A 256,499-nucleotide genomic window follows, 5' to 3' on the forward strand; every position below is an offset into this window, starting at 1 on the left:
AGCCACGGCTTGTGCCAAGAGTGTTTTTCCCATACCTGGTGGTCTGTGTAGCAAACAGCCTTTTGGAGGCATTATTCCTACCCACTGAAATAACTCTGGGTTTTTAGAGGTAATTCTATCACCTCTCTTAATTCCCAGATCTGTTCTGATAGCCCTCCAATCTCAGAATAAGAAACATTCCCGGGGTCCTCATGAGACATGTTATAAACCAGTGGATCCACCTCTCTTGGCAAATATCTCATGATAGTTAGTGTAGTCATATCCACAGCAACTCCTGTTCCTGGCTTCAGCTTACTTTTGTCAAGCTGTTGACGACAACCCACAACATATCTTGGTCCATTTGTGGCTTTAACAATGAATTTTTCTTCAGTTAACTGTTTAAGCACTTTACCCACAATCTGCCCAACACTTTGTAGGGCCTTCAGATCATTTTAAGACTTTTCATACTGCTTAGTAACTTCTTTTAATTATTCCCTTAACTCATTAAGATGGCCGTCGATCTCCTTGTGCTCAAGCAGCTTCTTGCGGTAGTCCTGAAGCACCTTATCTCTAGGGTCCGCCATGATGAGAAGCTGCTTCCCTTTTTAAATGATAGATTTAGAGCATATAAGTGCAGCTATTTTACATGGATGTATTGTGTTGTAGTGAAGTCTTGGTTTTTAGTGCAGCTATCACCTGAATAGTGTAAATTGTACCCATTAAGTAATTTCTCATCCCTCACCCCCCTCCCACCCCAATTTTCAGTTTTCATTCATGCTCTTAAGAGTTTTTTCAATTGCAATTCTTGTCTGTGCAGCTAACTCATCTGACAGATAGATAATCAAAGCAGTATGTATAATAAGGGTGAAATATTAACAGATTCTTAAAAAGCATAGTCTCCTTTTATCCTGTGGACCCTTGCACACCCTCCCTTCCCCTAGTGCTGCATCCCAAATTTGGCCAGCTAGAGGTAGGTCTCCAGTTCCCAAGGGGAAGTAGAGTCAGGGAACAAAGATATTGTTCCCAGTTAAGTTTGAAATGTCTTGATCTTTGCAGAAGACAGATTTAAAGAGTAGGTCAGGCACAGTGGCTCACACCTGTAATCCTAGCACTTTGGGAGGCCGAGGCAGGCAGATCACCTGAGGTCAGGAGTTGAAGACCAGCCTGGCCAACATAGTGAAACTCCATCTCTACTAAAAATACAAAAAATTAGCCAGGTGTGGTGACACAAGCCTGTGGTCTCAGCTACTTGGGAGGCTGAGGCATGAGAATCACTTGAACCTGGGAGGTGGAGGTTGCAGTGAATCGAGATCGCACCACTGCAGCAGCCTGGGCGACAGAGCAAGACTCCGTCTTAAAAAAAAAAAAAAAAGAGTAATAGCAGAAAGATAGAACTCTTGTGGACTGGGTCATCGGGGGAGAATTGGAGAGGCTGAGACACTGATGGCGTGCTAGAAGGGACCCTCCCCTGCACCCCTACTTCATTTTCTGAAGATGGGAATGGGGTGAATGTTATTTCTCCAAACATCACATGTACTCAAGCTGCATCCTCTAAGTTCTAGAAAAAGCTCATTGTCTTCTCTGGCTTAGTTTCAGAGAAGCTCTATGGCAAGTTTGTCACCAACGGAACAACCAGGATGTCCAGTTGCCCATTGTGCTGTGGGAGAGTTGGGCCTTGGTGGAAGAAACAGTGGTTAGGAGCCCTGTCTATGGATTGCTGTCTTTAGGAGGAAGGCTCTTCTCGCTCCTCTTCCATGTGGTGGTAGGATGGGCTGAGGCTGCCCCTGCTTGGGAGAGGCTGCTGCCCTTGGCAGACCAAGAAAGGATCAGCTGAGCCTTCTTTTGGATGTCTTCATCTTTTCATAGTTTTTTGAAGGGAGCCTTCTTCGTGCCCACAAACATAGATTTAGTACCCGTTTCTTTGTGCTCCAATATTGTCTCCATTATAGGACTTACTGTACCATCCACTTGTCCGTCTCCCCTACTAGACTTGTGAGCCCTTCAAGAGCAAAGACTAAGTTACATTTGTCTTTATATACCACCCCAGGATGGTGTCTAGGTCATGGTAGGCAAGCTATAATTATATGCTACATTATAAAGAAAAACAAATGCATTCACTCTCCATGCTGTTGAGTGCTTTGTTACCTGGTGGGAGTAACTGGAGTAACTGGAGTAAGTAGAGGAGAGTGCAGGCCTATGCAATACAATGGATTCTGTTCAACAGATGTTAAGTAACAATAACTGCAGCTACCTACAGTGTGTCTTCTCGTCTTTATTTCTTTTCCCTTAAATAACAGATTGAGGCTTATTTCCCCAGAAAGATGGATAATTGCAAGATTATCCATCTTACAATCTGTTAGCTAGTCCCCTTCTTTCTTTCTTTTTTTAAATTTTTATTTATTTATTTATTTATATATTTTTTATTATATTTTAAGTTCTAGGGTACATGTGCATAACGTGCAGGTTTGTTACATATGTATACTTGTGCCATGTTGGTGTGCTGCACCCATCAACTCGTCAGCACCCATCAATTCGTCATTTATATCAGGTATAACTCCCAATGCAATCCCTCCCCTCTCCCCCCTCCCCATGATAGGCCCCGATGTGTGATGTTCCCCTTCCCGAGTCCAAGTGATGTCATTGTTCAGTTCCCACCTATGAGTGAGAACATGCGGTGTTTGGTTTTCTCTTCTTGTGATAGTTTGCTAAGAATGATGGTTTCCAGCTGCATCCATGTCCCTACAAAGGACGCAAACTCATCCTTTTTTATGGCTGCATAATATTCCATGGTGTATATGTGCCACATTTTCTTAATCCAGTCTGTCACAAATGGACATTTGGGTTGATTCCAAGTCTTTGCTATTGTGAATAGTGCCACAATAAACATACATGTGCATGTGTCTTTATAGCAGCATGATTTATAATCCTTTGGGTATATACCCAGTAGTGGGATGGCTGGGTCATATGGTACATCTAGTTCTAGATCCTTGAGGAATCGCCATACTGTTTTCCATAATGGTTGAACTAGTTTACAATCCCACCAACAGTGTAAAAGTGTTCCTATTTCTCCACATCCTCTCCAGCACCTGTTGTTTCCTGACTTTTTAATGATTGCCATGGATGTAAAGGACCTCTTCAAGGAGAACTACAAACCACTGCTGAGTGAAATAAAAGAGGACACTAACAAATGGAAGAACATACCATGCTCATGGATAGGAAGAATCAATATCGTGAAAATGGCCATACTGCCCAAGGTTATTATAGATTCAATGCCATCCCCATCAAGCTACCAATGACTTTCTTCACAGAATTGGAAAAAACGGCTTTAAAGTTCATATGGAACCAAAAAAGAGCCCGCATTGCCAAGACAATCCTAAGTCATAAGAACAAAGCCGGAGGCATCACACTACCTGACTTCAAACTATACTACAAGGCTACAGTAACCAAAACAGCATGGTACTGGTACCAAAACAGAGATATAGACCAATGGAACAGAACAGAGTCCTCAGAAATAATACCACACATCTACAGCCATCTGATCTTTGGCAAACTGAGAGAAACAAGAAATGGGGAAAGGATTCCCTATTTAATAAATGGTGCTGGGAAAATTGGCTAGCCATAAGTAGAAAGCTGAAACTGGATCCTTTCCTTACTCCTTATACGAAGATTAATTCAAGATGGATTAGAGACTTAAATGTTAGACCTAATACCATAAAAACCCTAGAAGAAAACCTAGGTAGTACCATTCAGGACATAGGCATGGGCAAGGACTTCATGTCTAAAACACCAAAAGCAATGGCAGCAAAAGCCAAAATCGACAAATGGGATCTAATTAAACTAAAGAGCTTCTGCACAGCAAAAGAAACTACCATCAGAGTGAACAGGCAACCTACAGAATGGGAGAAAATTTTTGCAATCTACTCATCTGACAAGGGGCTAATATCCAGAACCTACAAAGAACTCAAACAAATTTACAAGAAAAAAACAACCCCATCAAAAAGTGGGCAAAGGATATGAACAGACATTTCTCGAAAGAAGACATTCATACAGCCAACAGACACATGAAAAAATGCTCATCATCACTGGCCATCAGAGAGATGCAAATCAAAACCACAATGAGATGCCATCTCACACCAGTTAGTCCCCTTCTTTCTAAGACATTTCCTGTCATCACTGTGACTGTAGCCTTGCCTTAAGTACATTTTATAGTCAGTTCCCTCTTTTGGCCACATTGTGTTCTTTGAAATCATGTCTTTGTAAAATGGAACATTTTCTCCTGTAGTGACAAGGTTGTAAGTAAAACTAAAGGCTGACCAAAGACTCAGTATCAAATAAAATATAGTCATGATAAATAATGTGTCAAAAAGACAAACCTGCAACTACAGTCCTCTAAAGCAATTTAAAATAGTAAAATCATACCCCAAGTCCTATATAAAAGTCATATGCACACATTGGTTATACGGAGATATGTGGAATTATGTAAATGTATGTAAAAACATAAAATTACATCCTACTCTATCATAAATTTTTCCTAAAACCGATACGCATTAAGATGAATGTTTTCAACACATTAATGAATAACAATTTATTCTGCTTTTAAATTAGAAATGAAGTATCGGAAGATGATTTAGATCAAGTCTCTTTTTAAAAAAGTCAACTCTAAGCAAGTTTGAAGTTATGTTCCTTTTGCCCCCTGTAGGTTGTCCTCTTCAAAGCGGAGGCCTTCGAAGTGATTCGAGTGATTCCATAGTTGCACCCACCAATTAGTAGGCTCAAGAAATGTTTCTTGTTGTTTATGACAATGATGGTGTTTCTTTCCTCTTCTGAAAAACTCACCCAATACTTCTAATCTTCTTTCTTTCCTTCTCTTTTTCTTTATTTAAACCGAAAGGCATAGTTGCTCAGTAGAAGACCAGAGCAAGGAAAGGACAGGAAATGGCCTTAAATCCCTCAGGCTCTGCTTCCTTCTGTGAGTGATTCTTCCTTGATTTAATTTTTATTGTAGAAGCAATAAAACAATTGCTGATTGTGAGCAAACTCCACAAAAAGAACTTCAAGACATCTGTGACAAGATTTCTAAGAGGTCTGGCTGACCCTGCATAAAATGCAGCAAAACAATTCAATCAACATTTATGGAAGGCCTACTGTGTTCCAGGTCTGATGTGGGGCTCAGGAGATGTTGAGGCAGAGGGAACATAACTCAGCCTTCAAGGAGTCCCTGTGAAGTGTGGGTGTTAGGGAAGCTGCACCTAAGTCTAGTTGTGAGAACTTCCTATAGAACGGTAGCAGACTTGGGTCATCTTCTCTGGGGTCTTCTCGTCATATGACTACCAGGTTTGTGATTGATACTGACCTACAACCATGTGTGGTAAGAGGAAGGATATGTAGAAACTGTTATCCAATAAGCCTCTGTGTTTTCTTTTCTTTTTTTTTGAGGTTGAGTCTCACTGTCACCTAGGCTGGAATGCAGTGGCACGATCTTGGCTCACTGCAACCTCCACCTTGTGGGTTCAAGCAATTCTCCTGCCTCAGCCTCCAGAGTAGCTGGGATTGCAGGTGCCCACCACCAAGTCCAGCTAATTTTTTTATTTTTAGTAGAGATGGGATTTCACTATGTTGGCCAGGCTTGTCTCGAACTTTTGACTTCAAAAAATCGGCCTGCCTCAGCCTCCCAAAGTGCTGAGATTACAGGCATGAGCCACTGCGCCTGGCCAGCCTCTGTGTTTTCTAGTGAGATTTGAGGTTTGGAATTTGCTTCATGTTTAATTAAGAAAAATCTCATAATCCCATTGAAAACATAAATAAGATTGTCATAATGTAGGGGAAAGGCTGATAATATAGCCACAGGGGATCCAGATAAGGAAATAAAAGGGCGAAACAGTAATGAGGAAATGAGCCCTTTGGTCTTGAATTGTGGAACGTATTGAGAAATTGTTTAAAGAGAACCAGATTGACTGCGCGTAGTGGCTTATACCTGTTATCCAAACACTTTGGGAAACCAAGGCGGGTGGATCACCTGAGGTCAGGAGTTCGAAACCAGCCTGGCCAACATGGTGAAACCTCCATCTCTACTAAAAATACAAAAATCAGCCGGACATGGTGGTGAACACCTGTAATCCCAGCTACTTGGGAGGCTGAGGCAGGAGAATCGCTTGAACCCAGGAGGCAGAGGCTGCAGTGAGCCAAGGTCACTCCACTGCGCTCCAGTCTGGGTGACAAGAGCAAAACTCCATCTCAAAAAAAATAAAATAAAATAAAAAGAAGGAGCCAGATTGGATAGAGTAGGCTGGATTTACATAGTTCAACCAATATTTCCCTCAGAGTTTTTAAGGGTTTTTTTCAGGAGACAGTAAGTTGCATACTTCAGTGAAAATAATATATATCTGTGTGCATGGTAGTTTTCTGGGAAAAACAACTAGCATCAGGGATAAGATTATTTTCAAATAATATATCAAAAAATGAGACATGCAAGCAAAGAATGAGTGAGTGCAACTCACATGTTAATGCTTACATGGAATTCTGTTTGTCTGGAAAGTTGTTGCCGTGTGGCAGACTTAGCTGCTTTTTTTGCCTTATAAAATAATTCTCAAGTGACTTTTTGATAAGTGTGAATACAATTAGAAACAATACCCCAAAGGTTTTCTGTTTCTCTGGAGCTATCTAGCCCTGCATTTGAAACCATTACTCTAAGCTTGTTACATATATATATATTTTTTTGCACAGAATACATTTCTAAAAATAGGATATGACCTCAGCAGAAAATTAAGCAAAAACATGTGGTTGTCTTCATAAGCATAATGCTTTAGAAGTCAAAATATATGCAAATAAACCGGAAGGAGGCCTGAGAACTACCTCTGCCCCATGTCTCCATTGCAGTGTCTTCCTCACTGTTCTACTGTCCTGTCTCTGCTCCCTCCAGTTCAGCTTGCACATGACCTCCCAGCTAATTTGAACAGGACCGACCTCTCCTGCACCAGCCCCTTCAGTGGCTCCCTTTTGTGCTCAGTAAAGGCCAAACTCTTTAGCATGGCATGTGAGACCTCTGTAATCTGGCCTTTGAGGCTCATCTCCCCCCATTATCCAGCACACACACCCCCTACATTCTCATCATACTGCACCCTTCATGGAGCATGCCATGTAAATATGTATACACTTTTGCATAGAATATACCTTCTGCCTAAAAAGCAGTTCATATGTCACTTCTGAGAAATCCTTTCTAATTCTTTCAGGTAAGGGATGAGGTTCCTCTCTGCGTAAGGGATCTCTTTATATCACTTGTCAAAATGCTTTATCATTATTCGTCAAAATGGAACCTTCTTTTTATGCCTCCATTGCTACTAAGACCCCGAAGTTTGAGACTGAAGATATAGGTGCTATGTACTACCATAATTCCAACATGAAATGCTAGACCACAAGTGCTGGGATTCGAAGACCTGTTTTGTGAGATTATTATCTATTTCTGGGACATAAAAGAGTTGAAGAGTCACAGGGAGAGGGATGATTTCTTCCAAGAGCATCGACAATAGGTACTGTTTGTTTCTCTCCCTCTACCCACAATGAGGGACTGGAAGGAGAGACTTTCCTCTCTCCTTTAGTCAAGCAAGAGGGCTTCAGCAGGACCATTCAAGAGAAAAACAGAAGTCTCGCAGGGTTTGAGGGCTTCAATTCTGTGCCTGAGAATATTGAGGGACAAAGGCTGGGACTTGAGCCACCTGTCTGACGGCAGAGCAGAGGGAGACGGACCTTCACTGGGAAGAAGCTGCACTCTCATTCATAACAGCTGGCAAGACTGCATGAGTGTTTCTCATTGACCAGACATGGACTCACCAACACAAAACAGCCTGGAGCTAGTTTTGGACTGTGCCCAAGAGCACAGCCAGAAGACAGGGAGCTGTGACTTCAGTAGAGGAGGTATGAATGTGGATGGCTAGGGCCACAGAGAGGAATGAGAAGCCACAAGAGAGGCACTGTCCACATCAAGGGGCTTTTGAGAAGACTCCAGTGGGCGTACCTCTGTGGATCCCACAAAAGCACCCATGATAGGAAGGGTCAGCTCCAACATTCTCTGAGGCCAGAGAGCACCAGCGCTTGCAAGAGTACTTGACAGAAAGAAACCTCTTGCTGTTTCTCTCTGTCTTTTCCAGCTCCAGCCCTGGAAGAGCCAGAGTGTGGTGGGTTGTGGGGAACAGAGGAGAGGAGATGCACAGGGGAGGCAGATAGAGGAGAAACTGACCATGGCCTTTCTTTCCCATTGCCTTCTCTGAAGTCTGAGGCAGCCCAAGTCAGGGAGCTGAAGAACTTTAATTTTGAGTGACAATTAAATTATTAAACTGAACTAAAAGCTTACTGTTCTTGTGACTAACAGATACAAGGACTTTGCATTAAGAGTATTCAAAAGAGTTTATGGAAGCTGCCCAAGATTTCTTCCACTTTCCATGTAGGGAAGGAAGTTCACAGAATGGGATTAGACAACTAGCAGAGAGAAAGACTAGAGTTTCTACCTGCCAAACCCCAACCCTAGTTTGGAGACCTGCTTGTTCAATGTACCAGTGACATTTGTTTATTAATTTCTTGCCTCTTCATACTGAGAGCTTCTTGGGGATAGAAACTCACATGTTATATTCATCTTTATAAAGCTTAATGAAGCAGTATTTGCCACATAGAAAGTGTTTGTTGAACGAATAAATGAACAAATTAATTGATAAATGGGAGCGATATAGTATAGTGATTAGGGGTCCAAAGCTGGGCTTTGCCACTGATTAGTTGTGGCTTCTTTGGCCAATTTCTTAACCATGAAAGACTTGATTTACTTACCTTTTAAAGTGGCAACAAAATAGTGCTTACCTCATCAGATTTGAGAATTAGTCGTGAGATATTGTATTGAAAATGCTTAGCATAGTGGCTAGTACACAATGAATGTTCAATAAATGTAAGCTGTAATGTCATTTTGCTGTTGTTAGATTTGGAGTTGCATGGATTAGTATGTAACGACCACTCCCCAAACCCAGCTGAGCCTGGTGTCCTTGATCTTGGTAGTATGCCCTTGACCCCAACTAGGCCTGATCTTGATGCCTGGATCTCCCTGTTTCACCTCCTCAAGGAGGAAACTTTGTTTTCTGCTGGGCTGAGGAAAGGCAGTTACTTCGCTCCATTGGGTAGTAAAGAGTTCTGGCTGGTGGACAAACTGCTCTTACACGGACACTCAAATAAGACTCTGCTTTCTAGAGATATCTGGGACCTCTCATTCCTGAGTCTTTCTGGCATTCTATAGCACAGGCCATCCATCTTCTAAGATCCTCCCAGAGCTGTTTCAGCTTCCTTGACTTTGCTAAATCAGTTATCACTGACACTTCAGCTTCTGATATTTTCTTGTTTTTGCTTCTTCTTTGTCCTTGTGTGTACCTATACCTTAAACAAAGTCTTTTACTATAATTAGGGCAGAGGGTAGGGGAGATTAGGAAAAAGCTACAATAAATATGAGTGTTCAATCTGCCACGTATATAGCCTGAAGTATGTGTAACTCTAGTAATACAAAAAAAAATGGTAGTTGTAAAAAAGAATTTATTTAGAGATATAAAATGTACTTGTCCATATGTTTATACATTTAAAGTTAATAATACAAAGAAATGTGTGCTATTTTGCAAAATAAACCACGTAGAAAATAAACACATAGGTGTTTCGGTGAAGTAGCAATCACAAAGAGGCTGAGGTTATTAGAGAAGTCTTCGTGGCAGAGGTAGCAATTTTCCTGGGCTCTGAATAGTGGGTAGAATTTGGTTTTATTAAGGATAGGAAATGGGTCTGTAGCTCATTTATACATTAACAATCATGTGTAATTCAGGGTTTTATCTACTGTAATAGCAGTGCCTTGAGCTTCTCAACATGCCTTTTCTTTGTTACCCTTCCTTTTGATAAGAGACAAATCCTCATTCTTGGAGAACAAAGCCAGCTCAACAGGGGGAAGCAGCCGGTGAAGACAGAGAACAAAGTCAGAATGCCCTTTGGCTTCCATCATGCAAGAGCCAGTAACTTACCCTCCTTTCCTCCCCTGCTTTTGTTTTGCTTATGCTAGTTTTAGTTGGATTTCAGTCATTTGCATCAGAAAGAGTCCCAACTAATATGACAGGGTAATAAGACTATATTTAACTTGACATTTTATTATTTATTTATTTGTTTGTTTACTTATTTATTTATTTATTTGTTGAGATGGAGTCTCACTCTGTCGCTCAGGCTGGAGTGCAGTGGCACGATCTTGGCTCACTGCAGCCTCTGCCTCCTGGGTTTAAGCAGTTCTCCCAGCTCAGCCCTCCAAGTAGCTGCGAGACTAGCATCACCACGCTCAGCTAATTTTTGTATTTTTAGTAGAGACGGGGTTTCATTCTGTTGGCCAGGTTGGTGTCAAACTCCTGACCTCAAGTGATGCGCCTGACTCGGCCTCCCAAAGTACTAGGATTACAGGCGTGAGCCACCGCGACTGGTCTTAACTTGGATTTTAGAAGAACACAGTGGGCAGAGCTAGAACTCAATTTATCGTCTAACTTAAAATTACAATTTGCAGATTGTTTCTCATTACATTTATTGCTGGTAGATAATTCTTATCCTTTGACTCCAGGCAGAATGGGAACAGACTTGTGTCTGCATTTTTCCCTTTGGAGCTTGTTATTTTTCTCATAAGAGATGAATTATTTGTAAGCAAAAATTAAAGATAAAAATCAATTCCTATCATCTTAAAAAAAATGTGGTGAGCATGTCCCTAGAGTTATGAGAGTTGCAGAGTAATTCGTCTGCAGAGTGCTGCTGGAAGGCAGAGCCCACCAATTCCCCACAGTTTAAGGTTAAGGGAACTGATCCTTTAATGCTTATAAATCAGAAGTTTTTGCTGCAGCAACCAGGGAAAACATAGTGAATCTTTAGGTGACATGGCAAATAACTTAATTATAGATAATTAGTAAATAACTACACACTATGGGTCTAATACTGTTTTCAGTGCTGTTTATGTATCACTAAATACCCAAGGATGAGGTACTGTTACTGTCGTCATCCCCATTTGCCAGATGAGAAAACTGAAGCACAAAGTTAAGCCAGGATAGGCCCTCTGGCAGTCTGATGCCAGCATGACATGCTCTTGATCATTGCACTACACTGCTCTAGGTTTTAGTCAATTTACAGAATTTTACGTGTATATGCTCTAGGTTTTAGTCAACTTCCAGAACTTTAAATGTATAAAAATATGGACATGTGCATTTTATATTTCCTTTGTTGTATAGCAAGTCTCAGGTCTACACTGACAAACCAAGAGATTGGGATTTAAGTCAAAAGACAGTATTACTGAAATAATCAGGAAAAGTGGGAAAATCAATTTCTGCCTGAAATGCATTCCTCTATTTGTTTTAGTGATAGCCACGTGAGTTTTCATAGTTGGATTTTAAATATTGTTACTACAAGGCCAGGCATGGTGGCTCAAAACTGTAATCCCAGCACTTTGGGAGACTGAGGCAGGTGGATCACTTGAGGTCAGGAGTTCAAGACCAGCTTGGCCAACATGGTGAAACACTGTCTCTACTACAAATACAAAAATTAGCCGGGCCTGGTGGCGCATGCCTATAGTCCCAGGTACTCGGGAGGCTGAGGCAGGAGAATTGCTTGAACCTGGGAGGCAGAGGTTGCAGTGAGCTGGGATCATTAATAATTTGTTAAGTCATTGTAGTGTAATAAGAAAGATATTTGGTGAGCCTCTGGAATTTCTTGAGTGAGAAGGGTGATAAGAGCATCTTTTGTTCTAATGAGGTGACTTTGGGAGGCCCATAGTTTCAGGATGGGAGCTGGTCCCCAGAAACACCAAGCCTTGTTTAGAAGCTTGGAACTTTTTTAGCATTACCTCCCAACCTCCAGGGAGAGCAGAGAGGCTGCAGATTGAGTTAATCACCAATGGCTACAATCACACCTCTGTAATAAGATACCACAGAAACCTCGAATGATGGGGTTTGGTAAGCATGTTGAGGTGCTGGGAGGATAGCGTACCCTGAGAGGGCATGGAATCTCTGTGTCCTCCCTTCCCCCATGCCTTGCCCTATGGATCTCTTCCGTCTGGCTATTCCTGAGTTGTACCTTTTATAATAAACTGCGAACAATAAGTAAAGCATTTTTCTGGTTACTGAGAGTCATTTCAGCAAATTATTGAATCTGAGTGGGGGGTCGGGGGAACCCCTGAATTTATAGTCAGTCTAGCAGAAATGTAGGTAGCTTGGGCATTCCATTGAGAGCTGGCATCTGAAGTGAGGACAATCTTATGGGACTGAGCCCTTAACCTGTGGGGTCTGGTGCTAACTCCAGGAGTTAGTGTCAGAATTGAATTGAATTGTTGGAAAAGACACCACATATTTGGTTTCTGGTGGAAAGAAACCCCACTCATTTGGTGTCAGAAAACATGGGATTTGCTAGAACAGCCCTTACTAATACTTGGTTTGGGAAGAGAAAGGAAGAAAGGGTGGGAATGAGGAAACTTTGATCCCTAGATGGCTACCTAGTCACCCATGGTATGGAACTGCAGTCTCGCTGTGATAGTTACTAAGGGTAAAAGTTAGGCCGGGAGTGGTGGCTCATGCCTATAATCCCAGCACTTTGGGAGGCCGAGGCGGGCACTTCACCTGAGGTTGAGAGTTCAAGACCAGCCTGGTCAACATAGTAAATCCTGTCTCTACTAAAAATACAAAAATTACCTGGACATGGTGGTGTGCACCTGTAATCCCAGCTATTCGGGAGGCTTAGGCAGGAGAATGTCTTGAATCCAGGAGAGGGAGGTTGCGGTGAGCCGAGATTGTGTCACTGTACTCCAACCTGGGCAACAAGCGTGAAGCTCTGTCTCAAAAAAAAAAAAAAAAAAAAAAGGCTAAAGGTAAGTTACTGGTGGAATTTTGAAATGGTGGTAGACCTAAATTCCAAGGAGTTGGCCATTGGATTTGTAAGACTATGCAAAATAATAACAAGCATCCTAAATCTACAATCTCTTGGTTTTTGTTATTTGTAATAGCTAAAATGAAAGTAAAAGTGTGAGTGCTGGGTTGGGCTTCGATGGTGGAGTAGGCTCAGATTTCGGTTGGTCTGAGCTTCAGTCACTAGCCTCAAAACTACCCCTAAAGGGGAAACTACGCTGAGAAAGTAACTCTAAATCCTCTGGTCACCAAGAAGGTAGACCACATGGGGGAGAGACAAAATCCAAAAACGACTTAAGCCAATGGTATGGCGTGAAGGAGTTGTCTCATTTTGTGGATCAGTTGCCATCAGCTTCCCAAAAAACCTTTACTAAAATGGATTGTGAGAGTGACAAATTTAGGGGCAGTTTCTTTGGTTTTAAATGCTGCAGAGTGCAAGAGCAAGTTTGGTTAATACAGGACCTGCAGCTGACTATGGAACAACTGCAGACCACTAGACATCATCCAGACACACAGAAGGTTATTCCTGAGAAAACCGGCATCCTGGTGGTCTGGATAAAAGCCACTGTGAGGTGTATTTACCCAAAGATGGGGTGCTGTTCAGCTCTCTCTACAAACCAGGTAGAACACCCAAGATGAAGCAGCTGATGTTTTGTATGCAAGCAATGTTGGATTGACTTTATGAGGACCAAGATATTCATCCAGGAATATGCCTGTTACCCAGGACATGGTAAATACTGTGAGTAAGGGGGCCCTTCTTACAAGGGTACCCCATGAAATCCTACTGCTGCAAAACTGAACAACAGTTTGAGTAGAACAAGTGTCTGGCGCCTAATGTGTGCTCTCAAATTGGTTTGAATCTTAGATACTTGTTCCAGATCCTGGTAGCAATGAACAAAACAGACAATTCATGGTCCCCATGGAGCTAATATTTTGATGTTCTATTACAGAAATGGACGTGGGATGGAGACACCTGACATATTCAGAGAACTAAAGGCTCCTCCATCACCAAAGGAGTCTTGGAAATTTACAGCCGTAATTCTATATTGTAATGATGGACGGAACCTTACATTGGGTGGAGGTCAGTAGGACTGTTGGAATGCCAAAGTTGGCTCCCTGAGTTTGTCTTTGAGCTATCGGGACATCCATGCCACACTTTAGAAAAACTGATGATAATTTATTTTTATGTTAAAATTTATCTTACAAGCATTTCATCTGTTATGAGAGCAAAACACATTCCAGAGGGGAAAATGCACACATTCCTGTACTCCATGTCCGAGAAAGCAAAGTGAATACTATCTGCTGCCAATACGCTTAATTAGGGTAGACAAGGGAGACAGTACCATTTAAAATCGTGGTTTTGTAAAGTCATATAAGGAAATGGACATAATATTGAGTGGTCAGAAATCTATGTTCTAGGAATTTAAAAAAAATGCACTGGGTCTGTTTTATAAGAAGAGGAATTAAAAGAAACATGAGTGGGAGTTAAGTATTATTATAAAATGTTCTGCAGATTTAATAATGTGGTTCTTTACAATTTGTCATTCCTGCACAGCAGGGAGATAAGACAATTATTTTTGGCGCTTTATGAGTATTGTTTAAATTATTCAGTATTCTCTTTTATAGTTAAATTGCTGAAGTAAAAATATATCAGAAAATTAATGTATTTTGATTTATACAATAACAATACCTTATAACTAAATATGAGCTGATCACACTTACGTGCTCTTTCATCAAATACTCCCAATGCTTTGAAATAGAAATTATAATTGATATCACTTTAGGTATGAGAAAATTATGGTTCAAGAAGGTTTTATAATTTTCCCAAGATGCAAGTGGTGTCGTTGGGACCAGAACTTGGGAATTCTGACTAGAGATTTTGAGCTGGGTAGATGTAGCAATCAAGAGAATGGGTGCTAGTGTCAGCTGGACCTGGGGTTGTTCCCCACCTGTATCCTTACTTGTTACTTAACCTCTCAATCCTCACTTTCCTCTTCTGAAAATGGGGATAATATGACCTACCTGGTAGTGAGGATTAAATGAGATAATTACTAAATGTGAAGTGCTTACTTGGCGTGTAGTATATATATATTCAATTAAGTATTGCAAATATTATTGATAAAGAATAAAGTGGAAAATAAAAATAATGACTTACTATTGTCTTCTTATTTGGAAGAAAACAATAGATTAAAACAGTGGAGGCCAGGCATGGTGGCTCATACCTATAATCCCAGCACTTTGGGAGGCCAAGGCAGGAGGATCACTTGAGCCCAGGAGTTTGAGACCAGCCCGGGTAACATAGTTGAGACCACATCTCTACCAAAAAAAAAAAAATTAAAAATGAACCAGGTGTGGTGTTGTGTACCCATAGTCCCAGCTACCCAGCTACTGGAGGTGGGGGAGGCCCAAGATGGGAGGATTGCTTGAGCCCAGGAGGTTGAGGCTGCAGTGAGCCATGATGGAGCCACTGCATTCTAGCCTGCATGACAAGAATGAGATCTTGCCTCAAAAACAAACAAACAAGCAACAACAACAACAAAAGCCTAAAAAGCAAAAGAACAGTGATTCTCAACTGGAGGCAATTTAGTCCCCCACCCCCATAGGACATTTGGTAATGTCTGTAAACATTTTTGATGGTCACAAATGGAAGGGTGCTACTGGTGTCCACTTGGCAGAGGCCAAGGCTGTCATGAAACCTCCTACAATGCACAGGGCGGGCCCCACAGTAAAGAATTATCGGGTCCAAGTGTCAGCAGTGCTGAGGTTGACAAGCCTTGCATTAGAACAACAAGAATTCGTTGAGTATACTTAAAAAATTGTATTTGTTTTTGTTTTTTGACAGAGGTGGGGGCCTTCCTATGTTGCTCAGGCTGTTCTTGAACTCCTGGTCTTAAGCAGTCCTTCCTCCTTGGCCTCCTAAAGTGCTGGGATTATAGGCATGAGCCTCCACACCCAGCCCTTATTGAGTATACTTTTAATGAGCCATGTAAACATCACTTCTCCAAGCACAGAAGAATTTGAAAATAGGAGATAATATATTATCTTTGCAAGTGTAGAACACAAAAATTACTGTAAGGAAATGGCATGGTTTATGTTGGACATATGAATAGATGATAATCTAGAGTTTTTAATAAGAAAGAAAAGTTACCAGTTAAGTTCTTTGTGGTTAAGAGGTGACAGTTTTCAAAACTGACAATTTATGGTTTATTTTTTACGAAATAAATTTTCATGTGATAGGATCCCTTAAATTCATCAGCAAATGGCCTCCTTCGCTGGCTTTCCATTATTCATTGAATAATAGCCAGGGCTTTAGTAACAGCAGTAAGATATGATTTAATGAAAATAAATTATAGAAATTTGTGTTTAAGTGAGGGCTGGATGTGGTGGCTCATGCCTGTAATTCCAGCACTTTGGGAGGCCTAAGCAGGTGTATCACTTGAGGTTAGGAGTTTGAGACCAGCTTTGTCAACATGGTGAAACCCCATCTCTACTAAAAATACAAAAATTAGCCAGGTGTGTTGGCACATGCCTGTAATCCCAACTACTCGGGAGGCTGAGGCAAGAGAATCACTTGAACCTGGGAGGTGGAGGTTGCAGTGAACCGAGATTGCACGACTGCACTCCAGCCTGAAAAACAGAGAGATACGCTGTCTCAAAAAAAAAAAAAAAAGAAAGAAATTTGTAACTAAGTAGGAAATAATGTATTTTAGATGTATTAGTATTAAGACCAAAATGCAGTATTCTCCTACTTAGAAATCAGGAGACTCAGTACTTTTCACAGTGAACTTAGCTTCCCTTAATTTGAATATTTTAAAACTAATTATATTATGAAAATGGAATCCCACATACTAATTCACTCAGAGGTATTGATCATGATGAACTAATTTCTCTAGATTTATAAACTGAATAATTTATTATTGTGCAATACACCCCACATTAATGGCTTCTACAAAGTAAAAGCAAAAAACTAATCTTTCACCAACTTCTACTCATGTTTGAAGAAGAACTTCCTGTATATATATCAAAATCAGTCACCACAGAGCCCAGAGGTATCAGATTATATAACGTGCTGGTGTAGAGAGCAGATATAAAGGGATTTTTTTTAATTTTTAATTTTTGTGGGTACGTAGTAGGTGTATATATTTATAGGGCATATGAGATGTTTTGATACCAGCAAGCAGTGTTATAATGATCACTTCATGGAAAATGGGGTATCTGTCTCCTCAAGTATTTATCCTTTGTGTTACAAACAATCCAATTACACTCTTTTAGTTATTTTAAATTAAATTATTATTATATACTGTAGTCGCCCTCTTGTGCTGTCACATAATAGGTCTTATTCATTCTTTTTTGTACCCATTAACCACCCCCACCTTCCCTCCCTTCCCCCAACTACCCTTCCCAGCCTCTGGTGACCATTCTTCTACTTTCTATCTCTATGAGTTCAATTGTTTTTATTTTAGATCCCATATGTGAGAACATGTGATGTTTGTCTTTCTGTGCCTGGCTTATTTCAGTTATCATAATCATCTCCAGTTCCATCCATGTTGTTGCAAATGACAGGATCTCATTCTTTTTTTTACAGCTGTATAGTATTCCATTGTGTGTAAGTACCACATTTTCTTTATCCATCATGTGTTGATGGACACTTAGGTTGGTTCCAAGTCTTGGCTATTGTGAGTAGTGCTGCAATAAACATGGGAATGCTGATATCTCTTTGGTATACTGACTTCCTTTCTTTTTGGGTATATGCCCAGCAGTGGGGTTGCTGGATTATATAATAGCTTTAGTTTTAGTTTTTTTGAGGAACCTCCAAACTGTTCTCCATAGTATTTGTACTAATTTACATTCCCACCAACAGTGTATGAGGGTTCCCTTTTCTCCACATTCTTGCCAGCATTTATTACTGCCTGTTGTTTGGATAAAAGCCATTTTAACTGGAGTGAAATGATATCTCATTGTAGGTTGTTGTTGTTGTTGAGACAGAGTCTCACTCTGTCACCCAGGCTGTAGTGCAGTGATGCAATCTCAGCTCACTGCAACCTCTGCCTCCCGGGTTCAAGAGATTCTCCTGCCTCAGCCTCCCAAGTAGCTGGGATTATAGGCATGTACCACCACGCTGGGCTAATTTTTGTATTTTTAGTGGAGTTGGGGTTTCACCATGTTGTCCAGGCTGGTTTCAAATTCCTGACCTCAAGTGATCCGCCCACCTTGGCCTCCCAAAGTGCTGGGATTATAGGTGTGAGTCACCATGCCTGACCTCATTGTAGTTTTGATTTGCGTTTCTCTGAAGATCAATGATTTTGAGCACTTTTCTTATACCCGTTTGTCATTTGTATGTCTTCTTTTGAGAAACGTCTATTCAAAATCTTTTGCCCATTTTAAAATCAGAGTATTAGATATTTTCCCGTAGAGTTGTTTAAACTCCTTACGTATTCTGCTTATGAATCCCTTGTCAGATGGGTAGTTTGCAGATATTTTCTCCCATTCTGGGGATTGTCTCTTCACTCTGTTGATTGTTTCCTTTGCTGTGCAGAAGCTTTCTGACTTGATGTGATCCCATTTGTCCATTTTCGCTTTGGTCACCTATGCTTGTGAGGTATTACTCAAGAAATTGTTGCCCAGATTAATGTCCTGGAGAGTTTCACAGATGTTTTCTTGTAGTAGTTGCATAGCTTGAGGTCTTAGATTTAAGTCTTTAATCCACTTTGATTTGATTTTCGCATATGATGAGATAGGGGTCTGGTTTCATTCTTCTGCATATGGATATCCAGTTTCCCAGCACCGTTTATTGAAGAGACTGTTTTTTCTATAAATGGGTTTTTTTAAAAAAATGAAGAATATTAAAGAAAGATGCATTGTTTCAGCTAAAGCCAGGCTTACCACCATGACTGTACCCTGAACACTGTTTCAGGAAAGACCTCAAAGGTATTCATGGGCTCAACAAGGGATATGGCATATGTTTCTCTGGTCCTAGCAGGGCCGGCCTGCTGCCATGGTTGGAGGTGAGGTCCAGATGTTGTGCTGAAAGGAGAAGGCTGGGGGTGGGGGAAGGGTGGTGGTATCATTCATTCAGTATGTATGTATGCATGTGTTTATTATTTATCCAGTTTTTAAATAGGGTGAGAATACACATAATTTAATATATATTTATTGATCAACTAATATGTGCCAGGCCTGTTTTTGTGCTGGCAACAGAACAATAATGAAGGCAGAAGAGAAGGAAAGGGAGACAGCTTGACAAGGAAACACCTGGCTCCCCCAACCCCTCATAAGTTCACACGTTTATAGGTTGATGGAGGAAAAACTTATCTAAACTGAAAATTAGACAAATTATTTATTACACATAGTACACTAACAAAACACATAAATACAACAGCAAAAAGTAAAGTGGATTATGAGTAAAAGAATAACTATAGGAACTAATCTAACCTAGGGGGTCAGAGGAGGTAGCCAGTAGGGTGTAGTCTTGCTTGGTGTAAAACAAACAAAACCCCCCCAAAAGCAAAAGCGTGACTTTGGTTTGATAAGCAGCATAATTCAGATATCAAATATTCCTAGTTAAGTGTGTGGTTCTAGGCCTTTAAAAGACAGAATCCTGTGGCAGGTGGTGGTCATTTTCACGATGAAGTTGTAGAACAAACCAAGGTTGACGGGATATCAAAAATCCTGATTGGCTTTAGTTACCGAGTGACTGCTGGGAGAAATGTGGTTTTAAGAAAGGGTGAGATTGGTGTGTAGGCAAAGAGCTGGCAGGGAACTCCAGGTCTAGGAGATAGTTTGGAAGAAGTAAAAAGCAAACAAGAGGTAAACAGAATGATGTGACGAGTGGAAAAGCACAGCAGCCCATGGGGAAGGCTGGGCTTTAAGGGCACAGACAGTGAAACCAGCCAGAAGGCAGGAAGTGCACCCTGGGGTGGCCCTCCCGCACAGGAACCTGACCTGGACAGGAAATGAAGGGCATCATCTGAGGAACAGGAAGGGGAGATGTGAGGGAAATAAGTGTCTGTTGCATAAACCTTGCTAGAGCTTTTATCCTGTTACAGGGTTGTAGGTAGCTTGGAGCTTCTCTAACAAAATAATCTGGCCTGCTGGGAAGTATTCGTGAAGGACAAGAAGGGAGACGGGAAAGGTTAGAGTGTGGGCAATTACTATGGGGCTCTGTCTTGTCTCGGCTCCCTTTTGGGTGACATAAAATATTTGTCTTGGATCCAAACAGGATGAAAATAAGTCTCATTTCCTCCCCTCTCCCAACCCCCTGCCTCCCATGATGAAATGATCTATATGCGACTCTTGGTTGACATATATCTCCGTGCTTTAATACAAACTAAAGGTTCAGGGGTGGGAAGTGGTTAAGAAGTTGTTTGCTGGGGATTATATCGATAATTCATCCTGTTTAGACTGAAGAATGACAATGATAAAGAAATTAAAACAACAAACAAACAAACAAACAAAACCCCCCCAAAAGCAAAAGCGTGACTTTGGTTTGATAAGCAGCATAATTCAGATATCAAATATTCCTAGTTAAGTGTGTGGTTCTAGGCCTTTAAAAGACAGAATCCTGTGGCAGGTGGTGGTCATTTTCACGATGAAGTTGGTAGAACAAACCAAGGTTGACGGGATATCAAAAATCCTGATTGGCTTTAGTTACCGAGTGACTGCTGGGAGAAATGTGGTTTTAAGAAAGGGTGAGATTGGTGTGTAGGCAAAGAGCTGGCAGGGAACTCCAGGTCTAGGAGATAGTTTGGAAGAAGTAAAAAGCAAACAAGAGGTAAACAGAATGATGTGACGAGTGGAAAAGCACAGCAGCCCATGGGGAAGGCTGGGCTTTAAGGGCACAGACAGTGAAACCAGCCAGAAGGCAGGAAGTGCACCCTGGGGTGGCCCTCCCGCACAGGAACCTGACCTGGACAGGAAATGAAGGGCATCATCTGAGGAACAGGAAGGGGAGATGTGAGGGAAATAAGTGTCTGTTGCATAAACCTTGCTAGAGCTTTTATCCTGTTACAGGGTTGTAGGTAGCTTGGAGCTTCTCTAACAAAATAATCTGGCCTGCTGGGAAGTATTCGTGAAGGACAAGAAGGGAGACGGGAAAGGTTAGAGTGTGGGCAATTACTATGGGGCTCTGTCTTGTCTCGGCTCCCTTTTGGGTGACATAAAATATTTGTCTTGGATCCAAACAGGATGAAAATAAGTCTCATTTCCTCCCCTCTCCCAACCCCCTGCCTCCCATGATGAAATGATCTATATGCGACTCTTGGTTGACATATATCTCCGTGCTTTAATACAAACTAAAGGTTCAGGGGTGGGAAGTGGTTAAGAAGTTGTTTGCTGGGGATTATATCGATAATTCATCCTGTTTAGACTGAAGAATGACAATGATAAAGAAATTAAAACAACAAACAAACAAACAAACAAACCCACCAGGGTAAATGGGGCAGGGGAAGCTGAGAAGTTAAAATGAAGACAGAATTGAACATATGTAAATATAAATTTTTTTTTTTAAACCAGCTGTAAACAAAGTGGTATGAGGACAGATGGGAAGAGATATAAAAATAAACATTAAATGAAAGGAGATAATTATAGGAGCCAAAATGAGAGGTGAGTGTTGCAGAGGATCCAGCTAACTTTAGAGACATGAGAAGTTTCTTCAAACATTTCCTTTCAAGACACTGTGGGGCTTTCAGTCTTTCAGGATTTACAAGACCTTAAATGTATATGCCTTAAGTACACACAAACACTCACTTTTTTTGTTTATTTGTTTTTTCCCATTGTGGGAGAAGAGTAGGAGATGTGTTCTTCGTTGTCATTTAGAAAACAGCTTCCGGTACATTTTATTTGCTTTTAAAAGCCCTGGAGAATAGTCAGCAAATAGAAATTGGTTTGCAGAAATAACATGGCTTCCTGGAACTTAGGGGGAAGGAAATGGGTGGTTTCTTTAATGACTATAGTATTTGTTTAGTATAGTGTGTGTTATAACTAAAGATAGAATTCTGGCTCATGTCCAGGAGGGAAGGTGAATTTGGATATTAATGAATTCGGAAGCTTCATACAGTTGCGTTGAATGTCCTAGGTTAAGTAAGACAATAATGCTCTTTGTTTTCCCTATCCTGGCCAGATCAGAGTGGACTGAAGTTTGTTTGCAGATATCTAATCAGTTTAAATTCAAGGGCATTATTATTTACATATGAAGAGCTGATGACTTTAATGTAAGCAAGTAAGCTTATTTACAACAAAGAAGTGACTGGGTGACAAGAGGAGTGTCGATACTGCCTTAATTAGTTGATTTGCTAATTATTCTTTTCTGCTGGATGTGATAGTACTTTTCCTAATGAGCAGCAGAAACAAGAATGCTCCAGCAAGCAATTTTAACACAGTAGTAGTAGCAATAGCTTCTTGGCCATTTTAGGTCCATTCGTGCTGAAGTTGTTGACTTTATACAATTTTGCAGACTTCATAAGATCTAAGTGTATTCCTGTAGGTTGACCCTGTTTATCAGCTATGTGACTTAGCTCAAGTCTGAGAAGCTTAAAAGGCATTTCCTGAAAGTGAAAATAAATTAGATGGCAGGTTTGAATTTAAATACGAATTAAAAATATGTCCCACAGCAGTGCCATGCATTTATTTCTTCAGGCTTCTTAAAGACATTGATTGGTAATAGATGCATCCATGCTCACTGGTGTGGGAAGCCCTGGGGGAATGGCTAGAAGGCTCCTTCATTTTCTTTTGCGTAGGCTTGCATTTCTTCTGTATTTGAAAGTCATGATACTGAAGAAATTCAAAAAAATCCCCAGGAGATTCCATGTCCACATAACAAATGCAAACTTATCTTTATTTTAATGTGTTCACTTCTCATAACTCCTTGACTGGAACCCTTGACTTCTTCCAGTCTGAGAGTCCTGTAAGTTTCTGCCATAGGCATGCACATTCCTGACACCATACTTTTGCTTGGCTGTGCCTCCTGCCCAGAATGCTGTCTATTCTCTTATGCACATCCTGTCTCTATCCCATTTTTGTCCTATTTCTTCCTGATTCAGAGAGGGTGGCGATTGGTGGATATGGCTAACATTATTAAGTATATCTCATGCTTTACATACTGTGGTGGCAATTTATGTGCATTGTTTAATGATACCCCTGTTTTACAGGTAGGGAAAAAGAGGCTTAGAGAATGTCACTGGGCTCACACTAGTAAGTGGCACAAAGCCGGACTATAAATCTAGGTCTTTTTGGTCATTTCTGGACTTAGTGCCTTGAATTGTTTCTTAGCTATTGCACCTACTAAGGCCTTATTTCTCTAACCAAATTGTCAGTGGCTAGAGGCAAGGAGCTTATCTTTTAGTCTGCACAGAGCAGGCCCTCAATAGTGATAGCCTTCTATTGAAGTGAAAAATAACATGTAAAAAGTTAAAGGATTTTTATTATTTGGTTAAACACTGGAAGAAAGAAACAAATCCCAGGAAACTAATTTCTCAAAATTACTGCATGAACACAAGACACTGTGGTTCTTAATGTGGTCAGCGCCATTCCCATGGGTGTCTGGAAACGTGGGGGGCAGGTCTTAGGTTGTCGGGATTCTGAAGGTGTCTTGCAGTTAGTGTGTGGTAGATGGGGATGTCAAACACCTTGCAGGAAGTGGGACAGTTTTGCATCCTGCAGGGGCCCAGTAAGGGAAGCAGCACCTGGAAAACATGGACCCAGATGCCAGATTGAGTTCCAACCTACCTCCACCTTTTACTAACTGAGTAAATCTTTCTCATGTTAACCGTGTGCCCTCTCCACTTGTGGCACACGGTTAGTGCCCAATAGCGTCAGCTCATAATCACCATCCTCTAGAAAAGTGTCCCCCATGGCAAGACATGATCTTTGCGGAGAGACAGAATTTACTAGACTAGTAGTAACAGTATAAAAATCAAGATGTAATGAACATACAGAATGGAATAATAGACAATGGAAACTCCAAAAGATAGGAGAGTAGGGTGGGAGCCGGGATGAGGCATGAGAAATTACCTACTGGGTGCAATGTACAGTATTTGGGTGATGGGTACACAAAGAGCCCAGACTTCACCACTACACAATATATCCATGTAACAGAACTGCATTAGTATTCCCTAAGTCTAAAAAAAAGAAACCAAAACTAAAAAAAAAAAAAAAAAGAATCAAGGTGTGTTCCAAAACAGTGCTTCTCAAACCTGGATGTGCTTACAAATCTCTTAGAAATCTAGTTAAAATGCAGATTCTGATTCAAAGGGGGCTAGGGTGGGACCAGAGTGTCTGCATTTCTGATAAGCTCATAATCCCAGAGCTGCTGTTGGGTACCAAAGTTCTAAAGTACCTTGAGGGAGAAGCCAACTTAATGAGTGAAATAATGAAGCATTTATTGCATATCTACTATATAACTTATATGATAAAAATAGAGTAATGGAGGTTGGATATAAGGAGTATAGAATTTGATTTCTTCACAGAAGGAGCTTCCATCTGCTTTGCCACTTTTATCTGAGAGACAGAGAGAAAGAGAGAGAGAGAGCGTGCGCACATTTTCCATAGATAACTATATTTTTCAGGGGAAAAAGGCAGAGAGGTATTTCTTATGTGTGTTTCCTCACACAAAAAGGCCATTTTGGGTACCCAAATAATTTTAGAGGAGGTATTATAACTAAATAAAGGAAAAACTTGGCAGCCATTCTTGGATGCAGGGTGTAAGCCTTGCATATCTCAGAACTAGTGCGAATGGTGTGCATTTGGGTGTTTCTGTGTGTGCACAGTTTTACATGTCTGTGTATGAGCTGGAAAGTGTATTGGGCCATTGCTAGGGAATTGATTTCTTAAACATCACTAGAGAAGAGGGATAACTTCCCTCATACAGATTAAAGCCTCAAGTTAAGGGGCAGGAGTTCCTAAGGCAGCCTTGACTAGGAACTTTGCATATTACAGGCAGTCAATGTTATTTGAACGTAGTCATTGAGAGAAGAGACTACTCATTATCCACTTAAAATACTTCCCGGCTGCAGCATGGTGTTGTACGGAAGCCAAAGCAATTGGCTTTGCATTTGGCCAGCTGATTTAGCAAGAAATTTCGCAAATGATGCAGTCCTTACAGATGGTGCTGTTGGGTTTTTTAGAATGTTTTAAAACACTGATGGATTTGACCATGAACTGAATTTCCAGTCTCTTAGATACACCTCTAGCCACCCCTAGACCATCTCCACGGCAGCTGGAGACAAGGAACAGACCTTTTCTGCAACCTTATGATAAATGATTTCCTTTAAAAACCACTCACTTAATAAAAATGATTTGGTGTAAACTTGGCCAAGGGGAGCTCTTGAAATGTTCAGTTTCTTTGCCTAACTCTGAGTTGCTTGAGTCACATTTTTGCATGGCTCTTGATTGACTTTCTGGTGCTCTGCCTGGAGGTCTTTGCTTATCTGTGAGTTGCCTGAGTCACATTTTTACATGGTTCTTGATTGACTTTCTGGTGCTCTGCCTGCAGGTTAAGAAGGAGCCAGTATCTCCAGGAGTCAAAGAGCACTCTGCCAGTGTGAAGTGTAAATTCTTGAGAGGCTGTGGCAAGGGTCCATGCCTGAATGTGTAGAGCAAGAACAGCTGGAGACTGTTGGCTTTCTCCAGGAAGAAGTTTCTAAATTTGCCTCTTAGAAGATATCAGAAAGTTCCAGGTACTGTACCATCTTCACAGGCCGAATTCTTGTTCGGATCTTTACAACAGGGACCGGTTCTGATCTTTGCTATTGACTGCTTGCTTGTTTTCTTGGTTTCTATTTGAATCATCACCTTTTATTTGTCTTTCTTGGTGCCCTTTTGGTTGTGCTTATTTCGGCTTTATGTAAGCAGCATCTCTGGATGCATAAATGAGGCAGATAAAATTCCCCAGGGTGACTGATCTGCCCTTCATCTATTTTTAGCACTGCAAAGAAGTTACCATAGCCTACAGCATAACTCAATCACTGTAAACCAGTGAGCACATTCTGAGGTTGTTTTTTTTTTTTCTTTTTTTAAATAACCTTTCCTGGAGGCATTTGGTATAGGCTAAGCTTAAAGACACATGATTCAATCATTGATTATTCAAGACATGTCATACTTAGGCTTTTATAATCGTCATATTGTCACTGTCAACTAGATATTCAGCTCTGGTTTCTAATTTTGCACTGGAAGCTGTACAAAGTCTATTGTGTTGTGTGTGTGTGTGTGTGTGTGGCTCTGGCAATGCAGAAATGGCAACAAGGAAGTATCTAGCACCCACTAAAAGACTGATGAACACCAATTTGCTTTCTCTCAGTCAAGCCGTCTTTCTGAAGAGAAACCTTGGCCTGTAGCTTGAACTGTTTGATCCTTGTATATCTTCCATCCCTTCCACCCTTAAGGAACCTCCATAAGGTGAGGACAATGTGTCTTATTTACCACCTGCTATGGTCTAAATGTTAGTGTCCCCCTCAAATTCATATGTTGGAACCTAATACCCAATGTAATAGTATGAAGTGGTGAGCCCTTTTGGGTAGTGATTAAGTCATGGTTCAGCGCCTGTATTAGGGTTCTCTAGAGGGACAGAGCTAATATATATATATATATATATTTAAATTTTATCAAGTTTATATAGTTTATTTAGTAGTATTAACTCATACGATCACAAAGTCCCATACTAGGCCGTCTGCAAGCTGAGGAACAAGGAAGCCAGTCCAAATGCCAAAGCTGAAGAACTTGGAATCCAATGTTTGAAGGCAGGAAACATCCAGCAGTGGAAAAAGATTTAGTCTGGGAGGCTAGGTCAGTCTAGGCTTTTCACATTTTTCTGCCTGCTTATATTCTGGCTGAGCTGGCATCTGATTAGATGGTACCCACCCAGATGAAGGGTGGGTCTACCTTTCCCAGCCCACTGACTCACATGTTAATCTCCTTTGGCAGCACCCTCACAGACACACCCAGGATTACTCCTTTGCCTCCTTCAGTCCTATCAAGTTGACACTCAGCATTAACCAAAACAGTGTCCTCTTAAAAGAGGTGCCTTGCCCTTACTGCCATTTGGTAATATAACAAGAAGGCATCAGTTTTGAAGCAGAGAGCAAGTCCAGACACCAAATCTGCTGTCACCTTGATCTTAGACTTTCCAGCCTCCAGAACTGTAAGCAATACATTTCTGTTATTCATAAATTACCCATTTAAGGTATTGTATCCTAGTAGCCTGAACAGACTAAGATATCAGCTTACCTCTATAGTTCAGCACAGGGCTTAAGCTTAAGGAGGCAGTTATTCTTTTGTTCATTGATTTATCAGTTCTTTAGCAAATGTGTGTTGGTACACATCTACATTCCAGCTTGTCTTGGAATGAAGTTTCCCTATCTTTGGTAGGAATACATGCTTATCACTTCCATTCTGGCTGTAAGAGCTCCCCTATACCTCCTCTACCTCTTGGAAGCATGCTCCTCTAAGGTTGTTAGCTCCACCCTCTTATCCAGATTTGCTCTTTTCCTTTGCATCTGCAGAATCAGCACTATTTCTATAACAAAGTGGTTTCCCCTACTCCTGAATATTACTGGTTTCTGTTATTAATTTCTTTCATTCAAAGTTAAAGAGGTAGTTATATGATATGACCTGTGATGGTTTCATGGTGTGTCTGCTTTGGCTTGGATAAGTCACATCCCCTAGAACTCCCTTTCTAGTATGTTTCTGACTAGGGTGGTCTAAAAGGGAGAGTCTCTTGCAAAATTTGGAAGATGGAAGCGAGGCAGCAGCCACTTTGCAGCACACACGTACCTTCTCCTAATTATTGAAACACTAATCTAGGTGCGCTGGGAAGGAATTTTGCAGCTATAAAGTCCCTAATCAGTTTAAGTTAGTCAAACGATATGTTATTCTAGGTGACTTAATCAGTCAAAAGTTTTTTAAAATTAGATTCTAGATCAGACCAAGGGAGAGAGTACAGTCGTGGGTTCTTAGTTTCTATTTCTCATTGGGCCAGAAAAGCCCCTTCCTCATCCCTCTTTTCTGCTTATTACTAGAGACAGAAACTTAAAACTATGGCTTCAGGCTGCTAAAAGCCTAAAACAAAACAAAACAAAACAGAACAACAACAACAACAAAATAAAGTGGTTTGGATAAGCTTGATCTATACCCTCCCTGAGGTCAGAGATTCCAAGTAGTAGAGCAGAAGGAAAGTTGTAGAACTTTTCTACATTTTGGAACAAAAACATTCATGTTGTTGCTGCTCTGCTGATTTGCCTTGTTAGTGTGAAGCAGCAGCTAGGTCTATAATTGCTTTACCTTCCAGATGTGTGTACTTCCAGTTTCACTGACTCCTGGGTTAAGTGTGTGTGTACAGCTCCATGACTAAGAGCCCTGGCTTCTGCATGACATCCTCATCAGTGTGCTCATCCTTGTGGTAGTCTAGCCTGCTTATGACTTTCCCTTTCGGATTACCTGCCTTGTGGATGTCAGGCCTGCTTAGCCAGCTCCTGCAGTTGTGTAAGATAATTCTTTGTAAAAAATCAATGGATAGATTAAAAAATAAAAACAAAAACAAAACATCTTCTGCTGGTTCTGTTTTTCATGTCAAACCCTGACTGATGCATAAACTGAAGAAGCAATTGTTGCCTTATGTATCATGAAGTTGGACAGTTTGGAACCCAGATGTCCACCAGCATTCATTCAATTATTCATAACTGTGCCATAGATGACAATATAGCAATAAACAAAGCAGATATGGACCCTGCCCTTGGAGAGTAGATCCTAGCAGGAAACAGATGTTATCTAATATTTATAGGATAATACATTAGCATGGAGTTGTCAGAAGGTGTAACTAGGAGACCCTGCCTAAACTTGGGTGTCAGAGAAGGGAAGTCAGGGCCTGGGAGAAAGAGTGAGGGTCTGACAGCAAATGAAAGTAATTCAGGAGGTTCTGCAAAGTTGTTATTCATGGCAGTAGAAGGGATGAGGCTTGGGAGATAAACCACAGAGGGCTATGCAAGCCAAGATAACAATGTCTGACTTTACCCCAAGGAACAAATATTTTTATTTAAACACCTTTGTGTTCTGGAATCTTATATAGTTATTTTATAATGTCACAACATGGTTATATTTTGAACCTTTGAAGATCCCATGGTGTTAGTGTGTTTGATCCAGCCATTCCTGCCACTGTCCTCTTATTTTTTTGCACATTTTTTACAATCCTCTTGTGTAACCCATGTTGCCCTTTCTATTGTGCAAGCATCAGTTGGCTACTGTCATACTATTTTTAACTCATTCTCCTGCCTTATGCTTTGAATTCTCACCCATTGAAAGGAAAATAAAACAAAACCTGCACTCTTCGCATTAATTTACCTGACAGTTTCCTTTTGTCAGCGTTTACTTTCTGTTCTATTTAGATGTACAGAAAAGCTTCCAGAGGGTGGGCAGTTCCCCAGCCTCATTATTCTTGGTCTTCTGTCACCACCTGCAGTGTGGGAGCTCAGTCCTTCCTGAGGCTGTTAACCCTTTCTGACTGCTGAGCCCTCTGATGCTCTAAGGATTTTCTTAATGAAGTAATTGATTTACTTAATGAAGTAAATGCCATCCTTGAAAACTAGGGCAGTAAATACCATCAATTCTATGTACTAGAGAGAGGAAACACTGAAATGGTGCTAGAAGGTGCATGACAAAACCAGTCACAAATCTGAATGAGGTTGAATAATGTGAGCCTAGGATCAGTTTTTTTCCTTCTTTTTTTTTTTTTTTTTTTTTGAGACAGAGTCTTACTGGGTTGGAGTGCAGTGGTGCAATCCTAGCTCACCGCGTGCAGCCTTTAAGTCCTGGGCTCAAGCACTCCTCCTGCATAGCTGGAATTACAGACAAGGGCCACTGGGCCTGGCCAGATTTTGCCTTTTTTTTTTTTCTCTTTCATTATTTTCAAGTTTCCCTGTATTCTCTATTCTGGTTTCCCTGTAGATGTCTTTGGGAAAGCAATGAACTACAGAGGTTAAGCCAAACTGTAAAGCCAAACTGATTTGGGTTGGGAGTCAGGTTCTACTATAGCCTGTTTCTATACTTGTAACATGGGAGTAATGTTACATACATGTAATAGGTAAAAAAGGTGACATGTGCAAAGTAACTAGCTTAGTGCTAGGCACATAGATAGGGCTCAGTAAATTTGGTGTATTAAGCATCATGATCTTTATTTTTCATCTCCAAATATTTATTCTGGAAACTGGAACATGCCGATAAGGTAAGCATGTGACATTGGAAATGCAAAATAAAATTTACATTCTCTAAGCCACAAAGAGCTACATTCACATAGCACTGGGGGAGGTGGGCAGGAAAAGGATAACCTACTGCCAGCCAAAGGAGGCTTCTGACAACCTTTTCCAGCAGCAAAGACTCATGTGTGAGGATCTCAGCACCTGAGCACTCACCGGTCCTCAAATCCTGGAGTCTTAGACCCTCACATCTTAGAATCATCTCTTAACAAAATTTTATTTTTAAATTGACACATAATTGCACATATTTATAAGGTACATAGTGATGTTTTGATACATACAATGTAGAGTGATCAGATCTGGGTAATTAGCACATCCATCATCTCAAACATTTATTATTTCTTTGTGTTGGGAACAGTCAATATCCTCTCTTCTTGCTGTTTGAAAAAATACAATATTGTTAACTATAGTCATCCTACAGTGCCACAGATCAGTAGAATTTATTCCTCCTATCTAGCTGTAATTTTGTATCCTTTAACAAATCTTTCTCTATCCCTTTGTTCTGCCTATTCTTTCCAGCCTCTGGTAACCTCTGTTCCACTTTTTACTTCTCTGAGATCAACATTTTTTAGCTTCCACACATAAGTAAGAACACGTGGTGTTTCTTTCTGTTCCTGGCTTATTTCACTTAACAGAATGTCTGCCAGTTTCATCCATGTTGCCATGAATGACAGGATTTCATTCTTTTTAATGGGGGGATAGTATTTCATCTCCTATATATACCATGTTTTCTTTATTCATTCATCTGTTGTTAAACATTTTGGTTGATTCCTTATCATGGCTATTGTAAATAGTGGTGCAATAAACATGGGAGTGCTGATATCTCTGTGATATATTAATTTCTTTTCCTTTGGATACATGCCCTGTAATGAGATTACTGGATCAAATAGTAGTTCTATTTGTAGTTTTCTGCGGAACTTACATACTGTTCTCCATAGTGGCTGTCCTAGTTTACATTCCTATCAAGAGTGTATAAGAGTTCCTTTACAAAAATTAGCCGGGCATGGTGGTGTGTGCCTGTAGTCCCACTAGGGAGGCTGAGACAAAATAATTGTTTGAACTCAGGAGGCGGAGTTTGTAGTGAGCTGAGCTGCGCCACTGTACTCCAGCCTGGGTGACACAGCAAGGCTCTGTCTCAAAAAAAAAGAAAAAAAAAGTTCCTCTTTCTCTACCTCCTTACTTACATTTGTTACTTTTTGTCTTTTGATAATAGCCATCCTAACTGGGATAAGATAGACAATATCTCATTGTAGTTTTGATTTGCATTTCTCTGATGATTAGTGACGCTGAGCATTTTTTCATATATTTGTTGGCCAACTGTACATCTTTTCTGTTTGGATCGTTTGCCCATTTTTTAATTGGATTTTTTTTCTTGCTATTGAGAGGTTTGAGTTTCTTGTGTATTCTGAATATTAATCCTCTGTCAGATGAATAGTTTGTAAATATTTCCTACCATTTTGTAGGTTATCTTTTCACTCTGCGGATTGTTTTTCTTTTTTGTTACCCAGAAGCTTTTTAGTTTGATATAATTCTATTTATTTTTGCTTTTGTATCTTGTGTTTTTGAGGTCTCATTCATAAGGTCTTTTCTCAGACTAATGTCCTGAAGCATTTCCTCTTTATTTTCTTCTAGTAGTTTTATAGTTTCGGGTCTTACTTTTAGGTGTTTAATTCATTTAGGGTTGGTTTGTGTATAGGTAAGAGGTGGGGGTCTAGGTTCATTCTTCTGCATATGAATATCCAGTTTTCCCAGCACCATTTATTGTAGAGACTGTCTTTTCTCCAATGAATATTCTTGGTGCTTTTGTCAAAAGCAGTTGGCTGTAGATAGATGGATTCATTTCTGGATTCTCAGAATTGTTCTCGTGAACAATTCTGTTCCATTGTTCTATGTGTCTGTTTTTATGCCAGTACCTTGCCATTTTGGTTACCATAGCTTTGTAGTATATTTTGAAGTCTGGTAGTATGATGCCCCCAACTTTATTCCTTTTGCTTAGGATTATTTTGGCTATTCAGGGCCTTTTATGTATCATAAAAATTTTAGTATTGTGTTTTTCTATTTCACTGAAGAATGTCATCGGTGTTTTAACAGGGATTGCGCTGAATCTGTATATTGCTTTGGGTAGTGCAGTCATTTTAACAGTATTAATTTTCCCAGTCCCGGAACATGGAATGTCTTTTCATTTTTTGTGTCCTCTTCAATTTCTTTGATCACTGTTTTACAGTTTTCTTTGAAGAAGCCTTTCACCTCCTAGATTAAATGTATTCCTAGGTAGTGTGTGTGTGTGTGTGTGTGTGTGTGTACTTATTGTAAATGTGGTTGCTTTCTTGATTTATTTTTCAGCTAGTTTGTTATTTGTATATAAAGATGCTACTGATTTTTGTATGTCAATTTTTGATATGGTTTGGCTGTGTCCCCATTCAAATCTTGACTGAATTATATCTCCCAGAATTCCCACATGTTGTTGGAGTGACCTAGGGGGAGGTAATTGAATCATGGGGGCTGGTCTTTCCTATGGTATTCTCGTGATAGTGAATAAGTCTCACGAGATCTGATGCGTTTATCAGGGGTTTCTGCTTTTGCTTCTCCCTCATTTTCTATGGCCTCCACCATGTAAGAAGTACCTTTTGCCTCCTGCCATGATCCTGAGGCCTCTTCAGCCATGCGGAACTATAAGTCCAATTAAACCTCTTTTTCTTTCCAGTTTCAGGTATGTCTTTGTCAGCAGCATGAAAACAGACTAATACAGTAAATTGGTACCAAGAGTGGAGTGTTGCTGAAAAGATACTCAAAAATGTGGAAGCGACTTTGGAACTGGGTAACAGGCAGAGGTTGGAACAGTTTGGAGAGCTCAGAAGAAGACAAGAAAATGTGGGGAAGTTTGGAACCTCCTAGAAACTTGTTGAATGGCTTTGACAAAAATGCTGATAGTCATATGAACAATAAGGTCCAGGCTGAGGTGGTCTCAGATGGAGATGAGGAACTTGTTGTGTACTGAAGTAAAGGTGACTCTTGTTATGTTTTAGCAAAGAGACTGGTGGCATTTTATCCCTGCCCTAGAGATTTGTGGAACTTGGAACTTGAGAGAGATGGTTTAGGGTATCTGGTGGAAGAAATTCCTAAGCAGCAAAGCATTCAAAAGGTGACTTGGGTGCTGTTAAAAGCATTCCATTTAAAAAGGGAAACGGAGCATAAAAGTTCAGAAAATTTGTAGCCTGACAATGCAGTAGAAAAGAAAAACCCTTTTTCTGGGGAGAAATTCAAGCCAGCTGCAGAAATTTGCATAAGTAGCAAGGAGCCTAATGTTAACACCCAAGAACATGGGGAAATGTCTCCAGGCCATGTCAGCGACCTTCATGGCAGTCCCTCCCATCACAGGCCTAGAGACCCAGGAGGAAAAAGTGGTTTCATGGGCTGGGCCTAGGGTCCCCGTGCTGTGTGCAGCCTAGGGACTTGGTGCCCTGTGTCCCAGCCACTCCAGCTGTGGCTGAAAGGGGCTAACATACAGCTTGGGCTGTGGCTTCAGAGGGTAGAATTCCCAAGCCTTGGCAGCTTCCACATGGTGTTGAGCCTGCAGGTGCATAGAAGTCAAGAATTGAGATTTGGGAGCCTTCGCCTAGATTTCAGAAGATGTATGGAAATGCCTGGATGCCCAGGCAAAAGTTTGCTGCAAGGGTGGGGCCCTAATGGAGAACCTCTGCTAGGGCAGTGCAGAAGGGAAATGTGGGGTCAGAGCCCCTACAAAGAGTTCCTACTGGGGCATTGCCTAGTGCAGCTGTGAGAAGAGGGCCACCGTTCTCCAGACCCCAGAATGGTAAATCCACTGACAGTTTGCACCATGCTCCTGGAAAAAATGCAGACACTCAACAACAGCCTATAAAAGCAGCTGAGAGGGAGGCTGTACCCTGCAAAGCCATAGGGGAGGAGCTGCCCAAGACCACAGTAACCCACCTCTTGCATCAGCGTGACCTGGATGTGAGACCTGGAGTCAAAGAAGATCATTTTGGAGCTTTAAAATTTGACTGCCCCACTGGATTTTGGACTTGCGTGGGCCCTGTAATCCCCTTTTTTGGGCCAACTTCTCCCATTTGGAACAACTGTATTTACCCAATACTGTTACCTCCATTGTATCTAGGAAGTAACTAGCTTGTTTTTGACTTTACAAGCTTATAGACAGAAGGGACTTTCCTTCTGTCAGATGAGACTTTGAACTGTGGACTTCTGGTTAATTCTGAAATGAGTTAAGACTTTGGGGAACTGTTGGGAAGGCATGATTGGTTTTGAAATGTGAGGACATGAGATTTGGAAGGGCCAGGGGCGTAACGATATGGTTTGGCCTGTCCCCATTCAAATTTCAGCTGAATTGTATCACCCAGAATTCCCACGTGTTGTGGGAGGGACCTAGGGGAAGATAACTGAATCAAAGTTTTTCCCATGCTATTCTTGTGATAGTGAATAAGTCTCATGAGATCTGATGGGTTTATCAGGGGTTTCTGCTTTTGCTTCTTCCTCAGTTTCTCTTGTTGCCACCATGTAAGAAGTACCTTTTGCCTCCCACCATGATTCTAAGGCCTCCCCAGCCACGTGGAACTGTAAGTCCAATTATACCTCTTTTACTTCCCAGTCTTGGGTATGTCTTTATCAGCAGTGTGAAAACAGACTAACATAATTTTCCATTCTGTAACTTTACTGAATTCATTTATCAGCTGTAAAAGTTTTCTGGTAGAGTCTTTAGGTTAGTTTATACATACGATCATACCTACAAACAAGAACAATTTTACTTCTTTCCAATTTGGATACCTTTTTTTTCTTTCTCTTGCCCAATTGCTCTGGCTAGGCCTTTTAGTACTATATTGAATAAGAGTGGTAAGAGTGGGCATCCTTGTCTTGTTCCAGTTCTTAGGGGAGAAGCTTTCGGCTTTTTCCAGCTCAGTTTAATGTTAGCTGTGGGTTTGTCATATATGGCTTTTGTTGTGTTGAGGTATTTTCCTTTCATAAGTAATTTATTTAAAGTGTTTATCATGAAGTGAAATTGCATTTTATCAAATGCTTTATCTTCATCTATTCATATGATCATGTGATTTTTGTACTTCATCTGTTGATGTGAGGTAATACTTGTATTGATTTGTATATGTTGAACCAGGCTTGCATCCCTGGGATGAATCTCGCTTGATCGTGGCATATAATCTTTTAGATGTGTTGTTGGATTCAGTTTGCTAGGTGTTGTTGAGGACTTTTGCATCTGTGTTCATGAGGGATATTGGTCTATGGTTTCCTTTTTTTGCTGTGTCCTTTATCTGTTTTAGGTCTCAGGGTTATTAAGCATTACGATCTTGAACAAGGTGACTTCTCCAGAGGCAAAGGGGGATTTAACTGCCCTTTACTCAGCAGTTTACTCAACACTTTATCCTTTCCCTTTTGACTCATTTTCATACAGTGGGAGTAAGAAGCCTTGTTTGCTTTCAGAGCAGTACCTGATTTCTCAAGTTCCAAATCAGGAATCGTGAGAGGGAGCCAGGTTCATGAGTTGTGAGGACCCTTGTAGAGCTTGCCCAGACTATTTTAAAAGTGCGTTGGGCCGGGCGTGGTGGCTCACAGTTGTAATCCCAGCACTTTGGGAGACTGAGGCTGACAGATCACTTGAGGTTAGGAGTTTGAGACCAGCATGGCCAACATGGTGAATCCCCTGTCTCTACTAAAAATACAGAAAGTGACCAGGTGTGGTGGCACACACCTGTAATCCCAGCTACTTGGGAGGCTGAGGCAGGAGAATTGCTTGAATCTGGGAGGTGGAGGTTGCAGTGAGCTGAGTTCGTGCCACTGCACTCCAGCCTGGGCGACAGAATGAGACTTTGTCTCAAAAAAAAAAAAAAAAAGAAAAGTGCATTGGAATGAAACATTTTCAGAAATAGATAGCGGTAATGGCTTATAGTATTGTAACTGTGTAATTAATGCCACTGACTTGTACACTTAAAAATGGTTAAAATGGTAAGTTTTATGTCATCTATATTTTACCACAGTAAAAAAAATACTAAAAAACCAAACCAAAAAAATTTTAAAAAGAAACAAAAAAGCAAATTAGAGACAGGCCTGCTGGCTGTCTGAATAATCCCCTCCTCCCACTACCAAATGTAGGTTAGCTCAGTAATAACGTGACCCACTTAAGAACTGTATGGGGACTATCGTTGCTAACTGATTCCAGAAGGTGAGTTAGAAAAGCCTATATGTAACCTCCTCACTTATACAAGTGAGGTCGGAGACCCTGAAAGTGTGACTTGCTAAAGACTATGTAGCACCCGAATACTCTGGGGACGAGGTCACCAACGCTGCACGACACCATGCTGATTCACTGAGGCCACTGGAGCATTCCAGGCCTTCTGAGCGCTGAAATGAGGCCCCTTTTCTTCCATTCTTACTCCAGGTGCCTAATCCTTGTCACTAAGCCTCCAGTTGCTCAGAGTTCTAAAATTGTACAAAGTAGGACCAAGGTATTAGGTTTCAGTCACAGCCAAGCAAGTGTGGACAGTGAGTAATGTGTGAAGATTCCATAGCCTGATCACAGTCACTTCTGTCCTGCTGTCTGAACTTCATTGTCAATCCTCGAACAGGTCACACTCTCATGATAGGGACTTTTCATATGCTGTTCCTTCTACCTTGAATTCCCTTCTCTACTTTGATAATTCCTATTCTTCAGGTTTCAGGTGAAACACGGCTTTGTTTAGAAAGCTTTCCTATCCTCCCAGCCTATGTTAGCTCAGCCTATTGTGTAATTTCTTAGTAACCTACACTTCTTTGTAGCCTTCATCATACTGGTAATTATTTGTATTATGTCTGAGTTCCATGCATGAGGGCAGGATCTTGGTCTGTCCTGTCCACCACTGTTTCCCAAGAACCTAGCATAGAGTCTGTCTGGCACATTTGTGTTCATTAAAGAAAAAAAAAAATTAACCCTGTCTTCTTATGGAACAATGAAGATAATGATATACCCTTACTTGTATTAACAGGCGTGTGTGGCTGAAGGAAGTAGGGCAGATACTCCCTTTAATCTATAAATACTGATCTAGGCATTAGCTGATACGCCAAAGAAATATACAAATGAGCAGGGTAGAGGGGCTGAGCGCGACTGTTCACATTTGCATTGTATGAGTGTGAGAGTAAACAGTAAATCAACAGCAGAGGGGATATAGGTTGGATATAAGGCAACGTTTTCTGGTATGATATTAAGGATTGTTAAAAATGGGTCGGATAACAGAGGAAGGTGGTGGAAACACCTTCCCTAGCGGCTTCAGAAAACAGGCCAGAGTTCCATTTGAGCCGGTTATTTTAGGCCTACTCCAGGCAGCAGGTAGACTAGACACCCTCTTAGGGTCCAATCGTTCTGTTCCTCTGACCCATAATAAATAAAGCTATAGACGCCGTTGTTGCCCATACATACACAAATGCAAAATGCTTCTGCACAGTCTTGTGGCTGTAAATGTTGCTAGTTCATTTTCTACTTAGCGTTCTGAATTCACCTTTTGTTTAGGAAATTACCTCAGTCTTTAAGCGCGGCAATCTCTTTCTCTAAAGGACTTATTCTATATTTCAAAGCAAGAACTGCAATGCATACCAATTTAACTTTTGTATTGACACTTACCTTAAAAAGTGGAGAATACAAGCTAGGAAAAAGAATTTAAAACTAGCCTGCTAGTCCGACTAAGTTCCAGCATACAAACAGAGTGATCTGGATATGTTGTGTGTTGTAATCCCAGTGAGGAGGCTGGGACAAATTTTCTTTCTCTGCCTTTAAAGTGAAGGAAGGGAATGGTCTTGAATATGCAAACGAATCTAATTTAATTAACTTTTACGACCACAGCTCCTTTGAGATAACCATGGGAGCCAATTCGATTCCATTAAAATTCAACCATTTCCCTAAATCTTCAATGAGACACCCTTGTCTTTTATAAGAAAAAAACAAAACCAAAAAACAAAATGTGAAAAGATCTAATCAGAAACAATGAAAAAGAGTAAGTTATCTGCTGCAGTTCTGCTATTTGGTCTCACCAGAAGCTGCTCACACAGTCATTTACTTCTGTTTGTCACCCCTGAGTCTGGCGCTGCCGGCAGCAGAGCAGAATCATTCCAGGTCAGTCATGTAACTGCTGACCCAGAGTTTATCCTAAACTGGGACTATGAAAGGTAAAGGTAATGATATTTCATGCTTCTGAGCAAAAACTCAAGCCTCATGAGGCTGAGGGAAGAATTGCCTTGACCTCAGGCCAGAGATGAAGATGAATTTATGCCACTTCTTCCTTTTGTAATATTCTTTCTTGTCTTCCCTCTGATTACAAATATAATACATATTTATTGGCCAGGTGCAGTGGCTCATGTCTGTAATCCCAGCACTCTGGGAGGCCCAGGTGGGCAGATTGCCTGAGGCCAGAAGTTTGAGACCAGCCTGACACGTGGTGAAACCCCATACTTACTAAAAATACAAAAATTGGCTGGATCTGATGGTGTGCCTGTAATCCCAGCTACTCAGGAGGCTGAGGCAGGAGAATCACTTGCACTCAGGAGGTGGAGGCTGCAGTGAGCCAAGATTGTGCCACGGCAGTCCAGCCTGGGAAACACAGCGAGACTCTGTCTAAAAAACAAAAAACACTCCGTATTTATTGTGAAAAATAAAAAAGAAAACAGAATGACTAAAAGAAGCTGCTCAGATCTTGGAAGAGTTTGGAAGGCTCTTTCCCAGTTTTGTTGCCTTCTTTTCCCCTTAATAAGCAGACTTTTAGAGGACTTTGCGAGTGGTGGTGGTGGTGGTGGGGTGCTAAGTTTGTGAAGTGGGGATATTACATTCAAGTTCTTTCTTTTCCTTTTTTTTATCCTTTAATTTTTGTGTGCGTGTGTGTGTGTGGTAAAATACTCATAACATTTACCATTGTAATCATTTTTAAGCATGCAGTTCTGTGGCATTGATTACATTTACACTGCTGTTACCCATTGCTGTCATCCCCCTCCAGAAATTTTTCATTTTTCCCAACTGAAACCCTGTGCTCATTAACAATAACTGTCCAGCTCCTGGCTACCACTGTTCTACTTTCTGTCTCTATGAATGTGACTATTCCAGGTACCTCATATCAGTGGAATCATAGAGTATCTTTTTGTGATTGGCTTCTTTCCCTTACCTTAATGTCCTCCAGTTTCATCCATGCTGTAGCATGTATCATGTCAAAATCTCCTTCTTTTTAAGGCTGAGTCGTATTTCACTGGACATATATACCACATTTGCTTATCCATTCATTTGTCAATTGAGACTTGGGGTGCTTCCACCTTTTTGCTATTGTAAATAATGCTGCTATGCATATGGGTGTACAAATATCTCCTGGAGACCCTGCTTTCAATTATTTTGAGTATACACTCAGAACCTTCCTTTTCTTTTAAATCTATATTCCACACCACTCACCCCTCTTGTTTCTAACACTATGCAATTACATAGCTGCTCATGGTTTCTAAATCCTGGCCCCTGAATCATTGTTCACAGTTGAAAAGTAGGTGGTGGGTCCACCCATTATCTGATCCACCTGAAAGTGCCTTGAGACACGTTCAGCAATGTGCAATTGGGTTTCTGGGAGCTGTGCTACCTGCTAGTTCTAGAAACATTAAATGTCATATGACTTAAATATTGCAATTAATTTTAGCATGACCAGAGGCAATATTTCTACTTCTTCACATAGGCAAGCTATGTCTAAAACACATATCTTCTGACGAGTAGGTCAGAGTACTCTGCATTATGTGATTATATAATCGTGCAGGCTACTAATTGGAATGTAGAGTTAAAGTTACTGTAGGAGGTTTTTTAACTGAGTAGATTAAAGAACCCAAAGTTTATATTTCCCTTAGTTAGATTTTTAAAATAATAAAATACATTCTAACAAAAGATACACAATTATAAAATCATTAGAAAGAAAAAAGATGATGTGATAAACAGACAACTTCTGTAGTTATAAGACAAAGGAGAAAGAAAGATAATAAAAAATAATTAAAACCAAAGTTATTTTCCCACCAATAATTTTATCTGTCTTTCTTTTCAAGTCCGTAAGTCTCAAAATTATTCCCTCTTCCATGTCCTAGTCCAGGATGAATATTCTGTGCCTGAATTATTGCAATTTCAACAGCTAAAATCTATTGAACACTTAATTCCATGCCAAACACTGTTAGCCTAAAGCATGTATCAGCTTACTTTAACCCTTATATCAATATTCTGAAGTCGACTGTATCACTAGGGGCAATTGAATATCTAATATTCATTCTCCTCTCTTCTTGCTTACCAACAGAACACAATTTTGCTTGGAGTATCAATATATTCAACTAAATACTCATGTTCCTGTCTCCATCACCGCTAATGAGGCTCTGTGATCCAGTTCTGGCAAATGGGAAGTAAGCAGAAGTCTGCTGGGGGCTTCTGGGAAGCTTTTCTCTTTCCTGATAAAATAAGACACACATAGCTAGATTAAAGCTCTCGACCTGCCCCTGCTTCTTTCTGTTTTAAGTCTACAACCTAAGACAGAAATGTTATGGCTAGAGCGATATAGCAGCCACCTTAGAAACACAAGGCAATGAGCCAATCTGCAAAGAAAGGCAGAGTTGAAAGCTAGAGAGAACCTGGAGTCCTGGTGGCATTGCTGAACAGTTGAATCATTCCCAGCAACTGCCTACCTCTGTAATTTCAGTGATATGGGGAAAAATAAACTATTTGTTTAAGCTGTGAGTAGATGGGTGTTTAGTTACTTGCAGCTGTAAGCCTTCCTAATCCCATGTTTCAGTTAAGGAAATAAAAGGCTCAGTAACTTAATAAAATATATATGATCCTTCAGTGGTGATATGGTGATTTGAACTTACATCATCTGATCTAGAGTCGGAGCTTACTCTCTTACACATGGTTCTATATCACATCCCCCTTGTGCTATACTACAAAGTCTACTTATGAGTTTTTCAGGAAATAAACTTGATCTTGAGCCTCCTTCTTACTTCTTCTTCTCACAGATGCCAGTATGATACATCTAAAGCCAGATCTGACCTTCTCACTATCTTGCTTAAAACCATCAACAATATTTCTTTCTGTAGAGCTGGGATGTAACCTCAACTGTCTTGAGAGCCAGGTAGGTAAAATAATTGATAAAGACAAGCAGATCATAAGAAAATCAATTTTGTTGGTGTATTAGTTATCTACTGCTGTGTAATAAATTGCCCCACAAACTTAGCAGCTTAAAACAACACATGCTCATTTCTTGTATGGTTTCTGAGGGTCAGGAATCTGGGAGCAGCTTAGCTGAATAGTTCTGGCTCAGGTCTTTCATGAGTTTGCAGTCAAGATGTTGATGGGGGCTTCAATCATCTGAATGCTAGAATGGAGCTGGAAGTTCTGCTTCAAAAAGACTCATTCCCATGGTGATTGCTGGAAGCTTCAGTTTGTCACCATGTGGGCCTCTCCTCACAACATGTCAGCTGTTTTCCTCCAGAGCAAGTAATCTAAGAAAGGCAGAATGACAGCTAGCCTGGGAAATGGAATAACATCACTTCTGTCATATTTCATTGGCCAAACATATCAAACCTGATACAGTGTGAGAGGGGACTGTACAAGGATGTGGATACTAGGAAGAGAGGATCAGTGGGGACCAGCTTGGAGGCTGACAACAACAGGTAGATATTGGACCAAAGGGTGATATTTGCTATTTAACTTCAGCCAATTGTTCCACTATGTGGAATACAGGTCTTATGTTATTGGATTTTCCCATTTCTCAAATAAAGTCAGAAATACAAATTTCTGAGTTATATCCCATGATAGTAAATGCTGGCTCAGAATTGCAAAACATCCTGTGCAGGTCAAATAAAATACAGATGCCATTCAGATATGGCCGGTGAGTTGCCATTTTGCAACCTCTCTGACCCATAGCCTGGAAAACGTATGTAGGTCCAATTCCAATCTGTGACACTGCCTGAAGTGATATTTTCAGTAGGATTTTGAAGACAAGTCTGGGCCTAGCTAGGAATGTACCATGGTAATTTAGTAATGTCTTCCATGGATAAAGAGGGGAGAGTGATGACATATGTGCCTCAGATTGACACAGATGGCTATAATTCATTACCCAAACTGGGATACTTTTGAGAGTAAAAGGAGGTGCTGTATTAATTATGCTGACATAATGACCGTAAATTAGGACTGACTCAGGCAAACCAGGATGTGTGGTCACCACCTGCACCGCCCTTAATGAAACCTTCCCACTTCTGAACTCCACTGCCCACACTCCTACTGTTCCCCCGCTCATCCTGTCTTCTCTTTCCCACTTATCTGCTTCCTCCTGGAGTTCAACTTCTTTAAGTTCCAGTGGAAGTATCACTTTTTTCCCGTTGTCTTCACCTCCTCCCCTCCTTTTCAGGTGAATCGGTCTTTTACCAGAGTTTTGTAGTATTTTATACATATCTTTAATGCAGCATTTCTGACAGCAACCTATGCACAGGGGCCAGTGATTAAATCCTAAATACTCATTTAGGATTCTCAGTACCTATCTCAGCATCTGGCATAAAGCAGGTGCTTGATGATAATTTATTGGAATTTTATTTTGAATCTCACCTCCCCTCTTTTTCTCTAACACCCTCTGCAGGAGATGATAATGAATAGTAAAAAATGCCAAGCAGACAATAAGCAGGAGGAACAGAGGAAATCCACAAATTGGATAATTGTTTCTTGCGTAACTGACCATCAATCTAAATAGTGGTTGCAGTAATTTCAGATTCTTCTCTTCCTTTTCACTTCAGGTGAATGAAACCTGTTTTCACCGAGAATGAGTTTCTGTCTTGATAGTAAGAATGGCTACTATCGCCCATAGTGTACAGACTAAATTCTCAGTGTATGTATGTGTTTTATAAAAGCTATCCCCTTGGAAGTTCATAACTAAGCAGTGAAAATCAATCTCAGGCATAAACAGGACATGTAGGAAGATTTATTCTCTCATGTACGCATCTAACACTTAGTAATACTCGTGCATTGTCTACAAACCTCAGGGGGGAAAATAGAAACCGCTGGATAGCAACGCTTTCTATAAATGCCCATGAGTGAAATTAAACTGGAAGATGTTAAATGGAAAGCTCCATGGGACTGAGTCGTGTTTTTGTTGGAGATGGGTAGAGTGAATGGTAGGACACCATTATAATCCAACAAATTATTATTAATTTTAATCCTAACGTCAGAGAGTTGGGGTGGAGCAAAAGATAACCATATGCTACCTTTTCTTTGGCAGGCTTTCATTTGGTCTCTTTTCAAATCAGAAGACCCAGAAAACTTGGATCCACTTCTGGCTCTGATCTTTCTGGGCAATGTGATTTAGAGTAAGTCATAACTTTTCTCTGTGTTATCTTTCTGTTTAGGAAGGGACTACTAATAGCACCAATTTCACAAGATTATATGAATAAGGTGCGTGAAAAGACTTTGTAGATTGGGGTGAAGTCTGCAAATGGTAGTTAGGACTATTCTTAGGCTGATGTTCAGGCAGGGTGTTGGAGAGAGAGTGGGAGGGAGGAACGGAATGAACAACCATCCTTAAGCCGCCCCCAGGCCTCCTCTGACTGAAACCCTGGTTTATCCCATGAAAGCAAGGTTAATAATACTATCCAATAAAGCAGGAACACTTAGAAATTAGTCTGGAACAAGATGGAATTTGCCAAGGAGGGTTGGTCCTGACAGCACATGCTTTAAACCTGTGGTTGGCAGCCAGTTGGTTGCTCTATCATTACCTGCTCTGGAGAGGGCGAGTCTAAATCGGAATGCTCTTTCCTCGGTTCAGGCTGTTTCTGCTGAGTCCCATCGTGTTGATTATAGTTCTTCTTCTCTGTAACTGGCTGTTTCATTCTTGACTCACCTCCAGACTCATAAATAGCCCACAGAAAACACAGAGGCTTTAAAAGTTGCCTATCTTTTAACCTTGTGCCCTAATACGTTTTGTAGAATTGTCGAGACATACAGTATTTTTCCTGCCTTTCCAATACCCAGTCAGGAGCAAAAACCATGATAAACTCCCTTCGCATCTTTTGTAGGAGAGATAGACAAAAGCCGGAGAGTTTCTCTGCAATTGTGTGGCCTTGGGTGGTTTCTTCAACTACAGAAAGAGAGGTAATAATAATTAATGTGGAGGCTGTTGTGAGCAGGAGGAATAATTTAAGGAAGAACACCTGGTACATGGCAAATGTCCCATAAACATAATTGCTGTTGTTATTAATAATAATGTGAAAAGCATTCAGAACAAAACATTTGAAATGAATCCTGGAAAGATTAATTTATGCTTAATAGTCGAGAGACTATTTCTCAATCTTTTCTATGTGAAAGTCCCTGCTCTAGCTGGAGAGACAAATGTCACACACAGACATTTAAATAATGCAATAGATGGAGGACATTTCAATATATTGAAAAATGATTAAAGAAGGTAACCCAAGACGGACCGAGTGTACCTACAGTGATTTTGTTGTTGTTGTTTGGTTTTTCAGTTGAGCAGATGCTCTGGGTGCCACTCCATCATATATTGGAAACAGCATTACTTTATGGTAAATCATGACCACGGTGTGTGACAATGAAGTTGCATCTGAAGCAGCCAGCACCCTATATGCTAGTTGGCTTTTAGACCAGGAGACAGTGAATGTGTAGTCAGGATCTCTTTAGGGCTGACTAAATATATACTACCTACTATCACTCACTGGAGCTGCAGACCCTAGTCTTAGAGTTTCACTTCTTAAAGACCTTCATCCTTATTAAAATGGTAATATCCTTGCTGTCATCAATCACTGACACATTGGTATGAGTGAGTTTGAGTCTGGTTTGGAGGGAGAGACTAACAGGGAAACTGGGAGGGAACCCACAGCTACTCTGCAGAGAAGGAGAGAGGGAGGTGCAGAGGAGAGAGGGAGGGGCGGAGGAGGGAAGGAGGTGCGGAGGAGAGAGGGAGGTGCAGAGGCAAGGGGAGGGGAGGGTGGCCATACTAAGACTCTCCTGGCTAGAGAAGAGGATTGGGCCATTTTGCATTCTTTTTTTTTTTTTTGAGACAGAGTTTCACTGTGTCCACCAGGCTAAAGTGCAGTGGCATAATCTTGGCTCAGTGCAACCTGCATCTCCCCAATGCAAGTGATTCTTGTGCCTCAGCCTCCTGAGTAGCTGGGATTATAGGTGTGTGCCACCACGCCTGGCTAATTTTTGTATTTTTAGTAGACACGGGGTCTTACCATATTGCCCAGGCTGGTCTTGAACTCCTGACCTTAAGTGATCCACCCACTTCAGCCTCCCAAAGTGCTGGGATTACAGGTGTGAGCCACCGAGCCTGGGTATTTTACATTCTTAAAGTAGCTTTATCGTCCAAGCCTCTTCTCCTCTATGCTAGCACTGGTTATACTTACAGAGATGGAGCACGATTTTCTTCCTTATTCTTCTTTTTGTTCTAGGAACCAGAAAGTACAGGTGTCAATCTTACTAGCAAGGAAAGAAGGCCTCAGCAATAGCGAGAAACCAAACTTATCTGTGAGGCCTTGCATTTTGATGTAAATTGTTTCCAAGGATTTAAAAATATTCAATAAAACACAAAAAAAGTAATGAAAAATTTTTAATAGCCTGAGGTGAGTATAGTGTAGTTCTTCTGATGGAAAAATTATGTAATGTTAAATCATCCTTCTTCATGAAGATATATGTATTCATATATGAAACTGAGGTTTCATAGGTTGTTGTGAATGGTTCAAAGAGCTATGGATAGGCCGGGCGTGGTGGCTCATGCCTATAATCCCAGCACTTTGGGAGGCCGAGGCGGGGGGATCACCCGAGGTCAGGAGTTTGTGACCAGACTGGACAACGTGGTGAAACTCTGTCTCTACTAAAAATACAAAAATTAGCCGGGCATGGTGGTGCACACATTTGTAATCCCATCTACTGGAGAAACTGAGGCAGGAGAATCACTTGAACCAGGGAGTGGGAGGTTGCAGTGAGCCGAGATCACTCCAGTGCACTCCAGTGCATGTGACAGAGTGAGGCCTCATCTCAAAACAAAACAAAACAAAACAAAACAAAACAAAACAAAACAGAGCTATGGATAGCGTGATGGGAAAACTGAAAGTAGATTTACTGTTAGTTTTTGTTAATCGCCATCTATAATTATTTTATATATTTGTGTACTTATTTATTGTCAGTTTCCCCCCTAGAATGGAAACCCAGTGAGAGCAAGGACCATTTCTCTGTTCTCCACCATGTCTCACACCACCTAGCACAGCGGTTGGCATATGTTTGAGGAATGACAAATTTGTGATCCGGTTTTATCCACTGGATTAAAATGACCTTTTTCCTAAATTTACTTTAATATAGGCACTAAAATGAGATACCTGAAGATTGTTTAAAACATAAAAACTCAATCCTGACATGAAATTATTTATGATAATCATGAATGTATCCTCTGCTAGACCCAGATTAGTATGACTGTATGTTTTCAACATCTGTCATTTTAAAATAAATTATTCAACATTGTTAGATTTCTTATAAATGACATCAATCAATTAGCACTGCAAGGCTGAGTCTTGAGGGTTTTTTTTTTTTTTTTAGAGGCTGGGTTGGTAAATGTCTTAACTCTTCATATTCCCTAGAAAGGATGAAAGCAATCTGGGTTCCCAGCAGGCTCCCTCCCGCCTATCCCTATTGAAGATTTAATTAATGTGCGCATTATTTTGGGCTGCCCATTCCAACACTGCTGGACATAGGTAAAGGTAAGAGTTTGAACCAGGAGAATGGGACTGAAACGCCGGCTCCTCACCACTGGGAGAGCTGCAACTGGCACTTCCCATCGTTCAGTGGCAGTGAATCAAAGACTCTTGGGCTGACGGCTAAAGACTCACTTGTACATAGAAGTCCCTGCCAGGCCTTTACATATTGAAATGAATCATTGTCGCCTGTGTCAGTTTTGCTCTTCATTTGCTTGATGTATTTCATCACATTTGGAGGTATTAAGAATCACCGTTTGAGCTGTTGTGTTTATTGTCACACAGTTATACTTCGGGCTTTCTGCACACCTGTAGAAAATATGCTGCTTTAAGATATTAACGGTCTATTAGCATCCTGCATCGTCAAGGCATTTAGTTCTAAGACACCTCTTAAAGTTTAATAAGACAAAAGATTTGCTTTTTCTTAAATCTCTAGATTAGGGTGACCGGCTTGTCCTGGTTTGCCAAGTACTTTCTTGGTTTTAAAGCTGAAAGTCCCACATTCCTGGTGTCCTTCCAGGCCTGGATAAGTGGAGGTTAGTCACCCTATCCCTACTTGTGTTGTTGGGACACCTTATCAGGATTTCTTGAAACCAGAGCATACAATTGATTTGAGTCCAGCTTTATAAGTTAAAGAATAATAAATCTCCACTATGGCAAAGCAACTAAAGTCATTAAGTAGTAAAAGTATACTAAGGAAGAATAAGTAAAAGTATACTAAGGAAAAACCCCTCAAGACTTAGCCTTGCAGAGTTCTTTGAAGTACTGCTCTTTGGAACCAGCCTGGGATTCAGACATTTGTGCCTTGCTGCTTTTCAATCCAAGGAATGCAGGGTCAAGTTATCAAAAGCATTTGAAGTTGTTTAGAGAATTGTGAAGAATTTCACTGGGCTAAACAAATTATACATCTCGGGACTGATTGCAAAGGGGCATAGGATGATAGTGTCTGCATCAAAGATAGCAGCGATGCCTTTGATAGAATGAATCACTGCTACTAAATCGTCTTAAAGGAGAACCAGCTTTTCCCTCCAAACCAATCGGATTGATCTGTGCATTGAAAAATGTTTCTGTCACTCCTTTTGCTGCGTTGGAGACAAGAATGCTGCAAGAAGTGCCAGAAGCCGTGCTTGCTGGGATTGAGAATATCGTATTTATGGTCTGAGTGCATTATTGTTTGACCACTCCTCTATCGTGCATGCTAATTCCTTGAAAATTACTAAAGGACCCTCTGAACTTCTCAGTCTGCTTTTCCAATCCTTTTTGTTGCTGATGTTGTTATTGTGTTCCGTGTTCTTTTATGTGATGGTCAGTGGGGTGTGGCCACAAGAGGCCACACAGCAGAGGCTCAGGAAAACAAAGCTTATTATTCCAGGGTCTGGAAACAGGAGGCATCTTTACTGGGGTTTTCATGGGAAAGGTATGGCAGAGTAAACTGGTTAGAACTGGCTATTTTGAATAATTCCTATAAGCTTTGGGCTATAGGAGTGGTCTTTAGTTGCCTGGTATGTGACCCTGGGATGATTAAGGCAGAGGAATATTGCCTCCTGGTAGAGGAGGTATGGCTCTGGACTGGTTGGTTTGCATATCAAAGGCATTCTCCATGAGCCCTCTGCTATCTCTAAGAACTGGCTAACCCAAAAGGGGCAGTCTCTCCTCAGCTAGATTTTTAAGATGTTAAAACATCATAACAGGCCAGGCATGGTGGCTCATGCCTGTAATCCCAGCACTTTAGGAGGCCAAGGCGGGCAGATCCCATGAGGTCAGGAGTTCCAGACCAGCCTGGTCAGCATGGTGAAACCCCATCTCTACTAAAAATACAAAAATTAGCTGGGTGTGGTGTCGAGTGCCTGTAATCCCAGCTACCTGGGAGGCTGAGGCAGGAGAATGGCTTGAACCCAGGAGGCAGAGGTTGTGGTGAGCCTAGATTGTGCCACTGCGCCCCAGCCTGGGCGACAGAGCAAGACTCTGTCTCATATAGATAAATAAATAAATAAAATAAATAAATAAATAAATAAAACATCATAACATACAGAAAAAATTACAAATACAAATTGACACTTCACTGATTCCCAGAGAGTGAAGGCAGCATGGCATAGCAGAAAGAGTGAGGTCTGAAGTCAAATCGTATGGGTTTAAATCTTGGCTTTGCCTGATATGAACTGTAAAGTGTAGGCAAGTCTGTTGACTTCTTTGGGTCTCAGTTTATCATCTACAAAATAGGCTTAACAATTCTTTTCATGATTGCTGGGAGGACTAGATGGGATGATATATGTGAAAGTTCTTAGTAGGTACAGAAATTATATTAAAAAAGAAACATCCACATGCTATGATGCAGTGTGGACTATCTTCGATCACCTACCGAAGATGTCAAAGCTGGTCTTAAACTGCTTTGGTTTGGTAAATGTTGGAGTAGACTAGAAGTCAGAGAGTATGGGATCCATACTTATCTGCTCTCAGGCTTTGGTTTACAATGAGTTCAAGTGTGGGGACTGTGTCAAATGATTCCTGGAATCCCTTACATGTGTAAAATTCTATGAATTTGTGAAGTCTGCAAAATGTGAATCTGAGTTGTATGTAGAGCAACTATTAGACCATTTATCACATTATATATATATACACACACATATATATAAAATATAATTTTTTTTTTTTTTTTTTGAGACGGAGTCTTGCTCTGTCGCCCAGACTGCAATGCAGTGGTGTGATCTCGGCTTACTGCCACCTCCATCTCCTGACTTCAAGCCATTCTCCTGCCTTAGCCTCCTGAGTAGCTGGGATTACAGGTGCCTGCCCCCATGCCCGGCTAATTTTTGTATTTTTAGTAAAGATGGGGTTTTACCATGTTGGTCAGACTGGTCTTGAACTCCTGACCTCAATCAATCCACCCACCTTGGCCTCCTAAAGTGCTAGGATTACAGGCATGAGCCACTGCACCCATCCCTATCACACTATATTTTACAGAAGCCATCATCCCACACCTTTGAGTCTAGCCCCAGAAAGAGCGGTCCCCTGCATACCATTCAACATGACATTGGGTATCCTTTCCCCACTCCCCAGCCATAGCTGTTTGGGCTAGGGTTGGAAACCTGTCCACGGTAGGCCCGTTGGAGTCTCTTGCTGGACACTTGGGATTAGAATGGAGAGAGTCAAGTTAACAGACACAGCTGGACCTGGACGGTCGCCAGCACTTGTTGGAGGCTGAGGGCACCATCCAATGTAAGCCATGGTGGATGGTGTAATAGGAGAGCAAAGGAAGGCAATCTGGGAATGGGCTGGATGGGGAAGGAGAAGAGGTGGGGGAAAGAGAGAAATGTAAAATGAGGGAAGCAGAGGAAGAGATAATATGGCAATGAAGAAAGTAACATCTTTGGTCATTTTCTGTTCCAATCACCCACAACAGGCCTGTTGGTTCTCTTTTACCTTCTGTTTTCTTTTACCTAAGTAGATTTTAGTGGCTTTTCTATTCTTGATCTCCAACCATGCCCTAAGACATACGGTAACACAGACTGAGGATTCTCTGATGGCAGGGCTTTGTCTCATTCTTTTTCGCAACAAGCACAAAGTAGATGCTCAATGAATTTATACTGAAATGACATGAAAATCATATGTTTGTGTATGAAGTGTCACTACTGATGGCATTTATATGAAAAAGCTTAATTAAAATAGATAATTATGTTTCAAAATGCATTTCCCTGGATCTTCTCATTTGGTCTACAAGTATTTCAAGTATTTTCTTTTCTTTACTTTTTTTTTTTTTTTTTTTTCAGAGATAGGGTCTTGCTCTGTGATATAGGCTGGAATGCATTGGCATGATCATAGCTCAGGCTGGAATGTAGTGACATGATCATAGCTCATGGTTGCCTCAACCTTCTGGGCTCAAGTGATCCTCCTACTTCAGCCTCTCCAGTAGCTGGGACTACAGGCTTGTGCCACTATGCCCAGCTAATTTTTCAAAAATTTTTTGTAGATATGGTGGAGGGTTCTCTCTACGTTGCCCAGGCTGGTCTTGAACGCCTGGCCTCAAGGGATTCTCCTGCCTCAGCCTCCCAAAGTGCTGGGTTTACGAATGTGAACCACCACATCTGGCCCACAAGCATTTTTGAGTGCTGTCTTCACTGTGTTGTTGGGATCCACACAGGATCTAGCTCACTGTAGGGTTTATTTTAAAATGTCTGTTGAACGGAATGGTTCAGGATTGCTTTACATACTGTAGAGATATAAAAGGAAACATAATTTATTGTTGCTCTCCATAAGCAGTATCCAGTATAGTTGGGAAGATACATGGAAAAAAAAAATCAAACATAGTGATTTGCAGTGGATTTCAAATAGCTGGAAGAATGAAGATTCAGTGAGGTCTCATGTATTTAGAGAAGTTTTGTAGAAAATCAGGAAGTTGAGTTACACCTTGAGAGCTGGGTGGGATTTGGCATGGTAGAGATAGGTAGAAGACATGGTAGAGATGGTAGAGATAGGAAGAAGACAAAATGCTTAGCAAAAGCTTGGGGGGCAGTAACGAGAATTTTGTTGTAAACACAACTTGCAATTTAATGATTCACATGAAGAAACCTGAGACACTGTGTCCAAGTACGGGAGCCAATGGAGTGCCACGGCAAGGGTGCTGACGATGGTGATAGACTTTCTGGATTCAAATCCCAGCTCCTCCCTCCCCCCCGCCCCCCATAACTGGCTTTGTGATGTTGGGCAATTTACTTAACCTTTCTGTGCCTCAGTTTCCTCATCTGTAAAGCTGGGGATAATAATAGTACCCACTTCATAGGGATGTTGTACAACTGGAGGGAAAGCTGTTTATAAAGTTCTTAGATTAGTGTCTGGCACTTAGTAAGCATTTGATCAATGTCAACTAATTGTTTTTGTAATGGAACTCTGGTGCTATGCCGATTGAAAGAACTATCCAGTGAATTTTGAATTGGGTATAGAATAGCAGATCTCTTGGTCATTAAGTAAGCCAGTTACTGTCTGAATTGGTGCTGGAGTACTGGTAGGAACTGGTTTATGGTCAGAAGAACATTGAGTGTGTAGAACTCAGTGGAAGGCTTTGAGAGCCAGGGAGAGGAATTTGGACTTGGGGATGATGGGCAGGGCACAGTCATGTTTCCTGAGCAGGGGAGTGATGTGATGAAGGTGACAGCAGGAGAGCCGGGGCGGAGGCAGTCCATTGAGCACCAGTGAGGGAGTGAGGAGGTTAATGCAATAATTCAGGGGTGAGGTGATGAAGGCCAGGGACAGGACCGTCCCTGTGAGAGGGAAATGCAGTGGGAAATTGGAGAGACTTCAAAGGGAAGGTGTCCAGTTCTCACCTCCTCTACTGCTGCCACCCTGATCCAGGCGACTGTCACTTCTTGTGTGGATTACTGCAATGTTCCCCTAATCCCTCTGCCTCTGGCCTTGCCCTGAGGTCTAATCTCTTCACAGGTACCCCTTTGCAGTCTGGCAGCTCTCCTACTGCACTCTGAGGACAAGCTGAACGCCTCGCTTAGATCTATGAGGCCTGCGTGGGAATCCCACTTCCACTGGCTTCATTGCCTACTAGGCATCCACCTCACTCCACGAAGCTGCCATCCCTGACTTCCTCCAACACATCAGGCCTTCCTCAGGGAACTTGCCTATGCCTGTTCTTAAATACCTGCCTAGACTGAGTGTGGCTGCTCATGCCTGTAATCCCAGCACTTTGGGAGGCACAGGCGGGTGGATCACTTGAGGCCAGGAATTCAAGACCAGCCTGGCAAACATGGCGAAACCCTGTCTCTCTTATGAATACAAAAATTAACCAAGTGTGGTGGCACATGCCTGTAGACCCAGCTACTTGGGAGGCTGAGGCACGAGAATTGTTTGAACCCAGGAGGGAGAGGTTTCAATGAGCAGAGATCGTGCCACTGCACTCCAGCCTGGAGTGAGACTCTGTCTCTAAATAAATAAATAAATAAATATCTGCCTAGATAATTCCTTTACCTCTTTTCTCATTTAAGTGTCTGCTTGAATGTCATCTTATTAGTGACAACTTCCTTAGCCGCCCTGTTAAAACAGCAGCCCTTCTCTACCTCAGCACTCCGTGTTCCCCTTACCCTGTCTGGTTTTCTCTTTGTGGCCCTTATCACTACCTGACATAGGAGCTCTTTATTTGTTTGTTGTCAGATTTCTGCACTGGGATGTGGGTTCTATGAGGACAGATATTTTTGACTATTTTGCTTATGGATGTATCCCCAGGAACTAGAACAGTGCCTGGCATACAGTAGGTGCTCCATAAATGTGTTGAATGAATGCATGAATAAGATGCAGTCAGATTTGTTGTGTTAGGCACAGTGCCCAGTGGCCCTTCAGAAGCTGCCTTATTTATGCTTCCAGTGACGCTGTTCAAGGAATGTATTGTTCTTATTGTTTTACAAATGACAGCACTGAGGCAGAGACCAGAGGTGAACAGGGGCACAGAGTTGGTAAGTGATGCAGTCAGGATTTGTGTCCAGTTCCTCTGACCTTGGTGTCGCCATTCTACAGGGCTAAGATGAGATGGGGAGGGAGGAGTCAACAGGATACCGGGGCTTCCAGGTTCTGGAAGATGGAAACGCGTCAGAAGCACTGACAGAAATGCAAATGCTGGGAAGAAGGCCAGAGCTTCAGAAAAAGAAGTAGCTGAGGGAGGAAATGTTGGATCAAGTAAATATTCAGGAAGAAAATCCTGCTTTTAAGGAGAATGACTAAATAATATATTGTCCAAGACTCTTGTGAGAGTGAAAGTGGGCACTTTTTTTTTTTTTTTTTTTGAGGCAAGGTCTTGCTTTGTCGCCCAGGCTGGAGTGCAGTGGTACAATCTTAGCTCACTGCAACTTCCACCTCCTGGGTTCAAGCGATCCTCTTGCCTCAGCCTCCTGAGTAGATGGGATCACAGGCATGTGCCATCACGCCCGGCTATTTTTTGTATTTTTAGTAGAGATGGGGTTTCACCATGTTGGTCAGGCTGGTCTCGAACTCCTGACCTCAGGTGATCCACTTGCCTCGGCCTCCCAAAGTGCTGGGATTACAGGTGTGAGCCACCATGCCCGGCTGCACTATTAATAATAAGGTGCAGCAACAGGCATACATGGAGATTGGCCCCGCAAAGGTGGATGAGCGGTGCCTTTGGACTTAAGTGATTGGAACATCCACGAGAGTTATGGCTAGAGATTTGGGTATCTCCCTTCTGGAGATACACAGGGAAGCCACAGGGTTGGGGTTCTCATCATCAGGGAGAAGGAAGAAGAGAACATGAAGACCAGTTTTGAGACCCTATCTAAGTGGTAGGAGAAGAAGGAGCCCATGGAAGACAGAACTGGAAGGGAGAAGAGGCATAGAGGTCAGGAGGAGAGGGGACAGGAAGGAGGGGGAGCAGGGGAGGCACATTTTTTGTGCAATTTAAAAGTAGGTCAGTGGGAAGCTGGTAACAAAAACAAGATTAGAGAATCACTTGTTTTTTGATTTTGTAACAAAATCTTCATATGTTTCTATACAGTGCTAAAAGGTATTTAATTAAAGCAGCTTTGAATTCATTTTGACTTGAGAACATTTTTTCTGCGACTCCCCTATAAACCTTGAGACTCTTTGGGATGCTTTCTTTCTTTCTTTTTTTTTTTTTTTTTTGAGACAGAGTCCTTCCTCGGTCACCTAGGTTGGAGTGTAGTGGCGCAATCTTGACTCACTGCAACCTCCACTTCCTGGGTTCAAGCGATTCTCCTGCCTCAGCTTTCCAAGAAGCTAGGACTACAGGTGTGCGCCACCATGCCTGGCTAATTTTTGTATTTTTAGTAGAGACAGGGTTTTGCTATGTTGACCATGCTTGTCTGAACTCCTGGCCTCAAGTAATCCACCCGCCTCAGCCTCCCAAATTCTGGGATTATAGGTGTGAGCTACCACTCCCGGCCTGGGGTGCTTTTAAAGACTGGATCAGGAATTGGGTTTTGGTGTCCCAGCCTGAAGTTTAAAAAAAATTTTTTTTTGTTTTAAGAAATATTATTTGTTTCTGGGCAATTTATTTTTATTTTTATTTTTTTCCTTTAAGTCTGGGATACATGTGCAGAATGTGCAGGTTTGTTACATAGGTATACACCTGCCCTGGTGGTTTGCGGCACCCATCAACCCGTCATCTAGGTTTTAAGCCCCTCATGCATTAGGTATTTGTCCTAATGCCCTCACTTCCCTGGCCCCCCACCTCCCGACATGCCCCGGTGTGTGATGTTCCCCTCCTTGTGTCCATGTGTTCTCACTGTTCAGCTCCCACTTATGAGTAAGAACATGCCGTGTTTGGTTTTCTATTCCTGAGTTAGTTTGCTGACAGTGATCAGCCTGAAGTTTTTTCCTGTACCTTCCCATGGCCCAAGGCAATAAGAGGTCCTGCATTCAGAGTGGCATTGACACAGATCAAATCTGGGCCCCAGGTGGAAGATACAGAAGCAAAGAGGATAATTCTGTGATTTCTTTGGGGTCAGAAAGTTTAAAAATTGAGTTTCTGAGCCAGCATGAGTAATAGTGTCTAAAATCTGGTTTTCCATGGTAAAGCAGACATTTTAACATTTCATGAACAATTCAAGCAGGTATTTTCCTACCTTGGCTTCTTCCTTCAGTGGAGGGAGGGAGATTGGGTGGGGGAAGCGAGCAAGTCAACAGAACCCTAGTTCAAAACATAATTGAAATGACAGCATTAACAACAATGCTGGTGTCTAGCAGTAACATGGTTTACCGACTCTGATGGTCTGTCTCATAATTGGGAGGAAGAGAGAGCGAGGTTGCTGAGCACAACATTTTTGTTTATCCAGACATGATAGTCCATTTGGCTCTAGCCAGAAGGTGCCTTTTCCAGGTAGTGACGATGTGCGCTTAGCGCATGGCTTAGTGTTCTCAGTTTATTAGACAGTAAATTCTCAGGACTGAGGCCCTGGAAACAGAATCACTCTCTCACATTCTCTGAATGCGAGTATGAGTAATTGTGTTGGGTAGCAGCATCCGGCAGAGGACAAGCAGCAGGCCTTTCTCGCAGTTTCTTTTCATCACAGCAGAAGTGTTACTGGGCAGAAATCACTGTGGCACACACCCCCTGGGCACCAAAGGGAATAAAATCTCACAGGAATTCAAAGAGAACAAAGTTATTAACATTGAACCAAAGCCTGCTGGCGTACATCGCAGAAATCAAATGGATATAGAGGGCTCCTGAGAGGAGAAAATGCGTAACTCTAGGCTACCCTGCACCAGATGCTAATATCGGTACCTAAATACTGGTTTTCACGGAAGCAGTTTGTCTGTAGCTGGTGTTCATGCCACATTGGACGAGTGTGTGTCAAGGCTGACCTTGAGCAGAATGAGGAAGCAGGAATTTGTTTTGGCACACCACACCTCTCTGCCCTTCTCAACTCCACCCTAAAGACTGAGCCCTCTTCAACAGTCCCATGCAAGGTTTTGTATTCAAAATGAGAATTTATTGGCGGTATAAGGTATGGCACCAACGATGCTCAATATGCTCCTCCTTTCTCCTTTGATCACCTCCCTCCTTCCTCCTCTCCTCTTGTCCCATCTGTTTTATTTCCGTGGCTTTTCTTTTCCCTTCTCCCTTCTTTTTGACCGTTGTTCTTTTCTTTTCCAGAAATATGAAACAGGGAGAGAGAGAAAGGATGGGGGGGGCGGGTAGGGTGGGGCTGGGGGAGACAGAGAGAGGAGTCAGGGAGGCAGGATTATCTGCAGATTTTCAATCTGTAAGTGTTTGTTGGGGTTTCTTTGTATTGTTGGTGTTTATTTTCACCTCATAGGGTTGTTGGGAGGATTAAATGTGGAGTGTTTAGCTTACTGGCATGCAGTAAGGTCTCAGTAAACACTATTTATTACTATTGAAAAGTTTACCCTTGGAATAAACATCTTCAGATCTAGGCCATCTATTTGGGGAATGGGGGATTTCTCTCCTCTTAAAAAGTTCCTTTTTCTCAAATTCTTGTTTTATTTTTATCTATTGTTATTATTATTTTTAGAGGCAGGGTCTCACTCTGTTGCCTAGGCTGGAATGTGGTGGCATGATCAAAGCTCACCACACCCTCAAACTCCTGGGCACAAGCAACCCACCTGTCTCAGCCTCTCCAGTAGCTGGGATTATGGGTGCATGCCACCATGCCCAGCTAATTAAAATTTTTTTTTTTTTTTTAGAAATGGGGTCTTGCTATGCTGGCCAGACTGGTCTTGAACTCCTGGCCTCAAGCAACCCTCCAGCCTCGGCCTCCCAAAGTACTGGGATTACAGGTGTAAGCCACAGCACCTGGCCCCTTTTTCTGAAATTCTTTTAGGATAATTACATATATACATGCACATAGTCATATGCACATGAATGTACATACATACACACAGACATTTTCTTTCTGTTTTACAGAGGGGGCTCAATGCAGAAAATAAAGCCAAGGCTTCAACTTTGGTCTAGTAAAGTAGCTTTCAAAAAATTTTAACCTCCACAACTGCCGCCTATACATACTTCTATATAAGACAACACACACATTTTCAATAAACAATACTTACCTTCACTGCTGGCACTATTGTGTTCCACTCTGCTCCCTTCTCTTTCATTAAAAAAATGCTGGCCAGGTGTGTGGTGGCTCACGCCTGTAATCCCAGCACTTTGGGAGGCTGAGGCGGGCGGATCACAAGGTCAGGAGTTCAAGACCAGCCTGACCAACATGGTAAAACCCCTGCTCTACTAAAAATACAAAAATTAGCCGGGCATGGTGGTGTGTGCCTGTAATCCCAGCTACTCAGGAGGCCAAGGGAGGAGAACCACTTGAACTCGGGAGGCAGAGGTTGCAGTGAGCCGAGATTGCACCACTGCATTCCAGCCTGAGCAACAGAGCAAGACTCTGTCTCAAAAAAAAAAAAAAAAATGCTGATAGTCAAATACTAAATTAATTGCATGACCCACAATGGGTTTGTCATCGGCAGTTAGAAAATTCATGGTCTCGTAGTTCTGTAGGACTTTGCTGGATGCCACTACCAATGTCCTAGCCCTGGACCTACTGTCCCACCCTGACCCTCCCGATTTGTCATATTCTCAATTGTTTTCAGTTTTTCCTTTTTTTGTCTTCTAAGTTAAGAAATGGCAAATCAGAAATGCCTCATCTATCTTTTCTTCCCCTTCCATACCCCCATTTTTCCTTTCTGTCCCACGTGTCCTCCATTCCCTATCAAGAAATGATCATTTTAATTGCCACTTCCTGAATAATAGTAATAAAGACAATGCTAACAACAGTCATAATAACAGCGGCAGCTAACACTCATTTCATACCTTCTTTGTGCCAAGCACCTATCCAAAGTGTTTTATAATTTTTTTTTTTTTTTTGAGACAGAGTTTCGCTCTTATTGTCTTATTGCCCAGGCTGGAGTGCAGCGGTGCGATCTCGGCTCACTGCAACCTTCGCCTCCCTGGTTCAAGCAATTCTCCTGCCTCAGCCTCCCGAGTAGCTAGGATTACAGGCATGTGCCACCATGCCCAGCTAATGTTGTATTTTTAGTAGAGACAGGGTTTCTCCATGTTGGTCAGGCTAATCTCGAACTCCTGACCTCAGGTGATCCACCTTCCTCAGCTTCCCAAAGTGCTGGGATTAGAGGCATGAGCCACTGCATCCAGCCTGTGCTTTATAAATTTTAACTGATTTAGTACTTATAATCACTCTAACCACTCTAGATAGTAGACTATACTATAATTACTCCAGGGGAAGAATTGCCTGTTCTTTTTTTCCAACATCTAGTCAGAATCCAGAAGACTCGCATATAATAGAATCTGGGCTAAATACTTAAGTAGAAACGAGAATAATATTATGGAACGAGCAATTGCTTTCATAAGTCCTGATGGGTAAACAATAGCTAGAGATAGTGACCACAAACCTCGAATCAGCAAACCTGAGACTTGGCATATTGCTGTAGTTAGGCTGAAATTATTTGTGATATACTGCAAACTTTTGTTGTAAAACATAATATAAAAATTTAGTCACATGTAAACATTGACCCAGAGAAAATGTCTGTAACATTTGTTGTTTTATCCTGATCTTAATGCAAGATAAAACAACAAGGGGCCAGGGCACCCCACCTACCTATTCCCCTTTGTCACCACCATCACCACCACTACCCACAGAAAGAACAGCCTGGTGTCTGAAATGATGGGTAAAGAATTGCTTGTAAACTGAAAAAGAGAAAACTCAAATGTCTACCTGTTTAGTTAATGGAGTTTTAAATATTTGACAACCTTCATTCCTCTCTCATTATAAAAGTAATATGATGTTCACTGTTAAAATTCTGAAACAAGCAGTGAAATGTAAAAATGAAAATATAAATGACCCCAAGCATCACCACCTACAGACAGCAGCTATTCACACTTGGTGTAGTGTGAGTGTGTTTAGGCCTTCAGGCATGTTTTGTTTGGCTTACCCAGTGTTTTAAAATGTTTTTCATTATAAAAACCTGGATTTCCAGTATCTCTTGAGAAAATACCAAGATCAGACAACACTGGGCCCACATTCTTGCACAACAACTGCTGAGAGCTGAGCAGCCGCTGCCTGTCTTGGGCAGGGCAGTGCAGGGCGTATGTATTTCCTCCACCCCAGTTCCTACCATTCCCATTTTTCTTACACTTGGTCAGCTTCATTTACTTGTTATTTTTATATTCTGGTGGGCATTTGAGTTTCCTCTCTTTCAGTTTACAAGCAATTCTTTACCCAACATGTCAGGGATCAGGCTGTTCTTTTTGTGGGTGGTGGTGGTAATGATAGTGGTAACAAAGGGTGATGGGTAGGTGGGGTCCTCTGGTCCCTTGTTACAGAGGGTGGGGGAGAAGTCTTTTATTTCTGGATTCTGCTCTTTCTTTTCTAGTATATCTAACACTTTTAAAAAAGTCCTATATGTAGAGGATTAATTTCTTTTTTTCTCCTTTCTTTCTTTCTTTCTTTCTTTTTTTCTTTCTTTCTTTCTTTCTTTCTTTCTTTCTTTTTCTTTTCTTTCTTTCTTTCTTTCCTTCCTTCCTTCTTTCCTTCTCCTTCCTTCCTTCCTTCCTTCCTTCCTTCCTTCCTCCTTCCTTCCTTTCTTCTCTCTCTTTCTTTCTTTCTTTTTTTTTTCGAGACAGGCTGGAATGCAGTGGTGTGAATCTCAGCTCACTGTAGCCTCCTCCCGGGCTCAACAGATCCTCCCACCTCAGCCCAAGAGTGGCTGGGACTACAGGCATGCACCATGACAGCCGCCTTGCAAATTTTTGCATTTCTTTGTAGAGATGTGGTTTCGCCATGTTACCCAGGCTGCTCTCAAACTTCTAGGATGGAGCAATCTGCCTGCCTTCACCTCCCAAGGGATGAGCCACTGCACCCAGCCCATCCACTAAATCTTTAAATGAAAAACTGCCCCTGGCCTCTGTACTCCTTATCTGGAATTTTTTCTAAGACTCTGGCTTTTAATTTTTTTTTTAAATCATCACTCACAATGAGAAGTAAGTTCTACAAAAGACTCAACATATTCATGTTTACAACAGAAAAATATGTTTCACAGAACAATCACTTGCCCTTCATGTGATATACTCTGGTCAGTTCATTCTCTTCTAATATAATTAAAAAAATAAGCAGGTCATGACCCATTAAATTGATGTAATAACTCTCCTACAGGTCATTACTCTTGGTTCGAAATACATCATTCTGGGACAATTTCTCATTTACAACTTGACTTCTTAGGACTTCAGCTTCTCTCTTCGCCGGCCCATTCAAGTCTTGCATGCCATTCTTCAATAATCCCTTTAAGCCAATGACTTGTTTGGATCTGCTCACCTGGATTTGACTGTCCCCACCCTCTACACTTCTGGACTGCAGCTCAGTCATGGGCACCAACCAGTCCCTGTTGTGCCCCACCCAGCTTGTGCAGGGCCTGTCTTGGATTGGCATCAGCTCACTCTGTGCATTGTTCCTACTTGACAGGGATGGGAACTATGGTAGAGGATGAAACTCATCATGCCGAGAAGAGCATTGCCTACCATCATTAACAGAGGCTGTGCCTAGAGTATTCTTACCCCAGATACTCACATGTCAGCTCCCTCATTTCCTTCAGCTTCTGTTCTACTGTCCCCTCCCCAGAAAGGCCTTTCCTGACTATGGCGTCTCAACTAGAGCCCTGGTCCCATCTGTCCCCTTGCTTTGTTTTAGCTTTTCTTTTTAGTTCTTATGGAGGGTCTGGCTGTAGGAGTCATAGAATGTAAAAGCAGGGAGAAATTTAGAAACCAGGTTCAAGCCTCTAATTTTACAGAGAGGAAATGCAAGTCCAGAGAGATAAGTAAAGAGTCCATGGCAGCCTAGATTATTCGTGGCAAAGCTGAACTAAAAACCAGATCCCTGGGTACTTGTCAGTTCCTCACTGGTTGTGATGAGGTGTTTTTTGTTTTTTGGTTATTTTTAACTCTGTGTTATTATAAGCTCTAGGATACATGATATTAGACTGTATTAGACTCAGTAGTAAATAGTGGTATGAAAATGTTCTGCTTGCAGGTTTCATTTTACTCTGAAACACACACACACACACACACACACACACACACTGAAGCATAATGAGGTAGGTAACATAGATACCACCTCAATTAAATAAACTACAATATCAAAGGGAAAATGGTAGGTACCAAGATTCAGGAGACTAACTGCGTTGGTACACAGAAATTGCATACAGGCAAAGACTTCAGTTGAAGCCTCCAGTGAGGCACAAGGTTTGATGATGAATGGGTGACGAGGAGATAGAGGCTTGTGTCACAGGATTTGATAAAGGAGAGAGAGGGGCTACATAGCAGCATAACTAGGGTACAGCTGTTTGTTTTCAGAAGAACCTTCCAAACTAGAGGGGAAGGTAGTTCAATTCACAGCTGGTAACTTTTGCACCTGCAGGAACTGGGTGTTTTGGGGAGTTCTAGAAGCTCTTCCATATAGTACTTTTCTGTCCTAAACACTTTGTAGATTCCCACAATACAGAAGTGTTGGGGATTAGTGGAAATTTATATTTTTTAATGTTGGCAGTCCTGTATCTAGTCACTGTCTTTTGGCAATGACATTAATATTCTCCTTTTGAGGAATTGCTTCTCTCTCATTGGTTGCATTCTGGGGGACGGTTTTGCACTGACTACCCCTAGCCAGGTGGAAAGTGTAAGACCCAAGTTAATCTAAAAGAGACCTGAATCTCAATCAGTGTGACAGAGACTGAAAATAGCTAAACTTACTTATTCTAGTAACACTAGACAAAGCAACACTGTGTCTAGACTACTGGAATATTTTCACTACACAGACCCTGACATGGCCTTACTTTTTGTCATCTGCTGGCCTGATTCTCTAGCCTTCCCTTTCATGTGAACTCTTCCATATCCTCCTAGTAAATTTCCCTCTGATTAAGCTAGCCATTGTAATTTCTGATCTGACAAAAAAAAACCCTTAATTACAATGGACAATCTGACCTGGGATATCCAACCACCACTTTCCACCAAATCTATATAGTGAGGGGCATCTCAATAAACATTCATTATCTACCATTTGCCAGGTGGTATGTCAGGGACTATCTTCTAAGTTATCTAATTTAACCTTGTAACAATATCATAAAATAGGGATTATTATTTAATTTGAGATGGAAATACCAAGTGTCTTAGTCCATTCAGGCTGCTATAACCAAATACCATAGACAAGGTGGCTTAAAATCAATGAAAATTTATTTTTCACTGTTCTGGAGGCTGGGAAGTCCAAGATCAAGCCCCCAGCTGAGTTGGTGTCTGATGAGGGCTCACTTCTTGGGTCATAGACAGTCATTTTCTCTCTGTGGTCTCACATGGTGGAAGGGGAAAGGGTGCTCTCTGGGGTCTCTTTTATAAGGGCACTGATCACAAGGACTTCATCCTTATGATCTAATCACCTCCCATTGTCTTTTTTTTTTTTTTGAGATGGAGTTTTGCTCTGTTGCCCAGGCTGGAGTGCAGTGGTGCAATCTTGGCTTACTGCAACCTCTGCCTCCCGGGATCAAGTGATTCTCTTGCCTCAGCCTCCTAAGTAGCTGGGACTACAGGCATGTGCCATCATGCCTGGCTAATTTTTTTGTATTTTTAGTAGAGGCAGGGTTTTACCATGTTAGCCAGGATGGTCTTGATCTCCTGACCTTGTGATATGCCCACCTCAGCCTCTCAAAGTGCTGGAATTACAGGCGTGAGCCACCATGCCCAGGCTTCCCCACTGTCAAATACTATCACATTGGAGATTAGATTTTGGTATATGAATTTTTAGGGACACAAACATTCAGTCTGTTACATCAAGGATAAGTAAACTGCCAAACGTCATATAATTTGTAAGTAGCACAGCTGGTTCAAACACATGTCTAATATTCTTTCAATATGTCTGTTTTTCCTTTTTCCTTTTCCTCAACTGTAGTACTTGTGTTAAGAATCTAAAGGTATTCAATGAAGCTAAATTTGTTCTTTAGAAAATCTATCAGCTATTAGGAAGATTTAGGAGCCAAAAAATTATTCTGATCAATATTATAGAAAGTGTACATCTCAGCAATAATAGACTCCCAGATTCATGTGGTGTTTCATAACTACAGTGCTTCAGGACTATGGAGATTGATTAATTCAACCTTCTCATCTTATAGATAAGAAAATAGAGGCCAACAGGTTTCTATATTATAATATTATTGAAATTACTATTATATTTGCCAATAATGAGGTTTAGAACCCAACCAATTTAGTCATAAAAAGGTGGACTGTGTACATGTATATAGCTCAATTAAAATCTGAGAGCCGAAAGAGACCTCCAGGTCTCTTACAATAATGTATCCATCTGCCTCTATCATGGTGAGTTTAAAACATATCACCAGGTTGTCTTTTTCTTTATAGCCTATAAAGAAGGCAATTCAGTCACCTCCCTTGTAAAGCATTAGAATATTGTTGGGGGCGGAGCAAGATGCCGAATGGACAGCTCCAGTCTCCAACTCCCAGCGCGAGTACACAGAAGACCGTTGATTTCTGCATTTTCAACTGAGGTACTGGGGTCATCTCTCTAGGGAGTGCCGGACAATCGGTGCTGGTCACTGCTGCAGCCTGACCAGCGTGAGCTGAAGCAGGGCGAGGCATCGCCTCACCTGGAAGCGCAAGGGGGAAGGAAATCCGTTTCCTAGCCAGGGGAACTGAGACACATAACACCTGGAAAATCGCGTAACTCCCACCCCAATACTGCACTTTAAGGAAACAGGCACACCAGGAGAATATATCCCACACCTGGCCGGGAGGGTCCCACGCCCACGGAGCCTCCCTCACTGCTAACACAGCCGTCTGCGGCGATCTATCCGCAAGGCGAGCAGCGAGGCTGGGGGAGGGGCGCCCGCCATTGCTGAGGCTTAAGTAGGTAAACAAAGCCACTGGGAAGCTCGAACTGGGTGGAGCTCACAGCAGCTCAAGGAAACCTGCCTGTCTCTGTAGACTCCACCTCTGGGGACAGCCCACAGCTGAGGTCCAATAGGGAAAGCAGCGGGGGCGGTGCAGAGGCGAACGACTCTGTCTGACAGCTTTGGGGAGAGCCGTGGATCTCACAACGCGGAGGTTGAGATCCTAGAACGGACAGACTGCCTGCTCAGGTGGGTCCCTGACCCCTGAGTAGCCTAGCTGGGAGACATCCCCCACTAGGGGCAGTCTGACACCCCACACCTCACAGGGTGGAGTCATCCCTGAGAGGAAACTTCCAAAGGAAGAATCAGACAGGTACACTCGCTGCTCAGCAATATTCTATCTTTGGCAACCTCTGCTGCTGATACCCAGGCAAACAGGGTCTGGAGTGGACCTCAAGCAATCTCCAACAGACCAACAGACAGTCCTTCTGACTGTCAGACGGAAAACTATCAAACAGGAAGGACACCTATACCAAAACCCCATCAGTACGTCACCATCATCAAAGACCAGAGACAGATAAAACCACAAAGATGGGGAAAAAGCAGGGCAGAAAAGCTGGAAATTCAAAAAATAAGAGCGCATCTCCCCCTGCAAAGGAGCGCAGCCCATCGCCAGCAACGGATCAAAGCTGGTCAGAGAATGACTTTGACGAGATGAGAGAAGAAGGCTTCAGTCCATCAAACTTTCAGAGCTAAAGGAGGAATTACGTACCCAGCGCAAAGAAACTAAAAATCTTGAAAAAAAAGTGGAAGAATTGACAGCTAGACTAATTAATGCAGAGAAGATCATAAACGAAATGACAGAGATGAAAACCATGACACGAGAAATACGTGACAAATGCACAGCTTCAGTAACCGACTCGATCAACTGGAAGAAAGAGTATCAGCGATTGAGGATCAAATGAATGAAATGAAGAGAAGAGAAAACCAAAAGAAAAAAAGAAGAAAAAGAAATGAACAAAGCCTGCAAGAAGTATGGGATTATGTAAAAAGACCAAATCTACGTCTGATTGGGGTGCCTGAAAGTGAGGGGGAAAATGGAACCAAGTTGGAAAACACTCTTCAGGATATCATCCAGGAGAACTTCCCCAACCTAGTAGGGCAGGCCAACATTCAAATTCAGGAAATACAGAGAACGCCACAAAGATACTCCTCCAGAAGAGCAACTCCAAGACACATAATTGCCAGATTCACCAAAGTTGAAATGAAGGAAAAAATCTTAAGGGCAGCCAGAGAGAAAGGTCGGGTTACCCACAAAGGGAAGCCCATCAGACTAACAGCAGATCTCTCGGCAGAAACTCTACAAGCCAGAAGAGAGTGGGGGCCAATATTCAACGTTCTTAAAGAAAAGAATTTTCAACCCAGAATTTCATATCCAGCCAAACTAAGTTTCATCAGTGAAGGAGAAATAAAATCCTTTACAGATAAGCAAATGCTTAGAGATTTTGTCACCACCAGGCCTGCCTTACAAGAGACCCTGAAGGAAGCCCTAAACATGGAAAGGAACAACCGGTACCAGCCATTGCAAAAACATGCCAAAATGTAAAGACCATCGAGGCTAGGAAGAAACTGCATCAACTAATGAGCAAAATAACCAGTTAATATCATAATGACAGGATCAAGTTCACACATAACAATATTAACCTTAAATGTCAATGGACTAAATGCTCCAATTAAAAGACACAGACTGGCAAACTGGATAAAGAGTCAAGACCATCAGTCTGCTGTATTCAGGAGACCCATCTCACATGCAGAGACATACATAGGCTCAAAATAAAGGGATGGAGAAAGATCTACCAAGCAAATGGAGAACAAAAAAAGCAGGGTTGCAATCCTAGTCTCTGATAAAACAGACTTTAAACCATCAAAGATCAAAAGAGACAAAGAAGGCCATTACATAATGGTAAAGGGATCAACTCAACAGGAAGAGCTAACTCTCCTAAATATATATGCACCCAATACAGGAGCACCCAGATTCATAAAGCAAGTCCTTAGAGACCTACAAAGAGACTTAGACTCCATACAATAATAATGGGAGATTTCAACACTCCACTGCCAACATTAGACAGATCAACGAGACAGAAAGTTAACAAGGATATCCAGGAATTGAACTCATCTCTGCACCAAGTGGACCTAATAGACATCTATAGAACTCTCCACCCAAATCAACAGAATATACATTCTTCTCAGCACCACATCGCACTTATTCCAAAATTGACCACATAATTGGAAGTAAAGCACTCCTCAGCAAATGTACAAGAACAGAAATTATAACAAACTGTCTCTCAGACCACAGTGCAATCAAACTAGAACTCAGGACTAAGAAACTCAATCAAAACCGCTCTCTACATGGAAACTGAACAACCTGCTCCTGAATGACTACTGGGTACATAACGAAATGAAAGCAGAAATAAAGATGTTCTTTGAAACCAATGAGAACAAAGATACAACATACCAGAATCTCTGGGACACATTTAAAGCAGTGTGGGAGGGAAATTTATAGCACTAAATGCCCACAAGAGAAAGCAGGAAAGATCTAAAATTGACACTTTAACATCACAATTAAAAGAACTAGAGAGGCAAGAGCAAACACATTCAAAAGCTAGCAGAAGGCAAGAAATAACTAAGATCAGAGCAGAACTGAAGGAGATAGTCACAAAAAACCCTCCAAAAAATCAATGAATCCAGGAGTTGGTTTTTTGAAAAGATCAACAAAATTGACAGACCGCTAGCAAGACTAATAAAGAAGAAAAGAGAGAGGAATCAAATAGACGCAATAAAAAATGATAAAGGGGATATCACCACCGACCCCACAGAAATACAAACAATCATCAGAGAATACTATAAATGCCTCTACGCAAATCGACTAGAAAATCTAGAAGAAATGGATAATTTCCTGGCCACTTACACTCTCCCAAGACTAACCAGGAAGAAGTTGAATCCCTGAATAGACCAATAACAGGCTCTGAAATTGAGGCAACAATTAATAGCCTACCCACGAAAAAAAGTCCAGGACCAGATGGATTCACAGCTGAATTCTACCAGAGGTACAAGGAGGAGCTGGTACCATTCCTTCTGAAACTATTCCAATCAATAGAAAAAGAGGGAATCCTCCCTAACTCATTTTATGAGGCCAACATCATCCTGATACCAAAGCCTGGCAGAGACACAACAAAAAAAGAGAATTTTAGACCAATATCCCTGATGAACATCAATGCAAAAATTCTCAATAAAATACTGGCAAACCGGATTCAGCAGCACATCAAAAAGCTTATCCACCATGATCAAGTGGGCTTCATCCCTGGGATGCAAGGCTGGTTCAACATTCGCAAATCAATAAATGTAATCCAGCATATAAACAGAACCAAAGACAAGAACCACATGATTATCTCAATAGATGCAGAAAAGGCTTTTGACAAAATTCAACAGCCCTTATGCTAAAAACGCTCAATAAATTCGGTATTGATGGAACGTACCTCAAAATAATAAGAGCTATTTACGACAAACCCACAGCTAATATCATACTGAATGGGCAAAAACTGGAAAAATTCCCTTTGAAAACTGGCACAAGACAGGGATGCCCTCTCTCACCACTCCTATTCAACATAGTGTTGGAAGTTCTGGCTAGGGCAATCAGACAAGAGAAAGAAATCAAGGGTATCCAGTTAGGAAAAGAAGAAGTCAAATTGTCCCTGTTTGCAGATGACATGATTGTATATTTAGAAAAACCCATCGTCTCAGCCCAAAATCTCCTTAAGCTGATAAGCAACTTCAGCAAAGTCTCAGGATACAAAATTAATGTGCAAAAATCACAAGCATTCTTATACACCAGTAACAGACAAGCAGAGAGCCAAGTCAGGAATGAACTTCCATTCACAATTGCTTCAAAGAGAATAAAATACCTAGGAATCCAGCTTACAAGGGATGTAAAGGACCTCTTCAAGGAGAACTACAAACCACTGCTCAGTGAAATCAAAGAGGACACAAACAAATGGAAGAACATACCATGCTCATGGATAGGAAGAATCAATATCGTGAAAATGGCCATACTGCCCAAGGTTATTTATAGATTCAATGCCATCCCCATCAAGCTACCAATGAGTTTCTTCACAGAATTGGAAAAAACTGCTTTAAAGTTCATATGGAACCAAAAAGAGCCCGCATTGCCAAGACAATCCTAGGTCAAAAGGACAAAGCTGGAGGCGTCATGCTACCTGACTTCAAACTATACTACAAGGCTACAGTAACCAAAACAGCATGGTACTGGTACCACAACAGAGAAATAGACCAGTGGAACAGAACAGAGTCCTCAGAAATAATACCACACATCTACAGCCATCTGATCTTTGACAAACCTGACAAAAACAAGAAATGGGGAAAGGATTCCCTATTTAATAAATGGTGCTGGGAAAATTGGCTAGCCACAAGTAGAAAGCTGAAACTGGATCCTTTCCTTACCCCTTATACGAAAATTAATTCAAGATGGATTAGAGACTTAAATGTTAGACCTAATACCATAAAAACCCTAGAAGAAAATCTAGGTAGTACCATTCAGGACATAGGCATGGGCAAGGACTTCATGTCTAAAACACCAAAAGCAACGGCAGCAAAAGCCAAAATTGACAAATGGGATCTCATTAAACTAAAGAGCTTTTGCACAGCAAAAGAAACTACCATCAGAGTGAACAGGCAACCTACAGAATGGGAGAAAATTTTTGCAACCTACTCATCTGACAAAGGGCTAATATCCAGAATCTACAAAGAACTCAAACAAATATACAAGAAAAAAACAAACAAACAACCCCATCAAAAAGTGGGGAAAGGATATGAACAGACATTTCTCAAAAGAAGACATCCATACAGCCAACAGACACATGAAAAAATGCTCGTCATCACTCGCCATCAGAGAAATGCAAATCAAAACCACAATGAGATACCATCTCACACCAGTTAGAATGGCAATCATTAAGAAGTCAGGAAACAATAGATGTTGGAGAGGATGTGGAGAAATAGGAACACTTTTACACTGTTGGTGGGATTGTAAACTAGTTCAACCATTATGAAAACAGTATGGCGATTCCTCAAGGATCTAGAACTAGATGTACCATATGACCCAGCCATCCCACTACTGGGTATATACCCAAAGGATTATAAATTACTCTACTACAAAGACACATGCACAGTATGTTTATTGCGGCACTATTCACAATAGCAAAGGCTTGGAATCAACCCAAATGTCCATCTGTGACAGACTGGATTAAGAAAATGTGGCACATATACACCATGGAATACTATGCAGCCATCAAAAGGATGAGTTTGCGTCCTTTGTAGGGACATGGATGCAGCTGGAAACATCATTCTTAGCAAACTATCACAAGAAGAGAACCAACACCGCATGTCTCACTCATAGGTGGAACTGAACAATGAGATCACTTGGACTCGGGAAGGGGAACATCACACACTGGGGCTATCATGGGGAGGGGGGAGGAGGGAGGGATTGCATTGGGGAGTTATACATGATATAAACGTATGCACATGTACCCTAGAACTTAAAGTATAATAAAAAAAAAAAAAAAAAAAAAAGAATATTGTTTATACCTCTCAACCTGATGACATTAAAAAAACTAATATATTCTATTTAAAGGTATTAAATTGTTATTTGAAAATTAGAAGCAGCCTTAAAATAGAAGTATTACTAGGCAACTGTAATAGTTAGAAATAACATAAGCCCGAGGTTTCAAAAGTAAGTAACTAGGGTGAAAGATGGAGAGGCAATGGGAAAGTTTCTTTTAATCTAGGAGAACAGTTATGGGGGTCTTCACAATATAGTGTGAACCCGTTAGACTCGTTCTGGGACCCTCCACGGTTGAATTTTTTGTGGCAAATGTTTATTGAAAGCTTCTTCTATACGAGTTACTGAGCTAAGAGCTTTTAGAATACAAAGACAACCAGATGCAGTTCCTGACTATAACTAGCTGGGAACTAGTTAGGGAGATATGGCAGGTGCACACATACCTCTAACAGGTATCAAGTGAAAAGTGGTATCAGATCCACAGAAACGCACTGCGGGTAGGGCAAGGCTACATCACGCTGGGGGTCGGGGAAAGCTCTTGAGGATGAATATGATTTTGACAGTCAGAGACAGTGGAAAGGTTATGCACCCAGAAAGTATGGCATAAAGAGAGGCCTAAAGATGAGAATGTTCATATATAAACTTTTCATTTCAGGTCCTAAATCTACATTGGGACCTGTACTTTCTGTTTGGAAGCTCCTCTCTTCAGTTCTCTATATATTAAACCCTAACCACCAACGACATATATAAAAAGATTGAGTGAATGTGTTAAAAGGGTGAGGTTGTTGGTAAATTTATTCTCTCTCTTTTCTTATTTAGTTTCGTTTTTCTTTGTGAGTAGGATTGTAGTATAGAAAATAATTATTTTTTAAAAAGATACTGTACATACCTCTCATAGCCAACTTAAATCCTTGCTTCTCAATGTAAATTCCTGACTATCTGATAACATTACATTTGAATTGGAGTGTTAATGTGAACTCCTGATTTAAAGGGTGTGTGTGTGTGTGTGCGCGCACACGCACGCATAGGCTCTGTCCACTGTAAGAGCGTAGAAGCAATAGTGACTCACTGGCAAACAGAACACTTACTGGTCTCTAAATAGCATTTTCTTTTCTTCTTCTTTTTTTTTTTTTGAGACAGAGTCTCACTCCATCACTCAGGCTGGAGTGCAGTGGCTTGGTCACTGCAACCTTGACTTCCTGGGCTCAGGTGATCCTCCCGCCTCAGCCTCCAGAGTAGCTGGGACTATAGGCATATGCCAACATATCCAGCTAGTATTTTTGTATTTTTTGGAGACACGGGGTTTCACCATGTTGCTGGTCTCAAACTCCTGGGCTCAGGAGATCCTCTTGCTTTGGCCCATAAAAATGCTGGGTAATAGGTGTGACCCGCCATGCCCAGCCTCTAAATATCATTTTCTACTAAAATTAGCCAAGGTTCTTTGGAGGTCTGGGGCAGGGAAATCATAACTTAAACCAGGTAAGCCTAGACATACCAGAGTTCCAGAAGGAAGGTCCCCCAGGACTAACAGGGGCCTATCAAGGGGTTAGCTTGAAGGAGCGCTCACTGACTAAATTTGGGATGATTTGGGCATTAAGAAGAAAATGTGAAGAGAGAGAGAGAAAGAAAGAAGAAAAAGGAGGAAGAGGAGGAAGAGGAAGAGGAGGAGAAGAAAAGCAGCAGTTTAACATTCATTTGACTCTCACTTTGACAACTGATATATAAAGGAGAAGAAGTAAATATTAATTCCCTCTTTTTAGGAAGAACTGTAGGTTTTCTCCATTTGAGGAAAGATTTCCTTCCCAAACAGTGCTAGGTAATAAATATTTTCATTTGAACCTTATGAAATGGTTTATATTCAACTTTTTTTTTTTTTGAGACAGTCTCGCATTGTTGCCCAGGCTGGAGTGCAGTGGCGTGATCTTGGCTCGCTGCAACCTCCGCCTCCCAGGTTCAAGCAATTTTCCTGCCTCAGCCTCCTGAGTAGCTGGGACTACAGGCACGCACCACCACACCCAGCTAATTTTTGCATTATCAGTAGAGACGGGGTTTCACAATGTTGGCCAGGATGGTCTTGATCTCTTGACCTCATGGTCCACCCACCTCGGCCTCCCAAAGTGCCGTGATTACAGGCATGAGCCACCGGCGCCCGCCTCTACTATTTTTAATGTATAAAATTTCACATGATTTTCATTCCATATCCAAATATGGGATGAAAAAAATCAGAAAAATCGACATTTTGTGACACCTAATGAAATGACTGATTCAGGTAAGAATCATCCATGGATGCTGAAACAATTATGCAAAAAGTTATTGGGGCAAAAGCATGAATCCCCCTGGTGCCAAGTGTCTCCAGCTGGATCACTTGCTGATAGCAAAGTGAAAACACACCTTTACATCTCAGTGGGGAGATGTGGTTAGCACTGCTTTAACGGAGGAGTCAAATCCAACTTGGTTAATGGGTGAGACAACCTAACATTTCGTTTCCCCTGATGTGATGCGGTCTGAAGTTCACAGCATGACCTATAAAGCATTCTAGCCAAAACTGTCAAAGCTGTGTGCTCATCATTCTCCATTTGCCCTTAGAAATCCATTCGACGCCTTTCACCATCCTGCTCTGCACCCCTGGAGACTCCCCTCTGCAGACTCCATTGTCCAGGCTCCTTTGCTTTTTGGCTTCTGGTTAGATTTGGCCAGTGCAGGGGCTCCAACAGCCATTTTGAAGGTAGATGAGAGAGATGTTGTGGTATTTGTTCCCCACCACCCGACTTCCTGCCCGGGTGCAGTTTTGGTGGTGCCTGTGTTGCTGCTACATCCATGGCTCCTGGTGGGGACCCCTCTCCCAAAGCTCCAGCTCCTGCAATGCTTCAGTAACTGCACTCAGGTCAGGCTGTTGTAGACCTAGGGGCAGCAGTCCCACAGTGCCTCACCATTGCTTGTTCCCTATGCCTGCCCACACATCTGTAAATAGTCCCTTCATTTCACATCCTTCAGTTAGACCCTTTGAGTATGCTGTCTGCTTCCGATCAGGACAATGATTGATTCTATCTGAATCAAACCTGTCCTTTATTTGAACAGGACATCAAGTCTAGAAAAACAAGGTAACACCTTGAGATAACAATCAAACAAATCTAGAATTTGGGACCATTTACTAGTCTGGTAGTTTCAAAGGTTAATGTTATAAAGAAAAAAGTAGAAGAACTCCTCCAGATTAAAGTAAGCTAAAGAGATACAACTATCAAATGCAATGTATAAATCTGGTTTGCAAAATCATATTATACTATATCCTATACCATATTTATTTTTGGAGTGACTAAGAAAATTTTAATATTGACTAGATTTTTGATGATATTAAAAACATTACCTTAGATATGATAAAGGTATTATGGATTTTAGGCAAATGTCCTTTTAAAAAAGGTGCATATTGAAGGAATAAGGCTGACTACCTTATCCTTATACGATGACTGCAACTTCCTTTAAAATGGGTAGCAAAATATTTAGATAGATAATACGGCAGAATATGAACAGGCATTAAATCTAACTGATGGGGTCATGGTGTTCATTGTACCATCCTTTCAACTTTTCTGTTTGAACATTTTTATAATAGAATAAAATAGTGGAAAACATTAATTAAAAAAACCAAATTGCTAACCTATCCAGCAACGATTTATCCTTTTCCCAGACAGCTATAGTTTTTTTTTACTTATACTGTTCATTTGCTTTTTGTATGTGCCTGTTCCAACAGATTGTCAGCTCTTGGAAGGGAAGGACTGGGCTTTTAATTCTTTTTATACCCTACAGAGTCTCGTGTAAAAGTTTTATTATCGTTATTATTAGAGACAGGGTCTCACTCTGTCACCCAGGCTGGAGTCCAGTGGTGCAGTCATAGCTCACTGCAGGCTGGAACCAAGTGAGCCTCTTGCCTTAGCCCCCTGAATAGCTGGGACTACAGGTGTGTACCACTATGCCTGGCTAAATTTTTTTCTTTTCTTTTTTTTTTTTTTTTCTTTTAGACAGAGTCTCATTCTGTTGCCCAGGCTAGAGTGCAGTGGGGCTATCTCGACTCACTGCAAGCTCTGTCTCCTAAGTTCTCCTGCCTCAGCGAGCTCTGCCTCCTAAGTTCTCCTGCCTCAGCCTCCCGAGTAGCTGGGATTACAGGTGCTTGCCACCATGCCTGGCATAATTTTTGTATTTTTAGTAGAAATGGGGTTTCACCATGTTGGCCAGGCTGGTCTCAAACTTTTAACCTCAAGTGATCCTCCCACCTTGGCCTCCCAAAGTGCTGGGATTACAGGTGTGCTAATTTATTTTTTGTAGAGATGGGGTCTCGCTACGTTGTTCAGGCTGGTCTCAGACTCCTGGGCTCAAGCATCCTCCTGCCTTGGCCTCCCAAAGTGTTGGGATTACAAGTGTGAGCCACTGTGCCCGGCCATTTTAAAATCGATGTAAGCCAGTCTCATTGTGCACAAACATAGGCATGCGTGGTCAGAAGGTTTCTATTTCTTTTTTCATTAAAGGAAGGGAAAAAGCTCAAAAAGCTGAATGGGATGCAGAGAAGTGCAATTTAGACACTTTCTTGGAATTATCAAAGAGCAGTTTTGGGGTCCCTTCCTTGGAGCCAGTGAAGACAGATGGCATAGAGTCTGATACCTCACAATACCCTGGAAAGTTTTGGAACTTCAGACAAGCCGTTGAAGAAGCTGGCTCCCAAAAAAGATTCAGGTGCATTCCAACTTTACGGTCTACTCAAGCCAGAGAGAAAATCAGGATTAGATTAAGTCTGAATAGAGAAAAATTAATTTTGAGTAAACTGCCTAATGAGATCTAGTCTTGTATTTATTTAACTTAATTGAAATAGCATGTCAACACACAAAAATTAATGGGGCATGCCGGGTGCGGTGGCTCACGCCTGTAATCCCAGCACTTTAGGAGGCCAAGGCAGGCGGATCACGAGGGCAAGAGATCGAGACCATCCTGGCCAACATGGTGAAACCTGGTTTATACTAAAAATACAAAAATTAGCTGAGCGTGGTAGTGTGTGCCTGTAGTCCCAGCTACTCGGGAAATTGAGGCAGGAGAATCACTTGAACCCGGGTGGCGGAGGTTGCAGTGAGTCAAGATCGTGCCACTGCACTCCAGCCTTGTGACAGAGCGAGACTCCATCCCCCCCCAAAAAAAGTAATGTGGCTGGGCATGGTGGCACGTGCCTTTAGTCCCAGCTACTCAGGAGGCTGAGACAGGAGGACTGTTTGAGTCCAGTAGATCAAGTCCAGCCAACGAAGCACTGTGAGACTCCATCTCTAAAAACAAACAAACAGACAAACAAACAAACAGAATTAATGTAATTCTCTTCCTGGCTAACATTGAATCCTTTTTGCACTGTAAACCTGCTGAAACCTCCATGGTGGGCCAGAGCAGAGAGAGAAGCTCTGAATCATCTGGCAGAATGTGTGTATGGGCATGAGACAAATCCTGCAGATTCCTCACACCAACACTACCTCCTACCCTATTTTCAGCTAAGAAAACCCTGATTTTCAGGTATCAGGTGCCCATACTTCAGGGAAATTGTCATCCTGTTCATCTGTCAATCTTTGGTTAAAACGTGGGCATGTGACATAATCAGGCCAAGGAAGTTGGGAGGGTGAGAGTGGGGGTGGTGGATTTTCTACGAGGCTTTCAGAAAACGTTTCTCTGCTCTTAAAAAAAAAAAAAAAAAAGATATATTTGAGAAATAGACCCTTTCTGTTTCTAAATGTTATTGTATGAAGATGTGATGCAGCATTAACCTGCTGCTAACACCCTCTCCAAGAAATGAAAAGCCCTGGTTTGTAGCATTAGTCTATTTCCATTTCTGTGGTGTAAATTCTCCCATTATGGCTAATTTCAAGCTCTACAACTGACTGGCAAACTTCCTAAATATTTAGCAATTAGCTCTCAGGAGCCTGTGGGAACCAACTCCAGCCCACCATGATCACTGAGAGCTGCAGAACTCAACTTGTGAAAAGAGTAGGCATTGTGGTGGGGATGGCGGAGCAGAAAGGTGAAAGACTGTGTCTTTAATGACACTTGAAAGCCATGAAATTAACCAACCCGGGAATCTTCCTACCTCTGGACTTCTTACTACATCAGTTAATAAATGTACTTATTGGTTTGAGGCGGGTCAAACTGGTTTGTATGTGTGGGGAATCTGGGCTTAAGGTAGCCAGTGCAGATATCCATGGGTTCTTACCCAGTGGAGGGAGGGGAATACAGCAGGGGAAAAGCTGAACGCTGGATAATGGAAATGTTCACTTGGTCAGGAAGAGGGGGGCAGCAGAGGATGGGGGGTGGGGAGGACCATCCGGGTTGAAACAGACTCTGGCTGATTGCTGAGAGGAACAGGATGGTGGCTGGGGGCCAGCTGGGCTGTCAGGGCCCTTGCCAAGGAGGCTGAAGTTCAGGGCAATGCTCCAGCGAGAGCAGGCAACTAAGTGACAGTCAGGAAGCCAGGCAGAAACCCAGGCTTGGGAAGGGCTGCCCTGCCGGGTGCTGCAGATCACGGTGCTGTGGGATGGAGGGAAAGGGATGCATGAGAGAAGGGGAAATGCAGAGAGAGGCAGCAGTATAATTCCAGAGGTCTAGACTACTCACTTGCCATAGGACGGGAAAGGGCTTTCAATGTCCACTAAGGCAGAGTCAGAATTCGCTCAGATGCTGACCAGCTGAGGCTACAGGTTGGGTGGGCTTTCAGTAACTGCCATGGATCAGGCTGCAAAATGCAGAAGAAACCAGCATCTTCTCCAAAGCTGCCTTAGCAAATTTTCTTGGTTGATTTTAGAGAATTGCTGCCTACCTGTCTTCTTAGACCTTAAAAAAGGGGCATCATTCCTCCCTCCTATTGTCACAGTCCCTGGGGTCTTGAGATACACTGCCAACACTGATATTTGGCCTTCTGAAATACGCTCCCTTCTTCCTTGTGTGAAGAAATTTGTTTGCCTACTTGTGGCAGAAGCAATTTCATTCCTGTTGTGAACTGCCCCTTACTTGCCGTGTGATTTCTCCTCTTATTCATTTACTCTTTTTCTTTATTTTCTCTTCCCATCCATTTAGTAACCCACCCACAGGTATATTCTTCTTCAGCCCATTGCCATTCATTGAATGACTACCTAGGAAGGACTTTTATAATTGAATTGTATGGAGGAAGTAGGTGCAGGAAGAATGAAAGCTGATGTGTCAACAACATTCTCTGGGGATTTTCAGACCATTATTTTCCTCTCTGACTTAGCTGGGAAGCCAAAGGGCAGGAAACTTGGCTTCCTTTGCACTCTGTTACTGCTGGAAGTCATGGTTAGTGATTTTAATGTATTCAGTGGGCTGAGTTCTGTGACAATATCACTACGAAGGAGTAATGAAGGGTGGGATCAAACAGGAGAGGTAACCTTCAAAAATGAAGTTTTCCCCAGTTCACGCTGCGTCTTGCCATCTAGGAAAGTTTGGCTCATTTTCTGAGCATCTCCCAATTTAGTGAGATGCTTCACAGAGTGAATAAAAGGAATGCTTTTCTGCAATGCAAAACCCATCATAAAAAGTCACTAGACAATTATAAAAAGGGAAAATATTTGGAACTCATTTAATAGACAAGGGCTAATTTTCTTTATAAGTAAAGAACTCCTAAAAATCCATAAGAAAAAGACCAATAGCCCAATAAAAAATGTGCAAAAAAGTCCATAGAAAATGGAACACGAATGTTGTTTAAACATATACAGACATCCACGTTTCATGTATTAGCTTGGCGATGATAAAAAAATTAACAACACACTGTATTGGCAAGAATGTGAAGAGACAGGTGCTTTCATATACGACTGGTGGGAAAATAAATCGGTACCATCTTATAGAGGGTTATTTGGAAATATCCTTCAAAATTATGAACATCTATATGCTTTGACTTATTAAAGCCAGTGCTAGGAATTTATCCTATAGGTTTAGTCACATACATAGAGAATGAGGTGTTCACAAGATTGCACATTGCAGTTTTGTTTGTAATAGTGGAAGACTGAAAGCAATCTAGATATCTCAATAACTGATTATTTAAGTAAATTATGCATATTCATATAATGAAATATGATATAGCCATAAAAATGAGGGTACTGTTAATAAAGGAGAACACTATCTTTATGTGTATACCTTGAAAGATCTCCAAGATATTTTAAGTGAAAAAAATTAAGGTGTAGAAAATTGCTCAATAAAAGAGTGGAGAAAAAGTACTTACACAAGACATGCCTGTATTTGCTTCTTATGCATAAAATATGTCCAGGAGGATATCCAAGAAATTGATAATATTTTGTACCTTGGTGAGAGGAAATGGGTGCCTGGGGCATAGGGTGGGGCAGAGAGTTTTTCTTTTTTAACTTTTATTCATTTTGGAAAGGTACTGCTAATCCAAATTAGTAAATAAAAATTGTTTAAGAGAAATGTTGGACACATTACATCTGAAATGACCTAAATTCACCCAATCTGCACTATGTCCTTAATTTTCCATTTCAGCCTCTTTTATTATTGATGTTAGTGGCTTTCCATCTTCATCTTTACATTTTCTCTCTTCCTCCAGGTGCCACGCATTTTCTCTCTGCTTCTGTCCTCAGTTTGCCACTTGATTTCCCCTGCAGTTGTCGAGTAATAGCGCTTTTAGCTGGAAATTACTACATAGACCTCTTTCTGTGTGCCAGACCAGGGTAATCATCTCAATCCTTTCTTCAACACCTCCTCCCCTACAGAATAGAAAATAAAGTCATGGTTGGGAGTTAAGCCGGAAGCTGGCTATCCTTGCAGGGAACCAGGCGACTGCCAGAGTAGTTAGTAACTTACGGCATATATGTTGCTAATGGTGGATGAGGTCATTTCAAGAGCTGGAATTGGGAAGAAGGATAAATACATACATGGAAGAGCAATAGAATTCTACCCTATGGAGCGTGTGGTAGTGAGTACTGAAGTTGAGTTTCAGATCCTTGCTCTGCCACTTACTGGTTAAGGCAAGTTTTCTGAGGTTAACTTCTCTCCTCTGTAAAATGGGTTCTATAATGTTTAATGTGGCTAAGACTGCTGGGCTGGCAGTTAACCCGAATCCATTCTTGTTTTCTTTTGTGGTAACAGATACAGTAGGCACATGGCTACTAACATATTTCCAAGTCTCCCTTGCTAGACATGGTCAAGGAACTAATTCCCTGCCAGTGGAATATGAGCGAAGTGTGTGTCATATTCAGCTCTGGGACATAAGACTCCTCCATGTTCTTGCCCCTTCCTACAAGGTGGAACCCAGAACAACTCAACCTTGACTGTGGAGACAAGAGCAAGATCATAGGGGTTTCAGAGTAATGATTTGGAAGGAACCTAGTTCTCTAAATGAATATATGAAGCAGAGTTGCCTGTCCGCCTGGAACACCTGCCCACTGTTACATGAGAGAGAAATGAACTTAGATTTTTAAACCATTCCATCATTGTTGGGTTTCCTTCTTATGGCAGAATAGCTTTACCCTAATCAATAGTTAAGTGTTTTTATGTTGCAAGTCATAGAATACTCAACTCAGACTAGGTAAATTAATAAGTGGTTTTACTTGGCTCCCATATAAGAGAAAATTTTTAAAGGATGGAAAATTTTAGCGTTTTTGATTCGGTATTCAGTGATATCATCAAAATTTGATTTTCTCCTGTCCCTTTGCTCAGAATGTGAAGTCAACTTCACTCTGACGCTGGTTGCCCTTATGAACAAAAGCTCTCTGAGAAGGAATTTAGAGGAAAGACTTCATCCCTGTGAACAGTTTGCCAACTGAGGAGATCACAGCCGTTTGTGTGTATTCCAGTTAACAGAGTGTTCAGGTTTTAAAGCAAAATTTCTTGTCTGGGATCCCACTCAGGTCTGTTTATGCAAATAAAGGATTCAAACTTGCATGGTTCTGATTAGTCAACACTGCTGAGTTCTGATTGGTTGATACAACTGAGCCCTGATTGGCTGAGGCAGGTGAACTCTGATTGGTTGGTTCAGGTTAGAGCCGAAAGTCCCCCGGTTAAAAAGGTGTGGGTTTTCAGGGGACTCAGAGGACTTGTGTGACCTTTAGTCAGTAAATAGCCTCTTGGCTCCATTTTAAATTTGGGACCAGTTAGCCACTCAGGATTCATCTGAAAGGCTGGGTCTTTCAGGTTCACATTTGTTCACATCCTGAAGGTGGCAAAAGGGCTATGGCAATTCCAGGCTTCATGTCAGCTCCTTCCAGAAGGAGAGAGAGACAGGAAAAGTTTGCACAAGTGAGTGTCTTTCCTACACCCCCAGGAAACTTCTTATTGGCTCGAATTTGGTGACATCTGTTCCCTGAACTGTGACCGGGCTTATACCCATCAGCTTACGCCCTAGCCACTTATCCTATCCCTAGCAGCAGGGGTAGGCCAGCTTTTCTAGAACATGCGGGCTGTGTGGAGGAGGCGCGGGTAGAAATTGGAATGCGTGGTAGGGAAATATCACATATCCACTACAGGAAGGTATTTGCTGTTTTAAGGATTACATGGAGTGAGATAGCATATAAAGGGCCGAGCACAGGGCTTGGCACAGAGGGTGGGTACTGATTGTTAATTTACTCTTCCTTCCTCCATCTAGTTAGCTGTGCAGCAAAGTGGTATGGGGTTAAGGAAGATTCCCTGTTTAGGTTTCTCAAGGCTGTGTATTTGCAGGACCAGTGAAACAGGACTGTGATGTGCACAGAGAAATCTCCTCTCAGTTTCAAGATTCCTGTCACCCATGGTAGTTATTGGCAGGAATCGCCCAGGGAGAGCACCACCACCTCACACTCAGTTCCCAAGAGAATGAATACAAGACTTGGCTCCACCCTTCCGGAAGCTCCTTTCCACAATCCTAGATGATTACTGGGCCATCAACTTTTTTTTTTTTAATTGTTTGTTTGTTTTTGAGACTGAATCTCGCTCTGTCACTCAGGCTGGAGTGCAGTGGTGTGATCTTGGCTCACTGCAACCCCTGCCTCCTGGGTTCAAGTGATTCTCATTCCTCAGCCTCCCGAATAGCTGGGATTACAGGCACCCGCCACCACGCCCAGCTAATTTTTGTATTTTTGGTAGAGATGGGATTTCACCATGTTGCCCAGGCTGGTCTTGAACTCCTGACCTCGAGTGATCTGCCTGCCCTGGCCTCCCAAAGTGCTGGGATGATAGGCGTGCGCCACTGCGCCCGGCCAACTTTGAAAGACACAGGTTTGAGATGCCAGAAGGGGCTGTCTACCCAGCATCTTGTGTTATCAGTGCTTCTTCAGGTGGGATGGTGATTGAGAGACGTGTCTGGGCCAAGTTAATGGCTTCTCCTCCATTCACTTGGTTAGAGGCTGTATCATGTAATAAAAAGGTTCTGGACATGAGTCTGAAACTTCATTTTACCATCACTATCTGTGTGATTTTGTGTAATTTAATTCTTTTTGCTTTAGGTTCCTCATCTGTAAAATAGGGCCTTGACTCTTGCTCTACCAGCCATTTAGGGTTGTTGTGAGGCTCAAAGAAATGTATTTGAGAGGACTTTGTAAATAGAAAGTACATTTTAAATAAAAAGAGTTGGCTAACATAATAATGGAAATACCTTTCTAGGATCTAAATTTCTCCATACTAAGGGTCATCTGGGGCTTGTGAACAAAACTAGTTGAGGGAGAACAGGCCAAGTGGGATATTTGTGTTCATACTGACAGCAGATAGGGCTAGGTTTAATGAACAATTATGTATTGGTTACCTAGGTGTGTTTGTTACTGGTGTTTTACATGTTAGCTGCTAATTTAATCTTATTACTAACTCAATAAAGTAAATATTATCATAGCAGTTTTATAGATGAGGAAACTGAGCCTGAGAGTGGTTAAGTGCCTGTACCAATATCACACATTTAGGAAGTGGCAGGTCTGCATTTTAAAGTTAAGTCTGTTTAGCCACCAAGGCAAATGAGGCCATCAACTGATTCAGGCAGGAAAAACGTGACCACCCACGATGCTGTATCCAGGTGGACTAGCTTATAAGACAAGGAGACATTCATCCAGGGGCTTGTAATAACTCTTTCACTTGCCTATTCATCCATGTAATCCACAAACATTGACTGAGTACCTCTCATGTAAGAGGAACTGTGCTAGATTTGTAATAAAACAATGAAGAAAATAGAGTTCCCAAGGGTTCAAGAAACATCACTGCAGCAGAGTAGCTTGTCAGACATCCTATTTATCCTTAGTTCAATCCTGTCAGGAAAATTGCTCCTATTGCTTGGCCAGTATTAAAGTTTTAAACATTATTGTTCTGTAGAAATGATCTGCTTACACTGTTTCCTGCCAAAGAATGGCTTAAGTCCATAATAACTGAAGGTCATACACCCGATGATTTCTTTTCAGAGGCTACTGCACAATGGTTTTGAAATGGTAATAATTGCCTATTGCTCTCTGGATTATCTTATTGTCTGGCAATGGTTATGAAGACAGTGGAGTTTTAAGAGGCCATTCAGTAAGAGTGACAGAAGGAACTATTTTTTTATTTTTCTCTGAATGACTCTCAAAGTGAGCATTGAATTCAGAGCCCATAAAGGTTTGAAAGAACCTCTGTAATAAATTCAAAGTTCTTAAAGTTGAAGGGAGACTGAGTTATAAAATAACATAGAAAACTAAAGGTGTGGCTCATACATAAAGTGTTGTTGAAGGATCCTGAGTGAAATGGAGATGGGCTGGGTGAGTCTCACGATTAAAATAGCTGCCAAAAGGATGTTTTGCATCTTAATTTAAAGGTGCTACGCTCCTCTCCTTTGCGAAGTGTTGTGCAAATAAGCATCCCAGTCTGAAAAAATTCTACAATTGTATATGTCCATTCCAATGCTACTTGATGACAGTTTCTTTTGAGGATAAAAAGCATACTTTGTTAAGCACCTACTAAGGACTGGACACATGAAGTATTTTGCTCATGTAACACTCACCACAACCTTGTGAGCTAAGTTGTGTTTTCACCATTTTGCAAAGCTCTTTCCCGTACTCAGATTTGTTGATTCATTCAACAGATATTTTTGAAGAGGCTACTATGTGCCAGCCAAGCTTTACATGTTGGGATGTAGAGCAGTGAACAAAGCTACACATATCCCTGCCTCCATGAGCTTTTGTTTTAGTGGGTGGAGATTGAACTAAACAAACAAACAAACAAACAAATATAATATTCAAGGCATTGGAGATTAGTGCCATGGAGCAAATAATGGAGTAAGCGGGAAGAAATACTAGAGTGGCAGAGTTGGAATTTTGTGAATTTATATAGGATAGTCAATGTATTAGTTATCTATTGCTGAGCAGCAAATTACTCCAAAACTTAGTGGCTTAAAACAACAAACATTTATTATCTCACAGCTTCTGTGGGTCAGAAACCCAAGTACGGCTTAGCTGGTGTCTCTGCTTCAAGGTCTCTCAAGAGGATGCATTCAGTGTGCCAGCTGGAACAGTTGGCAGGATTCAATTCATTGCAGCTTGTTGGACTGAGAGAACTCAGTTCCTTGTTGGCTACTGGCTGGAGGCCTCCCTCAGTCCCTTGTCATGTGGGCCTCTCTTTATGGCAGTTCACAGTATGGCAGCTGGCCTCCCTCAGAGTGAGCAAGCAAGCAAGAGAATGAAAGTGTGTGTCCAAGATGGAAGCCACAGTCTTTTTTGTAACTGAATCTCAGAAGTGACACTCTATCATGGCTGCTTAATTCTGTTTGTTAGAAGCAAGTCACTAAAGCTAGTGCATACTCAAGAGATAGGAATTACACAGGGTGTTGAGTACCAGGGGGTGGGAGTCATTGGGGCCCATCTTGGAAGCTGTACTTAGTCAGTAAGACTTCTCTGGCTGGGCGCGGTGGCTCACGCCTGTAATCCCAGCACTTTGGGAGGGTAAGGCAGGTGGATCATGACGTCAGGAGTTCAAGACAAGCCTGGCCAAGATGGTGAAACCCCGTCTCTACTAAAAATACAAAAATTAGCCGGGTATGGTGGCAGTTGTCTGTAATCCCAGCTACTTGGGAGGCTGAGGCAGAGAATTGCTTGAACCTGGGAGTTGGAGGTTGCAGTGAGCCAGGATCGTGCCACTGCACTCCAGTCTGGGCAACAGAGTGAGACTCCATCTCAAAAAAAAAAAAAAGATTTCTCTAAGGAGAGGACATTTGAACAGAATTCTAAAGTAAGTGAGAGAGCAGGTGCTACCTCTGTGACTTCATCTTATACTGGTCTTTCCTCAGCCTTTGCACTGGTTGTTTCCTCTGCCTTTCAGCTAGTGGAAAGGCTGAGGAAGGGCTAGTACAAGATGAGGTCAAGGAGGTAGCCTTAGATTTATGTGAGTTATGTTGTGGAATTTGGATTTTACTTTTAATAAGATGGGAAGGCTTTGGAAGGTTTTCAGCAGAGGAATGACATGAGTTGACTTGTGTTTTAAGAAAATCACTGCGGTTGCTGTGTGAATAGTTTGGGGGAGTGGGCATTAGCAGAAACAATGAAAGAAGTTAGGAGGCTATTGTAGTAATACACTTGAATGATAATTATGGCTTAGACCATAGATAGTAGTGGAGGTGTGGGAGAGGTGGTTGGATTTTACATATATTTTCTAGTAGAGCTGACAGGATTTGCTGATGGTTTAGATATGGAGTGTAAAGAAAGTGAGGAGTTAATGAGGACTCCAAGGTTTTTGGACTTAGCAACTGGAAGAATAGAATTGCTCTTGATTAAGCTGGAAAATACTGATGGAGGAGCAGATTTTGAGAGAGGAAGTATAAATAAGGGATTTTGCACATGTTAATGTATGCTTATTAGACATCCAACTAAAGATGTTGAGTTGGCAATTGGCTATTATAGTTTGGAGCTTGAGAGTGCAGTGGACTATAAATATTAATTTGGGAATTCCCAATATTCACAGGATATTTAAAACCAATGGACTAGGTGAAGCTACGGCAGAAGTGAGTATAGATTGAGAAGTGGAAAAGCCTGTGAATTGAAAACCAGGGGAACTTCACGGTGTGGAAATTAGGAAAATAAAGTCAACAAAGAAAACTGACAAGTCACTAGAAAGAGAGAGGCAGAACCAAGAGAAATTAGTGCCTTGGAAGCCCAGCAGTGAAAGTGTTTCATGAGGGAGAGAGTGATCAACTTTGTCAAATACTGCCAACAGGTCAAACAAGATGAGGATTGATGATTAACAATAGATCTGGGAACATGGAGGTCATTGGTGGCTTTGATGAGTGCTGTTTCAGTGGAGTGGGAGCATGAAAGGGGAGCAAGTGGAGAAGGTGAGAACTGAGGTTTTATGAGAAATTGATGTCTTTTCAAAAGCTGGTTTACTGAACACATGCATTGCAACAAGCTCCCCTATGGTGTTTATTAGAAATATTGATTTTGGGGGCTCCACCTCAGGATCTCTGGAGATGGCAGCCTGTAATCCTCATTTTTAGCAAGTCTCACAGGTGATTTTCAGGCACATCAAAATTGGAGAACCAATATCCTGCCCCATGCACTTAATCTTGCATCTATTAAAGCCACTGTTTGACTTAAGATACTGTAAGGATGTTCCATTATGTTATGTTCATTGGGTTTGTGTAACCCAAATGAGCATTTGGTGGATAATAGTTTGTCCTGGATGCATTTCTACATTTTCCTTTAGTCTTTTTTTGTTGTTCTTTTTGTTTTTTGAGACGCAGTCTCACTCTGTCACTCAGGCTGGAGTGCAGTGGCACAATCTTGGCTCACTGCAACCTCCCCCTCTGGGTTCAAGTGATTCTCCTGCCTCAGCCTCCCTAGTAGCTGGTTCAAGCAATTCTCTTGCCCAGTCTCCCATTAAGTTACAGGTGTGCACCACCACGCCGGGCTACCTTTAGTCTTTTTATTCCCTGAAGTTTTTAAGAAAACCAGACAAAGATATTCTATAACACCAAAGAGTAGCAGTAGGTAAACAAATCTCTCTTCCATAATGGCTCCTAGGAACCTCTCACATTTTGGAAATTTCAGAATCAGCATGTTAGCTTCCTGAGGATGCTGGAAATAGACAAAATTCATGCAGATTCAGGAGGAATTCAATATTTTCTTGGTCACTGAAGTGCTTAATTTACTTAGCTTGTCCACCTGGAAAGACAGAGGCAATATTCCAGTCGGGTCTACTGGGAAGGATGGGGGTCACCTGGGCTTTCTTTTTCTTTAGAGCAAGGGTTGCACCATTCAGCAGTATCTGTGGATTGTTTTTTATCTGGCCTGAGATTTTTGCCCTAGGAACAGATATGTTTCAAAGAGAACAATGCGGTGTGGGAGGAATAGAGGTGGTAAAAATTTAAACTTAAGTTTTCCATTGTGTACTACACAGAAGAAGGGCCTCATAGGTTTTAGGAAAGGTTGTTCCTTCTCTCCTCAATCCTCTTTTCTTTTTTATGGCCCCCTTCCAAGGCCTAGAGACTTGTATTTTAACCCCCTTAGTCCTTTCTCATAGCTTGCAAACTTCAGGACCTGGATGCCAGTGGAGGTTCTCTGCTCAGTTATTCTGGTCCCAGAAGAGAGTGGGAGGATCTAATCCCATTAATGGAAGCTCTATTTTCAATCCTCCCTTTAGTGAGAGCTGCTACGGATTTCCTCCCTAGTTTACTCAAGAAGCAAGAGACCACTGACAATGTCTTTCTTAGAGGTAGACCAACGTGGCTAACAAAGGTGTATAGAAATTGTATTCCAGTTACTCTTATATGTATTTATGTTATCCATTGTGGCCAAAGCAATTTAAAATATAACAGAGACTAATGAAAAACATGACAATGGTACATGTAAATTTAACTGTGGGGCCCGGCATGGTGCCTCACGCCTGTAATCCCAGAACTTTGAGAGGCTGAGAACAGGTGGATCACTTGAGGTCAGGAGTTCGAGACCAGCCTGGGTAACATGGTGAAACTAGATTTACCCAAGAATGGCTCCATGAGAAAAGAAAGTTATCTGCTGATCAGAACCCCTACCTTCATCACCTTCTATATGAGACCTGGTAGCCCCGGCACGCAGGCAATTAATGGTAAAATCTGGAGTGGGAGTCACATGTGAACACATGTGCATCCTTCATTATTCCCTTTGGGAAGATCTCCATGAAGACCTATGATCTCTGAGATTGATCTTTTTAGTTTATGACATCCCAACTGATGGTGTTAGTAGATAGTTTGCAATGTTAACTGCATTTTTTTCTTTACATATTTGAACCAAATGCCTCTTTAACTCACAGTGAAAATCTGTGCAAAACAATGCACAAGTTAGCATCCTTGGGGTGCTTAAAAATAACAGACAAACAAGACTGGAACTCTAGTTCTAGCTAATGAAAAAGCTTTAAAGGCTGGAGTAATTTCTTTTTCTGATAATCACTCAGTATGTTTATAGCAAATGGCGCCAAGTTTCAAGAATATATGTGGTTTAAAAATTACGTCTAACATTTTCTTTCTTTTAGTGAATAGATATGTCAAACATTTCCCAAATGTACTTTTTTTCTCTTAAGAGATGCAGCAGTGAACTGAACAAACAGTAATTCTTGTGTAATTAATACGTAGCAGGTGGACCTAGCAATTTCAGTTTGGAATCCCCACTCCTTAATCCTTAACTGCATTGCCCTGTCATACTCCTACCACATCTCCTATCATGCCCAAGAACCTCTCCTGACTCTTGTAAATAGCACAATGGACACAATCTAATTTGCCTTTGAGGGCAGCTCTTAAATTTACTGCAAAAGTAAAGACAGGCACTCTCAGATAAATATATGTGTGTGCATATGTGCAAACGCACATATTCATTTTCCTCAAACCTCATTCTCAAAGCTCTTTGTTACCTCTTTAGTTCAATACACCTTCCCTAACATTCTGCATCCCCATCTAACACCTGCTTGTTAATTTCATTCAACTTTCAGCTAGTCTTTTAGCAAGCGAAGGCAACCCACTCAAATGATATAAAAGGACTTTTCCTTTTTTTTTAATTCTCGGATCCTTTTACTAACACTAATCACATGCCTACCATATGCTTTTCAAGATACTGGTTTCCATCCTTTTGTTAACTTGTCTTGTGTATCACCCAAGGTCGAGTTTCCTTTGTTGAGTGCAGACAATACCACAGGGTAGGGGTGGGATGATATGAAATGAGTATCTGAAAGCACAGCTTCCTGCTTCCCGGGAAGTGTTGCTTCACTTGTGCACAGGGGATGGTGTGAAAGAGGCCGGAGTGTCAGAAATCCCCCTGGTCTTTTCAGGTGTGGCATGACTGCCTTTCCCACTAAGTTACATCCCTGATGGAAGAGCTACCTAGGGTTGTCTTAATTTAACTTCTTTTATTGTTCTTTTTCTTTTTCTTTTCTTTCTTTTTTTTTAGACAGGGTCTCACTCTGTCGCCCAAGCTGAAGTGCAGGGGCGTAATCTTGACTCAATGCAGCCTTGTCCTCCCGGGCTCAATTGATCCTCCCACCTCAGCCTCTCAGCTAGCTGGGACTACAGGTATAAGCCACCATGTCTGGCTAATTTTTTATATTTTTTGTAGTAACAGGGTTTCACCATGTTGCCCAGGCTGGTCTTGAGCTCCTGGGCTCAAGTGATCCACCCATCTCGGCCTCCCAAAGTGTTGGGATTACAGGCGTGAGCCACTGCACCCTGCCCAATTGTCCTTCTTAAGCATTTTTCTATCTCATTCCAATAGCTGTTTAATTTTTAAGTTACAGATAAAAGATATGGTTTTACTTGCCAGTAACTACTATAAAGCTTTGGGCAACTTACATAACTGCTCTAACTCTCAATTTTCTCATCTGTTAAAAAAGAGAATTAGATTAAATAGTCAAGAGGTAAAACGGCTCAAAAGAAAGATTTGTGCTGCCGCAGATCTTGTCTGTGTTCAGCAGTACAATAAGAGGAATGCCTCCTTAACACACTGCCACTTATTGAGCACCTACTATATGCTGGATACTCTGTCAGATGTTTATACACATGGTGTTTCGTTGAATTTCCATGGCAACCCCAAGAGTTAGACTTTATTATTATTATTATTACTAATCTGTTTTACAGATGAAGGTGCTAAGACTCAGAAAGATAAGTAGCTCTTTCCAGATCATAAAGTAATTGACATAGCTGGACTTTGGCCACCAAGCACATGTTCTTAACCATGCTGCTACCCTACTTCCCACTTTACTTGCTTTTTTTCATTGCCTGACAATTTACAAATGCCTGTTCATAGCTGCCATCTTGGAATCAGATGGTCTGGAATCTGGTCTTGGCTCTATTGCTTACTGGCACTTTGGCCAACTTGTGTAACCTCTTCAAACCTCAATTTTCTCCTCCGAAAAGAAGACAATACCCACCTGCTATGGTCTGAATATTTATGTCTTCCCCAAATTCATATGTTGAAATCCTCACTTCCAAGATGACTGTATTGGGGATGAGGCTTTAAGAGCTGATTAGGTCATGAATGTGGAGCTCTCGTGAATGGAAATAGTGTCTTTGTAAAAAAGGCCTGAGAGAGACCCTTCACTCTTTCTGCCATGTGAGGTTAGAGTGAGAAGATAGCTGTGTATGAGGAAGTGGGCCTTCACCACACACTGCCTCTGCCAGCACCTTGATCTCAGACTCCCAGCCTGCAGCACTGTCAGAAATAAGTTTCTGTTATCTATAAGTCACCTAGTCTATGGTGTTTTGTTATCATAGCCTTAACAGACTGAGATACTACCTCATAGCGCTGTGGTAAAATGAAAATATGTAAGATGTGTGGCAGTTGTTGCCTGGTTCCATATTGTTTCTATGTGGCTATCATTTAAGCACCACCTGCAGGCTCAGCCCCTGCTCAGGCTCCAGGATCCGTCCTTCCTCCATGGGAGAAGCTTTAAATACCTCTTGTTTATGCTGAGAGGGATTCAGCATCAACCACGGTTCCTCCCGGTCCTGATGGCTCAGATGTAGTAAGTGAGCCTCTAGCCTGAATGCAGCATGGTAGAGTTAAGATGGACCCTGGGACCATACTGCCTGTGTTTTAATCTTAGCTCTGTATTACTGATGACTTGGGCAAGCTACTTTGCCTTTCTGTGACTCGAATTTCTCATTTGTAAAATGGAGAAGAATAAGAGTAGCTATTTCAGAGGGTTGTTGTGTAGATACATTAAAAATAGAAATACATATAGCAGCATATGGGAAATATTTGTTATTTTTATTTTTACAGCACTTACCTGATATATACATGTATATGTAAGTGACATCATACATGTTTATATCATTAATGCTTTTTAGGTCCCTGCATGGTTGCCCCAGGTTCTTGAATCACTTGCCCAGTCTCTGAGGCTGCAGGCCTCATTGCAATCATGCACTTGGGCAGGGCTTCTGCCACTGAACTCCTCTTCTGAGGTGGAGCCTTGCAGTCTGCCGAGAACTTCCTTGATGCTGACTCCCTTCCCGCATCTCTGAATATTGCTTCTCCAAAACTGTGTTCTGGAGTTGTATGTGGTTCTTTGGTGCAGACCACTTGTTACCCATCAGCCATATTCCCTGGAGCCCACATCTGCTCCCTCCTGTATCCTTCCCCATTGCTTGTGCTTCGGACCTGCTTGCCCGGTCCTGAGCTGGTACAGTGTGTGTGTTTAGAAGTTACCACCTCAGCTTGACACAACCTTGTCAAATAACTTTGTGAAACAGTTTACACATAAAATGGTTATGAATCTCAGTACACGTCAGGTGAACAAGAGACATCACATTTCTCTACTTTTTTGGGGTAGTAGTGATATAATTCACATATCATACAATTTACCTATTTATGAAATTCATTTTTTGGTATATTTGCAGAGTTGTGCAATCAACACGCTTATCAATTTTGGAATGTTTTCAACTGTGCCTGCAAATCCTCTATTCTTTAGTTGTCACCCCTCATTTCCCCTAGCCCTAGGCAACCACTAATCTATTTTCTGTCTATAGATTTGCCTATTCTGGATGTTTCCTATAAATGGAAACATACACTATGTGGTTTTTTTGTGACTGACTTCTTTGATTTAGCATAATGTTTTTAAGGTTCATCCATGTTGTGGCATGACTTACGTACTTCCTTCCTTTTTATTGCTGAATAGTATTTATTCTTCTTTACTTTTGGCTCAATAATCAATTATTACTGTTGGCCCCTGTTCCATAGGTCGGTGAGAAATTCAACTTCAGTCATTCTTGTGCTTCCCATCTGGGGCTGTGTCAAGATTCCAGGCTCTCAAGCAGAGCTGAGATCTCAGAGGCCCAGGAGGGCATCAGACATATGACCACACAGGTTATTGCTGAGATGTCACTGTCTCTCCCTATGTGGTCTTTAAGAGTCTCCCCTCTCCTGCATTTGTGCTAGCCTCTGGAATATGAGAACTGTTGTGGTTGGGAAAACCTGGGCTAATGTTCTGCCTCTTGGTGCACCAATGGCCAGTCTCTCTGAGGTTCTGCTGTGTCCTTGGGGCCCTGCTAGGGAGTAAGGCAAAATACAGGGTACCTTAAAATCTGACTCCTCCTCTAAGTCAGAGAGACTTTCATTTTAGATGGGGGGTATTCTTCCCCCAGAACTATTTAAATTTTCTTCCATGCTCTCAGGTTTTTAAAAATAAAAATCAAACATTCCAACCTTGAACTCTCCCCCAGGCAAAAGCAGCACAGATATCAAAGAGGAAAAACAGAAGGGAAAAACATAAGTAAGCTTTAAAAAGTTATCTTGTGTTAGAGTTCTTTTCTGGTTGTTCAAATCTGTGTACCAGCATAGGCTCATAATGTATTTGAGCATTTTATCCTGCTACATCTTTTCATATTTCCAGTCAAGTCACTGTAGCTCTTTCCTGTACTAGCAGCCCACCCGCCACTGTTCTCTGACAGCTTTTTAACTCCTGCAAGCCACTGGTTGCTGTGATGGCAACACCACGACCTGGACTCTGTTGCTTGAATTTTTACTTTAATTGCATAATGGAACTCTCTCTCTTGTGGTGGAATGAAAATATTAAATATCTCATCTATGCTGTTAGAAATGTAGGATTTGCATATCTGTTATACATTTCTATCATACATTTTTTATTTCTATTACATATTTCTGTTATAACTATCTATTGTACTAGGTTTGTTCTCAAGATTCCTTTATGCTCTTAAAAATAATTAAGGATCTCAAAAAACTTTTGTTTATTTGGGTTATATCTGTGGATATTAACTATGCTATAAACATTTTTCTTTCTTTTTTGTTTGAGACGGAGTCTCGCTCTGTTAACCAGGCTAGAGTGCAGTGGCACAATCTTGGCTCACTGCAACCCCCGCCTCCTGGGTTCAAGCGATTCTCCTGCCTCAGTCTCCTGAGTAGCTGGGATTGCAGGTGCCCGCCACCACACCTGGCTAATTTTTGTATTTTTAGTAGAGACAGGGTTTCACCGTGTTGGTCAGGCTGGTCTCAAATTCCTGACCTCGTGATCCACCCATGTCAGCCTCCCGAAGTGCTGGGATTACAGGCGTGAGCCACTGCACCCAGCCAAACATGCTATAAACATTTTAAAAATAATTATTTATTCATAACAATAATAAACCCATTGCATGTAACATAAATAACATATTTTTAATAAAGAATGTATTTATTTTTCCAAGCAAGAGAAACTTAGTGATTAGCATAGCATTGTTTCATGTTTTTATGTTTTTTGCTTTTTAATGTCTGACAATAGAAGATGGCTGGATTCTTATATTGGCTTTTGCATTCGATGTGGTATGTTACGTTGTTTTCACTGAAGAATATTAAGAAAAACCTGGCATCACAGAGTGATGTAGTTGGAAAACAGAGGATTATTTTAATAGCCTTTTGGACAATTGTATCTTCTATCCTAAACCTCAGCTAGAGGTAGTTTCTTAAAGGTTATTGGGCAATAAATATTGCCATATATTTCCTTTGGAGTGACAGGCTCACTTTGTACATTTTCAAGGAAAGGTTTGGCAAATACCTAAATCTGAATACGTTGGTCTTTCAAGTAAAATGGTGTTTCATGAGGAGAGTGGTTAGTTTAACTTGCAACTCAAGGAATATTTTATGGTAGAGACAACCATGCTACTTCACTATTCAGCAGAAGTGCTTTCTGTATACTTGATAGTTTGTCACACAGAATATTACAAAGACATGTACTGAAATGTTGAAATTATTGAGGTTAACAATTTTTAATGCTTCATCAAGGACATTCTTAAGTAAACTGGCTTCCTTCTTTGTTTGTCTGTTCCCCACTCCCACCTCTTCTATTGTGAGTGTGTGGTGTGAATAATGTGATGACTGTTAGGTGCTGTTTGGTGCCACTGTTTTGACTTGTACTAAGATGCTGGCGGTTTGACCCAGGAGTACTTTTGTACCATCATTGTAAATGTCCACACAGTGAAAAAGGCAAATCATTTTTGTAGTATTATTATGAAAATAGTTTTGATTTCACAGATGCCCTGAAAGGGTCTCCAGGACTTTGCAGACCACACTTTGGGAAGATGAAAAGCAGGGATGATGAAGGGCTCCTACGGAAGAAAGTCTTCCTTTCTTTCTGACTTGTTGCTGCCTAGGACCTTGTATTCTGTATGTGCCCAGGTCTATCCCAGCACCTGGGATCACAAGGTCCTAGGCTTGTAGTGGGATGGCCACGACGCAACACGACTGTGTCTTTGGGAACCCTAGGCACTGAGCCTTTTTACTTGCTCTGCTTGCCCAGTGTAGTAGCATTGGGAGGGGTAGTGGCATGAGATGATGTCTTTTCCCCTTTCCTTCCAACTGTAAGAATTTAGTAATGAAAATACTGGCACAACTCCATCAAATCTTCAAACTGCTGAATAAACCGTCTAGAAATAGAACTGACCAGAAATGTACACCCTTCTCCTTGTGGTTTGAAAGCATTTGTCCCTTAAAGGGGCTGTATTGATTACCTTCAACATTTTTCCTACACAGTTGAATTTCACTGGATTGAAACTGAAGAGTTTGGGGAAAGTTCCTGGCCTTCTATGTTGTACAGAGGAATAGCCTGAAAGACAGCCTTTCTGAGCATCACCACATGTAAACGGATCTGGAAGCTTTGAACTGTGAGTCTGTTGGGCTCCCTTCCAAACTCATGATGGTTTGTTTTATGTAAAAACATGATACAAGTTACTTGGCAACTTGTATCAAGGGTCTAATCCTTTATTATGCCGCCATAACTGGGTTAAAGAGTATATGTGGTAAGCAAAAATACTTACCTGTGATAGAAGATAAGCATAGGATTAAGTACATTTTGTGATTTCTGAATTAAATATACTAGAAAAAGCTTTTATTTAAATCCAAAATTCTGTTTTGCTCTTGGAAATTTTAGACAAGAAAATTATATGTTTCCAGAATCATACATGTTGGCAGATTTCTAAGCATCCAAGGCTCTGTGGGTTTTTTTTTAAGAAAAATTCATCTATTTATTAAGAACAATATTTATCAAGGGCCTAATTTGTGCCAATATTCTTCTAGATATGGGGATGGAGCGGTGAATAAGATATACACAGTCCCTATACTCATGAAGCTTTTAATCTAGAAGGAGGAGAAAAAAAGTAACAAGTAAATAAGCAAGATAATTTTAGACAGACGAGCGTATGAAGGAAATAACATAGGGTGTTGAGATCATGAAACACAGGTGAGATGGGGTGGTCAGAGAAGGTCTCTCTAGGGAAGTGACATTGGAGCCGAAACCTGAATGATGAGGAAGAGTCAGGTGGAAAAGCAATTGAAGCAGAGTGAACAGCAAGTACAGAGGCCCTGAGGTGAGACTACATTTGGTGGCTTTGAGGAATGAAATGAAAGTAGTATGGCTTGAGTGCAGTGAGCAAAAGAGAAAATGGTGCAAGATGAGATCAGACCACATATAACTTTGTAAGCCGTAGTTAGTGTGTTAGTCTTTTTGGGCTGCTATAACAAAAATAACATAGACCAGGTGGTTTAAACAACAACAATTTATTTTTTAAAAATTTCCATTATTATTATTTTTTGAGAAAGTCTCACTCTCTCACCCAGGCTAGAGTGCAGTGCTATGAACACAGTTCATTGCAGCCTCTACCTTTTAGGCTCAAGCAGTCCTCCTGTCTCAGCCTCCTGTGAGGCTGGGACCACAGGCTCATGTCACCATGCCTGGCTAAGTTTTTGACTTTTGTGGAGACAGAGTCTCACTTTGTTGCCCAGGCTTGTCTTGAACTCTTGGGCTCAAGTGATCCTCCTGCCTTGGCCTCCCAAAATTTTGGGATTACAGGCATGAGCCACTTCACCCAGCAAAAAATTTATTTCTCATAGTTCTAGACCCTGGGAAGTCCAAGAGCAAGGTGGCAGCTGATTTGGTTCCTGGTGAGGACTTTCTTCGTAGTTTGCAGATGGATGACTTCTTTTTCCTGTACCTTAATATGGTGGAGAGAGAGAAAAAGAGAGAGGAAGCAAGCACTCTTATGTCTCTTCTTAGAAGGGCATTAATCCCATCATGAGGGCTAGACTCTCATGATACCCTCATGACCTATTTACCTCCCAAAGTCCCCAATTTCACATGCCATCACAATGGAGTTTTGACATATAATTTTGGGGGGACACATTCAGCCCATTGCAGCTAGGCACTTGGATTTTATTATGAGTAAAATAGGAAGCAATTGGAAGGTTTTAAAATTGAAAGTGACATGACCTAATAGGTATTTTCGAATGACTGCTCTGAATGCTATGTGGAGGATGATTGCAGGGGGTCAAGACTGCAGCAGAGTGGGCAGTTGAGAGGCTATGATGATGGATTGGATGGGTAGGTGGTGGAAGTAAAAAAAAGAAGATAGGTTTGAATATATAGTTTAGAGGTAAAGACAGAAAGGAGGCATCAAGGACATACCCAAATTTATATTTTCTTGAGCTTCTGAATGAATGGTGATGGTAGAAATTGACATGTTTATGATTGGGAAAGAAATAGGTCGGTGAGATGGTTGGGGAGGTGGTCATCAGGTGCTCTCTGAAGATGAAAATCAAAATGTTTATTTTGTATGTTATGTCATGTGTGGTTGTGTTCAGCCGCAGAGGAACCAAAATCCTGACAAACCATATCTTAAACAAACAAGCTCTTTGATTAATCAATTAATTTATTGTCCACATAAAAAGCGTGTCAAAGATGGGCAGACCCAGCTAGTATGGTAGCTCGCAAATGCCACTGAGATCACGGGCACATTCTCTTTTCTCCTTGAGCATCCTTATCATGTCTTTCACTCCCACCTTTACAAGAGAGGGACTGAGCTTTAGGCATAAGGTCTGCATGTAAGACAGGAGAAGGGGAAAGCTGAAAGAAGTAGGGGTGGTGCCTATGTCAGGAAAGCAAAAGCTTTTTCAGAAATCCATCCCCCAGACCTCCATTTTATGTACCAAAACTATATCATGTGTCCAATTCTAGCTGCAAGGGAGGCTGAGCTTTTTAGCTGGTCACAGTGGCTCACTGAACAAAACTGGAGGCATTTTTATAAGAAGTAAACGGTGAAAGTATACTCTGAAGGTAGGCAACCAGTAATACCACCAGGGACACATTAAATTTAAGGTCTCTGGTAAGCATTCACATGGAAAAGTCAAGTAAGGTTGAAATTATAAGCCTCAAGTTGAAAGTTCAACTTTCAAAGTTGAAAGAAAGAGCAGAGCTGATAACAGTTCAAAGGGAGAGCAGAGCTGATAACAGTTTGGAAATCATTAGCATGTAGATTATATTTAAAGCAAAAAGGGCAGATGAGATCAATTAGTGACAGATTAGAGTTGAAAACTTGTCAATTTTGTATTTATTACTGTGACTTGCTTTAATTAATTTTATTAATTCAACAAAATTTTAATGTACACCTTCCATATGTTTTAAATTGCTTTGAACCCTCAGGGCAGAAAGATGAAGATGTATCTTTTGCTTTTAAGAAGCTTAGAGATAGAAAAAAAGATAAAAATTAGTTTTGTTAACTGATTCACTACAATATACATTAAAAATTAACCTATTTAAGTATATTTGTGACATTTGGATAATGGTAGTAGCTCTACTGAAGATTTACTTTTTAAGTGAAAATTTAAGTAATTTATCTTGAGTAATGCAAGATTCACCTGTCTACATATGTACATTTGCATATTTTAATTTGGGAATGCATTAAGAAAAGCCTGAGTGTTTTAATGATTAAATAATAATCTTATTATTAGTAAATTTGCTGCTAATTTACTAATGAACACAATGCATTATGGAACCTTAACCTAAAAATTTTGACTTCTAAGGAAGAGAAAGGAACTACTTGTCAGATGACCTTGTTTAGATTTGGACTGAAGAATGGTTTAGTGACTCATTGCTACCTATAATTCCACTTGGAAGACTCATGGGTCTCTCAAACTAATCATGTTTCAAACTGAGTTTTTTAACTTACCCATCCCTCATTCCTTTCCCAACATCATGCTTTTCTGTATTACTTTTGAAGTAAGTGGCATTACTATTTTCACTCAAGCCAGAATGCTAAGTATTATTCTAGACAGTTCTGTCTCCTTCACTCCACTGTTACCAGTAAAACTTACAGATTTTACCTCCTGAATATTTTTTGAATCTGCTCTGTCTTCTCTGTCCTGTCTCACCATCATTTCACATCTACTCTCCAAGTGTGCTCCTTTAAACTCCATCTCTGTAGCTAGAGCAACTTTATGAGGCTAAACTGCTCAATTCATTACTCTTGTTAAAATCTGGCAAAATATCTTTCAGCATTCTGTAAAAGTGGTGTCCTGAAGTACAATCTATTTTAAAAATATTGAGCTAAATTGAGACAAAGAGGTTCCTTTATTGTAAGACTTCTCAGAGCCTTCAACATGCTAACGCGGCCGGGCGCGGTGGCTCAAGCCTGTAATCCCAGCACTTTGGGAGGCCGAGACGGGCGGATCACGAGGTCAGGAGATCGAGACCATCCTGGCTAACACGGTGAAACCCCATCTCTACTAAAAATACAAAATCTAGCTGGGCGAGGTGGCAGGCGCCTGTAGTCCCAGCTACTCGGGAGGCTGAGGCAGGAGAATGGTGTGAACCCGGGAGGCGGAGCTTGCAGTGAGCTGAGATCAGGCCACTGCACTCCAGTCCCGGCGACAGAGCGAGACTCCGCCTCAAAAAAAAAAAAAACACACACACACACAAAAACATGCTAACGCATGCACTGTGAATTACTAAAGGAGTGAAATTTAGGATGTTTCCAAACAGAAGTCACAGTGAAGCTATTATGTTGAAGAATACCAAGGAAGGTTTCATGAAATGCCTCTGCGAACACTAGAAATTTCTATAAACTGTCTTAGGAAATTTGGTCTATAAGGAGGAAATTCAGTCACCTCAACATGACCTATGAAACCTTTTGTGACCTAGTCCTTATCTTCCTCATGAGCCTCAATCTTCTATTCCTCTCCCTCTTGAAACCACAACCAGTTCCTGTACACAACATGCTCCTAATGATTTTGCTTAAGCTCTTTCCCCTGAAATACCTTTTTTTTTGAGACGGAGTCTCACTCTGTCACCCAGGCTGGAGTGCAATGGCAGGATCTCGGCTCACTACAACCTTCCCCTCCCAGGTTCAAGCAATTCTGCCTTACCCTCCTGAGTGGCTGGGATTACAGGTGTGGGCCATCACGCCTAGCTAATTTTTGTATTTTTAGTAGAGATGGAGTTTCACCATGTTGGCCAGGCTGGTCCTGAACTCCTGACCTCAAGTGATCCATCCTCCTCAGCCTCCCAAATTGCTGAGATTACAGGTGTGAGCCACCACGCCTGGCCAAAATAATTCTCTTTACCTGGTTAACTCTACTCACCTTTTGACTTTCAGCTCAAAGACCTTCCTTGGATTCCACATTGAGCTAAGTGCCTCTTTTCTGAAGTCCACTTACCATCTCACAAAAAATGGGCATAATCTGTGTATGTGTCTTTTTACCCTAGTTTACCTGGGGATAAAGACTGTGAGAGTATGCTGCAATGATGATGGTGGTGATTATAGCTAGTTATTACACATACTAGATGCCAGGCAACCATATACGAATTATCTTATTTGATAGTCACAAACTCCCATGAAGTAGGTATTATTAGTATCCTTATTTTGCAGATAAAGCAGCCAGAGCTTAGAAAGGCTGAGGAACTTGCCTAAGGCTATCCAGCTACTGAGAGATAAACTGTGGTGGGAATTTAGAGAGCTTGACTCCTGAGGCTCCACCTGTGCCTATAAGTCCAGCATGACACTTGGGAATGGGCACTCAGTAGATGCTTCTTGATCTAAACTCGGTGTGTGTGTGTGTGTTCCTGTCACATCCAAAACTACTAGCACCGAGGAAGTTGGGCATGGTGTAAGGAAGAGAAACCTTTGCTGTTAAATCTCATTTCCAGCAAAACTGTCAATGGAAAGGTGGCATGGAAGGGACAACCAGCTCATGTACCAAATTACTCTCAGCTTGCTTGTTGTCTTAGACATATGTTCCGGGAGTGGCCAACCCTTGTTTTACATCTGTGTTAGTCTTTGCAGAATAAAAAGCAAATTAGTGTTTAATGGGGACTATTAATCTTGTCACCTAATTGAGTAGATCTAATAAATCTTTTCATTCAAAACCCAGTGGAAATTTCCAGTTGGAAATGAGTGTGGGGAATATCCAATCTCAAAAATATTTTCATACCCAAAGATTATATATGAGTTTGTGAAAGATGTTGAATGCTCAATGAAATTTAATGAGTATGAATTGAACACTTATCCTGGGCCTAGAACTGTTGGCAGTTGCTTTTGAGAGTTACAGAATACATTTATGATAATTACTGCACTTAGGAATTTTGCTATGTGGTTTGGGAGTATCTGAAGTGTCTTATAGTAGGTCTCTAAACAGGTAATAATAAAAAGTTCAAATACATTATTTCGTTACACTCCACGAGGATCAAACTTCATCATGACATGATTATAATTTGAAATATGAGTAAGAAATATGTAGGGTCATGATCTCCATAAGCCCATTCTTTGCTTCTTAATTAAATTTTGCAGCTGATAGAAACATTGAAAGCAGAGCATTAGCTTATAAATAATTCAGAAAAGGATTGGTAACTCCCATAGTATATGTTTTATGAGTTTTGTTTAAGAAGAGTCTATTTCGTGTTAGGTAAAGTTAGCCATGGTTTAGAATAAAGACCTGCATTACTTTCTATTCTAAATTAAACTGTTAAAGGGAGTGCTTGCAAATAAATGCCTTGGTGCTTTTTTTCTGTTTAATAGGAGCAACATCACTTTGGATCAATTATTTAATTTCCTTATGTCAGAGTTCTTTCAATTTAAAGAAAAATATTTCCTTTCCTCATTTCTTTTTGTCTGAGGATGAACCAGACATTGGAAGCTGTAGCCTGGGATTGTACCAGAGTTCTCACTGTGGTTGCATTCTTTCTTCACATTCAGGGTCCTCTCTTAAGCACACATTTTCATGCACATCTATTAAATTACCTGGGAGAGAGTTCTAGACATTATCAGTCAGTAAATCCGGTTGTCTCATTTTTCATTTTAGCTATTGTTGGGGTCATATGCCAAGGCTTGTATGAAGGGTCTAGAAAAATATCTGCTGCAATGTGATTTCTTTTATCCTTGTATGAGACCGTAGCATGAGACAGTAGACTGGCGAATTGGCGGGGGGGGGGGGGGGGGGGGGGGGGAGTGTGTGCTTACAGGGAGCAAAGAAAAGAGTTTTGATTCTTCTTTAGCTAAATGTTGTAAAACTTTAAAGCTTACATTTGAATAATCGTTGCAGATGGGTTAGATAAAATCCATCAACTCACAATGTTTTTCCTGTTTCCATTCACTAGTGAGTAACAGAAGCTTAGAAGAAGGAATGTTCTTTAAAATAAGATATAGAATGTGGGTTAGGTTTACAAGTTAAGAGTTCCTCTTTGCCCTGCCCCCAAATTATTTTTAGGCCCCAGGCCTCTGAAGCCAAGGTAATCTGGAGGCAGCTTTCTCATTTTATCACAAGTCAGTGGTCTCTCCCCTTCCTTGTCCCTCCTATCTTGTCGGCAAATGGCTCTGTGGGAAACCAATTCTGCTTCCTGTTTAAACTGTAGAAACAATTCACTTAATTCAATATCTAGCTTTTGATTCTATTTGCAAAAATAGAGTTGTAAATAGTTCCATTCATTAGCCAACACTTTTTTTTTTTTTTTTTTTGGTCTGTTAAGCATATTTGGATCATTTTATAGTTAACCTTGGCTGAGGGAGAAAAGTTCTTTGAAGCTCTTACTTACTTACTTGTGATTTTTTGGGTATGATACGGAGGCTTTGCAGAGCAGAAGCATGGCTTGACTGACCCAATGCCCATTTCTGGCTCTCTTCATCCTCTCTGACCTCTATAATAGAGAAAGGGGAAACTGAATATTCACTGCTCTAACCTCCCCTGAAGCAAGGGTGGCCTTGTAACAGTTCTGGCCAATGTGGCATAAGCAGAATTCTGGTGAGGTGGGTTTTGGGAACAACTTTTGATTTCCTAATAAAAGAGGCCAGAACTGCAGGCACTATTCCTTCCACCCCTCTTGGTCTTGAACATGGCTACAATGTCTGGATCTATAGCAGTCAGCTTGCAACTTTGAGACAATATGCCAATCTAAAAATGGCACAGCAGAATTATAGATGAACAGATGAACCCTTGGTTTTTATTAGATCATGGAGCCCCATATTATACAGGACTGCTTCCCTTTAGACATCATACATGAAAAATAAATCCCTTTGTGGTAAGTTAATACAAGGCCACAAATTCTTTGACACTCCTCCCAGCAAAGTCTAATTCACCCTCCCTTGAATATAGGCCAGCCTTACCGACTTGATTCCAACCAATAGAATCAGTAGATGTGACACTGCATGACTCTCCATGGTAGGTTCACAAGGTAATGCGGTTTCTGCCTTTTTCTTCTTCTGACATGTGCCTTGGGAGCATTGAGTTGACATGTTAGAAGTCAGTCTACACTGAAGCTGCCATGCTGAAGAACTCATGTGCGAGAACACATAGAAATCGAGATGCCTGAGGAGCCCCAGCTGTACTAGCCTCCAGCTTTCTGAGTCTTCTCAGCAAGAACTGTCAAACATGATAGTGAAGCAGCCTTCAGATGACTCTGGCCCCAGTCTTCAGGTACCCTAGCTGGTGCCAAGTGGAGCAGACAAGCTGCCACCCACCAAGCCCTTCCAAATTGCAGACTAGGAGCAGAATAAATGTTATTTTAAGCCACTAAATTTTGGTTGGTTATATATTGTAGCAATAGAAAACCAGAACCCCTTTTTTTTTTTTTTTTTTTTTTTTTTTTTTTTTTGAGGCGGAGTCTCGCTCTGTCGCCCGGACTGGAGTACAGTGGCCGGATCTCAGCTCACTGCAAGCTCCGCCTCCCGGATTTACGCCATTCTCCTGCCTCAGCCTCCCGAGTAGCTGGGACTACAGGCGCCCGCCACCTCACCCGGCTAGTTTTTGTATTTTTAGTAGAGACGGGGTTTCACCGTGTTAGCCAGGATGGTCTCGATCTCCTGACCTCGTGATCCGCCCGTCTCAGCCTCCCAAAGTGCTGGGATTACAGGCTTGAGCCACCGCGCCCGGCCCAGAACCCCTTTTTTTAATGCCACTGTTAGTTGGATATTCTGTTACTTGCAGCCGAAAGCATCCCTATCTGAAATACTTAGTAGTAGAGAAGATTAAAATAAATCACTAAAACAATCCTTTTGAGTTGCTATACATGTTGATTATCCAATCTGTTCCTCTCTTATTCTGTTTGTGGCAATCCATTTCACTGTAGTACTAATATCATAACTTCCCATTGAAGTCAGTGCTGCTTTAGCTATATAAAGGTTTTATTTACAAAAGGGCTGGGCTAGTAGAAACTAGGAAAAAGAGGGACTTCAATTCAGGGCACCATACTGCTGTTTTCCTGCTCTTTTGGCATTTTGATTATAATAAAGACAATATTAGTAACTTTTTCACTAGCAGGTACAACTTGAGAGTTCCTAACTTTATAAAACTCTTATCAGTGTTTGAAGCTGCTTTCTTAATAAAATGCTCCTAGCATTTGACAGCTTTATTTTTTTCATTGACATTTGAAGTTTTTAAAAAAGATGAATATTGAATATCATGTTTAATAGGTCGGATTCTTTGAAGAAAATTTCCATTAGTTAGTTCCCATTTTCTAAAGAATTGATGGTCACTCAGTATTGTTGGAATTCTTAGAAAAGGTTTTAATCATAAATTTATTTTTAAGTCTGGCATATGGAAACTAGCAAGGTTGTTCTAGATTAATATTCATATCCTTACATGGGAGCTACACTATAAATTAAAAATCTTTTATTCCAAAGTAACATAATACTATTTTTAGTGATGGAGATTCCTAAGCAGCTTTGCAATATTGTTTGGGCAGACTTCTTATCCTGTTGCACTGAAACTTTAAACCTGAAAGAACAGAACTGCAACTCCTGAAAGCTAGTTGCACAAAAGCCAACTTCAATTTTGTGCCTTTGTTTGCTCAATGTCCACATCCTTAAACTGTTGGCAAATTTGCAGCTGGGTGGAGCAGCAAAAATGTCGTTGTGCTGATGATATGGGGAGGGATGGGTGTGGAGGCTAGATTGGGGCACCAGAGGGGTCTTTGGAAAGGAAAGTTACGTAAGTGATATCATATGCAGAAGCAGCCTCTGGGTTGAAAAATAACTGCACAGGGAGTGTCAGCCTTTCTTGGATTTCACTCCCTGATTTACTATCCTTAAGGGTCAGACCTATATTCCTGGGTGGGCTGGAGAGTCTAAGTGCAGTGAGTTCCTAATAGCAACCCTGCACAATAGCTTAAAAAGTCTGGCAATGTTTTTTTGTTTTTTGTTTTTTAAATTTTGTCTCAAGGCAGCAAGGTGCTGTATGCAAAAGCTGAACGAACATCTCAATGAGAAGCCAAAACAGGACAGATGTTTCATGCTGCGCCTCAAATCTGGTTGCTTCCAGCATGATTTCCTTAAACAAACAGGAAACACAGAAAAACGGAGAAGACAACTGGTTTTCCATGGCAGCTCCAAAGCAGATTAAAACAAGCACTAATTTCTCATCCTGTCCTTCTTCCGCCTAGCCATTTTTTTTAGGAAACTAAATTATTAATTCATGAGATAATGCCTTGTATTCATGCCACCTGATATTTTTATTTTTGTAACTTGTGAAAAATAAGTTGTCATTGTGTGTCTATCCTGTGTCAGAGATTCCTTGGGGGCCCATGTCATAATTTACTTGGTACCGAACCCCCATCTAGCACCTGAGGGAAATTATATATACACAGTCCTATCAACCGAGGGAATGGTGGGAGTAGGGATGAAATGTAACAAAATTGAGACAACTGCAAGTACATATGAGATCTGCCATCTGCCTAGGGTGACCCTGAACTCTGAGCACCCTAATATGTTAAGTATCACTTGAGATCTTCACATCATTAGGGAGAAGCAGGTATTTCTGTTCTTTGGCCATCGTGTGCTCCACATCTTACTTGATGGCATTCTTTGGATTAGGACCCTTGGTGTCAGTCCTAAGCTCCTCGGACACCCTCTCTTAGCTAATGCCTTTCTGTGGGTTTCTCAGATGCCTGCAGCATTCTGCTTGCCCCCAAGCTTATTAGCAGATACAGCCTATAAATTCCTTTCTAATGCCACTGCCTGTTCCTGAAGTCCTACACAGCTCCAGAAAACAGAAAACCTTCACCCATATACACGATTGCCTTTAGAAGCATCACCTTCTCAAGCTGCAGCTAACTCCTTCCAGAAGCTTGAGTTTTCCCATTCACAGAGGCAGTATTTCTCAAAGGATCGAAATTATGTAGCATGTTTGTTAAAATACAAATTCCCACTGAATCAGACTGTCTCAGGGTGGGATTGGGAGTTGGCATATGTAACAAGCTCCTTATGCAGGCAGTTACAGCTTCCATTTCAGGATAGAGAGCTAGTTAATTTCGTCCTTGTACACATCAAGTTTAGCATTTCCTCTTAAGAATGAGAATACTTTTCCCCCTCACAGCTTGGAGACCTTAGGAAAAGTCTGTCAATTTCAACTACCACCCAACCCTTCAACCTGCAGCAGCCTTAAGAAAATTGATGCTTTGTGGGTAAAAACTGAGTCTAAAACCTGCACCGATCTTTCATCTTTGGCCTTGGCCAGACTTCCACGCTTACGTTTGAGGAGCTGCCTGCAAAGTCATCCATACTCTCCTGTACCCTCATGTTTTCATTGTTTTGCCTCCTCACCCCTGCCTTACCACACTTCATGTTCACCCCCATTTCTTCTACCTTCTGGACTTCTACTCCATGGTAGACTCTCTCAGCCCCCAGACCTCAGCTGACATCTGGGTCTCACTGGGATGATCTTTGCCTTTCAGTCTTCCCACATGCCGGCTGCCCTTTTCTCCACTTGCATTCGGAACCATAGAGCTGTGGGTGACAGACGAGGGATAGAGTTAGAAAGGGGTTGGCCAACTTTTCCCGTAAAGAACCAGATAGTAAATATCTTTGTGGGCCACACAGTCCATCATAACTACTCAAGTCTGCTGTTGCAGCACAAAAGAAACCATAGACAGTATGTGAATAAATGAATTTGTTTCAATAAAACTTCATTTATGGACGTTGAAATGTGAATTTCACATAATTTCCACATGTTACAAAATAGTATTCCTTTTCTGAAAAATTATCAACCATCGAAGTGGTAAAAACCATTCTTAGCTTCAGGGCAATACAAAAACGGAGTTGGGGGCAGGGCGGGGGGAGTGTGACTGGAGTGGCCCGTGCGCTGTGGTCTGCTGATTCCTGATAGAAACCAGTGCTTCTCAGACTTCAATGTACTTACATGTCACTAAGGATCTTGCTAAAATGCAGACTCAGATTAAGTACATCTGGGATGGAACCTGAGATCCTGCATTTCTAACAAGCTCCCAAGTGGTGTTAGCGCGCCTAGTGAGCGCACAGCACTTTGAGTAATAAGGTACTACAGTCAGTCAGGTGTAGAAGCTTCTCTTTTATATAATAAAGGCATTAAAAATAGCTTCATGGCCGGGCGCGGTGGCTCAAGCCTGTAATCCCAGCACTTTGGGAGGCCGAGACGGGCGGATCACGAGGTCAGGAGATCGAGACCATCCTGGCTAACACGGTGAAACCCCGTCTCTACTAAAAATACAAAAACTAGCCGGGCGAGGTGGCGGGCGCCTGTAGTCCCAGCTACTCGGGAGGCTGAGGCAGGAGAATGGCGGGAACCCGGGAGGCGGAGCTTGCAGTGAGCTGAGATCTGGCCACTGCACTCCAGTCCGGGCGACAGAGCGAGACTCCGCCTCAAAAAAAAAAAAAAAAATAGCTTCATGACATAGGAAAATGTCCTGACTGTAATGTGTGTTAGATGGAAAGTGAGACAGTCGAGAGCACAGGCTTTTAAGCCAAACATACTCCCACTTACCAACTATATGCATCTGGACACATTTCTTAACCTTTCTCAGTTTCTGTTCATTCAACTGTAAAACAAAGAAAAATTATCTCTGCCTCGGGTGGTTGTTTGGATTCTAACAAGACAATGCTTGTAAAACATTCAGCACCTAGCAAGGCCTCAATCCTAGCCCTTCTTATTTTTAAATTTAAAAAGCAAGATATGAATCTGTATATAACAAACTAATAGGAATGTTAATTTTGAGAGTCTCAGGGGATTTCCTTGCCATCTTTTTTAGAAAACATTTGCAAGAGTCATGCCCATTCATTCATTCATTCATTCAAGAAACATTTGTTGAGTTCCTACTTCTGCCAGGCAATGTGTTTTGCTGGATCTGCCAAGACAAGTGAAACGTAAGCTCACATAAGTTGGGGGGCTGGGAACAAAAAACAATCTCAGCATAGAAGAGCTGTATGGGAGTGTGCAGTGTGCTAGGGAACATAGAGGAAAGAGTGTTCACTCTGCTGGGAGGAGAGGCCAGAGGGATTCCACACAGGAGGCCACTGTTAAGCTGCACTTCAAAGGATACATATGGACTGCCTAATGGGGGAGGAAGGAAGAGAGTATGCAAAGGCAATGGGGAGTCCAGAGAACCTAGACCATAGGAGTATGCGAGAGTGACCAAGGAGAAGGCCCTGGCTAATCAGAACAGGTGTAGGCCTTTATGCAGCAGAGATTTGAACTGGCTGGGTATCAGTTCTGGAAAGGCCATTATCCCTTTTGGAAAACATCCTGACAATTACAATAATGTGTGCTAGCAGGGACTTCAGAAAAGACAGTGCCAGAAAATCCCTCACCACTTTTGCGGGAGCCGTCTTCAAAATTAGTTCTCTGGGACCATACTTGACTCGATAATTGCCTACCAAGTGTCTGTTACAGGAGGGAGGCTTTGCATAGGGCTCCAGGGATGCTGCAATGAGGTCTGCCATCTGCCACAGGAGAGGTTAATCACTACACCACAGGGTGAAGGGAGCCAAAAACAATGTCTCCTGGAGCTTTATAAGAAGGAGAAAAAGATGAAGGAGTATGGGTCTGAAAGCGAGAGCTCCAGATGGACTTCATGGAGCAGGCAGCATTTGAGTTGGCCTTGGAGATGGCCCATTCTGTCTCTGGGCATTCTCTCCAGGATCTCCAGCTTGACGGGGGATTCAAGTCTATTTCTGTAAATTGCTAACTTCAATCAAGGGCATGGGAACTAACAGTAGGTTCCTGAACTGACCTTCTAGTGCTGAGAAAGGGACAGAAGGTGTCATCTGAAAGGGTCCTTAACCTGTCTCTCCAGAGGAAACCTTGCTATCAAAGAAAACTTGGATTATAACTTACAGAATTAAAATTTAGAAATGGTTCCTGGCAATCTCTCTTCTGTCTTCCATTCCTGGTTCTCTGAGGCCTTCTGTCCTCTATAGTAGTTCTAAGACAGAGGGTTATGTGTGAGACAGAGTAGACCCAGCAGCATGGGGAGGAGGTACCTATTTGGGTTGGTCCATTTGCATTCTGATTCACCATGTCCTGAGTGGCTTAATACTGTTTTCAGTCTGCTCTCTTGTCTGTAAATTCCTCCTTTCTCAGTGGTATGAGATGGATTTTTCTGCCCTCATAGTCTCCTAAACCTTGCCTGATCTTTTTAAAACTGATCTTTCTCCATCTTGTTTGCCCATAATTGAGATTTAGCCATGCCCAGGCCTGTCTGGTGACCCCAGAGGGCCCAAGCTGAGTGGCTCTGCCCCAGGGGAAATTTGTGCCTGGGTCTTGGAGCTGAGAATGTGGGGAAGGCACCATGAGGCTGCTCCCTAGACCAGCCTGTGGACTAGGTTTGTGCTCAGTAGAGAGGGGTCTGCAGGCGGAAGCGGAGGTGATCAGCCTGTGGACTAGGTTTGTGCTCAGTAGAGAGGGGTCTGCAGGCAGAAGCGGAGGTGCTGATTTTTATGAGGAACTCCCTGAGACAAAGATTCATAAGCAACGTTGCTCAGGGTAAACCCAGACATTGTTAGTTGCTTCTAGAGCTAGTGCTTACAGAGTCCTAACACTTGACCTGAACTGGCTCAGCTTGGTCTTTCTACACTGTTAAGGGAAAGGGATACTTTCTCCACGGAAGAGAGTTTTTCTGTCCCCAGAGTTGTAGTTTGGGGGATTTCTTAAACTGCTTCTTGGGCAAGAAAACAGAATGCCTATGAAGGGCTGGGCTGAAAAGCTGCTCCAAATCGCTATTTCTGTAGCCGGGTTGCCAGAACATAAATAAGAAGCGTTTGTGAACACACGAGATGCCTTTGGATGCTCCCAAATATAAGCATGGGAGAAAAGATTGCAAAGGTCTCCATTTATATGGTTGGCAGAACACAGTACTAAAATGTGTGCCGTTATTTTAGTGTAAGCTCATTTGTACTCACTGGCTAGCCAGATCAGGCGAAGTTTGAGTTACATTTGTAACTGTACATAGGTACATACGAAATCGATACTGAAAGCCCTGTTCTAGAAACAGTGTTACCCAACCCAGTCAATCCAGTCACAAACACCATGGCACGCATAGGTCTCTGTTTACAGGTGCCACATTTAGTATGGCTATGAGTCATCAAACCTCTAATTACTTCTTAAAGTTTCCTAAACCACTCTTGTCAGTAAATAGCAGTATGGCATGCGGCTCTACCTCTGCAAATGAGGGAGGGGGTACAGTTAGCTGAATTTTTATTCATAGATAGTCTATCTCATTTCCTAGAATGTGTAACTGGGACTTTGTCATTTTGTTTACTTCTGTATCTGCAGCGCCTATAACAGTGCCTGGTACACAGTGGGTGCTTAATATTTGTGAATAGATAAATGAATGAACGAACGATTGGATTGTACGTATGAGTTAGAGGCCATCTCTCTTCTCTCTTCCCGCTCAGTTGCTGTTACATCTGCCAACTTCTGCTTTTACTTGAGTCCCTGGCATATGGAAAATTACACCCTCTTAGTGTAGACTGTGGGCAGAATCTGGGACATTATGGGTCAGCATGTGGGTGTGAGTTCTTGTACAAACACAGAGGCCCCTGGCTTAGCAAGTCCCAAAGGCTCTGAGGGACTTTCAGGCAGAACACTATCAGGCTCATCTTCCTTAAACCATGCTATTTTTTCGCCCATTATGAAAATAACACATGCTCATTAAACAAAGTTTGGAAATGCTAGAAAATACGAAGGTAGAAAAATTACCCACAGTCCCTTTACCCAAACACAAATCCACCCTTCTCTTTCTCCCGGTTTATCAGATAGCTTTTAAACCTGCACCATTCTCTTCAGTCTTGCATCCAGTCCAGTCACAGCGCCAGGAAGAGATCTTTTTAAAACACAGATCTGAAAACACTTCAAAGGCTTCCTGTTGCCTTTAGTGTCCAAACTGCTCCACAGGATTGGCTCTGCTTGTGTCTTCAGCTTCCTATCCCTCTGAGCCCCTATCATATTACGCTTGTGCCAAATGGAATTTCCTTCAATTCTTCAAACAAGCTGCACCTTCTCAGGTTCACTCTGCTTGGAACCCTCTCCACCTTTCTTGGCTCTATTCTTTTAGTCTGTTTCCTTGTCCGTGTTTATCTGTTTTTTTTGTACATTTTCTCTTTGATTCCGCATTTAGATATCATTTCCCCTAAAAAATTTTCCTGACTGTCCTTCCCCTTTTCTCTACCAAATCTGAGTTTGGAGGTCCTCTTGTGTGCTTCAAAAACCCATACATTTCTCTCGTCATGTAGCTGATCATGCAGTATTTTAGTGCTTCTTTGTAAGGGCAGTTTTCTAACCTCAGTGCTTAGCCCATCCCCTGGCTCATGGCACACAGCTCAATAAACAGTAGTCAAAGAGAATTTAGATTGACCATTATTTACATTTAAAAAATATTTTCTTTATTAAAATTTGTAATTGACAAAAATGGTATATTTTTATGGTGTGCTAGAAACATTTCCTCTTAATCTTTGCTTTAATCACATCGTGGTTGTTTGAGACAGAGTCTCACTCTGTCGCCCAGGCTGGAGTGCAGTGGTGTGATGTCAGCTCATTGCAACCTCTGCCTCCAGGGGTAAGCGATTCTCCTGCCTCAGCCTCCCGCGTAGCTCGGATTACAAGCACATGCCACCACACCTGGCTAATTTTTGTACTTCTAGTACACACCAGGTTTCACCATGTTGGCCAGGCTGGTCTTGGAATCCCTGACCTCAGGCGATCCAGCTGCCTCAGCCTCCCAAAGTGCCGGAATTACAGGCACGAGGCACCGCGTCCAGTCTACACTGTGTTTTCTATTTTACATAGATATAATAATTGTGCACATTTAATGTTATAGATCATATTGTATCCGGAATTGGTGGGTTCTTGGTCTCGCTGACAAAGAATGAAGCCGCGGATCCTCGCGGTGAGTGTTAACAGTTCTTAAAGATGGTGTGTCCGAGTTTGTTCCTTCAGACGTTCAGATGTGTCTGGAGCTTCTTCCTTCTGGTGGGTTTGTGGTCTCGCTGTCAGGAGTGAAGCTGCAGACCTTAGTGGTGAGTGTTACAGCTCTAAAAGGCAGCGCATCTGGAGTTGTTCATTCTTCCAGGTGGGTTCGTGGTTTAGATGGCTTCAGGAGTGAAGCTGCAGACCTTCGAGATGAGTGTTACAGCTCTTAAAGGCAGCATGCACCCAAAGAGCTAGCAGCAGCAAGATTTATCATAAAGAGCAAAAGAATAAAGCTTCCACAGCAGGGAAGCGGACCCAAGCAAGGTAGCTCAGGCAGCCTGCTTTTATTCCCTTATCTGGACCCAGCCACATCATGCTGATTGGTTCATTTTACAGAGAGCTGATTGGTCCACTTTACAGAGAGCTGATTGGACCATTTTGACAGGGTGCTGATTGGTACATTTACAATCCTCTAGCTAGACAGAAGAGTTCTCCAAGTGCCCACTAGGTTAGCTAGATACAAAGTACCAGTTGGTGTATTTACAAACCTTGAGCTAGACACAGAGTACTTACAAACCCTGAGCTAGACACAGAGTGCTGATTGGTGTATTTACTATCCCTTAGCTAGACATAAAAGTTCCCCAAGTCCCCACCAGACTCAGGAGCCCAGTTGGCCTCACCCAGTGGATCCTGCACCACGGCTGCAGGTGGAGCTGCCTGCCAGTCTGGAGCTGTGCCTGCACTCCTCAGCCCTTGGGCAGTCCTTAGGACTGGGCGTCATGGAGCAAGGGACAGCACCCATCGGGGAGGCTTGGGTGGCACGGGAGCCCACGGCAGAGGGGACGGCTTGGGCATGGTGGGCTGCAGGTCCTGAGCCCTGCTCCGCCAGGAGGCAGCTGAGGCCCCACCAGAATTTGAGTGCAGCATGGGCAGTCGTGGGGGAGCTGGCACAAGCTCTGCAGTTGCTGGCCCGGATGTTAAGCCCCTCACTGCCCTGGGCCGGTGACCTCGACTGGCCGCTTGGAGTGTGGGGCCCACCGAGCCTGCACCCACGCCTGCCGGAACTCGTGTGCTGACCCAGTTCCCACCCACGCCTCTCCCTCCATACCTCCCAGCAAGCAGAGGGAGGCGGCTCTGGCCTCGGCCATCCCAGAGAGGGGCTCCCGCAGTGCCATGGTGGGTTGAAGGGCTCCTCAAGTGCTGCCAGAGTGGTCACTGAGGCTGAGGAGGTGCCGGGAGGGAGGGCTGCTAGCACGTTACCACCTCTCAATATCATGTAAAAATACTAATCTTAATTCTTTCTACTTAACATTGTGTGAAGTATTTTCACTTTTACCCAATCTTCATATACTTCATTTTTAATAACTGCATACTATTCCATCAAGTAGATATACTCTTGCTTACTAATCTTCTATTGTTGGACGTTTAGACATTTTAGGTGGTTTACCTTCTTGCAAATTATGAATAATTTTGCTATAAGTATCTGGATATCTTTGGGCATAAAGATTTTTCATGTTTTGAAGTTTTCCCTTAGAATACCTAAAGTAAAATTTCAGAGTCACTCAGCATTTGGAGTTCCTAATGCTTGGTGCCTAACTGCCTTCTCAAAGTGTTATCAATTTCTATTGGCACCAGCAATATATGAAATGCTCATTTCACTTACCTTCACCAAGGCTACTTCCTTCTCATCCACTAAAATCTCCTGAAGAACTTGGACCTTCCAGAGGCAGCAGCACTGACTACCCAGGCCAATGCTTGCCCCTGTTCTCACTCCCTTCTAAGGACAATATTTCAGCTCCAGTTTGTGGAGGGCAAACTTTCCTGGTTCTCACCCACTCAGGTTGTGCAACCTTGGATAGCATATTTAATCAGAGCATGTTTCCTCCTTTTAGGGGAGTGAGACAATTCTTCAGTTGCTGTTTATTCTATTTCAAACTCTTTAAATGGACCTAGGGCATCCTCTGCTTGCATTTCCTACCATTTCATCAACACACATGCACACGTGCACACATGCGTATATATACACACACACATGCGTGCTCCTGCACACACCACCCTCTGAGGGCCATGTCTACCAAGACCATCTTCCCTCTCACCTCGTCTTTTTCTTGGCTCTCTGATTTCTTTGCTTTTCCCTGTAGTTCTCAGCTTCTCCCTCCCCACCCCATCTCCCTTTTTCCCTTCCTCCCTCAATTCCTTCCTACCTGCCTTCCTCCATTCATCCAACAAATTTATCAAGGACCTACTAGTCCAGCCATAAGTGCTGGGAAACGTGGAAAAGAAGGCAACAGCAGTTCCTACCTGCATGGACTTTACATACTAGTGGGGATGACAGGTTAAAAACAACAACAAACAAACCCATACAATAGAAAGTTACACATTGTGATGGGCATTAGGAAGGAAATAGATGAAGGCTAAGAGAGAGAACCTCAGGAAAGATCTTTTGATAAGGGAGTAGTACCCCCTCCCTCACCCTTGCTTACCCCCTTCACTCCTTGCTGGGCTTTCATCTCCACGATACTTACCACCAGCTGACAATAAACTTTCCTGGTTTATTTGTTTATTGCCGGTCTCCTCCAGCTTGAATGTAAGCTCCACGAGGGCAAGGCTTTGCTGTTCACTGCCGTGCCTGGCCACTGTGGGCCTCCATAGCATGTATGTGGAACTGGGGCTATTTGTGAGGATAGTTGGTGTCAGAGGTACAGGCGGAGGGAACGTAGTGTGCAGAGGCTCTGAGAAAGGGAAAAGGGGTGGAAAGGAGCCCAGAGGGGCTGAATTGGGTGAACAAGGGGGCAGCAGCACCAGGAGAGGTTTGCCAGTCCTTGCAGGCCCTGGTCATGGGTTTAGATTTCACTCTTAGGGCAGTGGGAAGCCCATGATAGTTTTGCTTCGATGGGACACTGGGATACGCCTCCCTGCCCTGGGAGAGTGTGACTGAAATATTTGTGAGTGGGAGTGGAGCTGGGAGTGGGGAATCCACATGGTGAGTTCTTGTGCATGGTTTTATCTTGACCCTATGACCAAATAGTCCCTGCTGGCTGTGGGGGACTAGACTCCTTCCAAGCCTGTTGTTTTGGAACCCTGTGATTATCAGGCAGCAAACATATGACTACACTCCCTGAGTTATCATGTTTCCTTGTGTTTTGACATCCAGCCTAGTGGCTGACCAGATGGGAAACCTTGCTCCTGAAGCAGGCAGGCTCCAGAGCTGCCATTTTTAGGATGACAGTAGATCTGAATGACATCTGGTGGTTTACGGGAATATCTTGTCACTGACCATTTCAAGGGCAAACAACTTCCTTCTCACCCACCTGCTTGCTGCCTGCTTCCCTTTCTTTGCCTTCCTCTCCCACTGGGGAATGCCAGCCATTTGATCAGCATTTGTCAGCTCAGTTAAGCCACATCATTGTCTGCCCAGAGGGACCTATTTCCCTTTGCTCAGTCCAGACCCTTGAGCAAACCTGGGAATTCATGGGATCCGTGGAGCCAGGAGGTTTGTGAGTAGCACTGAGTAACACAGAAAAGTACAAATGGGAAGCTGGACAACTCAGGAGACTGTAACATGAGGTATGTGAGAGATACCATTTCTCTTCTTCCTGGAAGGGGGATGAAGGTGTCCTTTTTTTGTTTTGTTTTGATTGTGAGCAAATGGCCCAGCATAGATCCAATTGTTACAACTGAATTAAATTTACAACAAACTTAGTGTGGCACATTTTGAATAGAGCACCTAATTATTATTGGGTTGCATGGCAATAAGTAATACCCTATAAACAATTTATTGATACAGTATAGCTTTCATTCAACCAAACTACACTTTGTTTCTCTCATCTCCCTTTGCCTCTCCAGCATCTATAATTGGCATTCATTGTATTCCCTGATGGTGCCAGATTAATATCATATGGGCAAATAGTACTTGGTAGCGATTACTATCCTGAAGAAGATATTAGAATCCACTGACATCATTAACAATTGGGAAGACCAGCACGGTGTTCCAGTCCTGGGATTCAGACTTCAGCCCATCATTAATTCAGCAGTGGTATGTGCTACGGCATAATCACTGTCACCCCACACATCCGAAGGTCTTAGGCTGTCCTTTGCCAAGAGTGGAGTGGCTGGGGGCAGGGTAAAGACATTCTTGCAGCAAAGTTCACTGGATCCTGGGGACTGTGGTCTTAAGGCAGATGGGGGCGGGATAAGGTTAAAAGGAGTGGGGCTGGCAGCAGGATCCAGGGACTCTACATTTCCTTTACCCCCACTCCACCCCTACATCAAAAATATGTAGAAAGAGCGGGGAGGGCGTGGTGACTCATGCCTGCAATGCCAGCACTTTGGGAGGTGGAGGCAAGCAGATCACCTGAGGTTGGGAGTTTGAGACCAGCCTGACCAACATGGAGAAACCCCGTCTCTACTAAAAAGATGCAATTAGCCGGGCATGGTGGCACATGCTTGTAATTTCAGCTACTCGGGAGACTGAGGGAGGAGAATCACTTGAACCTGGGAGGCAGGGGTTGCGGTGAGCCGATATCGTGCCATTGCACTCCAGCCTGGGCAACAACAGGGAAACTCTGTCTCAAAAATAAATAAATTAAAAAAAATAGAAAATATGTAGAATGAGTTTGGATCAAGATTAGTCTTACTGTAATATCAGAAAAATTCACCGGTCAAACGATGGCTCTCTCACTTGCATATTCACCAAAGAGACAGAGTGTTTTATTACAAAAAAGGCATAAAGGTGAGCAAATAATATAAACGATCCAACCTTTGGGAATATCTGAAGAGGGGAGGCAGAGAATGCCTTAGGAGGGTGGGGAGCAGGTGGAACAATCAATGGGAGGGTGAGATGTATGTGTGAGGGGAAGGAAGTCAAAGCGGGGACTGAAGAGAAGACAAACTTCTCCAACTGCTGATGTTGCCATGTGGTCCTGCATGTTACAGAAAGAGGAATCTTCATGACAGTCTTTTCTGTTTGAGAGCACCACACCCATTCCTTTGGGAATATGAGTTTTCTCCACTTATTTCCTGCCCTAGGAGTTTCATGAATTGGCTTGCCAAGGACAGGGTCAAACTATCTCTGACAGCAATTAGAATTGCTTAGTGGCCTACAGAGTAAGCGGCTTACTTCAGACAGATGGGACAGCAGTGGAAATTTGAATTCTGCTTCTTGGCGGTCATGTGGATACTTCATTTTTCTTGGTCATTGAACCTATGTACAACCGCACAGAAGGGAACAGCAAAGTGTGAAAAGATGCTAAAGCCAATTGAGCAATCTGTTCTTTGCAGGCTTGGGAGTCCTTAAAAAAAGCTATTTCAGAATAGGTCAAATGGACGGGTGGCAGGCAGTTCATGGTTGCTATGGTGACCAACAAACATGTTTGGCTTCTAAAGGCCCTGCCCCTGAAGAGGATGATGGCTTTTGTTATGACATTTGTGAATGTCCCTTCATCTGTTTCTTCACTATTTATTTTCAAAGTTGTCAATAGTAACGAACTCTGCATCACTTGTGGCCCATCTCTGTCCAGGTTTGGTGCAATCCTTGGCCCCCACATTTATTCCTGCTGTGATGTGAGGTTCTGACCTCTCTCAGAGCCTGCAGAGGTTTATGGGAACCACAGAAAAGCACTGGGGAGTGTGGCCACGAGGAAACCAGGGCTCTGCTGTGTGACTTTAACTGTTGTGGCCCTCAATTGTATAAAAAGGGGGTTAAAAATATCTGCTCTTATTAGGAAAAATGACTAACGCATGCTGGGCTTAATACCTAGGTGATAGGTTGATAGATGCAGTAAACCACCATTGTACACATTTACCTATGCAACACACCTGCACGTCCTGCACATGTACCCCAGATCTTAAAGTAAAAATAAAAATTAAAAAATACCTGCTCTTCCTGCCTTCTGAGGTTTTGTGAAGGTATATGAGATTTTAGATGTAAAAGTAATTTGAAAATATTGAGTGCATTATATTCATTTGTAAAGGAGCATAATAATTTAAGTCCACAATCCTGGGATACAATGCTTATTACAGATGGTAAATATGTAAGTGTCAACCCTAATTGAATGATAGTGGCTGCCTCTGTGTTGAGAAGGATGTGAGGCTGCATCCAGGCTCAGCTGGCAATGGTGCCAGTCATTTAGTGATGTCTGCTGTGTGTATACGAGGCAGAAGTGGCATCACAAGTGCCATGTATTTGCTGCCTTGTTTAGGACATTCTTCCCTGCTTCTTGCTGCTGCCTTTGGAGGTTGGGAACTCATTACTACTCTGTAACTTGCTTGGTGTTGGTTTGTCAGGGCTGATTCATGGGAGTAAACTCCTACCCTTTCAGCCTGAAACCTGTAATTTTGTTTTTTTCAAATCAACATTTTGATTTCTTACTGGTAAAAGTGAAATGTGTTTATTGTTAGAAATTTGACAAATAGTAGAGAAGCAGACAGAATAAAATAAGAACAGCCCATAATCTCATCATTCCTGGATAACTTTTAACATTTTGTTTATAGGTTTCATGCCTTCTGATGTAATTTATTTTATAAAAGGATCATTAGTTGCTTTATGGAGAACAGATTGCAGGCAGGCAGTGTGAATTCAGGGAGACTAACAGGGTGGCTCTCATAGAAGTCTAGGGGAGAGATGCTGATGGCAGAGGAGTGGGCAGTGCTGATGAGGAGAGGAGCTGGATTTGGTGCATATTTTCAACATAGAGACAAAAGGACTTGCTACTAATGGGTTGGAATGTAAGGTATGAGAGAAGAAGGAAGGCATCAAGCATATGATGCCCTGGTTTCTAGTCCCATCTCTGGTGAAAGGATGATCCATTTACTGAGATGGAAAACAATGAGACGGAAGCAGGTGTGTGTGTGTGTGTGTGTGAGGGGAAGGAGACAGTAATGGAAATCAAGAGTTCCATTTTGGATATAAGAAGGCAAAGTAAGAATTTCACACCTAAGCAAGGATTTCTAGTCGGGAGCTTAGGGGAAGAGGATGGGCAGGGAGATTTTATCTGGCGGATCATTGGCATAGAGAGAATGTAGAGGAGATGGTCTCAGGAGTGACATGTAGATGGCCAGGAGGTCTGAGGACGGAGACTGAGCCCTCCAATACGGATTGGTTGGGAAGAGGAGAAGGATGCAACATGGGAGAACAAAGGAGCAGCCAGTGGACTAGAAGAAAACTAGGAAAGAATACAGTGAGTGGAAGCCAAGGGCAGAGGGTAGTTCAAGAGAAAGGAAGTGCTCCTTCTCTCTTTGTACACAGAAACACTCACATGCATATATACATATGCACACACATATTTTTACATGAGACTATGTCCATTTTTATATAAGTGTAGGGCTTTTCATTCATTATGGTGACTTTTTTATGCCCTTAAAAACCTTCCATGTAATCCCAGCACTTTGGGAGGCCGAGACGGGCGGATCACGAGGTCAGGAGATCGAGACCATCCTGGCTAACACGGTGAAACCCCATCTCTACTAAAATATACAAAAAATTAGCCGGGCGAGATGGCGGGCGCCTGTAGTCCCAGCTACTCGGGAGGCTGAGGCGAGAGAATGGCGTAAACCCGGGAGGCGGAGCTTGCAGTGAGCTGAGATCCGGCCACTGCACTCCAGCCTGGGCGACAGAGCGAGACTCCGTCTCAAAAAAAAAAAAAAAAAATCTTCCAAAAGATTATTTTGAATGGCTTTAGTCTATACTTATAGATGTAACCTTAGAAGGAACAAGCTTGTATACACATTTTACGTTTCTTTAGATTAAATTCTTGAAGTGGAATTACTGTGAATATGAAAACCTTTAAGGCTTTTGATATCTGTTGTCAAAGTGCCTTTCAGAGAGGTTGTACCAAGGTTGTACACTCCACCAGCAGTCAACTGAAACCAAGCATTTGGCAAGCACTATTAGCATTAAAATTATATATATGTGTGTGTATATATATACGTAATTTTTAAATATATATAAAGAGAAAACTAGATAACATCACACACACACATACCCATATATACACACATGTATGGATATATATGTATCTATATATGTCTGTGTATGTATATGTGTATGTGCAATGCTATCTAGTTTTCTCCACTTGCATAACTTGATTACTGGAGGTTGAACAAGTTTCAACATAAGGCTTCTTGTGTGCGGTCTGAGTGGTGAGCAAGTTGATCTGGCACCCACACCCCCTTAAGTATGAAAAAAATGAGTGTAAACATCCCCCGAGTCAGTCATTCAGGGCATGAGGGCTGCGGAGGAGGAGGAAAGCTGGTTCTGAGCTAGTTTCTCAGTGGGGGTGGAGTAGATCTTTGTCAGCAGTGAAGGAGCCGGTGTGGTTCCCACAGCTCGCAGTGCCTCCTCCCTTCCCGGCCCTACTTCCTGTGGGCCCAGCCTGGGAGAGAGCGTGGTCACTGAGAGGCAGAAGCAGCCCTTCTCAGCTGCACCAGCCCCGATGTGATAGGTGGTGAAGTCTGTGTTGCCCTGTGAACCGCAGCCCACATTGCCCAACTCGGCAACAAACACGAGCCATGGGGCCCAGCCTGACTGCCCCACATACAGTGTCCTTTCCTGCCTGGGTGGAGCCTTTTCGGTCTGAGAGGCCGGGCCTCTGCAGAGAGACCTTCCTAATCCTCCCTACGGCCTGGCTGGGCCTCTGTCCAGCTGAAGCGGAAAGACCCTGTGTGCTGTGAAACTGCAGCAGGGCAGCATCCTTCTGTTGCTCTGCGGCGTGGCAAAGGGCGATTGCACCACGTTGTTAGGCTGTGGATGTGGAAATCGACAATACTGAGGCGATAGAAATCTTAAAAGAATGTGTGGGACATGAAGATAGGCCAAAAATGGGGATTGTGGCAATCTTGTATGTAATATTTCTCATTTCATCACTGTGCCAACTACAATGGAACTTAAAGGAAAAAAGAAAGCACCACAACCCTTTGCTTTCTGGGTAGCACAGACACCTGTAATATTTTCTATGGTCGCCAAGGAGGAATTCCTGAGAGAGTGCAATTAGCACAGGCCCAGAGTCGTCAAGTCCAAAGGAAAGGATTCTGTGAGAAGTTAAAACTGCAAGATGAAAAATGTTCAGTAGAGATGGCGCTGATATTGAGTTTCTTCAGATGTTTTTCTTTTTGTATTTATAAAATATTTCCATTGTAAAGCATTCAATTAATGAAGAATGGTGTAAAGTAAAAGCTAGTCTTCTCTCACTCCCTCAAATCTCACTCCCACTTGCTAACAGTTTGGTATGTGTTTTCCAGTGCTTTTATTATGCAATTATGAACATTTATATAAGAGTATAGTACATAACCCATGTATAGTCTGTTTATCATGCTGCTAGCAATTAGTGTTCAATAATATATGCCCACACATATAATTTAAAAACTGAAAATGAGATTATGGTATGCAAATTCTGCAACTTGTTTTAAGTTTTATTTAAGTGCAATTTCTCTTTGTCTTTTTGGCAGGTAGTTTAGTTTCATCTTTGCTTCATAAAGACAAAAAATCAAAAACTTTTTCCAGCCAAGGACTACCGGGTAGATGAATTCATTCGACTATTATTTGTTGCCTGCCAATGATGCGTCAGGCTTTGCTCAAGGAACTGGGAATGAATGAAATAACAATCCTCACCCTCATGGAACTGACATTTTGGTGGAGGGAGGCAAGCAATAAACATGTTTAATAAGTGGATTGTCAGATGTTGATAGCAGAGCAGATAGCAGAGCATGTTGGGGATGGTTAGGGAAGGTCTCCCTGAAAAAGTGACACTTGAGCCAAGGTCTGGAGACGGAAGGGATAATGTCACGTAGATATCTGAGGAAGGGTGTGTCAGGGAAAATGAACAGAATGTACAAGAGCCCTGAGGAGGGAGGTGCCTTCCTCAGAAACAGTAAACAGGCAATGTGGCTGGGTAATGGTGAGAGAAGGGAGGACAGATGGGGTGATTGGAAAGGACCGGTGAGGCCTTGCAGGCGATTTGGTGGTCCTGGGCTTGTAGTCTGAGGGGGATAGCCCGTTCCTGGGGGCATGGAGCAGAGCAGCCTCATGATGTGATGCATGTTTTCACGTGAGCACCCCGGCTGCTGTGGAGAGTAGACTCTCTCAGGCAAGGGCAGAGGTAGGGATGCCAACGGGGAGGCCATGGTGGTGATGAAGCAGGGGAGTGATGGTGAACATTGGGCTGGGGTGTTGGCAGTACAGGTGGGGACGCTGTTGGATTCTGGGTACACTTCCAAGGTAGAGACAATAGGATTTGCTGATGGAACAGATGTGGGATATGAGACAAAGTGCAAAGTCAAAGATGACTATCAGGACCTAGCAACGCATGGAATGTTCCTAATGAGAGCTTTATTCATTAGTCAATGCAAGAAACACACAACATGAGAGTATGGATGACAAGAGACATCAGAACATGGAGATCTGGAGGGCTGTTATAGACCCTCTTTTCCTCTATTTTTGCCTCCACAGCATCATGTGCTATGCCACATGTGTGTCTCCTCCATACCGGCACCTCTCAATCCTCACCCTGAGAAACCCCCAATGGCAGAGGAGAACAAACTATGAATCCCAGCTGTCTGGGCCAGAGCTCATGGGGCCCACTACAAGCATGGCATTACATTAGTACCTTGTACTAACAAAATCTATGTTAATGCTGGATTCTGCTCCAAAATATCTACATGTTCATTTTAATATATTCATTACCGATAATTAAGTAAAATTGTTGGTCTTGTATGATGGGCCCTTGACATACACCAATAATCCCTGAGGAGGTACAAGGCTTGGAGATGTTTGGCCCATGCCTTTCCTATTGCATGCGCAGGAATACTGCCTCCCAAGAAGAGCCCACTTATTCGTGGGTTGCCTGGTCCCTGAAGCACCTCTGCACTTCCAGAACCATGCTGTATACCTGCACTGAGATGAGCAGGTAACGGGATCAGTCACAATACCGAATGCATTTCTCACCAGCTTGGGCTCTTCCATCTCTACACTGTAGTACAGGCACTTTCTTACACATGGAAGTAGATTTTTCTTCCCTCCTTTTACCTTAGAACATTCTACTCATCCTTGGGTTTTTAAACCTGTTAAAGATTTTCTTAAATTTCACATCCTGTTCATGATGCCTTATGTTACCACTCAAAGTGATAACTTGTTTCAATTAATCCTTAGAGCACTTACTTTCTTTGAGGACCATCCTATATATTGGGAAGACAAAGCTTGAGTCAGAAGAGCAGGGCCTTGGAATCAGACTACTTTAGTTTAAATGCAAGCTCTGCCATGACCCTCTGTGTGATTTTAGGCAACTTTCTTCACCTCAAAGCCTATAAAATGGAGTTCAAAGTGGAACTGGAAGGATGATTAAGTGAAATGGACACGTGAAGCACCTAGCACAGTACACAGCCATTTGATAAATATTGTCTCTTCCCCCTTCACCTCTTCATTTGGTACTTTTAAGTATTCTACTTGTATGGTTCCATCTTTTGAATTTTTATGTGTTTTAGTTCTCTAACTAGACAATAAACTCTTAGAGTTTGGAAACCACATTTTATGTTTCTTGACATCCCTGAAACATCCATCACAGTTCCTTGAATGTGGGAGATGATTAATAAATGTTTGCTGATTGATTTATGGATTTTTTTTTGACAAGTTTAAAGCTGAAGGACATACTACTGTCTGGAGTTGAGAACATAGCAATGAGCCTCAAAGAAGAAAATGAGCCTCAGTGTTCACGGAGGAAGGTCATTGCTTAGCACCTTGGGGAGACATGTAGCTGATGGATGAGGAGGATGCTGTAGACTCTGCTCACCAGCTTTGGAAGTGTTACCCAGACAGATGACAATATCCTGATAACCCCTCCACGACCAAATTCTTTTCTTTTCTTTTTTTTTTTTGAGACGGAGTCTCGCTCTGTCGCTGAGGCTGGAGTGCAGTGGTGTGATCTCGGCTCACTGCGAGCTCCGCCTCCCGGGTTCACGCCATTCTCCCGCCTCAGCCTCCCGAGTAGCTGGGACTAGAGGCACCCGCCACTGCGCCCGGCTAATTTTTTGTATTTTTTTAGTAGAGACGGGGTTTCACCGTGTTAGCCAGGATGGTCTCGATCTCCTGACCTCGTGATCTGCCCGTCTCGGCCTCCCACAGTGCTGGGATTACAGGCTTGAGCCACCGCGCCCGGTCCCAAATTCTTTAGCAAAGCATTTCAACAGGCCATCACCGTGGCATGTGGACTGACGGGTTGCACAGCTGTTATTATGTGCTTACAAGGGAAATTAGGAGTAATTAATGGACTGGGATCAATAACAGTATTATATTGAAGCGAATGATTTAATTTTCTCTCTAAGTGAAGAGGTAAGCACAAAGATTTCACATCATTAAAAGATGTGAATCAGCATAGCAGGTTTGAAGAAACTACATTGTTTGCTGTATATAAAAGTTTAATTTTTAAACTTCTGTTTACTTTTTGAAAAGGTAATGCATGCATAAGGTGACTTGAACAGTTCAAAGTAGTATTAAATGATTACTCCCCAGAGACAATCACTATTGCTAGTGTCCTGAGTGTTCTTCCAGAGGTGCCCTATGTATTTGTGTGTGTGTGTATGTGTGTGTGTTCCTTAGCTGGAAGTAGTTTCGAGAATCCAGGAACTTCCTGTTGGTCTGCTATATCTGTTTGGTTCATTCATACATCTCTGGTTGTTACCCCAGAAGCCAGCCTATACAGCCCAAAATTTATGGTCAATAATTATGTATTGATTGAGTAGATCTATTTTAGTCCATGACTGATTTAATCTGTTTTAGCAGTTTTTAAAAAATGATTGGCATTTGCTTGATACATCTTTATTGTGAATTAACAAGACATGTAATTTGACATGTCTAGATAATAGAGCTTCTTAATGAATTCTAATGTATTGGTACAATAATTTAAAACCACTGGTGCAGAAGCTGCCTCTCTGAATATTCTTCACTCACTGGAGGGAGCTCTTTGGAAAATATGTACCATCTGAGTTTAAATAAGAATGGGTTAAGAAGCAAAACAAAGAAGTTTAAAAAACATGTCAGAACACACATGCAAATTAGTGCAGTTATTGGGAGGTTATATATTTTAAAAATTGCCTCCTTGGGTTTACAAGGCCACGTATTACTGTGGCTGCTGCCACTTCTACTGTTATTGCTGTTGCCACTACTAACATTATTATTTATATGGCATCTGCCCCAGTACCATGTAAGTATTTTATATGCATTATGTCCTTTAATCTCATAGCAACATTATCAGGTAGGTATTATTATCATCTGCATTTTATAGATGAGAGAACTGAGGCAAATAATGATTTCATAATTTGCTTATGTTCACAGAGCTAATCAAATGGTGGAAGAGGGATTGTGGCCCAGTGTGATACTGGAGCACATATTTCTGAGTCATGCTTCCTTTTTGACCAAAAATGGAACATTCTTATTGATCATCCTTTCTATTTGCCAAATTTAGCTCCAAATGACTTTTTAAAAATTTTATATTTTTTATTAAGATGGAGTCCCACTACATTGCCTAGGCTGGTGTTGAACTTCTGACTTCAAACAGTCCTTCCACTTCAGCCTCCCAAAGTGCTGGGATTACAGGCGTGAGCCACTGCGCCAGGCCATCAAATGACCTTTTTTTTTTTTTTTTTTGTGGAGATAGGGTCTTACTATGTCGCCAAGGCTGATCCTGAACTCCTGGTTTCAAGCAATCTCCTGTCTCTACCTCCCATAGTGTTGGGATTATAGATGTGAGCCACTACACCCAGCCAACTTTTGACTCTTTCGATAAATGAAATCCACTTTCAAAAAGAATGCTGTTTTGTTAGCAATGGCTTTTCAAAAGATATGTGTCAGTTGCTAAAATCAATTTTAAAAGAGGAGTTCCCAAAATGGTTTGCATTATTAAAATGGGTGAATACTTTGAAAGGGATAATAACTCATTTGTGTGTCTATACATGTGTGTTTGCTTAAAAAAATCTGCCCTTCTATTTATTGTCACACCTCATATATTTAATTTATTTAAATATAGGAGAATACAGGGAATTTCCTGTTAGAGTTACATAGTTGGAAAATACCAAATTGTCTGTATTTCTTCACATTTCATTACTAGGCATCCAGATAGTCCTAGGCAAATCTATGACTTATGCAAAATGTGTCTTGCCACATCCCTTTCTTTCGGCACTTCCCTTTAATTATTTCTCCATCTACACTCTCCTCTCCTCATTCAAAAATACCAAGAGCTTGGTGACCCTCTGCAGCCATATGCAGAGTCCTCAAGTTCAAGGCCCTACCCCATCCTATCCTTTCTGGGTATTCCTTTCATGTTCTCTAAAATCATTCCTCTCTTTAGCCATTCAACTAAAATTTTGTTCTTGTAGAATAACGAATAACATGTAATGTTCAGGAGAAAAGACAGCAGAGAAAACTAATCCACATTAAGGTGTCAATGACTAACAGCTCTAGCTTAATATAGAGATCCTGACAGTAGCACTGATATTTAGAAAGAGAAGATTATTAGGTCAAAAGGAGTATATTCTTTCTGGCCTGGGTCCCATTCTTGTCCTTTCTCGACCATAATAGATCCTGTGTGGGGAATTTTTTGTCCTACTTCAGCTCATGCAAATCTTGTATCTGTGGTTGGACATTATTCTTTGATGACAGCAGAGACCTACTTCTGCTTTTGGAATATGATAAGGGGCACTTGTTTATTTTGGTTGGGAAAGGAGGAGATTGTTATAGGCACTGATGGGGGAATGGGGGCCATGTTTCCCAAGGGGATTCCAGGATGTGTCCATGAGAAACACATTTAATATATTACTTGGGAAAGAAGTGTTTGTTATTTTACAGTAGTTTTGCTTAATGATTTTTGTTTTTAACAGTGAGAAACTGAAAATATTCTATGATCATCTCGTTGCCTCTAACAGGGCTTTTGACTTATAGAGTGTGTGTGATTCCCTGAGATACCAACTTTTCTGCCAGTTTCAAAGTTTAATAGTATTTGGGGCATGCCACCTAGTGGCGATAGCTTTTGGTTTATTGCTCATTGGAAGAGAATAAATCAAAACCCTAGTAAATCAGTCTCCTAGACTTGAAAGCCACATGGGAGGCCATCTAGGTCATCCGTTAGCTTTTGCGTAAGCAGGCAAGTAAATCACCCTTTCTGTGGATCTGAGACAGAAAAAGCAGGGCATCTAAAACCTCCTAGGCTCAGAATTCCTCCAGCTCCCAGTTCCCCAGTGAACTTTAAATGTTTGTGGCCTGCGTGGCTGAGACGAGGCCCTGTATCTCTGTAGGCATTTTGGCAATCTCAGCAACAAATGCTTGGAAGACCAGGCTCCTCTGACTCTGAGCCCTGACTTACCACGTCCTCGCTCTGACCTCTTTTCTCCCTCTCCCTTCCCCCACTCTTAGCTTCTCCTTACTCTCTCCACACTCCCCGCTGCTTTTAGTGCCTTCCTTCCATTGTCATGCTTGGTGGACCCACCATACCATCCTTTTTTTTTTGCCATAGTGTCTTTTAAAATTTCTATTTTAATTTTCTGTCCCTAAATAGAAAAGGATTCATGCTTAGTACAGGAAAGTTTGGTAAAAACCCTTTTTGTGTCTATGTGTGTGTGTGTGTGTATGTGTTGAGTGTTGTTTAAAAAACAAAAATAATACAAAATACTGTTCACTTAGAAATAGATCATGAGCATTTTCCCCATGTTAATAATGTTCTTCTACTCTAGGATTTTAGTAACTGCATCACAGGATATACCAGAATTTACTTAATTACTGTTAAATTCTAGGAAAGTGAGAATGATAGGAAATATTTTTAATTCACAGTCACGTTCAATTCACACTTTATTGAACATCGATTGTGTGTTATGCTCCTGTATAAGCCATTTTTACATTCATAAGTACTTTTAACTTTCATAAGATCTCTATAAAGGCCAGGAGCAGTGGCTCCCACCTGTAATCCCAGCACTTTGGGAGGCTGAGGCGGGCGGATCACCTGAGGTTGGGAGTTCAAGACCAGCCTAACCAACATGGAAAAACCCCCATCTCTACTAAAAATACAAAATTAACTGGGTGTGTTGGCACATGCCTGTAATCCCAGCTACTCGAGAGGCTGAGGCAGGAGAATCGCTTGAACCTGGGAGGCGGAGGTTGTGGTGAGCTGAGACTGTGCCATTGTACTCCAGCCTGGGCAACGAGTGAAACTCGTCTCAAAAAAAAAAAAAAAAATTTCTATGAGGTAGACATTGTGATGTCATTTTACAGAAGAAACTTGAGGATCCGAGAAGCAGCTTATCCAAGATCACATAGTTTGGAAGGAGGAAACACAATAAAATTTTGATCTCTGGAGTTACAGTCCCTCAGCCACTTCCCGAGGTCCCAATAGATACTGAATGTGAACATAGCTTTTCTGAGTGTTGTTGCTCTTTGTCTTCAAGATGGGAACAGAGAGAGACCCCTGAAAGTAGATTAGTATTAAAAGGCTTTAGAGTCAAGGTGGGGATTGCAAAATAGGGTATGAGAAAGAGGAAGGAGAATTACTTAGATAGGAACTGCGTTTTCATAGCCTCAGGAATAGCTCTTGCTAAATGCTCTATATACATTATTCAATTTTATCCTCACAACACTGGGAAATATATGCAAATATAATTTTACTTTATAGACGGAGAAAATTAAGATCAGAGAAGTAGTTGGTCTAAGGCCACTTTGCTGGCAGGTGGCAGAGGCAGGATTAGAACCCAGCTTGTCCGATTCTAAAACTCCTTCAACTGTAATATGAATTTCCTCTCCAGGTTAAATGAGTGTCCTAATCATTCTAAGAATGAGTAGTAATAAGAATTTTATAGTGATATAGTCATCGGTCCCACCCCTGGTTTTGAGGGTGTGTTTGAAGGGGGGTTATGGAGCAGATGAATGAAGTAGGGGGAAGGAAGGGGGAAGAAGTGTAAAGTGAAACAAAAGCCCCCCCAAAATTTAAAAAGCTGAAAGAATGCCGGTTGCAATAAAAGCGAGCCATGGGGAAGACAGACAGGCAGTCTTTGATGCAAAACATTGGGAAAACAATGCTCAGCTGTTGAAAAGATTGAAATGTCTGCTTTCTCATATTTTATAAGTAAAGAAGAAATCTAAGAACACTTGTTAGAAAGTTTCTTCTCCAGTGGTCCAATGTACATTTCCCAAAAATGGTTACCTCCAAAAGCTCATCATATTACTCAGCCTAAGCGCCAGTGAAATAGTCTTTGTATCCATGATCCCACAAGTTTATAGTGCAGGGTGAGAGATGAGCAGCAATGTGCTTTTTCAGGCATTGTGGCCATTTCAATTGCTTCTGATTTTTTGATCTCTAAAATAGGTAATACTCCCTAATTCATAGGTGTTGTGAAAATTAATGAATAAATACTAAGAGCTTTGGGAGGGATTTAAAAGGGAGATGTTAGCGTATGCTATTATTATATCCTCGTTTCTATTCTGAAGTCATAATGCTCTGATAGTGACACTGTCATCATCACCATGGAAACCCAGGATATATGTCACTTTTTTCTCTGGGGCCTTTCTCCATCCTCCAGGCAGTTCCTGATGCTGCCACAAAAATGCTTAGCTCCCATTTCTGATCATCTTTAAGTTCCCTCACTGGTTTGTAAATGCCTTTACTACTAAGTAAATGCCTTTACTACTAAGCTTTTCCTTGAATATGTCCCCGTCCCTTCACCTACATCTTTCTTCTCTTTTATTATCCTGTACTCATTCCTGTGATTCTGGACACATAGCTTTCCATTCATTTGTTCTCTTCTACCTTGCTCTTCCTTTCCTCCTGTGTATGGGAATAATCTTTGTTGATTCAACAAGTTGTTCTTTATCCCTATTAATGTCTACATGGAGAAGCCAAGGCAACTTAATGTTATCAACTTTATTACTGAAGTTTCAACGTCAATTATTGAGAAGTTGGCTTGGCACAGTGGCTCCCACCTATAATCCCAATACTTTGGGAGGCCTAGGCAGGAGGACCACTTGAGGCCGGGAGCTCAAGACCAGCCTGGGTAACATAGCAACACCCTGTCTCACAAAAAAAAAAAAAAAAAAAAATCAGCTGGGCAGGGTAGTACATGCCTGTAGTCCTAGCTACTTGAAAGGCTCAAGCAGGAGGGTCACTTGAGCTCAGGATTTTGAGGATACAGTGAGCTATGATTGTCATTGTGCTCCAGCCTGGGTGACAGAGGAAGACTGTCAAAAAAAGAAGGAAAGAAAGAAAGACAGAAAGAAAAGAAAGGAAGGAAGGAAGGAAGGAAGGAAGGAAGAAAAAGAAAGAGAAAAAGAAAAGCAAGCAAGCAAGAAGGCACCATAAGTAGATTGCTCTAATCCCTGAGCATGAGTGAAATCAAATCAGTAACACTAGTTAACCCATCTATGGGGCATCAGGTGGATATTATACCAGGTTGTTTCTAGTAGTTAGCAGTTTGTAAATGAATTCGATCAGATTTTTAAAACTCTGATGGTCTTCATTCTTTTGAGAGATATTTGGCATATAAAGACAATATATCTTTATTACAACACTTAATCTGAAGAAATGAAGCATATTAATTCTCTAATGAATATTTTTAATATATTTTCCATGTTACCAAGTGGTGTTCAGTTATCAAAAGAACATAATGAGATCTGATGCTGTATGAAAGAAAGCAGTACTATCTTGTCTAGAAGGGAACATTCAGGCATTTGCTTACAGCTGTCAGTGGTCATTTCTGCAGTGTTGAATTGTCTCTTCCTTTTCCTCCCCTACTTTTGAGTCACTTAAAATGAAAAATGGGAAAAATAGCATGCTCTGATTTAATGGTTTCCCATCCTTCAAATACTTTCCTTTTAAACATTTTCTCTGACATTAGTTTCTCTTTCCTAGCAGGAGTCTAAGTGTTTAAGCTCCTGACATATTCCCACCAAGTGGCTGTGAGTGTGAGAAGCAGTGCAGTACTGTAGGAGTGACTGGCTAAGCCTCTTGGATAGGGAGAAAGAACTAGGAGCGTGGCTGTGAAGTGGGTACCCTAGGGACAAGTATCCCTGTCTTTAGAATCTGTGTACCTAGTGTGGCTCTAACTTCAGTTCAGGGCCCAGTTAAAGTGGGGCTGGATGTCTCACGAAGTCCTGGATGGCCCCCAGTTCAGAGGACCCAGTATTCAAGGTGCCACCTTTACTTAGCTCCTGATCTGGGTTGGATGTGAAGTCCCCTGAGATGACTTCTGACTCTGGCTCACCTCCCGATGCTTATATGCCCCTCCCTGCCCTTGCCAAATGATCTCCCTCTCACTGTGGGTTCTCACACCAAATACAAACCTGAAGGTGAAATCAGTCATTGCTGTGCTCTGCTGAACCCCAGCCTATGCAGGCGGCAGATGACTGATGCCAGGCCGGCTAAAGCCTCACTTCATTCTTGTGATTTTTCGGGCCCAAAGGAACTTGAATGAGTTGAATCTAAAGTTAAAACTAAACCAGAGGACAGTAAGCCATTTGCTCGGTGGCCTCTATAGCAATCACCCTTATAGACTAAGGGACAGGGGAATGACAGTGGCCCCCATGGCTCCCAGTGGCTTGTGCTCCTTCAGCATTTCCTACATTTCCCTTCCACCTTCCTCACTGGAATGACACTTGCAACCCTCCAAGCCAGGCACTATATTAAGTGCTATACATACAGTACTTGACTGCATACATAATAATAATAATACTATTATTATTGTGTTATTATTACTATTGCATTTTTGCAGATGATGAAACAAAGGTCCTATAAGCATTTCATAGCTCTGGTGCTGACTTCAGGACTTAATGTATATCAAGGGCTCAATAGTATTTATTAAACTGGAATTTGACCAGTTCTAAGGAGTTAGTCTTATCATGATAAAAACTCTGGACCTGGGGACAAGGCAAGTGCCTTTTTTTTTGAGATGAAGTCTTGCTCTATTTCCCAGTTTGGAGTGCAGTGGTGTGATCTCAGCTCACTGCAACTTCCACCTCCCAGGTTCAAACAATTCTCCTGTCTCCGCCTCCTGAGTAGCTAGGACTACTCTACAGGTGCACACCACCACACCTTGCTAATTTTTGTAATTTTTTTTTTTTTTTTTTTTTTTAGATAGAGTCTTGCTCTGTCACCCAGGCTGGAGTGCAGTGGCATGATCTTGGCTCACTGCAACTTCCACTTCCTGGATTCAAGCAGTTCTTCTGCCTCAGCCTCCCAAGCAGCTGGGACTACAGGTGTGCACCACCATGCTCAGCTCATTTTTGTTTTTTGTTTTTTGTTTTTTTTTTTTGAAACGGAGTCTAGCTCTGTTGCCCAGGCTGGAGTGCAGTGGCGCGATCTCGGCTCACTGCAAGCTCCGCCTCCCGGGTTTACGCCATTCTCCTGCCTCAGCCTCCCGAGTAGCTGGGACTACAGGCGCCCGCCTTGTCGCCCGGCTAGTTTTTTGTATTTTTTAGTAGAGACGGGGTTTCACCGTGTAGACCAGGATGGTCTCGATCTCCTGACCTCGTGATCCACCCGTCTCGGCCTCCCAAAGTGCTGGGATTACAGGCTTGAGCCACCACGCCCGGTGGCCGCTAATTTTTGTATTTTTAGTAGAGAGGGGGTTTCACCATATTGGCCAGACTGGTCTCAAACTCTTGACCTCAGGTGATCCACCTGCCTCAGCCTCCCAAAGTGCTGGGATTACAGGCATGAGCCACCGTGCCCGGTCAGCAAGTGTCTTCTTTAAGACTATGGAGATATTGACTTATCATCATTAGTCTCTAGATTTCTGTGGGGTCTACTTTTCTGTCTTTGATTCTACAATTGGGTCAGTCTTCTTGGTTGACTATACAGCTACTTGACTATAACACAGTTAAAAAAATTCCTTGTGATTACTTGATTATGCTCAGATTCATTAGATTCTGTTTCAGTAGAAGATGTTGACATAAATTTGCCAACATGTTGATAGGTATAACTTGTAAAGAGGGCTGTCTGGTCCAATATTGGCTTAAAGCAGGGAAGAGGGTTTCTTTACTGCAGGGCTTCCTTGCACCTTTAATATGTTAATATGCATTGGTGATCTCTTAAAGGGGGAATAAATATTTCATCAATTCTAAGTAGAGCTTCCCTCTGTATTTTATTATCTCTGAAGTACGATGCTTCTTACAGTCAGTGGTATCTTATAGCAGTTGTTGGTGAGGCAGCAGCTGTGCTGTGGTGGCCATTGCCTGGGTACATGCGATGTTGGCCATAGCTATTTCCGTTGTCACATCAACTGAGTTAGGTATATTCCTAGCACAGCATAGAATGATGTTTCATTGCTTTTGAAAGTATCTTCATAAAGATCACACCATGCATTTTTATTGAAATGAAAAGTTACTGTATATGTCAAAAGATATGGAAACAGAGCAGTCGGGTGTAAATAAGATGTTAGAGCAGCAGAAGCTCATCATTGTAGGTTTACTACATGTCTTAGTCTACTTGAGCTGCCATAACAAAATGCCATAGACCAAGTAGCTTATAAGCAACAGAAATTTATTTCTCAAAGTTCTGGAGGCTAGAACATCCAGGGTGAAGGCGCTGGCAGATTCAGAGTCTGGTAAGGGCACACACTTTCTGGTTCATGGATGGTGCTTTCTCCCCATGTCCTCTCATGGTGGAATGGGCAATGAGATTCTCTCAGGCCTTTTTCTTGTTGTTATTAAAGTGACAGCAAGTTTATTAGGAAAGTAAAGAAGCAAAAGAATGGCTACTCTATAGGCAGAGTAGCCACATAGGCTGCTTGTAGTTATTTCTTGATTATATGCTAAACAAAGGGTGGGTTATCATGAGTTTTCTAGGAAGAGGGTGGGCAATTCCCTGAACTGAGGGTTTCTGCTCCTCCCCTTTTTAGGCCATACAGGGTAACTTCCTGGCATTGCCATGGCATTTGTAAACTCTCATGGCACTGAAGGAATGTCTTTCGGCTTGCTAATGCGTTATAATTAGCATATAATGAGCAGTGAGGATGACTAGAGGTCACTTCCATCCCTATCTTGGTTTCAGTGGGTTTTGGCCAGCTTCTTTTCCTCATCCTGTTTTATCAGCAGGGTCTTTGTGACCTGTGTCTTGTGCCAACCTCCTATCTCATCCTGTGACTAAGAATGTCTAACCTCCTGGGAATGGTGCCCAGTAGGTCTCATCCTTGTTTTACCCAGCTCCTGTTCAAGATGGAGTTGCTCCGGTTCAAATGCCTCTGACATATTTTCCCTCCTTTTTTCAAGGGGACCCTTAACCCTAACAGTCACAGAGGGATGAAGAGTCATCTTCTGTAACTTCTTCAGGTTGAATAGGGGCTGAATATTACTGTCTCAGGCATGTTTTTAAGGGCACTAATCCCATTCATAAGGGCCCTGTCCTCAGGACCTAATCACCTCCCAAAGGCCCCACCTCCTATTACCTTCACCTTAAGGGTTAGGATTTCAATGTATGAATTTTAGGAGGACACAAGCATTCAGCCCACAGCACTACAGTTCCTTATATTCTTGCAAAGCAATAACCAAGTGCCTGATAGAACTTAAGAAAGGAACATACCCAGTAGCTAGGGCTATATTTTGTTACCACGGTCAGTGCACAAGGAGTGGCTACCACTCACCAAGGCCACAGCGCAACGGAAATCAGGAAAATTGCCAAATCCCTGGGGAAAGCATTATGTCCTAGTTTAACTGGCATTGCTTTTTCTTTCCTAGCGGTATGTAATCAATAACTTTGTAGATTTGATGACATATGTTAGTGTGAAGCATTTTCAATCTTACTTGACCACAGGCTCTTGTTTCCCTAGAAACATCTCTTGGAACTACTGTTCTGTAGAATACAATAATGATAATATTTAATACTTACAATTAAGCCAGTCACTATTTACATTTTTTTCACCTGTATTAACTAAATTAATTCTCACTACCATCTCGAAATAGGCACGATTGGCTGGGCACAGTGGTTCACGCCTGTAATCCCAGCACTTTGGGAGGCCGAGGCAGGTGGATCACCTGAGGTCAGGAGTTTGAAACCAGCCTGACCAACATGGAAAAACCCCGTCTCTACTAAAAAAAAAAAAAAAAAAAAAAAAATTATCCAGGCATGGTGGCGCATGCCTGTGATCTCAGCTACTCGGGAGGCTGAGGCAGGAGAATTGCTTGAACCCGGGAGGCAGAGGTTGTGGTGAGCCAATATCGTGCCATTTCACTCCAGCCTGGGCAACAAGACGGAGCGAAACTCCATCTCAAAAAGACAAAAACAAAAAACAAACAAACAAAAAGAAATAGGCACTATTATTTTCCCCATGTTGCAGATGAGGAAACTGAGGCACATGGAGATTAAGTAACTTGCCTAAACTCACACAGCTAGTGTAGTAGAGCCAGGATTCAAACCCAGGCAAATTGTGCATTCTTTAGCCCTAAGGCCCATAGTTCGGAAAACGCTATTCTGGCCACAGACTAGGGAGGAGAATGCTGCAAATCCGACTCGTAGTTAAAAAAATGAATAAGTGGCACAACCACCACTGCTTCTTAAAATAGCAGGAATCTACAGGGAAATACAAAGATTTCCTTGCTCTTTGTTTATATTGCAAATGCATTATTACCTTTTGTATATGCCTTGTTCACTCCCTCCAGGTTGTGAACACTCTCAGTGCAACACTGAAGTAGTACAAGTTTAACCTGAAGAAAATACCAGAATAAGCCGGATAAATATCAGCGCCAATGTAGGCCAGATCTGAATGCCCTGAAATGATCCGTTACCTTACAGGTTGCTGCTGCAGTGAAAGGGAAGCTGTTGCTTTCTTTTCCCCCCCACAAAGTTGGTGGGGGGTGGGGGGGGGACTTACAGAAACTAGACCACTTTGTGCCACTCTTCCCATCTTTCAACTTGCTACTCGTTGTGAGATAAATTTCAATGAACCAGATGGACTTGCTGAGAGAAGTACCAATCTTCTATTAGCTCAGTCCCTAGGGAAGAGGCAGGTGACAGAAGGAGTTAGGCAGAAAAATAAACTAGAGAACAAAAGATGGTGTCATTGCTTGGAGCTGTGGTGATGTTCAGGTGCCAGGGGCTCAAATTTCTCAGGCAGCTGAGATGGGAGGATGATTTTGCTTACTCCATCTTAAGAGGTTTCAAACTCTGCAACATGGTTTCTCCACATGTGGGTTGCTTCTGATTTGTTTGGTCTCCCTGAGATATGTCTGGCCGTGTACAAGCTGCTCGTGAACACAACACTAGTACCTAATGGTAATTTAAGGAAATTATACTCTTCCGGAGACAAAATGCTGTTCAGTTGCTATGTATCTGTGCCAACTGGGTAAGAAAGGAAGATGATTCCCAGCCCTGTCCACTGGGACCGGTGAAAGGCTTCATTACACCTTGGTTCTAGGCTGTTTTTTTGGGGCAAATGCTTTGGCACTTTTGGATTCCAGAAGGATTGTAATGATTAGACATAGACCAAGGTTTAACTTGCATGTTAACTTTCTTTTTTTATTTAAATTTTAAAACCTGCACCAAGCTGAATTGGGTATTAACTTTTAGGAGAGAGAACACACAGGTGTTAGACCGGTTTATAGGGTCTTTCATGTTCTTCAACCAAGGTGGATAAATGATATGGGTTTAACCTTAATACATGAATTGTAGCCCCAAATGAATCAGATGGAGATGGCTATCTTCATGGCAGCTGGCTAAATGGCAGCTATTGAAATAAAAACAAAAGCAAAATGACAATTCCAGGGCTGAGAGACAGTTAACAAATGGAAAATTCCAGTGTGTTGAAATAAGTCATCCTTGTATACAATAGCCACTCCACACATATATTATGGTACAAGCCAAGTGGTAATACAATTCTGACAAGGTTCATTACACTCAGTTTATAAATTAAGCTTCTGGGCTTAAGCCTCAGAGACACTCTTTGTTCTGGGAAGCTGCAAACTATGAGGCACTTGATAAGAAACTGCTAGAAAGAATCCAGCTGTTAGCCATTATTATGTTTCTTTTGAGCATACTGTACATGGTATGCATAGGTACAGAGAGAGTATTCGAGGAGATTAAAAACCATGGTTACATTAACGCACACCTATCTCAGGGGAACTGCACTGACTTTTCTCTCACAATGTAGGGATGCTTCCTGCAGTTCCTCTGCTTAATCTGGCAGGCTGCCTTTGGAATCTGTAGTGCCTTGAGTCACTTTCAGCAGGATTGGAGGATAGAAGCCACTAAAGCATAATAGATGCTAGGGCAAGAGAGCTAATAATCCACTTAAATGTCAGTCAAGAATGTGTGCGACAGCTGAAACATCCTCTCACACAAATATTTTGCTGGAGGTAGAATGACATGTAGGTAACTACCATTTCAGAGTCCTGTTAATTATCTTTGATACAATTAAATCTGAAGTCTTTCACCCGTATGGAAATCATCTGAGCTTAGGAAAAATATATATTTGAATACCAATGAGGTGGCAGAAAACATTAGTTATATAACAAGGTTTCTTAATTCCTTTTCATTTTAAAAGTGCCTACTATTGTAGGCAAACATAACCATTTTAATAACTTTTTAGTCAGATTTGCAAAATCTCCATGTGGCAATCACAGCGGAAGAGCTGGCCTCTCACCGGGCAGCATTTTCTGAGGTTAACAGGCCACTGGTTTTCTCTTCTCAAACCAAAAGCCAAGAGGTACAACTTCCTAATTAGGTCACAGGAAAATGACCAATTAGTCCAACTCTGCGACTTGCCACCTCAGTCTGGAGATGGGCTGTAGTCTTTCCTTCACACATGGGAGGTGACGAGTGTTGGGGCAAGAACCCAGCTTTTGGGGCTGTCGCCTTTAGTGTTAGGGTGTTGGCTGCTCAGCCAGACATCAAGGGATCACCCAGCCCCTTCGCACTCCCTTCTGAGGAGGGACAACACCTGAAACTCAGGTAGGTAAAGGCTAGCTGCTGTTTGGGGGGATACTTGACTGATCTTCAAACAGACGCAAGCTAATATAGCACTACATTATTTGTGAACAGCCAGAACTGTTCCTTTGTAACAAGGCAAAGAAAGTGTGACTTTCAGAGCACACCACATAACACTTGTCCCCTTTCGGGATAGGGCAGTTGGGTAGTTGCCAATTTATGGGGATACTTATTTCATAACGGACTGATGGTTGGGCCTGAGTAAGCTCTCAAAGCAATCCTATTGACCTCACCTAAAAATGAAGGACAGGGGGAACAGTATTTTTTAGATTTCTTCTGTGATTCATTTAGAATCAGGTAAATAAAAACTGACAAACTGCATCATAAAAAATGTGACTCCTGGCTGGGCATGGTGGCTTACCCCTGTAATCCCAGCACTTTGGGAGGCTGAGACGGGCAGATTGCTTGAGGCCAGGAGTTCAAGACCAGCCTGACCAACATAGTGAAACCCCATCTCTACTAAACACACAAAATTAGCTAGGCATGGTGGTGGGCACCTGTAATCCCAGCTACTTGGGCATCTGAGGCATGAGAATCATGGACCTGGGAGGTGGAGGTTGCAGTGAACTGAGATCACGCCACTGCACTCCAGCCTAGGCAGCAGAGTGAGACTATCTCAAAAAGATTTTTAAAAAACTGTGACTCCTACTTATTCGTTCCCTTCACAACTCAGAAGTACAGAAATTTTGTATTACTGAAGTGAGGGTGAAGTTTTGGATTTCGCTTCCTTGGGTCTTCAGTGTATTTTTTACAGTATAATCTTATTAGATTGTATTTTTGCATTCCTTCATGTATCTCCACATGTGAAGATTACTCTGAGTCAGTGATCAATCACGATCAATCATGGGCAAGTTACTTAGCCTCTCTGTGCCTCAGTTTTCTCAGTTGTAAAATGAGGATAATAATATTTCTACTATTTCTAATATAGAATTATTGTAAGGATTAAACAAATTAATATATGTAAAGCTCCTTGGCACATAGTATAGTGTGTATTATTGGTAGTATTTTTATATTTTATCAATTTATGAGTCTTTTCTATGCATTCATGGCTTTTCCAGGTGTGGAGTAGGGAAGGGTGAGGCAGGGACACTGAACTTTAGAAAATGGATTTTATAATCTAATACACACAAAAAATGACTTACATTTTGAAACCACATGGAATAATGTGCCACAATGTGTCATCAGGGTCAAATGTTGGTTTCAGGTGCTGTAGTAATAGTAAGAATGAGGTCAAGTGGGTTTGTGCACCTCAGGGAGGAAGCTGAGATTGAGCCAGACTGAAGAACAAGTAGATTGAGACTGGTAGAGAAGAGCGAGGAGGGAAATTTAGGCGAGAACAAAATGCAAGAAGCAGAGACCAGAAAGAATGTGACGTGGTCTTGGTGCAGTAGGGAGACAGGGCAGGCAAAGTGGAAGGAAATAAGGTTGTACGGAGTGGAGCCATATTGTGGAAGTTCTAGAAAGTGCTCTCTAGCTAAAGGATTCTGCACTTGATGGGAATGGAAACTGGGAATACTGAACATTTCTGAGTGAAGAAAAGAACAACATTTGGGATCTAAAGAAGATTTCCATTATTGGGGCTGCAGAGCTGAGTCCATGGAGACACACGAAGAGGCTGTAGCCCTGGCTGCCTTGGCATGAGGAGCTGGGGCTGGACTGAGGCATAGTAGAGGGCAGAAGAGGAAAGCAAAAGGCTTAAGTGACATATCAAAGGAAAAATTTCTAAGAAAATTAGCAAGACCTCACTGGGCACAGTGGCTCACGCCTGTAATCTCAGCATTTTGAGTGGCTGCGGCGGGTGGATCATGAAGTCAGGAGTTCGAAACCAGCCTGGCCAATGTGGTGAAACCCTGTCTCTACTAAAGATATAAAAAATTAGCTGGGCGTGGTGGTGTGCACCTGTAATCCCAGCTACTCAGGAGGCTGAAGCAGGAGAATTGTGCCATTGCAGCAGCCTGGGTGACAGGGCGAGACTCCATCTCAAAAAAAAAAAAAAAAAAAGGAAAGAAAATTAGCAAGATCTGTCTGTCAACTGACTGAATAAAGAAATTGAAGTAAAAGGCAAGTCAGAGATTATTACAAATGTTCAATTATGTGGATCTGAGAAATAGAGACGCCATGGAAAAACAGGAGGACAGTTGATTAAAGGGGGAGAGAAACAAATGAGGAGTGTGGTGTTGTATAAATTGAGTTGGTGGTGAAAGTGTGATGTCCAATAATGATAACTAACCTTTATTATTTACTTTGTGCCAGGCACTAGGTGTTTTACACATGTAAACTTATTTTATCCTCAAGGAAACTGTTTGAGACAGATATTCTTATTATCCCCATTTTATGAAGGATGAGAAGTTAAAGATGACCCCAAGTTTATACAGTTAAATTGGGACTTAAACGCAAGCCATCTGAATCCAGTGCTTATTCTAGACCACCACTTTGCTTAATACCTCTCAGGAAGTCCAAGCTCTGACAGGAAGTCAAGACTGAACATTATGGTTGAGAGTCATAGTGCAGAGGTGCTCACTGCAGTTACGGGGATGGATGAGCTTTCTGAGGGAGGAAGCATGCAGATAGGACAGCAGGTGACCAAGGATGAATCCCAGGGGAGGCCTACAATGAGAAGTGAACACAGGGAAGGGTGCAGAGCCCCGCCGAGGGTGAAGGAGACTGGAGAACAGCCCAAAGGCTTGGCCTTTAAAGGACTGGTTTGGTGATGGGTTTGAAGATGGAAGTCAGGGTTAAGAAGTGAAAGCTCAGGCCGGGCGCGGTGGCTCATGCCTATAATCCCAGCACTTTGGGAAGCCGAGGGGGGCAGATTACTTGAGGTCAGGAGTTCAAGACCAGCCTGGTCACATAGAAAAACACTGTCTTCACTAAAAATAAAAAAAATTAGCCGGGCGTGGTGGCACGTGCCTGTAATCCCAGCTACTTGGGAGGCTGAGGTGGGAGAATTGCTTGACCCTAGGAGGCGGAGGTTGCCATGAGCTGAGATAGCACCACTGCACTCCAGCCTGGGCAACAGAGTGAGACTCTGTCTCAATATTTAAACAAAAAAAGAAAAGTGAAAACTCTATCCATGATTGGAGGGGGAAGTGACAAAGTTTAGTCAGGGAAATGGAGAAGAAAGAACAGAGTGGCAAATTGAAGGGTTTACTTGTTTTCCCTCTACCTCCCCTGCGACACACACAAAATAAGAGGAACCTATGCTCCAAGAATATAGAGGAAAGAGGGAGGATGTAATGTGGAAAAGGAAGGGTGCACATGTGAGAGAGAAAATCCTGCAGGCACCGTAAAAGGAGAGAATCAACAGCTTTTACTCTAGCTGTGAGAAAAGGAATTCTGCTTTGTCAAGATTGGAAATGAGCCTTAAAATCAGGTCACTCATGTGGCCGTTGAGATAGATACACTATCTTGAGGAGGATAAACTTGAATATGCAATTTCTCTGCCAATTTATTTATTTAGCAAAGAAATCCATGTGGCATCTCCGCTTGTCATTTAGGCATCTCAAAATTAATAAATCCAAAATAACCCTTAACTTCTCACCTAGCAACTGGTTCCTCTGTTTCCCCCTCCATCCTCCTAGTTGTTTAGGTTAAAAACTTTGGCTTCATCCTCAACTTTTTTCTTTCTCTCACACATAACGTTTAATTAATCAGCAAGCCTTGTCTATTCTGCTTTAAGATCTATCAATAATAGGATCACTTCTTCACTGATATTACCTTACTCTTAGCCACTGGTAATATTTGCCCGGACTGGGAGGGTCTTCCTGCTCCCATCCTTGTCTTGTTGCCATCTATTTTCTTCACAGATGCAAGGGTAAGTTTTATAACAATGTAAATTGTATCATGATACTATGATGTTCAGAACTCTGCAATGAATTTCCATGTCTCGGAATAAAATCGAAAGTTCTAGCCACAGCCTCCAAGGTCATCACCTACCATTACCCCCAGAGCTTCCTCTGCTACAGCCATATTAGCTTTCTTGTTTTTGTCTCAGGGTTTTTGCATATGCTTTTCCTTATGCAAGAGCATATGGAACAGATTCATTCATTCAACAAATGTTTGTTGAGTACCAACTAAGCTCCAGGTAGTTGGGATACATCAGTAAACAAAGTGGACAAAGAACCTTGCCCTTGCTGTGCTTACATTCCTAGCATATCTGCATCTCTCACCCCCTCTGCTCAAATGTCACTTATCAGAGAGATCTTTAACCATACGATCTCAAACAGTGATCCCTCCCCCACACCCCCTCATCACATATTCCTTTATGCAGGTTTATTTTACTTAATAATTCCTATCACCATTTGACACATGATATAATTCTTTCTTTCTTTCTTACTTGTCTCCTTCCAGTAGAATGCAAGCTCCATAGCAGAGACTTTCCTGTTTTAGTGTCTGCCGTAGTTCCAGAACTGCACCTAGCACATAAAAGGTGCATTCACATGTTTACAGAATGAATTAATGCATGTGCAGGGTGAGCACTTTTAATTTGGAAACTTATGTCTTCAATTCTGGGAAGATTTCTTGCATTGTTTCTTTGGTAATTTCCTTCTCTACGTTTTTTTTTTTTTTTTGTCTGGTTTTCTCTTTCTTCAAACAGAGGTGTTATGATGTCATTTTCTGGGTCTTCCTGATAACTGTTGACTTTTATTGTGTTTTATTTGATTGTTTCCTTCTTGTTCTAGTTTCCAAGAGATTTCCTCAGCTTTATTTTCTAACTCTTATACACCATTTAAAAATTCTCCTATAATGTTTTTAGTTTATAAGAATCCTTTTATGTTCTCTCATTGTTTCTATTACATTGGTATGGTCATTTTATTTACAAGTTGGACTGAATAGGGGAAAGACTTTATTATTTCCCATTTCTCCCTGCTAAATCCCATTCCCGGATGCAATCTCATCTGGGTTCCAGACTTCTTCAGTTACTCCTAGTTAGGAAATAAAAAATCTTTTGGTTATTTTTAGTCAGAAGAACAGCCTCCTTTTCGTGATTTTTAAAGTTCTCATACAGCATAAAGCTCTGATCTGGTTCCCTTTTCCCTTCTTCCTGTCTTTCTACCTTCCCAACCATGTGTCTGGTTAGGACTTGGATATCTGTGTTCGAAGAGATGCATACTTGACATTTCTACTTCTCGGCTTCTCCTTCTACTACCCTCTGCTTTCTAGATGCTATTTCTGACATTTTCAGAGCTGGGCTCACAAGGAGAGAGGATTAATGAAAAAAGGCCTTTTGTGGCTTGTGCAGTTTGTAATCCAATGATTTCCTCTGAAGTGGCAGGTGCACAATTGCTGGCTCTTTCCCTTGAGGGATGTTTTTGGAGGCCTACCCAGTGAGGACCTCTGACTGCAGCTCCCTTTTTGTGGGCAGGGCTGCACTTCAGGGACCACACTGATCTCACTCTCAGCACCTGGACTTCTGGCAATCCACAGTTGGGTCACATTTCCCCTCCAGGGAATACTGTTAGGCGGGATTGAACATGACTCCAGGTTGGTCCTCTCCATCTGTCCAGCTTGGCCCACGAGAGCTCATACATTCTTGCCCCTTATGCATATTGTTCCTAATGCACCCTCCTCTCTTCATTCTGCTGTTAAACCAACTCCAGCTGCAAACTTTCCCCATTGCATTTCCCACAATTCGATAATAGCCACTCTATCTCACAAAGTGAGAGGAGCACATGGGAAGGTCTCCAAATGGTCCCCTTAAAGCTGTTTACATTCAATTTGAAGTTAAGGAACACATGCCCTTTCCTCCCTCCAAACGTACATCCAAGAAAGCATTGTGTAGGGCACAGTACTTGGAAAAGACTGGAGAATTGAGGACTGTAGATATTACTTTTTCTTCAATCAGAGGAGGAAAAAGGACTTTCTAATAAGGCAGCTCTGTAAGCTGCCTAACAGTTCACCTGCTACTGAGGGCTGCAGAAATGTCCCAGCTTGGGCCCCAAAGTAGGAATGCATCCCTGACACGTCGCTATAATCCCAAGATCTATATCTCTTATCCACAATGTTTTAGAATAGTCAAAATACATGCCTCTGATAGTCACAGAGACAGGGACATAATATTGGAAGAAATATTGTGACAATTAATAGTACTTATGTAGATTTTGAAGGACTGTTAGAGAAGAGTTAAGGTAGGATCATGAGCATCAGACCAACCTGGGTTTGACTTTTAGCTCTGTCACTGATTAGCATGTGACCTCAGGCAAGTTATTAAACATCTCAGAATTTTATCTGCCAAAAAATATTAACCGTAACACCTACATCCTACATAGTAGAGTTGTCTGTATGCTGGACAGCCTGTTGGTCACTCCACACCATCAGTGCCATGCCGGTCTAAGGCTGGGAACTACCTTTCCCAGAATCTCCTTTCTTATGTAATTCCAGGTTGGAGTTAGTGAATGAGACTTTGAGTTTGCGACTTGTGCAAGACTTGGTAGGCAGAAGTGAGGGGAGACCATTGTTCTCAGGGTAAATCTTGCTGAGGTTTATCAGACAGGGTCACAAGATGTGGGAGTCTAGAGCCCTTTCTATGAGCTCTCACTCTGCAGTGATAGCAGAATTCTCAGTCTTCACCCATACTCCAGGCTTTAGGCTGAAGTCATCAGCAACTTTTTTTTCCAGTCTTTGGGCTGTCACTGTCTAGATTTTCACTACTTTACCTTCTCTCACATCTGGGCAAGCTTGCATTTCTATATGAAGCCCCTTATTCCTGTACAACCTGTAGTGGCTCTGATTTCCTGACTGAAACGTTATGGTACAGCATGGACAATCTAAAGACATGTAGCAAGGACTTAACCAATTGTAGTCAATACTAATAATAATCAGAACAGGTATTGTTTAGAATAATTTGAGACTAAGAGATGACTGAAGTTAAACTATGTGAGTTCCATTGTTTAGGAACAGCAAAGATGAGGAAGGATACAAAAGGAGACATTCTTCATAGCCTAATGACAAGAACTGCTCCCATTTCTGTAACACTTTTCAATTCACAAAATGTTTGCACATCGGCTGTCCCTATAGTTGCAGTGTTTAGCTTTCCAATCAATGAATTGATCATCTACTTTATGACATGTATGGTTGTTACTGTGCTGCATGGTAATTAGGCATAAGTGGTAGTAGCTGGTTTATAAATGACTGCAATTGGAATTAATTTTAGGGAGCCAATTTTTTTTCTTTTGGTTCACAAATGTGGACAATTTTCCTTCATATCATGTTTTATAGTTTCATAGATAAAAATACAAGTCTGCACAACTCCTCAGATCCAGTTCCTTTTTTCTTGCTCTCTTCTAGGGCTGGGGTTTCTCTGCTCCTCTCTATACCCAATTCCCATCCTTCCTTTGGCTATGGACGTCATAAGCAGAATACCCTGTTTGCTCCTGGATCTGGCTTTCCTCATTGTTTGAATGGCACCAACGCTACCAGCATGTCTGGAAGCGCAAGGCTGTGGATGATCTGCACCCGGAGCAAAACATAACCACTTTGCCACAAAGCAAGGAAGGGGAGACCAGCCTAGGGAAGGGAAAGGAGGAGATGCAGATCCAGTGTCTTGTCTCGGAGAGTTTTGAACCAGAAGTAGGCTGGAAAGCTTATGAAAAAGATAAAGGATTCTTTTTAGGATCCTGGCAGTAGGAGGAGTCAGTTCTTTGCTAAGGCAGGAACTGGACAGGATGAGGCAATATTCCATCTGGGACTCTACACTGTGGCAAAAGGAACTCATGCTGACAGGTACTCTCCTTCACTCCTGAAGGTTTGAAGACTAAGGGTCTAACAGCTGCATTGAAACTAGCTCCCAACAGGACCAGAGTTTTTTTTGTGTGTAAGGCTTCGAGTATGTACTGCTTGTTAGGAATACTGACTGATTAAACAGGAACATGCTTTCAGTGATGCACTGTCCATATTCCACTTCCAAGAAGGATGTGTTGCTGCTCCTACTCGGAGTGCTTTCTGCTGTCAGCCCCTTTAGAGGTTACCTCCACGGCAGATAGCCACCTTTTCCAAGGTTACAGCTTCCAAAGGAGGCTCATTTTGGCCCAAGGCAGGACACCTCTGACAAACCATTTTAATTCATGATTTCTCATGGGGCTGGCTGAGGCTGTCAGGCCTGCCTTGCAGCTTGACTTCTCCTTCTACCCAGTTCTACTCCGTTGACCTCCCTTCCACAGGTGTTGATCTCAGGAACCCTCATTAACAGACATTCAGCACGTTAAACTTCATCTCCGAGTCTGCTTTCCAGAGAACCCCGTCTGCAACAGACTGCTCTCCATAACTTCAATATTTGTTAATATTTCTATTTTACAGTTGTCCCCTCTGCCATTCTCTTTGACATCACTTGTTTATACCTGTTTTATTCATTTGCTATCATTTCATGAAGTTTTAAGAGGAAATTGAGATGAATGCATGTCTGCCCTGGCATTCAGTTACTGTCATTTTATGGAGTTTTAAGAGGGAATCAAGATGCACACATGTGTCTGACCTGGCATTGTATTGGTCAGAGTTAAATTGCAGATAATACAATTTATTCTTGCTATTCAAAACAGAAAGGGTATTTTCAGGGTATTCAGTAGTGAGGAAGACCTATTGCAATACTAGTATACCAATTCTTCATTCTTCCTTTACAACGTGACTTTGCCACTCCTTCCATGTAAGGGTTGAGTCTATTTCCCTGGCCCTTGAATCTGGGATGGCCTTTTAACCTGCTTTGGCTAACAGAATGTGGTAGAGGTGACGGTATGCTATTTCTAAGCCAAGTCCTCAAGAGGCCTCACATACTTTGGAATCCTTTGGAATCCTCTGTACTTTGGATCCCTTTTGGAATCTTTCCTTTGCCATGAGAACAATCCAGGCTAGCCTGCTAGAAGATGACAGCCCATGTGGAACCATGAAAAGTTGTCCTAGCTGAAGCCAACTGAGACCAGCCAGTTTCTAGCTAACCCATCAGCTGGCCACAAATCCACAAGCAGGCTTAGTGGGATTAGCCAAGCTCAACCTACATGAGCAGAACTGGCCAACTGACCCAGAGATTCATAAGCAATAATAAATGGTTATTATTTTAAGTTGCTGCATTTGAGAGCATTTGTTATACAGCATTATTGTGGCAACTGATGATTGATACAAGTAGCTTAAAGAATCATTACGAGAGCTGAAGAAGTAGACTCTAGGGCCACATCACAGAACAGACTCACTAAAGGAGCCTACAGTCAGGAAGTCGTGGAACCAAGAATCTGCCTGCTAAGTTGAGACGCCTTTGCTACAAGCTCCGACTTCACCTCTGCCATGACCAGGAAGCTGCTGGTAGAGCTGCCAACTCCAGAACCATGCTGCTGTTGCTGCTACTGTCAAAAGCAGAGCAAACCTGTTCTCTGCTTTTTTCCCATCTAACTCAGTTTATGCAAGTGCTTCTGATCAGCCGAATGTAAATTATACCCACACTTCAGTTGCAAAGAGGTCTAAGGTCAAAGGGATTTTTAGTTTTCCAGCTTCTGCAGTAGGAGAAGGAGGTTGGCATGAATTTGGAATGACTCAGTCTCAGTGTCACCACAGCATGATTAACTAAAATATGTATGATTCCTGAAACTTATTCCATAGGTAGTGCTCAATGATACTAAAACAATATATTTATTTGTGCAGTATTTTACATTTGGACATATCATGCTACACTGTAAACCATCGTTAATTCAATTAATAGATGTTGAGAGGTTGAAGGATGAATTGAATAACGTGGTACTAAGATTTTATGAACTAATTGCTCCAGCAAAATACATCTTTTTTTGAGATGGAGTCTCGCTCTGTCGCCCAGGCTGGAGTGCAGTGGCGCAACCTCAGCTCACTGCAATCTCCACCTCCCCGGTTTAAGCAATTCTCCTGCCTCAGCCTCCTGAATAGCTGGGATTACAGGTGTGCACCACCATGCCTGTATAATTTTTGTATTTTTAACAGAGACAGGGTTTCACCATGTTGGCCGGGCTGGTCTCAAACTCCTGACCTCGTGATCCCCCTGCTTTGGCCTCCCAAAGTGCTGGGATTACAGGCGTGAGCCACCGTGCCAGGCCATAAAAATCTTTTAAGGGAATCAACAATTAAAAGCCACAAAGGAGAAGAAACTGACTTCATGTTCTGAAAACTTTTTGGTCTCTTATTGATACTTCAGATACCATTATCAGTAGAAAGACCGGTGATTTCAGAAAGAATAATAAGCAATCTGGGCTTAATCTGCAGTTATTTTATTTATTCATTTATTTGAGATGGAGTCTCGCTCTATTGCCCAGGCTGGAGTACAGTGGCACAATCTCAGCTGATTGCAACCTCTGCCTCCCGGGTTCAAGCGATTCTTTTGCCTCAGCCTCCTGAGTAGCTGAAACTTACAAGCATGTGCCACCATGCCCGGCTAATTTTTGTATTTTTAGTACAGACGGGGTTTCACCATATTGGCCAGGCTGGTCTCGAACTCCTGACCTCGTGATCCGCCCGCCTTGGCCTCCCAAAGTGCTGGGATTACAGGTGCATATACATTATCTGTGATAAAAGAAATATTTCAAAATTTATTTTGGCATAAAGGTAGAGATTTACAAGATTCTTAGAAAGGCTGATCTGACCTTAAGACACAGAATCTGATTTGATGAGATGAGAGAATTCATGCTTTCAAATCAGCAATTAGCAGTTCTAGAAAATATCTGCATCCCTGTGAGGACTTTTCAAAGAGATGGTGATTTAGGACAATAAATAATCAGTGAAGAAAAGGAAAGGGATTTCTCAGAACAGAATCATACAGTGAAGATATTAAAATGAAAGAAGTTTTGTGCCCCAAATGTATTCCCTAGGTCTTGTTCAACTGCAGCACAATATTATTATTATGGTATGTGAGGCTTGCCAGTGGTTTATGCCTTACTGAGAATTACTTTACTCAGCTACAGCCTTGTATGGTGAGAAGTCCTTTCGACTCACCAAAAAGAGAGAGAAAAAAAAGTCCTGTTGTCAAGAGAACCTGGAGTCCCTCCAAAAGGTGCCCCACTGATTCAAAAGCCAGACACTCCCTTGTCAACAAAGGCATCTCACGGCTAAAAGTCTGGAGGACAAATTGCACTTGGCTCATTGCTAAGTCTTAATCATAGACCCTATTTATTCCATTCTTACTGACATTAATGTGAAGTATCAGCAATTTTGCTTCTTAGACAGAGTCCATGGATTTAATTTTATCATTTTTTTTTAGTTGTGCAATCAGAAATTCATTCATAGGAGGAAAAATCAGTTAATACCTATGGAAAAATGCAAAAGAAAGCCGTTGTCAGACTGATTGCTTTTTGGCAAAGGCTGAGTTCAAGATTTACCAATGAAAGCCCAATTAAGTGTCACCTGAGAGAATGTTAACAGAGCTAAAGAGCATTACCAAGCCCAAAGACTGGCATTTCAGTTACCTTGTAAGGTATTTCAGAGAAAATTACGTCTATGTAAACACAAGGCTGTGTATCACTATATTGGTAAAACAGTAGTTTCTAAAACAGCTTTACTCTGATTTCTGAAGCAACAAGAAAAAAGAAAAGACAACAGAAAGCAAGTAATTTACCTTTTTAGGAAGTGATCTTGAGCAAATGTTAGTTGAATCTTCTCAAGGAACATCTGGCTTGGATTCAGCTACCCAGGGCAGAACAAAATAAGTGAAAGGCCTCTAGATCAGGTGTTTCCCAGGATGGAATTTAAATTCAGCTTCTTTACCCTGCCTGCTCTTTAATCACCTATCTTAGATCAAACTTTCTGGCTCCAGGTTTAAAAGCATCTTTAGAATGCCAAGGTGCTCACATTTAGCCCCTTTCTCACTTTCTCCTTTCTTTTTACTTCCTGTGTTCTTTGTGTATGTATCGGTCCCCCATTAGAAGATTATAATTACATTTGAAGACAGGGGCTATGTCTTATTCATCTTTGTACCTCCCTTCTTCAACCCTCGTCTGATGTGTTTGCTCATATACACTTTTCTTTTGTTAAAGAAAAACAAATATAGTTAGAGGCAAATACAAATTCTCTACTGTTTTAACTGCTACTGAGAAAATGATAGGAGATTATTAATTTGTGAAGCAGTCAACTTCCTTTTTTAATAGAATGAGTAGTAGATGAGGATATTTATATTTCAAGTGCAAATAAAATTTGCCTCAAAGGATTTTGATATATTTTGTCTCTAAAAGGAGCAACAGCCTTTTTGTGATGTACATGTCAAGATAAATCTAGAAAGGGCCAATGGAGTTATTTTATTTAAGGAGAATAGCCTCAGTGGTAACTATCAATACCTTAAAGTTTCTATATCTTACCAGTAAACTGAATAACATGCTCTTTTCTTTATAGCTGCCACTAATGGAGTTGGTCTCATGAGTGAGGGAGAAAGTGCCTGTGAATGACATCATTATACGACATCATACGACAGTTTTTTTCTTTCTTTTATTCACTTGTCTTTCTTTTATCTCAACTGATGGTATACCATACACAGTCTTCTAAGCCTTGCTTTTTTTCTTTGAGAGTCTTCTATGTTAGTTCATAAAGAGGTGCCTCTTGCTTGTTAGGGGTTGTATGGAAATGTGCAAGTTAATAAGCTGTTGCATGTCAGTTCCAGTCTCACCCTTCAGACTCTGCAAATCACATGGCCAGCTCCCTGTTCTGTTTGCCAAGAAAGGAGGCTAGGGAAAGACTGGGATGCTCTGTTTTGCTTACTGTTCCTCCCCGCAGCACCTGAACAGTGATCTTCTATCCCACAGTGGCAGTCTCCAGCTTTTCTCTTTTCCAGACGTTCCCAGAGGCAGTCTCATTTTGTCCCCTCAGGGGCACTCCATCCGTGGGGCAGTGGCCCTTTCTCAGTGGTCTGACCAACTCCAGGAGGCCTCTCCTACAAACCTCCTCATTCTAGTAACCTCAACATTTTCCTTTTGTTCTCTCAATCTTACAGTATGAGCTGCTTCCTGGATTCCTCTTCTTTCTCCTTTTGGCTTTAAGTTCTCAAATAACTAATGAACCAATGAACCAATAGCTTATATTAAGTTCTCTTTGTTGAAATGCCTAGTGTAGGGTCTATTTTCCCAGCTGGACCTAATATATCCATGCAGGATCAGAAGGCCCAAAGGAGCAGAACAGTCTGCGCTACTCTTTGGATTTGGATGAACCGTAATCTATTTGACTAGTTCTCTCTAAATTGTAACTTTTGTAACTAGAAACAGTACATTAAACAACCTTAAATGAATACTTTTTTTTCCATATATATGTGAGTCTATCTGTAAGATAAATTTATAGAACAGGGACTCCTGGATCAAATTGCCAAAATGCCCTTCATAGAGGTTGTGCAAATTCAGTCTCTCACAAGCAATAGACAGAAATCTATTCATATGAGAAACAGAGAAATCAACGACGGGAAGAGTGAGCCAGGTGTTATACCATTGTCCCAGTAAGAGGGTCTTAGCTAGTGGAAAGGAGAAGCACAGCATGAGATCTGTCACTTGAGGAATTACTTTTTGGCTTAGACTCCATGGACTTCATTTTGAGCCCTTTGGCACTGAGAAAGGCTAAAATAGAAATGAAAAGGTTCTCTAAGATATAGTGTTACTCACTTCAAAGAGGGTAACGCAAAAAGGAGAGGTGCTTTGCCAGAGATTACCACCAATGCCAGGCAATTTGAGGAGTGGCTGTGCCCAGTTACTATGCCCAGACTCAGTACCAAGCTAAAGTGGCTGTGATAGCCAGCAGCAAGAGTGACACCTACAGATGCATGGTTATTGGAACAAGCGGCAGTGCTGCCCAGCATATGCTATGTGGTTGCTGCCAGCACATGTGAAACACCTCCTAGGGACTCCCGAAAAAATGGATAGAACTTTGTAGGGTACTGGGTACTGTTTCCTGTAGTAGCAGACAAGATAAGAGCTGGTAAAACACAGGCTACAAAACTCATTTACTAAGGTTGTCACTTTTTTTCCCCATTTCTATATCTTTGCCTCTTAAACTTGGGGACGCTTTTGTTTAACAACAGTAAAGTAAAATCTTCTTCCTTAAGTCTTTATGATACTTCTCCAGCAAGCCTGGGACGTGACTGAGTTATTTTTACCATCTGCTGTTTGGTTTTCTGTCATTTACTCCCCGTTCAGCAGAGCTCTTCTGCAGTGATCACTGCCCTTGTTTTGCAGACAGGTTACATTCTACACACTTACTCTTGCTGATTTTACCTTAGCATTTTGTGGTAACAAAGCTGCGTGCACAACCAGAGTTGTGCCTTTCTTACTCTGTAAGATGGGCTGCCTTCCTGCAGATGACTTTTGTTTTATGTTCCACTGTGTCTTGTTTGTGCTATTCTTAATTTACACGACAGAGATGCTGTCATCACCAATTAACATTAATCAAGGGCCCCCTGGATGCATGGCTGCATTGGGACTAATTTAATATGCTCTTTGTTCCAGATATCAGGTGGCTTCTTCAAATGCATTTTTAAGTATCTCAGTGATGATGAAGAAGAACGGATACATCAATCAGGATTCAGGAAGACAGCTTTTGCAGAAAATGCTTAAAGGGAAGCATCAAGCATTGGTGTTGATATTTGAAAGTTTAAGAGAGGTATACTTTTATTCAGTCAACACACGACAAATGTAAAAGGCACTCATTTGCTGTTCCTGATGGCAGCATTCCATTTAGACATCTGCCCTTTCATCGTCCCACTTTTTACTTATTGCAGTCCTTTCAGTCTGAATATTTCCTCCTGAGGCATTTTCTGCCCTCAGAAATGACTCCCTGCTCCCAGTTCCTGTAGCCTTTATCATTCACACCTTTCACTTCCAAATTTAGCACATGTCACATTACACCATTATTGAATAAATATATATCCTTCCCAAGTGTATCAAAGAACTATCTGGACAATTTGTTTCTTTCCCAATTCTCAGAATCAGCAGTGTTCTGTCAAGAAATATTTACCGACGATGATGGCAACAGTCGATTAAAATCAGATGAAGTTTATTTTTAAAAAAACGTTGAGAGGAGAGACAAGGCTGAAGGTTTGGAAGTTGAGACTCACAAGCATCTTTAATAAACGTTTTCTCATCTAAGCGCTGTATGTGCATCATTTTGGGGAGGGTAGAGATTGAGGGAGGAAGAACATCCCTGGAGGAAGAGACAGCAGTTTGTCTTTCGAGTTTCAATAAAGTTTCAAAAATCCTGCCTAAGCTATATTTATTTTTTGGCCTTTCCCCTTTGATGTGACAATAAACTGTAATGCGGCTGTCGGTTGTACGAACCGGTATTCAGCAGAATAGATCTGAGCACTTTCCTTTCAGAAAAAGAAGCGTTCAGTTCTGTCATAGATTTTAGAATGAAGAACACACTGGGCCAGCGAGGCTGGCGGCTGGCGAATTCCACCAGCAAGCAGACGCATTGCTGCGCTGGAGCCCGCTAACCAGGGACCGGTCCACCCAACCCAGGATGGCACCGCCGGGGTCCCGCCCAGCCCGGTTCCGGGAGCCTTATTGGCCGGCCTTCCGCCCGCCATCTCTATCAGCACCCGGGATTTGGCACGAGCGATAGGCGGCGCCCTTTCGGTCACTCATTGGTCAAATCCTAATGGAGGTAAGGCACTCTATTGGTCCCTAGGCTCCAAAAATGGGCGGGGAAAAACAGAGCGACAGGGCTCTAGGAGGGAAGCGCGGAGTGCGCCGGCGCGTAGTCGGGGACGCCGTGCCGAGGGTTTGCTAGGGAACAGACTGTTATCGCCCCGCCCCCTCGGAGCTTTTTGTCCTGTTAACTGTCGGAGTGGCGGGGGCTGCGGCGCCGGGCGACATGCCGGTGCGCTTCAAGGTGAGGCTGGGGTCCCCGGGCCGGAAGGTGGCTGGGGGTAGCCACGGCGGGGGAGGTGCGGAGCGTCGAGGTCACGCTGCTTTTCAGCTCTGCAGCCCTCGGCCCGGCAGAAGCTGCCAGCCCCAGGGCGTGCCTGAGGGGCCCCAGAATCTGCCCGCCGCCTCTTACCTAGTTCTCTCTCCGCTCACTCACATTTGCAAGTTGCCGTGTGTGGAGGAGTCAGATGATGCGAGACAGATTTACTTAAGGGGACTCGAGAGGAGTGTAGATGGGAGGAGGCCACTTTGCGAAGAGAACTAAAGGCGACTTCAGTTTGGGACACCTGTGGCCCATTTAGCTTAGCATTTAACCCCCATTACCTTTAAAACTTCAGTGTATGTGGCTTTTAAAGGCTTGAGAAATGGGTTCTTAGTAAAGATAGGGTATAAAGAAATACACATTTTTCATCGTTGTGCATTCTTAGGGTATGTTAAAAGTTCCAGGTAGCTGGTAGCTGTCAGGGACTAGCACCCTGCAACTTAACAGGTGGCCACAGCGTCCCACACCTCCTGACTCATTTATCTTAAAGGCGTGTATTCAGAATGGAAGGGGAGTTTGCCTTTTGTTGACTTTACCAAATAGCAAAAGGCCCTAGGCATAATACATAATATTGTGTACTCGGTGAAAACCTGGGATAAATCTAGTAGAGTGATCAGAATTTAGATTGTCACTAGTTATCCGACAAGAACTCATGCTTTGGAATCAGATAATCAGTGAAAGGGTAACCTCTGAGCCTGGTATTTCTGGTAGCATCTGCCTCAAGTGGTGTTGAGGCTTAAAGGATGTAACTCGTGTGAACTGCTTAGCACAGGGCTGGGTGAATATTAGCTCTTATTAAGGAGCTCGTCTGTGTTTAATTTTCAGTCTTAAGACTCTTTGGAGGTTCAGAAATTATTTTTCACTGATGTCTGCTTGAAAACATCATTCATTAATTGCACTGTACTCAAAGTGTACTTTGCATTACAGGGGCTGAGTGAATACCAGAGGAACTTCCTGTGGAAAAAGTCTTATTTGTCAGAGTCTTGTAATTCCTCCTTAGTGCGAAAGTACCCATGGGCTGGACTTAGATCAGATCAATTAGGTAAGTTGAGCAAGCTAATAGCCATTCTAACCTGGGCTAAGTTTATAACTTGGGCTAAGCCATTATAACTTGGGCTAAGTAAACCTTGGGCTAAGTTTACCAAATGATATATTAAAAGTTCATTTGGCCTGGTTGATTTATTCATTTATTAATCAAATATTTATTGAAGGTTTACTATGAGCCAGGACTATTCCCAGCAGCTAGTGTGGCCGGCCAGGTTTCACTAATGGAGGCCTCCATCACAACTGTTTCAGTACTGAGTGGTTAAGTTAAATACTAAAAGCTAAGAAAAGCCTTACACAGAGGCTGGGATGTAACAAAAGCCCATCAAGAGTTTTGCCTAGGCCTTTCCTTGGCTGTAAAGCATGACAAAATAAGGAATTCTTAACAGGATCCATTTAGGATTAAACAAGTTTTAATGGGGTTCTGCAGAAACTCCCCAGGCCTCCACAAACAAATTTATTGGCGGTCTGAAGGAACTCCTCAAACCTCCGTGATTCAGCAGGAGACAAGATAAGGGTAATCAGCCCAGCACCTAGACGCATTTAGATAAAGTAAGTTTACTGATGCTCCAGAAGAAGGTCTTCAGGACTCAGACCTTACTTATAGATTAAAAGAAATTAATCAGTTACATCCTTAGATGAATGCACACTTACACGTAGACTTATAGCTTAGAAGGTATATAAGCGCTGAAAAACTTTGTAATTTGGGGTTGGTCTGGTGATAATTTCCAGGCCTTCTCCCCGTAACTGGTTATAGAAATAAAAACTTTCTTTCTCCCTAGTTCATCTGCATCTCGTTATTGGCGGAGAGATATAGCAGCCTGACTCTCAGTTTGGTCTGGGAACACTAGGGATATAGCCCTGAACCAAAGTACCTTAACTATGGAGAGAAACAGTAAGCAAGTCACTCAATAAATAAGGGAATTTCAGGTTTTTATATAAAATTGTGGGGAAGTGTGATAGATAACATGCAGGAGGGGCGGACTGGAGGGAAAACGCTTTAGATTAGATGGTTGGGAAAGGCTGTTTTTGAGGAGGTGGTATTTGAGCTGAGACCTGAAAGCTGAGGGGAAAGTGCTGGGGAAGAGTGCTCCCAAGGTCTTGAGAAATGGAAGCTTAGGGAGATTAGGTCGCTGCCCCAGCTTTACAGCTAGTAAGTGGCAGAACCATGATTTGAAATCAAGTCTGTTTTGTGCAAAGCACGCGATTTCAAAGGTCATGTTCTTGTTATCACACATGCCTCCTCCCTGTGTCCCAGGGAAGTCAGATTCCTGGGCCAGGGTTTCCCAGAGGGTGACAGAACAGAAAGGAGACAGACTGACTTCATTATACCTGCTTGTTTAATTCTTCCTTACTAGTATATTAGATCTCTGAGAGTAGGGCTCTGTCTTATCCACCACCTTGTTCCTACCCAGTACCTAATACAGGCCTTGGAACAATCTGTTGCTTCTTGAAACTAATTTTTGAATGAATGAATAAGCTGAAATTTGAATCCACAATAGCTGTTGGGCAAATTGAACTAGTTTCACCAAGTGAGATTTTAGGAAGCCTGTTACATAGGATTGCTGGGAGGGTTTAAATGAGATGTTGCCTATTAAGGGCCTGGTTCATGTACACAGATCAATGCTTGGTGCCCCACATGTGACGTATGCGAGCATGGCAGGTAAGTCACATAAATGTTAGATGTTTGAAGCCAGGAAAAGACTTATGGGTAGGGTACCAAGCCTGGGAAGTTAGTAAGATGAGGAGGTATTTTCAGAATTAGGTTGGGAGAACAAAGGGAAGAGTGGGCAAGAGTGGGTGTCTCTTTTAGGGTTCCTCTGAAGCATCATGATCTGACCCAGCGCCAGACTTCAGAGACTGGGTGTCCCTGCTTCTCTGGCAGGGTGCTAGGAAAATCCCTCTGCTCATAATCCTCTTTTTACAAATGACTAGAAATTCCACATATTTGAACCTCCATTAGATTAAGAATCCAAATAAATCTCTGTTTAAGCATAGATATCCCACCCTGCTGAGCGCCTATAGGGCTATTACGACACTGGAAAATTCATTAAACTGGGTGGTTGTCCAATAACATTTCAGCTTAGATCAGCTGCATTTGAGGGGAAGGTGATGGAATGAGACCATGAGAGCAAAGCCACCATAGAGCATGGTATATAATGAAGGAAGGAGTGGACTAGGGGAGGAACGTTAGTGGGGAATTTTGGGTCATGGGGAGGGACTGAGCAAGAACTCCAGAATGCTCAGAACGGGAGGTGGGAGGTTAGCAAAAAACAGCAGTGTTACCCAGGATGGCTGTCCCTTCTTTTAGAGTAGTGTATTTTTACCCTGGGGATTTGCTGGTGCTGGGAGACAACAGCAGACCACTTGAGAATCTTCTTTCATTTTACTCTTCTACCAAAAACCTGCCTCTGTGTTAAAGCAGAGAGGAGTCTAATTGGTGATCTTCAAGCTTTTTAGCTTTTATACTTCCTAGAAAAATTTAGAAAAACATTGTGCCTCGTCACAATGTTTTTCTAAATTGCTATGTTTTATCATAAATTTTTATGAATAGTTTTGAATAATAGAATTTCTGGTATATTGCATAGTGCTTACATGTTTTACATATATTTTGTAAAAACTCTGGAACTGCCAGTTTAGCCCATTCAATTTATGGAAAATGTTTATCATGCAACTGACAAAGTCAGTATTCATTGGCAAACTAACCGGCCAAATTAGAATTATTTTCTGTGAGAAAAAAGTCTGTTTATCTTTAATTAAGGTAAATGTGTTAATATGCATATGTACATTTCACATGATATCCCTCTCATACCTGAATTTTAATACTAAGAAGGTAGATGGAAAATCCATGGAGATATATGAAATAAGATACTGTTTCTTTGTTATTTCTAATCTCTGTCTGCTTTGCTTTGCTGTCAAATATTCTCCCTCAGGGATATGCTTTCTTGAATTGTCCCTTTGTTTGGCTTCCTACCCCTGAGGTTTTGTTCTACCTTTGGGGGATGCACTGGAGTAAGTTTCAGGCTGGTTAAGAGGTGTGTCTTTCTTCTGTAAAGTGGGGAAAGGGAGATTATAAAAGGGGCGGTGGGAGATGGAACTGCAGATGGCAGATGCAGCTCTTAGGCAGACAGATCAGCGTCAGGCGAGAGAGCACACACATATGGAGTTGAGGATCTGGAAAATGATCCCCTTAAGCCGTCCACTTCTGTTTACCCTCCACATCTTTGTGTGCCTCCAGGCAGATATCCAGCCAGTGTGAAGACCTGTGGTCTAGGGAAGCCTTTTAAAAGGGTAGGGACCCGGGGTGACATGGCCAGCACATCTACAACAGAGGCTAAGGAGTCCTGGGTTTTACCTCATGCCCAATTTTCTTTCCACCTTCCTTTTCCGTTCTGGTCTTAATCTTCCTTCTCCACCCTGTAGCCGTCTTAAAGAATGGCCCTAAACTAGGGCAGTCTCTCAGTGGCTGTCATTCTGCAGAGCTGCTCTACCTCCATAGAAGGTTACGTTTTTGGACATTTGCTTTCCATACAGAAATATAGAGAAATTGTATCTTAGCTGTTGTTAAAAGGGCTTATTCTTTTTTTTTTTTTTTTGAGACAGAGTCTTGCTCTGTCGCCCAGGCTGGAGTGCAGTGGCACAGTCTTGGCTCACTGCAAGCTCCGCCTCCTCAGTTCACGACATTCTCCTGTCTCAGCCTCCCCAGTAGCTGGGACTACGCGCCCGCCACCACGCCTGGCTATTTTTTTTTTTTTTTTTTTTGTATTTTTTAGTAGAGACGGAGTGTCACTGTGTTAGCCAGGATGGTCTCGATCTCCTGACCTCGTGATCTGCCTGCCTCGGCCTCCCAAAGTGCTGGAATTATAGGTGTGAGCCACTGCGCCCGGCCTATTCTTTTTTAATTCTCAGGAAATCAAGGCAGATGTAGAACCAAGATCCAGCACAACGACATCTTACTCCTTCTCATCTTGGTCTGCTCCACTTAAGAGAAGCTTTGTGAAAAGTTCCAAATTTTGACAGTACCAGGGCCCATTGTTCTGTTAAGTAGCACAGGAAAGTAATTAGAAACGAGGCAACATGTACTGCCTGGCTTGCCAGGTCTATCATGTTGCAATTCTAGTGACTTTTGTTAGGATAACTGGAACATTGTGACCCACTGATTTTTAATTTTTTGTTATGGTTAAATTTTTAATGCTTTTAAAAGCAAAATTAAATATTTTATGTTGAAAAGTTGTACTTTTAAAATCCTATATTCTAAAGGATATTGTGTGTATATATAGGTGCATATATCTGAACTAAATTTTAAATTTCATTTCTCCTTCACAAGTGTTCTTAAAAGTTGTCTTTATAACTTTTTGCTTTGGTAGCTACTAGTTTTGTATACCGTGTTTTGTAGGGATCACGAAGGAGCCAAGTTTTATTTCAAAAAGAAGAGTCCCTTACCATGACCCACAGATTTCAAAATCTCTGGAGTGGAATGGAGCTATCTCAGAGAACAATGTGGTTGCACTGCCAGAACCAGAAGCCCCAGAAACACCAAAATCACAAGAAGCAGAACAAAAGGATGTTACTCAAGAAAGAGTTGACTCACTAGAAGCTTCCAGGGTTCCCAAAAGAACCAGATCTCACTCTGCAGACTCCAGAGCTGAAGGGGCTCCAGATGTTGTGGAAAATAATGAGGGTGTAACAAACCATATACCAGTTAATGAAAATGTGGAACTGGAACATTCTACCAAGGTTCTTTCAGAAAATGTAGATACTGGGGTAGGCATATTCACTGCATTTCTTTTCAAAAGCATAGAATTCTTTGTTGGTTTCATCGTCATTTCTGTAATGTTACATTTTGTGTTTCAGAATTTTCCATTGTTGTTTTCTTGTCTAATGTCTATAAGAATAGTTGATAACAGGCTGTTGACTTTAGTTGTTGTGAATTAGTTCTAACTACTCGCTATTTTGTAGTAGTTATGTATGCTATGATATACCTTTATTGGATGGACCTCCTGTGTCTGGATTTTATTCATCTTATATTAGCACTTGAGTCCTAAGGGAGAGATCAAGTTGAGACAGAGAAGGGAAGTAGGCCCTTACTTCTGGCAGGGTGCTGAGCTGACTTCTATCTAGCCCCTTTTCAGTTTCTTATCTATATAAGAAGATAGACAGAAACTCAATTGATGAAATGCAAAAGGAAGGAGAGCTCTGGCTATCTCTCAGAGATCTTGCATTTTTGCTCTCTTATGTTACAGCTGGCCTGCAGCAGGTCCCTGTGAGCACATAAGCAGAGGCTACCGGAACTTGCATGGTGATCTCAATGCCTTCCACGTTTCTTTCTCCATTCTGTTTCACTGCTCTTCTCTGGTTCATGTCCACCACTGACTGGGACCCTGAAGAGGCATTTCAGAGTGTTGGAGAAGAATCCATAGCTTGTTGAAAAAGCTGGGGGTAAAAGGGAACAAGGAAGGTGATGTGTGAGTCTGGCAGGCAGGAGAAGGGGTGTTCACAGAAGCAGTGTGCAGGTGAGGCAAAGTACTGGGACTTTTTGATAATAGATTTAATTATGAATGATTAGTAGGAAAGGACTGAGAGTGTTATATTTTTCCTGGGATGCCTAATAGTCCTTTGATAGAAAGGAATTTTAAATGGTTTGACACTTGAAAAAAGATACTATTTATAAGTTAAAGAAAGTTTGCTGTACCACAATGTGCATGTAGTTTACAATTTTGTACTGTAGACTGAACATTTTGTTAAGAGGATAGATTTCGTGTTATGCATTTTTTACCACAATTTTTAAAAAGTTTGAATAGAAATTTTTAATGTCTTTGAGTGGATTTTTGTTTTGAACAGTTGGATAGACTTCTGCGTAAGAAAGCTGGATTGACTGTTGTTCCTTCATGTAATGCCTTGAGAAATTCTGAATATCAAAGGCAGTTTGTTTGGAAGACTTCTAAAGAAACTGCTCCAGCTTTTGCAGCCAATCAGGTAGTTTAATGGATGTAATACATTTCTGAGTACCATTATCTTATCTAGTAATGTAGATTTACATAGAATTAAGAGTTGCAAGAAATTAGGTACTTAAGTAGCCTGGAGGTAGGTTCTAGAAAACCAAAGTGAGAATTTTGCTAAAATCGTCCTGTTACTTATGATTTATGGTAGTAATATTATACTGTCCTAGGCTACTGATGATCATTGTTGCCAGATGCAGCACATATACTAAATATGAGACAGGGTAATGAAAACTTGGGGAACTGGTAAGTTTTTGCATGCTATAAGATTTTTTTACTTAATACAAAATTATTAAATTGATCTTATTCTAAAATGTTGTGTTTTGTTGACTAATATATTGCATGTTTCCTGTATTCTAAGAAAAGCATAACTGCTTTGAATATTTATTTTAATAAATACAAAATATGTTGACAATAACACAAGATACGTAATTGTGTCCTTATATCAGACAAATGGTAATAGGCATTGTCGGTATAGCTATATTTGTAAAATTCAGAAGCTGTAATGATGTGGTTTTAGATTTCATTATACTCCTGCACAGTTTTAGTGTTGAGATACCATTACTAATAAATAGTCTGTTGTTTTACTACCTTCAACCTTTAGGCAGTTTTTAGGCTTTAAACTCTCATTTATGTTCTTAACAGTACTTCCAGGCAGAGACAGGAAATACCTCCACTTGTAATATCCCCAGAGACCTAATATGGCTTAGTCTGTTTTTTATTCTGGTCTTTGTGTTTTTCTTTATAAATATACACACTTTCACACACCCTTACATTCATTTTCTCCTATACGTCAGCATTCACTTGTGTATTGCGTATAGCCCTAAGAACTGACAGGATAATTAGATTCAGCAAGACAATAACATCTAGTCATCTTACATTAAGATGAAAAAAACACCAGTGATCCTATCAATTGTGGCAGCTTTGGGCTTATTCAATTTTTAAAATACCTTTGACATTTATATAACATTTTAAGAACCTGTGAAGTAACAAAATGATAAGTACCCGTTATTAACCTAGTGAATAGGATCAGTACTTCTTTTGCTTGCCTACAGGGTTTTTTGGAGATTAAGTGTATCTAAAATATTATTTACAACATGAAAATTGTAATTCAGTTTTTTATAGAGTATTTGACCTTGAAGATAGAGCTGATTCAAATCAAATCATATCATCAACAAATAGGGCTTTTACATGTCAGTGAAAGCGTTGTGTAGAAATGTTACTTTTATAAGAAAAATCACTAGCGTTATATTCACTGGTAGTTTTACTGCTTTCTTTAATGTGTTTCACAAGCTTTTTTTTTTTTAGAAGGAATTGCTCATTGTTCAAAGCATACTGAATTCAGAGTCTATGGATTGAAGAGCTTTGAGATAGCTTTTAATGCTTGTTGATAGGAAACCTCTAAAAAGGTTGTTCATTTCTATTTTATCAGACACCTGCTTTCTGAAAGGATGTCTTATATTAATATGTAAAGGAGTCAGAACAGTTTTTGGCAGGAGAGTCCTTGAGGTTCTACTGTACTAAAATAGATAAACTGTTTAGATCTGATCTGTATGAAGATACCCTATTCAGCATTACAAACCAGTAATATAACTTGTTTGAGTTCCCTATCTTTTCCATTTGCTTTCCTTGTAATCAGTGGTAATATGCTGTGAAATAGAAACCATATTGTGAAATAGAATAAAAGGAAACATTTAACAATACAAGTGTAGTAATTGCTCAGAACATTTTCTTTGCCTTAATAAAATGTGCTGAAAATAAGCCAAGGGAAGAAAAGCTAAACAAATTGAACATATTGGGTATTCGAAAATGTCAAGAATTTTCTATTAAGGCAGGAATAAAGAAAATCATGTCAGGGAGGAAGAAAAAAACCTGTAGAACTGACAACAGAGTTGCCTTAAAGCTAATGTCTATGTCATATGAAAATATGCCAATAGTGGTTATAAGCTATATTTTGATTATAAAACTATTATTCAAAACATAGTAATCAGTATATAAAGTTGACCTTTGGATGTTAATAATATATGTGAAATGAAATTAAAATCATATATAACTTTGCTTTTTTTTGTCCTGTAATTCAACTTTATGTATGTATGTTTCGTTAAGTAATTGAAGACCGAAGTTCTGCATATTTAATGAACAAAACTAAACTAAGATAATTTTTGTTTAAGGTTTTCCACAATAAAAGCCAGTTTGCTCCACCATTCAAAGGTAACTCAGTCATCCATGAAACTGAATACAAAAGAAATTTCAAGGGTTTATCTCCAGTGAAAGAACCAAAATTAAGAAATGATTTGAGAGAAAACAGAAATCTTGAAACAGTATCTCCTGAAAAGAAGGTATTCATCAACTTTTAACCTTACCAAACAAAATCCCCATTATTTTAGATTCTCCACATTTTCTTTTACTTACTACCACCTGGGAGTTTTTGGTTTTCGCTAGTTCATTAATTCATTTGTTCATCAAATGTTCACTGAGCCAGCTACTAGGAGCAGACATGGGTTGGTACTGAGAATACAAGGCTGGCAAATAGCCCCAAGCAGCTGTTGGGCTAGTGGGGAGGCAGACATAAATAAAAATGATACAGCATGTTGAGTACTTAACAATGCAGGAGGTAAGTCTAATATATTTAATATCAAAGTCTAGTAAGTTTAATATCAAATGACTGCATTTATAGTAACTTCCCGGGGTAACAGTAGTGCTAGAAATACTTGTTTTAAGTTATGGAAATTAAACACATACATACTTACATGTATTTTATTTTTATTTATTTTTTCAAGACGGAGTCTCACTCTGTCACCCAGGCTGGAATGCGGTGGCATGATCTTGGCTCACTGCAACCTCTGCCTCCCAGGTTCAAGCAATTCTCCTGCCTCAGCCTCCTGAGTACCTGGGACTACAGGTGCATGCCACCATGTCTGGCTAATTTTTGTATTTTTAGTAGAATTGGGATTTCACTATGTTGGCCAGGCTGGTCTCGAACTGCTAGCCTCAGGTGATCCGCCCACCTTGGCCTCCCAAAGTGCTGGGATTACAGGCGTGAGCTGCCACGCCTGGCCATAACAAGTAGTTTAAACCAAAGTGTTAGCATGCCAGATTATAGCCAGTATAATTCATATGATCTACCTCAGAATATACAAACAACAGCTTCTGTGTGATATTACAGCCATTTAAGTTGCAGAATCAGGCTAACATGATTATAAATTACAGGTAATTGGGGTGTAAATACTATTTTTTAATCTCCTGGAATGTTGATACCTGATATTTTATGGGTCCTAAAAATAGTATATAAGTAAATATGACTAAAAGTAAAATGATTTATACACACACATATATTAGGCCTATGATATTATCGGAGAAAAAAGAAAGAATTGCTATTCAGTAAAGTGATTTGGTAACTAATTCATCAGGATCCTATGTTTAATTACTATAATGCAATTGTAAATTTAGAATATCAAGTTCAGTGTGTGGTAACATTATTTAGATATGTATTTCTTAACTTAAAAATTTTCTTCCTTAGCCAAAGATCTGAAATCTTTATTGTTAGAAAATGAAACTATATCCTCAGCTAAACTTCAAAAATAACTAACCAAATATAATAAAAATTTCACAACTTGTTTGTTGATTTCTTATTTTTGTTTTCTTTAGTATCTAAAGCTTCTAAAAATAGAAATGTCATTAAATATTCAAGTCTAACTTTATAACATCCATGTTTTCACTTTAATGTGTAACATTTTAAGCATAAAAAGCTTAAATTATTTCCATTTCAGAGTAATGAAATAGACGATCCTTTAAAATTGGAAGCAGAGATGGAATTAAAAGACTTACACCAGCCTAAAAAGCTTACTCCTTGGAAACATCAAAGACTTGGGTATGTATTTTAATAGGAAAATACAGTATTTCAGTGATCAACATGGTGAAATATTTACTTTCATTTCATTTCTATTAGGAAGGTGAATTCCGAATATAGAGCAAAATTTCTGAGCCCAGCTCAGTATTTATATAAAGCTGGGGCTTGGACACGTGTGAAGGGAAACATGCCAAATCAGGTGAGTGTGTGTGAGCTCAGTAAGCCCACAGGTTCTTTCAGCCTCTATTAACACTTTAATTTCACAATGAGTTCCATTTGGTAATAGAGACCACAATTTAAAGAAGTATGATATAATAATAGCACTGATAGTATCAGGAACTTATGTATTAGGATGTAAATTATCAGTGTTTTGTTTTTAATGCCACTGGGTCTTCAGCAATTAATATTCATTGAGGTCTTTTAAGTTAATGCTTTTTACCATCAAACATTTGATCGTGTTAATAGATTGAATTTATAGAATTGTATCATTATAGATTCGATTATTTCCTAACTTTCAGACCACTCTCTCAACTGAAGATTAAATAATTTGTCTGATAGTGATGCCCATTGTCAGTGTGTACGCTTACAGTTTGTAGGCAAAAGAAAGGTGCAGCTTGTGTGGTTAGAGGTGTGAGCTACAGTGTTGGGATACTCTAATATGGGAGAAACTGGGGATCTGAAGATAGGTTTGAGGGGAAGGGTAATTCTAGAGTTGAGAAGTGCTACTTCAGTACTAGCTTCTTATACTCAAAGGATAGAGAATGGAACATTTTTGTTATGGTATTAGCATCTTTCAAATCGTATCTTCACTTTTTTTGCCTTTTCTGAGAGAACAAGCTATAGTAAAATGTTTCTGTTTAGATTAGACATTAGTAAACATCCCACTTCCCCCGTCATTGTAAACAGAAGGATAATTTGGATGGGGAATGGGTCTTTTATTTAGCTCATTACTTAAAACCATGGCCCACAATTATGTGTAATCAGCCTCTGGGGGAAAGGGCTAGTGCTCGGTGCTCAGTGCTCAGTGCTCTGAGCTCTAAGCTGCTGGTTCTTTGAACTGCAGCTCCCAGACACAAGTCCTAGTGACTGTCATGCTGTCTGCATATTGTTTCAGGAGGTCACTTGATTCCTTCCACTGTGGCCACTCTTTTGCTTTCTGCTTCTCTATTTGAGCATATCTTGAAGACAGCACAGGCAAGTAAAAGACAAAGCTCAAAGCTGTCCCAGATATTACCTGGGGCAATGTTCATATATTCACCTTAGTGAAATCAAGTTAAAACTAGGAGCATCGAAAGCACCCATGATGGAAGAAAGGCAGTGAGTCAGCTAAACTCTTGAGCAGTTTGTGACCATCCCAAGTCTTGGCAAAGATCTCCCTGACTGAGGAATCGGATAGTGGGAGTGAGGAAAAGCAGGACAGAGGCAGAACAGTGTGTGGCCAGTAAATCGGTGTCAGCTGCTGGCCTGTTGTGTTTAGGCATGACACTAGGTTGAGGTTATAAGAAACTCTTTGTTTTGAAACTCTACCTGTTAAATGCGAAAACCACTGCTAGAAATTTTCTTTAAAGTTATAGGAGTTGATAGAAATGATAGATGAACAAAGCTTTTTTTTTTTGTTGGCAGTGAAGAAAATATTTCATATTATCCTTTAGGATTTTTTTTTCAGGTGTGGTTCATTAGAGTAGGACTTTGTTGGCATTATATGGTTTCTTATGCTATATAGGTGCTGTCTTTTGCTTTTGCCAGTTCGCTAGAGTTGTAACACTTTCTGCATTCAAAATCGTAACTTGTTAAAGAGCTGAGAATATGTTTCTACAATTATTTTTACAATGCTGTTTCATTGTTTGCTTTTTTTGGCCTGAAAGAAAAGCAGTTCTAGAATAAAGATTTTCTGTCTTGATGATAAAAAAAATTAGTGTTTTTCGAGAATAAATAAAGCTATTGAACAGAATTTTAAGGGTAAAACTTCAACTTAATTTTTTTTACATTGTGGAATTGTACTTGGAGAAGCCAGCAGGTGGCAGTATGATGTATAAAGTGAAAGGTTTCAAATGGGTATAAAGGCTCCTTTTCATCAGAAAATGTTACTTGCATATTAAATAATTCGTATCACTTTATTATTCATCAGAACTTTTTTTATCCTGTCACTTTGTTGAACATATTTCTATTATGATTTTGTGGGCTATTATTTTAAATTATATATTTAGTACTTTTTTTTTAAGTAGAGATTTTGCTGATTCCAAGGGAACTTGGAGGAATTTGGAGAGGGAAGCCTCATAACCTCATAACTCTCCCAGTGAGGGCTTCTGTAGCAGTACTAGCTGTATGCAAAGCCATGAAATAAAGCTGGGTTAGGGATTTCTGGCATGTAAGCACCCTTCCAGAGCTGGGGAAATAGGAATAATAATTAGATTGCCTAATTTATCTGTCATCAGCAGCATCCTAGCCATGCAAGAATGTGGCTGGTTTTCAAGATAATAATAAGCTATCTTGGTTACTGAACTAATTACTAAAAATACTAAGAAATATTGATTGACAAGTTTGGTAGATATTTAGAAGGGAGAATAATGTGTTTCATTGGTTCCCATTAATATTCAGTTATGGCATTAACCTATCATTAAGTATGTTTCTGTATTCCTTCTCTAGGGTTCTCTAAATGCCATGTGGTATGCCGAGGTTGGTTGCTTTTGAGTTTTTAAAAACTACAATGCATAGATTACTTGTGTAATTTCAGTTGGAATAAAAAGTAGATGTCAATATTTTTCTTAGCTGCTGTAAATTTCTCCCTGCCTGCTGGTCTGAAATAAAACACCTGCATCGTGCTTTAGCTTGATTGTTTTCGTTTTTGCTTAAATGCACAAAGTCTGATGACTGTATGTGGCTAATTTTGCCTTCCTTTGTCCTTGGTCCCTGGCTGTATTTGTTCAGTGTCTTTGATATGCTACTTGGTGCTATTTGTAAAGAAGCATTTACAATAGTATATGATGTCTGAACTTTCCTGTATAGGTTAAAGAACTCCGAGAAAAGGCTGAGTTTTATAGGAAGCGAGTTCAGGGGACACATTTTTCTCGGGACCACCTGAATCAGATTCTGTCTGATAGCAACTGCTGTTGGGATGTCTCCTCAACCACAAGCTCAGAAGGAACCGTTAGTAGCAACATCAGAGCATTAGATCTTGCTGGGTGAGATATTCTTTGTGGATGGCAAAAAAAAGTTTGTTGACACTTACATAGATCATAGAACGTCATAGGAAAATGACCTGACTACTCAAAATTTGTCTCCAGTCAAATGGAAATGTGGCAGCCATTTATTTCATTTTTATTCTCTGTGAAAAATAAAGCAATATAGATTGCTTTATTTGTGTGTGAATAACACGTAATGTAAATCTGGAAGGCTAGATTTTTATAATATTTTTTGTTGACAATTAATAGCAGAGTAGGGATGATTATATGGTAGATGTAAAAAGACCTTTAGAAGGTGAAAAGAAAGTCAACAACAATAAAAACGTAGAGACTGTAAGCTATTAATGCATACCTATTATCATTCATTGATGGATTTTGTGGCTGATTCAGAACTTGACTGCTGATTTTATGGAAGAGCGCTCTGCTGTTTTGGGTTTAAATGAACATGATTTCACTATTTGTAAGCGAAAGTAATTGAAGAACTTAGACCATGGGATCCTAGGTTTTGTGTGTAAATGCCAGTTTAGGGCTAGGTATGACTTGTGTCAGCAGATTAGATGTACACAAGCATATGTGAAGGTAGGAGTAAAAGAAGATAAATACATTTTGGAATATTTTAATAGAAACTCCAGATTATAACTTTGATTTATTTTACTATAAAACATTAGATTTCCTTCTTCAATGCCTGAGCAAGGCAATATCTATGGAAAACGTGTAGTTGTGAACAGAAGAAGGAAACGATGGACTCACTAAAATTGGTGTAGATTAGGAAAGTGCAGACTATTCACATTTAAAATAAAACTGATTTTGTTAACGCAGAGATCCTACAAGCCATAAGACTTTGCAGAAATGTCCTTCTACAGAATCAGAAGAAAAAAGAAAGATCGTGGAAGAACAGCCCCAGAAAGATACCACAGAGAAATTGGGAGTGTCAGCTCCCACTCTACCTGTTAGAAGGCGGCTGGCTTGGGATACAGAGAACACTAGTGAAGATATACAGAAACAGCCCAGGGAGAAAGAGGAGGAGAAGGAGGAGGATGACGACGAGGAGCAAGGGGACAGGAAAACGGGCAAGCAGGTTTTTATGGGAGAGCAAGAGAAGTTGGATGTACATGAGAAATCCAAGGCAGACAAGTTGAAAGAAGGGTGAGAGTTTTAAATTACTCAGTATGGAGAAGCGTTATTTACATAGTCGATATGTACTTTGTTTTGTCACTAAATATAGTGGTTTACACTTTTGATTTTATGACTAATAAAGTGCAGATTTTATTTCAACGTCACAAAGGCACTGCTATGTGGTGAATAATTTGATTCAGGTATTTAAGTCACTACTGATTGGTAATTGAATACTTGAATTCTGGGCTACTTTGGGAGGAAGTAGTTAGGATTATTTTCATTTATGTCCTATAATTTATGGTGTGCCAGATTTGCAAATGTGTCTGGAAGAATGACTTTAAAGAAAAAAGCTGGTGCTCTTTAATATCAGATGATTCTAACAAAAAAGGTAATGTTTTATGATTTTTTAAAAAAGTGATTTCTGAAAATAGCTAATTCCTGTTGTTTTATATGTAAATTGCTTTGGGGAGTTGCTCTTCTCCACCTATGATAATAGTACCTTTTGTCTATAATCTAAATCCCTTATTCATTCATGGATGTTATGGAACTTGAGCCTTGATGTAAGGAAGGATTCTCTGCGGTGCTGGTGCTGACTTGCAGTGATTTTCCCCCTTATCCAGTATTCAGTCACTTTTTTCTTTGTGGGTTGTTTTTATTCTATTGATATAGTCCATATAGCTTATAGTATTTTTTCAGTGTTCAGTTTTATTTTTGATCTTGTGCTTAGTTCTATTCATTATTGAAAATTTTAGTCTCTTTTAGCTGCATGTGGATTTGGTGGTTATTTTTTTAGAAACAAAATGGCATTCTCTTAGAAGTTTTATACTTTATTGCACAATGATGACAAAGTATTTTTTTAAATCATATTTTCTGGAGTAAATGCTGTATAGATTCATAGATTGTTTCAATTTATAGGTCGGATTCTTCTTCTGTATCCTCAGAAAAAGGAGGCCGGCTTCCTACTCCCAAGCTGAGAGAACTTGGTGGAATCCAGAGGACTCATCATGATCTCACTACTCCAGCTGTTGGTAATCAGCAAACACCGTGCAGTTCTTATTTAACCTGCTTTTTCTACATGATAATTTAGTGTAATTGAAACTATCATCTCCTTTATTTTTCCAGGTGGTGCTGTTTTAGTGTCTCCATCTAAGATGAAGCCTCCAGCCCCAGAACAGAGGAAAAGAAGGACCTCTCAGGATTGTTTAGAAACTTCAAAGAATGATTTTACTAAGGTAAATATATTTTGGGGAAAAAATTATCTCATCTGTGACTAATTATTGTAGACATGTAATAAATGAATGATAGGTTAAGAATTTAGAGAATTGTGGCTATCATACGAGGAGATGATACTGTTAACCTACTTTTAGTAAGGCAAAAGTCTTGACATTTTTTCTGTTAGAAGCATTGCGTTTCTGTTGATACACTTTCAACTTTGTCAGTAGTGACTCAACAGGAAGAGAAAGAAAATAGTACTTTTATTGAGCATCTCCTGTGTGGCAGTTGTATTCCAGCTATGTTCCAGGCATTGTTTTAGTGCTGGGGATATAGCAGAGAACAAACAGACAAAAATCATGGCCGTCATTGAACTTACATTCTAGTGGAGGAGAGAGATAATAAACAAAATAACCAGGTAAAATACACAGTATTTTAGATATTGACTAGTACTAAGGAGAAAAATAAAGCCGCTGAAGTGAACAGGAAGTGGTCAGGGAAGTCCTCAGTGTGAGAGTGGCATTTAAGCAGGATCTGATAAAGGTAAGGGATTGACCTGTATGCGGATCTGGGAAGGTCTAGGTGACAAGAACAGCAAGTGCAGATCCCTCAGGTGAAGGGGGTATCTGCCTCCCTGAGGAGCAGCTAGGAGATCACTGTAGCTGGAAGAGAGAGAGAGAATGAGAGGGACAGCAGTGTTGATAATGGGTTCAGAGACATAATGGGGTGCTAAATTGTGTAGGGCTTTGTAAATCATAGCAAAGATATTGAATTTTTTTCTGTATGCAGTGGGAAGCTATTGGAAAGGTGGAGGAGTGACATAATATTACTTAGTTTTTTCCCAAACTGTGTTGAGAATAGATAGTAGTAGAGCAAGAGCTGGTGCATAAAAACAGTTGGGAGTCACTTACTCTATCCAGGCAAGAGGTGATGGTTGTTTGGACCTTGGTGGTGGCAGTCAAAGTCATATGATAAAGTTCAATTCTGGATATACATGGAAGGTACAGCCAACAAGATTTGCTGATGGATAAGATCTGGGGTGGGAGAAAGAGAAAAATTAAGGGTGACTCAAGATTTTTGGCCTTAGCAACAAGGATGGAGTTACCATTTAACTGAGTTGGGGAAGATCAAGAATTCCATTCTGGACACACTAAATTTGAGAAGCTTATTAGACATACAAGTAGACATGTTGAATAGGGAACTGACTATATAGGTTTGGAGTGTAGAGAAGAAGTTGGGCTGTCGGTACAGATTTGAGGCTCTTTATAGCTTAGGTGAGTCAGGTATTTAAAGTATTGAGACTGGAGGAAATCATCAAGGGAGTGGGTGTAGACAGAGAAGAATAGTTGCAGACAGGTAGGTCTAAGCCTCAGTTTTTTGATATTGGGAAGTTGAGGACTAGTCAGCAAAGGAGACTGAAGGAGAGCAGCCACTGAGGTGGTGACAGACAGGAGACTGGTATCCTGGAGGTGTCAAGGAGGAGGAGAGTCAATGCTACAGATAGGTCAGTAAGATAGGACGGTTGCTTATTGGATTTAGCAACACGGAGGTCATTGGTGACCTTGATAAAGGGCAGTTTTGGTGGAAGGGAGGAACAAAAGCCTAAGTGCAAGTGAATTCAAGAGGAAAAAGAGGAGAAGAATTGAAGAAAGCTGCCATAGATAATTCTTTGAAGTGTTTATTTTCCAAGAGGGGAAGCAAGAGTAATGCAGGAGTAGTTGGGAGAAGATCAAGATGGAAGACATAACAGCATGTTTGTATGTTGACAAGAATAATTTTGGAGAGAGAAAAGTTGATGATGCAGGAGTGAGGGGAAAGTTGTTGGAAAGATGCTCTTGAGTAGGAGAAAGGGCTTAGGATCTGGCGGAGACATGGAAGGGTTGGCTTTAGACACTGACTGTTTATTTTTACAAGAGGGAAAGCGGAATTCATGGGCACTGCTGATGAATGTAGGAAGATGTGATGGCAGCTTTTGGAAAACCTCTTCTTATTGCTTCTTGGTGATGTGTGAAGAAAAGTCCTTGCTGAGAATAAGGCTGGGGAAGATGTTGGAGGTTTGAGGAAAGTGAAGGCATGGAGTAGTCTTCTCAGAGAGTGGGAGAATGAGTGGGCCAGGGGATTGTGGGATATTTTAGGCCAGTGTTAAGGGGCCATTTTAGGTTGGTGGTCACAAAGTTGGCGGAAGACCAGTCAGGAAGGGTTGTGTGCCTTTCTCCAGCAATGTTTGACTGCAGAGGTGCAGCATACTTTTATCAGATAGAGAGTTGGATTTACCTAGGGTTTTGAACTTGATAGAGTCAGAGTGTTGCATTTACCTAGGGTTTTCAACTTGTCATGAGAATAAGACAAAGTGAGAAAAAGGGGAATGGAGTTAAGGTATATATGAAGAAGGGATTATAACGAGTTGGTGAGGGAAGGACACTGGGACTTGAGAACAGTGCAGAGGTGATAGGATCAGTGGATGGATGGTCTAGGTAAAATAAAAGACTTGTTGGAATTGGGGCACCCTTGGGGATTAGTCTTAAAGTTAGGAAATGGTGGTTAGAAATTTAGATTATGGAGAGGTTGCATTTACCAGTAATGACAAGGCTTAGCAATAAGTGTAAGTGGTTGGAGTAGAATAGAGAACAGAGTACCCTCTACCTCTTAATCCCCAGTGCTTAGAACAGAGCCCAGCTCATAGCACGTAACAGATGGAATGAATGTTATTGGAGTGACAGAATATCTAAACTATTTCCTGTTGCTTATGTATACATTGGTTTATTAAAGGAAATGTGACATTAGGAATACAGTCAGAGGACTCATGAGAATCAGATCTTAGTGGACTGTTATACTCCTCCTGAGAAATCCAGGCTGCCATCTGGAAGGTGTGAGCTTTTAGGCAACTGTATACACACAGCTGATTCAGCCAAAATGAGTGACTAATCTATATTTGCAGCTGGATATATATGTATTATTTTCACTTACTGTGGAATTAATTTATTGAGTAATCTAAGTAGAGTAATATCATTCCTCAGAATGTTAATGCCAATCTCTGTCTCACTGTGCGTACTGTACACTTTTAACATTTTAATTACCAACTCCTCTAAAATAAGCAAGTTTCTGGCCTGATGCGGTAGCTCATGCTTGTAATCCTAGCACTTTAGGAGGCCAAGGTGGGCGGATCACATGAAGCCAGGAGTTCAAGACCAGCCTGGCCAACATGGGGAAACCTTGTCCTTACTAAAAATACAAAAATTAGCTGGGCGTGGTGGCAGACGCCTATAATCCCAGCCACTTGGGAGACTGAGGCACAAGAATCACTTCAACCCAGGAGGCGGAGGTTGGAGTGAGCTGAGATCACGCCACTGCACTCCAGCCTGGGAGACAGAGTGAGATTGTCTCCAAACCAATAAATACATACATATGTACATACGTACACAAGTGTATTATTGACAACTTGATTGGATATCCTTCCATGTGAATTTTCTGCGACCAGCACTACCAGGGACTATACCTGGAGGTAACTAGCTTTGGTTATTTCCCAGTGTCTACCCCTTGGTTACTGGTAGGCAGAAGAGTCACTAAACTTTGATATACACATCAGTTTTTCTCCTTATATTCTCTTAATAGAAGCATTGATAAGAAATTATGTTATTATTATGTATAAAATTAAACCTGTAGGTCATTCAATTTCCAATAAATTATCAGTATGTACCAAAACTTTAGGGTAGAATTCTCATATTGGTTTGATCATCAGGAAGCATTTTCAAATCTTAAAATTATATTAAAAACCCAAGCGTGGATTTGCTTACTTCATTCATTTAACAGATTTACCCATATGCTGTGGCAATGATAATGGATAGAAACAGACATGGTACATAATCTTAGGAAACCTGCAGTCTGGTAAGATACATGTTAATCACACACAAAAAAAGTGAAATTAAAACTAATAAGAGTTTCAAAATACAAGTATTTAGCGCTATTCTGGAAGGAATTGGCCTAATCATGGAGATCAGAAACCTTCTTGGAAGTCAATGATGCTTCTTTGAAAAAGTCATAACTGAGCTAAGATAAAGGAGAAAAGGAAGCATTAACCAGGAAAAAAGGATGGGGAGAAGGAGCATAGCATATGCCAAGATCTTGTGGAGAGAAAGAAGGCAGAGTTTGAGGAAACAAAGACCAATACAGTGTGTGGCAGGGAGTCTGGTGCAACATGAGATTGGAAAACATAGCAACATAGGGATTTCTGTCATTATCTCAAGAGCAATGGGAAGCCATTGAAATATTTTAAGTATGGGAATTGTGATGGATGTCTGTTTTCAAGATCTGTCTGGCTGCCATAGGGGGCAAGAGTAGACTGAATGCCCTTAAAAGGCCATTGTAGTAGTCCACGTAGGAGGTGTTGGTAGCTTGGATGAAGGAGGGGAGAAATAGAAGTGGATGAAACTGCACAATTGTGTAAGGGGAACAATGTTAAGGCTTGATGCTGGGTTGGATAACGGGGGATGAGAGACAGGGATGCCTACTAAGTTTCTAGCTTGCCCAACAAGATTGATGGAGGTACCATGCACTGAGCAAGAGAACTCTGGACAAGGAACCTCTTTGGAGGGGAGTTTTATTTTCATTCATTCAATTCAATATTTAATAGGCTCTTAACAAGTGCCAGGCACTGTTCTAGGATCTGGGGATTCATTAATAAGTCAAAATCCCTGCCTTCATGAAGCTTACATTTTCATTGGGAGGAATAGACAATTTTTAAAGAAAATAATTTCACATAGTAGTAAGCACTGTGAATTAAATAAAACTATATATCTCTAAGGGATGGGTAAGACAGCTTTAGTTTGGGCCATCAGGACAGGCACCTCTAAGGAGATGACGTTTTAACTGAGACCTGACTGATGAGGAAGGTGCCCATGCTGATATCTGGGGCAGAGAATGTTTTCCAGTTAGAAAGAACAGGGGCCGGCGCGGTGGCTCACGCCTGTAATCCCAGCACTTTGGGAGGCCAAGGCAGGTGGATCACTTGAGGTCAGGAGTTCGACATCAGCCTGGCCAACATAGTGAAACCGTCTCTACTAAAATTACAAAAATTAGCTGGACATGGTGGCGCTTGCCTGTAATCCCAGCTACTTGAGAGGCTGAGGCATGAGAATTACCTGAACCTGGGAGGCCGAGGTTGCAGTGAACCGAGATCGCGCCACTGCACTCCAGCCTGGGTGACAGAGTGAGACTCTGTCTCACAAAAAAAGAAAGAAAGAAAGAACAGGAAGTGCAAGTGTTCTTCCCTAGGGCAAGAACCCAGAGAGATTAAGAATGTGGCTGAGATTAGAAAGGGAGGCCAAGTAAGGATCTTAGTAGTACTTTTTTTTTTTTTTTAAGTTTAATTTTATATTCACTTTTTTTCTTTTTTTTTTTTTTTGGAAACGGGGTCTCGCTCTGTTGACCAGGCTGGAGTATACTAGTGCGATCTTGGCTCACTGCAACCTCTGCTTTCCAGGCTCAAGCAGTTCTCATGCCTCAGCCTCCCGAGTAGCTGGGACTACAGGTGCCTGCCGCCATGTCTGACTAATTCTTGTATTTTTAGTAGAGATGTGGTTTTGCCATGTTGGCAAGGGTGGTCTTGAACTCCTGGCCTCAAGTGATCCACCTGCCTCGGCCTCCCAGAATGCTGGGATTATAGGTTACAGCCACCACATCTGGCCCATTTTTTGCTTTTGGAGACAAGGTCTTGCTGTGTTGCCCAGGCCGGAGTGTAGTGGTGCGATCATTGCTCATTGTAGCCTCAACTTCCTGGACTTAGGCAATCCTCCCACCTCAGCCTCCTGAGTAGCTGGGACCACAGATATGTGCCACCATGCCTGGCTAATTTTTGAAAAAAGTTTTTTGTAGACTTGGGGTCTCACTGTGTTGTCACACTGTTCTCAAACTCCTGGGCTCAAGCAGTCCTCCCTTCTTGGCCTCCCAAAGTGGTAGGATTACAGGCTTGAGCCACTGTGCCCAGCCTGAATTTTATTTTAGATTCAGAGGGTTCATGTGCAGGTTTGTTACATTGATATATTGTATAATGCTGGGGTTTGGGCTGTATTGAACCCATCACCCAAATAGTGAACATTGTACCCAATAGGTAGGTTTTCAACCCTTGCACCCTTCCCTGTCTTCCCCCTTTTGTAGTTCCTAGTGTCTGTTTCCATCTTTATGTTGTGTGTACCTATTGTTTAGCTCCCACTTATAAATTAGAATGTTTAGTATTTGACTTTATGTTTCTGTGTTAATTCACTTAGAATAATGGCCTCCAGCAGCATCCATGTTGTTGCAGTGGATATGATTTCATTCTTTTTTATGGCTGCGCAGTATTCTATGGTGTGTACATGTACCACATTTTCTTTACCCAATCCCCTGTTGATGGGCACCTAGGCTGATTCCATGAGTTTGCTAATGTGAATAGTGCTGGAATAAATCTATAAGTGCAGATCTTTTTCACAGAATTATTTCCTTTGGGTAGATACCCAGTAGTGAGATTTCTGGGTTGAATGGTAGTTCTAGTTTTAGTTGTTTGAGAAATTTTCATACTGCTTTCCACAGGGGTTGCATTTCCTTTTCTCTGCAGCCTTGCCAACACCTGTTGTTTTTTGACTTTTTGATAATAACCATTCTGACTGGTGTGAGGTGATATCTCATTATGGTTTTGATTTACAACTCTGGTGATTAGTGATGTTGAGCATTTTTTCATGTTTGTTGGCTGCTTTGTCTTCTTTTAAGAAGTGTCTGTTCATGTCCTTTGCCCACTTTTTAATGGAGTTGTTTTTTTCTTGTTAAATTCCTTATAGATTATGGATATTAGTCCTTTGTCAGATATGTAGTTTGCACATATTTTCTCCCATTCTGTAAGATGTCTGTTTACTCTGTTGATAGTTTCTTTTGCTGTGCAAATGCTCTGTAGTTTAATTAAGTCCCAATTGCCAATTTGTTTTTGTTACATTTGTTTTTGAGTACTTAGTCATAAATTCCTTGCCTTAGCCAATGTCCAGAAGAGATTTTTCTAGGGTTTCTTCTAGGATTTTTGTACTTTGAGGTCTTACATTTAAGTCTTTAATCCATCTTGAGTTAATTTTTATATATGGTGAGAGGTAGGGGTCCAATTTCATTCTTCTACATACTGCTAGCCAGTTTTCCCAGCACCATTTATTGAATAGGGTGTCCTTTTTCCATTGTTCATTTTTTTGGTCATCTTTGTTAAAGATCAGATAGCTGTAGGTGTATAGCTTTATTTCTGAGTTCTCTTTTCTGTTCCATTAGTCTATGTGTCTGTTTGTTTACCAGTACCCTGATGTTTTGGTTACTGTAACCTTCTAGTATAGTTTGAAGTCAAGTAATGTAATGCCTCCAGCTTTGTTCTGTTTTTTTTCTTTTTTTTTTTTCCTTAGGATTGCTTTGGGCCCTTTTTTTTGCTTCCATATGAATTTTAGAACTGCTTTTTCTAATTCTGCGAAAAATGACATTGGTAATTTGATAGGAATTGCATTGAATCTGTAAGTTACTTTGGGACAGTGTGGCAATTTTAACAATATTGATTCTTCCAATCCATGAGCGTGGAATGCTTTTCCATTTGTTTATGTCATCTATAATTTCATTCAGCAATGTTTTGTAGTTCATGTGGAGATGAACTCGAGATAACCTCCTTGGTTAGCTGTGTTCCTAGGTACTTTATTTTTGGGGGGCCATTGTAGCAGGACTGTATCCTTGATTTTGTTCTCAGCTTGAATTATTGGTGTGTAGAAATGCTACTGATTTTTGCACGTTAATTTTTGTATCCTGAAACTTTACTGAAGTCATTTATCAGGTCTTTTGGAGGGATTGTTAGGGTTTTTTTAGGTTTAGAATCATATCGTGAGTGAACAGAGATAATTTGACTTCCTCTTTTTCTATTTAGATGCCTTTTGTTTCTTTTTATTGCCTGATTGCTCTGGGTAGGACTTTCAGTACTATGTTGAATAGAGGTGGTGAGAGTGGGCATCCTTGTCTTGTTCTTAGTGGGGATGCTTCCAGCTTTTGCCTATTTAGTATGATACTGGCTGTGGGTTTGTCATAGATGGCTCTTATTATTTTGAGAGGTATGTTCCTTCATTGCCTAGTTTGTTGAGGATTTTTATCATGAAGGGATATTGGACTTTATCAAATGCTTTTTCCACATGTATTGAGATGATCATATGGTTTTTGTTTTTAATTCTATTTATGTGCTAAAACTATTCCCCAAAATCAAGGAGAAAGGATTTCTCCTTAACACATTCTATGAAACCAGTATCATCCTGATAACAAAATCTGTCAAGGACACAACAACAACAAAAAAAGAAAACTATAGACCAATATTCCTGATAAATGTAGACACAAAAATCCTCAACAAAATCCAATCAAACTGAATCCAGCAGCACATCAAAAAGATAATTCATCACAATCAAGTGGGGCTTATTCTCTTGGATATTACTCTAATGTCACTGAGAAACCTCTGGAATATCAAAAGCAACAAAGCAAATAGGATATGCTTCACAGGGTAAATCCAATCACTGTGGCTTCTCAGTGGAGAACTGCTGTACACAGGGCTGAGTAGAGCAGTGAGACCTATTGGCCTTTTGAGGCTTTAGGCTCAAAAACAGATCGCAGCATCAGTTATGTTAAACCTGGGAACCCCATGTCTTTTATTTTACAGGTTTCTTTCAGGTATTTTCAGCAATTGTAAAACCAATTTGACCAAGATCACAAATTTTGTTCATATATATAGAAAAAGGAAAAAAAAAGAACAATTTCTCTTTGGAATTATTTGTATTGTCCTAAGTGATACTTGTTTGAAAAAGAAAGCAAGTGGAAGATTTGTGGTTTTATCCTACATATTGATTTGAAATATGTTTATTGGTTGAGACCAGCAGCCCTAGGCCACTTTGAAGCAATAAGCTCTACAATCACAGACAAAGATATCTAAGTTTAGAAAGCAATGTTTTGAATGTTACATTGATAGAATCAAAGATAATAAGTGAAGGCAGCAATTACAAGAAATAATCAGGAAAGTTTGGAACTGTATTTGATTTTACTGGTTTGCCTTCTTCTGTTTTTAATTTAATTTAAATTTTTTCATTTTTAAAATAGAGATGGGGTCTTGCTATGTTAACCAGGCTTGTCTTTTTTTTTTTTTTTTTTTTTTTTGAGATGGAGTCTCGCTGTGTCACCCATGCTGGAGTGCAGTGGCCGGATCTCAGCTCACTGCAAGCTCCGCCTCCCGGGTTCACGCCATTCTCCTGCCTCAGCCTCCCGAGTAGCTGGGACTACAGGCGCCCGCCACCTCGCCCGGCTAGTTTTTTGTGTTTTTTAGTAGAGACGGGGTTTCACCGTGTTAGCCAGGATGGTCTCGATCTCCCGACCTCGTGATCCACCTGTTTCGGCCTCCCAAAGTGCTGGGATTACAGGCTTGAGCCACCGTGCCTGGCTACCAGGCTTGTCTTAAACTCCTGGCCTAAAGTGATCCTCCCATCTCGGCCTCCCAAAGTGCTAGGATTACAGGTGTGAGCCACTGCATCTGGACTATTTTTATTTTTATTTTTTGAGACAGTCTCTCTCCGTTTAGTACAGTGATGCGATCATGGCTCACTGCAATCTCTGCCTCCCCAGCTCAAGCCATTCTTGTGCCTCAGCCACCCAGGTATCTGGGATTACAGGTGTGCGCCACCACACCTGGCTAATTTTTGTATTCTTAGTAGAGATGGGTTTCACCCTGTTGGCCAGGCTGATCTTGAACTCCTGGCCTGAAATGATCCTCCCACCTTGGCCTCCCAAATTGCTAGATTACAGGTGTGAGCCATTGTGTCTAGCTAGCTGCCTTCTTTTAAAAAGTAAAATTGTTAGTGACTTTTAGAACAGTGATACATAGTCATTGTGGAAAACAGCAAATACTGACCAAACTAAAAAAGTAGGTAAGTATCTCACATGTACTGTTCAGGGACATCCACTGTTAAATTTTTGAGGTATTTAGGTATATATGTATTAGAAGATTTGGTTATTTATTTATCATACTGTAGAAAGGTTTTATAATCTATGTTTAGTGCTGTTGTGAACATATTTTCACATCATGAACTATTCATAATCTTATTTTTATGGAGATGTGCAATCTATAGTTACACCATAGTTTTTAAAAACCAGATGCTTATTGTTAAAATCTAATTTTTATTCCGATTTGTATTGTTATTTTTTAATCTGTTTGAAGAAATACTGTAAAGAAATCCATCCCTAGCTACATTTTTCTTTACATTATTTTGTGTTTGTAACTACTCCCCAAGTATTATTGTGTAGTCAAAGAACACACAATTTTTTTTTTTTTTTTTTTTTTTTTTTTTTGAGGCGGAGTCTCACTCTGTGGCCCAGGCTGGAGTGCAGTGGCCGGATCTCAGCTCACTGCAAGCTCCGCCTCCCGGTTTACGCCATTCTCCTGCCTCAGCCTCCCCAGTAGCTGGGACTACAGGCGCCCGCCATCTCGCCCGGCTAGTTTTTGTATTTTTAGTAGAGACGGGGTTTCACCGAGAACACACAATTTTAAGGCTTCCGCTGTGTTTTGCCAGCCCCCCAGAAAGGTTGTACTCCCAATAGCAGCCTATGAGATCACCAGTTTCTCTAATCCTTGTCGGCTCTGGTACCATTGTTCTTTTACAAATTAATTTTTGAAATTTGGTACATGAAAAATTAATATCTCAGTGCTTTCATTTTATAGTTGATATTTAGTAAGGGAGAATATGTTCACTGTTTGTGATTTGTGTGTACAGTATATGAATTGCTTATTCATACCCTTTTTCTACTTTTAATTGGGTTTGTGTTTTTCTTACTGCTTTTAAAGAAATACTTATGTAGCAATGATAATTCATTGTCGATCATAAAAGTTGTATATTTTTTCCAAGTTCTGCATTTTTCTTTTAATTTATAAAACGTCTACGTATTTTGTTTATATAGCCAAGTCTGTTCGTCTGTATCATATCTTCCCCATATAGAGGTTGCATAAATTCTTTCATATTTTTTCTTCTGCTTTTTGGTTTTTTTTTTGCATTTAAATGTTTGGCTTATTTATTTACATATCTACACATAGGCATCTTTTTTTTTTTTTGTCATTTAGAAAGAAAGTCGTGCTGTATCCCTACTGACTTCTCCAGCCGCTGGTATAAAAACAGTTGATCCTCTGCCTTTGCGGGAAGATTCTGAAGACAATATCCCCAGATTTGCTGAGGCAACTCTTCCAGTTTCAAAAATTCCAGAATACCCAACAAATCCCCCTGGACAGTCGCTTTCTCCACCGCATGTTCCATCCTACTGGCATCCCTCTCGTCGAATTCAGGGCTCTCTTAGAGATCCAGAGTTTCAGCACAATGGTAATTATTTTGGTTTTAATTTTTTGTCTTTTAAAATAAATTGTTATACTGATAGGTACAAAGGCTAAGAATGCACTTTATGTTAATAAATCAGTTATTTAGTATTTTTGGTTAATGTATTAATAAGCTTTCTTTAAATAGGAAAAATCCCTCTTTGGGACCAATTGTGCTGCACCTAAGTTCACTTTTTGCTGTTGTATATGTGTGAGATATCTCTCAAGTTGTTATTCATACACAGAGGGAATCCACTAGATAGATGCCAGTAGCACCTCTTCTCTGGATGTGACAACCAAAAATGTCTCCAGACTTTGCCAAATGTTGCCTGAGTGTAGCATTCACGGTTAGAAATGACTTTCCTTTAGTTTTAGTAGGCATTGCTCAGCTCTTTTCTAGCTGTCGTCGTTAATGTTAAGAAGTCAGATGCTGCTTTTATTCCGGATCTTCTATATGTGATGTTTTCTTTCTGGCAGCTTTTGAGATCTTCTCTTCATATCTAATGTTCTAAAATTTTGTGATGTGCCTCTGACAGAGTATTTTTTTAAATTCATTTTGCTGGTACTCCATAGACCTTTCAATCTGGAAAATTCTTACTTCTGGAACATTTTCTTGAATTATTCAGTCAAAAATTTCCTCTCCTGGCCAGGCACAGTGGCTAACATTTGTAATCCCAGCACTTTGGGAAGCCAAGGCAGGCGGATCACTTGAGGCCAGGAATTTGAGACCAGCCTGGGCCACATGATGAAATCCTGTCTCTACTACAAAAAAAGTACCTGGGTGTGATGGTGCACGCCTGTAATTCCAGCTCCTTGGGAGGTTGAGGCATGAGAATTGCTTAAGTCTGGGAGGCAAAAAAAAAAAAAAAATTCTCTCCTTTCTCTGTTTCCTCTTTCTAGGGCTCCTATTCAGATATTGGACATGATTTTACTTTTTATCTTACCTCTCCTATTTTCCATCTCTGTCTTTAAATTTGAAAGGTTACTAATTTTTATCTTCTATCTTTTCTGCTTTAAAAAATTTTTATTTCAATTGCTTTTGGGGTACAGGTAGTTTTGGTTACATGGATGTATTCTGTAGTGGTGAATTCTGAATTTTAATGCAACTGTTACCCAAGCAGTGTACACTGTACCCAGTATGTAGACTTTTATCCCTCCCCCCACCCCAAGTCCCCACAGTCTGTTATATCACTTTCTGTGTCTTTGTGTCCTCATAGCTTAGCTCCCACTTATAAGTGAGAACATGCAGTATTTGGTTTTTCATTCCTGAGTTACTTCATTTAGAATAATGACCTCCACGTCCATCTTAGTTGCTGCAAAAGACATTTCATTCCTTTTAATGGTGGATTAGTATTCCATGGTGTTTGTTCCTGTTTCTCTAGTTCCTTGAGGTGTGATACTAGGTTGTCAGTTTGTGCTCTTTCAGACTTTTTAAGGTAGGCATTTAATGCTATAAACTTTCCACTTAGCATTGCTTTTGCTGTATCCCAGAGGTTTTGATAACTTGTGTCACTGTTATTCATTTCAAAGAATTTTTGAATTTCCATCTTGATTTCATTGTTAACCCCCAAATCATTCAAGAGCAGATTATTTAATTTCCATGTATTTGTATAGTTTTGAGGGTTCCTTTTGGAGTTGATTTCTAGTTTCATTCCACTGTGGTCTGAGAAGATAGTTGGTATGATTTTCTTAAATTTATTGAGACTTGTTTTGTGGCCTGTCATGTGGTCTATTTTGGAAAATGTTCCATGTGAAATGATGAGAAGAATGTATATTCTACAATTGTTGGGTAGAATGTTTTGTAAATATCTGTTAAGTCCATTTGTCCTACAATATTGTGTAAGTCCATTGTTTCTTTGTTGACTTTCTGTCTTAATGATCTGTCTAGTGCTGTCAGTGGAGTATTGAAGTCCCTCTCTATTATTATGTTGCTGTCTACTTCATTTCTTAGGTCTAGTATTAATTGTTTTATGAATGTGGGAACTCCAGTGTTAGGTGCATATAAATTTAGGACTGACTGTAATATCTTCTTATAGGATTGATCTTTTTATCATTATATGATGACCTTTGTCTTTTTTTAGATTATTGTTGCTTTAAAGTCTGTTTTGCCTGATATAAGACTCCCGCTTGCTTTTGGTTTCCATTTGCATGGAATATCTTTTCCTACCCCTTTATCTTGAGTTTATATGAATCTTTGTGTGTTAGATATTTGGTTTGTGGTTTTTAATCCATTCTGCCATTCCATATCTTTTAAGTGGAGCATTTAGGCCATTTACGTTCATGTTAATACTGAGATGTGAGGTACTGTTCTATTCACTATGTTAGTTGTTACTTAGATACTTTGTTTTTTCCGTTGTATTGTTTTATAGGCCCTGTGAGTTTTAAGCTTTCAGGAGGTTCTGTTTTGTTGCATGTCAAGCTTTTGTTTCAAAATTTAGAACTCCTGCTTAGCATTTCTTGTAGTGCTGGTCTGGCAGTGACAAATTCCTCAGCATTTGTTTGTCTGAAAAATACTTTATTTCTCCTTCATTTATGAAATTTAGTTTTGCTAAACTAACAAAATTCTTGACTGATAGGTATTCTGTTTAAGGAGGCTAAAGATAGGACCCCAGTGCCTTCTGCCTTGTAAGGTTTCTGCTGAGAAGTCTGTTGTTAGTCTGATAGTTTTTCTTTTGTAAATTACCTGATGCTTTTTGCCTCACAACTGTTAGAATTCTTTCCTTCATGTTGACTTTAGATAACCTGATAAATATGTGCCTTGGTGGTGATCTTTTTGCAGTGAAGTTCCTAAGAGTTCATTGAGCTTCTTGTGTTTGGATATTTAAATCTCTAGCAAGGCCAGGGAAGTTGTCCTCAATTATTCCCTCAAGTGAGTTTTCCAAACTTTTAGCCTTTTCTTCTCCCTCAGTATCACCATTTATTCTTAAGTTTGGTTGTTTACATAATCCCATATTTCTTGGAGACTTTGTTCATTTCATTTGATTCTTTTTTCTTTATTTTTGTTTGATTGGGTTACTTCGAAAGCCCTGTCTTTGAGCTCTGAAATTATTTTTTTCTGCTTTTTTTCCCCCTTGGACCTGGCATGTAGCTATCTTCTACTTGTTCTAGTCTATTTTTGAAACTTTCCACTGCATTTTGTATTTCTCTAAGTGTGTTTTTTGTTTCCAGATGTTCTGATTGGGTTTTCTTTATGATATCTCTCTGGAAAATTTTTCATTCATATCCTGACTTTTTAAAAATTTCTTTATGTTGGTTTTCACCTTTCTCTGGTAGCTCCTTGAGTAGCTTAATAACCTTCTGAGTTTGTTATCTGGTATTTCAAAGATTTCATCTTGGTTTGGATCAATTACTGGAGAGTGAGTGTGATCTTTTGAGGGTACTATAGAACCCTGTTTTGTCATATTACTAGAATTACTTTCTGGTTCCTTTTTTAGGTGCACTATTCTAATTGTCCTCAAATTTATTTTTTATTTGACTATATGTGTTTTTTAAAAAAATTTTTTCCCTCTTAAGAATGTGACTTTAATGATTATAATTTGTTATAGTTTAATTTGGTTCTTGGTGCTTTTACGGGTTAAGAGTATAATAAGTTCTTTGGTTATAGAGAGTCTTTGTATGATGGCTTCCTCAGATGCTGGTTGTAGTGGCTGTGTACTCAGTATGTGGGTGAGTTCACTGTCTCCTGTGGGGCTGGAATGGCAGAGATCTCTTGAAGCTTATCTCATTCCCCTGTGGTTTGTACTTCTTTATTTATTTAATTTTTCTCCAGTATTTTCTTTACTGAGTTGATAGTTCAGGTTTCAGGCCATTAGGGGAGGTGTCCCTGGGGAGAAACTTATTGTAGCTAAGGCAGGTGGGTGAATGCAATACCCACTGGTGGGCACAGGTCCCAGCCTTGATGAAGGTGGCTGGTGGAGCGCTCAGATGCAAGGAGGTCTTATCAGGGTGAAGGGTGAGAGCCACCTCAGCTTCCCTGCCAGGCCAGCAGGAAAGCTATCCACCTCCTAGCCTCACTCATGTCCCAGTGTCCCAGCTATTCAGATCAGACAGGCACCTCTTTTTGTCTGTAGGAATGTTGATGTTCCAAGTGGATAGGAATTGTGACTCTGCCTCTCATGCAAGCCTGCATCTGGGGAGTGCTCCTCCTGTAGGCGAGCAGTCACCCTGAAGTGTTCCAGGAAGGCTGTCTATAGGCACACCCATACCGAGTCCTGTGGGAGAAGCCCCAGCTGTGTCTGCAGTGGTGGACAAGGGGAAAGAAGACCCCTTCTCCAAGACCCTTCATGAGCACTAAGGCTGCCTGACTGTTGGGGTGATGGGGTAGACTCCCTACTGAGCCTAGCACTGCAGTTGTGTCTCTGCTGAAAGAAACTTCCCACCAGTGGAAAGATCTGGAACTCCTGAGATTCCTTGGTTGTAGATAGGCTTAGGGTGCAGGTTTTCTTGCATGTTGGTTATAATAGTAGTGAACTTGTCATGTAGACAGATTCAGGACCACTGGTTAGCTAGGGTGTTGCAGGCAGTGGTGATAGCTGAGGTCAGGCCCTGGTTTTCTCCGTTCTGGGCACAGCGTTATTCTACCCAGAGATGGTATAATGGACCGTGTCAGTTGGCCTCTAAACGGGAGGTGCTGCTTGCAAAAGAGCACCAGCTGCAGTAGTAGCAGTGGTATTTGAGCTTGCCCTATGTTGCCCAAGGGAGGTATTCTGGTTTCTCACACCTGGGCAGGGTTATAAAACTCCCCAAAGTTTATGTCCTTTGTGTTAAGCTGTGGAGGGGTACAGCCAGGCAGGGGATGGGTTAACTGGGTCTGCTCTTTGACTCTCCACGTGCCATCTGTTAGTTTTTTAAAAAGATTTTTGTTTTTAATTTCTAAGAATTTTTTAAACATTGCATATTCCTTTTATACAGCATCCCATTCTTATTTCATGAATGGAATGTTTTATCTCTTTGAAGAGGTAAATGATATATATAATGCCTCTGTTTTGACTATAGTACCAGTTGAACCTGGTATCCTTCAGTCAAAGTAGTTCTGGTAAACTTTTAGAGACGAAACTTCCATGTCTCTTTTGGGAAAGAGGAAACTACCCAGCTGTGCAAATTTAAAGAAGGACCTAGCATATTAACTATTTTTGTAAAAGGATTTTTAGTCAGTTTCCTAGTTCAGTCTTCCCTTCACTCCAACTTTCAGTGGTACTCAATACTCCCAAACCCAGAGCCATTGGGGAACAAGTTGGTTGTTTCTTGGTTTCACTCTTCTGCTGGCTTAAAATTCCACTTACTTGGGTATAGTTATACATACACTCACTGCCCTTCCATTTGCTTTTCATGTTCCAAAAAGTTTCTTGGTGTCTTATTTGCTCCCATTCTCTTTGTCCTATGAGTTTGTTGTTCTTGTAAATGTATGTATTTAATTTACCATCTCTAATCAGAAGCCTACTACATTTCTTTAAAGTTAGATCAATATTATCATTGGAAAGAATATTAGGAAGTTATCCATAGTTTGTTTACATGCTTACTAAGTGCATTATAAATTATGATTGGCCCTTTTATGATAATTTCTTCAACCTTTACTCACATGTAGGTTTGAAAATTAATAAAATTTCTGACAGCCTACTTTTACTAACAGTTTAGAATATAATTGAGATAAGCTGTTCAGTGGCTTTTGAAGGATAATTTCTTCTGCCTTTTTTTTTTTCAGTAGGAAAAGCAAGGATGAACAATTCGCAGTTACCTCAGCATGAAGCCTTTAATGACGAAGGTATTTCAATAGTCACATAACATAAAAGTTTGAGTTCTAGTCTGTGATACAGCTTATGAAGTGCTTCCACAGATTTTTCCTTAGATCCTTGAAACCCTGTGGGGGGAGGGGGTGAAATTACCCCCATTTACAAATGAATAAGCTGAGAGTAAACTGGTAAAATATTGTTCTAGGGCAAACATATAATAAGAGATTGTGCCCAAGGTCACAGCTGAGGTCAGTGTTCTTTCTCTTTTTCCACCTTGTCTAGCTGGGGGCTCAGGAATTTGGCGTAGCATTACATCCATCTTTTAAAAAAATGCCTTGGGAGGCTGAGGCGGGTGGATCACGAGGTCAGGAAAACAAGACCATCTTAGCTAACATGGTGAAACCCTGTCTCCGCTAAAAAATACAAAAAAATTAGCCGGGCGTGGTGGCGGGCGCCTGTAGTTGCAGCTACTCGGGAGGCTGAGGCAGGAGAATGGCGTAAATCCGGGAGGCGGAGCTTGCGGTGAGCCGAGATTGCGCCACTGCACTCCAGCCTGGGGGACACAGCGAGACTCCGTCTCAAAAAAAAAAAAAGCCTATATATTTTTGTCAATTTTCAATGGTCAAACAAATACATGATTAGAGAAAATTGACATTTTTCTTCTTTGTAGTTTTGTTTTGTTTTGTTTTGTTTTTGAGACAGAGTCTCACTCTGTCGCCAGGCTGGAGTGCGTGGCGTGATCTCGGCTCAGTCTCCCTCCCAGGTTCAAGCAATTCTCCTGCCTCAGCCTCCCAAGTAGTTGGGATTATAGGCACCCATCACCACACCCGGCTAATTTTTGTATTTTTACTAGAGATGGGGTTTCACCATGTTGGCCAGGATGGTCTCAAACTCCTGACCTCATGATCTGCCTGCCTTGGCCTCCCAAAGTGCTGGGATTACAGACATGAGCCACCACGCTTGGCCTTTTGTAGTTTTTATTCTGACATTTATTTGCTTATAATAGTGGCAGGAGGAACTTGAATTCAATATGAATAATTGAATCACTATTTTAATTAGTATGGAATTATTTAACTTATAAATTTTGAATTTGAAGTAAATTTAAATTTCATACTCTGTGTCATATATTAAAGACTTTGCGTTTAGCAGGTTTAGGACTTTTTGTTATAATTCATTGAGCTAGAAATCAAGTTGTATGTTTTGAAATGCAAATAAATGTCTGGCAACTTTGAATCCAGTCCTGTTTTCTTTCTAATGGAAGAATAGGGTCCATATATAACCTTATAAAACACTTGCTTACTCAGAATGAGGAATTTCAGTACTAATGAAGGGTAGCATATTAAAGTCAAACATTATTTCTACATTTAGTGAGATTATTTTAGAAATGTGATTTAAATACCATGTTAAGGTATGGCATTTTGTTTTTAAAAAGTTTAGAAAAGCTTTTTGCTCAGAATAGCTGTGCTTTTTAAAGTAGGATAAAACAGTATTATGATGAATTATTTTCAAGTAATACTGAAATCATAGGCCATGTGCTTTGTTAATGACAGGATTTCAGGAAGGAAAAAAATTTAACGTTAAATTTTAACATTAAAAGGTTTGAATTCTATGCATGATAAACCTGTAAAACTACTGTCAGGTATCATGAGAATGTTAATATCTTACATTTCAGTAGATTACTTTTTTTTCCTAACTGACTTGACATTGATACACAGTTTGATGCTTTTAATTTTCTGTTATATAAAACATAATATTTATTTAATAGATATTTTTGACACTGAATATAATCTCTGGATTTTTTCATTGCAGATGAGGACAGATTGTCTGAGATTTCTGCTCGCTCTGCAGCTTCTAGTCTCCGGGCTTTTCAAACTCTGGCACGAGCTAAGAAAAGGAAGGAGGATTTCTGGGGTAAAACATAAACCTAGTTGAGTTGCCTTTATCTAAGGAAACATTGGCATAATTTTTTTTCATCGCTTACTGTGTTAAAACTTTTGAGTGTTTGAATTTTTTCCTAACATTTTCTACTTTGAAATATTTAATTTCCAATAGAACAGTTTACTCGGAAATTTTTAACATAGGCTTATACAAATTTAACTTTTAACGAATTCTTTTTACATCTATCCCAGACTACAAAGACATAGATTATTGAATTCTTCACATGTTGTCACTTTTGTAATAGGTGTCATGGATAGATTTTCACCTATCCAGAGAATATTCTAAAAAGAGAAACAAAGTGAAGTAAAAGTTAAGATCCCAGTGTGAAGTATATATTTCCCTAAGATTTGATATATGTATCTTTATAATTGATGATGTTGTAAAATGAATTTGTTGTTCCTTTAACCTTTGCTGTAGTGTTTCTTTTTATTTTAGTTCCTTCTATACGTGTTTGCAGTGTTAAGATAATTGTACTTTGAAAACACCAGCTGTATATATTTTTCTTATGTAACAAAGTTGGCTGAAAGATATGTATATTTTTGATCTTTGAGTGTATTCTATTTGTGTAAGGACTTTGGCTTACATTTGAATAATGTCTAGATTTTGAAAAATTACCTGTATAATGGAGAATTAAAACTCGGTAGACATTTTGAAATAAAAATTGATCAAGTGTGTGGCTTCTCCAGAAAGTTATTACATGGAACAAATAATTATCTTTTAGAAGAATTCTACTCATAACAGGTTAATGAAAAGATATACTTGTTTTGCAGCTGTCAGAATGGAATGGAGCCAAGTCTATGATATTTTCGCACAAATGTAGGACAAAGAATTTGCAAGGCAGACTCATTTACAGAAATTTAACACAAAACTTTTTTACTGTATTTCTTCACTCACAGGACATGTTCTGTTATCATACTGTTTATCTTGCAAATCATGATAAATTCAAGTTTCTAAAAATACAGATTTTACAACTATGTTACGTAAAATCTTTACATAATGCATAGAAAGTACTGAAGCTAAAATATACAGAATATTCATGCTTATTGATTAGAAAACAAGTGAACAATCTGTTCTAAAGTGATAATTTGTTCAAAAGTGCATTTGCAAATCATTGGTTCACAATAAGTTTGTTAAAGATCCTACATTATCATGAGGTTTTAAAGAACTGTAGGCATACAAATATTTGCCTATCTTTCACTGACCTTTAAACTAGTTTGTTCATTAAAGGCTACTAAGGCATTAAATATGAAAGTAAAAGTTTGAAATTAGACTATAACTGGACTTTAGAACACAAATTGGCTTCTATACATATGTGCACTGAGGTATGTTAATTGTAAAATAGGTTTGGAACTTATCTCTCTAGACAATAGATATATCATTGTCCTCTTCCTCAAAGGTTGATTAGTCTAGTTGGTTAGGACAGAGTTTTCAATGGCTGACCACTGATGTATGGTAAAGAAGTTCAAAATGAGAGCTAGCTTGCAAGGGATTTTGCATAACTCAGTCTATTTTATCTAAGCTGTAGACGTAAAATCTGGGTACACCCATTAGAGTGATCAAACCACATGAACTTGATCTATCAGGTGTTAGATGGATTAGGATATAGTTCTCATGGGGACAAGGTCATGACCCCAGTCTCCATGCAACAATTTAGCTCTGCAGTTATTGACTGCTTCTGTTAAAAACCCTATTCAGTGGCCCAGGGGAGAGAACAGTGTTGAGGGCCCAGTAGAGTTTTATTGCTCAAACTAAGGGCAACTCAGAAGACATGCATTTGAGTTGGTGAGTAGTCTTTGTTACATGATAACTGCCTCTTGAGATTTGCTAGTATTCAGGAGCTGGGATTGCTAATTCAAATTTTTATTAGTTTTATTAAGGCATACTGTATAATAAACTGCAATTGTTAAAAATATTTAGAGCTTAATGAGTTTGAATAGATGTACACATCTGTGAAACTAACACCACAATCATGATACATTATGTTTCCATCACCCCAAAAGTTTCTTCATGTTCTTTTGCAGTCAGTCTGTCCTTCCACCCCTGGTCCCCAAGGCAACCAATAATCTGCTTTCCGTTGGTATAAATTAGTTTACAGGAATTTTATATAAATGGAGCCATCCTTTATGCCTGGCTTTTATTCAGTGTAATATTTTTGAGAGTCATCCATGTTTTGGTACGCATGTTGCCTCTTAATTTATTCACTTGCTGGTGGACTTTGGGGTTGTTTTCAGTTTGGGATTGTAATGAATAAAACTGCTATCAGTATTGGTGTGCAAATCTTTGTGTAGATATGTGCTTTTATTTCTCTGCGGAATATCCAGGTAATTCAGTTTTTATTCACCTTGAATATAACTGCTGCTTTGAGTATACAGTATATACCGAAATAAATATAAACTGGTAGCTTGATCTTTTCGTCTAAATTAATATCTCACAAGCCACAATGGGGAGCCAACCGCAGAACTGCAATGGGAAGTTTTTCTAAAGTGCATACACCTACCTGCTCTTTTCCCTGCCCCTCCCCGTCTTCACCCCAGGTGTTGAGATTCTCAGTGTATCCATGTTTGAGAGCCCTTATAAAAATGCACCAAAATACATACATGGGAGGTTTCGCACGTTAATTTCTGATCTCATCTCTGGATCCCCGTGAAATTCTGAACTCCAAGTTAACCCTTGAAGGATGGTTTTGATGATTAAGGATAAATAACATGATAAATATGCTTGGTACATAGGAGGAAATGTTGCCAAGAGATTTAGTATAAATATCCTCATTTTACAGATGGGGAAACAGACTTAGCTGAAATAACTGGCCCAAGATCTCAAGGCTGGTGAATTAAATCTAGGTCTCCTTACTCAAAATCCACCCACACTAACTCCTTTGAAGTGTGTATGCTAAAATTGCAAGTCCCTCTGTGATTCAATTCTCTCTCTGGTTGATTCATTTGCGAGTTAATTTTCCACTTTGCCTTCTTGGAAGATAAATGTCTACCTTTTCTAGTCGGGAAAGAGAGTATGTGAGCATTGAATTTTTGTACAAATGGATTCAACCAGAATGAAAGCAAATTAATATTCAAAACAAGCTTGTCCTTATGTAGAGCAGTGGGGAGGTTGGCTACTTAGGGAGCTCAAGGATGGATTATGTATTTTTGTTATAATTGTGCATGCACATATCAGACATCCAGAACATATCCTGACTTCTAGAAGTTGACCAAAGGAACAAATAATGTAAAGTGGTAGATGATCCCAGAATCATTTCTGTTTGGTTTTGGAATATGTTTTTGGTACTTTTACATCTGATAGTGGTAGTCATGTTAGGGTGCTCAGAGCGCAGTCTGTCAAACCACCATCACTCAGTTTCCCAGGGTGATTCTGCTGACAGAGACTATTCCAGGCCAAGCAACAGTCTGTGTCATTGGACTAGCTAGGGTTGTGCACCAATGGGTCTAGTCACATGGGGTCTCTGAGAAGCCAACTTGCCCCATGAGCTTAACTCATGGACTAAAAGCAGGCTACCGATCTCTTCAGCTCCGTGCTGATGAACTTTCTTGTTAATGTTGACTCTGCAATCTAACCATATGTGTCTTTCTCCCATGGCAAGTGGAGGCACAGAAAGACCCAGCCCTTTGCTCTCAGGCTTAGAGCCAAGCTTCTTTAAATCCTATGTCATGTTTCATTCCCAACCTACAGCTCTCATACAGGAGGCAGCTGCCCATCCTGCGACTCCTGCCACGTGGCAGGTAAGAGCAAAGGAACAGTCATCTTAAAGATGGCATCCATTTCTCTTCTACGAAGTGCTCTACCCGCTAGTCTCCATCCGTGGTTTCATTCTGCCCTATATCCATAAAAAGCATATCTGGAAATTGAGAAATGAGGCCTTGGGGGACACTAAGCCACCTTTGGAAATCAGAGCATGAGGCCAACAGGTAGGGTAATGTTTGGGGAGTTTACACCAATTCAAACCACATAATGGACAATTTAGATAATGCTGGGAAATTGTTCAGTTTCTCCCCTTTACAGTCTACATGCCAGTATTATGCTGGAGCTGACTCATGGCCAATCATTAAATATTGAAGAATGTTGTGAGCAAGTTATTAAAGTTATCAGTAGTTTGAAATTGGCCATGGTGGGAGTATTTACACTACTGAAATCAACTGATGCCATGAATTAGGGCTTCTCCATTTACTGCGAGGTGGTTTACAAGCCCACCACTAGTTACTACCTCAGTCTCTTCTATTCTTTCCATATCACTTGCCTGACAGAGAAAACAATCTACTTCAGAAAACCAGCTCAAGATAAACGGCTTTAATATTTATTATTCCACTTACGCATTCCTTGGCTTATAAAAATGGTTTGGTTTAGTTTCTTTCCTTGGCTGAAGTCCATCTAGAAAATAAAAACAAGCCACAAATAACAATAGACTTACAGAGGGAGACTATGCAGAGACAGCCTAGGAATCTATATGTGTCATCTTCCAGATGATTCTCATAGGTAGTTTGGGAACAACTGGCTTTGGGGTTGTAGTAGCCTATGTTCAAATCCTAACTCCACCTTGAGCAAGCCAATTGAACTTTGAGCTTGTATTCCTCATCTTGCAGATGGGGATAACTCACCAATTTAGTTTTCAGATTAAATGGCATAAGGTCTATAAAGTTTTCATATATGCTATTTAAATGTTACTTCAAAATGTTTAGTTTTATTATGTTGGCAAATTTTCATTAAAACAACAAGAAAAAAAGCCTTGTTTTAGAGAGGCTAAGGTTAAATCTAACAAGCAGGTGACAGGGTACCCTGAAATCGTGGCCTCTCATCACAGACCTATCAGTTGTGACCTACATTCAGCTTACCCAGAGGCAGTTTCAGGTAGGGGTGCTGAAATGATTTGTCTTATTTCCGTTATGTGGTAAAGTGAAAAAAGACTGACTACAGTGTTGTGACTCAGCGACTCTAGAAGGTGGAACTAATTACCTGATATATGCAAACGATATTAGTGTAACCATGAATTGGAGATGTTATCAGGTTTGAGTCAGGAAATGCAGAGATAAAGTACCCACGATGATTACTGATGAAAGGAAAGATAGTCAAGGTTGGTCCCTGAATGAATGCGTGCCCAATATCAAAGATTTCCTATGTTTGCTGCCAGTTTTTTTTTTGAATAAGATGAATTAAATAAAACTCAGTTTTGTAATTTTAAGAAGAAAATATAAACTAACCCAAATACCACACATTATGGGAAGATGTAGGCGCTTTACACTCATAACTTCAACAATAGTCAGTTTGGGCATCCCAGGAAAATTTTGCCCACAGTGAGTACCTTAGTATTCAAGGTTCCTGTCAAAAAATTATTCAGGTCAAAACAGTTAAGGTTCTGGGGAAACCGAAAGAAAATTGAAAATAGGTTGTATGGCAATACTAAATTTTGGTTCCACAAGGAACGAGTAATATTATAAAGTTTAACTTGTAATTTTGCAAAGATGAAACATCTGAAGTGCTTTACTAATTTGAAAACATATACCTGGCACTAACAAATACCCTAGCATGATCATTTAAATCAATTACTGGCCAGGTGCGGTGGCTCACGCCTGTAATCCCAGCACTTTGGGAGGCCTAGGTGGGTGGATCACGAGATCAGGAGTTCGAGACCAGCCTGGCCAACATGATGAAACCCCATCTCTACTAAAAATACAAAAATTAGCTGGGTGTGGTGGTGGGGACCTGTAATCCCAGCTACTCGAGAGGCTGAGGCAGGAGAATTGTTTGAACCTGGGAGGCGGAGGTTGCAGTGAGCCGAGATAGCACCACTGTACTCCAGCCTGGGCGACAGGGCAAGACTCCATCTCAAAAATAAATAAGTAAATAAATAAATAAAATAGATAAATTACCATGAATCGTTGCTGCCAAGACTTTAAAAACATTATGGATCAATACACTAAACATGTCAGTTTCTTTTGTCAGAATCAAAATGTGGGGACCCAAAAATTTTATTCAATTTATTTTAATGATTGAAGACATATAAAAATACAGAATAGTAGAGACATATATCCATATATATAGTTCTTCAGTCACTACTTAATAAAAATAAAACTTGGAAATGGTGAATATTTTTTATTAGAGAATCTTCTAGAAAAATATCTGATGACCCTCCTTATTATACAGATTTAGTGGTTATTTTCATTCAGTAATTAAAACTGCCTGCAAAAATTCCAGACATTTTCTGCTATGTACAACACATTAATCTTAGTATCTAAGTAGAAATCTGTTTAATTTTAAAAAGTCAGTCACAAATTACAAAATAATTTACTAGACAACCAGTTTTTTCCTTTTTATTCCATATAAGGAGAAGGATTAGCTTCTATTGATATTTCAGGACATTTTAGATTTTCTGTGACAAGTAATTTCCATTTCCTCTTCTCTCTGAACAACAGCATAGCCAGTGAGTCTTACTTTTTCCCATGCTAGGTTCCCTTCGGTAAACTCTATTTCCTAGTTGCTAATAAAAAAAAAAAAGCCCATCTAAGCCACAGTAAAATATATGAGTTGCGTGGCTTGTGTGTGTGCATGAGTACATGTTCCCATGTGTGTTAATGACAACACCAACACAATACCATTGTGTCATTTACCACTGTTCCTTTGTGTGCACTAAAAGACAAAAACATAACGAATTTTTCCTTCTCCCAAACCAACCTGCTTTAAGGAATATTTGCCTTGTCTTTGCCCTTCAGGTTTTCCATAACAAGCATGGAGCACATTCCCTTTTGTGTCTAAGGCACTGGTTACTCTAGGACTCCAGAATTCACCTTTTCCTTGGCCTTTGTAGGGCATCTCAAATCTAGACATGGCATGACACCAGCTCATATGTGTTTAGAATATATTCACTCACCATATTTTTCTGAGTAAATGATTCAATCTCCACAAGACTCTGTACAATAGATTTTCTTTAATAATCTTAACAAGACCACCAAGGAGCTAGAAAAAAGAATCAGCCACAAATGTTAATTTTTTTTTTTTTTTTGGACGGAGTCTTGCTCTGTCACCCAGGCTGGAGTGCAGTGGTGCTATCTTGGCTCACTGAAACCTCTGCCTCCGGAGTTCAAGTGACTCTTTTGCCTCACAGTCACCCAAGTAGCTGGGATTACATGGGTGTGGCACCAAGCCAGGCTAGTTTTTGTATTTTTTTTAGTAGAGATGGAGTTTCGTCATGTTGGCCAGGCTGAACTGCCTCAGGTGATCTGCCCACCTCAGCCTCCCAAAGTGATGGGATTACAGGTGTGAACCACCACACCTGGCCCACAAATGTTAATTTTAAATGAAGCTTATACTATTGGGTCAGACAAGAGCATGTTCTGCCACTCGTTAGCTCTGTGATCCTGGGCAAGTTGCCAAACTCTGAGCTCCGGTTGCTGAGTAAATAGGAATAATAATTGTACATTTTCTGAAATGATTTTTGTGAGAATAAATCATCTTATTCATTGAAGTACATAACACTGGCATGTAGTTAGAGCTCAATAATTGCTAACTATGATTGCTCTTTCCTATCTTATTTCTTACACATAGCTCTCTTTTGTGGGAGGTGAGAGATCTGGAAGGGGTAGATATTATTTCAACTTGGTGTTTACAAAAACTAACTAGCAAGTGAAACACGGGTAGTTAGGGCAGTGGCCTAAGGGCCAGGAGGGTCAACCCGAACAGGCATTACAGCACGTTGGTATCTTTTGGTCTGAGCCCTCCATCCACTTTTGAGGCATTCACTGAAGCACATGCTGGGTCTTCACCTCCTAAGGAATTGGGCGAGGACTGGAAACAAGTGGTCTAATCCTTGGCCAACAGTGCTGGCAGGGGCTTTGGGAGATGGGAGAGGGAGTGAATTCTCTGTAATGTAGTGAGATACTATTTTGATGTAGTGAATATAGATTCTTCCCACCTCTTTCTCCCAAATCTGATATTTTCTGTTAAACTATTTTTTCTCTCTCAGTTCAGCACTAGGCAAGAAGCCATGATTGTCTATTATAGTACATAAGCCATTACAACCAGAGGGCTGTCACTGCATACATGGAGAAGTAGAGCCTGGCTTTTGGTTTTGTTTTTGAAAGATAAAAATTGAATGACAATGTGGGCAGGTAAAGCCAATGTTTCTAGCTTCCAGCCAGACTGGGAATGAAAATAGGAAAGAGAAGGGGTAAATATTGGTGTGTTCCTAAGGAGGGCCTATTCCCTGAGACTCTCCTAAATGGAGCCCTGGGTTTGCTGAGTGAGGACTGTAGACATTTTGGTTCGTTTGGGGCAATGGTGTGTTGGAGACAGCTTCACCCTCAGGACTCACTGGGGCATTTCTTTCCAGCTCCTCATTTGGTGCTCTCATGTTGCTTGCTTGAAATTGGCCATGGTGGGAATATTTACACTGCAGAAATTGGCAACTGCTACAAATCAGAACTTTTCTCTTTGGAGAGCTGATTGTTAAGCATTTGTCCCTCACACCACTGGCTTGGGACCTCTGTCTTACTTCCCTGGTGCAGTCCAGAAAGATGGCAAACTTTTGGAAATCTGCCTCCTCCTTGCCCTATGTTTGGCAAAAAGTAGAAATGGCCGTGTGGCCTGTGACCTATCTTGGCAGAAAGGTTGTACGACGCATCCAGAATTTCCCATGGCCATAGAGGGTTATGGGAGACCACTCCAATTTGTTCTGTACTTTGGAGAGAGGCTCAAAAGTGATTAAAATGGAGCCATGCCTGTGTGGATGGACAGTCAAAGATCATTCAGGAAGGTGCACATCTCAGTGGATGAGAGAATGAACAGGTGGGGCTAGGGGCTATGGCTTATGCCTGTAATCCCAGCACTTTGAGAGGTCGATGTGGATGGATCTCTTGAGCCCAGGAATTCACAACCAGCCCGGGCAACATGGTGAAACACCGTCTCTACAAAAAAAAAAAAGAAAGAAAGAAAGAAAGAAAAATTAGCTGTGCATAGTAGCACATGCCTGTAGTCCCAGCTACTCGGGAGGCTGAGGTGGGAGGACTGCTTGAGCCCAGAGGCAGAGGTTGCAATGAGCCGAGATCGTGCCACTGCACTCCAGCCTGGGTGATACAGTGAGACCCGGTCTTAAAAGAAAAAAAAAAAAAAGATGACACAGTACCAGCTTCCTTCCTCCCCACTCTGGTGGGCAGAAAAGTAGTGGCAGCCATAGAGGTAATGCAAAAGTTAGAACGATTCTTGATTACAAGTGCCTGAAGTTGGCCCTATTCTACCACCCACCTAAATGAGACTTTGAAGAGAAGTTAAGATTTATAGTGAAAAATAAATAAAACTGTGTTTCTGGTACACCCGAGCTTATAGTCTGCACTTTGTGGGCACTGCTTTAGCTCTTCAGAAAGTTGTAATACCATCTGGGGTGTCTCTGCAAGAATCAGTTCTCCAAGCCCCTTAGTTGTACAAGTTCTATACATTTGATAAGTGAAAATACAAAGTGTTCATCAGCTTGTGATTTTTTTCAGAAAAGCATCTCTATGGGAAGTGCAGTGATTAAACACACGGGCTGTGGGCTTTGACTGGGTTCAGATCTCTGCTTTGACAGGTACTGTCGTCTTAGGCAAGTTACCGGGCTTTTCTAAGCCTGTGTTGAGTTCTTCACATAAGAATTAAACAAGCAGTTCCACATAGGATTCTTACATAGCCACCTGTACACAGCAAACACTCACTACACATTAGCTATTACTAGAAGGGTAGTAATAGTCATCAGTAATAAGCAGATAAGGGGCACCTCCAGCTTCCTCTCAAATCAGTGACCAACTGAGAGTTAGTTAGATGCCAAAGTTCAACTGAAAACAAGAGATTCTGACTCTCGATCCATGAAGAGTATACACTATTTAATTCAAGTTTTCGAATGATCTTGTGAGTACTGTCTTTCTTCTCCCAGTAAGAAAGTTGAGGCTAAGCTGAAATTCAAACTCAGGTCTTTTGCCTTCAAAGCCGCGTTACGTTCATCTCTACTGCTTTGGAGAGGGGAATGAGGGGACACCTCCAGCTTCCCCTGAAATCAGTAGCCAGCTGAGAGTCACAGGCCAAAGTTCAACTGACAGCAAGAGATTCTGACTGTAGATCTATGAGGAGCCTCATACAATTTTTTTGACATTTGAGGTATAAGTGAAAAATGAAAAGGTTTTCATTAGAGAAGAATGAAGATGTCAAGTTTATTCTAAACACTCAAAGACAGCCATTCAACTATGTCAGTATAAGAATGGTGTCACAGTGGACCCACGTATTTATTTTCATTTATAAAAAATACCTTAGTCTAAATTGCATATTACTTTGCTTTTACTAAGCAATTAGAGCTTGATAAAAATAATTGCACTAGATAGTTAATGAAGCTGTATTTTGGGCATGCTTGGGAGAGCTCAGCTGGCCGTCCCACGGAACCTGAGGCTGGGGCACCACCATGCACCTGGTGGCAGCTATGTAAATGTCAAAAGTGGTGATCTAAGACCGAATGCGGTGGCTCACACCTGTGATTCCGGGACTTTGGGAGGCCAAGGTAGATGAACTGCTTGAAGCCCAGGAGTTCAAGACCAGCCTGGGCAATATCTGGAGACCCTATCTCTACAAATAATGAAAAAAATTAGCTGTGCATGGTGGCATGTACTTGTAGTTCCAACTACTCTATCTACTAGGGAGGCTGAGGTGGGAGGATCACTTGAGCCCAAGAGGTCAAGGCTACAGTGAGCTGTGATGGTGCTCCACTGCACTCTAGTCTGGGCAACAGAGCGAGATCCTGACTCAAAAAAGAAAAAAAAAAAAAAAAAGTGGTGACCTAGATGAAAATATCCAGTCTAAGGGGCTAGTCCTTAAAAGTACAACCTTAAGACATCACATATGAAATTAAGTTGTACTGAGAAAAGTTGCACTTGCTTCTTTGAGATAGCAGCATGAACATTAAGTGCAATTATTAAATTGAACCATAAGAAATTGCTATTTTTGGCTGGGTGTAGTGGCTCACACCTATAATCCCAGTACTTTAGGAGGCCAAGGTGGGCGGACATTTGAGGTCAGGAGTTTGAGAACAGCCTGGTCAACATGGTGAAACCCCAACTCTAATGAAAACACAAAAGTTAGCTGGACGTGATGGCTCACGCCTGTAATCCCAGCTACTCAGGAGGCTGAGGCACAAGAATCGTTTGAAACCGGGAGGTGGAGGTTGCAGTGAGCCGAGATTAAGCCACTGTAGTCCAGCCTGGGTGACAGAGCAAGATTGTCTCAAAAAAACAAAAAAAAGAGAGAAAGAAATTGCTAGATTTTTGCAGGTAAAAAGGGGTAAAATATCAGCAATTGAGGTGGCTCAAGCTATTGATTAAATTAAAACTTCAATTCCAGACTAATTTTTCTTCTTCCCTAAAGAAGTATTGGATAATAATTATACTAATAGGAGGTGGAGGATTCTTTGTTATCATACTCCTTACACTTACTTAGCTTTTATGAATATCTCACTTCTAGTCTGTTTATATACATTAACTCAGTACCACAATAACTACAGGAAAAAAACAATTTTTATTTCTATTTAACACATTTATCAGGCTACATGTGGCAGCTTTATAAACAATATATATAGTTTTGGGTGCTCATAATATATTAAGTGTTGTACTAAATGCCCTTCACAAATGATCTCTTTACCTCTGAGATGCACAATTGACCTCATTACTCCTCATTACTACGATTTTCCTTATTCTTCAGAGCAGGGCCCTGAGGTGAGAAGTTCAGAAATTTTCTGAGGTTCACAAAATTAGTAGGGGGCAGAGGAGAAATTTAAAATGAGATTCATCTGCTTCTGGGCCTCAGTGTGTAACTATGAAGCAACTCTATTTCAGTCTATGCTTTTTCCATCTGGCCTTTCCAAGTCTTCTTAGCAGCCTCCCCCATCTTCTTTCATAATTTAGCGAGTTTCACTAAGTGCTTAATAAATATCCTTGCATGCACACTGATTTCACATGTGGCTGATTTTTGAGAATGTAACATTTCCAAGGTGCTTGTGAAACTAGGCCAATCAAATGTATTGATTCTAATAAAGTTCTTACTAAATGTGATTCCTCCTTGTAAAATTGTGAAATGGTCATAGAAACACCACTAGAGTTAAGTATGCGCAATTTCCTTAAATTGGATTCTCAGATAAGCATCAGCCTCTTAGAGCTTACGATACCTGAGAAAATAACAGCAAAACACCCCCCGGCACTGATGTGGCAGTGAAATGATTTCTCTGGTAGTGGCTCATTTCTTAGTCACCAAGTAAAGTATTTACGGAATCTTCCCTCAGGTACAGATATTACTGTTACCACGAACAATGAGATGAGAAAATTGAGGAACCAAGTTGATTACAAAACAGCTAAAGGCAAACTGGCTATTTGGCACCCACATTGAAAAGATTTTCTGAAGTCTGATGATTTAACTGGTTGTAAAGGATGTGCTGAGTTCAATCAAAGATGTCCAACCTTAGTTTACATTTTCTCTCACATGGGATTAAATTGCTGTAAGTGGCCTGTTTCCTGCTGTGCAGGGTCCCCCTCCAGGTTTGCATAGGAAGAGTAGGTTCCCTTGGGAGACTAGCCTCACTCACATGCACATCTTCACTTACATGGCTCCATCAGGAGCTGTGAAAATGGGGGTTTTACTCTTTAACTTAAAATATGAGTTGAAATGGAAAATAAAATAAGAGGTAGACAGTGCAAGTATCTGAGATCCCTCCTTCAAAATGCAACAGGACGCCAAGGCAAGAGGATTGCTTGAGCCCAGGAGTTTGAGACCAGCCTGGGCAACATAGTGAGGCCCCATCTCAAATAAACAAACAATAACAAAACCTTGCAATGATGTGCAGCCTTGATGAGATAAAGAACAGGTCCCCTTTAGTACAGGACAAATCACATGAATGGTTTCTATTTACTAGGCACTTACTATGTGTCAGACATTGTACCAAATGCCTGAATGTGGATAATCTTATGTAATTTTGCCTATTATTATCTGTATTTTACAGTTGAGGAAACTGAGGTTTACAGAAACTGAGTAACTGCGCCAAGTCCGCATCCTTCATAAATGGTGTAGTTGGGGCTACAAGCCATGCCTAACTGACCTTGGAGACCAGGTATATTGCTGGTCTTGAGCACCGTGGTATATTGCTTCTCATAGAAAACGTAGCCCATATGCAGGCAGACTGAATCTGCAAGCTTCAGTCCCTTGACTATAGAGCCCTGCTTTCTTCAGCTTGTTATGCCCAGACCGTTTGTTCCCCGAAGAAGACCACCAGAGTCCAGAGTCAAAGCCAAGCGGCAAGGATCTTTAATGCAAGTTCGAACTTGGTCCCTCCGTTCTACAACATACAAGAGGGCCTGGAACAATGCGTGCGCTTGCTTTTTATAGCTCGAGGTAAACAGGACTTGTCAGGTTACAGAGGAACAAGGCATTTCTCTAGGCTACAGCATTACAATTGGTTTACATGTTAATGTTAAGTTATGCTTTTAGCAGCCTTCTTATCGGTTCCTGCGCTTTTACAAACGGTTGTAACCTTATTGGAGCTTCCCCAGGTGTTGTTTTTCTTCATGTGTTTGTGTCGGGCAGGCATATGGGGCTCAGGAAGTTGGGACAAAATAGAGGATTGTTTGTACTGGGCCCAGGACTAAGATATGTGGCAGACACTGGTAATTAGAGCAGGACAGAGACTTTCACAACGTTTGTCCTTACAATGTCTGGAGTCTATAGATAACCTTAATCGGTTAGGTCCGGGGTCGATCTTTAACTAGGCTCAGGGCGCCGCCTGGGCTGTTTGCCTGTGGACTTCATTTCTGCCTCTTAGTCTCTTCATTTGATCTCTTTCAAGCTCTCCTGCACAGTATATTCTAGATTCTCTGTCTTGGGTAAGGGATTATAATGACTGTTTATCTCCAACCACATGCCAGTGCTCTCATGTCCTGCCTTCCCTTCAAGTATGAAGTCTGCCTGTGATCTCATTCCCGTGTCTGAGCAGGTAGAGCTCCTATTCCTGTGCCATTTTGCAAGTAGAGGCTCCTGTCCGTCTGTCATGTAATAAACCTTCCTTCAGCGGGAAAAAGAGCGACTCAATAAACGTCCCTAGGAAAGCATAGTTCTGCAAGGCTTGGACAAATCCTTACCTGAGGATGTGATTTACATGTTACAATGAAAGGAGAAGGCAACAGCATGGGGTGTTTTTCAGTCTTTATATCTTATTCTATGCCAACATTATAGTTCTTTAAAATTTAAATTCATTCATTCAATAAATAATATATACATATATAGTTCAAAATCAAAACAATATAAAGCAATTACATAGAAAAACATATTTTATTTCTACCCTTGTCCCCATTCACCCTGATTCTCCCTCTAAATTAGTAAGCATTTTTATTAGTTTCTTGCATATTCATCTCATCCTTTTTAAATGCAAATATAAATACATGCTTATTCTTTTTTTTTTACACAAAAGCTGCACTCTGTCCTCACCTTTTTCACTCTAAGTATTTTAACAATACATAGAGAACATGCACTTTTTACTCTTTACATCTGCATAGTATTCCTTATGTACCTGACCCACAGCGTATCTAACTAGCCTCCATGAATGGACATTTTGGTTTTTTGCAGTCTTGTAATTACAAAAAAACATTGCAATGAATTTGTTTATGCAGTGGTATCTGTAGGATAAACTGCCAGAAGTGAGATTGCTGGGTCGAAGAGTAAATGCGCTTTAGATGGTTATTGCCAAATTGTCCTTCACAGGACTCTGCCGCTAGCATTTGATAAGAGAGTCTCCTTCACTGCCCTGACAATAGAGTGTGTTGTCACACTGGATTTTTGCCAATCTGATAGGCGAGAAATGGTTTCCTAGAGCAGTTCTGACTTAATAGTTGTTTTTTTTTTTTTTATGACTGAGGTTGAGAATATTTTCATTTGCTTAAGGGTATATTTCCTTTCTGTAAAAAATATGTGCAGAGGAGTCTATGCCTGAGATGAGTTACAAATATTTTTGCGGGTTTGCCACTTATCTTTTGACTTTGCCTTGGCATGTTATTATTATCACTACTCTTTTGCCTTCAGAGGGCTTTTGTTTGTTTATGTAGTTAAGCATCATTACTCTCTCTTACAATCTCTGGATTTTCAGCCATAGTTAGAAAGGTCTTCCCTACATTGATGTTACAAAGGGATTTGTCTGTGTTTTATCATATTTTGACAATTCCTTTCCCCCTCATGTTTAAATCTTTGAATTATTTGGAGTTTATTCTGATGAGTATTATGTTAGTTATGGATCTAACTTTGCTCTTTTGCCCCTGACTACCCAATCGCCCCACTACTGTTTTATTGAAAAATCATCTTGACTGATTTGAGATGCTGCCTTTATCATATACCAAATCCCCACAGGCATTTGCTTATCATTCTGACTCTGCATCTTTTCCATTGGTCTATTTGTGAATTCATTTAGCAGTAACACTCTGTTTTAATTATTAAGTCTTTATAGCCTCAATAATAGTTGGGGCCTTGTGATACTTCTTTTAGGGAAGAGAGAAAATCCTTGAGTGCTTTCAATGAGAAAGAAAGTGGCCCCTGTCAATTATCTTGAGTAGAACAGTTTCACATTTTTACACATCAATATATAGTAGGACTAGGTATCTCTACCATGAATCACTTTGCAAGGGAAGCAGCAGTGGGCCCTTACGTACTTGGAGCTGGATGATACACGATGCTCCTTTTCACCCCCGAATTTGCCAGGAGGCATGAGGAGAGTGTGAGTTTAGGAGGGAGAGGGGTGGAGGCCTTCTCTTCTACTTGGATGCTTGAAATGATCCCAGGGAAGGAGCCTCACTGTAGGAGCACTGAGAAACCAATGCTGGGAATGTCTAATTGCTACCAAATGGTATCTAAATGGAAAGCGTTATGCTCGATGCCTACCTTGGAGTTATAAACTTTTTGCTCACTGACTTTAAAAAAGATACTATGAATTTAGAGCTCTGACTTTGGCTAATAAGCCCCCTAAACTATCTTTTATCCCCCTAAACTGTGTTCTCAAAAAACATAACCACCGTGTGAGAAGCTCTCTGGATTGTCTTCAAGCAGGACAATTGTACACTCAATGATTTGCACTTCCAATAATGCTATAGAACAATGTTTAATTAAAAGAAAATGTATATGTGGCATAAAATAATTCTGTGACTTTCCCCAAGGTGTATACAAACTGAGGTTGCCTTTTCACTCAACTACCGTGATAGTAACTTATTATGAGCCCGCTGCTGGCTTAACTATTTCCCTGAATCCTCAAGCAGCCCTGATGGAGTCGGCTCTGAGGCTTTAATACCTTGCAAACTGCACACAGGAGCATGGCAGAGCTGTGCGTGCGTGCTTGGGTGACTGTGAGCTGGGCAAGGAGGTGGGAGTAGGAGTGGGCAGGAAACCCTCTATTCTTGATACTACAAATCTCTGAGTCATTTTCTTTCTCAGTAGGAGCCTTTGTTATCAATCCCTCGATTCTCTGCGGTTTGTTTTTAGCATACCTCAGCCTCTCACAGTGGGAATGTCTCGTTCTTTCTTCCCATCACCTTCTCTTTCTCCTACTTCACAGTAGCAATTGTATCTTCTCCTATTCTCCTTCTAGATTGCTCTGATGTTTGAAGGAACCTTCAATGGCTCTTCCGGGGTGTGGCAGGCAACCTCGCAAAACTTGTTCTGCATGTTGGCCAAGGATCCGCTGATTTCCTACATAGCCGACATTGTACAATCCAGTTCTAACAGTAAAGGAATTTTCTCTATAAACACTTAGAGTGTTTTTAAAATTTATTTTTCCCAACAAAAGTAATATATACATTAAATAAAAATTAAACACTGAAGAAATATGTATTGTAAAAAGTGAAGGTGCCTTGTATTTCTATCTGCAGAGAAAACCACTTTAATAGTCTAATGATCCTCAATTTTTTTCAATAGGTATGCCAGCTAGATTCCTCTTCCTCCTGCTCCTCCTCCTCCTCCTCCTCCTTCTTCTTTTTCTCTTCTTCCTCTTCTTCTTCCTTTTTGACAGTCCGGCTCTGTTGCAACCAGCCTGGCCAACCTAGTGGAACCCCGTCACTACAGGTGGAGCGCAGTGGCACAATCTTGGGTCACTGCAGCCTCCACCTCCTGGGTTCAAGGGATTCTCCTGCCTCAGCCTCCTGAGTAGCTGGGATTACAGGCACCTGCCACCATGCCTGGCTAATTTTTGTATTTTTAGTAGTGACAGGGTTTCACTAGGTTGGCCAAGCTGGTCTCCACCTCCTGACTTCAGGTGATCCACCTGTCTCAGCCTCCCAAAGTGCTGGGACTATAGGCATGAGCCACAGCACCAGGTCAGATTATTCTTATTTTACAAAAATGGTGTCACAGTACACATATGGCTTTTCATTTTGCTTTCTTCACTTCGGAAGTCTATCCAGCCTGTCCATATGTGGCAATCGCTGTTGTAATGGTGCGGCAATATATTTTTGCTCCATTTCCATTTATCTCATCTTTGGTCCCATCGTAAATTAAAAAAGTACACTGAAGTAAAAGTGAGGAGCCTTGGGTTTCTAGCATAGTTTTGCCACTAGCCAGCTGTGTGGCTATAGACAAATTGCTCAACCTCATTCGTTTCAGTTTTCGTTGTTAAGGGTGGGGAGTATGATTTTAAAAGCCCCTCCTAGCTCTGTCAGATCAGGCCCATTGGTAATAGTATGTGATGGGCACCTGCTGTGTTCCAGGAACTGTTCTAGGTACTAAGAAAGCAGCAATGAATGTAGAAGAAAACCCCTATCCTCATAGAGCTTTCATTTCAATGTTGAATATATTCCCCTCTGAATACCACCGCAAAGCATCCGAAAACAAGTGCCTCTTCTCCCTCCATTTCTTTACCCCCCAATTATTCTCCAACTCAGCTACTGAACTCTTGCTTCAAACCCTCCCACGGCAGTCCTCTAACAAATGCCAGCAATTAACCTATTCACAACATCCAATAGGTTCTTCTAGTCTACATTTTACTTAAGCTCTTGCTTCAAACCCTCCCACGGCAGTCCTCTAACAAATGTCAGCAATTAACCTTCTATTCACAACATCCAATGGAGTCTTCTAGTCTATGTTTTACTTAAGCTCTAGGTGGAAGGTGACACTATTACTTGTTTTCTTCTTAGACTGATCGTCTCTTTCAGCACTGATTTCTCTCAAGAATGACCCCTCCTTTTCCTGACTATACATGTGGTCAACACTTATGACTTATGGAATCTGTCTTTGCAAATTTGCCTATGCTAAAATTTATTTGTAACTCCAAAAGTGATCCTGATAGGGTTTTTGAGGCCACTCACAAATGTGTGCAGAGGAGCACAAAATTTGAGCTTCCCAAAGGGCATGCTCTCAGCTGAGGCTGACCAAGGTGATGCTTTGCTTTCCTGTTTCAGTTCCCATACTATGAAGAAGTTTCCTTATCGTGGCCTATTTAGTGCGCATTTTTCACACCTTTGTGCTTTTTGTTGATGACGTTACTGTTTAAAATAGCCCCAGGCCAAGTACTGAAGTGCTGTTTAGTGTTTCCAAGCACAAGAAAGCTGTACTATGCCTTATGAAGAAAATAAGTGTTAGATAAACTTTGTTTGGACATGAGTTCAACATTAATAAATTGACAATGTAGATGAAATACGTTATTTTTAAACAGAAACACACATAAAACAAGGTTACCATTGAAAAGTTGGTGAAAATGTCATGACCAGAGGCTTGCAGGAACCTAACAGTGTATTTCCCCTATAAGAAATGGTTCAGCGTTTTCTAATTCAGGGTTCGCAGTGGCTTCAGAATAATGAAAATCAATGTATTTTTAAATCCAACTTGTCTTTCCTTACCATTCCTTAAATGTTGGCATTCCTTGGGTCTCTCTTGGTTCGTTGCTCTTCTCATCTGGTGACTTCTCCAAGACTACCCCCTTCTCTCCTAGAAAGGACTCCAGACATGTATATCCAACTGCTGTATGTGTGTATTTCACATTCCTGGTCCCAACTAAAAATCCCAAAGTAGGAGTTCGAGACCATCTTGGCCAACATGATGAAACCCCGTCTCTACTAAAAATACAAAAAATTATCTGGGTGGGGTGGTGCACGCCTGTAATCCCAGCTACTCAGGAGGCTAAGGCAGGAGAATCACTTGAACCCAGGAGGTGGAGATTGCAGTGAGCCAAGATCACGCCACTGCACTCTAGCCTGGACAACAAGAGCAAAACTCCATCTCAAAAAAACAAGAAAAAAACAATCCCAAACTATGCTTACTACCTCATTGATGTGTTCTTCCTTGAATAGTCCCAGTTTAATAAATGATACCACCCAAGTAGGTAGGCCGGATCATGGAGAATTCTTCTTGACTTCTCTGATTCCTTCCCCACTCCCCCTAGCTCCCAGGTGGTTGACTCTAGCTCCTTAATGTCTCTCAGCTCACTCTCTTCCTTTCTGCTCCCATGGCTACTCCTTAGATCGGGCCCCATGGTTGTGGCCTTGAGTGATGAGCTGGTTTCTCAAGTCCTTTACCTACAGTCAGTATTGTACCCCCATTTCTACACTTTCAATCCATCTTCCACATTGGGGCCCAAATGAGAGTTCTATTTAATAGCAATGTAATAGCTGACATTGACTTCATGGGCCTGTGTCCCAGGCATCATGCTAGAGACTTGACACATACTATCTGTAATCCTCAGGCTGCAGATAAAAACAGTTATACCCATTTTCCATCAAAGGAACTGAGATTCACAGGTGATAAAACCCTAACTCCTAAGCACTAGAACACAGGAGCCTTTATGATTTAGTCTCTGGCCACTTCATTAATTTCATGTGTTGACAAATTTTTTCTTATCTCTCTGTGTATCCTACCTCTAGCAGTTTAAAACTGCATGTGGGTTTCCCAAACATTTTGTGCTACTTCATATTTCCATGCCATTCTTTAGCTATGCCCTCTGCTCATCATGATCTTTCTTTCCTTGTCTGTGAGAGCCTACTGAACTTATTACACTCAGCTTAGCAAAAACTGGCTTTCATAAAACTTCTAGAGTTTCCCAAGTAGAGCAGGCCACACAGTCTTTTCTGTTCCCACTATATTCTGTAGAAACTTCTATTGCAGTGTCACCTTACCGCATTTACTGCTTAAATGTCTTTCTCTATGTAGACTCTTCTCTTTAGATGTGACACCTTTTCTCTGGGTGAACTAATTTTTGCTTATTACTTATAGAACGGTCAATAAGATCATGAGTTTCTAATTAACATTATGGCTCAATTGCCTCTACTCAGCTGCCTATCCTAATATCTGGTTACTGGACCTTTGTACCAGAATGGTCCAAGCCAAATTAATTATTGTTTCTCTAATTTGTACTACTTCTGGATGCACAATGAATGAAACTCCATCCGTCTGCTGTTCAAGCAAGAAAATTTGGAATTGTCAATTTCTCCACACTTCTATCTTTACATAGTGTCTATCTTTAAATTCTATTTACCCTAGAGCTATCCTATTAATACATTTTGTACCCATCACCTTTCTCCCCACCCCAACTGGCCACATCAGATCACTATCTTCCCATCAGTGCACCCAGCTCCTAACTAGTTTCTCTACCTCCAATCTTGCCAAAATGATTCTCCTTATTCTAATCAGAGTGCTGCTTATAAGGAACAAATGGGATCTCCCCAGTTCATTCTATCATAATCCTTCAGTGTCTTGCCATGGCCAGTAGGATAGTGTAAACTCACAAGCATTACAGAACCCTTCATGCTTTTCTCTCTAGCTTTGTCTCTCTCTCTCTACTTCTCCCTTTCATATAAGTCTTTCAGTGTCATCTAGCTATTCACAGATCTTCAAAGGGAGATTTGTGTATGTTCTTTCTTTTTGGGCTGGGTGAATTGTATATATATTTTTTTCTTTCTTTCTTTCTTTCTTTTTTTTTTTTTTGGGATGGAGTCTCACTCTGTCACCCAGGCTGGAGTGCAGTGGCGTGATGTTGGCGCCTTCTGGGTTCAAGTGATTCTCGTGTCTCAGCCTCCCAAGTAGCTGAGACTATAGGTACAAGCCACCATGCCCTGCTAATACTTCATATTTTTGGTAAAGATGAGATTTCGCCATGTTGACCAGGCTGGTCTCAAACTCTTGACCTCAGGTGATCCGCCTGCCTCGGCCTCCCAAAGCACTGGGATTACAGGCATGAGCCACTGCACCTGGCCGAATTGTATATTTTCTTTATGACTTGGCTCAGAGAATTTCTAGTTTGGATTGTGTCCTCTACTTTCAGAGAAGTCTGCCTCTGACTTTGCACACTGTGCACTTTAAACACCTTAAAGGCAGGAACTGTGTATAATACTCAGAGCATGGCCTAGGGGCCAGCATGGAGGGGGTGAGGTACAGATGTTTGTTGAATGACTGTATGAACTCACAATTTTGAAGGTGTTGACTATGGGCATTGCTGACCTGGTATATATTTGATTGACCAATGGACAGGATCACAAGTCATACCATTGACCAATGGACAGGATCACAAGTGATGGCATCTTCTGATGCCATCAAGGGCTGCATTCCCAGGAAGAAACAAATTACTGGGATCTTAGAGATGTTCTCCCTTTCCTATGCCTTCAGAGACATATCTAAGCTTAGCCATGCTTTCTTTCATCCTCTGAGTTTCAGCAACAACCATCCATAGCAGTTAAGAAAATTGCACATTGCTTAAAGTTAGGTAACAAATTACCTTTTGCATAATGTTTGCATGATGTATGATGCAAAATGTTCCTAGATCACTGATTTTTTTTTTTCGGGGAAAAAAACTGTGCTATATCTTTTTGACTTATGTTTTAATTTCTAGATATTCTTCTTTCCTACAGGCAAAGCTAACCATAGTGTCAGAGGACTTGAATGCCCAGTGACATTTGGTGACAATCCAAAGCCACCAAGGAAAGAAAATATTTCTTCTTTGTGGTACAATTGTTTAAAACATGGTTGAAAGCAGGTTTAAGTAGGACTTTTTTTTTTTTTAAAGCATATGTTGGTTTAAGTAGAAACTTGAAAAAACACAAAAAGACAACTACAAAATAATATGCATAGCACGACCTCATTTTTGTAAAACAAGAATAATCCCGTTAGCATAGCTGAGAAAAAATGGAAAGAATATGCACTTGGCTGTTTAACAGTGTTTTTTTTTTTTTTTCTGGAAATTTTGATTATAGTGGAGCTTCACTTTTAACATTACTTATTTCTGGTTTTGCTATGCAAAAAAAGTGCAGAAAACTCCAGGAAAAATTTTTATTTATAGCTTTATCCTCGGGCCTGTTTTGCTTTTCTGCATCTTCAGAGTAGAAATGCTGTCTTAACCAATAAGTTAACAATTTGCTTAACTATTGTTACTGCCATCATTTTGCTTTCCTGTGACACTGGGAGGTTTTCTAGCTTGGTCCCTTGTCCAAGCAAATGTTACCAATTTTTTAAAAAGAGACTATGCACCATCCTCAGAAGTAGTCAAATTTAGCATGTATCTTTTATTTAAATGTATGGGGATAGGTTATTCTATAATAATATGATTATACTGTAAAATCTTAGACCTTTGTAATTCAGTGAGTAATGATTTCCCAAAAGCTAAAATTTGTCAGTTACTTGCAGCTAGTAATTTCCAGGTTGTCAGGCTACTTCGACAAAGGGTGAGACTCTGGGAGTTGCTATGGGGAACGCCTCCAGCAGTGAAGCTGATGTAGGCTTGTGCCACTGCCATAGGGGCCACACACTGAGTCAGAAAGGACCTCAGAGGAAAGGAGTTCAAATGCCCAACTGATGCAAGAACCCCTCTGCAATGTCCACAACATGCCAGACTCTTGTTTAAAACTTTCTGACAGTTTCCCACGCTCACAGGGCAAAGTTCAAACTCCTTGACGTGCTTCAGGAGGCCTTGCACGGTCTGGCCTCTACTTACATCTCCAATTTTATTTTTAAGTATTCATCAATTTGCTCACTAATTCCTTTATCAACCCATGCATCAAGTATTTACTGAGTGCTTCCAGTGTACCAGGTACTATTTTAGGAATTGAAAATACACAACAATAAATGAAACAGACAAAATCCTCTTGGAGTTTTTGTTCCAGTGGTCTAAGAAACACGGTAAACAGGCCGGGCACAGTGGCTCATGCCTGTAATCCCAGCACTTTGGGAGGCCGAGGCGGGTGGATTGCCTGAAGTCAGGAGTTTGTGACTAGCCTGGTTAACATGGTGAAACCCTGTCTCTACTAAATATACAAAAAAATTAGCGGGGCATGGTGGCACATGCCTGTAGTCCCAGCTACTTGGGAGGCTGAGGCAGGAGAATCGCTTCAACCCAGGAGGCAGAGGTTGCAGTGAGCTCAGATCGTGCCACTGCATTCCAGCCTGAGCAACAGAGGGAGATTCCATCTCGAAAAAAAAAAACAAAAACAAACACAAACAAACAAAAACACAGTAAACAAATAAATAAAACATGTTGTGTCAGGTAGTAATGAATGCCATGGGGAAAAATAAAGCATGGAAGATGTAGCGATTTTAAATACAGGCACACATTCTTTGATACTCCTCCCTCCAAGAGGTTGAGCCTAATTCCTTTTCCCTCTAGTTTGGACTGGACTTAGTGGCTCACTTCAAATGAATGAAATAAATCAGAAGCAACAATGTGTGACTCTGGAGCTTAGGCCTCAGAAGGTACTATGCCTTCCCCTTCTCTCTCTTATATCACACTCTCTGGGAGATGTTGGCTGCCACGTTTTGAACAGCCTTTAGAGACAGCCCTATGTGACGAGGAATTGAGGCCGCAGACAGCAGCCATCTAAGTGAACCTTCTCGGAAGTGGATTCCCCAGCCCCTGTCAAGCCTGCAGATGACTGCATCCTTGGCCAACTCTTGACTACAATGTCATGGGTGACCCTGAGCCAGAATTCTTAGAAATGATATGAGATGACAAATATTCATTGTTTTAATCTGCTGAGTTTTGGGACAATTTGTTATACAGTGATAGGTAACTAATAAGAAAAGAAAATAGGGAAGGTGTATGTGGGTGGTGATGACTGTTTCCAGGGTAATTAGAGGAGGCCTCACTGAGAAGGAGCCTTGCAGCTAACTCTTGAAGTAGGTGAGGGAGTGAGCTATGAGTATGTCTGGAGAAGATTTCTTGCCACTCTTCCTGTTGCACTGTGGTCCTACAGAACTCGCCTCAGTCGTTGGAACACACCATTTTCCTTCTTAACTCCAGGCCTTCCCATATGTTATCTCTTCTGCTCACAACTCACACCCCTTACCCTTCCCTGTCACCCCACCTCACTTCCAATGCTGGCCACCTCATTAACTCCTCATTTATCCATCAGGTCTCAGCTTAGATGCCGCTTTTTCCAGAAAGCCATTCATATCTGTGTACCCTCGGTAAGTACTCCTGTGTGGTTCCTCGTGTTCCCAGTCATAGCATTTGACACAGTGTAGGATGATGGCCTTTTGGGAATTTTTTTTTTTTTTTGGCCGTTAGATGGATTATATTCTCTGTGAGGACAGGGCCAAATCTTTTGCAGTTGTAACTGCCATAGCCAGCAGAGTAATTGACACTTGGCAGGAACTCAGTCAATAGCTCCTAAGTGCATGAAGACATTCTGTTCCTTATTGCATGGCAGTCATACACACCCTCACCGTCTCAGTTTCCTCATCTCTAAAATACCCCCCTTCCAGGATTATGGTGAGGATAACAAATGCTCACCATATGGTGAGGATAACTATGTAAGTCACCTAGCAGAGTAAGTTCTATAGAAGCAATAGTCAAATTCTAGTGCAGGAAGTCTGTTCCATTATAAGACAGTCCCCTTCATTCCATTGCTCAGCAGTTCTAATTAGGAGGAAACTGTTATCTTGAAACTGGAAAAATTGAGGATAAATACCTTCTCTGAGTAGGGCCCATTTTGATTTTTCATTCACAATTAGATGGATATTTTAGGACATAAGAGAACAATTCTAGTCAAATCTTTCCTTCCTCCTATTCATCAGGTTTATTGAGGTTTAATTTGCTATAGTAAAATTCACCCTTTTTAGGAGTGCAGTTCTGTGAGTTTTGACAAATGCATGAAGTTTTACTACCGTCACCAGTCAACAGGTTTTCACTTTTTATTAATTCTCTGTTGACAGCTCAAAGTAGTGTACAGTTCTTACTTAGTACTGCTTCCACTCTCTGCCAAAACGAATTCTCCAATTTTAAACGATCTTGGCTTGTTCACTCAGTGTTTGGTGCCTGGGCCTCTGGGGGTGCCTGTGTTTTTGTCTGAATCTCTGCCAGCCAGAAGAGTTGTTATTCCAAAGTGTAACCAACCATTAACCAAAATATTATTACATTTATTCTTATTCCTTTTATTACCATCTCTCAGAGCAGAAATTGTGAATGGGCAATGATAACTCTTTAGCTTCATTTGGGACCCTGAAGAGCAAAATTATTTCTCTTGTGTAATAAAAATAGAAAAAGGAAGATTTTGAAACAAAGAAGGGTTTCTAACAAGAAATTTGCACACCTGCATGTTTCTCCCCTGCTCCGAATCTCTATTATAATTGTTGTCAACGCTGTTTGTCACTTTAATGCTCCCTAATTGCCACTCCTTTGTGTTTATCACCATTAATTTGATTACAAGATGAGGAGCTTTTCCCTGTTTCTTTCCTCCTACATACCGAAGATGAGCACAGGACTGGGTACACAGTTAAAACCCAATAAATGTTCTTTTGAGAGACTAACTTGTAGGGAGAGGTGGCTTTTGGTAAATTCATGGGAAGGTTCTTTGCAGATAGATCAGGATTTTTGAACAGAACTTCCATTTAGAAAGTCAGATCTCTTAATTTATTATGATGAATAAAGTTTTCGCCAGATTAACTGTGGTTTCCCTCATACATTATGAAATAAGTTGCCTAGCAATACAGTGTAATAAATGTAGACATCTAGGAAGGTGGGTTATCTCAAAAGATCAAGGTAAAGTTTAGGTTCCATCTGTGGGTACAAAGAAATGAAAGAAGGAAGCCTTTGTGGCTCTTGAGGTAAAGTGATGCTAGCGTCCACTTCTTTTCCCCAATCCTCCTCAGTTTATAAGTCATTGTCGAGAATACTAAACCACCAGGGCGATACAGGGGAATCCCATAGGTGAACACGACATTAGAACATGCTTTCGGAGAGGGTCTCTGAAAGAGGTTTTCTGGACATCTCGGGGGAGCTCATGGATACCTGGCAGTAAGTACGTAGTAACATCCCAGAAATCAACCTGCTGCAATTTTACTGCAATTTACTATTCTTGGGTCATATACGAAAATATCAAAAGCACTTTCTGCTCTTTCTCAATAGCAATGAATACAATTAACCACAAATATTTCCAAAGAGGTTACAGAAATTTTAATGTTATGAGAAAGTCAGAGGGTCAGGATAGGGTTGAGCCTAATACATATGTGTTAGAGGCACAGGAAGTTGCTAAGAGACACTTATCCAAAATCTTTTTTTTTTTTTTTTGTTTTGAGACAGAGTCTTACTCTGTTGCCCAGGCTGGAGTGCAATGGTACAATCTTGGCTCACTGCAACCTCCACCTCCCGGGTTCAAGCGATTCTCCTGCCTCAGGAGAATAGCTGGGACTATGGGTGCTCACCACCACTCCCAGATAATTTTTTGTATTTTTAGTAGAGACGGGAATTTCACCATGTTGGCCAGGACGATCTCGCTCTCTTGACCTCGTGATCTGCCTGCCTCAGCCTCCCAAAGTGCTGGGATTACAGACGTGAGCCACTGCTCCCAGTCTTATCCAAAATCTTTACAGTCATTTTGTCTACATTTTTATTAGTTATTTTTTTAGGCTAAGATGTTAAAGGATCTTGCAGAAATACCTATCTGCATTTAAGCTTTTCTAGTGATTAATGCCTACGCATGCATTAGTTGGCCATTATAGTCTCAGTGATCTGGTACCACCTTGGGTAGTTGCAACACAAGCCAGGTAAATATTTTATAAGTTTGGGCAGGATGTATGATTCAGAGCATGGGGTGCTTCTATGGAGGTTCTGCCTCCATGGAAGAAACACTGGAGACCCTGGATAGCCTGAGGGTCAAATAAGGGCAACCAGGGCTGGCGAAACAACAAGAGGAGAACAGGTCTAATAAAGAAGATGGGTGTGGTTTTGCATCTAGAGTGCCCTCAAGATGGACCTGCAACTGAGCTGGATGGAGCTGCTCGGTGGTGAAGTTGGTAGTCGTTGTCACTGGGTCACCCTGAGGCATCTATGCCAGCTGTGGTAGGGAGAACTGGACAACTCTCTTGAGACACAGAGCATCCGCCTTCATGACCCAACCTTCCTTGAGTGAGTCTCCCAGGCCTGACTTTAGCCTAAAGAATAAGGCACAAAGAGGCTGCCGAGGTCATGAGGGCAGGCTCTATCCTTCACAACATGAGGAAGTGGGCAGTTTGCCCCTCCTTTTCCCTTGGCCCCACATGTACTCTCTTTCTTCTTTCTTGACACCCTTTCAATAATTCTCCGAACCTCAGTTTCTAAAGTGAGGGGGAAATTTTCTATATGCCTCCTCCCCACCTTCTGCTTGAATAATCATGTAATTTATGGGAAGTTTTGTGGGGTAGCCCTACTCTTACTTCCTATTCTTTTTATTTTACCCCAGGCCATCCCCAGGTCAAATATAAATTGGTATAGTGTGTGTGTGTGTGTGTGTGTGTGAGAGAGAGAGAGAGAGAAAGTAAGAGAGAAAGAGAGAAAGAGAGAGAGAAACAGTGGTATTTACTGGAATTACAGAAAGAAGCCAGGAAAATCTGACCTGTTCTTGTTTCCTGCCCTAATGGAACTGGCCATCTAGTCCGGGAGATAGAAAAGTATCCCCGGCATTTTAATTCAGATTTACATGACCACGATAGGAGCAAGCACAAGGTCCTATGTGCTTTACTTAGGAAGTGGTATAGTTTTATGGATTCCAGCAAAGTCTCTTTTTTTTTTTTTTTTTTTTGAGGTAGAGTCTCTCTCCATTGCCTAGGCTGGAGTGTGGTAGCATAAACTTGGTTCACTGCAACCTCCATCTCCTGGGTTCAAGTGATTCTCCTTCCTCGGCCTCCCAAGTAGCTGGGATTACAGGCACCTGCCACCATGCCCAGCTAATTTTTGTATTTTTAGTAGAGATGGAGTTTCACCATGCTGCCCAGGCTGGTCTCCAACTCCTGACCTCAAGTGATCTGCCTGCCTCGGCCTCCCAAAGTGCTCGGATTACGGGAGTGAGCGACTGTGCCCGGCCCAGAAAAGTCTCCTTTAATGACCAAGAATATCCCTTGCCTGGATCCCTAATAGCCAAAATCCAGCAAGTAGAGATGCATTTAGCTTGACACTTCACTCTGAGATAGCATGGTGAATGGAAAAAGCCCTGTATTCGTCCTGGATTTGTCATTTTATGGCCATGTGACTTGGAGAAAGTTATTTCATCTTTCTGAGTCTCATATTTGTTATCGGTAGAATTGGAATAACAGAGTTTGATGGGTTACTATGAAGATGAAATGAGATAAAATCTAGGGGAACAGCTTGAAAATGATGGATGTATTAGTTTTATGGTTTCTGACAGTGTGAATATAAAACAGGCTAGGGTAGAAGGTGGAGGCTGAGAGAAGAAGGAGAGAGACAAGGGTGAGTGAAAGAAGGTAGAAAGGAAGAGATGAAGGTCCCCAAGGCATGCTTGCTCCAAGGTAGTTTTGTTGTTGTTTTTCTGTCTTATTATTATTATTTTTCCCGAGACAGGGTCTCGCTCTGTCGCCCAGGCGGGAGTGCAGTGGTGTGATCTTGGCTCACTGCCACCTCTGCATCCTGGGCTCAAGCAATCCTCCCACCCCAGCCTCCTGAGTAGCTGGGAGTACAGGAGTGAGCCATCACACCCAGTTAATATTTTTGTATTTTTTGTAGAGACAGGGTCTCACCATGTTGCCCAGGCTGGTCTTGATCTCCTGAGCTCAAGCAATCCGCCCGCCTTGGCCTTCCAAAGTGCTGGGATTACAGACGTGAGCCACTGCGGCTGGCTTCAAGGCAGTCCTAATCGCAGGTAATAGTTATTTAGAATGCAGATAATCGACCTTGGTTATAGTGGAGAAAAGGTAGGGAAGACTAGAAAATGTGCGATGCAGCCAGTCATAGCTGTGCCCATAGGTAAACCATCTCATTTTCTTCCAACAGAAAGTATAATGACATCACCTAACTTCTGTCTTTTTTTTTTCAGTCCTGAAGAACCGAGGCAGTTCCAGAAAGCTCAGCAGGAGCATGTTTTCATAACTGGCTGAGAAGAGCCTGAAAATTTTTAAGTGGTGATAAGAACAAACCAGATTCAGAGACCAAGATGATACCAAGCATGAAGAATTTTTACTCAACTCATAGAGAACCTGAAAAGAGACATTCTAGTGAGGCTGGAGGATTGGGAATTGGGAGAAGAGACCAATGGTGGGCTATTAGAGAGAGAGAGAGAGAGATCATACCGAAAATCTTCCCCAAGCAAGAACATCTCTGGTCGTTTCCTTGAGCTTTTTGGATAAAGTCTTACCTTATAAAATTCAGCATAAATCACCTTTCCATGTTCCTCTCTCTGTGGGCAGTGTGTGGAGGTGTGAGGAGCAAGCACTGAAGCCAAAGAAATGAGTTCTCATTACTCACTGGCCTCCCTTGTTGTCTGAGTTTCTGATGAGGAATAGAAAATTTTTGGTCTTACTCAATGCATGATTTTGCTCAGGCTGTGTCGAGAAGTCATCAAAATAACTAGCTGAAAGCAAAAATCTTGGCCAACCCACTTATTGTTTTATTTTCACTAGCAGTTTTCTCGATTAGGTGCCTCAGCTGTCTCCATGAAGGCAAAGATCGATGAGCCACCAACTCCCTTTGTCTCTCCACAGACACCTTACACTCTACCCCACAGTCACCCACCCCACACTCCCATTCTCATCCCTACTCTACCCCTTTCCATAGGGGAAGTAGTATTTGACCTCTGCTTCAGTTGGTTCCCCTGCCTATTTTTTCAACTGGAATAGGGCAGGAGCAGTCACACCTGGGGACAGGATAGGACCTTTGGGCCACTCCTTCATTTCTCTTGGGCCCATGAATCAATGAAGAGGAGAAAGTCATTGAGAAGCATTCGGGCAACTGCAGTGGCAACAGCCGTTAGGTGATTCTGCCTGAGGTCTTTGAATATGGTTTAAATTTCCCTCAAAGTAGGCAGTTCTTATTCCATTTGTCTTTTTCTCCTAAGTGGCTGCACCTTTCTCAGGGACCTCCATGTGCCAGCTTTCCATTCTGGATATGCCAATTATTTGCCAGATCTTTCTGACTGATCACCAGTACTGTATGGGACCACTCTTTAAAAATCACTAGTCCTTAAAACATTTAAAAATAGTTGATTTTGTTTTCCTATTGAATTGCCTGAATGAAAGTTTTGAGAAAATATTTTGTCATAGTCTTTTTTTTTTTTTTTTTTTTGAGACAGAGTCTCGCTCTGTCGCCCAGGCTGGAGTGCAGTGGCGCGATCTCGGCTCACTGCAAACTCCGTCTCCCGGGTTTATGCCATTCTCCTGCCTCAGCCTCCCGAGTAGCTGGGACTACAGGTGCCCGCCACCTTGCCCGGCTAGTTTTTTGTATTTTTTTAGTAGAGACGGGGGTTTCACCGTGTTCGCCAGGATGGTCTCGATCTCCTGACCTCGTGATCCGCCCGTCTCAGCCTCCCAAAGTGCTGGGATTACAGGCTTGAGCCACCACACCCGGCCTGTCATAGTCTTAAACTAGCTTTCAGTCTAAATCTTACCCACTGGTGGCTCAAGTGTTTTTGGATTACTGATCATTGTTATCATTGCTTCTTATCTCACTAATGGTACTAAATTACCCCCACCACTGGTGTCAGAAGCCTCCTAGCAGGTCTCACTGATGCCAATTTCTGCCTCCCCAATTCATTACTCTCTCGCTCTCTGCTTAGATTGTTGCTTTTTGCAGGTTCCTTCCACGGTCAACTGCCCACAACAGGTCTCTACTGCCCTTCATATCAAGTGCAGACTATCTGGCTGGTATTCAAAGAAGCTCATAAGCTGTTTCCATCCTCTCTCCCTTCCCTTCTTTGCCATCACTTCAAAACATGTACATTCCATTCTAATCCAAGGAGTCATTTCTTTATCTTGAACTAGTCCCATTTTCAAGTTTTATTTTTCTGCTGCTTCCTCTTCTTGGAAAGTCCTTCTTCCGTTCTTTCAACTGGCCCAAGTACTAATAATATTTAAAATGTTACTCAAATCCAGCATCCTTCTTAAAGTCTTGAATGAGTTTTCAGTATTAACCATCTCTGTTGCAGTGATTGTAATTTCATTGTAAAGATGTTTTGTTCATTTAAAGTTAATTCTTATTTGTGGGACAATAAATACTACATAGAATTGTTATTTTTCCTCTTTGAATAATTGTCATCTCTACTATACTCCGAGTGTTCCAAGAGCAAGAAACATGTCTTTTTCATCTTGCATCCCTAGCGTCCAGCCCAGTTCCTGAGACATAGCATTTGAATTGAAACTGTTACACTATGAATTGTATTCTGAAGTTCCTTGAGGACAGGGCTATGTCTCAGTCATTTTATATCCCCCAAAGCCAAAGACAGTACTAGGCCCATGGCAGATATTCAACAATCTTTATTGCGTTGAGCATTCAGAATAGAAAAGTAGGAGTTGTCATGCTTGTTAACATTAAAGAAGGACAGAGATTAAATCTAGAAGGTGAATGGTCAGTTCTAGGAATCAGCAAGTATGCCCTGGGTTTTGTCCATAAACTAAGAGGAGAGGCCTGAACAGATAGCAAAGGCCAACATGGCCACCTCCTGGGAGGTACAGAACTGAGCAGAGGAAGGAAGACTTGAAAGTTATTACCCAAATTTGAGAAAATGGGGATAGGGTGAGAATTGAAAAGATTTAACTGATTCTGAGGAATAATGACTTTAAGAACCTTTTCAGTAAATTATAAAATACGTATAGAAAAGTGAATAAATCATAAATGCATAATTCAATAAATTTTCACCATATAAACACACCCATACAATCAGCCAGATAGAGAAAAACATTACCAGCATCCCTAAAGTCCCATTCTAGCATCTCAACACCCCTTAAAGTAATTACTCTTCTGACTTCCAATGTAATAGAACAGTTTTGCCTGTTTTTTGAATTTTATATGAAGGAAATGATATTACTTGTATTTTTCCATATTTGGTTTCTTTTGCTTGACATTTTTCGTGGGATTTAGTCCTTTGTAGTTACATGTAGCAATATAATGTATACTGTTATTGCTGTATAGTATTCCAATATATAACTATATTGCACTTCATCCATTCTGAAGTTTTCAGTGTGGGGCAATTATGAATAATGCTGTCACGCATGTTTCCGTACATGTCTCTTGGTAAACAAGCTCATTTCTGTTGGGTATGTGGCTAGAAACTGAATAGCTGAATCACAGGGTATGTGTTTGTTCAGTCTTAGTAGATAATGCAGAACAATTTTCTAAAATGGTTTTTCTAATTTATACTCTTTAGAGTAGCATATGACAGTTTCATTTGCTCTAAATGCTTGCCAACAATTGGTATTGTCTGTCTTTTTCATTTTAGTCATTCTGGTGGGTGTGTGGTTTTAATTTTGCATTTCCCTTTGCCTAGTAAAGTCAAACACTTTTCATGTGTTTATTGGATCACTTTCGCAAAGTGCCTGTTCAAGCTTTTGTCCATTTTTTTTTCCTCCTGGGTGGTCTTTTTCTTATGGATTTGCAAGAACTCTTTTTAAATTCTGGATTTGAGTCCTTTATTAGTTGTATTACAAATAACTTTCTGGGATTATTTTTGACAACAACTCACTCGTAGTGGCTCCAAAAAATAGAGTGTCAGTAGATGTTTATTGATTGAAAGAGGAAAAGATTCTACATAAAGAGATATTTCAAAGGAAGACGCAAGAAGGTTTAGGACAGTTTGACCATACAGGATGAAGGCAAAGAGAGACTCATGCTAAGATTTTAAGTCAAGAACAAGACTCATTAATTCATTCAACAGATTTGACTTGTGCAAGGTAAAACATTTAGTTAAGTTGCAGAATCTCTATTTCCTGACTTGTGGTTCGCTCATTGCTATTTCCATGTCTTTCTCTCAGTTGCTACATATGTTGTTCATGAAGAAGCTCCTTGTGGTTAATAGCTGTGGTTAATAGCTGTGTTTCCTGAACACTTACTATATTCCATGCCTGCTGAATGGTAGGAGCTTAGTAAATGGAATAGTCAGAGATATTTGCTGAAACAATCATTTGGTCATCTGTGCTTATAATTCATTCAGTTATCCAACTAGAACTTACTGAGGGTCTATGATGTGCCAAGGACTGTTCCGGGTATACAAACTCTTTGCTTTTATGGAGCTGATGTTACAGTGAATGAATGAATGAGAAAATGAAGGAATAAAGCACATTGCCCCCTTTCTCTCGTGCAGCACCTTGTGCGTAGCTTTTTGTCTCTGCTCAGTTTCCTAGGCAGACCTCACTCAGGTATTTCCTGTCATACTTATGCATTCACAAACTGTGCCTTTTAATGGATGATTCCTCTTGTCTATGACTATATTATGCATTGTAACTCTTTCCTTTTCCAGCCTGTCAAATATTCTAAGCACTATTTCTATTTGGTTCTTATATTTAATTGCTTGCCCCTGCCAACTCATTCGAGTACTTTTACTTTCTCTAAAGTCATGTTAATTAACTAATATGAGTACAGTTTAAATTCTAATTCTCTAATCAGCATTTACGTACTTTTAATCTTTTCTTTTAAAAGCAAGTCCATTTCAGATTAATCCTGAGGTTACTACAATATAATTAATGCTGACAATTTTTGTATTTTTTTAAAAGTAAGAAATGTGGAGCCAAGATTCCTTATTTGGCAAAATATTCCAACAGCAACAAAACAGATATTTGTTAAACAGGTTGAAATACTATTATCTTCATTTACTTGATTGTAAAAATATGAAAGTAATAACAAGATTGCACCTCTTTCGCAACAGGCTACATTTGAGATCTACCATAATTTGGAGTGACATCTTGTCCAACTAACCCAAATGTGGGATAATTTACCCTATTTATAGTACAAATGCAGCTGCTGAATTAGAACAGTGACAAAGAAAAGAAGAAAGAGGCACTCTCTCAGGATTGACATTTGTGATATTTTAAAACCAAATCACCTAGGCTTTGGAACTGTGTTTGGACAGATAATACCAATTGTTGGCAAGCATTTATAGAAAATGAAACTCTCATATGCTACTCTAAAGAGTATAAATTGGAAAAACCATTTTAGAAAACTGTTCTGCATTATCTACTAAGAATGAACAAATGCATACCCTGTGATTCATATTTTTAAAAGTTTAACAGGGTCGTGAGGGGTAGAAAATGTTTAGTTTACTTGGCCCACAATGTTCCCATCAAAGGCTGAGCAGATCTGGTAAGACAACACCAAGAATCACAGAGTTTTGAATATGAATTTTCAAAAGTTATGTTTTAAAATAATATGTAGCCTCTGCAAAATGATTGTGAAAAATGTTAATAACTCTAAAACTGATTAGAGAACTGGAATAAAATATTCACTGATACTAGTAAATTAATTGTGTTTTGAATTTCTGGTGACAGAAGCAAGTGTGGGTTATGACTCTTCACACCTGTTTACTTGTCAAAACAGAAAATGAAAAGAGAGATTGGGATGTACCTGTGGCCTTCAAAAAAATCTATGACAGTAGAGGGCAGATGTTAGGAAGCTAATATCAAATTCTATTTTCATTAGAGTAGTGAAGAATTTCCATCAATGTTGCTTTCTTCTGTCTTTTAAGTAGATTTCAGTACTTAGCATTAGTAGAGAGAAAAACACGCTTGTTTACATTATGACACCTTCCTGTGGATAGAGTCTTCTCTTTAAGATGAGATGTAATACTGACTGAGAAGACTCGGTCTCCAGGAAGAAGGGAAAGGTGGCTATGGTTGACAAGTGTCTTTGTGGGCAGATTGTGGCAGGTGAGGTGGGACTGGTAGGAAGTTATTCTGGGCACCACCAGGGTTACCTTAGAGCAGAAGTGGGACGTAAATGCAGTTTATGTTTGAAAACCCCAGTCTTTAGCTTTTGTTCTTTGCTGTACCTCTAACCTCTTCTCCTCACTGGCTGTGAATCACTTACTCTTCGTGTTCTCAGGAGATGAGTAATTGAAGAGTCCCTTTCTCCAAGCCAACTTGGTACTTATTCACACCAAGGTAAATGTGACTAATAACAGCTTCGCGTCTTACTTCTCCCATAAAGTAACTAGGAATTAAATCTCATACACAAGACCTCAGTGGAAAAAATTTTGAAAGACTATCAAAAGGGAATAAAAGAAGGTCTTTGGCAGAGACGTGGTGGATGCTCTTGGATGTAATGAGTTCACATTATAAAGACGTTAATTCTCCTTAAACTGGTCTTTACGTTAAATAAAAACCTAGTAAAAATTTCTGCCATATTTTTCCAGAAACTTGACAAATTTATCATAAGCTTTATATAAAGTATATATGAAAAGTCCACAAATAGCTAAGTCAGCCCTGAAAAAGTAGAGCAAAGAAGGTAAAATATCCTGTTTAGTTATAAAGACACTATTCAGTAATATAATCATGTGAAACTGGCTTAAGAACAAAAAGAAAAATAGATAAACCAATGGAACAAAAAAGAGGACTCAGATATAGTATTTCTATGTATGGGAAATTCACATATGATAAAAGACTCATGGTTTACTGGACTATCTTGGGAAAACTGGCTCACTATGTGGAGAAGAATAAAATTGAATTTCTTACCTTTCATCATATACAAAAATGCATTAAAGACCTAATTGTGAAAGGTTAAGTCATAGAATAAACAGAAGACGAGATAGAAGAATGTCTTTGTGACCTTGGGAGGGAGAGAGGCTTTCCAAACAAACCTTGAAAAGTACAAATCATATAATTATAAATAATGTCTTAGATGACATCCAAATTAAGTTTTGCTGTTCAACAAAGGCCAAATAAACAAAGTGAATAGATAGATAAAAAATTGGGAGGAGGCCCGGTGTGGTAGCTCATGCCTGTAATCCAGCACTTTGGGAGGCTGAGGTGGATGGATCACTAGAGGACAGGAATTCGAGACCAGCCTGGCCAGTAAGATGAAACCCCATCTCTACTAAAAAATTAGCTAGGCATGGTGGCTGATGCCTGTAATCCCAGCTACTTGGCAGGCTGAGGCGGGAGAGTCGTTTGAACCCAGGAGGTGGAGATTGCAGTGAGCCGAGATTGCAGCACTGCACTCCAGCCTGGGTGACAGAGCAAAACTCCGTCTCAAAAAAAAAAAAAAAAAAAAAAAAAGGAGGAGAGTTTGTTTTGGCCACAACCAAAAATATACAGGGAACTCTTACAAATCAACAACAGAAAAAGAGCAAAGTCCACTAGAAAAATGAGTGACTAATGTAAGTAACCGATGTATAAAAGGTGGAAATCCGAGTGGCTACAAGTATATGAAAAAAATGCAAATTAAAACAGTAATGAGATAGATACCATTTTAAACCTCCAAAGCCTGGCCAAGTTAAAGCTGGATAATACCAAGTGTGGAGGGGGATTTAAGGAAGGAGAGGAAGCTTTATTTGCTGGTGTGAGAGTAGATTAACACTGTCTTTCTGGAGAGCAATCTGGCAATATTTAGTAAATGCTAATAAACTTATCCTTATGACCTAGAGGACATACTTCAAAAATTATGTCAAAAATACTCTCAAAAATACCGTAAAAATGACTTGTATGAGGGTGTTTAGAGCTACAATGTCTGTGGTCTGGGCAATTGGAGGCAGTTCAGGTACCCACCATTGGAGAATGAATACGTAAATTGTGGTGGGTACGCACTCTGGAATGTCACGTTACAAGCAGAGGCTACATGCAGAAACATGGACAGACGGTAAGACCATCACGCTCAGTAAAAAGGTAAGAAAGAGAGCCATTCCTGTAAAATAAAAATACCTACACATAAACAATACTTCTTTTTGCACAGGGATGCGTTGATATTCAGAAATACATGTGAAACATTAGAGCCACGACCTATGGCAATGGTAGAGATGACGGTAAGTGTTCAGTGGGGAGGGAAGGAGAAGATGAGCACAGGATCACACCCACGCACGTGTGCACACGCACACACATAGAAACTTGTATGGAACAATGATCATGTGCATTGGACTGAGGAATATGATGAGTACAAATCTTTTTACCTGTGATACCAAAAGTCTTCTTTCTTCTAGGGAGATTTGTGTCTTAAAGAATGCATTTCCAGTCATGGATTTTCAAGCAGGAGTCAATGAGTTTGGAAATTATTTTATGTATGTGGTAAACGAATATTTATTTTGCCGTTATACGCCAGGCACTATTCTAGGTGCTAGGCACAGTATAGTGAATGAGACAGCCAAAGCCTGCTTCTGGTTGAGGATTCTGATTAGTTCTTCTTGGCATTAGATCAAGTAAATTGTCACATATTCCAAATCAACCATGTGTATGGTCTGTCTGGGACCTGGGAGGTGGGCACTGGGTCGCTCTTCATCTGCAGTGGCTTTGGGAGAGACTTGAAAATTCACAAGGAAATGACTGCAGAAAAGGCCCATTATAATCTGAAAATATTTAGCATACATATGTCTTTGGTTGTTGTTTTCACAGGAGCACCTTTTTGTTATATCCACAATCTCTTCTTCTTCTTCTTTTTTTTTTTTTGAGACAGAATCTTGCTTTGTTACCCAGATTATAGCGCAGTGGGGTGATCTTGTCTCACTGCAACCTCAGTCTCCCGGGTTCAAGCGATTCTCCCACCTCACCCTCTGGAGTAGCTGGGACTACAGGCGCGTCAACATGCCTGTAAATTTTTGTATTTTTAGTAGAGACGGAGTTTCACCATGTTGACCAGACTGGTCTCAAACTCCTGACCTCAGGGGATCTGCCCACCTCAGCCTCCCAAAGTGCTGGGATTACAGGTACGAGCCCCGCGCCCAGCCTCACAATCTCTTCTAACAGCAAATATTTCTGGGACTCCTAGTATGACTGTTCAGAAACCCCCACACAACACCAGAGCAGATTTTCCCTTTAGTGAGTTTTAGTTAAACTCACTGAAACTTAAGATCTAGGCCCCATTTACACTATCTTATTGATGCTTGGTCCATCAGGGACATACAATGAATAAGAGGCACACTGCTGCTCTTAAAGACGGCTTTGCAATTTTCTGGCATTCTCTGTTTCACAGTGATTTATTTTCTATTCAGGAACAATAAGCTGGTAAGCAGGACTGGGTCAAACATCAACTTTAGAAATATCATAAAGGCAGTCAATATGCTTTTACTGAGTCCTTCCTATGTGTGTAGCACTGTTCTAAGTGTTGGAGTTACAAAGACGAAAGACACAGAGACTCTTCCCTTGAAAGCACGTAATTCAACGACGTCAAAACTTATTTTCCCATGGAAACAAAATTATGTATGCTGGTCAGTTTCCCAGGCAAACCAACAAAAGCCTACTTAATCCATGAATAGCTTAAATCTAGTGCTAATAGAATTATACAGAGTTCTGGGCAAAAGTGGCCATGTATAATAGGAAATTGAGTAAGGAAGAGTTTCATCATCTTTTCTTGGGCTCATAGTCAACCCCAAGGAAACATTTGGAACACACCTATTTCTTTTTCAATTTAACAAAAATTATCTCATTTTTATTTGACAAATAAGAATTGTATATACAGTATTTATGTTACAAATATGATGTTTTAAAATTACTTATTTTTTAAGTTGACACATTATAATTGTACATATTTATGGAGTATAATTTGATGTTTTGATATAAGTGTATGCTGTATAATGATACAATTAGGTTAGTGTATCCATCACCTCATGCATTTATCATTACTTTGTGGTGAGAATCCTCCAAAGCCTCTCTACTAGCTATTTTGTAAAATACAATATTTTCCTGTTAAATGTAGTCATTCTATTGTGTAATAGAACACCGAAATTATTCCTCCTAATTGTGTCTTTGTACCCATTGACCAATCTCTCCCCATCCCGCTTTCCCCACTTACTTCCCCAGTCTATGGTAACCACTGTTATATTCTCTGCTTCTATATCAACTTTTTTTTTTTTTTTTAAGATTCCACATATGAGTGAGATCTTGCAGTATTTGTTTTTCTGCATCTGATTTATTTCACTTAACATGATGTCCTTCAGGTTCATCCATGTTATTGCAAATGACAGGATTTCATTTCTTTTATGGCTTAATACTATTCCATTGTGTATATATACCACATTTTCTTTATCCATTCATCCATCTGTGGATTTAAGTTGATTTCATGTATGTTTTGATGTATGCATACATTGTGGAATGGCTAAAGTGAGTGAATTAACATATATGCATTACCTCACATACTTGGAATTTTTTTTTTGTAATGAGAACATTTACAATCTATGCTCTTTGTGATTTTTAAGCATAACATATATTGTTCTTAACTATTGTTGTCACAATGGACAATAGAGCTCTTCAACTTATTCCTCTTCTTTAACTGAAATGTTGTATCCTTTGGGTAACATCTCCCCAATTCGCTGCCCCTTGCCCACCCAGCCCCTGGCAACCACCATTCTATTCTTTCTTTCTATGAGTTCAAGTGTTTTAGATTCCACATGCAAGTGTGATCATGTAGTGTTATTTACTCTCACTAATCTTCCTTTTTGCTTCTTTCTCCTCTGGCCACCTTCACAAATGCTCAGTGTCCTCATGTGGTTCCGACCCTTCACAGTGGCACCTTGCTTAGGTCTGTGCCATCTCAAAAAGTGGTCTAGATTTTACAATTATTTATGTCCCTTATCCCAGTTCTTCAACACTCCTGATCTTAACTAGTTGTGAGGAGAAAAATCTGATCATACAAATTTGCACTAATTCACATTCCTTCCCTCAGCAATAGGTACTTGCATTTTGATAGTTGCACTTGCTTCCTTCTCTTGCTCTGCAGGAGAATTTCCAGTCTAGTTTTAAGTGTATTTTTAAGTAATTTAAAGGTAATGTGGAACCTCTATATTCCTATATTTCCTTCCTCAGACATCCATGTATGTGTGCGTATATATGTATATATATATTGTGTATATATACTATATACACACATATATGTGTATATACGATATATACATATACATATACAATATATACATATATACACACATATATAATTTTTATAAGGTTATTTGGAAATATTATGTTGAGACCTGTGTGAAGTTTAGAATTAGGTAAAATTTTAAGATGAACTATATCCATTGTATTCTTTTCTTTTAAAAAAAGTTTACATGTTAAGAAAAATGGTGATCAGATTGTTCAGCATTAGTATTTACAGACTTAAGTGGACATTGATTATAATTCAATTAATACAATTTTAAGATATATTTGCTTCTGCCTTGTTAGGATCTCTTAAAAAAATAGTCCCAGAAAGGGAAGAAAACAATAACTAGATTAGCCAAGACTGTTATTTTTGGAACAGAAGTCTGGTTTAGAATTCAGCATGTTTAAAAATGAAATAAAATTATTTTAATAATGGAATGATCTGTAAGTTGTCATTACCATTTACTTTAAAGCAGAGGATATAGGACAAGGGGGCCTTTTTTTCTGATCACCGCCAATGAGATAAGAATCTATAAAGTGGGCAGGAAAATGAGTCCGTGACCAAAATGCTTACTCAGCCTCTATAGGAGACCAAAAAATTGTATACTAAATCTGAACTCTACTAAGACAAAACAATTGTTTTCTTTGAAAAATATGTAGGGTTTAGAAAATTTCTGGGATTTGTCTGTAAAATACCCCCTGGGCTCTAATAGTGACGTTTTAGGGAAATGCTTACATCTCAAGGTGGGAAGAATAGAGGTGGTGCTTTGTGGGCTCCTGTGGTGGTTAGGTCGTTCTCAGAAGACAGTACTGGAAATTAGATAATTGCTGATGTCACATTTTGCACAATTAAAAAAAAGTCGGTATCCTGGGGGCTATAAAAGCAGCCGCTTCTACCTTCCCCATCACAAGCAGAATCTTCAGAACAGGTAAGCGTTTCGGCAAACTTGGTACAATTGGTTAGTTTGATGAAATACTTCTTAACTAATTTTGTTCCTTCACGTTGTCTTCGACCAGGTTCTCCTTCCCCAGTCACCAATTGCTCGAGTAAGAGTTGTCTGCAATGGCAGCCCTGCAGAAATCTGTGAGCTCTTTCCTTATGGGGACTCTGGCCACCAGCTGCCTCCTTCTCTTGGCCCTCTCGGTGCAAGGAGGAGCAGCTGTACCCATCAGCTCCCACTGCAGGCTTGACAAGTCCAACTTCCAGCAGCCCTATATCACCAACCGCACCTTCATGCTGGCTAAGGAGGTATGCATCTCAATCCTGCGCTTTCTCATTGGATCTACTTGGAACCCAATGGTTCTTAAACTTTTCTTCAGAGCACCTCTAAGAGCTTTAGGAACCCATTGTTTATCCCTGCTGGCAGATAAATTTTCTGTTTTTTCAGAGACTCTTTGGGAATCTGGCCTTTTTTTTTTTTTTAACTTGAACTCCTTCCTTCCATTTTGGCCTTTATGATATATGTGATGAATTTTTTCATTCATGTTTTAGTTAAACTCGGCCATTCAGTAACCCATCTGATGACTTTTTTTCCCTTTATGCATTTGTGCATTGTTCTAAACTTATGCACACATCTGAATTCTGTTTCTAGTCTTTATGGGGTTGCTCTGGGGAGAAGGGATGGGGCACATGTCTACGTACAGATTTTTTTTCTATCTGCTCAATGTCCAGGCACTTAGTCTTTTCTTCTCTTCTAGGCTAGCTTGGCTGATAACAACACAGACGTTCGTCTCATTGGGGAAAAGCTGTTCCGCGGAGTCAGTGTAAGCTACAGTTGTGACGAACAGGGCCGTGTGCTGTCCGTGGGTACTTGGATTGGTGGTAATGATGATTTAGGTCTTATCCCTTATGACCCTTGCTGTTTCCCTTCCACCTGTAGAGGAGTGAGCGCTGCTATCTGATGAAGCAGGTGCTGAACTTCACCCTTGAAGAAGTGCTGCTCCCTCAATCCGATAGGTTCCAGCCTTATATGCAGGAGGTGGTGCCCTTCCTGGCCAGGCTCAGCAACAGTCTAAGCACATGTGTAAGTTCAGCTCTCAGCCTATGCCCACCTACCCCTCCTTCCCTCCTTCTTCCACAGAGACCCCCTTACCCCAACTCTCTCTTCTCCCCCCACCCCTAAGCTAGCAGGAAGAAGTGTCTTGGCAGCAGTATTATCAGGAGTCATTTGGGAGCCAGAGTGTTTGTTTTTGCTTTGATTGAGTCACATCTTGAGTTTATAGTGGTGAAGGGGGTCTGGAACTTAAGTGTATAGAAGCTGCATTGGTTTGTCTCTGGAAAAAAGGCAACTCAGGTTGTGTAAAGTGAGAAAGGTGTTGGGAAAAACATCTAGATGTGGAAATGGATCCACTGAGTCTAAGTTGTTGAGGGGAGGGGATGGCATGGAGAGAAAGTAGAAGAGCAAGTGGGAAATGGGAAGGCTTAATGTCAGCGGTGTGTCGGCAGACTGTTGCCCTGTTGATGTCATGGGAAGTGACAAAATCGGAGGCGTGTGAACTTGATGCCGCTGAACATATGAAACTATGAAAAAAAGTTTGAGTGGAGTGGGCCCAGTAAAAGGCCCTAGGACTTACTGAAGAGGGCTTAATTTTCACATGAGATGTTTTATGTGCATTTCTTGTTCTGAGCATGCTATTTTGTGGAGGTATTATTGAGGTTTTATTCCTTACAGAATTTGCATAAACCACTCCACTGTTTCCACAAACGCAAACCTCAGTAGGATTTCCCAAAGATGAAGAGAGGTCTCTTGTAAGGGAAGTGACTGGATTCTGGTGTCCAAGGGAATTCAAGAGCTCAGGAAATCTAGGTCACTGTTGAAATTTAGGTCATTGTGGGCGAAATGACGAAGAGTTTTAATTCCAGGTGAATTGTACCGTACCTCCACGGGTGTGGAGGTTCATGAAGTTTCAGCACAACATTAAGATAGTTATTCTTGTTTTTGTTTTATAGCACATTAAAGGTGATGACCTGCATATCCAGAGGAATGTGCAAAACCTGAAGGACACAGTGAAAAAGGTAGGACTGATAACTATCAATGCTAAGTCATGCAACAGGAGAGACAAATGCTGTTTTTCTTTCCTTTCTTTCTTCCCACCACTTTGTGATTTTTCACTTGATTCTCCTACCACCAGGGTGATTACTTTGGTGTCTGTGTATGTAGAGATATCTATATATCTAGAAGTCAGTTTCCAAATTTCGCAAATTGTAGAATTCTAGAACTGGCTGGAATCTTAGGTTGTCCAGTCACATTACCTCACGTTCTAGGGGGCAAGTGGCAGAGACAGGGCTGAACACAGGTCTCCTGAATCCCAAGCTAATACTTTCCCCGGCAGTGATACAGATTAGTTTCATTCATTCTTAGGGAAATTTCAGATTCCTATTGACTCATGTAATCTGAAGAAGTACTTGTTTAAAAACAGAAAAATGCCTATGGGCAAATTTATTTGAAGTCATTTTTGAAGGCATTCATGCATTGCTTTGAAACTTGGAGGAATAAACTCAGAACAACAATAAAAGAGCTGGACTTGCATATAGGGCTAATTTCTGGAGTAATCGATGCTTATTTTTAATTATCATAATATCTAACAGCTATTGATTTTAGTTTAAAATCAAGAGCAGATAACACCTGATCTCTTTTATACAGGTTCAAATAGACTAAAAATGTTAGTAAGAGATTTATTATAGTTAAATGGAAGTCTGAATTGGTAAGCCTTTTTTCTTCCTCTCTCCCTTCAAGACCTTCCATTTTAGTTTCTTCCTTCATTCCCTCAATAAACCCCTAGTGAGCATTTATCCATGGTGGGCTGGTGTACATTTCTATAGTGAATGATACCATCATGTGGCCTATTTGGTGAAAAGAACAACAATGGAAGGCTTAGACTAACAATAATGACTCACCCCAAAACCAGAGGAATGATTAGGAGCAGTGAAAGTGATGCTCTTACAAGCAGGTACAAGTAAATACTCAGAAACATGAAGGCTCAGTTGATGGAATTTTCAGTAATAAGCTTAACCTTAATTCCTCCTTTTTCCCTCTTGACTTTTTAAAAAAACATTTCTTCCTGAGCATCATTTAATGAACGTGACTGTTTCTTCCTTTGATAATTGAAGGCTTTGTAGTTTTATATTGTGAAGCCCAGTTCTCTAGTTATGGAACTATTATCTAGACATGGAGGGCTGAATGTTAGCATGTCACAGACAAGACGTGCTTTACACATCTTGCTTAAAAAATTCCTGATTTCAGCTTGCTTGTTGTCTTTAGAAAAGTGAAGTGTGAGAGAGGAAAATCTAATGGTGATCTGGGTGATTTTCAAGGCCTTTAATCCATTTTGAAAGAATCAATTTCCTATTTGCAATGGTTTGCCACATGGAAGAATGATTATGCTTGTTTGCTGGTACCTTCAGAAAGCACAGGCGGGAGAGGAATGCTGTTCAGAGAAAGATCAACAGAAGGAGAAACTGCCAGAGCTGTCAGAAACAGGGTGGTCTCAGGAGGCCTTAATTTCCTCTCGCTGGGGGTAAAAGCAGAGCACAGGCTGGTAGTAAAATGCATGACAGACAGTAGGGGAAGATAAACTTTAAAATTCTTTATAGTCTTGGAGTCTTTGAGATAGAAAAGAATATCTTTTTGGCTTTATGTCAAAAGAAGTATGGAAAGGTGAAAGGGCGGAAGAAAGCAGGAAAAGAAAGATCAATGTACTGTATAGAGGATAATGGTGACAAGGTTTTTCTTGAAATAATGCAAATATGATAGATTACAGGAATTTCAATAGGGAATGCTTTTCACTTGAATTTGGGTTTCCTCTTCCATTAAGTTTGGGAGCCTCATCTGCATTTGACTTGGAGGGAGAAAGAATGAATGTTAGGACCTGTATCTGGTTTTCTATTAACTAAAGCAAGTGGAAAAGACTTCCTTGACATTTTTCCCATGAAAGTGAAAACTTTTCTTTTACTCTTTGTCAAAAAGATGGAAACAGAAAAAGCCTCAATGTATTGGTAAATATATGGTTTGAAGTCTTCTGAGCTGAGATGTTTTAAATCAGGAGTGTCTAATCATTTGGCTTCCCTGGGCCATCTTGAAAGAATTGTCTTGGGACACACATAAAATCCACTAACACTAACAATAGCTGATGAGCTAAAAAAAAAAAAAAAAGTCCATGCATAAATCTCATAATGTTTTTAGAAAGTTTATGAATTTGTGTTACGGTGCGTTCAAAGCTGTCCCGGGCCACGTGCAGCCCGTGGGTTGCGGGTTGGACAAGCTCTTTATAAGCCATCTGTCATAGATAGTTTTGGAGTTGCAAAACAGGCCAAGGCATAATGGGTGGCACTCAGGATCCCCCAGATCCCAGCCTCACTTCAGTCTGCTTGCTCTGGTTAAGAAGGGGTGGTCAACCCTCTGCCCAGCTTTTAAACAGCTTCATTAGTGTGAGGTGCACCTGAAATTGATGCCTGCTGGTGGCCTCTCAGTCCAGAGAGCTGTCTTTTTAAGCTCTTTGGCAAATCATACAATACTCTTGCTAAAGGGGTATTACGATGAATGTTTTACAAACACTTAAAACTCGGTTTCTGTCTCCATCAACCTAATCTTGCAATTTCTACTTTGTTCACTTTAGAAAATATGGCATAAATGCTCAAATACTTTTGCATTCTTATTTTCACAGCTTGGAGAGAGTGGAGAGATCAAAGCAATTGGAGAACTGGATTTGCTGTTTATGTCTCTGAGAAATGCCTGCATTTGACCAGAGCAAAGCTGAAAAATGAATAACTAAACCTTTTTCCCTGCTAGAAATAACAGTTAGATCCCCCAAAGCGATTTTTTTTAACCAAAAGGAAGATGGGAAGCCAAACTCTATCATGAAGGGTGGATTCCAAATGAACCCCTGCTTTAGTTACAAAGGAAACCAATGCCACTTTTGTTTATAAGATCAGAAGGTAGACTTTCTAAGCATAGACATTTATTGATAACATTTTATTGTAACTGGTGTTCTATACACAGAAAATAATTTATTTTTTAAACAATTGTCTTTTTCCATAAAGAAGATTACTTCCCATTCCTTTTGGGGAAAAAACCCCTAAATAACTTCATGTTTCCATAATTAGTACTTTATATTTATAAATGTATTTATTATTATTATTATAAGAATGCATCTTATTTATATCATTTTATTAATATGGATTTATTTATAGAAACATTATTTGATATTGCTACTTGAGTATAAGGCAAATATTGATATTTATGACAATAATTATAGAGCTATAACATGTTTATTTGACCTCAATAAACACTTGGATATCCTAAGTCTTGTGGCTTTGTGATTTTTCTCTTTTAATATCATCATCATCATCATTGTCATGTTACCATTCCCATAACATTATTCTTGACTCTAAGAAAATGAGGTAGCTATTAGCATTATTCCAATTTTACAAATGAGAAAGCTGCATTAGAGACACGTTAAGAAACATTTTATAACTATAAGTAGTTGACCCTTATTGAGCCGGGTCTGTCTGATTTCAAGGCTCTCTGCTATAGTGCCTATACTGGTTTATTAGGTTGACTCAGCATGTACCACTGAAAAGAAAAAAGGTAAGAAATTGAAAAGAACTTATCATAAGTCATTTATGGATAAAAGAAAGGAGTGATGATGCTGGAGAGAAATACATGTCGCCTCTATTGCTATGGATAAACTGTTTTAGTTCTAGTTCAGGCCTACTGAAAGGTGCACTCTCCAGTCTCCCTGAAAGTAAGACACTAAAGGAACAGGAAAGTTGTGTTTTGGGGAATCTTTCCTACTAGTAAATTTAGCACTGATAGGGAAGTCTCACAGGTGGAAGATGGGCAAGATACTCTGAAACACACAGAGAGAGGGAAAGGGTTTCATCTTCAAAATTTGTACAATGCTACAGAGAAGAGAGAGAAGAGGTAGAGATAAAGGTTGGATTTGTTCTACCAAGAAGAATGGACAAAGGAAGCCGGCAATGAAGAGCCGTTCCTGGGGGAAGGGCTTTGAAAGATTGTGTAGGTCTTTTCATACAAGGTCAAAGTCAATGATAGGAAGTGAGTCATCAGCTGCTAAGGTATTTTCTTCTCCAAGCAATCAGGAACCAACTTTGCAGGTCACTTGCCAGTTGTTGGCCAAGTTCCTGCAGGATTAGGTCCAGCCTGGTGGTGAGAGGGGAGCACAAAGAATAAATTCCCAGCAAGCCTTTGTCTATTCCTGGCAGTCAGCCCCTCTTTTGCTAACTTGCCTGTTGCACTCTTGCAACATATTTTCATACTTTCTCTAGTAAATCTGCCTTTCTTTACCCAGAACGGTCTTAGTAAACTCTTTTACCACCTGTGCCACTAGCCTCAGATAGTTGTCGCTCACCTACAACATTTTGGTGGCCCCTATGGGGTGCTCTCTCTCCTTATTGAGAACTCTCTCCACACGGGGGCTCTCTCTCCTCATAGGGAACCCTCTCGCCTCTCTCTCTCTCCCAACTTGGAACCCTCAGTGGATAGCATTTAAGCACAGAGACAATTGTAGGTCTCTGGCCAGAGCTATACTCTGGTGGGCTGAAAGGTGTCCCTGTGGAAGCATGTAACTGCCATGTCCGTTCAGGTGAGGCACCTAAGTTTGTTTTCTCTTTTCGGTCTTTCAGCAGCCAGCTTCTATTCTGGCAATTGATGGTGACTGGCCAGGGCTGTTCTCTGGTGTTGCCTAAAGGTCAGAGGGTGAACAGGGTTAGCTGCCTCTCCCATTAGGGAGGAAGGCTTTTTCATCTCTTCTCTGGTCAGAAGTCCCTAATCCCTAAGTGTGGCATGACTCGTAGTGGAGGCTCATTCAGAGCGAATTCACACGTTTTGGGTGACTCAGGCCCTCTCTTTCTGATTCTGAATTCCCCCATGGAGTCAGCCAGCCATTCTATTCTGATGTTGCTGAATCAGGTGAACTCAGACAGCCTCAGAACAGTGAGTCTTCCCTTCCCTGGGCTGGCGCCAGGTCAAGTTCTTCCTTTACCTTTTTCCTGGTGTCTGGACTAATCATCCAGCTAAGGCCCCCGAGTGGCTGAGAGGTCTTTACTAATAGGTGGGATGCCCCTTTAGAAAGTGTGCCCAAGTCCCTTGGTGAATGCAGGTGGACCCTTTTCATCTTGGTGGGATGCCACAAGAGAAAATGCAGTTCAGTGTGAGGTTCTGTGATGCAGTGGTGAGTACATGGGACTCTAAAAATGCAGTTCATGAGGCCCTGAGTGGTGTGTTTTCCCGTCCCACCAACCCCATCTATTCTTTCACTCATGTCTAGGCTGCATTCTAAAGCATTAGAACAAACTTAACCCTCAGACTCTCAAAAAGAAGCATCTAATTTTCTTGTGTAATACAGCGTGGCTCCTATGCAGGAAATCCTCCAATTAGCCTCCTTAGTCTTTATAACCAAAAGCAGAATAAAGAAAACAAAGCTAAGAATAAAGAAAAAGACAGAGACAAGAGGCAGGCTTAACTGTTGGCTGCTTTATAAGCCCCCAGCCCCCTCCGAGTTGCCCTAAGCACTCTCCTCCAGGTAACCACCACTGGGGCAGAAGAGCAGTCCAGAAGAAAGGCGAACTGCTCCAATGAAATAAAAGGAAAAAAGCCCCACACAGCTTGCCCCCTCTGCCCCAAGCTCCGCTGGAAACGGGATTGCCCTGAGAGCCAAAAGCCCCTGGAACAAAATCCCAACTTCTAATGGCCTTAAGCTGAAGGGGCTCGCTGCTCTGGCTGGAACAGGTCACCTTAACTGGTGACTGGTGGAAGTGGGAGAAGTTCATCTCATACCGTGTAGGTCTGGGGTGCTAAGGCTTTCCGCGATGGAAGACAAGTGAAAGTGGTAGAGGTGCTGGCCCTGCCCCACAGGCTCACAAGCCCGCTTGTAAGGCTTAACCTTTTCCTCTGCATTCTTTGCTTTTCTTTTTCTCTTTTTCTGTTCATTCCAGGGGTCCAGCCTAAAAGGGAGAGACAGTTTCTAACGTCCTAACCCCTGATTTTGTCATTCTCTTTAAATCTCCAGCTGGTTACATATTATGGCCCGTTTCTGTGCACATTTTAAACTAATGGGCAAATTACAACAAGAAAGCTTCAGAGCTCAAATGGTCAATCTGCACTGTAGAATTCAGTAGAGTCTTCTAAAGCTCTCTGTCTTCCCCTCTTTTTTCCGCCTGCTTTAAATCTGCTGTTACTAAGCTGCTAGTGCTGAGATAAGACTCATTATTTGTGGTCTAACTAGAATATAAACATTGAAAACTCATTGAAAGAAAAAAGGTAAAAGAGGTTTTGTTAAACCAAGCAGCCTAGAATTTTTAACCTCCCTAAAAGTTAATGAAAATAAATCCAACACCTCTTTTAAATGTTATTCTTAAAGCAGCTCTTTTTATTCAATTTTACTGCAAGCTCTCAGTGATTATCCATCTGCCTCCCTTGAGCAGCTTCATGCTCTTAATATTAATGCTTTTATAAGGGAAATAGTACAAAATTGCTGTTTGCAGGGAGACCTCCAAAACTACTACCCAGATGAAATTTCTTTTTTCTTTGTTTCTTTTTTGAGACGGAGTCTTGCTCTGTCACCTAGCCTGGAGCACAGTGGTGCAATCTCGGCTCACTGCAAACTCTGCCTCCCGAGTTCAAGCGATTCTCCCACCTCAGCCTCCTGAGTAGCTGGGACTACAGTCACTTGCCACCATGCCTGGCTAATTTTTGTATTTTTAATAGAAATGGGGCTTCACCACGTTGGCCAGGCTGGTCTTGAACTACTGACCTCAAGTGATCGGCCTGCCTCAACCTCCCAAAGTGCTGGGATTACAGGTGTCAGGCCCGAAATTTCTTTATACTTGTCCTAGTAATGTTATTTACCCCTGAACCACAACATTGATGTGCTAAAATACTAGGTATTCATTTAACTGTTTTTCTTATACTCTTTGCAGCCCTTCTTCTTTTCTAAGTTTACCATATATTGTCATTTTCCTTAAATATGGCTCTGTTTTTTTATCATGACTAACTATTGCCTCAATGGCTGCAACCAGGCACCCACTCTACCCAGTAATATCTCAGGTTACTAACATCAAACACTGTAATAACTGCTAGATATGCTCACATAGGCAGGCACTTGAGAATAACATTGCATTCCTAGCCGTCCCACTATCTATAGAAGAAATGGCTAACACACAAGCCCAATACTCGATACTCTGGATTTGACTACACTATGTACACGCACACCAAAAACGCAGGTTTAGGAGGGGGACCTAGGCCAATTGATCTCTCATGGCAATTATCCACTGTGACCGAGTGAATAGGGAAGGCACCAGAAATGGCCTGTAAAGTGAGCCTTTGCATCAGAAACTCGTAAGGGCCTGGTCCTTTACTAGGGGCTTTAACACAAGCCCATTGTAATTACACCCTCAACTATAAAGAGACACACCAGGAATGAGAGCCGTATGATGACTGACGAGTTCACCGTGGACCTCCACAGGTTTTTTCTGTGGTGGGAAAACAACCAAGTTAATGCCAGCAAAATTTAAAACGATTCCTTTATTCCTATAAATAGCTTAGCAACTGGGATGGAGTATAGAGGAATAGGGGTTGAAACTGGACAACTTCTTAACCTCACTAGTACGGCTTTCTCTAGATTTTCCCTTAACCAATTAATACTTAGAAATCTTATCTGTCAGGCCCCATATTTACACAACAAACAAGTCAAACTTTTACTTCCTTATGTGTGGATAACTACTTTTTCAGTCACTGCCCGTTCACGTTTATTTCCGGGGACCATGAAATCCCCCTATTTATGCAAATTATACTGGAATCCAAACTAATCATACCTATGTCTGGTTTCAAAGTCCCTTCTTGGGAGTTTCATTAGAAGGAACTGGGTTCTTCTTTTTATGTGTATCCAACATGTTTCTAGCCTTGCCTATTAAGTGGATGGGCACCTGCAGTACAGCTGCAGCCGTACCTGCAGTGCATATATATAACTCCTTGAACTTCATAACCTCTGTCCAAGTTTCAAATTTGGTGTTCTTCCTAAGTGGAGCCCTCTAAAGGTCATCAAAGAAAGAAAACAAAAGTGGAACTTAACCTCCCACCATTTGGCATCCTTGCCACTGATAACCCCATTATGGAGAGAAATGGTCTAGAATATTCTATAGCCAGTGGACTCTTGGTTTGCAGGTATACCCATGCTGGAGCACAGCATTTTTAATCTCACTGATACGGTTTGGCTATGTCCCCACCAAAATCTCATCTTGAATTCCCACATGTTGTGGGAGGGACCCAGTGGGAGGTAATTGAATCTTGGGGGCTGTTCTCATGGTAGTAGAATAAGTCTCACAAGATCTGATGGTTTTAAAAAGGGGATTTTCCCTGCAAAAGCTCTCTTCTCTTGTCTGCTGCCATGTGAGGCATGGCTTTCACCTTCTGACATGATTATGAGGCCTCCCCAGCCACATGGAACTGTGAGTCCAATAAACCTCTTTTGTTAATTGCCCAGCCTCAGGTATGTCTTTATCAGAAGCAGGAAAACAGACCAATACACTCACCATCTTAGTCCAGCAATCTTGGAAACCTAAAGTCACAGCCACTTAGGCCCAGCAACAGGTCCTAATTTCATTGTCAGGGGTTGTCCTGCAGAATCAACATGCTTTAGATGTGCTTACCACCAAGCCAGGAGGCACTTGCACACTGTGAAATGAAACCTGTTGCTTTTACATCAATACTTCAGGTCAAGTAGAAGAAAGTTGAAAAAAGATAAAAGAGAACATCAAAGTATCAGAGGGCCTTCAAAAAAGAATTCCTCTCTCTCTATATATATGTTTTTGGCACAACTATTTCAAAACTTCTCCAACTGGGTTTGGCCATGGGTTGCCCAACTTCTTCCCTCTATGATAATGTTCATATTAGTTTGTTTACTTGCACCATGTATTTTTAATGCAATATCTCATATTGTGTCTTCCAGAACACAACAATCTCAAACCAAAATGTTGTTGCAGAGAGGGATATCAGCTCCTAAAAGAATTCCATGACTCTCCTTTGGATGCAGCAGGACAAAATTTTAGGCTGCAAATGCGGTTTCCCCATAGTCTCATAGCAACCCTGCCCAATTTAAGTTTCAACTCAGGGAGTTAGACCCATAGAACCTCCTAACTGACCAACAATCCTAGGTAAGGCTAACTCTCCACTTCCGGTCAGCAGGAAGCAGTTGGAAGATGAGACCTTCACCCACATGCCAAAGATCTGTCATTCTTATTTTGTTAGGGAGGGAATGTGGAGTCCTAATTAGGGGAAAGGAGTTAGGCTGGTGGGACTGACAGAAAGCAAAAAGAGAAAGTAGATACATTATGAAGTCTGCTTTTCTTCGTGGTCCAGGACATACAGCCCTCCTGTGCCCCGTTTATCACCAGACACCAGCGAGTTAGCTCCCTGCAGCCTTGGCGTTATCAGCACTGCACACAGCACTCTTCAGCCCACGTACCAGTCTACAAAATCCCCAGCAAGCCTTTGTTTTCCGGCAGTTAGCCCCTCTTTTACTAACTTGCCCATTGTACTCTTGCAACGTATTATCATACTTTCTCTAATAAATCTGCCTTTCTTTACCTACAACTGTCTTGGTAAGTTATTTTACCACCTGCACCACAGGCCTCAGATAGTCGCTGCTCACCCACAGCAGGTTCCAAATGCTGAGAGGCACCGATGTTCCCTTTCAGGGATGATAGAATTATAATTTTTTTTTCTGTGATTAGCTGAGGTTAAGGAGTCTTTCTTTTTCCAAATGAGTCTCTGTGTAATAACTAGAGCAAAAGTTGATAGCGGTCTTGTTTTTGGCCAGTCTTCTGGAAACTGAACCATAAGTGGAAGAATATTTACCCCTAAAATTGGAAGGTAAGAAACTGAGAGACTTTATATTCAGATATATTTCTGAAGTAGCTAGAGTCAACCTTGTTTTTTCCTTCCCTAATCCTGCACATTGAATGTGTCAGAAGTCCTGTTTGCTCTAACTACAAAATAATGGCTGAATCTGTTCACTTCTCATTCTAGCTAAAGCCCATCAACACAACTATCATCTCTCCTCTAAATTACCGTAGTATTGCAGTTTCTAAAGTTCCTCCTACTGTCTGTTTTTAACTCAGGAGCCAAAGTAAACTTACAAATTAATAACAGTAGATTGGGCACATCCTGGCTTCCTCTAAGGGCTTCCCTTCACAGTGAGAATGAAACTGAAAGTTCATATCATCACCCCACCTCTGCAGTCTCATCTGCTATCACCCTTCCCCTGAGCAATCTGCTGCAGTCACAAGGCCTACTGGGTGGTCCTCACACGCACCAGTCTAGCTCCTGACTAGGAGTCTGCACTGGCTGTTTTCCTAAGCCCAGAACACTCTTCCCAGTAATATTTCATGATCATTCCCTCCCTTCATTCAGGTACTCCTCAAATGTTACTGCCTCAGAAAGATCTACACTGGCCACCCTATCAAACACAGCCTCTTCACCACCCTCCACACCCTCCCCTCGCCTCCCATTACCCCACTTCATTTTTCTTTGTTGTACTTAGCACACATGAAATTAGTTATTTACTTACTTTGGCCATTGATTTAATTTTCAATATGTACTTACTGGGTGTTAACTTGATGCCATAGGATGTGGTGGTAAACATCGTACACACAGAGCCCCTGTCCTCATGGAACTTGCATTCTAATATAAATGTAACAGAGGACATATAGTATAATAACAAGCATGGATATCTGCTATGAAGAAAAACAAAGTAGGACGTGGGGGTAGAACTTAACAGGGATTAATTTAGATAAGGAAATCAGGGAAAGCCTCTTGGAGGGCAGATATTTAAATGAGGTGGGAACATAGGCCATGCGCAATATCTGGGGATATCACCTTGAGATGAGGCAAGTTTGGCATATTCAAGAAGTAGCAAGAAGGTTGGGACTGGAGTAGCCTGGGTGAAGGGCAAAGCTGAAGATGAGCCCAAGATTTGACTTAAGACCAGGTACGTGCATCTTTGCAAGCTAGAGCAGGACTTTGGATTTTGTTCTAAGGCTGAGGAAAAGCTACCAGATGGTTTCAAGCACGGGGAAGGCTTGGTATGACTCATGTTTGGTAAAGATCACTCTGGTTGATAATGCAGAGTAAATCTAGGAGTAAGGAAGCAAGGCCAGGATGAGAGCCTAGGAAAGAAGCAATGATTGCATTGGAGTGGAAGGGAGCAGAGCCAGAGAAACCTGGCGTGTTACTCTTACCGTGACACTCAGCATGGGTTGCCTGGGAAATGGGAGTTATGTATGTACGGATCACATTCACTAACAGGAAAAGTAATTCTTTAGTGTTTCTTCTGGTTCTTCATTTATACTATATTAGTCACTAGCAGAAAGTGCTCCATGTAGGAATTGAAGGAAAGACAGATGATTTTGTTCTGAAAGGAAGTTTTTAAGATTTGAGTGAAGACCCTTAGATGAGGAGAATGAAGTAATACCAAGGGTTGGAGGCTGAAGTCCTCTTGTCTCGGAGGCAAACACAGCCTCAGTGAATTTATCTTCTGCCTGAACCAAGGAGATTCACTGGATTTTCTTGTAATAGTCCCTTGTTCAGGAGAACTTTCACTGGAAAATTGCATCAACTCAGAAGAGACAGAATCGTTAAGCATTGCGTTTCTACAGGAATGAGGGTTTAAGTCACTTTACCAGGCAAAGGACTCCATTCAACTGAGGTACAGGCAGAGGATAAGGGAAAAATAAAGCGGTGGTGGCAGAAAAAATCCACACTTGTTAAATTGGGTCTTGCGAATTGCTACAAAAGCAGGAACTGTAGCAGACAGGATTTCTGTTCATTGTTTGTCTTCTCCTCTCCTTTCTTCCCTTTTATTTGAAGAGTACTTGCGGTGGCTAATATTTTTGTTTTCAGGTGGGAACATGACCACAATGACATCATCCTTTAATGATATGGTAGCTGATGAGATTCTATATGTTTCCTGTGCTGCCAATACCCATTTTTCACCTAGATAAAGATGTGAGTGGATGCTGAAGACGCAAGAGATGCAAGGTATCCATCTGGCCCTCCAGATCCTTATTCTGTACTTTTCCACTCTACTGGGTGCCCAAAGAGGCTGACATATATGGATTGGTTCATATACATGCATGCTCTTGGGCTTTTGATTGCATTTGGCTAATGGAAGAAGTACCAGGAGATTGAAGGGTGGGCTGGGAGGTGGGGGGGATAAGGTCAGAGTATCCCCTGGTCAGACCCTGGAGCTCTCCTGCCAGGCTGCCATGCTGGTTGGCTATGTATTTCTACCAAAAGCTTCAGCTCTTGTAGACAGCCCTTCTCCATATAGATATCTTTCTTAGTTCTGAAAACCGCTCTCAACGCTGACCTCAACGGCCAGCTAGCTATTGTTCATCTCAGGGAATTGCACTATTTCTTGTTGGTTTCCTTGAGCTCTTTCCATACCTGTTATGGTTTGAATGTTTGTGTTCCCTCCAAGATTCATGTGAAACTTTATCTCCAATGCAATAGTATTAAAATGTGGGGCCTTTAGGAGGTGATTAAGTCACGAGGGGTTCTCCCTCATGAGTGGGATTCAGGCCCTTTTAAAAGAAGTTCCACACAGGGTTAGGCCCTCTTTTGTCCACTCTACCTTCACCCTGTGAGGACACAGTATTCGTCTCCTCTGGAGAATGAACAACAAGGCACCATCTTGGAAGCAGAGAGGGCCAGCCCTCACCAGACACCAAATCTGCTGGCACCCTGATCTTGGACTTCCCAGCCTCCAGAACGGTGAGAAATAAATATCTGTTCTTTATAAATTATCTAGTCTGTGGTATTTTGTTATAGCAGCACAAACACGCTAACACAATGCCTTAAAAAAATCAATCTATTATTAAACTCTTATGCATTCCCCAGTTTGAACGTAGCATACATTTTCTACTGGGACTCTGCCCTATTTACTCTTCTTCCCCCTTCCATTTCCCACCCTGCCTCAACTCCCACCCAGCCGCAGGATGGAGTCTGGGAATTTAGGTGAAATCATTTATGGGCAATAAATAAAACCAATTTTGGGTATGTCTGAGTCGTGTGTAAATTTTTGATCCTGTAACAAAGCAAACTTGGAAACAATAGTATTTTGATTTCTAAAATTTAAATACTGTCTAATGTTTCATTTTCCTGTTTCTCCAACAGTTTTCTCCACAAAGAAGTAGAGGTGCTGAAGCCAATGTGCACTATCGCCTACAGGAGCCTGGAATTCCCTTCTCCCCTTCACTCCCAGGAGTGCCCTTGCTCCTTTCTGTGTTGGCTCTTCCCTCTCTGCAGCATCCAGGGGCATTCACAGGAATCTTTGTTTAATTTGGGCTACTATGCAAGCTACAGGATGAGAGATTCTTTCACTCGAATAATTCTGACTCCCCTTAACCTTGCATTTTGGCTGATTCTCTTGTGTGTGGCCCATCTTCCTCCTCTTTTCTTGTTGCAGCTACTAAAAATATTCAGGGTGACCTGATGTGTTTCTATTAGTCACAGTTCCTTCACTGTTTTGATGGGACTTAACCATCCGGGTTCATTCTCTGATCTTGAATCTTATGTTAGCCATGTGTGTGCAGCTTAATCTCTACAGCACCTAGAAATTGACCAGCTGAGTCCTTACCAGTAGGCACTGTTTCTTTTGGAAATTCACATGCTGTGAGGTGCTTTTGTGAGCTGTTCTTCCATCTGTGACATTTTCATCTTGCCGTCGCTGCAGATGCTATTTTTAAGCACAGTAACTGCCCAGGAATTTTAGAACTCTTACATTGCTGCTTGTCTCAATGAAATCCTTAGAAATTTCTATTCAATTTAGCTCCTAAATGATTTTTAAGATCACAGGGTATACAAGATCCTGCGGGATGGGCTTTGAAAACACAAGGTCAGATTTATTTGTATGCTGCCTTGAAGGAGTGTGCAGTCGTCTTGCGAGGAAGACAAGCATGCAACAGCCTAGGGCACAAGTGAGCTGACATGTGCTACAGGTGAGGCACCAACAAGATGACAAGCATCACTGGGAAGGCACCAAAGGTTGCATTTAAGCTGATCTTTTGGAGGACAAGAAGGATTTAAATGGGTTCAAATGACAACTCTCTGAAATTTCCCTTTTTTCTTCCCCTTTGCAATCCAGCCATAGTTGATTGCTCCATCTTCAGGGCTCTCAAGGTATAATTTACATCTCTCTTAGCATTTATCACACTGTAGTTTAATCCCTTGCCATGTGTCTATCTTGAAAATTTTCAAGGACGGAGACTGTTGTCTACATTTAAACCCCCACAACCTGAAAATGCCTGGCACTTTATAGGTGCCTAGTAAATGCCTGAGATGGATGCACAAATGATTGAATGGCTTTCTGGACCCCAGGACCCAGATGAGCAAAGGGTTGGGGATGTGAAAATGGACAGAGTGCTCAGGTGAGGGCCACAGGTCCGTGTGGCTGGAGCACAGCTTTTGTGTGGGCAATGCAGTGAAAAATGGCCAGCAGCTGGTAACATGAATTCTCTTCAGTTTTCTATTTCTAGTTTCCGGAAACTCAGTTCTTCATGGGACTTATGCAAAGGGAGCTCGGTGGGCTAACAGGATTTGGAATCATACCGGGCCTCAGCCCCTAACCTGCAACCTGCTACAGGCTGATAAAACAATTGCATCAACGCTGTGTACTTTCACTTTCTCTTTGGTGAGTTTAGGCAGCTGATACTCCTGAAAACTTCCCACCACCAGGTGCTCACAAGAACGATAGGAAAGCTGGTGCCACTGATAGTATGGAGTGAAATCCATTCAAAAAACTAAATACGCAGCAATTAAATTGTTTCTGACACAGCCAGACAAGAGGTGTTCCCTCAAAGGGAACACTCAAACTGTAGGAGACCCAACCACAGCCTACTTGGATTGCTTTTGTTGATAATTGCTGCCATGTGAAGGTTGCTAGGAATCCTGTGGTTTAAAGCCATAGTAGAATCATCTTGAGCTTTCTTCCCATGGTTTTGCCAAACTCTCCAGGCTTTCATCTTCAGAAGGTTGTTCCAGTGGGGTTTGTCTACAGAGTGCATGTGATCTGCTCTTCACCACCCCAGAACCTTTGAATGGAAAATTCCTTGTCCTTAAAATGAGAAGTACACCAATCCTCATGGAGAAATTAAATCACTTCCATCTTGGCTGGAAGAATAATTGTTTAAATGGAATTTTAATGATGTTCAGATATGAAAAATAAGGTGCACCACCACCAAGTTCCTCTCCCTTGCTCCAGGTGGAGAGCCCAGGGAGATGCCGATTCACCCTCCCTCCAAATGGACCTGCCCTATAGGCAGAAATCCCCTCATAATCTGCTTGGTCAGATATGTCTCATATGTTCATGACAATCATTGACTTAGATAAAGAATGGACAACTTTTTTTTTGTAAAGGGAAAAATAGTAAATATTTTAGGCTTTGTGGGCCACATATGGTCTCTGTTGTATATTTCTTCTTCTTCCCCTCCTTGTCTTTCTCTTCTTCCTCCTTCTCCTCCTCTTCTTTTCCTCTACCCCTTCTTCTCTTCCTACTCCTTCTCTTCCTGCCTTATCTTCCTTCCTCCTTCTCCTTCTTCTCAGCCCCTTAAAAGTGTAAATACCCTTTTTAGCTCATGACTCTTACAAAAACCAGCTTCGGGCCAGATTTGGGTCATCATTTGCTGACTTCGGGCTTAGATCACCCACAGTTCATCTTCTGGCATTAGACACACTGACACCCAAACAAAATTCCGTGACCAAGATTAAAAGACATTGGTTTTGTGGGCAACTATTAAGATCTGTTATGAGTGGCAGATGGCAGATGTATTCAGCATTGGGTGTGACCCAGAGTTAACAAAAATTGCATTAAATTTCCATATCAACCACAGTTGTTATTGCAGAACAATCTAATAAAATCGTGACTATCGTAGCATTTTATCTTGTTAGCCATTTTAAAAATAGGGCAGTGTTAGGCTTACAGCAAAACTGAACAGAAGGTACAGAGATTTCCCATATATACCCTCTGCCCCATGGATGCATAGACTCCCCCATGATCAACATCTCCCACCAGAGTGACATGTTTGTTATATTGATGAACCCACATTGCTGTTAGCCATTTTTGATAACAGTAAGTTTTTCTTTATTACAATAGACAATAAATCTCTGTATCATCATGGGAACCATCTCGGATTCTCTTGGTCTCTCTTGCTCCACTGTTGCCACTGCAGTGATCAACTCGGCTCTTTCTTCCACTCTGGAGTTGGATAAAGTGCCATGGAACAGGTTGTGGAATTTACCTTCCCCTTGGCTGCTAAAGAGACCAGGTACCATCCAGAGGTTGAAGAAGTTAACACCTCCTGGAGCAGGCGAGGAAGTTGGCATCTAACTTTCATTCCCCTCTCTCCTTTCCCTGGTCTGACCCAAGGCAAGCTTCTACATAGCCTTCATGGAGACGTCCTACATGGCTGGCTGTCTCTCTTCATAAAGCACTGGCTAGATAACTCATGCATTGCCATGAACTTGCTTCCCATCCTGGTTGACCTCATTTCTCTTTTCGTTCACTCTCACTCTTCCCTAATAGAGTTTCAGCACACAAACTTATCCTTACGCTCTATTTTCTGGGGAACCTGGGCTGAGCCAATTTCCTACATGAATCTAAGCTCCATGAGGGTAAGAATTTGTGGGGGGGGGTGGTGAGGGATGGGGGTAAGGGGCATAGACAAGATATCCTTTGGCACCTAGTAGAGGCTCAACACATAATTTTCATTTTTCATTTTGAAAGAATTAATAAATGCATTGATTCAGGCCACAACCCATGGAAGACATGAGCTAGAAGTTTGCTAGAAGAACTGGACACCTCTTATTAGTGGATTCCCACCATCAAAGAGCACCTAGGTCTGTAATACAAAGAAACGCAGACATATCTAACTGCAGTTAAGAGAACAGATGGTGTGTAGGAAGTTATGAGAGAAAAGATACAGAGAAAGAGGGAAAAAAAAAAGTCAGTCAATGCAGGGCTGCACTAGAGGCTCCTATCTAGCCCAGACGCTCAGCTCATCTGCCCTCCTACCCTCTGCTTTGGTTTGAAATGCAGAGGAGAGACAGGAAACAATGATGAAGGTAAGGGAGGGGATGCCCATTGTGGGCGCTGTAGATGTCTAAGGCAAAATTAGGAGATAAAGAGCTGCTTTTGGCTACCCAATCTCAGAAGTGGATCAAGAAGAAGCTTCCAGAGAAGCCCTTCCAAAGCAGAGCTTATCATTTTATGCCAAACGTTCCCATATTTCTTCTTCCTCCTCCTTATAGCCCCAACAGCCCTGTAGTCTGTTTTGTCCCACAGGGCATTCTGTGGTGATGGAAGGGAGGTGTCTCCAGTAACCTGACGGTATTTACTGGGCACATACCATGGACCAGTCACTGTTTGGAACTGAGGTAATAGCAACGAACAAGCAGACAAAAATCCTTGCTCTGATAGAGCTTAGATTTTAGCAAAGGGAGTTAAATAGCAAACAAAATGCACAAATGAAATATATCATATGTTAGATAATGATAAGGGCTTTGGAAAAAATAAAACAGAAAAAAGAGATAGAGGGAGTGGGAGTGGGGTGAATCCTAATTAGGGCATTGTATTAGTTTGCTAGGGCTGCCGCACAAAGCCCCATGCACTGGGTGGTTAAAATAACAGAAGCTATCCTCTCACAGTTCTGGAGGCTAGAAGTCTGACATCACAGTGTTGGCAGGGTTGGTTCCTTCTGAGTCCTCTCCACTTGGCTTGTAGATGGCCCCTCCTTGTGTCTTCAGTTGGTCTTCCCTCTCTACCTGTGCCCTCATCTCCTCTTCTTATAAGGACTCCCATCATACTGCATTAGGGCACACCCTAGTGACCCTATTTTTAACTTTATCACCTCTTTAAAGATCCTATCTTCAAATCTAGTCACAGTCACATTCTGAGATGCCGAGGGTTAGGACCTCAACATAAGAATTTGAGGGCATGGAGGACAACACATGCCCCCCATGCCTCCTTTGGCCTATAACAGGCATCCAGGAAAAACCTTGCTGGGAAGGTGATATTTCAGCAAGGACTTGAAAGAGTTGAAAGAGCTAGCTATCTATACAGAAAAGCATTTCACGCAGAGGGAACAGCAAGTGCAAAGGCTCTGAGACACAGGCCTGCTCCATGGGTTTGAGAAACAGTGAGGAGCCTATTGTGCTGGACTAGGCGAGCCAGGGGGAGGAACAGGAATAGAGGTTAGGGAGCGGGGAGGGTTAGGGGTAAGGAGCATAGGCAAGATAGGATAGGTCCTCAGGCCGCAGAAGGGACACTGGCTTTCACTCTGGGTTGGAGGGGGATGCTTAAGGGAGAAATAGCATTCCTGGTGCCCTCAAAGTTCAGGCTCAAATTCATTGCTCAGCTCAAGCAGAGTCTATCACATGCTCATGTTGACTGCCTCAGGGACACAGGTCAAAGAGCTGAAGCTATAATTAATATGTTTTGACAGAAAAGATACATCTATTTCTAGAGCTCTCACAATTGTGACTTCTAAACATCACCTCAATTCTTGATGTTATTACTGTGAACCTTCTTGTTGATGTACTTAGAAAATGAAACGGAAAGGTTATTTTGATGTCGCCTGTGCTTTGATAAAACTTGAGAGCATTTGTGCACAGTGCATTCTTTTCTCCTTTTACTTTTGCTGGGCTAAGAGTGAAGATGAAAACAGCAGAGAATCTATTTTCCATCACCTTTGGTGGGGGCGATGATGGGCAATCTGCTTCTGACTTATTTTTGAAATATAGTTAGGGTACCATATTCTTTGCAGATTATGTAGATGACGTACTTTTCATTGTCAGAGAATGAGTAGCCAGTATGCATAATGCCAGTTTGTCAAATCTGAAAATGCTAAAATAACCCCAAACTTATAGAGCTATGAAGAGTATTGATATATTGCAGTAACAGCTATTAGAGCATACAAAATATTCCTCAAAGGTAGGTTTATTCTCACACTGCCTATAAGGATATTTTGGAATGATACATATGTAATGTTTATTTATTAATCCAGAGGCAAGATGGTACTATGGTATGGTAATACCACTGGGTTTGTTGTTCAAAGACAAGGGTCAAGGCCCAGGCTTGCTACTTCCTGGCTTTGTGCCTTCAGGCAGGTCACATAACCTATGTCAGTATCAGGTTTCCCACCTATAAACTGGAGAAAACAAGATCCTCTCTACTTCTTATAGCAGTATTGGGAAGACCAAGTAAAGAGGTGGCTTTGGGAAGTACTATATAAAATTAAATATTGTTACAATGTATACGCAAGAGCTTTAAAATATCATAAACATTTACATTTTACCATTCCTTAGGTATTTCCTATTTCAATTTCTTCCTTTTTTCTTAGGTTACTGTCCCATCTCTTATTTTCTGTAGTGTCTACCACAGCCTCAGATATTCCTTGGGAACTGCTCTAGTGTGGTGGGAGGCTGCACAGACAGTGGGAAACACGTGGGCTTTGGAGTTCCATGAACATGAATTGGAATCCTCTGCCACTTTTGAGCTGTGTGCCACTGGGCGTGTGATGGGACTTCCCTGCAGCTCAGATTTTTCCTCTAAAATGGAGCAACGGCAGCTGCTTTAAGAACTAACAACATTCTCAGATGTAATAGGAAATCTTTGGTTATGCCTGTATTTTAGTAAACAAAAATTGTCTCCCCCCAACTGCCTGTGGAATATTAAGTTGTCACTCATGACATTCAAGATGTCTCTTAAGTCCACTAATTTCTGGTTCAACAAACAAGTGACTAGGTCATGATTTCACCTTTTCAAAAAGCATTTAAATGGATCTAAATATGTTTTAAAAGCTGGATGCGATATGAGTCTCTGCTTCTTAAGCATGTTTTTCTAGAGCTACTAAAAAGCTTACATTGACAACATAGTTGAAAAAGTATTCTTCTGGATTATAGAAGAAGGGAAGTACCAGATAAGACTTGGTAGAGATCTGACTCAGATGTGGCTTCTTTCTCTACTGCTGCATCTGTGGCGGGGCTCTTCTTTTCTTTTGTTTTCTTTCTTGCTTGCTTGCTCTCTCTTTCCTTCCTTCTTCCCTCCCTCCTTCCCTTCCTCCTCTCCTCTTCCTTTTTTAACAGTTGAGGTGAAATTCACATAACATAAAATTAACCATTTAAAAGTGAACAATTCATTGGTATTTAGTACGTTCATAATGTTGTGCAACCACCACCTTTATCTAGTTCCAAAATATTTTCATTACCCTCAAAGAAAATCCCATACCATTAAGCAGTTACTACCCATTCTGCACTCCTCCCAGCCCTGGGCAGCCATCTTCCTGTTATCTGTCTCTGTATACTCATTTATTCTGAATATTTCATACAAGTGGAATCACATATGTGACCTGTTGAGGCTAGTGTTCTTCACTTAGTATACTGTTTTCAGGATTTATCCATGTTATAGCCTGTATCAGTACTTCATTTAAAAAATGGTTGAAAAATCTTCATATATATAAACATATATATATACCACAACTGGTTTGTCCATTCATTCATTAATGGATGTTTGAGTCCTATTTTCTTCTTTAAAGAATATAAGTCAAATAATAGAACTCCTCTACTCAAAATTCCCACATAACACGAGTAGAAGCTAAAGTCCTACCAACAGCCTAAAAGGCTCTGCATGATCTCCATCCGTTTCTTTCCTGGCCTGATATCCTCCCCATCCTCTTCCCTTGCTCTAGAACAACCCACACAACCTTTCTAGCTGCAGCGAACCTGCTAAGCATGCTGTTTGCCTTAGCCTGTTGCAGTGACCGTTGCTTTTGGCTGAAACAGGTAACTCCATTGCTCGCTTGCTTACTCCATTCATGATGTTACTTAAATGTTCCCTTTGCATTGAGGCCTTGTATGACCATCTATTTACAATCATCTCCTATCTCAGCACCTCCACCTCTCTTACTCTAGTCTATTTTTTCAAAACATCTATTATTTTCCAACTGTCTATAACATACTTAAGGCATATCACTTATATCCACTATGTTTATTTATTGTCTGCCTGTTCCCCCACCCCACTAGAACATTTTATGAAATTAAGAATTTTGTGTATTTTGTTTATTAGTGCATCTGTGGCCCTAGTACAGCCTGGAAGGTAACAAATACTCATATATTCATAATGAATACTCGAATAAGTATTTGATGAATGGCTATGTTAATGATGACATGCAAACCTGTGGAGTACAAGTCAGCTAACTGAGGGCCAGGACACACAGGCAGAGGCTCTCAGAGAATGCTCATGTGCTTCTCCCCTGCATACCCTTCCGCTTATCCAGCTTCCACGTCTCCTTTCCTTCCTCTCCAGTCCACTTACAACACTCCTCATTCCTTCTCTAACCTCTTTTTATCATGATGGTAGACAGGTTTACCATCCCATTGGTTACGAGGCTCACCGTTTTCCAATGTAGTGGGGCGTATCTTTTCTGGAGAGACAAAAACCACAGTATCATTGCATCAAACATGTTAATCTGTCTATCACTGTTTCTTATCTACATCCTCAAGCTCTATTCTGGAAAAAATATATTGAATTTCAGTTTTTATAGTATGATTATATAAAAATAGATCCACGTACTTCTTATGCACAGCTGCATTGATTTTAGGATTTAGGATCCTAAGGAATTATGCCAATCACTGAGATCATTAAATAACATATTTCAACCAATGTAAGATGTTGTATGCTGGAAATTGCAGCACGACTTTGTTCACCACTAATAAAGGAAAAAGTGCTACTGATTAAACTGACGGAATTCTTTCTTAAGATTTAGCACTTGATTTTTGCTTTTCAAGTAAATAAGTAATTTTGGTCATTTCTCCAAAAATAAATATTTACTTTTCTAATATCAAAGTTGTGCCCCCCTGCTGTTCTGTGTCTTTCTATGAACATATTAACATTTGTTTTAATGCAGAATCATAATCTTTCTGAAGACCTTTTAAGTAGCAACTAAACACCTGTAGTAACAACCATGCACACAGTTCAAGGGAAGTGATGTCATCATTAGTGGTTGTGACCAAGTTCAGGACTGCACAGGCAGGGATAACTGTGGATTACAATGCACACTATCATTTAAGAGACATTAAAATGTAAAAAAAAAAAATGTGTGTTTCAGTGTCAACCAAATAGGTTACTAACAACAATTAGTTGTTGTTTTTTCCCCATAGGAGGAAAGCAGACAAAAAGCAGCTTCACTGAAGACTCGAAGTGAGCTAAGATTCTGCACAGGAGTTGATAAGCTGAGTTTGCTCATGGGCTATGCTGGGACATCAGAGAGGGCAGCTAGCGGTCTTTAGGGTGGGAGAGGACTTAAACTTTAAGGAAAATGACCGCCATGCTGACATTTGGAAATTGGGGCAGTCAATTATGTTTTGGGGCAGATCAATTGTTTGAATATTCTCTGGTACATTACACAAGAGTGGTCTCCCTAAAATATCCACTTAATGGTCCAAGTTTGCCATCTGGATGTGTGTGGGATTAATTAAATTCCTCATGCCTATGTGTTTTTTGGACATATTATAAAATTATTGCATTTCCTTCACTTTTCTCACTTTCTTTAACCATTTCTGAAAGCTCCTGAAGGCTTCTGATAAACTTTAACATTATTCAGAGTATTACACATTCATTTATTATTTATTATTTCATAAATAATAAATCAGTAGCTACCACTTCCAGAGTGCCTCTACAGCTGTCATTGTGCTAGACATTCTCTTTAGATTGCTGTATTTTTGCTCACGATAACCCTCTGTAGTTAGGTAAGATTATTGTTGCATTTTAATCATGATGAAAACAGAAGCCTAGAGAGGACTAATAACTTCCCCAAGGCCATACAGAATCAGAGTGAATCAGCTTCAAAACTCAATCTCTTTGTAAGTAATAGCAACTTTTATACTTTCTGTGTAAGATACTTATGAAAGTGGCTGGGCCCGGTGGTTCACACCTGTAATCCCAGCACTTTGGGAGGCCAAGGCAGGTGGATCACGAGGTCAGGAGATTAAGACCATCCTGGCTAACATGGTGAAACACCATCTCTATTAAAATGCAAAAAATTAGCCGGGCATAGGAGTACATAGCTGTAGTCCCAGCTACTCTGGAGGCTGAGGCAGGGGAATCACTTGAATCTGGGAGGCAGAGATTGCAGTGAGCCAAGATGGTGCCACTGCACTCCAGCCTGGTGACAGAGTGAGACTCCGTCTCAAAAAAAAGATACTCATGAAAGTGATATACATTCAGTGAAGCAGAGAATTATCTTTTCAATTGGTGCTCCTAGAATATTATGCGTTTATTCTAACAGCTCTTCTGTTATTTCGGACACTTTGGGGACTCTTCTTTGGAACTGTGTTCAGGATCCATGTTTTGAACATCCTTTTTAGTGGGCACAATTTACCCTTTAAGGTCAGATTTTTCTGCTTATCAAAGGACCCTAATAAGGCAGGTTTGCTGACTAAGATGGAGGATGACTGTGATCCAGTGGGTGATACGGTGATTCACAAAGAAATGGCCACAGTTTTCTTGAGTTGGCTGTAAACCAAAGCAGAGGCATTCTAGAAATATATGTGGATTTTTCCTTGTGTGATGATGATTTGAGAGATGTAAAGTATTTATGGAAATGCAACTACCAGAAGTTAAAAAATAGCCAGAACCCATATCAACTTAATTTATCACTATTAGCCACTTGAATTATCGATATTATCCACAAGTTTTGTTGGTACACACCAGGGATCTGAAATTGGCTGCTCAAGGTAGTACCTGGCTCTGGGAGGTATTTTGTGTCGTCCTTTTATTGCACCCACACAGTGTGTTAGCAGGTTATGTGATTAGGCAGACTTTAAGATTGGTGACAACATAAGCATATTAGCCACAATTGTCCGGTATCTACCCACCCAGTGTGTTTGTATTAATCCTCGCCCTGTAAGGGCATTTGAGCTTTTGATCCCTCCATGTTCACACTGTTTCTTTACAAAGGAACTTAGAATACTAGACATTTCTCTGCTCAAGTAAATAAATAAATAAATCCCTTTGTGTATTTCATGTCCTAATTCAAACACTGTTTCAGCCACTCCCAACTGAAAAGACTTCTTTCTTTTTTTGAATTTCATAAAATTTCAGTGAACTTCACTTGGCACTCCCAGTCAGCCGACTTCTGCTGTAGTTTTTTGTGAATAGTTCTCATCTCAGTTGATAGGGTGTGTCTTTACCAGTGATCTTGCTTCTGGGGAAATGAGACTTGAATTCTTCCAAGAGATCCACTCACGTTTTGAAACAGCAGAAATCAGTCCAAGCATTTTTCTTATTTTCCCTTTTTCTTTTTGCTTTTGTTTTTTTGACAGCCCTGCTTGCTTTCATTTGGAATTTAGTCTTAGGTTCTGATGCTTGTTATTGACTGACTAGTTTTGATGAGTCTCTTAACTCACAACCAGATTTCTAGTGTTGACTTATTCCTGGTACCACATGAACTCTATTCACTCTAGGCTTTGGTAATCTATCTCTGCTTCTCAGAATATGACTCTGGGCTGCCCACTTCTGATGTTGGGGCTGCTACCTAGAATGAGCCATACTTACCGCCTAGGAAGAACTGGGACCGAACTGAGGATAGGAGTTTATGGAGAATCCACCTTGGTGGCTCCCTCGTACCTAACACTGGTTTTTGTGTAGGTAGGTCTTTAATAAAAATGTGTGAATGGAAGAAATTTAAAAAATAAAGCAGTTATGGCAGCATCTCATGGTGTGACAAAAGTATTTACTCAATTAATAATGGATGCACTTCTTCTTTAGATGAGATGCCACGGTAGATGCTGGATTCAAAGGTGAAAATACATGGTCTCTTCAAGGAATTTGCACTCTCCTGGAAGTTGAGAGTTATAAGGAAAGTCTGAGTGGTAAATTTGGACAGAGATGACAGAGAACTTACTACATTGTGGACCTTAGTCCCAGGTCCAGTTCCAAACAATCTTGAATTTGTTAAGGAGAGTTACTGTTTCTGCACTGGAAACGTTTTCGCTGCTAGCTGTGGAATAATGGCTTCTGGAGGAAGCTGGGTGAAGGATGTGGCAAAGGATAAACATAAAACCCATTTGAATCATGAGCAGATTTCCTGGGGCTGCCCATTTCCACCCCCTTGTTAAATTTTTCTGGGATTCTGGTTAGAAAAGGAGATTTTTCACATGGGGTTTAAAAAAT

At 41.1% G+C, this 256,499-nt stretch overlaps 2 protein-coding genes, 1 long non-coding RNA gene and 1 pseudogene across 22 annotated transcripts in view; 2 read left to right on the forward strand and 2 right to left on the reverse strand.

Annotated features, from left to right (window-relative positions):
- LOC117089780 overlaps positions 1-569 on the reverse strand; it is a 1,554-nt pseudogene extending 985 nt beyond the window's left edge. Inside the window, exon 1 of the transcript XR_004439744.1 lies at positions 1-569. This exon is cut by the window's left edge and continues 985 nt beyond it. The product of XR_004439744.1 is annotated as a 26S proteasome regulatory subunit 10B-like (transcript).
- A 13,292-nt stretch (positions 570-13,861) lies between these two features.
- On the forward strand, positions 13,862-188,732 carry MDM1 (Mdm1 nuclear protein). Of its 19 annotated transcripts, none has more exons than XM_033221339.1 (24): positions 20,859-21,007; positions 25,399-25,582; positions 32,853-32,858; positions 34,663-34,740; positions 41,171-41,286; positions 42,790-43,035; positions 43,426-43,513; positions 44,219-44,294; positions 93,860-93,990; positions 151,155-152,310; positions 153,544-153,658; positions 158,057-158,424; positions 159,502-159,636; positions 161,831-161,998; positions 163,430-163,530; positions 163,609-163,708; positions 166,156-166,185; positions 166,516-166,691; positions 167,511-167,837; positions 168,723-168,835; positions 168,930-169,039; positions 180,148-180,400; positions 186,095-186,154; positions 187,932-188,732. In XM_033221339.1, the coding sequence occupies exons 10-24, from the start codon at positions 152,305-152,307 to the stop codon at positions 188,042-188,044; spliced, it is 2,175 nt and encodes a 724-aa protein (XP_033077230.1). In that variant the 5' UTR covers positions 20,859-21,007; positions 25,399-25,582; positions 32,853-32,858; positions 34,663-34,740; positions 41,171-41,286; positions 42,790-43,035; positions 43,426-43,513; positions 44,219-44,294; positions 93,860-93,990; positions 151,155-152,304; the 3' UTR covers positions 188,045-188,732. The 19 variants fall into 19 exon arrangements, 18 of the variants coding, with proteins under 18 accessions (XP_033077235.1, XP_033077230.1, XP_033077231.1 ...); XM_033221340.1 differs by having other exon boundaries at positions 42,944-43,035; XM_033221341.1 differs by lacking the exons at positions 41,171-41,286; positions 42,790-43,035.
- Positions 105,144-107,801, reverse strand: LOC117089781. The gene is made up of 3 exons (XR_004439745.1): positions 107,729-107,801; positions 106,379-106,433; positions 105,144-105,366 (listed from the first exon to the last, which is right to left on the reverse strand). It is a non-coding gene; the product is annotated as an uncharacterized LOC117089781 (long non-coding RNA).
- Positions 188,733-229,160: 40,428 nt separating the features above from the next.
- IL22 (interleukin 22) lies at positions 229,161-234,553 on the forward strand. The gene is made up of 6 exons (XM_033223523.1): positions 229,161-229,183; positions 229,272-229,503; positions 229,953-230,018; positions 230,135-230,278; positions 231,205-231,270; positions 233,919-234,553. Exons 2-6 carry the CDS (start codon positions 229,318-229,320, stop codon positions 233,994-233,996), a joined length of 540 nt encoding a protein of 179 aa, XP_033079414.1. The 5' UTR covers positions 229,161-229,183; positions 229,272-229,317; the 3' UTR covers positions 233,997-234,553.
- The last annotated feature ends 21,946 nt before the right edge of the window (positions 234,554-256,499 follow it).

Source organism: Trachypithecus francoisi, unplaced genomic scaffold, assembly GCF_009764315.1.
Source record: "Trachypithecus francoisi isolate TF-2019V2 unplaced genomic scaffold, Tfra_2.0 Lachesis_group11, whole genome shotgun sequence".
Lineage (NCBI taxonomy): Eukaryota > Metazoa > Chordata > Mammalia > Primates > Cercopithecidae > Trachypithecus > Trachypithecus francoisi.

Excerpts from the sequence above, each read along its gene's own strand:
- MDM1 (XM_033221337.1), top strand. Across the intron at positions 168,836-168,929 it reads TCTCACTACTCCAGCTGTTG|GTGGTGCTGTTTTAGTGTCT; the intron begins GTAATCAGCAAA and ends TTATTTTTCCAG. Across the intron at positions 186,155-187,931 it reads TGAAGCCTTTAATGACGAAG|ATGAGGACAGATTGTCTGAG; the intron begins GTATTTCAATAG and ends TTTTCATTGCAG.
- IL22 (XM_033223523.1), top strand. The coding sequence starts at position 229,318 with ATGGCAGCCCTGCAGAAATCTGTGAGCTCTTTCCTTATGGGGACTCTG. Across the intron at positions 229,504-229,952 it reads CCTTCATGCTGGCTAAGGAG|GCTAGCTTGGCTGATAACAA; the intron begins GTATGCATCTCA and ends CTTCTCTTCTAG. Across the intron at positions 230,279-231,204 it reads GCAACAGTCTAAGCACATGT|CACATTAAAGGTGATGACCT; the intron begins GTAAGTTCAGCT and ends TTTGTTTTATAG.